The following is a 241,669-nucleotide window of genomic DNA, read 5'->3' on the forward strand; positions in this document are numbered from 1 at the left end:
TCACCAGCCACAAATACCACAGAGCAGAGGTCATGACCAAACGCAGCCTCCAGATTGGAAAGGGACCCTCGACTACAGAGGCACCAGGCCAGCCCCTCAATTACAGTCACCCTGAGACTCCCCCAGGCTGGGGGGAGTCTCCTGTGAGCTCAGGTCTGCCCTGGTCCCTTTGTCCAGGGAATCCTTGGGATGGCTACCCCCATACCCAACGCTTGCAGCAGCTGAGGGAGGGGCCCTGCCTGGCCCTCCCAATCACATTGCCACCAAGGTCAGGGGCAGGACGGGCAGCGGCACCTGCCACATGCAGACATGGCCATGCTAGGGCTGGAAAGCAGAGCTGATGCACGCGAGGAGAAGAGCCCCCCTGTGGAGGAGCAGCATGTGTGGGGATGCTGGCCCCAGGTGGGCTGCAGACCCAGAAACAAACCACAGACACCCCCATGGCCTCCCAGACTCCCCCAGAGCCCAACGCCCTTCGTCTGGCTCAAGAAGGACCAGCCCTGTGGAAAGGGCTTCCCAGACTGGATTCAAACCTGTCCTCACCTCCTGGGACCCAAAAACTGTCAGCCCAGCCCTCTCTCCTGATGCAGAAGGACTCAGAGCAGGCAGGACTCAATCCCCAGCAGGGGGAACAGGAGTCCTGGGCCCCACACAGCTTTCTGTAGAAACCTCACCAGCCTTCATGACAAAAAGTACTTCCAGTTGGATTTGATGAAAAAGCGAAAGCAAAGTAATGTTGGCTGGTTGCAGGTGGAACAGAATGAGCCAGGAGATTTGGCAAAATCAAATCACTCTGGGCCTCCAGAATGTCCTGCTGGGCTCAGGGATGGACAGGTTCAGCTCCTTTGTTCCCTTTGTCTTAATCATCCTGGGTGGCCCAGGTTCGGTGGGCAGAGTGGGGTCTTGGGACAGCACCAGGGTTGGCAGTATCTCTGTGCGAGGGCTCCCTGTCCCTTGCTCCTCTGCCTGGCTGTGCAGCCCCGGGAGCCCAGGTGTCAGTCAGGAGGCACTGCTCCCTCTAAGACCTCTCCACGTGGACAGGAGTCTCTTCCCTCCCTTGCACACCCCTCGCCCTGCTCAGGGGCCTTTGGGGAGACCCTGGTCTTCCTGTGCCTCTAACAGTCTCCTGCCCCTGACCACACATGGCCGTCTGCTGGCAAATGACCTCTTTCAGGGTGGCAGGAAGTGGGGCCCCCAGAGCTGCCACCACCCTATGTCTCCAAGCCAAGCTCGCATGTCCCCCAGCCCCACCAACCACACACGGGCCCCCACGCCTGCCCCAGGCCATCTCCCCTCTGCCGCAGTCAGCACGCTGAATATTTAATGTCTGATGAGCGCTTCCACCTGCTGACACAGGCAAAGTGACAGAACAATGCCGGCAGGGACACGGATGTCCCACTGCCAGGCAGCCTTGCCCTGGCCTCGCCTGGGCCACAGCCTGTCGATTGGTCCCCTGACCCTGGGCGGCTGGCCGGGGGCATGGCTGTCCCTCAGGGTGGCGAGAGAGTTCCTGGCCTGAAATACATACTTCTTTACATTCCATAGCTTAGCAGGTCCACATGGGCATATAAAGAAGTATGTTTCCCAAGCAGGTCATTCAGTAGCTCAGGGGTGTGGCCTGGGAAGTAGCAGCGCCAGCCGACCCCTCTTGGGAGAGAGAAGGCACCTCAAGGCCACACACTCACGCCCCACACCACACCCGGAGCCCCCTGGCCGGGTCAGGATGCCCTCTCTTCCTCCACCAACTCGAATCTGGTTGTCCCTCCCAGCCTGCATTCCCGTCTGTCTCTCTCACACACGTGTCCACACGCACAAACACACACAGCCAAGAGGGGCAGAGCAGCCAGTGCGCACCAGAAAGTCTCAAGAATCCAATCCCCTTCCCGAACAGCTGCATACTTGGGCATCCGTGAAACAAGACGAGACTTCCTGCCCTCACCCCGGCGACGGGAATGTCATCCCTGCCCAGATCTCAGAAGTCGCACCAAGTCCCTGGTAGCACCTTCACTCTCCTTCAGACCCCCTTGTCCCCGCCAAGGGCAGAGGGGACTCGAGAAGAGACAGAGCCTGGGAGCAGCTCCAGCCTCTCACAGGCCAGTGAGGGACTGCCATGGCGTCAAGGGCCAGTGACCTTCTTCTCCCAGGAGCTGGACAACTCTGCTCTCTGGGGACAGATGGGGAAGTGGTCCAAGGGACCCCAGAAGTGAGCCAGGGAGCCTTACCTGGGCAGCTGACAGCTTCCTGAGCAGCGTCCTGGTGAACTGTGCCTTCCCAGATGAAGGTCCCCAGGAGGAGGGCTTGGTGTCTTTCTTTGAAGATGTCAGTGAGAAAGGCAGTCATCTGTAGACTCCACATCCCCGGAAGTGGGCTTCTGAGAGGCGGCCACTCTTGGCCTCAGAGCAGATGCCCAGCCAGTGAGGGCGCGGCTCCGCTTCGGCCTCCGCCTCCTTTGGCTCCCTCCTTCCCTCTCTCTTCCGCACCCTCCGTCCCCACTGCAGCTCCTCTGGGGCCAGCCGCCTATGCAGCAGGGCTCCCGAAATGGTGGCCAGCAGGCAGCCCACACTGGCACCTGGGGGTCAGCATGCAGCCGAGGCAGCCCTGAGGGGCCCTTCCTTCACCTGGCCTTTGTGGCCACCCAGCTCTACCAGCCCCCCAATACTAGTTTAGCCACAGCCGCAGGGAGGGGCCACCTTCCTGCTTCTGAAGTTCTCTAGGGCACACCAGCTTCTAATGTGCCTGTTAAAGAGGGTTTAAGTAAACTTAGCAAGTACAAGCTAAGCACTTTGGAATCCATAATCATATCAATATTTTCCTGATTGAATTTTGAAATCTCTCTGGGAGTGAAATAGAGACTCCCTCTTTCCCTGTTAACTTCCACACCTAGTGGGGAGCTGGGAATCTGAAAAATATGTAGAAAGAGGCCAATGGGGCCTTAAGGTTGGGGAGTCCACCCTCAATCTGGGAGGAGGAGGAACCCCAAGGGACTTGGAGGCCTCACCGCAGCCCAAAGTGAGGCCAGCAGGTGAGCGACTGGACGTCGGAGGAGGGTGTCACCCCAGGTGCCTGTGCAGGTAGAGAGCGGGGACCTGGCTGCAGGGCAGTGGGGCCAGCGCCAACACCGAGGATTTGCTGAGTGGGGGTCCAGTGGGCCCCGGCCTGCTGTGGGGCTGTGGGGCCCCAGGACCCGAGAGAACGACCCCTGCCCTTGTCAGGTTGATCTGGCCGCCCTGACCCTGCGAAACAACAGCCCAGAGGGTGTCCGGACTCTCCCATCACTGGGCAGGGCCTCGTCCACAGAGCCTGCGGTGTGCAGAGGGGTCTAAGCGCATCTCTGGGTTCCCGGGCTGTGGCACCTGCAGGAGGAAGGGCTGGGCACTCGTCCCACACAGGGAGGGGTTAGGGTGCTGAGAGATACCCCGTGCAGGAAGGAGTTTCCTGGCAGAAGAGACCGAATCTGGCGCCCCCTCCACGTGGCTGCTGTTATTTCTCATTTCCATGTAGCCAAGGGTATAAAAGGGCAACAGAAACAGCAGCCCCAGCTCCTGTCTTCTCGGGGTGCCCCGGCAGCCCTGAGCTGTGTCTGTGCCCCTCCAAGAGCCTCCCTGGGAATGGGGCTCTGAAGTCAGGAGCACGCAGCCCCCCAACTCCCTGCCTGCCCTCCAGGTCCAAGACCCAGGCCGCCCATCCCCCAGACACTCATAGGATGGCACCTGCGGGTTACGCCGGAACCGGGGGACCCAAAGAGCAGGAGAGTCAGCCCAGGCCCAGCGGCGTCCGCAGGAGCTGCTGCCCACTTACAAATGAATCGCAGTCACTTCCCCAAAGTTTTCCACCTGGACGGAAAAGCAGCCCCAGCCTCCTGGAGCAGACTTCGGGCGGGGCGGGCTGTGCCGGGAAAGCGCCCGCCCCGCCCCCACCGAGGCGCAGCCCTGCGGAAGTCGGGCTTCCTTCGGGGACCGGGACGCTCCGGAGCCCAGGCTCGCCGCGCTCCGCAGTCCCCATCTCCACCCACGGGTGCGCCGCCCGAGAGCCCTGGAGGGCGCCTTCCCGGCCCCGCGGCGCTGCGAGCGCCCCGAAATCCCCAGCCCTAGTCGGGAGCGGCCTGCCCTTCCTGCCGGGGATCCCCCGCCCCCCCCCCCCCCCCCCCGCCCCCCCCCCGCCCTCCGTGGCCCACGATGCAAGTTCCAAGGTAAGTTCAGCCACGGCCCGGCTGCGGGGGCTTTGCAGCAGTCGGGCGGCTAAGTGAGCTCCCCGTTCCCCCTGCGACCCCCGGCCCCAGATCCGCGACCCCGTCGTCCACCCCGAGCGCCCAGGGTTCCTCGCAGAGCCCGCCCGTCAAAGTTCCTGCAGCCAGCGGACTCGCCCTCCGGCCCCGGCACTGGCTCTGCAATTTCCGAATGTGGCCGATGCCACGCGCCGAGAAAACTCGGGGCGCCCTGGCCGGCGGGCACACTCCACCGCGGCAGCGGGCAAGTTTATGGGGCGTCCCGGGGGCGGTGGCTGAGCCGGGCGGGGACTCACCCGGACAGACCCGGCGCCCTCCGGGCGGGGGCGGGGACGCGGCTCCCCCGGAGATGCTGCAGCACGGCCAGCGGCGCCAGCCGCCTCCTCCCGAGCCGATGGCGAACGCAGGGTGGGGGCGGGCCGAGCGCCCGGGCTGGGGGAGGCAGGGAGAGAAAGGAGACACCGAGCGAGCGCCCGGGCTCCGCACCCTGTCCTCCCCTAGCCCTCCTGCAGCAGCGCAGACTTAGCCAAGCAGGGAGATCTTGAGAGAAGCGGGGGGGAGTGGAGAGAGAGAGAGAGAGAGAGAGAGAGAGAGAGAGAGAGAGAGAGAGAGAGAGAGAGAGAGAGAGAGAGAGAGAGAGAGCGAGAGAGGGAGAGAGAGAGAGCGAGAGAGGGAGAGAGAGAGACAGAGAGAGAGAGGGAGAGAGAGAGAGAGAGAGAGAGAGAGAGAGAGAGAGAGAGAGAGAGAGAGAGAGAGAGAGAGAGAGAGCGCCGATGCAGAGTTAGGAGGCAGAGGCAGCCCTGCCCGCTGCACACCTTGCACTCGGGCATCTGCAGGAAGCCCCTGCACCCCCAGCCGGGTGCCCGGTTGGTCGGCACGAGGTAGAGTAGAGGTCAGAGCGGAACAAAAGGGAAGGCCCGCGGGTGTGCAGGCTCGCACACGCACGCGCCCCACGCGCGGAGACTGAGACTCACGCCGGCGGGGGAGGGGAGGGCACGGCAGGGCCTGACCCTGGCTGCGGGTGCGGGGCCTCGGATCAGAAGCAGCCTCACCTTGGCAGTTCTTATATACCCAGCCAAGCATCCCAAACACGCGGCCGGCCAAGTGGCCCCTCGGGCTGTGCTCCCTGACCATATTTAGTCAACCAGGGGAAAAAATAGCCTGTCAGCTGGGCCGAGGCCGGCCTGGCAGCCAGGAGCAGGGCGAGCCCCAGCGCCATTGACGCGGTCCCTGTCCCCAGCCCAGGGGGCAGCCCGGTCTCCTCAGGCCCCTCCCTGATGAGCCTCCCACCGGTTGTCCCTGCCCTGCAAACTCCCCCCCCCCCGCTATTTTTAGCCCAGCCCAGTACAGAGGAGCCTCCTCAGCAGCCGGCAGCAGTCTCTAAGGCTGTGCCAGCCACTCCTCGGGGTGCCCTGGGGAGACCCAGCCACTCCGGGGTGCACAGCCAGGGCGGGGAGCTGCCTCCCTTTGTGCCCTCGGCCTCCTGCATGCTGAGCTCAGCCTAGGCCCCCAGGGTTGCCCACAGCTTTGCCTTTTTGTGGCAATGGGCTGACCCCCAGCAATGAGCAGGCCAGTCACTTTGGCCAGGCAGACTCACTGGCCACCCCTACCCTGGGCCTTACACCAAGTGCTTGAGGTTGCAGACCCCATGGTGTGTCACACTTGGGAGCACCCCATCCTGGGGATGATTGGATCATGTAAGAGCCTGTGCCAGGACAAGGCCCAGCCCGGCCTGGACTCAGAGTCCAGTGGCCTGGGGCGACCCATTCTCCCCTCAGGCTGTGCGACACTGAGCACGTCTTCCCATCCCTCTGCAGACTCCTCCAAGACTAACACGCAATGAGTAGGCTGCAGTGACATGGGGACCTGCTTGTGCAGGCCCAAGCAGGCACGGGTGGGAGACAGCAAGCTTGTGCAGTTGTCGAACTCCATCCAGAGCATGGGCATCTAGAGGCCCTCTTGCTCCAGAAACTGCCTGCAAACCTCTTGCTCCTGCAGTCCAGGGGGTTTCCTCTGTCCTGGCCAGGCAGGCGGTTCAGTCCCTCAAAGTGTGCTCACTGCACAGAATCCGGGGGGAAACCTGTGGGGACCCTGCGCCCACTCCAGGCCACCCCCCAGCGCAGAGTGGGCTGTGCCTCCAGGCTCACCCCGGGCTCCTGGTTCCCTCCCTGCAAGGGGACACTGAGGGCAAGTCTGCAGAGGCATGGAAAGCAAATCCAGGAAGCCCCTTGTTGGTCCCACTCAGGCTGCCCCTGGCCATAGGTGGCTGCTGAGCTGTCGGAAGGAGCCAACCCAGCTGCAGACCTGGGTCTTCACCTGACTTGGCCCTGATTCACCTGTTTTGTTGGCCACACTGAAACAACCGCCTGCCGTGCTGGGCAGGGGTTGAGGAACAATGTGCAATTGAGCAAACGAAGCTGGATGCCGGATGAGAGGCCATCTGTGGCGATCGCGGTGTGGGGGTGGTACCGGGGGACCCCTTGCAGGAAGGCCTGGGGGTGCGGAATGTACAGGGCCCAAGTGACCTTGAGGGTGAAGCCAGAAGAGGTTCGAGGAAGAGCGCCCAGGGCCAAACACACAGGGAGCATGGAGACCAGGAGGGGTCGAGCCTGGAGTGTAAGGCAGACAGCAAGGAGGCCACCTCCAGGACTCAGCCAAAGGGGAGCAGGCTTGGAAATCAGGAAGCAAAATGAGAGGAGAGAGCCCTTGTCCCAGAGGCCAGGAGGATGGCCTTGCCCTGACGCTGCAGGAGGCTCTGTGAGTTGGGATTCCCCACCCTGGGAATAGGCTTTCTGGGTGGCCAGATAGGGCCAGCTCCGGGGAAGAGGGCCTCTGGAATTTGGGGAAGTGGAGGCACGGCCCGAGGCCACAGGGCAGCTCGCCCTCCCCCTGTGGGGACCTCACAGTGGCAGGCAAGAAGGGGGCAGGGCGCCCACAGCTGCTGAGCAGCTTCCTGGAAGCCAAGGGTGGCAGTGGAGCCAGAGCTCCACTGAGCAGCAGCTTCTACCCAAGAGCATCCAGATCACTCCGGGGAGGAGGGACCCCCATCCTAGGCTGCAGCCTCACTTTGGACCATGGCAAAGTGACTTTGAGTGGCCCCTGAGCCGAGAGTGAGGAGGTGTCTGCAGCAAAACCTACTGGAAGTGTCTGTTGCAAATGCCACATGTGGCACTAGCAGCCACATGCAGGCTGTGTTCCTGCAGCACCCTGAAGGGTCAGACCAGCACTGGGAGGCACAGTCAAGGGTCTGGGGTCCTGTGGAAGGGCCCAGGTGGAGGCCAGGGGCTCTGTCATCCAGCACCTGCTCACTGCACAGGTATGAGGGTGGCCACCTTACCAGGCCAGCTCTGGCCTCCCCACATCCCTGGAGGAGAAAGGACCCCCTTAACCCCTGCCCCAGCTGGGATCAGGGCAACCTTCCACTCTCGCCTGTCAAGTGAGGCCAGGGCACTCCTCGCTGGTGACAAGGACCAGCCCAACCAGGCTCAGCCCTGATTACCCTATCATCACAAGTCCCCTCCTGATTAGGTTCCCACATGTGGCATTGTGGGTAGCTGGAGGAAGGCCACCGATAGCATCACCTTCTTGCCCCCTTTGGGTTTTCCTATACCTGTTTCAGGTGCTCCAACAATTGAATGAATGAATGATGAATGAGTGAACAACTCAAAGAACTAGGTGATAGACCCACTGACCATGAGACAACTAGGGCCAAGGGCTGAGTGTGGTGGTGGCGGGAGGCTCTGGCTGGAGCCCTGTTCATATGTGGTCAGCTTTCGGGTTTGGAGTGAGTTTAGGGTCTGATGTGGGCAGACGTGGCAGGCAGGTGCCCTTGGAGGGTCAGTACAACCAGAGGGTAGAAACACCCGCGCTAGAATGTCCACCCCTCCCCAGGGCCACTGACAGCCACAGGGGGGTGACGGTCCCCTGTCAGCAGTGGTGCGGCAGGAGGCATCTACAGGTTCTAGCAGCAGCCACCCCACACCTGGGAAATCCCTGGTCATCCCGTAAGCCAGAGCCCCCAGCAGCCTCTCTGCTCCATCCAGCACGCTGTCAGTGTTGCCCCAGGCCAGTGTCACCCATGTATTTTATACCTCGATGGGCCAGCCGTTGAACTCGGCCAAGGTGGCTTTGCTCCCTCCACTGGGGAGCAGAATGTGAGCCCGGCCCTCTCATCAGAGAGCTGTCACCTGATATTTCTCTCCCAGGAAACCTCCAACATCCACCTTGGAGCAGAGCACTAAGACTAAGCAGGTGCCCTCCTCGGAACTGACCCTGTAATCATGCAGGACAGGGTGGCCACGAACACTTAGGGGTCTCAAACAGGGTGGGCACTTCTCATTTCTCTCCCAGGAACCCTCCGCTGCTGCCTGGTCCCACACGGAGCCCTCCCTTCACCCCCACCCCTGGCCACCTCTGCCAGTGAGGCCCCTGTAGGAAGTCTGGCAGCCCCTGCTGCACCCCCCCCACCCTCTTAGGCACACGCTCACAGTGGGCAAACAGTGGACCCAGCCTAAGCACCCACACAGTGAGGGTGGAGGTGCAGTGCACAGTGCATTTGTGCAGTGGAATGGCTTTTGGCCATGAAAAGAAATGAAGCTGCAGCACACACTGCAACGTGGATGCATCACACGATGCTAAGTGAAAAGCCAGACACGGCACACATTGCCTAAGTCCATTAACATAAACCCTGCAGAACAGGCAGAGCTGCAGAGGAGGGGAGAGGACAGGGAGTGAGTACTCCGTGGCCTTCGGGTCTCCTGTGGGGTGACAGAAACGCTCTGGAACTAGATAGATGGATGATGAACTAGATAGAGGTGATGGTTGTGCAGCGTTGCAGTGGACTAAATGGCACTGAATTGTGCACTTTAAAATGGTTCGTGTTTATCTTATGTGAATTCTTCCACTGAAAAAAAAGATAAGCCAGTCACAGAGCCCAGCCCACCCCTCCCCAGTAATCCCCACACCGGGGCTCGGCCACCCAGTCCCCGGCCACCCAGTCCCAGATACAGGGCCCTGGGCTCCAGGGGCCCTGCTGCTGCTGTCTTGGGGACTTTCCCGGGGCCACCGCACAGACTGCTAGGGGAGGGCTGTGGGGGATCAGGGTGGCCTCCCATCCGCGTGCGGTATAGAAGCAGCATCTGTGTGGCAGACAGCGCTGCCTCCCCTCCCTGCAAGGACACCCACACCCTGGTCCCCTACCTGTGGCTACGTCACCTCACGTGGCCAAAGGGGCTCTGCAGACAGAACTGAGTGACAGACGTTGGGACGGGCGATAGCCCTGGGCAGTGTCACCATGGGGTCCCCGTGGATGAGTCAGAGTCAGAGAGGCGGGGGCGCAGCACCTCGGGCTTGGAAGATGGAGGAAGGGGCACCGTGGGGAGCGGCTCTAAAGCCGGGAAGGGGACAGGGACTCTCGCCTTGGCTCCAGAAGGGATTGGCCCCGCCGACACCTTGGCGGAGACTTCTGACCTCCAGATCTGTAAGAAAATAAATGTGTGTGTTTAAGCCACCAACGATGTGGCCATTTGTTACAGCAGCCACAGGACACTCACAGCCTGCCCGTGTCCCTCCAGGAGACTGCCGCCCTGGATCCTGCTGCCCTGCACAGCCCGGCAGCCCTGCCCAGCATGCTTCAGCTGTGCCCCCGGACAGCTGGGCAGGGGAGGGGACAGACCACCCTGAGGGGAGGCCCCAAAGGGCTCACCCCAGCTGTCAGGGGAGTGGGGATGGCTGCAGGGTGCCTGGCCAGCTTCCAGTGGCTGTGCCAGTGACCTGGCCCCTCTGCTGCAGTCAGGGATTACCTTGGTCACCGTCTTCATTGATGATGCTAGATATCCAGCATCCATCGCTTAAGGAGAGGCTTGCTCTGACTCACAGTTAGAAGTTTTAGGCCACGTTTGGTAGGCGCAAACGCAGAAAACAGCAGAGGGGCGGGAAGGGCTGGGTAGAGGCAGCTGCTCACATCATGGTGGCCTGGAAGCAGAGAGAGGAAGGAGGCGGGGAGGGAGACATACCCTTCCAGCTCACACCTCTACGACTGCCTCTTCTGGCCAGGCACAGTCGCTCGCTCAGCTTCCCAGCGGGTGACTCCAGTAATGAGTACAGCGCCCCAGCCCCGTCATCTTCCTGAGCCCATGTGAGCACAGGAGGCTTTGGGGCATCCTCAGTCCAAACCCTAACAGGGCCCAGTGAGGCAGACAGCAGCACTGGGCAGGGGGTCCAGGCCCCATCCAGGAGCCTGTGACCCCTCCTGCAAGGCCTGCCCCGGACTCCAGGGCTCTGTGTTCAGCACACGGACGGCGTGCCAGCCTGCAGAATTGCTCAGAGCCTCCATCGGGCCTGTGAGCACTGCAGGTCCCCAGCGGGAGGCAAAGCCTGCAGTGCCACCCGGCCTCAGCTGACCACTGCCCCACCCTGCTCCCCTGGCACACATGGGCATGTGGCATCCAGGGACGGTGTGGCCTGGGGAGCTGAGCTGAAGGTGAAACGGCACAGGCACAGGACAGCAACCCCCACACACACAGCGCCTGGGTGGCTGCCCACTGCCAGCTCTGGGTGTACACCCTCAAACACATGCACACACACAGAGCAGGTAAACACGCACGTTCCTGTCACAGCAGTGGGAAACCTCCCTGGCAGTGAGTAAAGAAAGGCGGATTTCATTGCCATGGTGTCAGCAGACAGCAGTGTGTTTCCAGCCCATCCAGAATGGTGACCCACGGGGCCTCCAGCCAGGGCTACCCAGTGGCTCTGGGTCAGCGCCTGCCCCACACAGAGCGTTCAGGGACAAGAGGGCTTTGGGGTCCAGGGTGGCCTCAGTACTTGGAAGCCCCTCCCTCACCAGCTCAGGTGTGGGGGCTGAGAACAGCTTCTCTGCACCCGGCGTCCAGCAGCTCTCCTCCGCACAAGAGGCAGGAGAGGAGCGGGGCCAGGCTGGCCTCCCTGTTCCTCACCAGCAGGAGCCACCAGCAACTGCAGCCTCTGCTGCCTCGGCATCCGGCATCCGGGGAAGAGCAAGCCAGGGTTTGGGGGTGATGCTGGCTCCTCAGAAAAGGAGGAGCACAAAAGCCCGAAGGGGTGCTGGGTCCTTGCCCAGAGGGATTTCCACCTCCAGGGAGAAGAGAGTGCCCAGTGCTAAAGGGCTGGAGACCCCAGCCTTCCCCACTGTACGGGTGGGAAGGGAAGGAGTTCAGGGGCCAACTCTGGCTTCGTTTTAAGAACTCTGCCTCAAATGTAAAATCTATCTCCGGGAAGGTTCCTGGCTCCTGCAGAGATGCAGCCATCAGACCCCAGTTCCTGCCTGGTCTGTGAACCCTGTGTCCCATGGAGCTCCCTGTGCCCTCTGCAAGTTCCTCACCCCACCCCAAGTTCATCGCCCCATTTTCCCACTCACTGTAGCCACCTGGCAGCTTCGGGAGGCCTAGGGCTTCTCTCCCAGCAGCTTGGGAACACAGGATGGGGCAGCCTGGGCCTGGAGCGGGACAGGAGACAGGTCAGGCTCAGGAGAACTCGGGATACCAAATCCTCTAGCCCCATGGTGGCCCCTCATGGTGATGCAGGCTACCTGCCTGGGTCAGATCACATCTGCACCCCAACCCACAGCAGTGCCTGCAGCCTCAGGGGAATTTTGTCTCTAGGGACTGGGCTGGCACCTTTAGAGGGCCCCCAGCCTCCCCCACGGCAGTGCCCCCCACCCGCCCCGTGCATCAGCTGCAGGTCCCGTTGGCCCACGCTTCCCTCTCAGGGCCCCTTCTCCTGCAGACCTCTCACACCCCAAGACACCTTACCTGATGCTGCCTCCAGGACTTTCTGCCAACCATGCAGGCTCCCGGAACCCCTCTCCCCTGTCTCTTCTTAAAGATGCGGGCTTCCAGGAAGCCCTCCAGGACTGCTGCTCAGCTCTGCATCTCACCAGCCAGATCCCAGTCTTGATCCAGTGTGGGGCCACAGGGAAGGAAGGAGCACCGCAGGGTGTGGCAGAGCAGAGGAGGGATCAGAGGCCTGTGCTCCTCATGTGTCTGGCTCCTCCAGGAGCCCTGGACCCTGGACGGTTCCCCACACACAGGTGGCCAGTGTCTGCTGCCAGGTCCCTATCAGCACTGCAGACCCTGGGCAGCCAGACCACGCCTGGTGCCGAGGGCCGAGTGCCGACAGTGTCCTCTGGAAGCTGCCCGACAGCCAGGGGTCGCCACCCAGACCTCTTACTAAGGCAACAGTCCTTTTCCTCCCCCTGATACGTGCCGCCCTTTTCCTCTGGGCTGGGCCCTGGGAATGACCTCCGAGGCAGTGGATGGCTCTGTGGCACCCATGGGAGCCTTCCAGCACACTCGGGAGATGGGGCCCCTGTGTAGACCGGGAGCCCTGGAGGGCCAGGAGCAACTAAGCCACCAGCAGCCTGTTTCACACCAGGTGGGCAGCCGGCAGGGCGGGCCTTCTGCATCCAGCCATCCCCACCCTGTCTGAGGCCTGGGCAGGCTGCTCACCCACTGGCCTCTGCATTTTCTCAAACCTACTTGTACTGAGGCAGGTGGTGTGCTCGGCCCAGGGCAGGCTGTGCAGGGGACGGGAGTCCTTGACAGTCAAGCACACTTCTCAGCGCTCCTCCTGACCACTGCCCCAAGCCACTCCCGAAGTGCCCGTCAGCATGGGGAGGGGCCAGGCAGCGGTCCCAAGGGAGGCTGAGATGCAGTTGTGGGGATGCAGGGGAGAATTGGGGTGAGATCGCATGGGCTGGCCTGGCCTAGTGGGAGCCCAGCACTCTGGTCCCGCTGCGATGCCTTCCTGCCTCTTCCTCCTCCCGCACAGCTTCCTCCTGACCCAGGAAGGAGACTGGTGTCGGAGACATGAAACGGAGCAGATGGAGCCAGAGGCCCTTTCACTTCAAAGCCCTTCGGCCCATAAATGCTGCTCCTTGATATGGGGCAGAGGCCAGGGGCAGGGAGTGGGGAGGACAGCGTTTCCATTCAGGTGAGGAGTGTGACTTCATCAGTGCGTGACTCAGAGAAGCTCTGCAGAATGTATGCGTGGGGCAGAGGATTCCTGTTTCAAGTGCCTGAAGGGTCGCCCTGCTGAGCCACGCCTGTCTGCCTCTGGGCAATCCCGGCTCACAGCTGGAGGCCTTGTTAGTGTCCTCTCCTCTCTCCCCTCTCCCCTCTTCCTGGGATTCTGTGAAGAGGGAGGGCAGGCTGCAGAGAGCTCCTCCAAGGCTACCTGCAGGGTCCTGGGCTGTGCTGCTCCAGTGCCCTCGATGGACACTCGCCTGGACACTGCCTCCCACTCTCAGGCCAGAAGCCCGTCTCTCTCCTCCAGTGTGGACCGCATACACGCTAAAACCAGCTTCTCGCTTTGCACTTGGCCTTGACCTCTCCCATCCTCCCGAAGGGCCTGACCCTAAGAACCCCACTGGGCCCAGGACACCATTGTGTCCACAACCTGTTTGTGTTGGGGACTCCTCCTGGGGTCTCCCCCCAGGGGTCCAGGGCCTGTGCCCTCCTGGGAGGAAGAGAGGGAGGGAAGGAGGCTCAACCTCCTGACAGCGTCCTCTGGGAGCCAGGAGTGTTGATCCAACAGACACAGCCACAATTAGCCCGCTCCTTCGTCCCTGCCCTGTAAATATTCATTCTGGAATTGTTATAAAGGTGCTTTTTAAAAAACGCCAAACTCATTTGGAGAAGGGACTGAGCTGCTGCCAAGCATGGCTGCCAGCCTGAGCCCCACTGTGAATGGGGAAAGCCATCACCAAGCTGCCTTTCTCGGGGGCCCACATGGGCGTTCTCCGGGGTCTTGTTTAATTCGCGATGGGTTTTGGCTCCTGCACACAGCATTTATAAATGTCACGGCATGCTTGGGATATGAGTGGGAGCCGCGCCCTCCCCAGGGTGCAGACCTTGCTGGCTGTGATGCTGAGCCCTGCAGTCCTGGGCAGGCCGTGACCCCTGCCCGCAGGGACACTTTGCGCGGCCGTCTCCACATTGCGCTGTCCCTGCAGCCCCCGTGCACACCCACAGGGAACTGGGCTGAGCTGTCCTGAGTTGTCCGGACGCCAGGTCTTGATCTCCATCTCCAGCAGCCTCAGAAAACAAAGATGAGATCCCGGGGATCTGTGGATCTGGGGCTGAGATGGAGGCAACCATCTCCACTGCCTGTGGTTGGAGGGTGAGTTCAAAGCCTGCTGTGATGGGTGCTCACTGCCACAGGAGGTTGTGCAACCCCAGCCATCGGTGGGGGAGAGTCAGATGCAGGGGAGGCCGTGGAGTCAGGGGCCCTCTGCTGAGTGGCTCCTGGGTGGGCATTCGCTTAACTGTCACCACCCTGTGCCTAGTGGAACAACCACTCTGCAGACATGGCCCCATGGCAGGGGTCATGATGCGGGTCTCTGCAGGGTATCAGAGGGTGACCCTGACTTGCCGTGGGGCTGGGTCTGAGGCCCCAACTCGGGCTCTGACTCCCTCTTAGTGGCTGCTCTGTCCTCATCCTGGCTACACTGGACCCATCCACCAAAGGCCAATCAGGGGAGACACTGTCCATGTCTGTCTCTACCCTATATTCTGGGGTATGGCGTGGTGGGGTTCTGCTCATTATGGAGCATCATTGGCAATGACATCATGAGAAGCCACCATGAAGTCCTGGTTTCACCATGGAGCTTGCTGACAACCACCCCAGTGTCACAGGAGATAGGATGTCTATTGCACTGAGTCCCTGCCCAGGACTTCCAAGTACTGTAACTGGTCCCAGGTGCCCAGGAATCTGCATGCACACAAGTGGAGTGAGTGGGGATGGCCTGACGCTGTTTCTTTGGAAGAGATTCTGAGATAATGGCCACAAAGTTCGTTGACAGATTTAAGCATGTGCCATCCTGAGGTAGAGGACTTTCTAGCATGCGTGAGGCCCTGGGTTCAACTCCTAGCACAAAAATAAAACAAAACAAACAAACAAACAAAAAACAAAAACAAAAAACGAGGAGGAGCTGCCATTCTGACCTGGCTCACCACAATTCTAGAAAACCTCCCCTCCGTCTTTTCCTCTTCCTTCTCCTAGGCCATTTACTCCACTTCGCCCAGCAGGAAGGCATCCCCACAAGCAGCCTCCTGATGTAACATCCCGACCGGCCAGAGCCCAGAAGTTCTGGCTGTCATAGGTGTGGTGCTGCTTCCACTGAGCTCCAGCTCTGCGGCCATGCATGAGGCAAGGCAGCCGTGGCTCCTGCTTATGAGCTGATCCCCCATGGGCTGCAGTGGACCCTGGCATCCCACATACTGGACTCAGAGAGCCCTCTCCTCTTCCACAGTTCCACTTGTGCCTTGGAAGAGGACCTGTGACATCTTGGGATGTCACCCCAAACAGCAGATTTGTTCAGGCAGCTGCGTGGCGACACAGTTCTGCTGAGGGGAATGGGACCCAAACTGGCTTCCCTTTGTGCATGTGGCTGTGGCTTGTCCCCCACCCTTTCTCCACCTCCTGAGAGCCCCGTTTGCCTCTGCCCTGCTAGGAGTCAGTCATGTGAAGAAAGAAGTTCTAAGCTTGAGAATGGGCCACACTCGGGTCCCCAGGGCAATGTCCCTCCTCCCAGGCCAACTACCATTGAGAATCACCCTGCCCAGGAGGGAGCTATCCCACTTAACAAATGGAGAAATCCTGATGGATGGCTCTGCCTGCCAGGAAACTCCAGGAGGAAGTCAAACGTGGGTGATTCTCAAAACCTTGGAGGTATTCCTTGAATTTATTACGTGCCCTGATGAATTATTGAATCAGAGTCCTAAAGTATCTTTTCACAGAGACAGCAGGCCAGTGACGGTGACTATACCTTTATCCAGGGACTCACCTACAGAGGTTGGAGGATCCCTCCCAGAAACTCTCTTGCCAGGAGCTTGGCTGGAACTGCAGTCCCAGGGATGCTTTGCCAGGACCACGGCCGATAGGCTCTATGGGAAACCCACAGCCATGAGGGCAGCGAAGTCTTCGAGGTACTCCAGAGGTGGCCCTCAGGGACCTTCCTTCCACCGTGGTCCAGAGGTCAGGGCACTCCACCGGCCACCTCACCCAGGGGACAAGGGAATCAGTTTCTCAGCTTCCTTTGGTAACCCCAAATCCCTGAGGCCTCTGAATCCCTGGAATGATGATCCCTTCAGTCACTGCCTGATCAGAGCGTTTTGTCCTGGGTTCATCAGAAAGATGTTGGGGGGGCACCACCTAGGGGGAGACCCTGGCCATGCTGTGAACTCCCCACGGGGGCCTGCAGGGTGTCCAGGGCTGAGAGCAGCCCTCAGTCCACAGAAAATGGGCTCTCCATTCTACAACTGCAAGGAGCTGAATTCTGCAACAACCCCATGAATCTGCAAGAGGACCTGGCCTCAGGGAGACCCGAGCCCAGGTCAGCACCTTGATCTTAGCTTAGTGGGCCCTGAGCTGAGTACCCAGTGCTCCAGGCCGGCCTTCCGACCATGAGGATTAAAATGATGAACCAGTGTTGTTTTGTGGTAGTTTGTAGGGGTGCAGCTGGTTTCCCCATCCTTCATCTACCCTATCTCTGTCCCTCGAGGGTTGGGGAGGTGCCTGGGGTGGTCCCAGGGAGTGAGGCAGGGGCTGCACTATGCGCTTCGGGCCTTTGTGTGGTCAGGGCAATCTTCTGGGCAGGTTCCACCCAGGGGCCTCCGCACTGCCTGCCTCCTCTGAAGACCTCAGGTTCTACAGCCCTTGGTTCCTCAACGCTGTGAATCTTGGGAGTCAGGCAGCCCAAGCTGCTTGCTGGGCCTGCTCTGCACCCTCCCAGACAGCAGAGCTGGGAGTCGCAGTCTGGGCTCAGCCCCTCACCACTCCCCACCCCGAGATCCCCAGACCCTCTGTCCTCCTCCTGCACCCCTCTCTCCTCCTCTCTCCCAGGATGACACCCCAGCCCTTCTGCCCTAACTGCGTCTAGATTTGAGGAGGAAGGTTGTCAGTGGACCTCCGCAGGTGCAGGTAACGGCTAGCGTGAGCAGCATTCCTGGGATGTCCTGGGGTGGACAAGGCACTGATCAGGCCAAGGGGGCACTGCAGAGGGAGGCCCCGGAGCACAGGGGGCATTGTGCGGGGTCTGCATCGTGCGGCACCAGGACTCACTGCAGTCCCCGCCGTGGGGCAGCTGCCTGCAAGGTGCCTCCTGAGATCCTGGAGTGACCTTCCCCAGGGCTGCAAGGCTGCCTTGCTCAGGAGTTTTGCATTCACAGTTATGAGCTGTTTTATTGCCCAGTCAGTAAGAACCTTCTGATTATGTCATTGCAGAGCCTGTCGGATGCCAAAAACTAGACATTTCCTTCCGTCCACTGCTGACCCTCCGTCTCCTTCCCCACCCCATGCTCTCATTAATTAGTAAGACCTGGGGGTGCTCCTGGTCTGCCCCAGGGTCCAAAGCTGCAGGCTGGAGGGCTCGTTTCTCAAGGCCAGGGAATGAGAGGCTGTGGACCCCGCGATGAGGCTGGGACCAGAGCCTGAAGGCTGCAGCGCAGACTCTGCCCCATCAGGAGGTGGAAGCTCGGCAGATAGCCCAGGGCTGGGGTCTACCTTCTGGACCCAGGCTCCTCCCCAGACACCAGGGGCCCCAGAAGCAGTACTGCCCCTTTGTGCCCCTACAGAAATCCTGGCTGAGGGGAGAGGCACTCACCCACATTTATATGAGAGAATTTGCTGAAGCCACGTAGAGTGTCACACGCTCTGACAGATGCTGGGACAAAGCTTGAGCAGAATGCAAGGACGCAGTCAGGCAGCCAGTGGGAGACGCTGACTCCTCTGAGAATCAGGGGTCACAGTGCCCTGCCTTTGGGGACAGGGCTTGCACAGGGCTTGGTGTGGAAGGGAATCCAGTGGCGGCTCAGAAACAGCCCTGTCCTCCATCTGGAGCCCAGCTCAGAATGAGCAATTAAGCCAAATGGAGTTGGAGCCATCCAAAGCGGGGTGGTGGATTAAGGAGGCTTCCTGGAGGAGGGCTCCCACCCCTCTTGAGGGTTCCTTCCTGTGGCGAGAGGGCAGGCCCCCCTCTTGGTCTGCTCTCTAGTCCGGTGCCTGGGGTGGGGGTCCCGGACTTGCCCGCCTGGGACACTTGTCAATCCGGGCCTCGAAGTGGAAAGTGGAGATGGCCTCGGCACCTGGCCAGGCCGCTTTGGGAGTTGACATCAGCACAGGCTCACACTGCTGGGCACCTGTTGAGCAGACCCAAGAATAGCCTTTCAAGGAGCTGAGCTGCCAGCCTGGCCAGGCGGGGGCGGGAGACTCGGGACTGAGGCTGTGCTGGTGCCCAGCCTTCTGTCCACTCACCCCACCTGCAGCTCCTCACCTGGGAAAGAAGGGGGCTCCATCCCACTCTGTGCCCACTGTGAGGCTCCAGCCGACGAGGGGCAGTGTATGAGAGCGGACACTCGGGACCAGACAGCTGGCTCTCAGAGCCGCAGAGGTGTCCTCCCCCCTCACCGGGCTCACTCCATGCCCTGACTGAGGGCTCCGCTCCAGGGGGGGACCCAGGCAGCCCCAGGATGAGCCCACTGGCATGGAGCAGGCGCCCGGGCAACCGTGATGGGGGCTGGCAGAGTGACTGGGCCTCCCGACATGCCTCCAGCCCTGGCCCGGACCCCTCAGGGCCTCTCCCTGAGCTGGAGACAAAGGTGAGGGACAGCTGGGAGGGTGGGGTCCATTCAAGCCACAGGAGTCACCAAAGCGCCAGGCGCTCCCCCAGGAGCCAGCTGCCCCCAGCCAGCACCTCACTTCTGGCAATCTCTGGCTATGAACTCATGGTTTTGGAACTTAAGGCTTGACTCTTCCTGCCTCACCCCCACCGAGGTGGGCAGGGTGGCTCACTGGCCCCTCCACACTGAGTACAGGCCCCAGCTGGGGACAGTGCACCCGCAATGCAGCCCCCAACCCCTGATCGGGCTTTTAATTAGCACACCAGGAAATACGTCAGAGGTAAACCCTAAGAAAACTGCTGAGCCAGGTGTGGTGGCGCACAGCTGTAATCCACCATCGGACAGGCTGAGGCAGGAGGGTGAAAGCCAAGCTCCGCTGCAGAGTGAGACCCTGTCTCGAGGTGACCAATCTGAGCGACTGAGTTCAGGGACACTGCAGGCTTGGCAAGGCACCTCAAGCTCTTGCTGCCAGGTGACACTGATTGAAGGCTGAACTCACCGCCCCCAGAGGCTCATATACTGGTGGCCCTGGAACAGGCAGAGGTTGCCCAGGGTGGTGACCGCCCTCCTTATTGGGACAGTGGGAAATGAGGCTGAGGGGAAAGCATCCCACCTGCAGCAGCTCAGGCCCAGCTCCCCACCCAGAGATCCCAGGAGGTGGGGCAGGCAAGGGCCAGCCGGCAGGGGAGGTCAGCGCAGTCAGCCCCTCAGCTTGGCCTCAGGGGCCCATCGTCTTAGGGGAGGGGAGGGGCTTCCTGGGGAGGGGACCTCTTTTCTTCTGTGAGCAGCCCTGAGGCAGGAGGGTGCCCTCGCAGAGCTGCCTGCGGCCTGTGAGCTGGAGGCCTGGCCCGCACGGAGGGGCTGGGCTTCCCCAGCGCCCACTCCCACGGGGCTGTTGGAGGGTGGAGCCAGAGAGCAGGTGCAGGATGTACATTCAGATTGCAAAGAGCCATCCTGAGTCCCCGGAGGCGGCTGTTCTGACTGGGAGCTCTCCGGAAAATGCCAAGCACCCCTGCTCCTCTGGGAGGGTGCTGTGCCCACCCTTCTCCCTCAGACTGGAGGTGTTCGGCAAGGTTCACAAGAGCTGTCCTTAGGGGGGAAGTGGGCAAGCCTCGAGGTCACAGGGAAGCAAGGTTAGCCTGGTGCAGGGAGCACTGCCCAGCTCCCCTTGGCTCCTTTCTTCATCTCCTGGAGGAGTCAGGCCAGGGTGTCAGGAGGGGAGCCAGCCCTGGGTGGGAGCTGCTGGGGGCTCGCAGCAGCTCTGCAGGCCTCTGCCTGGATGGCTGGCCCACAGGCCCTCCCTGCAGGTGGGGGGACAGAGCTGCCCTTGGGTCAGCGCTGGGCTTGCCCTCCCCTCTCCAAGCCCCAGTGCAGCCCCTTGAAACAACTTTGGGTCCCAGCAGTACCAAGGCTTCAGCCTCCCCAGCCCTGCAGGCATCAGGGGCAGCGGGCAGCACCACTCCATGGCTCTGACGAGAATAAACCCCCACAGGAGCTCCACCCCTACCCTGAAGGGGGCCCCCACAGGGCTCCAAGGGCTCAGTGCTGCTCCCTGCCCTTCTCGGACACAGCCCCACTGTCCCCTCCCAGACGCCCCTGAAGCAGCTCTCCAGCCTCAGCCTCCTTCCTGAGCACCAGCAAGCCTGTATTGACTGTTTGGACTGCGCATTGATTGGCTGAAAAGTGGAACCTGAAATAGCCCCCATTGCTGGTAAACAGGCTTTTTAATCGTTTAGGCAGCGAATCTCTGGTATCGGTTGTCTCTCAGGAAGTGTGTGTGGGGGTGATGTGTCCACACCCGCAAGGGCAGTCCCAGGACAGGCAAGCTACTGTGGGCAGCGGGGACAGGAGTGTGGCATCACCCAGCAGCACAGCCTGTCCCCACAGGACTCTGGGAGTCTGGCCCCCTTGGCCAGGGTGCCCGAGGTTTGCTTCTGGCCCTGCTACTTTCTCCCTGTGACTCCTTGGGCAGGTTGCTCAGCCCTGCTGTGCCTCAGTATCCTCATCTGAAAAGCCAAGTAACGGCCACGGATGACCATGCGCCTGGTCAAAGAACTCTTCCTGGAGTGCGGCTTGGGGCTGTATCTACAGGGGCGCCACCCCCGAAAGCAGGGTCCAACCTTCACCAGGGTCTGTGAATAGGCAGGTGATTTGTTTCTCAAGGTGTTTTCCCTGGGCTGGTCCAGCCCTGAGCGCTGTCCACCTAGAGCATTGGGTCACCCTTCCAGTCCCTCTCTGTGCTGCACAAGAGCAGCCTGAAGACTCCTCAGCGATGGAGGCAGCAGCTGCTGCAGGACACATTCATTCCACACATCCCACGAGCCTGCCGCTGAGGGGGACCGGCCCAGGGGGGCCCTCCTCCCGCCGAGGTCTCGGGCGGCCACAGTGACTGCAAGAGAGGAGTGGCCATGGCTGGGCAGCACATGACCCTGAGGGCCAGCAAGAGAACCTTGCTTGTGTTCTAAGGGTGCAGGGCCCCAGAACTTAGAAGGAGACCAGGGACCAGAGCCCGAGGGAGGCCTCCACAGCCGGAGCATGGGCTTTGTGGCGGAGCGAGGCTGGCCCACCGGGAGAGCCTTCCCTGCCCTCCTGACCCTGTCCTCAGCCCGTGTCACCACAGCCCTGAGTAGGGCAAGGAGCTCAGTGCCCAGGGCTGTCACAGAGGTGCCGGGACTGGAAATGAGCGCATGGAAGAGCCCAGACCCCTGGGCTCCCCAGGGTACCAAGAACGTGGGAGAGGCTGGGACATCCGAAACTCATTAGGTCCTGGCTGACATTCCTCCAAGAAATAATTAATCTTGATATCACAAAGGGCATTTCCCAGCGGCCAAGGTCAGCACAGGCCTGGCTGCAGCCTTCTGTCAGCAGCGGTCCCCCATTCAGCTGGCTGCTTTGACGAATGGGGTTTTAGAGGCTTGGCTGCATAATTGAAGGAATGGAGAGGGAGCTAAAGCTGCTTTTCTTGCAGAAATGCCTGCTGGAGAGGCGTCAGCGGCAAGCTGGCCCTGCAGGGGCTGGGCCGGCTGCAAGGCTGGGGGACAGGCTTGCAGCTGCCCGGCTACGAATTCCAGAGACCCCGAGGGAACAGAGGCCACGGGCCACTCAAGGTCACCTTGAGGGCTCCTCGAAGGCTCCCTTCTCGGAGCACAGACTCCCTCAGTCCCGGGTGAGCACACCTGGAAGTTGGTGCTGAGTGCGGCAGCCGTGAGGCAGCGTGCCTTGTGCTCTGCGGCTGATGGGACAGCACCAGGGCCACCTCGAAAGCTCTTGGCTGTGACGAGACCACGTGTGCAGGGGCTCTGATGCTACCTGTTGCCACTGGTATTGGGCACAGGAGTGACCTGGTGCCACCGTGATGAAGGACCCTGGAGTGGTGGCTTAAACCAAGGTGCTCCTTGTGTCTTGCCTCTAGAGGCCGGAAGTCTGGGGCGAGGCTCCCTCCCTCCCTCTGTGTGACTGTATCTTTCTCGTGAAGACACCACGCGTGTCCTCATCTTAGCCAACTACAGGATCTGCAAAGATCCTGTTTCCAAAGACAGTCGCAGTCTGAGGTCCTGTGGGTCAGGGCTTCACCGTGCAAATTTGGGGAGGCACCATCTAGCCCCAGGCACTAGGAGAGAGTGTGCTGCTCTGTCACAGAAAGTTCATTGTCAGGAACCCTGAACCCAGATGTCGGCCACAGCTGGACTCAATGTCAGCCTCAGAAGCAAGCAAGAGTCGGAAGCAAGCACCAGATGAGTGTTGCTTTCAGAGAGTGGAGTATTATACAGCAACAAAAAGAAATTAGTGCTAAGTCAGAAGTGCACCCCTGTAATCCCAGGACTCCAGAGGCTGGGGTAGGAGGATCATGAGTTCAAGGCCTGTCTAAACTACACAGCAAAACCCTGTTTCAAAATACAAAAGAAAACAAAAAGACCTGGAGGAGCCTTAAATGCATATCACTGAGTGAAAGAAGCCAGTCTGAAAGACTGCCTATTTGGCATTCTGAAAAAGGCAAAACTGAAGAGACAATTAAAAAAGTTCAGCGGTGGCCAGATGTCAGGAGGGAGCGATGACAAGCAGAGCACAGAGGACTCATGGGGCCACAACAGTGCTTCGCATGACATTCATTCATTATACGTCTGCCCAAAGCCACAGAGTGCACACCAGGAGGGACCCATGTGAACCATGTGCTCGGGTGTCGGCAGCATGTCAGCGTCGGTTCACGGCTGTCATACGTGGGCCACTGACATGGGATATTGATCGCAGGGGAGGCTGTGCATGTGGTGGGGCAGGAGGTGCATGGGAAATCCGACACATTCTGCACAATTTTCTGTAAAATTGAAGCTGCTGTTTTTAAAATCTATTCTTTTTTAAAAGTTCACCAGGAGCATAAAGGACTCCTCTGTATTGTCATTGCAGCTTTCTTGTTTAAATCAAAAATTCATCCACATAAACCCACTCTTGTACCATCTTCCTTTTTTTGGTACTTGGGATGGAACTCAGGACCTTGCACTTGCGAGGCAGGCGGCAGCACCACTGAGCTAAATCCCGGCCCTGTGCCGTCGTCCTACACCATGGCCTAAACCTGCTCCCCAGCCACCTGGCTGTGAGCAATGGGCCCGGGGGCTCACTGTGGGGACAGCTGGTGTCCCTGGACGCTCGCAGCCTCCCCAGCTCAGCCACGCCTTAGTGGGAGCGAAAGGTGTCCGAGAGTCCGATTTTCCCTCTTCAGCCTCATTTGGCTGAACTAGGGCTTTGATGGCTGCCCCACACACACACACTGGGAGGCAGCCCCTGAGAAGCAGCATCCATGGTGACAAGGTTGTCTCGAGGAGAACTCAGGCTGATGCCACTGCTCCAAGCCCAGGAGAAGAGCAGATGGGACCCACTTGGGTGGACATTTGGAGAATTAAGCCTTTGGCCCCTGCCCTGCCTGCCGCAACTTTCTCCATGGTGTGACAGGTAGAGCAGGCAGAGTGGCAGACACGTGGCATCAGGTGGGGTACCTGGACCTCAGCCGCCTGAAGCCACCCAGGCCCCCACCCAGCTTCCGGCAGAGGTGGCTCCCGAGGCTGCTCCAGGTGTGACCGCGTCCCCTGCCTCAGCTAGGAATTCTGGAGGGAGGGCTGGGGTAGCTGTCACTGGGTCCTTACTCTAGGGACACAGGGGCTCTCAGCTTCGGCAGGTGGTTCTTCAGCTGCTCTCGGCTTCACAGGTCCCTCCCCACAGACACACCACCCAGAAGCTGCCCCTGCCCTGTCCCTGTTTCTGCAGTGTCTCAGGTGAGAAGCTGCCATGGTGACATTAAGCAAAGAGCATCTTATTGACAATGAAGATCTCCCTCTCATGTCCCAGTGCAATTTTGGTTGGAAGTTGCCAGATGGGAACTTCATTTTTACCCAACATTTCCTGCCCAGTTCAGTGTGTAATTGGCTAACACTTCCCCTTGGCGATTTAGCAAGGAGCACTGCATCTTATAAAAAGAGTAAATCTAAATAAAGCCCAGGGAGCAAGAAGACTGGAAACCACTCAATCCTCTGCTTCTCAAAGAAAAACCATCTTCCCTCTGTGCCGAGAAGTCACATTAAGCCTGGCATCCAGCTCCCTCCTCCTGGGGAGAGAAGCCCCAGTAACTTCTCCCCACTGCCTGGCAAGGCTGTGGGCAGCTGGGCTTGCTTGGCTCTGGGCAGGACCCCCACATGCAGGGAAGACACTAATGCTCATCTTCAAAGCACCTGTGTCTGAACAGAACAAGGAGGTGAGCAGGACTCCCATCAGTGTGGGACACATCCCCAGGGCAGAGGCGTGGCAGTCTGAGCCTGGGAGACAGGTCAGAGCAGGCGGAGAAGACAGCCAGGCCCAGTGGACAGGGCACACCCAGACCCTCCTGCTGTGTAGGACGGGCAGATATTAATTTGTAAAAACACTTGAAATAATTTCTAAAATACCTTTTCAAGTGACTAGCATGCTCAATCTAAATGCTTACAAAATAATCTGCTGCAAGACCAGGAGCCTCTTTGTTTGGCTTATTTTTTATTAAGAATATTGGCCCCATTATAGAAAACCGATGAAAATCCACAGAAGCTAAAAATAAACTTCAGTGACTTTGTTTCTTAAAAGAGTACAAAAGTTTTCCTCCAGTTATCTCTCTAAGAGTGACTGCATCACCCTGGGTGACTCGACAGACCCTCTGCAGCCTTGATGAGCAACTTGACAAGCAGGCGGAGGGCAGGGGGCTCGGACCCCAGGCGTCCAACCTGTCCCAGGGCCCGTGTTCTGTGCTCCCTCTGTCACACCGGACAGCATCATCTGGCCCCAAGCCCCAGAGCTCGGAGCTCAGCAGAGGCCACATGACGGCTCTGCCCTGGGATCTGGAAAGAGGAGAAGACACGGTGCCCGGTCACATGGAGCAGCTGCTCCCTTGCTGCCCACGGCCACCAGCCGGGACTCAGGGCCCTCCCTGTACAGCCCTCTCCCAATAAGGACAGCATAGCTGTGCCACCCAGCACACCTTCGGGCATTGCTCTCCTCCTCCCCTGCACCTGCAGGTCAGGCACTGTGGGCTGGCTCCTGCTGGAGCTCACCTGCTACAGCCCGCAGGTGCAGCTCACACAGGGAGGCCACTGGGGCCCTCGTTTAGAAGGGGAGCAAAGACTGTTTGCGAGGTAGACTCATGGGTGTCACTGGGGCCATGCCTGTCCAGGGACCCCGACACTAACCAGCCTGGGGAGGGTGCGCTGGGAGTGGGGCTGAAGGGAGGGACACCAGGCTGGGCCCCAGAAGCTGCTCCTGAGTCAGCCTCTGCCCCTCAGGGGACCCCTTGAGCCTTTGGATGATACCGGTGCCTCCCTCAGAAGACAGGGGCAGCAGGCAGGAGCATCTCCACACCTATGGCAGAGGGCTCAGCTCCCATTCGCACAACCAGGCTGCTTCTATGTCTGGTGACATCAGCCCCCCACAGCAGAGGCCACAGCCCTTCAGCCGGGCGAGATTCTGGGCACAGAGGTGACGCTGCTGAAAAGCCCAGCCCACCCGTCCTGGTCACTGGGTCACAGGACAGGAAGCCCCGCATGTGGCCAGTGGCCTCTCTGCTCAGGCTGCAGCCTCATGAGGGCCCAGGGGCCCAGCAATTTTCATGGGACACAGTGGCCAGGCAAGGAGCCCGGAGAGCAAACCACAGCCCAGGGTACTGAGGGGCCAAGGCTGGGCTGGGGGTCTGCGTGCACGGAACCAAACCCAGACACTGTGAGCATCACAGCCGGCATCACAAGAGTCATCTCCACCTCCAAAACTGGCGCTTTTGAAAGCAAGGCACCAAGCAGGTGACGAAGGGGAAGTCTGGAGGGTCGCTGGTTCACAAGGTCCCCTCAACAAGATCTGCACCTCAGGTTGGGCTGTGAGGTCACTTTAACTGCGCTGGGCAACGGTGTCCTCCCTGGGGAACTTCAGTGTCCCCAGGATGGGGACCCTCAGGCCATCCTGCCTGGTGTCTGTCGCTCAGCTGAGCTCCTCTCCCTCCGCGCCCCACGCTGCCCACAGCTTCCTTCCCCCTCCCACCAACTCCCCTCTGGCTCCACAGGAAGCCCTTCCTGACTGCTCCTGGGGAGCGCTTGGCAGCTCCCTCAGTGTCTCCCCACAAACAGGAGACCACAGGCAGGGCTGGGGTCCTGCAGATACTCTGCACACCGGGCTTTCGGGGCCGGCACATCGGGCCAGCCCTCGGAAGCTCTGGCAGAAGCACCCAGTGCCGACAAGGCAGGGTCGAGCAGAGCCTAGAAGGGGCTGTGCCCAAGAGCAGGTAGACTGCCTGCTGCTACCACCCCTGGGCTGGGCTCTTCCCTGTGCAACCCCTTAGAAGCCTGGCCTGATGGCCCACACCTATAATCAGCTACTTGGGAGGCTGAGGCAGGAGGATTGCAATTTCAAGTCCAGCCTAGGCAACCTAAAGTGACCCTGTTTCAAAACAAAATAAAAAGAGGCCAGGGAATGCAGTGGGCCTCCTATATTCAGTACACTCTAGAGTGCTGGCCTCACACTCATAAGGGCCTAGGTTCATTTCCCAGTACCCTCCTCCACAAAAGACTATGTCAACACTTTTGTATTAAGCTTTTAAATTTTAAAAAAAAATTTTTTTTCTATTCATTTTTTGGTACCGGGGATTGAAGTCGGGACCATGCATTTTCAAGGCAGATGGTAGAACCACTGAGCTAAATCCCGGGCCCAACTATTAAGCTTTTTTGTTTGTTTGTTTGTTTGTTTTGTTTTTGTTTTTTGTTTGTTTGTTTTTTGGTACTGGGGATTAAACTCAGGACCCTGCTATTGCAAGGCAGGGGATGGCACCACTGAGCTAAATCCCTGGCCCTATTAAGCTTTTTTTAAACAAAAATCCCAACTAGGGTACCTTGAGTTTGGGATAACTTTAGATACTACACCAAAATTATGATCCATGAAAGGATTGCTCACTAGGACTTCACTAAAATCTGCATATTCCACCCTGCAAAAAAATACTATTAAAAGAATAAAAGGACAAGCCACAGACTGGAAGAAAATATTTACAAAACAGACATCTGATAAAGGACTATCATCTAATACATACAAAGAACAGCTAAAACTTAACAAGAAATCAAATAACCCAATTTAAAAATGGGGAAAAGACCTGAACAGACATCTCCCCGAAAAAGACTGCACAGAGGGCAAACAAGCATGTTAAGGTGTGCTCCACGCGGCAAGGCATCGGGGAAATGCGCCCTGGAACAGTGAGATCCCCTAGCACTGACCAGAACACTCGAGCTTCCTCAGAGTGCCGACAGACCCGGGGCTGCTGGGGACCTGGGCGACAGAGGTCTCCCCATTGCTGACGGGAAGCAAAATGGTCCAGGCACTATGGCCACAGCGTGGCAGCTTCTTCTGAAACTAAACGTGCTCCTCCTGTAAGCACTGAGTAACACTCCAAAGGAGTTGAAAGCCCACACCAAAGCCACACAAAACCCGTGAAGGGATGTCTGCGGCAGCTTTGTTCCCGATGACGACACCTGGAAGTAGCCACATTCTCTTCCAGCAGGTGAATGGATAAACTGGTACATTCAATCAGTGAGATATTATTCAGCAATACAGAGAAATGAGCTATAGGTCAATTGTTGAGTAAGAGAAGCCAGCTCGAAAAGTCTGCGTATGGTATGATTCCAACTCTATGGCCGTCTAGAACAAGCAAAGGTAGGGAGACAGTAAAAAGCTCAGTGGTACTGAGTTCGGGAGAGGGAGAGGTAAGGGAGTTGAGGAACATGAGGTGACTCAGCATGGCACTGTACTGTGGATATGTCACTATACGGTCAGCAAATGACAGCAACACCAACAGTGAACCTAATGAAAGCCCGGCAATGGGCCAGGGATGTAGCTCAGTGGTTCCGCCACCTGCTGTGCAAGCGCAAGGACCCGAGTTCAATCCCCAGTACCAAAAAAAACAAACCCGGCATTGGGTCACTGATTGTAACAAATGTGCTACACAACACTAGATGTTAATTATGGGGGGTTATATGGCAACTTCCTGCACACTCAGTATTTCTGTAAACTTAAACTGCTCAAAACTACAGTTTATTAATTTTAAAAAGCAGAAAACTAGGGCCAAAGATGTAGCTCAGTGGTTCTGCTTCCTGCCTCACAAGTGGAAGGTGCCGAGTTTGATCCCCGGTATCAAAAAAAAAAAAAAAAAAAAGCAGAAAACTGAACTACTCTAACAGCAGCTTTTGTATTATTATTGTTTTGGTACTGGGGATCAAACTCATGACCTTGGGCTTTTGAGGCAGGCGTGGTGCCACTGAGCTAAATCCCTGGCCCTGTATTATTTTTTGTACTGAAGATACTATATATATATTTGAGATTATCATGTGTACACCAACTTGGTAAGTCAGAAAATCATAGCTTTAATAAAGGAACTTAAATGTGCCATAGAAAAAGGAGGATAACGCCCTGGAGACCCAACACCCACCAGGAGCCAAGAAAACCCAGCTCCTGCCCAGAGCCAGGTGCCCATCACTGGAGCTTGCTCTGCCCAGGGTGGGGGCTGTTTACTGCACCCCCAGGCGTGGCTGAGCACGGGATGAGGGGTGCTGGGTGCACTTGGCTGACGGACTCAGGACCAGCACCCTGTGAGTGATGGCGCAGTGAGTCCTAGGAGAGGTCAGAGAGGGGGACAGGGGAATCAGCAGAGACCTCACCAGGGGCTCCCTCAGCCTCCAAAGACTCCACAGAGGGGGACTGGGCGCCTGGGGCCGGGCTGGGCTCAGGGTCTGCAGGCTGAAAAGCCCAAGCTCCTTGGCATTTGTGCTCCCAGCCCACCTTGCCCTGGGAGGGGCCCCAGGGGCTCCCAGAGCTCCACAGTGGCATCCCAGAGAAGATCCCAGATGCCACCATCTCCAGACAAATCCCTAGCCTCTTGGGGGGACCCCTTGGCAGAGTGGAGCTGAGGACCCCTCCCCTCCTTCCCTCTTCCTCCAAGCCTCAGGGATGATGGGGAGCTGCCTGGAACTTCTGAGTACTCAGCCACAGCCAGGTGACGCGGGAAACCCTCCATCATGCCCATCAAGGTCTGCAGAAATGGGCTTGGGGACCAGGCACTGCACACCTAGACAGGGAACCTGGGCCTTCCAGCCCTACCTCTCCTAGGTGTGGCTGGGCTTCCTGCCCCCTGGGGACTCATCACCACCTCCATCCAACACCAAGAACTAAGAGTAATTTCCCAGCAGACCCTGCCTCTCTGGGTCTGGTGTCGGGGCAGACATGCTCCGAGAGCCACATCCAAGCCTATGACTGAGTCCTGGCAGCCAGGGGGGAGGCAGAGAGCCAGCCCTCCCAGCTCAGGGTGAGAGGCACAGCTGTCACGTGGCACGACCCGCACCATGAGGTACCAAATGGACCGGACCAGGAGCTAGTTGGCCTAGAGCGAGTGCCCCACACCTACTCCTGAGAACTGCTCCTGCCCTCAAGTCCAGGCGAGCTGCCTCCTCCTTCAGGAAGACTTTGCCCCAGGCTCTGCTGCCTCCTGTTTGACATCTGGGCTGGTCTTCGTACTGCATCTGTGTTGCAGCCATGTGTCCCAAGTCTGCCTCCCAGTCTGGGCCTGGTTTTCCTTTCCACTCCCTCCTCAGCTCCTGGGGATGCCTGGACTTGGTGAGCACTCACTGAACATTTGTGCAACAAATGAGTGAGTGAAAGAATGAGTGAATGAGGAGGAAGGGGTCAGCCTGGCCCTCCGAAGGCCCCTGAGATCAGAGCCGTCCTAGCCAAAGGTGTCCACTGCCCAGGCTGCCCTTACCCGCCAGGGCAGCTGCCGTGGGAGGACAGGATCCTGCTGGTAGATTCAGTGCCTTGGGACCTGGCTGCTCTACCCCAAGAGCAGGATTAGGAAGCCTCTTCCACAGCCACCAGCCCCCACCAGGGGTGCTCCTGCAGGGATGGGGCCAGGACAGCTATCTTAGGACCCTTGATCCCAAAAGCATTTGAGCTGCCACAGCAGGTGGGGCCTGGATGTGCCCTCCCAGGCCTTTCCAGCTCCCTTGTGACTCAGACACTGGGACGCTGTAGGCTCAGCCACGGGGTGGGGCCAGGGCAGCCCCCGCTCAGGAGTCCCTCACACCACAGGGTGGGCCTGAGCTGCAGTAGATGGCATGCCCTGCCTGCCTCCAGGGGGGCCCCAGTGTCCTGGGCTGAGGGGGGTCAGTCCTCAGGAGAGGCCCTGGCCCAGTGTGTTCTTCCACCTATTCCCTGAGCCCGGATGGCCCTGTGCCTCCCTCTGGGCTGGAACTGGAGAATCTGTGGGCATGATCCAAATCTCAGATCCTCAAAGGACTCAGAATCTTCAGACAGAACCACATGGTCCCTGAGAGGACTGGAAGACCACATGGCCCAGCTGTTGGCCCCCTGAGGTCCCCTGAGCCCTGGAGGACCTTCCTGGAGATTTGTGTGTGCTTTCATCTGTTCTACAACTATTTCTGGAGAGCCTGATCTTTGCCAGGACCTCTGGGGGCAAAGACAGTCCCTGGTGCCCCTCACACGCTCGGGTCAGGCCATGGAGAGCACTGGGAGCCCTGTAGGCTCTGCACACACAGAGAGGCAGCTGGGGGCCGCTCAGGGCAGTAAACCCTGAGAGGGAGCCTCTAGCGGCCCAGCACAGTGGCAGGCCTGGGGCCTCCAGTGCACTTCCTGCGGGTGCAAGGGCATGGGGTGCAAGTGCAGTGTGGGTGGCCCAGCTACCAGGGACCCACGCGAGGAGGCCGCCTCTTCTCCCTGAGCAGGCGCAGGCTCTGGGTGCAGCTCACAGGCCCGCCTGTTCCTGGATCGCAACGTCCCCTCCGACAGCTGGGCTGACAGCTGGCCTGGCCGGGTTCAGTGTGGCCTGTGGGGCGGCCCACAGGGTGCACAAGTCCTGCAGTCCCGAGGAGGCCTTGCTTGCCAGGGTCCAGGGACCCTGGGTCAAAACCAGCTGCTCCTTCTGGGTCAGGGCATGGGGGGAAGTGGCTCCAGCTGCAGGACCCAGGGCACAGCTGCGAGGCAGGGTCAAATGGTGCTGGGGTGAAGCACAGGGGGCCTGCACTGCACAGTAAGCAGGTCTGGGGGCAGTGGGGAGGAGCAAAGGGGGAGAGGGGAAGGAAGGAGAGGAGGGGACGACCTGGAGTGGAGCTGGCTAGAAGGAGGGGACAGAGCCGGACGAGTGGTTGGACCTGAGCTCGGGGCTGTGTCACCCCAGGAGGGGCGACAGGACTTGGTGTTTATTGGGCCCCTGGGATCTCGGAGGGGCGGGGCGATAGGCTGGAAGAGGCCAGCGTGGGAAGGAGACCACAGTCCTGCCCCTGAGCTCCGCCCCCACGGCAAGGCATGCCGAGGACCTCGGTGGTCCCAGCACAGGTGTGGCTGAGAAGGGTGGGCCTGGCCCCCTCACTGCAGTCAAACCCTCCTGGAACCCCTCCTCCTGGGCTCCTGAGCTGCTGCCTGGCCTGGCCCAGCCCAGCTGTCCTGGTCAGCAGCCCCATTTGCAGATCAGAAAACTGGGCCTGCCACTGAACCAGAGCTCCCTTCGGAGGAGGGCCGGAACCCCGGGGCTGGCTCCCCGAGCCCGCCACCAGGCCCAGCTCTGCTGCCCCTCACTCATTCCTTCAGCACCCAATTCACGCATCGTCACTGCAGGCCTGGCCCTGTGAGCGGCTGCCCAGTCTTCAAGCAGCTTCCAGTCTGACAGGCCACAGCAGAAGCTGGTCCCGGGCAGCCAGTCCAGCCAGTGTCTCCAACCCGGGGCTCCTTGGCAGTGCCTGGGCGGGATTCACTGCGCTCCCCACAGGCGGCTTCCCAACACCACCTCCCTGCAGTCACTGCACACTCGGACTCACTCGGCACCAGCCTCCACATTCCAGCACCCACAGTGTCCCCGGCCAGGTATGCAGTGGGGGCCCAGAAGTACCTTGTTTGGGGGATGATGGCCCCCAGGTCTGGCCAGGACTTGGGGACTGGAGGGGGACTGTGAGGCCACTCAGCCTGCACAGCAGCTTAATGAGCCACCCTGGGCCTCCACGTGGGGGACAAACAGCACTGAGACAGAAGGGCTCCTCAGACACCTCAAGCTCACTGAGTGGTGGACAGGGGGACCCAACTTCAGGACAGACAGATTATCAGTGACTTCATCTGGAATGCTTTCCCTTTCAGTGATAAACGCTTCCAGGCTCAGTTTTAACTTCAGGAACTGGAGACGTTCTTGATTTATGGCCATAATTGTACCATTGCTCAGTTAATGCTCTCTGAAAATCATGCCACATGTAACCTTAGCGCAGCCCCTTTGAAGGAAATGACTAGGGCTGCAGGTGGGAACTCCTGGCTTTCCCTGCCTGGACTGTTAACCGGCAGCAGTGAATCGGGCCGTTTTTACTCTCATCTGACTCTGCTTTATGGGGGCAGCACCCCGGGTCTGAAACCCCAGCTCTGAGAGACCCATGTGGGAGTGGAGCTGCCAGCCAGCTGGGCTCGGAGCAGCACAGCCCCAGGCAACCTACGCCTCTGCCCAGCTGCTCCTTGCTCCTCTGTTCTGTTATTCTGCTGCCCTACAGCTCTGGAGAAAGGATGGGGGGAGTGCTTATTTTGCTCTTCTCCACCTGGCCATAGCAGGATTCTCTCTCTCCCTCCCTCCCTCCATCCATCCCTCCCTCTCTCTCCTCTGATGGGCATTCTGAAAGAACCCAGAACTGCCAGGCTTCAGCGCCTCTTGACTGTGCTGTGTGGGCCTGGGTTCCGGAAGCCACCCCTCCGGCCCACCCACCCACTCACTCAAGGAGTTGTGCACAGGAGGAGTCCTAAACACATGTCTCCCTGGGGGACACCATCCCAGGACAGTGGCCAGGGACACAGCTAGAGCAGCAGGTGGCTTACCACTCTCTGAAGGCAACCGGAGACTCTGCAGAGGTGGACATCTTCAAAGCTACAGTGGGACCGGGTATGAAGCAGGGTCAGCTCAGCTCCCACCTGCAGAAGCACCTTTCCTGTGGGCTCTCTGTACAGCAGAAGCTTGAAGCCCACCCAGGGCAGAGCCAGGCCCACCTGAGTGCGAATCCTCACCTCATGGGGTCTGAGGGCTGCCCAGCCGTGGAGGGAGGGAGCTTCCCGGTGCCCACGTCTCTCCAGCGTTCACCTGCCTGCACCATGCCTTGGGCCACCAAGAGGGCTGTGATGGTTTTAGACTAACTGCCTCTCAGCTGCCCTGGCTCCCCTTAAATGCTGCAGGTCCCACTCAGGGTCCTGCCTCCCACCCCCTGAAGTTTAGCCACATCCTGTTCAGGCGGTCCTGGTCTCAGAAAATGCAGTTTCTACCCTTCTGTGAGCTTGGTGACAATTTAAAAACAAACAGCTTTTGGGCTTTTGCTTCAACCGGGCCTTGGTGTGTAGCTTCCCTGGGAGCACATGCACACATTCCAAGCCCATGCACAGCCAAACAGGGCCCCAGCTGTGCCAGAATCCGGAGGGTCATCAGTGACAGGGCTGACTGGGAGCAAGAGGCCACCGGGCGAGCAGGCTGAGGCGGGTCTGAGGAGCCACGTGCTCACACCTTTCTGTGCGCCCCGGCAGGTCCTGGGCATGGGCCCTTCCTGTGCTCGTTGGGGGTGAGATCCTTAGTGCCCTCTCCACGCATGGACACATGGACAGAGAGGTGCAGCTCACCGCAGAGGCGATGACCTCAAGGGCCAGCACCCCCGGGGGGAGGGTGAGCCTGGATCCCATCCCCCTGTGGGAGCTATAGGGGTCCCGGTGTGTGGGGGAGAACCTGGCTCCTGTGCATCCTGTATTTGGCCCAGGGCTGTGCGTGGGGTTGGGGGGACCCCTCTTTGTCAGGGGCCCCAGACAGTCATCCAGCCAGACAATGGTGTGACCCTGCCCCCTGCAGTGGAGAGGCCAGGAGAGGGGCAGGCTGGGAATAGCAGGAGGAATAGAAGGGAGCCAGGGAAATGGACAGAGCCACCCACCTCAGCCCTAGAGCTGTCACTGCCAGTGCCTAATTAGCCACTACCACTACTGCTATCATTGCTGTGACTAAGTTATCTTCATTTTCTTTAAAAATGATACATAAGTAGATCTAACACTGCCAAATGCTATAGAAATAAGCTTGCTCTCACCCCACGAAGCCCTCAGCCTCCCCGGTGGTCCTCAAGTTACCAGTCCCCCTTGTAGGCCAGTGGGTGTCCCACACTCCCCAAAATGACATGAACTTCACCTCACCGGTCACACTACAGGGTCCCCAGGAAACTGAGGCATGCAGAACTTGCCCCCACAGGGTAAGAAAGCTCAGAATCCAGTCTGAGCCCCAAGACCCAGTGGATCCCAGGCCTTGCCTGACCCCATGGTGGCAGGTGGCTGGTGCCAACTTCAGCCCTGCCTCTTCTCTGAGGCTGGACCTGGGCACCACCAGCACCCCTGTGCCCTGGCTCCAACTTCACAACTTCAGAATGGAGACCAGACATGGTGACTTTTTCACATCCCAGCTCAGCCAGCTCAGCCAGGGCAGCCCCACAGAGAATTCTCAAACCTAGGGAGGTAGCTTCCCCGAAGACTTATGCCCCCTGCAGACCCATCCCTTCTTCTGTGCCTTCTGCCCCATAAACCCTTGCCTAGCACTGCATGAGGAAGCCCCGGCCCCTGGAAGGCTCAGGGTCTATTAAGAGCGGTGTCACAAAATTACTGTGTCCTTCCCAGTAGGAGATCAGAATTTATCTGCCTTCCCAGGGAAATTAATTGAGCCTCCAAGTTCCTGCTGGCTGGAGAATAAAGACACCTAATGAAACTGCCACCAATGTCAGTCAAACGTCACAGTGGCATGGGGAAGGCTTTGGGTGCTTTATCTGCCCTGACTCCACTGCCCCTGAGGGAGCCTCCAGCAGGACCATGTGAGACTCTCCCAAACTGTGGGGAGCCAGAGGTCTGTGTCAGGTCTCAAGAGGTGCGAGCAGCTCCAGGACACAGAGCCCTGCCCTTCCCCCTGCCCCGCTGCTGCTGAGATGGCCCTGCACAATGTCAAACAGCGCACGACATCCCCCGCACGCTCCTGCCAGAGCACTTAGTTAGCCAGGCTATCTGGCCCTGGGCCGGCCGGACATTCCCACCACTCCTCCTCCTTCCTTGGTCGCTCCGCACTCCTAAGCGTGGTGTGGGACTCCGTCTGGCCATCAAAAAGCCCAGAGTCTATGAGGTGTGCAGAAGACTCCTCTGCAGCAGGCATCGGGAGCAGACACGCGGCAGGTCGCATCCCTGCCATGTCATGATGACCACTAAGGTCCAGATCCATGTGTAATGTCAGCAAAAACTAGACCTGCTTTGGCTGAGGCCACTCAGATATGGTGTGGGTGTGTTCATCACTGAAGTGAACCCCAGCCCTTGCTGACTGGTGCACCCTGCACCTCTCCCTTTGGGAGCTCTCAGTCACCTGCTGGGGGCCCCTCAGCTCCATACACTGCTCCAGGCACTGGGGCCTCAACCGATGGACAGGGCTGCTGCCCCAGCGGCTCCCGTCCTGGGGAGAAGAAACAGATGAGCCAGGGGATGCAAAGTCATCAGGTGGGACATGTGATAGACCAGTGATGGGAGAGGGTGCTAGGCGAGGGTCGGGAGGACACGGCACTGGGGGTGGGGTGGTGTCCCCAGGCCCGGCCACTCCACCCCTTCAGCTCCAGGATCGTTCTGAGGATCCCCCATCTCCACAACCATCCCCCCAGGGCACTGGGCAGGTGACTTGAGGGGTATCCCAGCTCCCAGCAGAGCCCAGCTCCACAGTGCCAGGCCATTGCCTCCTGGAGGAGCCTCAGACTCCACTGGGAGAAAGCCAGGGAGTTAACCCTCTTGCTCTGGTCACCACCAGCCTGAGCCCTGTGTTCTGGGCCCAGAGCTGAGCTCTCTCCCCTGCCGTCCCCATCACAGTTCTATGAAGGGATGGCAGGCCTGGGATATGCTCTGTAACCAGAGAAGAGCAGCAGCAGGACACAGTTGTCCGGGAGCCGGATTTATCCTGCCCCAGTCAGCTGATGGGTTTCAGTTACAGCCTCAGCAGCCGGTGGTGGAACAGACGGGCGGGCGGGCGGGCATGCATGCACTCTGCCAGCCACATTGTTCTTCTGCAGCGATTGATCGCAGAGTGATTTTCCTGCAGAAATGCACTTACCACACTCAGGTTAAAAATAGCCACAGAGCCAGGGCTCCGAGGGCAGTGAGCAGCTCTCAGCACACCCTGAGACCTGCCAGAGAGGCTGCCGGCTGGAGAGAGAAGCCTGGAGCACCCTCCACCCACACCCGGGCCTGAGGCCTCGGGGACCAGGGCTGTGCAGCGCCCACCACCTGTGCACCAAGGGGTTTGCACTGCCACCGCTTCAGGAGACCCAGTGCCAGGGCCTGGGTGTGGGCCGAGGGCTGCCGCCCAAGCACAGCACAGGCCACCCACTGCTGTGACAGCCACACACCAGGGCCAGCCTCCCCCTCCTCCGGGTCACAGCATGAGAGAGGCCAGTATGTCCTGGACCCAGGCACTCTGGCTCCCCGGCCACCCCAAGTGTCCTCTGGCTGTTTTCCTGGGGCACCCAGAGCTGGTCAGCCTGCCCATGGGCAGGGGAATAATGGCTTTTTTGGGAAGTCTGTGCTGGCCCTAGTAGAGGAGAGAGGAACTGAGTGCCTGCTCACAGCTATTTAAAGGCTGGGAATGAACAGGTGCAAGGCACGGGGCAGGGCCCCAGTGGGACTCAGGGGAGGGGCTGGCATGGGAAGCTCCAGCCTGGCATGGAAGGCAGCCCAGGGCCTCCTGGACAGCTCCATATGGGGGCCAGGATGGCCCTGCCACCCGCTGTGGCAGAGGGGGTGGAACCACAGGGTCCCCCTGTGAATGGAGCCCTACTGCATCCAGAGGACTGCAGCTGAGTCGGGCTGCAGCTCAGGCTGGCCCAGGTGGCCTAGAGCCCCGGAGGACATTCACAGGCCCTGAAGAGGCTGGACCCGCTTTCTCCCTGCTGTGGGGAGGCCCCTGGGGGACCAAGCCTTGCTGTGCTGAGCAAAGGGATTACAGCCTTCTGTAAAGTCCTGCCAGTCATCGTGGGGCCACCAGAGGTGGGCTCAGTCCCTCCTGGGGTGGAGTCGTGATGCCACCATGCTCACCCGGTCACTCTGGGTGCATCACTGTGTTTGCCTGAGCCTTGGAGTCCTCATCCTTAAGGTGGGGTGCTGGCAGCCTGCCTGCCTGGTGGCAGTGGTGGTGGTGGCAGCAGTGGCCCCTGGAAAAGCAATGCAGCTGGTTTAAGTCTCATGAAGGTGGGAGCAGCTGCTCCATCCTCCAGGGCAGGGGGCCACTGGGCACAGAGGCTCATGGAGGGGGTGGCTCTGCCATACTGGGCCTCACCCCCGCCTTCCAGCCCCTGAGCAGTGTAGAAGGAGCTGCAGGCCCTGCCCTGCCCAGGACACACTCCCCACTGAGGGCATCCCAGCACGACTGCAGAGGGATGCTCCCCGAGAAACTTCTGGAAGGGACTGGCTTCTTAAGAACAAAATGAAGCCTTCAGTCACACGGGGCATGGCCACATAAACACAGGCCAAAGAGCAGGACCAAACTTAGTGGAATAGAGGGTTGCCCACAGCTCAGCCCGTCAGCTTCAGGGCTCCGAGCAGACAGGTGGAGTGACTTTCCACAAGACGTGTACGGGTGCTACCCAGGGCTGTGAAGGCACATGTCAGATGCTGGACACAGGCAAAGCCCTCTAGTGCTGAAAGGAATCCACTTTGAGAATATAGAGCACTTCCCCCAGCTCTGCTCCGCATGGAACTAGCTGACTCTCCCCTAAATAGCTGCTTTAGGGTCTGGACCGCCAGCCCCTCTGACCAGGCCCCATACAGCCCAAGGATACTGGGTCTCCAGGACTTGGCTGGCTCGAGGCTCTCATCTCCATGAGGATTTGCCCCACAGAGCTGGGGCAGAAAGGACCTGCCAGTGACAACTAGATCACAGACACATCCCATACACACACCTGTGCCAGCTCTGCAGGTCTGGGCCGTACATTTGGGAACTGTTGTTAAACGCCTAGCAGGTGCTGCACAGGGCCAGTGGGTGTTACACCAAGCATTCTCTCAGCCTGGGTCCTGGTCTCCTGACCCTCGGCTGCCCACAGCCCATCTTCCCCCTCTGCTGGGCACCTCTCCACTGGGGCAACCAGTACAGGGGAGGCCTCCCTGAGGGGCCACTGAGCACATGGCCAGTGACTGATCCTGCGGCAGAGGGTGGTGGCCAGGAAGCAGCCCTTCCTTGGTGGGCTCCTCTAGGGGCCCCTGGGGCATCTGGCTTCCAGATGCCTCGTGGAACCATGCACTGCCATTCTAGCATGCCAGGGCATGGGAACCCATTCCAGAGGGAAGTCATTCCAGGGTGGGAACCCTTTCCAGGTGTGGGAACCCACTGCAGGTGTAGGAATATAGGTCTTCTTTGTGGCCAGCACCTACCCTCTAGCTGGAGCAGCTAGAGAGCCAGAGGTCTTAGAGACAGCTGGCCCAGTCTCTCACAGTGGTGGACACTGCTGCCTGTGGGTGCCATAGGCCCTGCAGTGCTGGCCGACTCCCAAGAGCTTGGCCACTCCATCCTGCTGTGTCCTCAAGCTAATGCCAGCCAGGGGTGGCTGTACCCAAGGGCAAGCTGGACCAAGGTGGGTGATGTTCAGGCACCCCCAGCCCATCACCTCTGAACCCCTGATTGGGATGGCTCATTCCCACAGGGCAAGGGCCCCAGCTCTCCACGTGACCCCTGAGAAAGGTAAGGAGTAGGCACAGGATCCAAGGGATAGAAGAAGGGAGAAAGCGAGAAAGAGAGAGAGAGGAAGGAAGGAAGGAAGGAAGGAAGGAAGGAAGGAAGGGGAAGGGAAGGGAAGGGAAGGGAAGGAAAGGAAAGGAAAGGAAGAAAGAGCAAGCAGGACGATAAGGAAGGAAGGCCTCAGGCCTTGTGGGGTGGAGGTGGCCAGGAAGGGCTGGCCCCATGGCTCAGGAGTGTGGGTGTCTGCTCTTCTGTTGCAGCCTGAACTCCCATGCCGGTGTGAATCAGGGCTCAGCTGCGGCAGTGCCATTCTGCAGACTTGGTGCCAATGGCCACCTGTGTCCAGGGTGACCCACAGCCAGGTTGGCCTTGTGCACTGCGCCAGCCCTGCAGCCCTGGTTCTGCAGCCATAGGATCTGCAAGAAGCCTGGGCCACAGCTAGATCAGGAGGAATTCAGAGAATGGGGGGAATGGAGTGGGGGCACTTGGGCAGGATGGGAGACCCTGATTTCACAGAGGGCACAGCCTGGCCCAAAAAGGGAGAGGATGTGCCCAGGTCACTGGGCAGATCAGGAGCAGGGGAGATGCTTGGGGCCCCCATTCCCTCAGCTGGACCAGCGCCTGGTTACACACAGGCTCCCTGGACCTCGGGCCAGGACAGAGCCCTCAGCAGGCTGCCAAGGCACAGGCAGCAGCATACACAGCCCAGGTAGGTGCTGGGGCTGGGCACACTCAGGGAGCTGTCCTGCACGCACTGATGTGCACCTGAGGATGTCCAGGCAGCCTGCTGTGCCCTGGGAGCTGCAGCCCACTGCCACCTCATCCCTCAGGACAGGCTGGGGGCTGGGGGCCATCGGGAACACCAGCGATGCACCATTTCTTTGAGGAGATGGAGGGTCTCGCTTTGGCAAGAGACCTCCCGGTGTGAGAAGACTGAAGTATCACCAAGACACAGAGGGGCAGCTAGGAGGAGCTGAACGCCACTAGGGCTGGAACTGGGCACTGGAGGTGGGAGGGCAACACAGGCCAAGGCTGAGCCCACCAGAACAGGTCACACCCCCAGAGCCACCAGGGCCAGGGTACCAGGGCCCTGAGCCAATGCACGCCCTGGAACACAAGGGCTGCCCAAGCCGTCTACCTCCCAGCAAGTGCTCAAAGCAACGCCAGCCACAGCAGAGCTCCCAGTGGAATCACAGCAGGCTGGAATGGAGGATGCAGAGTCAAGGCCTGAATTAGGCAGGAAGGGGAAGACCGAGCCCACCAAGTGCCCACTGCCAGATGGCTGAGGCTGGGGCCAGTGGTGGCGGCTTCGCCCCAGACCAGTGCCAGAGTGGTAGCGACTCTCCTGTCCCCCACCTGTCTCAGGAATCCTGTGTCCACATTGCTGGCCTGGCAAGCCCCACCATCTGGCCAAACCTCATGTGACCAGCTCTGTGGCCTTCTTCCCCAACACCCATTACCCCAGAGAGAAAACCCCAGTGAGGCCCAAACAGAGACACCCTGCAGAGCACCTCACCAGTCCTCCCAGGTGCCACCGTGGGCACCAGAGGCGAGGAAAGCCAGGGAAACTGTCCTCCCCAGAGCACATTAAACGCCAGGCCATTCCCGCGTGGGGCCCTGGGACAGCAAAGGGCCATCACGTAAACTTTAGCCTGAGGAGTGTAGCCACAGTGGTGCTACCATAGCGAACGTGCTGCCCTGGCACAGGAAGGTGACGGGAGCAGCGACGCGCACCGTCCCTCTGCGCTCACTGTATGCAGCGAGCACAGCATTTCCCCATATGAGTTAGCTGAAAAGTTGGAAAAATCAGATATTGAGCCCGAAGTCCTGCAGCTCCAGCTTTCTTTTTTCTAACTGTTTTTTTGTCATACACATTGCTCACATTTATCACAGGGAATTTGTACCTGTACGTGATATATACCCTATACACAGTATATACATAATTCTATTTTTCCCATTCCCCTCCCCTGCCTTCCACCCTTCTTCCCCTCCCCATTTACGAAATGCAACTTTTCTTGAAAAGTCAGAAGACAACCGCACTGGCCAGGAGGGCCGGGGGCCAGGCCTCACCGTCGCAGGGGCTGCCCTGCCCACTGTGGTCCCCATTCCCCCTGCCTGATGCTTCAGCCCACTCTCCTGCGACCTAGTGTTGGTGGCCTCTACACTAAGCCACCTCCTACCAGACAGATGGGGAAACTGAGGCTCCCGGAGGGAAATGGACTCCCCCAAATGGCCGAGCAGGAGGAGAGGGAGGGAGGGCAGAAGGAGGACAGCTGAGGGGCCCCGGGTCCCCCTCTCTCCAGGGCACACTGCACCCCCACCCAGGGAGGGGAATGTGGGCGGCTCCGGCCTCACAGCCCTGCTCGTCCCAGAAGCCCTGTCCACAGCAAAGGCAGCTCCCCTGCCAACTTTCAGAATTCACCACTCCAAAATTTTCATTTAAACTGCATTTCTTTTTTAAGAAGAAACAGAAAGCACTGATGCCAGGGCAGGAGAAAGACATCCTGTGTGACTTCCCCGAATTCCTCCTTCTGGCCGCGTGGCAGTAGATTGCAGCACGTCTAAACGCCACTCTGGCCTGCCCTGCCACAGCTCGCCCCAGACTCCCAGGCGTCCTCCTCCCACCAGGGCCAGGGTCTCGGCCCAGCACAGGGCAGGGGCCTCTGGGCCACAGAGCACCTGAGAGCCGTCCCACCTGGGGCAGGAGAGGACACGGGCCAGGCAGACCCAACACCACACCACATGGAAGTAGCCAGTCCACCCTGGGGCCTGGATGCCCTCTCAGTATCATCTGGGGGCTTCTAGGCCCTTGGACTCAGCCTTTGCCCAGGTTGTGTTCTTGAAGACAATGTCCCCAAGGAGCCCAGACAGGCCAAGTCCACAGGAGATAGGGCACACTGGGGGAGCTGCCAGGGTCAGCTGGGCACCAGGAGGCCTCCGCTCAGTGGCCTGGGCAGGGTAGAGGGAAGGCAGAACCCACCCCCTGCACTTGCCACCAGCGGGGTCCCTTTGTCCCCCGTCTGCCTTGGAGGAGTCTGGCATGTGGGGTGCTGGGGTCAGTTTCCCCGCCTTCCAAGCCTGGCCCTGCTTGCCCCAAATCCTCTGTCGTCGCCCGCTGTGGGAGAAGCTGGGCTGTGGAGTGACCCTTGCCCGCAGCTCCCTCGCCCTGCCAAGTCTGCTGACAACTGGAGTCGAGTCTGTGTGGAGCAGCCAACTCGCCTGGGAATCGCTGTGTGACTCCCAGCTCCTGTGTGACCTGGTGGGGCCCGCTGGAGCCGCAGCCGGCACCTGTCTGAGAGCTCAGCCGTGGGCGGGGTGCGCAGCACTCCAGCCCCGAGGGGGACGCCGGATGCCAGGGCCAAGGCCCACTGGTGGTGATGGTGGGAATAGTGATGAGGTTGCTGGGAAAGAACCCTTGAGAGCCAAGGCCAGATCCTTTCCTCTGGCCTGATTCCCTCTCTGCTGAATGAGGGCCTGGCCTGGATCACTTCAGGGTCCGCTCAGCCCCAGGACTTGCAGATCACCTGGAGGAGGTGTGCTTTGGCCCAGAGAACCCCGGAACCCTCTGTGTAGGTGGTATGCTGGTGCTCAGGCTGAAGATAGGGACAGCCCGCAAGGTCCCTTAAGGACAGGAGTGAGACTGGCAGCGGCAAAGAGCAGCACAGGGGCCTTTCCCCTTCACAACGTGGCAGTGAGTCCTATGGGAAGAGGAGGCCACTCTGGTACCCAAGATGCAAACCTGACTGCAAGGCAGGAGCCTCTGCCCAGTTGCTCCGGAAGCCCAGCCCCTTCCCACCTGTGCTCACACTAGCACTGCTGACTCCTGGCACCTGGGAGTCTGCTCCAGGCGCTGTGACCAGTGCACTCCAGGTCAGCAGGTGGCCACGGCACCTCACTCTGCTTGCCCTTCCCACAGGGTCTCCCATGTCCCCAAAAGGCTGCTTGGCCCATCAAGCTGTCAGCTTATCAATCCGTCTCCCAGACAGGCCATCCATTGACAAGCCTAGGCCAGGAGTGAGTGGACAAGACACAGCCCACCGGGCCCTGCCCTGCTCCTGCTCAGTCCTGGCTCCTACTTGACACCTGACACCTCTGATATCAGAGGGCCAGTGGCTGGGGGACCGCAGGAGTCTGCTGATAAGGTCATACTGCCTACCTGGCGCCCTGAAGTCACAGTTCCCATCTAGAGCCTGGGAGGTCTCTGATAAAGAGACAGGCCAAAGAATGAGAAGAGAAAACCCAGGCCTTGTGGAAGTTGAGCTGTCCAGAAGGAAGGAACCACAAGTGCACAGTCCCTGAGGGAGGAACATGCTCAATGTAAAGTCCTACAGAACTCCCTGTCGCCCGGTCCCCAAGTGGTACAGAAGGTGTGGCTCCACTCGTCTTGGTGACAAGGATGTGGGTACTGGAGAAGGCAGCTGGGCACCCTATTCGCCCAGTGGGCAGCCTACAGGACTGACTAGCATCAGGCAGTGAGTCCGAGAACCACCCTCCACACCGCAAAGAGCCTGGTGGGTAGGAATGCTTCTTGTTTAAAATGTTCCCATCATTCGTTGCTCTAAGAGACTGGTCAGCGACAGCTGTCCTTGCCCATCCCACCTGATAGGCTCTGTCCCGGATCAGGCCAGGCCTCAGTGTGCTCCCAGGTGGTGTCACCTCCTCCTGCCCACGCCTGGTCCCAAGGAGCATGGCCCTGGCTGTGTGGCCCACAGGTGACAAGGGCCCTGAGATCCTGGCAGGAGAGAGGTGGGCAGTGCCTGGCAGGGCTGCTCATGGGGCAGAGAAGCAGGGAGAGAGCGCCAGGCACCAGCGGAGGGGCCACAAAGTGACAGGGGCAGCAGGGCTGTACGTGGGAGCTTACAGAGCTTTCCCATCTGCTCGGGGGCGGGAGCCCAGTGCCCACCGCACTGTGCAGGGGCAGCAGCAGGCCTGCTTCCCTACAGTGTGGGCACCCCTGCTACAGAGCACCAGTGCTGGCCCCCGCCCTCCACTGGGTGCCAGGCCACTCCCTCCAGAGACAGCCAGCCCTCCGCACCTTCCCGTAGTCCCATGTCCCACACCAAGACCCACACCTGGCCGGGAGTCACCTGGCACACCCCGGGGGCTCTGCGGCACAGCATCTGTGAAGGAAGTCACTCACAGGCAGGACTAGGGGCAGCACCGCAATGCTCCGCCCATCCAGACCCAGGCTCAACTGGCAGGTCTGTCACCAGCTGTTGGGACTGCACCCGAGTCCAAGGCCCCTGCCACACACCCCGACCTCAGCTCTGCGGAGCGCCGAGTCCCTGCCCACAAAGCCCCCTGGACGCCAGGCACTCGAGGTCACCCAGTGTCGGAGATGTTCCTGGCCCCAGAGCCACCACCGGGAGGAGCCTGACAGCTTCTCGGGCTCTTGTAGGAGTTACAGCTCCACCCCCAGGACCGACACTCACTCGCTCACACCCACCCGCAGGGCTGCACACCTGCACACCCGACTGCAGGAACACACACACCCAGTCACACTAACCGCACGTCCTGGGCGCCCCCTGGTGGTGAGGCACCGCGCATGCACCAGGGACCTCTCAACGAGGGTGACTGCTGTGACTCAGCTTCCCCTGGGTGCTCTCAGCCTCATCCTGGCCAGCTTTGGGGCCCTGGATGTCTTCCTGAGCTCCCCACCCCAACTCTGACTTCAGCCAGTAATACACAGTTCTTGCCTGAGGAAAACAAAGTTTTCTTCCTGCAAGAAGCTCTTAAATCACATTAATAAATGAAAAAAATGGAAACCCTCACATGTATCTGCCCAAGAATTGCCTTGTAAAGGGAATACCGAGGGCTGGGCGGACTGTGCGTCCTGCAGAACCTGTGCCACTGCCCCGAGGCCATCACAGCCCATGAGCAGGGACTTGGGCGATGCTCTCTCCCCAGGCCTCACCTGAACACGGCAGCCAGGCAGCACCTGGGGACAGGGAAACCCCACCCTCAGCTCAAAAGAAGTGCCACCTGTGACGCACCAGTGGCGGTGGCCTGGCTGATCCCATGTCCCCAAGTCACCCCAGGGGCTGAAGTGGCTCATGCAGCAGATCCTGCGGCTGTCACCCCCTGCAGCAGCTCTTGGAATCTTCTGCAAACAAGGGCGGAGGAGTGGAGGCGGGGTCCCTGCAGCCCTCACCTTCCGGGAGACACATGGCCCTCAGTTCCCCTGGCCCCTGCCCAAGGCCTCGACCCTCCTCGTCACCCTCCTGCAGCCTGGGCCCACACGAAGCGATGATTCCCAGCCAGCCGCAGTCTCACTGCCGTAAACAAAGATAGTGTCTAAAGCTACTTTGGGCTTCCAGATAAACGACCCCAAAATAAACAACTCTGAGCACGTCCCTGTCTCCTCCCCCGGGTCCCTCCATACACTGCTCCTCCTCTGCTGCCTCTCCGTGACCTTCCAGCCCCAGGCTCGGGGCCAGGCCCGGTGTGCACCTCTTCACTCTCACAATGAGATAAATTCACTCATGGCACACACACACAAAAATCTCCTGCTGAAAGAAAGAAATGCTTCTTCCTTCAGTGTCCCCTGTGTGCACTTGGACAGGAACAGCGGGAGAGACGCACAGCTGCCCTGGAGACCTGGGCCAAATGGCCAGGGGGACAGCACAAGGGACAGTCAAACTGACAGGCACCATGTGGGGCAGGGGAGGTTCCGGGGTCCCCCAGACTCAGCCCCCTGCCCTCCCCGGATGCTGGGCAGCAGCCTCCTCCCTCCACTCCTCTGCTGAGCCCTTGAAGGCCGTGCTGAGCAGCTGCACACCAGCTCCCTACCTCGGGCCTCATCCTCCTGCCCCCTGCTCCACTGCTGGTCAGAGCAGGGCTCTGTCCCGGGGCCCAAGAGCTCATCTGGTCCAGAGGTCAGCTGCAAACCTGTGTTGCTCCCTCACAGACATCTTGCTCAGGAGGCTGTGGCTCCCGAGGGATGCAGCTGGACTTGACCTGGCAGGGCTGGCCCATGCCCAGCTCAGAGCTGGGGCTTGGGATGCTCACAGAGGGCAGGAAGGAAGGAGGGAGGGAAGGAGGGAGGGAGGGAGGGAAGGAGGGAGGGAGGGAGGGAGGGCCACACTGTCCTCTGCATCCCGGAGGCACTGACGTGACTGTGTGTGGTGAACACCAGGGAGCAGCCACACATGTGCCCATGCGGACTCCCTGGAGCTGCTCACATGAGACCCAGCCCCAGAGAGGCAGGGAGCGCCCCACCGGCCTCTGAGTGTGGTTCTGGCCCCTCCCGGGGAGTCTGCATTAGCCAAAATAATAGCTAAGAAGGCGTTGTGCATGTAGTTACACACAGCATGTAGTCTCACTGGCCGGGTCCACACGCACACATACTCGGCAGGGAAGGCTCTCGGCACCTGGAGCCCAGTTCCCCAGTGCTGCGGCCCTGAGCCCCTCCGCTCTCACCCCTGCACCCTCAGCAGGAGCCCACGAGGCCGGCAGGTGACAGAGGCAGGCCTGCTTGCCTGGGCCTGCACCTGACATTTCCCCCAGGGATCCTGACTCTTCGGGACCTGGCAGAATGACACCACAGTGGCTGTCCTTGTCCCCGTGGGCACTTCCGATTCCCACACAGACTACAGGTGGCGCCTCCTGAGAACCCTTGTGGTGACAAACGCGCTGATTCTGCCTAGCTGTTCCTCCCTGCAGTCGGCTTGGGTGGCTCTGGGCAGGCTCTACTTTCTAGCAGACCAGACCCAGGATCAAACGCTGAAGGGCTTTCCTTCCCAGACCCCCCAGGGAGCTGCAGACGGCTTGGGGCGATGTCCCTGCTCATCCCCAGGTGCCACCTCGGGGTGGCAGAGATCTGGCAGCTGTGGGAGACGGTGCCAAGCTCATGACTCCCCATAAACCCCAAGGGCCCCAAAACAGGACTCCAAGAAAGGCCAAGCCACACTGAGGCCCCAGCTCTCCCACACCTGACCGGGCCCCACAGGCGGCAGCAGGTGGGTACAGCTCCAGCCCTGGGGCCTGAGCAGGGGCGGCTGCCCAAGGAGCTGGCTCAGGCCTCAAGCCTCACCACCAAGGTGTTGCATCTAGCTTTTCCTTCCTCTTCCACGTGAAATAAGCAGACATTTGTGTCTAAGTACGCTGCAGTTTGCCTGGACGTAACTTAGCATCAAGAAATGAGCATGCAGGGCCCTCCATCCCTCCAGCCTTCCATGCTGGTGTGTGCCCGGGGTGAGGAGGTTTGGCCTCATGCTTGCCATGGGGCTGAGGTGCCCTCCTGCAAAGGGCTCAGAGCTCTGGCGGGATGCTGAGGATCCAGGTCCCAGGGACGTTTCCCGTCGGTCACCAGGGGGCGCACACTGCCTGCCACACTGCCAGCCAGGGTGGCCATCCCCAGAACCAGGGCTCTCACTGTAGCTCCTGTGCTGTCCCTCCGGGCAGGGGAGGCAGTGAGGGGACTGCTGGCCCTGAACCCAAGGGGCTATGGGCCCACCCTAAACAGCCCTCCGCCTCCCCACCTCCTGCCCAGTGTGCCCTGGCCCCTCACCTCAGCACTGCCATGGTCCCTCACGAGCCCAGAGGGCAGAAGAAACTGGCCCACCCCAAGAAAGGCCTGCTCCAGAAGGTGGGAGCTGACTGTGAGCCCAGGAGAGCCTCTGGGGAGTGCCTGCCCTGCTGTGCCCAGAGCTGTCCCGCGTGCAGCCCCACCCAGCCGCTCCGTGCAGGGATCGCCATTGTTGACGCGGGGCAGGGGAAGCCCCCCGCTCTTGCTATGGAGGGAGGGCGCAGGCCAGGATCCGGAGCCTCCAGCCCATAGCCCACTCTCTTCTTCCTCTGCGAAGTGGCCTGGCCCTGCCAGGGGCGCAGGTGGGAGCGGGGTATTCACTGGGGCCCTCCTGGTCTCCACCGGGAGAGCCACCTGCCAACTCCCAGCCCTGGGCCCAGCAGGCGCCCCTGAAGGACAGTGGGGAGGGGCCTGTGTCTGCACCCCCTCCAGGGGCTCCCGTCCCCCAACATCCCAGTGCCATCGTAGGGTCAGCAGCAGGGGAGACACCAGGGCCTGTCCAAGCCCCATCTGCTCAGGACGATGAGGGCCCTTACAAGGTGGAGAAGCCAGAGCCAGTTCAAGGGCACCTGGCCCAGGGCCGGCGCGGAGGGCTTCCTGCAGGAGGCAGCACCTGTGCAGATGGCCCCACCTGCCCAAAGAGCGACAGCTTCCTGGGCCTGGACACCCCCACCCCAACAGGTGCATGCCGACCTCAGCCACCTCCTGGCCCCCCGGAGCACCTGCCTTCTGGGACCCCACACCCCCGGAGAGCCCCTGCCACCTCCTAGAGCTTGAGGACCAGGAGCGGCCCGAACCTCCACCCTGCTGGACTCTTGGGGTGGACCGGCTTTCCGGGAGACACTGTGTTGTTCAGCGTTCGGCGCTGGACACTGGAATGATGTGTTCCGGGAAGTTCCTGGCTATATTTAGCCTGGTGGTTCTCATACCCGCCTTGCCCAGAGGAGGGGCCCAGCTCTGGCCCTGCACTCCCTCTGCAGCCCAGGCCTCACCATACAGACCTGCCTGGCCTCAGTTTCCCTCCCATGCCAACGGTGCAGCTGGGTCTGGAGGGCAGGCGCTGTCCCAAGGTGACGGCAGAGCCACACCCTGGAGGAGAACGCCCTCAGCCAGCTCCCCACAGCCGATGCTTTGTGTCCAGCGTCTCCCAAAAAGACCTGGGGGCCCAGTCACAGGCTGAGAGGCTCTGGGAAGGCAGCTGGATCTGAGGGCTCTAACTTCATCATAGATTAATCATAACTGATGGGCTCATAATTTTAGCAATTATCAGGAAGTGAGGGACATTCAGGAAGTGGGGAATGGCTGAAGGGAGCGAGCCCTTGACCCTGGGACAGAATCTCATCCTAGGCCCTTCCTCTCGCTCTCCCACTCTCCCGTTCTCAGCTCACCTCAGGCCCAAAGCAGGGGACCCAGCCGCAGGAACAGGAGCCAGAACAACCCTTGCCTCACCATGATGTTTCTCTGAGGTACGGTGTCACCCGCACTAACAGAAACTGACACCTGAGGTCCCTGCCACGGATCCCCTCGGCAAAGTCAGGGGCCCCAGAGGGAGGGCAAGTGGGGCAGCCCCAGGAAGCGGGGCTGGGAGCCTGGTCAGGCCTAGGAAGGCCAGGTGTGGCCTGGCACTGCAGGCTTCAGGGCATCAGGCGGGGCCAGGCCCCTCGCTGAGCTGCCACCCTCCAATGCCTCCAACAGGGCTCAGGCGCATGCTCGCCGCCTCTCCTGCTCTGTGGACCCTTCAGGTCCCACCAGGCCCCTGCCACAGGGTGGGGAGCCCCACGTGGTAGGGAGGTGGCCACTCCAACTGTCCTGGACCCACGGCCTCCATAGGCAGACAGGAGGGCGGGGCCTCGGTCTGCCCGGCCTGCTGCAGCTCAGGGCCAACCTGGCCTCCACAGGGATCTGGAGGCTGGTGAGGCAGCACAGGTGAAGCCGGACTCCACAGTGTGCAGGCACTCCTGTCTCCTTCCTGGGACCTGCACCTGTAGGATTCAGCCCTGCCCTCCCATTCCTCCAGCCCCCGCCACAGGACCCTGCCACCTCTTTGCCCCCTTCCTTTAAATATGCAGACTTCCCACCCCAGGCCCTTTGTACATGCTGCCTGTCCATCATGGGCCTCTTCTCCTTCTTGTTCATCTCAGTGCCAATGCCACCTCCTGGGACCCCCACCCCCAGCCCACTGCCCCACACCCTCCTGGCTTCCTCTGAGCCCCTGAGGACAGGAGCTTGTCCCTACACCCCAGCCCCTGGCACACAGCAGACCCACGCCTCCGAGGGCCTCCCTCCACCACCTGAGTCCAGGGTGTCTTCCCAGCCCCACCCTGCTACCACCAGGGTCTAGGGCACTTCAAGGATGGCCATCCTAAGAATCGGGGCGAGGACCCAGGCCCTTGCCCAGCACAATGGGAAGGCTCAAAAGACGATGAGTCTCACACAGCTGCAGAAATAATGAGTAGATCCCAGGGCTCCAGAAACCCCTCTGACGTTAGGTCAAGAACTGAGCACTTGGGAGGGGAAGCCATGGTCAGTGAGTGAGGGCTGAGCCCTGCAAGATGCTCCTTCACTGACGAGCCTCCAGTTTCCTATTTATGGTATGCTTTCTCCTGGAAAACTCCTACTCACCCTCCAAAGCCCAGCCCTGATGCCCACTGCCCAGGAAAGTCCTGGTTGTTGCACTCTCATTGGCCAAAGAAACAAGGAGCTCAGAACTCCAGCCCTCCATGTAAGATCAGGATGGGAGGGCAGACCACAGGATCAGGAAGACCCCAGGCAGATGCCCAGGGCGGCAGGCCACCCAACACTGTGATGGCTGTGCCTCTTCCAAATGTGGCCCCTCAGGAGAGGATGGGGGCAGCGGGGCCAGGCGAGTGGGGGTGGAGTGAGAGGGAGCTCTGACAGACCTGCAGCTGTAGGAAGGGCCGCAGGGGTAAGGGGTGGGCCGGGCCCTGGCAGGGTCTGTTTGGGGGTGGGGCGGGGACCCATCAGCGGCTGGAGGGGCTTCGAGGAGCAGGCCTAAGGTGTGAGGCCCTGGACCAGGGCCAGGACAAGGGAGTGCAGGGCGTACCACACCTGAGTCGCTGGCCACAGTCTGCACCGTTAGTGCTGCAGGGTCCATGGGGGCCAGAAACCTCGAGAGCCCCCAGGAGATCAGCGCCCCAGGTGGGGCAGACCCTGGGGAAGATGGGGGCGCCTCAGAGGGTTTGGCGGGGCAGGGCAGCTCCCCCAAGGCCGATCCTTCCTTGGGAGGACAGACAGGCACGTACATTCAGCAGGGAAGGTGCAGACTAGACCCACCGTGGGGGGAGCCGCGGTCCACAGAGAGAAGTGAGCAGGACACTGGCTCGAGTCCACAGGGATCTATCCCCACAGAGCATGGAGCAAGGGGCCCTGGGGTGACGAGGGCAGCACTGGACAGGGGCACCGGGGCCCTGAGCCCAGCATCCACACTCCCCACGCAGGGGCAATGCAGCAGCGCTGGGTGTGACCTTGCTCCTGCAGGACTCAGTTTCCCCTGCAGCAGCAGTGAGTGGTGTGGGGTGTGCTTGTGACTCCTGAGCAGTCCCAGGCTGCCCTCTCCAGGAAGAGCTCTGTGAGGCTCAGCAGCTGGGAGGGGTGCAGTAAGGACAAAGAGTAGCACGCAACTAGGGTGCCGAGCCTTCACCCCAACTTTATGGCTGGGTGGGTGATGAGTCACACCTGTCACACGCTGTGCCATGTGCCGTCTCCCGGGGCGGCCCTTGTCCTCCTGCCCCAGCCCTCGAGGGGCCCAGCTGCCATGGCAAGCTCTCCGCTGCCACCCCCACCTGCATTTGGGGTGCTACCAAAGGTCAGTGTGGTCTGCCCCGGGAGCCACCCTCGCCCTGGCCCAGCCGTGGCCCAGGCTCAAAGTCCGGCGCAGCCCATCGATGGCCCAGGCTTCTGCCCAGCGGCACCAGGCAGGCAGGAAGGGCCAGAAGCCCTCAGGCCGCACCAGGCAGGACCCAGTTTCGACCCAGAGGACCACACCACTCAGCAGAGGGGTGTCAAGTGCTCGTGGAGTCTGGGTCGGGAAAGTCAACACAGCACTGGGTGTGGTTTTGCCCATGCAACTGGCTGAGAAGTTTAAAGTGGAGCTTTGGGTGGTGAGGCAGGAGCACAAGGCAAGGTGCCCTGCAGCACTGCTGGGATGGAGGCTGGCAGTGTGGCCACACCCAAGGCCAGGCTGGGCACTGGGAGGCTCGCAGCGCACACCAGTACCCGCTCACGGAGGCTCCCTGGGCCCAGCAGTCAAAACCAAGCCCATCCCAGGCTGGGGATTTAGCTCAGTGGTTCTACCACCTGCCTCGCAAGTACAAGGACCTGAGTTCCATCCCCGGTACCAAAAAAAAAAAAAACCAAGCCCATCCGGACGTCTGGCTCAGGGGCTGGCAGAGGCCACCATGCCAGCCCCACTGAGAAGTGCCAGGCAGCTGTGCTGCGGGGAGACAGAGCAGAACTGGGGTCCTGGGCTGCTGGGGAGGGCGAGGGAGGTGGGGTGGAGGTGTTGACTCCTTTAGGGTCTCAGAGCTGTGTACGTGGCTGCTGTGAGCATGCATTAGTCCTAACCCAACGGGAAAGTCCGGAAGGAGAGCGAGTGGAGCGCGGAGCTCTGAGAGCAGAAAAGGGCCCAGTGCTCCTCGCCTGGGCCCGAGTCCTTGTCCAGACAAAACAGCCTCTTCGCACACTCTGCCCGGTGCCTTGCCTGTCTCCCACATCTGCACTGCAGCCCCAGCTGCTTGCTCAGAGCAGCATTCGCAGTCACCCCCTTCTTCCCACCAAGCTGATCCTTCTGCTCTGAGAGCCCTTCCTCTGTCTCAATCAGCGTGCTCCTGCTCCTGCCTGCAAGCCCACGGGTACAGAGGCTCCTGGCTGGGGGCTGGTGGACCTGAAAGGCCTCCCGGCCCTCCCTATTGCGCCTGACTGGCCTCCAGCGGTAAGACAGGCGGTGGCGGGCCTCCTGGCAGGAGAGCACACAAGGGACTGTCGCACTGGGCTCCAAGTGAGAACCCGCACCGGGCTAGCTCAGGAGCACCCCACTTCTTAGATGAGGACATCAGCCCTGCGGGGCACCCTTACTGCCACAGACAAGCAAGGGAAGGAAGAGGGGAACCCACTGGGCAGACGCCTGAGTCCCAGCTGTCCCTCAGCCCCGCACAGCCCTGCCTGCGGACACCCAGGGTCAGTGTCCACCAGGCCACAACTGGGAAGTGGTAGCAAGAGGCTGACTCCTCCTACCAGGGGCAGAGGGAGGGGTCCAGGCAGCAGCGGGTCCGCTTCCGGTGGGAACATGGCCGGGCTAGACATTCCGCTCACATGCAGCCAGACCGGAGATGACCCCAGCATGTACCGGCAGGGCCTCATCTGGGCTGGGGCAGACACAGGGCTGGAAGTCAGGCCCTAAAGGCAGCTATGCCTCACTTATGCAACCTGGGACTCAGTTTACCCACCCATGACACCAGGGGGCTGTCTCAATCTGTCTTTCAGTGGATCCAGGTAGGCTGGCAAAACAGCTACAGATGCAGACGTGGGACTTGGAGTCACTGGAAATGGGCATCCCAGTGTAGGGGGGACTCACAAGCAGCACAGCGCCCCAGTGGCCTGACAGGGTGAGAAAGGGGCATTTAGCCAACCTTATCCCTTTCACCCACCCCCAGCTCCCCCAGGGGTGGGCGGGGGTCCAGCAGGGCCCTGGTAACTGCAGCCACAGCCAGAGGATGATGTGGCTGATAAGCCCCAGAAGGCCTCCCACCAGAACAGGCATACATATCAGGCCTCAAGAAAAAGCCAACAGAGGAAAATGCCACAGTGGGGCTGGGCAAACACTCCACCCACCCCTGGCCGGCACAGCTTTTTGCAGCCCCCTGGCCCCTTGAGACCCAGCCCTCGAGGCGTGGGAAATGCTCAGCCCCTGCATTGGCCGAGCAGGTGCTGCCCACTGTCAGCTGAGAGATGGCTGGGGGGAGAGCAAGTGAGAGGACAGAGGGAACACACCCTTGGGGAGGCCAGCCGTGGCCAGCCGTGAGAAGCCATGGCCTGCTCGGTGGACCAAGTCAGGAGGCCCCCCACCCCACCAGCAACAGGTCCACCCTGTCTCAAAGGGTACCAGGGCGGGGGGCGGGGCCCAAACTGGAGCAGGAGCCCGTGGCCTGCTCTTCTCCCCACAAGCTGAAGGAGGGCTTCTTACTGGGCCCCAGGGAGAAGAAGATCGGCCGCTCCCCCAGGGAGCGCATGCTGGGGAGGGGACAGACCCAGAAGCCGTGAGTCACTGTCACAGCGCTTAGTCCAGCTTCGTCTGCACAGTGTTTCTGGAGCAGGAGGCCCGTGAGATGCTCCTCAGCAGCGACCCTGAACTCCACACCTTTGGAAAGTGCTGTGTAGATGAGTTCTATTCCCAGCCCCAGCCCAACACACAGTACCAAGCACACAAAAGACCCAGGTGGCAGGTCCGCCCCATACCGTCCTCCGAGCCCATGTGACTTGGCCATAGCCTGGGTCTTTAAACCACATGGCCCTGTCCAAGTGACCCCTCCCATTCTGCTTTAGAAACCTGCTCCACATACTTGATCCATCCAAACCTTTTAGGGGTCAAAGAGGGGGACTCCAGGCTGGGTGTGGTGGCCCATATCTGTAATCCCAGGACTCAGGAGGCTGAGGCAGGAAGATTGCTGTGAGTCCAAGGCCAGCTTGAAATACGTAGTGAGACCCTGTCTCAAAAAAACCTAAATGAATAAATAAAAGGAGACAGAGGTCTGTCTCCACAAAAATGGAGATCAAATGGCCCCTTCCAGGCCAGGGATTTAGCTCAGTGGTTCCGGTGCCTGCCTTGCAAGCGCAAGGTCCTGAGTTTGATCCCCAGTACCAAAAGGAAAAACAAAACAGACAAACAAACAAAAAAACAGCCCCTTCCATCCAGATGTCTAAGCTGCCTCTGAGCCTTCTCGTTTTAGCACTGCCTCCCTGCATCACAGCTGTCCAGAACCCCACATCACCAAGTAGGAATCACACTTAGCAGGCATTGACAGAGTCCAGAGACCCAGAGTCACACAGCACTCTGAAGGTGGGTGTCCCATGCCCCTGCAGCAGCCTGGCATGGGAAGCATTCTCAGGCACACAGCTCTCTCCTCTGAGGGGCATCAGTGCTCACCGAGCATCTGAGCCCAACCACTGGCAAGCCTGCTGGGAGCATCAGCCCCTGGGGTGGAGAAACTGAGGCACAGAGAGGGATGGGGTTCTGCTCAAGGCCACAGCAAGTCAGCGATGAGCTCCAGCCTCCGGAGTCCAGGGCAAGTGGCCCTCCCATGCAGAGCAACCTCCCCAAAGAGGACTGATGTTCCAGTGAAATAACATTGTGGGGACAAAATACCCAACACCCAAAGTTAAAAGAGTAAAGATTTATTGTAGCTCACAATTTGTGGAGGTTTCAGTCCATAGTGGGCTGGCTGCAAGGCAGGGAGGCCTGGCAGAGGGGCATTGCAGAGGAGAAACAGTCCGTGGCGGGGTAACAGGAAACAGAGAGCCCTCAAGGGAGGAGGGATGTGTATCTCCAGGCTACACCCACAGTAGCCCAGCTCTTCCCACCAGGCTTCACCTCCCAACATCACAGCCAGCTATAAACCCATCAGTGAAGTGATCCAGTATCAGAGACCCACGATCCAGTCACCTCCAAAAGCCCCACCTATGAGCATATGATGCTTTGTGGGGTAGATATGAGCCATAACTCAGAGATCAGCCGCAAAGAGGCCCAGCAGAGAACAGGTAGAAGTCAGGAGTCGTAGGGGCCTCTGCCTCTCCGGAGGAAGAGTTCTCACCTGGCCACTGGGGCCTCAGGAGCCTGTGAATTTTTTCAAGAGGACAGAAAGCTGGATTTTCACCAAGTCTCGCCAGTTTTTACAACACAATAGGCAACTGCATGGCTGCCTGTTCCATTCCAGCTCCTGGGCTCCATGACAAGTGAGAGCATCCCCAGGTGGGACAAATGCTCTGCCAGGAGGTGTCAGGGATGAGTGGGCTTTGCTGACCCCAGGGACCCTATGCAGTCCATCAGAACTGCCTGGCCTGTGTGGACAGCCCCTTATTACTGAGCTCCTGTGTTTATCTGTGTGGGCTCCACACACCGCAGCCCACGCTGCAAGGCTCACAAGGACGGTGCCTTGTCTGCTCCTGCCTGCGTGTCCTTGGCCTGGCCTGCAGCGTCGGTCATAGTCTTGGGATTCACTCCTTGTAGGCCCTGCCCAGCTCCAGCGCTCTCTGACTGGAGATGGCAGTGCCCAGGCGTGACCCTCGGGGTGTGCCAGGCACCCTTCTGACCACTGGCTCCAGGGTGGCTGAAGGGACCAATAGCTAGAAAAGAGCCCAGGCCAGCAGAGACTTCTTCCTGCAGCCCCAAGAGAAGAGAGGAGGGAGCTGTCCGGCTGGGAGGAGCAGAGACTCGGCCGGCTGGCCGCACCTCTGGCGCCTCCCTGTCAGTGAGCTAGGCGGGTTCTTCAGCCCACAAGATGCCAAGAGCCCTTATCTCCCCTCTGACGGAGGCTGAGCCAGGCCAGGGGTCTCGGAGGCTCGGAGGCCAGCCCGAGTCTGCAGGAGATGGGAGGTGCTGCTTTCCTTCACTTGATCTATCTGTAGAAATGTTCCAGCTGCGGTGGTGGCGGCTGCTCGGGAAATTCCTCGCACATGAGGAATGGGCTTGGCGGTCTCCAATCTCAGACAGCGTTTGGAGGCAGGCGCAGCCTGGGACGGGCTACAGTCACGGCTGGAGCAAGGCGTCTGTCATGGGGGGGTCCCCACAAAACAGCCAGCCCTGGAGGGGATACGGGCCACCGGGGGAGACAGCCCAGCCAGGCGAGGTGCCCGCCCAGGAGCTCCAGACGGTGCTGGACCCATGGACTGGGCCTGCTCAGGTGCATGACAGGCCTCCTTCTGGCCAGGACAGTGGTGTCAGCAAGACCATCTTCCTGCATGGCCGTCCAGCCCTGGGGCCTTGGCACAGCAGTGGCAGCACATCCCAGCTGCTCCTTGGACACTGGTCCAGGTGAGCGTTTTCCCATTCCCTCCCAACAGGCCCACTTCAGTCAGGAACCGAGCTCCAGGCCTGCACTGACAGAGGAACACAGGCCCCAGGGCCAAGCAGGGCCGACTCCAGCCCAAGGCATGTCCCCCATGGCTGGCCCCAGGTCCTGAGCAGTCCCACAGGCTGCCCGCTGGCCCCTATCAGGACAAGGCAAGCCCAGGCCCTGGCCCCAAGATGTCCCCACCCTTTTGCAGGAACATGGGCCAAAGTGCAGACCCCACAGTGGCTCACTTCAGTCACAGAAGCTGGGGGCAGAGCTGGGCCTTGACCCTAGGAAGCCCAGGACCCACACGTTCACAGCCACTCCAAGGTCACAGCCAAAGTCATGCTCAAAATGCTCTCCGTGGCCCCTAGACAAGGCTGCAGGCAGCCAGGTCTCCTGGGCCTGCCCTGGGCCCTCACTGCTCTCCCGAGCCTGGAACACAAGACTACCAACCCCTGCCCTGCCTGCCAAGACCCCAGGCCAGCGGGATGGGTTCAGGTGCCAGTGAGCCCCAGCCCTGCTCCCTGGGGATGCCTGGCCTGCACTCCACTCAGCAGGGTCCCTAGAACACTACAGCTCTTTGGAACCCCCACAAGCCTGGCTGGACACTGAGTCAGAGAGTAAGCAGGTCTAGGAGGGCCCTGGTAGTCCAGCTGGAGGTCAGCATCCCAGCTGGCCCTCCCGGCTGACCACCTAGAAGTGTCTGGGGTCTCTGGGCCACTCGCCTACCACTGTGGGCCTGGCCATGCCTGAAGAATGACCCCCCAAACAGGAGCCTGGGAACAGCTGCTGATCAGCTGCTTCCAGCCAGCGCAGGTGGCTGCATCCTGGCTGCTCCTCAGAGCCCCAGGCTCCACCCTGGGGGCAGCAGGGACAGTCGCCTTCCTGGCTGCTGTGTGGCTTGCACATCTGTGGATGTGCACACAAGTGTGTCCATGTGTACTTGTGTACCTATGTTTTGGGGTGCATGCAGATGTGAGTCTGTGTGTGTGCATGCATGTGTGTGCTCACGTGTGCGTATACATGAAAGTGTACGCACAAGCTCAGCCCTTTGCAGCCTAGCTCCCGGGCTGCAGGACTGGAGAGAATGACCCAGATCTTCGGAGCTGCCCTGTGCCTCCAAAATGCTGGGGGTTGGGCGAAGCCCATGCAGGCCTGGCCTGCCTCGAATTGACGGTTCAGGGAGGTAAGTTTCCCTCACTGACAGGTGGCAGAGTGGGTCTGTTGCAAATCCTGGATGGTTGGACAAAGCCTGACTCAAAGGCTCATTTGTGTTCTCCCTCAAGCACATTTCACATAATATTTAGAGCATCCTTAGCCAGATTCTGCAGAGATGCCAGCTTCCTTTGCATGTAACTATCCATGTGCCATTTATTCACTGTGGAAAACATGGAAAATGCAAAGTTAGACAAGAAGCAAAAGGACGCACTGTCCCCTTGCTCACCCTTTTCTATAGACGACTTAACGCTTCTAGAAACCTTTCAGTGTCCCTGATTCAGACCCTGTGCCACTAGCAGGAGCAGGACGGATGGCTTCTGACACTCCCTGGAGTCCATCATTGTACAGAGCAATGAGAACATGATAAAAGCCTGCTCTCAGCAGAAACCCCAAGTCCCCGGCCAATCCTGCCCTGCAGGCCCTGGAGGAAGCTGCCCACGCACTAGGGAAGGCCTGAGGACCTTGTCCCTCCTGGAGCACCCAGGAGGCCTGCACGCCCAGCAGGATCACTTGATGGGGTGCCGGAGCCTTTCACCGAGAGGCTTCTATAGGAAGAGGGTGGAGAAAGCAGAACAGGAGTTCCAGAGGCTCCCTGGGGCTCTTCTACAGGTGAGATTAGGAGCCCAGAGAAGAAATGAAGGAGAAAGCAGGTTGGAAGGAGGAGATGGAAGACAGAGAAGGAAGAAGGAAAAAAAAGAAACTTTTAAAGACAGCTAAAGTGGAGAAAAAAACTGGGCGTGGAGCTGCATATCTGTGTTCCCAGCACCCGGGAGGCTGAGCAGGAGGATCGCCTGAGTTAGAGGCCACCGTGGGCTGCACAGTAAGACCCTGTCTCAAATAAATAAACTGAATGAACGAATGAGGCGAGAAAGAGGGCACCGCACCTGACAGGCATCAGGCAAAGGCTCCCCCACCACTGGGTGCCCCAGGTCTGTGCTTGAGGCACCCACAGGCTCCTGTCCGTCCAGAGCAAAAGCTGTCCTGAGACCCCGAGGCTGGGTGGCCGGGTGGTGGTCTCGATCCCCTCCTCCTCATCCTTCTTGATCCTGGGCACATTGGCCCTGCTCTCCGGCCAACCTGCCCGGCCCGGCCTGGCCCAATCCAGCCCAGCTGCCAACCCCCACCCTGGCACCTGGGACTGGAGCTGAGCATCTGGGGCCACGGGGCCCTCTGCATCCCCAGGGGAGTCTGTCATCTGGAAGCTCCAGTGGGTGTCATGGGGTGTGACACAGCACGGCCTTGACTTCTGGGAGACCTAGGCAGGCCCGTGGCCCTCCGGCTGGGCACACGCACACCCCTACAGCTGCTCCTTCCAGCTGGAGAAGCGATATTCTGGAAAATGCATTCGATGGACAGCTGTATGCCCAGTGGTGGGCTCCTCCCCATTGGCCCACCACACCCCTGGGAAGATCCAAATTCTGCCCTTGCCCCATCCCGGAGCACAAAACAGTAAGTGCTCTGTGCCGTGCACCTGAACTCTGGCTGGTCAGAAGGGGGTGCTCGGTGGTGAGTTCACTGCCTCATCAGCCCTTCCCTGTGCCCGCCACGAAGACCCCCACGCTCCACAGGTGGCTTTTCAAGCACACAGTTGTCCAGGACCTGTTTCCCACTGGCCTCTCCTGTCCTGGGCCCTGAGCCCCATCGAATGGGAACTGGGTGCTTGCGGAAGGTGCTGTACCCAGAACCCCTGGCAAGGGCTCCCCAGGCCTGGGCCAGACTCAGCCCCATCTTAGGAAACTCAGACCCTTCACAGGAAGACACAGTATGCACAGTCTGCAAACACCTCGAGCCCTCTGGGCTCTCCTTCATTTGGGAACACACTGAGCCCCAATCTAACACCCCCTCCCCCGCCCCGGCCCTTGGTAAGGCCAGTTGGTCCCCCACCCTGAGCCTGAAGGGGCTTTGCACAGAACATGAGGTTCAGCTACCGGGAGGCCCCCACTGGGGATCTGTGTGTGCAGAGCTCAGGGTACAGGCACCCCCACTGCCTGGAGAAACCCCATCTACAGCCCCTGTGCAGCCACAGGGGTGACTGACTGCCAGCCTCCTGGCCACCTTGTAATGTCGCTTCTGAAGCCATCTCCACCTTGTTCCCAGAAGGACTCACCAGGAGTCCACTCGACAAGGTCACACCCAGCCCCATTCAGCCATGGGCTGCATGGGGACAGGACACCTTGTCCTCTGCCTGTGTCCCAGCTCCGCTGCCCTTCAGTGAGCACAGTGAACAGCTCTTAGGGGAAGGGGACTAAACACAGACTGCACTTGTGCTGGGACAGAGTTTAACGTTTTTTACAGATTTCTCGAGACCCCAACCTGCCTGGGCTCTTTGTCCTCCTGTGACACATAGCTCCAGCCAGGAGTCTCCAAGCTTCCCACTTTGCTCTTCTACTACCCGTCCTGCAGCCACATGGAGGGAGTTGTGGGTCCAGACCAAACCCTGTGTGAAGCCCTTCCCCAGGGTGCAGGGGCTTCATGCAAATTGCTTCCTGCAAAACACAGGAGGGAAAAAAAACCAAAAACAAATGAAAAACCCCACAGGAGTGAGGAAGTAAGCAGAGACCCTGAGGCCTGAGCTACGTGGAGCAGAAGAGTGCTCTGGCCACCTGCAGAGGGAAGGGCCTCACGTGGGGACCCATGGGCACCGCTTCTAGCCAAGTGCCTGAATTCCAGGGTAACACATGCTTTGCATTTTTAATCTTCTCCAGCAAAGTCAGAACCTACAGCCACAGAAGTCCCAGGAAGCCCCCATTTTATTCAACCGCAGCCCAGTGGCTCATCAGATGGGGCACGGTTGCCCTCAGGCTGGTTTATTGCCCCTGCCCCAACCGTCACCAGGCATAGGCATGAGGTCACTAAGTGAAATAACCGCCAGCTGACAGATCTGAGCGTAGTGGCCCTGTCTAGCCTCACTTGCACTCAGGGCTTATGTCTCCTCCCCAGCGATGGGCCAGGCCCTGGCCACCCTGCCTCCTGCCCCATGCTGTCCACCTACCACTCCCTCCCTGGCGGGCACTCCTTATAGCCAGTCTCTCCTGTGGTCCCTTACAGGACTGTGCTAAGTGTAGGGAAAGGGAAAGGGGACGTTACCAGAACCCCTGCATTGTGTCCTGGTCTCCTGTGAGCCACCACAGCACAAGGCAAAGAAAAGAATTAAGACAGGAAATGAGACTTAGAGAAGAAGCTGGGTTCTGGCCCCGATCAATGCTGCTCTGGGCAGCAAAACTGAAGGAATCTTGAGTTCGCCACTATTTATTGGTTTCACAGGGAGTAATAGATGACTCAGAGGGCAAGGGCAGCAATAATCCTAAATTGACGAGGATCTTATAATTGGAGGAAGTATCAGATCACTCGGAGGGTGGTCGTTAGTCCTATGACCATGACGATCTTATTTTAATAAGGATCTGATGTTGATTAGGATGTAAGATGAAAAGGCGTTCTTACAACAGTAGGTAGGATGAGTTAAATTGATAAGGAATTTGTCCCTCCCCAGGTGAAACCTTTCTACTCGGTTCTCAAAGACCCGGGATGTCTTCAGCTGATGTAATCCTGCCCTTGAGCATCACAGCATCACAGGACCATTGAGGCCTCAGCTGTGACCAGAGGGAAAATGGAGTTATGTTCCGACATGTCATAGCCAGCCTGTAGGCAGGAAGACTAGACCTAATCATAATTTAATTGTGAAATGATTTTTCCCCACAATTATGTAGAATTGCTCACAACAGCTAAGGCTGTAGTCACACTGCTCACTGCCTCCCTGGGGTGGGGGAGATAAACCCACCCAGAGAGCGATTACATCCTCCCCAAACCAAAAATCGTCCCCGCCACAAGCTGGCCTTGAGGTCGTCGGGTGGCCTGGCGGTGATCGCCTGCCATGCTGAAGGCTGAGCAGCGTCACAGAGGGGCTTTGAAAGCAGATTCAGTTACATACATGACACGGTGGCCCACAAACTCTGTTTTCATTTCCCGCTCCCCTTTTCTCAGCAGCCAACTCAGGCCTCGCCGGGTCATCCACAGTGCAGCCTGTTTACAAGGCTGTGCTTCCCTGTTCTCGGGAGCACGCTGGCCCTCACTTCACACCAGCAATGGGGCTGGCACAGGGCCAGCCTTGGATCTCCTGCCCACCCCCAGCCTCTCTGAGCCTTCAAGTCTCGGGGCTTCAGGCTCCCGGGACAGAAAGGAGCCGGGTCTTGAACCCCAGGGGTGGCAGCATCTGCGGCATGGCCGTGCAGCAGGGCTAATGGGGCTGGGGAGCACAGCAGGGGCTGAGGGGGGACCATAGCTGTGGGACTTGTCACTCGTGGACTCAGTTTGCTCATCTATGAAGTGGGTGTCAGAGTTGCCCACCGCACACAAAAGGCAGTGAGCTTTCAAGTTAAAAGGCAGCACATTCCTGAGCCTCTTTAGGTAAGTGGGCACTGAGCAAATGCCCAGGTGAGGGCTGTCATGGCACAGGATGGGCTCAGAGGGGCCCAGGCAGAGAAGGAATGAGTCGGACCTGCCATCGCCTTGCCTGCTGCCCTGCCCAGCTCTCCAGCCAGACAGCACCAGCCAGAGGGGCAGTGTCCCCCATGAACCCTTGTGCACATGCACGCCCCAATCGGGACACCCCCACGAGCACCCACCTCCCGGGCCTGGCACCCTGTTCTGTGGACCCCGGGGTGTCGAGGTCCTGAGGGGTGCTCTGAGGCTCAGTGGTGAGGTCAGCAGGCGACACTACCTGAAGGAGGATTCCCGGGAGGAGGTGCAGGCCAGGGCAGAGGTGGGTGGCTGTGAATCGGCTTTTTACTACCCTGGGGGCCAGTGGCACTGGGCCTGCCTGCAAAGAGCTCTGGAGGACAAGCCCTCCACACCAGATAAGGGCCCTGGGCCCTCTCCTACCCAGGTCTCACCCAAAGGCAGCAGAGCGAGCCCAGGCCATGCCCAGCCTCTCCCCAGCTCTGGGACCGCCCCCTTGCAGGGGTGGAGGGGGCCGGGGAGTGAGCCCAGCCCCACTTCTGCAGGTGACCTGGCCGCCCAGCTCTCAGGGGCTGCCACCTGCACACACGTTCCTCTGCCAAGCTGGTCAGAGGGCAGCCCGGTGGCCCAGATGTGCCTCGGTCAGTGCTGGCCCCCAGCAGGCCCAGGACATCTGTGTGCACTGGCAGCATGTGTTTGGTGGGGACCCCATCTGGGGAACCATCCCCACCGCAGGGAAGGAAGGCCTCACAGAAGTCACGGGAGGAGCACGAAGCCCCCAGTGGTCGGTGGTTGGTGGTCGGGAGGGCCTGTGTCCCAGGCACACTAGAAGGGGCCAGGTCCCTCTTGGGGGTCATCTGGAGACCCTGCCGCCCCCCTTCTCCCTAACAATGCTACTGTTTTCTTTTAGCCGAAAAATGTGGCTGAGCGAAAGTTTTCCAAGCTCTGGAGTCAGAAGGGGATGGTTGCTGGGAAAGTGACAGCCTGAAATGAAACCCAGAGCCTGCCAGGTCCCCCACCCCGACCACGCAGGCCCTGGCAATCATAGCGCCCAAGCCCCCTCCGTCCAGGGGTCACAGCACTCGACTGTCTGGTCACAGAGTAGATTAACTCCCAACCTTCTTAGCTCTCTGGGGGCTCAGACATGGATGCTCCCTTCTAGCCTGCCTGGGTCCCTGGTCCTGCTGGGCTAGGGAGCCAGCGGGGGGCACCACGGCCGAGTTCCTCCTGTGGCCCTCAGCACTCAGCCCAGCACCCTCCACCTGGCTGCAGCCAAGATACTGGGACCCCAAGACTCTACTCTGCCTCCTGTGCCCACTGAATGCCTGAGTGTCCCCACCCCGGGCCAGCAGCCTTGGGGACCTGGTCCCATTAATTCCTCCCCAAAGCCAGGCGCTGTCATCCCCGCCCAAGGGGAGGAAACTAATTGGCCCAAGGCCACACAGCATGGAGGTGGCGTTTTGGGTCTGACCGGCTCCAGGTCTCTGCTCCATCCTTGGGCTCAGCGTCTGCTGGAAGGCAGGACAGGAGCACACAGCCTCTGTCCATGCACTGTGAGAGCTGCGTACCCTGAGCAACATGGAGGAGTCTGGCAAATGGAGAAGGACCGGAGGGACCATGAAGTTAGGGGAGCACTGGTGAGCTCCTCTGGAGAGGGCGGGCTTCGTGGGCACCAGGAGGTGCTGGGTCTGGAGGGCCAGGGGCCTGGGGTGCAGAATTAAACAAAGGCCCATGAACAAGCCCCTGCTGTTAACAGAAGGTAAGGGGTGGCTGAACTTTGTAGTTTGTCGTAACCCCCCCCTTTTTTCAGTTCAAGCAGAGTGTACCTGGAAGGGGTCAGATACTGTCGAAGACAACCAGCATCATCCCTGTGCCCCCCCCCTTTACCCTACTGTCAGAGGCAATCTGGCAGGAAGATCACAAGTTCAAGCCCACTCTGGGCAACTTAGCAACTTACTGAGAACTTGCCTCAAAATTGAAAAGGGGGTTGCCAGGGATTTAGCTCAGTGGCTCCACTGCCTGCCTCACAGCTCCAGGTCCCAAGTTCGATCCCCAGTACAAAAAAAAAATTTAAAGGGGAGGGGTGTGTGGCTTAGTGTGAAGGTTCTGGGGTTCAATCTCCAGTTTTTTTTAAAAAGGTGAACCCCCTTCCCAGAGGGCAGGGATTCCCTCCTTCTGCACACTGTGTGCTCTTCATTTGTCTTAATTAGCTTGTTTAGTTAAAGCTCTGTGGTTCCGGGCAAGCTAGCCAACTTTGCTGTGCTCTGTCTGTCTGTCTGTCTGTAAACAGGAATAATGACATCAACTAAGACTGAGGCGAGACTTAAATGGAAATCTCGCCCGGACAAAGTGCAGCACCTGGGTACTGTGGTGTTTCCTATTCAAGTACTTCACAGATTTCATCCCGAGTAAAAAGTTCAAGCCCCACCCCCAACAGGCGGCTGCAGCCCTGTGCTGCGACTCTTTTCTTCTAGATATCTTTGGGGGCCCTCAGCCCCTAGCATGTCCGGGATCTCCCCTTCCTTCTTCACTGCCCATTCCCAGTGCTCACGGGACATTTTCCGGATTCCTATAAACTCTGCAACCCAGGCCTTGGAGGCCGGCGCTGCGCTTTGTGCTAGAAGAGGGCACAAGCCTGCACCCCCTCACCCTCCCCAAAGCCCCTGTGAGGGGCAGGCGCCACTGTCCCCTCACTTCAAGGACGCGGTCTGAGTCCCTCTGGGGCGGACTAGGGCGAATCTTTACGGAGGGAGCCGCACTCTCCAGCCACTGGGCGCTGCGGGTGAGCTCCCTGCTGAGAGAAAAAACGGCCGAGCACCCTGGAGGGAGCAAGGATGGCCCGAGGAGATGCCCGAGTGTCGAGCATTCGCAGAGAGAGAAACGACCGGAGTCCACCGAGCAGCTTCCACCCGGGGCCCTGAGGGAGAGAAAGGAAGAGGGGGCCGCTAAAGCCAACTGTGGCGGCCAGGCCCCTAACCCAAGGGCGCACACTCGTCCCCCGCAGCCTACCGCACCGCACCTCTGCGCGCAGCCGGGAGCCCGCGGTCCAGCCGTCTGTGCGCTCCCCAGGCCTAGGCTGGGAGTGGGAGTCTGTGCCGGCCCCCTGCCCCCTTCCACCTTCCGCAGCTCCGCCTCTCCGGCGCCTCCACCCACACCCGGAATCCCTGCGTGCTGCGGGAACTTGAGCGCACGGAGGAGGACTAGGCAGGCGCGGACGCAGCCTCCATCTCCACCGCCTGACAGCGCCGGGGCTGGCGACCACGCAGGCGGCGCCGGGCTGAGTCCCCAGGGGCCCAGGGCTATGGCGCCAACCCGCATTCCGCGGCAAGGTCCCCAAGGCTAGTCCTGGGGCCTCTCCGCTCTTGCCTGACTTTGCTCCAGCGCACCCGGCCCACAGGAGCCGGACTGGGAGAACCGGAGACGTTCACAGCCCCAAGCCCCGCTGCGTGCTGCCCCGCTCCGTGCAGAGCCCGGTGGTGAAGCTGGGGCGACCAAAGTCACCAGCGAAGCTGAGCCAGGGGCTGGCTCTCCACCATTCGGCTGTGGGCGACGGGAAAAGCACGCAGCCCCACCACTCGGGTCACCCCTCCCTGGCATTTTTGCCCGAAAGTTCTGGAGAGTATTGTGAAGTCCCACGCTGGGGTGGAGGCTTGTAGCTAGGCCGGAGACAGTGGCCTGAGCGTGTCCGCATCAACAAAAAGCTGGACCTGGCCAACCCCCGAGCGCGCCTCCAAATCCCTGCTAGTTCCAAAACTGAGGAACCGGCCCTCGCTGGCTTCGCGCACGTACTGGCCGGGACACCGAGCGCGGGCCCAAGCCGCGGTCAAGGAATCCGGATCTGGGCCGGGAGTTCAGAAGCGCGACTAGCAGGCCCGCGCGTCCACAGGTGTGGTCCTTCCGGGGTCCGAGACCCAACCTCGAGACGCAACCCGCCGCTGAGCCAGCCTTGCGCGGGCGCCCCGGGACCTGTGAGTTCCGCAAACGAAATCAAGTCTCCGGGCCCTCCGAACACGCGCACTCGCGCCGCCGGCAACTGCCCGGGCCTAGCTGTGGGAGCCCGTGCCGGCGTCCCGTCCCTGCCGCCGAATCCCGCGAGCCCGGCCTGCACCCGTGGTCACGTGGCCCCGCGACCAAAGCCCGGGCGCTGACCCCGCGGGGAGGGAGGGGCGGGCGCCGGGAGCGGGGGGCGGCGCGGGGGCGGGGCGGGCGGAGGGAGGCGGCCCAGCGCGCGGGAGTCCCTGCGGAGCCGCTCGGGCCCGGCAGCCCAGTCTCCGGCCCGCCGGTCGCCGACCCTGCGCAGCCGGTACCGTGCCGTCCCGCCCCCGGTGAGTGCTCCACGCCGGCCTGCGGTGCGCGCCGCCCGAGCCACGGGTCCCTCGGCGGGGCCTTGCGCCCGCGGGCGCCCGGCCCTGTCCTTTCCAGCCCCGGGAGGCCTGGGTGGGGAGGGGAGCCCCGCAGGCCGCCCGGGGCAGCTCCTCCCCGCGGGTCCCGGAACCTGCGCTCGCCCAGAGCCGGCCAGGCCGCGGCACCTGCGGGGCACAAGGCGGGCGCCGGCTCGGGTGCCAGTGGCAGGGACTGCGACGCCCGCCCTTGTTTCCTCCAGGTTGGGGCCGCGCCCGTGGACATGTACCAGAGCCTGGCGCTGGCCCCGAGCCCCGGCCAGGCCGCCTACGCCGACTCCGGCGCCTTTCTGCACGCCGCGGGCGCTGGCTCCCCGATGTTCGTGCCGCCGGCGCGCGTCCCCTCCATGCTGCCCTACCTGCCGGCGTGCGAGCCCGGCCCACAGCCCCCCGCGCTCGCCGCGCACGCGGGCTGGGCGCCGGCGGCCGCCGCAGACCCCTCGACCTTCGCTTCCGGAAGCCCGCACCCACCGACCGCGCCGCCCGGGGCCGCCGCCTTCCCCTTTGCGCACAGCCCGCCCGCCCCGGGCAGCGACGGCGGCGCCTACCAGGGCGCGCTGCTGCCCCGCGAGCAGTACCCGGCCCCCCTCGGCCGGCCCGTGGGAGCCTCGTACCCGGCCGCCTACTCGCCCTACGTGAGCCCAGACGTGGCCCCGTCGTGGGCCGCCGGGCCCTTCGATGGCAGCACGCTACACGGCCTGCCGGGCCGCCCGGCTGGGCTCGCAGGCCGCAGGGCCGCCTTCGGTGAGTGCTGGGGCTGGGACGGGGGTGCTAACGGGGCGCTGCGGCCGCGCGGGCGAACCCGCGCCCTGCGAAGTGCCCGGCCTCGGGGCCAGTAACCTGGGAATACCGTGGCTCCCCGCCCGGTGAGAAGCCTGGACCCAGAGTTCTCTCACCGTAAGGGAAAGTGCACACACCTCTGCCTTTCATCTGAACCCCAAACAGCGTTTCGGGTCGCCTTAAACCTCTTTTGTTTTGGTTTATGAAAAGTTTTGCAAATGATATCTACTAAGTTAAGAATACCAGACTAAGTCGCTACACGCATCTGGTCTAGAATGTTTGCATTCTACGTTGGGACTGGATTTCCATCGCTCAGGGAGCATAAACGTAGGCGATCAGATTCCGGGTTTATAAAGCGGACCAATTCCACCCGGGTTCTGAGTACCTTCGGGGCACAGTCTCTTTCTGGCGCGCAGAGCGAGAGGAAGGCCAGGCCACACCTCTGTGCTCACCGCAGGGGTCCCCAGGACCATCTTTCTGGGGACCTTTGGGCCTCCGCGCTTCTCGGGAGCGGATTTTGACCCCAGAGAGGAAAACGGGCGAAGGAGCAGCGGCCAGCCGCCGCCGGGGACCCCTGACCGGGCGCCCCACTCAGCCCTGCGCCTGGCGCCCACCCCCGGCTGGGTGATGATTGATCCTCGCCCCGCCCCCACCCGGCACCCCGCCGCCCGAGCGTCGCCGGCGCCTGGCCCGGCCGGGAGGGGACCAGCGAGCCCTGGGAGCCCTCTGGAAGGAGGACAGCGGTTGCAACCACAACAAAGCTGACAGTAGGCCGTCCAAGCCCTCGTGAGGTTTTGAGGCTGGCTGGGGTTCACCACCCCTGTAGGTTCGCTTACTTTGCAGAGGGGTCAGCCGGGTTGGCCGCACGCTCACTGGACAGAGCCCTGCATCTGCCCCCTCTCTGGTTCCCAAGCCGGTCAGAAATCCAGCAGGGGACTCTGGTCCAGAGGGGGCCACCCTAAGGCTTGGCTTGTTATTCATACTCTTACCTATAAGAAAGAGGCTAACGAGTTTTACTGTGTGCAAATTAAAAGTAAAAATGCAATGAGACCAAGGACATAAAAGTGTGAATAGAAGAAGTTTACTGCACAATTAAAGGAAGAGAGAAGTCCCTCCGGAGCACTGGGCTCCTGAGGAGGGCCAAGCCGAGGGCTCACCACTCACTAGCTGCCTGTCCCGCAGTGCCCGACTTCTTGGAAGAGTTCCCTGGCGAGGGCCGAGAGTGCGTCAACTGTGGCGCCCTGTCCACCCCGCTGTGGCGCCGCGACGGCACTGGCCACTACCTGTGCAACGCCTGCGGCCTCTATCACAAGATGAACGGTGTCAACCGGCCACTCGTGCGGCCCCAAAAGCGCCTGGTGAGTGTCACCAACATGGTTGGCTCCCCTGCACCCCTGGGCCTGCGGTAGCCTCCAGGGGTCAGTCAGGTGGGGGACTAAGCGTGCTGGAGTATGTGGGCAGCTCTGCTCCCTCCCCTGGCTTTGCAGACGCAGGCAGGGTCAGATGGGGGCTCCTGGGGAGGTGCCTGCTCAGCAGCCCCATCTCTGCTCCCCGGGGTTAGTGCTCAGCTGCCTGGCTGCTCAGACCTTGGGGCCTCTGCCAGGGCCTGGTTTGGGGCAGTCTCTCCATGGGCAGGCCAGGGAGTGCTGTGGGCCCAGTGGCCCCAGGAGCTCAGCCCTGAGCCAGGGCCTCAAGTGACCTCTCTCGGGATGGGGCCGAGGGAGTGGCTCCTAGGTGCTCTCTTGGGGACAGTGAGATCCTAAGTGGGAGGCTGTTTGGATCTGAGACCTCTGGGAAGCACTTCCTACGCATACTTCCTGGACCCCAGGAGAGGCATCTTCTGCCTCTTCTCAGCCTTGTTGAGCAAAGCTTTTCACTTTCGATTCTTCCCAGTGTGTGTCAGGAGCAGGAGGTCTCTGGTTGTCGCCAGAAATTGCACAGGAGTGTGAGTGAAGCAGCTTCATTCTTAACCTGGCAAGCTTCAAGTTCAAGTTTTTAAGCACGTTGGGATGTTGATGTGTGCTGGTTCGCTGATGTCCGTGAGGTCTCGGGGTTGGCAGGGTGTTCCTGGAGCACCAGGTCCTCAGGTGTGACAGTGTGTACCCGTGCAGGACTGGGCCCCAGGGCGGGGAGCAGTCGTGTCCCCTAGGTCGGCACCCTGTGAACAAGGAGGTCGTGCTCTGGTCTCTGTGACGCCTGCATGGAGGCCTGGCTATGGTTCTGCGGTAGCTCAGCCCTGTGGGGACCCTGAGAGCAACCCGCCAGGGCTAGCAGGCAGTGGGGAGCGCTTGGGCTTCTGGGCAGCCAGGCCTCCACTCTCCCTTGAGCTGGCCTAGGGCCTGGGAATCTACAAGGCTCCCTCCACACTGTGCCTTTTGCTAGGAAGGTCACACATCACTCTTGACCCCGTCCTGCAGCAGATGGCCCCCTCCCCGCACCTGCTGCCTGTCTGGTCTCTGGCCTCTGAGACAGGAAAACTGAGGTTGACAGGGTAGGATCTCCCCAGGTCTTGTGGGACTACACCCCAGGCGGCCCAGGCAGCAGGCTCTGTCCCCTCCCCTCCTGCCAGACCCTGGACCAGATACCAGAACACACTGGTGAGCAGGGAAGGGGCCAGGGAAAGCTGGCCTGTCTCCTCTGGGGACAGAGGTGTGGGACCTCCCTGCTCTCCTCCACCAGAAAATTCCTGACTGGGGATCCAGTCTGCACTGAGACATAGTAATTCGTTTGCCTTTACATCAGCCCAGAGGATGGCCCTGGGCTCAGAGAGGCTGAGCACTTTTTCCTAGGGTGCACAGCTGTAAGCAGCTGACACTGGATGGCCCTGGCCAGCCGTGCCCTGAGTCTTCCAGCCCAGGACTGGACCCCAGCCATGGGCTGCAGCATTGCATGGACAGCTCCCCAGAACTCTGAGCCTTGGCCTGCTTATCTGAGAGTGGGAGATGGATTTGGAATTGTCCATGCCTGGTCAGACAGGATAAATGGCACCATGGAGGCAGAGAGTTCAGAGAGCCCCGAGCAGGCTCCAGGGACAGTGAGGCCTGTTTCCTGGTCTGGGAGACATGGGTAATGGCTGTGGGGCTGTCTCCTGGGTAAAGGGCCTGTTTACCTGCCACTGTCCCCAAGGCCACAGGCCCCGCGGGTGGGGATGACGAAGTCACTCCTGTGTCCGGGCCCATCCAGACCTGATCGTGGTACAGCCAGGAGGTGTTTGCCAAGTCAGCCCTTCGCAGGGCCCACTGCTGTCTTCCCGGAGGACCCTAGGGTTTTCCCTACCCTGCTCCAGGCTGCTTACCTCATGGCTCAGGGACTCAGCACTACCACTTGCCCACAGGCTGGTCCTGACAGCCAGGCTGGGCAGAGGCCCCGAAACCCAGAGAGCCCTGAGGCCAGAGCTAGGCCTAGATGCCTCCTGGCCATAGAGGCTGGGTTGGTCACCCCCACAGGCCTACCCTGCAGCTCCCTAGCTGTGCCCCGCTGCTCCCTTGAGTGCAGCCAGAACTGATGCCCCGAGGGGCTCCCTAGCAAGAACTTGTCCTGTCCCCCATGCAAAGGATTTAGAAGTGTCACCAAGAACACAGGGAGATGACACTGCCCCGACAGGACCCGTGGCTCTCTGGGCCTTGCATGCCCTGTGTGTCACACTTGGACGTGAGGCTCCTGTCGGGGTGCCAGGGAGGGGAGCAGTGTCAGGGGCCCCAGCTCCCACCTCCTCAGCATCCCTGTGCTGCACGCCCCTCCCACCACCTGATGCCCACATTCGGGGCATGACCAGAAGCTGCCTGGGCCCTGTGAAGCCTCGACTGGGCAGCTGAGGCAGCAGCCCCACTGTTAAGGCTGGCTCCAAGCAGGGCCAGTCATGTGGGGCCGCGCTCCCTTCCGCATGAGTGAACCTGTCCCCGGTGGGTCTCCACCTTCGACTGCTCACCAAACGCCGTTCTTCCTGCACAGACCTGCAGGACTCTTGTCATGGAGTCAGCTTGCCCTTAGCTGTCCAGGAATTACACGTCTTAGCCAGTTATGTCCACTGTGTTGTCTCCAAAAGGGGACTCATTTGCCACTGGCAGCACTGTGGGCCCTGGGCTCTGACGCCAGCCGTGCACCCTCCCGGTTGTGACTAGGCAGCGCCCTTGTCCACACCGACTTATTTGGAAGTCTCAGTGCAGAGCCTGGAGATCCACGTGGCTCTGCTCGGCCGAGCAGGCTTTGAAGATTAACTTCTTTTGAGAACAAGATGCAGCCAGAAGAGGCCTGGCCACTGGGCAGCCTGAGAGTGACCAGACCTCGCTACTGGTCCAGAAGTGAGGAAGGACAGGGAGGCTCGGGCCTGTGTGGGTGGCAGCAGCAAGACCCTGGTGTGGGAAGTCAAGGGCAGGGAGGGAGGTGGTTCTGCTCACTTCAGGCCCCGTCTCTGGTGCCTCGGCTCGCTGGGCCTGTCTCCCATCTGTACAGAGGCGATCTCTGAGGCCACAAGAAAAGGCAGATGAGGAAGTAATTTGAGGTTGTTTTTTTTCTTGGTCATTGTCCCTCCCTTCCCCTCCCCGTTTTTGTAATTTTGTAAAAGTAAAACACAGTAACTGTTAAAGTACCCAAATGTGGCTTCCAGGCTGTTCTGTCACTGCCAGGGTTCGGGTGGCAGGCTAGTGTGCATCCTGCATGCCTGTGTCTGCACACAGGCCACTTGCTCTGCACCTCTCTGTCACCGGTCCCCATGGCAGGCAGCTGTCGGGGGCTGTGTGTGCAAGTGTGTGCGAGTGTGTATGTACCTGTGGGTGCTGAGCGCGGTCATGGGTTAAAGTGCCTGAGGGTCCTGTTGGTTTGCAGAAGGGCTTCAGAGCGGGGCAAGGACTGGAGTGCAGGACAGCCAGTTAAGTGTGGCTGCAGGTAAATGAGTATTTCTGTACTTAATGTCTCGAGTGTCGCAGGCAACATGCACAAAATATTCACTGTCCCTGACTAGCCAGGCTTCCCCCAAAGGAGGCACTAAGGCCAAGGCTGTACCCACTGTGCGAAGCAGAGGATGGCTGGAGCTCTGGGAGATTCTAGGCCTCTCCCTGGACAGTAGGCGCCAGGGCTCAGAGGGCGTGTCCACAGCACCTGCCCCTGAGAGGCAGTGGGAGGGACAGAGGGCCTGGACAGACAAGCCCCAGACCAGTGCTCCTGCCTCAGAGGGTGCCCACCATCCACCCCAGGACCAGAGGTGCCACTGCCCTTCAAGGAGCTGCCAACTCCCTCTGCTCTGGGGTGAACAAGTCCCACCCCACCTGGCCTGGGAGACCCTGGTGCACAGAGCGCCTGTCCCCTGGGTCCCGCCAGTAGGACAGGAGCTCTCTAGCCCGGTCCCTTCCTCTCCTTCCTGTTCCTTCATTGCGGACCCTGGGTAGGTTCCCCAGAAGAAGCAGGTGTAGTTTTCCAGGCCACCAGCAGCTGCCTACAGCATGGGGTGGGACAAGGATGTGTCCCTGAGGATTGGGGGCGTGGCTGGTGCTTAGGACTTCAGATGTTCCCCCCTCTCACTCTCAGGCTGTCCTCAGGGGCAGGCCCTTGCCCTTGGCCACAGCTGGGGTTAGGGGAGCGGGCAGGAGATGGTCCACAAGGCTGGCACACTCGGTCATTGCCCAGGAAGCACTGCAGAGTGCTGACAGTGCGGAAACTGAGGCTGCCGTGTACACTCACCCTGATGCCACAGGGTGCATCCTTTTTTCCACTAGGTTTGATGGTCTTAGTTATTTTCTGGCTCTGTCCTGGGCTAGAGAACACAGGGAGGACATGGCATAGAGTGTGAGACCTGGATCTCATGACTCTGTGTTCCAAGGTGCTGCTGACCAGTCGGGACGCTGGCTGCTGAGGGAAGACAGGCGGGGACCCTGCAGACACCCCAGACGCTGTTCCAGTTTAGGGAAGAGGTGTTACTCAGGACAGGGACAGGGCCCCGCGGGGACAGCTGCACCCTCTAGGGACAAGGGCTGGGGAAGGGCTGGGAAGGTTGGTGCCACAGCAAGGGGGCAGGCTTCTGGCCAAGGTGCCCAGAGGACCCTGGCCAGCACCCCAGACATTGAGAGTAGGTCGGCAGGGCCAGCTGGGGTCCAGGGCTGAGGAGAGGCTGTGGTAAGCCCGCAGGAGTGATGCCTCAGCAGCCAGCACTGCATGGTACAGGACAACACAGCTCCTGGAGTTGCCCGGGCCTTGTGAGGTCCAGATTCCTGAGCCCTGATGGACCCCTGACTCAGCCCCAGAGGCCCCAGCTGCAGGGAGGTGTGGGATCCCGGGGTCCATCTGCTGGGAGCCAGGGGGACGCGGTGGACATGTCGGACGTGCAGAAGGCCTCAGTGGCCCAGTCTTGCTCTGACTCCGAGCCTAGGGCTTGGGGCGGAGGGGTGTGGCAAGCAAGCCCTGGTACCAGCCAAGAGAGAGCCACACTGAGCCTGGAGCTGCAGGCTCAGTAGAGAGCTGTCCAGAGGGAGCAACAGGCCCATAGCCCCACCCTTTGGCCTCAGACATTCGGGTTTCAGCACAGCATGGTGATTCAGAGCCATCACAAGAAAATGGCAACTGCGTTTTTGTTCCTGGCTTTCCTAGCCTGTGCTGGGCTTCCTAGTGCCATTTACCAGGAGGTGAGCTGCATTCCCAGGTTTCCAGGGCTGGTGAGCTGCAGTTCTGAGGAACCAGGGACACCGTGTCCTGCCAGGCCAGACCAGGGTGGACTCCCAACCTCCGCACCAAATGCCTCCCCTGGCCCCAAGGGATCCCCACCCTGGCGGCTGCTCAGCCCCGGCGCTGAGTCTTGCTGCCCCACGAGTGCGTCTCACAGCTTCCTGTCCCACAGTCCTCGTCCCGCCGCGCTGGGCTCTGCTGCACCAACTGCCACACCACCCACACCACGCTCTGGCGGCGGAACACGGAGGGTGAGCCCGTGTGCAACGCCTGCGGCCTCTACATGAAGCTGCATGGGGTGAGTGTGGCCTCTGCCAGCCTCAGGGCCAGCTCCCGCCCTGGCCAGTGCTGGGGCATGGCCGGATGGCTGGTTGCCTCGTCCCGCCCACTGTGCAGACTGGCTCTCCCACACCATTCCTCCCAGGCTGAGCTCGGGCATCCCAGGCCCCCCGACCCCAGCGGTGCTGCGGGAGGTCGGGTCAGGCACCCACTGCTGTGCCCACAGCTCCTCACCTTGGCTGGGAAGAAAGAGCCCAGTCAGCACCTGGGTCAGCCCCGGAGCCCGGGAGGGTCCGGCTCCGTAGGGCCTCCGTGCGTGCAAGAGGCCCAGAGGTGAGCAGGGCTGGGACCGGCCGTCCACCCCACTGTCCCCGCCAGGTGCCGAGGCCACTAGCGATGAAGAAGGAAAGCATCCAGACTAGGAAACGGAAGCCAAAGGGCATCACCAAGGCCAAAGGCTCCTCAGGTTTGTGGGAGTTGGGAGGGTGCCCTGCTTCCCGACCCTGAGCTGGCCAGCCCCTGCTTGGAGGCCTTTGGCTCCCTCCGGTCCATGCTAGGTCCACGCTAGGGTTGCGTGTGTTTGGCCTGCACTCTGTGCCCCTGGAGACAGACACACCCAACTCCGCCCTGGGGAGACTGGTTGGGAAGGCAGGATGCAGAGCGAGGCGTGGGGAGACCCTCGGCCCTCGGCCCTCGCCCAGCACCTGTGCTGTGTGGCTGAGAGAAGAAGTCTCAGACCTCTGGGCCAGGTCGGAAGGGGAGCATGGCCAGATCTGGCACCCTCTGTAAGTGCCCCACCTGCCCTCCCAGGGTCCAAAACAAACGCCAGGGCCTCCCCACCCACTGTCCCCAGCGCCGAGAGCTCAGCCGCCACTCTGAAAGCGGAGCCCAGCCTGGCATCCCCAGCATGTGCCGGGCCCAGCATCGCCTCTCAGGTAAGCGCAGTTGGGGCAGACAGCCAGGCTGGGTCCATGTCCCTCCCAGGGAGCCCCACCTCTCCTCCTCCGAGGACTCTAGACCCAACAGAGCCCTGTGAGCCGTCCCCAAGGTCTGTCCCGAGCTCGGGGCCATGCATAGACCCGGCCCCCACAGCCATGGTGCCTGAAGGAGAGGTCCTCAGGAGGCGCCCCCACCCCTTTCCAGGGCTGGGGTCCTTGGGGCAGTCACCCTGTCACGAGAGCTCCCACCCCTCTCCCAGAGAGGGGTGCTGCTCCCACATCTTTGTGCACCCACTCCCTACAGACCTCTGACCCGGCCGATGACCCCCTGACCCCCAGCCACTTGGAGTTCAAGTTCGAGCCTGAGGACTTCGCCTTCCCATCCACAGCCCTGGGCCCCCAGGTGGGCCTCGGCGGGGCCCTGCGCCAGGAGGCCTGGTGTGCACTGGCCTTGGCCTAGGTGCCCGGCAGCCTGGCATTGGGAACCACCCGGAACAGCACCCACAGAGCCACCCCCAGACCTGCCCGCCCTCAGCCACCTCCTGGAGTCGGGGCGCAGGTGCCATTGGCAGTGGCAGGGAGGCTTCTGTGCCCGGGGCCCAAGGAGAAAGGACTCAGCCCCACCCTGGCAGCAAGGGACTGACTCCCAGGCCACAGCCAAGGTCAATTTGAATCCCTCATCAGCACTCACTGCAGCACTTACAGGTTGTAGCCACTGGGGAAAGCCCCCAGCCTGCTTCTATAAAACCCGGATTCCAAGTGAAGGCCTGAGGGCAGCTGCATGGGGGAGCCTGGGAATGGGGCCTCCTGGGGCCTCAAGGTCTTCATCTCCCACATTTGAGGGAGGAAGCTGTGGCACACAGTCCTCTGCCTCCTATGGGAGCAGGACCGCCAGGGATAGATGTGTAAGTTGCGCACTGTACCAGGGCACCACCCCAAGGGGAAGCTGGCCACACTGCAGTCATCACCATCTTATGTATTTATTTGGATGGTTTTTGCAGAGGGGCAGTAAAGGGCCTTGTTCTGACCGAGTCTATGTACTGTGGCCACTTCTATGTTGTGATTGGTGGGGAGGGAGGCTATCTCACTGAGTAGTCCAGGCTGGCTATGTACTCACAGTGATCCTCCTGCCTCAGCCTCCTGAGTGCTGGGATTACAGGCGTGCACCACCACACCCAGTATGTGGCCATTTCTTACTTGCAGCATAAAATATCTAGGCCTCCATTTGGACAGAGGCACTGTGGGGGTGGGGGTGGTTGGCCTCCAAGCCAATCAATCCAATGCAAGCCGAAGTCTCGGGTTCCATCCAGCAGTTAGTGACACCCCCTCTCACCAGGGCATGCTGGGAGCTGAAGCCAGTGCTGAGGACCCGATGTTGGGGAGCAACAGGGAATGGGGGGCCCTCCAGGAGCCACATCCCCACATTCATCCGATTGCTGCTGTTCTCCAGTACAACCTGATTTTTCCAGGAAAGCCAGGAACCTGGAGGTTTTTAAATGTGAACTCTTCTAATCCAAAACTTTGTTTACGAACTCCCATTTTGATTTTAAAGTCTGAAATATTGCCATCAGCTGTAACCCAGTGGACACTCATTTAAAACTTAAACCCAGCATCTGGAAGCCTGGCCTCCAGGATCTCCCGTCTGGTGCCTGTGCAGTCCCAGCCTGGCCCTGGACACTGGCAGGCGACGGCACGGCTCTGAAATGCCACCTGGTGGCCTGGCCTGGCTTCCATGGCCCCTGCAGGCCTCAGGCCTCAGAGGTGCAGCAGCTCCAAGGTCCTCAGTGGAGGGAGACAGATGCTGGGCAGAGCACGGGAGCAGGTGCTGGCCTCAGTGTGCTGCATGGTGGGCCCTGGAAGAGCAGGCAGAGAACCAGGTGACAGCGCTCCGTCTGCTCGGAGCCTCCTTGCCATCCCCACCTCTGGAAAGCTGCTCCAGCTGCTCCTGCCTCCTCCATCCCACAAGAACCACAGTGGGGACCTTGGCCCCATGCCCACCAGACCTGGCTCCTGCTGTAGGGTTTCCAGTGTATCCCCACGGGAGGGTGCAGCCCCTCCAAGTGCCAGACCTGGGTCCCAGAAGTCCCAGGCATGGGCCCTGTGCAGCTGCTGGCCAGTGTGGGGGACCCCGCAGTAATGTCATGGGGTGCTGTGACTTCCTGCCTGCCTGGCCCGGGGCGAGCTGAGGGATCCCCACGGGGGCCCAGAGGCTCTGATGGCACCTCAGGTGCTGGGCCCTGCTCTAGTGGGCACCCCCACACCTTGTGGACCTGCCCGGGGGCCCATTCACAGGTGAGGAAACTGAGGCACAGGGGTAAGTAGTCTCCCAGCCAGGGAGGGCCAGAGTCTCTGTCCTGGCTCCTGCACAGCCTCACACATCCCCACCCATCTTAGCCCACCAAGAACAGCCAGGGATGGGGCCGGAGCTTCCCACCAAGCCGGACTGAGGATCACGCCCTGCTACAGCCTCCCCACAGCAGACCTCGGAGTCCACGCAAGGCCACATGGCTCATGAGGGCTGGGCACCGGGGCCACAGTGCAGGCCCCCACTGCAGCGCTGACCCTGGAGCCCCATGGCATCAGCCAAGTCACTCCATCTAAGTCTGGTTTCCCCTCCTGTGAGGGGACGGCTGGGCCTGTAACACACTCTCAGGGTAGATGGCCCCTGGGAGGCCCTAGATACCGCAGAGCAGGAACTAACCCACCCAAGGAGGCTTCCGGGACCAGACCTCTGCAATGTGTGCAGAACAAGCAAGGTCCCCCTTGGATGGGAAGAGCCAGGCGGGATGGTGGAAGGGCTTGGGGACCATGAGAGGGATCACCAAGGGCAATGGAGAAGCAGCCCCTTCAGTTCCATATCACCATGAAAGATGTGCCCAGGACGAGGGAGACAGACCACCCCAGCACTGGGCATGGTCATTGCTGCTAAATTTAAGCTTTCTCCTCTCCAGGCAGAAGCTGCCCGACCAAGGGCTTCAGTATAGCAGCTGGGCACCCCTCCCTGCCACTCCTCTCGCTGCCCCCCATGCTGTGAGCCGCCAGATGAGGCAGGAGACAGGCCAGTGAGGGGAGCCCAGGACCCCTTATCAGAAGGGCAGGACCAGAAGGTCACTTTGCTGCCCGTTATGCAGCTGATTCTGTCACCCTCGAGCTAAAGCAGATGTGCCGGAGATACTGTACCTGGAAATATGCCCTTCTTGACTGTGGAGGGTGTCCTGCCCCCACCCCATGCTCAGTCCTAGGCACCCTGGGGAAGGCAGAAGGCCCCAGTGAAACCCAAAATTCAAGGGCATGGTGTATAGAAAAGGGGCACCCGGGGTTCCACCTGATGAGGTTTCTTGACACCCTACACTTCATGAGTGGATCTCGTCCCTTGCCCTGGCCCCACGCCCACCCGTGCACTGCTTCCCTCCACCCTCATTTCTGGGTCCAGCTGCAGTGGTCACCATGTGTTGGGCGTGCTCGCTGCACGTGAGGGGTGCTAGGGATGGGGCCCAGGGCTTGCTCATACTGAGCGGGCACTGCACCCTGGAGCTACACCCCCGGCCCCCTGCGTGCTGCTGGCAGAATGGCTTCCAAGGCCGCCCTTCAAGGGGCAGCCGAATCTCAGGGACACCATTGTGTCATCCCGCACTATGACTGGAGCTTCCGGGGTTCAATCAAGACGAGGGCTCCTTTTCTCCATTCTTACAAAAAGACAGCTCATTGCGAAGCGGGGTTGAATTCTCTAGGGCTCCCGTCTGAAAAGGGTGACCTGTCTGAGCAGGGAGAAGCGCGACCTAGGGCAGTGACAAAAGGTACCAGCATCTTGTGTGACCAAGTAAGGCCGTTTCTCAGGAAAGCCCACTTCCTGTCGCTATTATCAGATCTGTCACCAGCGTCAGTGCTGTCACCAAAACTGAAACTGCATGTCCGGAGAGGGGACATCTTAGGAAGGGCGCTGACATCCCATGGGCCCCCACCGCTGGCCTTTGCCACAACCAGGAGCAGTTCTGGGAGCCCTGGTGGCCGATCTCCAGGGTGTGTGGACCGGGCAGGGAAGGCTTCGGCCGAGCAGACACTCACGCCCTTGAGAGGGGCACCGGCTGCCTGGCCCCGGGCCCCTGTATTTCCAGGGGCACCAGACCCGTGGCTGGGGGTGTCATGCCTTAGAGTCTAGTGTGGCTCCCTGGGGTGGGCAGCAGCTGGCATCGCAGCTTCTACAGGCCGGGGCTCAGCCTCTTCCGCTGGGGCTCAGCTGTCTGGCCCCAGGACAGAGCAGCCTTCCTGTTCTGTCCTGCCTCGGCTCATGGTGTGTCGTGCCATGGCTCGTCATCGCTTGTCACCACGTCATCCTCCCGGCAGCCAGGCCAGGTCCTCAGCAAATGCATCTCCTGGCTCATCGCTCGAGGGGGCAGAGGATCCGGGACCATGCTCTTGGGGGGCTGACGCCCTGCACATCTTGCTCTGGGCTGGACGTGGGGGGCTCTGCACGCAGCCCTACTACAGACGAGGGAGGCCAGAGACGCGGGCTTCGGGCAGGCAGACCCTGGGGTGCCTGGGTCTCCCCGACACACACGTGCATTTCAGTGGGGCTGAACCTGGGCCCACAGGGGAGGGCTGTGCTGTGGGCAGCGGGCAGCACCCTCCTCGCAGTGCCCTGCGCAGCCCCGAGACGTTGACACGGAGGCCCCAGCGGCCTTCTTTGCGGCCTGAAAACTCACCCCCGCCCCATTGGCGGATGGCGTCCGGCTGGGCTGGGGCCGGGAGGAGGAAAGTGGCAGGGACGGAGCGCCCAGCTGCACCTCCCACCAGGCTGCCACCCCGGACTCCGGGACCAGGCATGAGGCCATCGCCATCGGCCTTTGTCCTCCAGCTGGCGGCCCTGGCCCCATGGGCTGTCGCATTGCTGCGCCTCAGACCGAGCCCCGCTGCCACCGCCTGCTCTCACCGCTGCAGAGCCCCTGCTCGAGCTCCTCCTGCCCACACCCCACACCCTGTTTCTGCTGCAGCCCCCTCAGCCCAGAACACAACTTCCATTCCGTGGATCTGGGCCTGCTTCTCCTTTGCCTCTAGCTCTGGCTCCCTGGCAGCCCAGCCTGGGACGCTGGCCTGGCCACAGCACCCACACCTCCTGGCACCTGCACCGCTCAGAGATAGTCACCTCCCAGCTCTGGGCCTATGCACATGCCACCCCTGCTGACCGCTTCCTTCATGGGTCTAACTGGTGACTCAGGAGTCAAGACCCTCTGTTCCCCCATGCCCCCTCCATGAAGTCTTGCTGGGAGCACCAGGAGGTCACAGTCCACAGACTCCTGCTACCCTACCTGGAGCTCAAGAGTGCGGCCACCCCAGGCACCTCTTGCAGATAAGCCAGCAGGATTACACGGCTGTGCACACCTGTGAGCCTGGGCATGTGTGCACTAGGGTGTGCAGAGCTTTGATGGGGGCCCATGAGCTCTACTTTCGCTGTGGGCAGGGCCCCACTACCACCCCAACATTGCTCTGGGGTCTCCAGCAGCCAGAGCCATCACCTGCATGCCCACAGTGCCCTGGGACATGGAAGGAAGGGAGATGCTCAGCAGGAAGGCTGGGGTGAATCCTGAGGGAAGCGCACAGCTGAGACCTTGAGGCGCAGACACGGGTTTGGTTTGGTTTGGGGTTTTTTGCTTTGCTTTTCGGTGTTTTGTCTTGTTTTGTTTTATGGTGCTGGGTCTCAACCTCCCCCGCCTTTTTTTAAATTTTGAGACAGGGTCTCACTGAGTTGCCCAAACTGGGCTCAAGTTTTCCATCCTCCTGCTTCAGCCTCCCAGACTGCTAGGATTATAGATGTGCATCCCCATGCTCGGCAAAGATCAGAGTTCTCAGAAGTGTTTAATAATGCAAGATGTTACTGAGTTCCACTGGGAAGAAGATAGGCAGGATTTTAACCCCTACACACAGTGTGGCCAGTCTCCCGTGTGTATAAATATTTAGTGTGTGATTACTTTAATATGTAGGGAAATGGATGCTATCAGTGGTTATCTCCTGAAATTTTATTTTTCTGAACCTTCTCCAGCGAGCCAGCTTTGATAACCGAAAAGGAAACAAAGGCAGCCTCCCTGGGCCTGAGAGGCCAACTCCGCCTACAGCGTCCCTGCCTCCTTGCCTGGGAGGTCTCCTGGAGGGGCCTGGGAGGATGACCCATGGCCAGGTGCACAGTCTCGCCCCACGGAGGCTCCGCAGGGTGGGTGATGGCCACTGTCCCTTCTGCTTGCTCTTGGAAGGTCTGGGGACAAACAGGGCTGGTCCGTGCCAGCTCCCACCTCTAGAGTGTCTCTTCCCCTTGGAGAAGTGACATTTCCCCCTCAGGGGCCATGGCTTTGGTGAGAGACCCTATAAGACAGACCCTCTTGCCCCAGTACACACAGGCCATGCTGGGTCCCACCTCCTGGCCTTTGCCCTCACCTCTCTTTGAGCCCAAAACTCTACCTTGTCCTCTTTGCCTGCAGCCCACACCTCATCTTTCAGGCCTCAGCTAGAACACTAGCTCTTCATAGGACACTCTATCCATCCTGCTCCAGGTGCTGTCCTGTGCTGCTCTCAGGCAGTGTCCCTCTGCTGTCCCAGTGTCCAGCCATCCTGCAATTACAGAGTCCACTGTATCTTGCTTTCCTTCCACCTTGCCCATGGGAAGCAACTTCCCAGCATCACTATGCGCCAGCAGTGGTTCCAGACCTGGTGTAGGTGAGTGTCAGTGCTTGGGAAAGGAACCAGTGAATTAGCAAATGAACAAAAGAACCTGTACAGTGTGCCTGCCCTCCTCAGACCTGGGCTGGAGCTCACTGCCCAATCCAAGGACCACCTACCTCTGGAGTTTGTCAATACCACCTGGGGATGGGGGGCTTCTACCGCTAATGAGTCACTTGAGGAGCTCTCAGCCCTGCTGAGGACACCAAAGACAGGACAAAGGGAAAGGGAAACAGAAGGGCCTATATGAGGGTGGTCCCCAGGTGTTGGATGTCCTGGGACCTGGATGGGATGGGTCTCAGGACCTGTGTGAAGTGAGTCTCTGAACCAGAGAGAGAGAGAGAGAGAAGGAGGGAGAGAGAGAAAGTATATCCCTTCCAAGTCACTCTCCTTCTGACCAGACCCCACTACCAAATGTAAGACTTTTGGGAGACATTCTAGGTCTAAACCATAACAATCTGCCTCACCCCAAAAGGCTCATGTCCCTATTATTATGCGAAATTCATTTAGTCCATGTCTAAGAATCATCAAAGTCTTAACAGTTCCAGCATTGCTGAAAAATACAACTACAAAGTTTTCTCTGAGACTCAAGGCAGACTACTAGCGGGAGCCTTTGTAAAAATCAAAAAGAAAGTCAACACTTCCAATATACAATGTCATGGGGTAAGCATTTCCATTCTAAAACATAGAAATAGAAGAAGAGACAGAAATCAGACCAAAGCAAGACCAAAACATAGCAGAGCAAACATTAATCCTGTAGCTCCATGTTCAGCAACCGGGGTGAGGTGGGGTAAGATGTTAACTCCAAAGGCCTTGGGTGGCCCCACCCCTATGACCATATGGCCTCTCACTTAGGCTGGCTCTGCTCATTCCCTGCAGCTTTTCTCAGCAGATGTTCTACAAGTATCTCCAACTTCCTAGGGTCTCTGTAGCACCTTCGGGTTCACACTCACAGCTTCACACACTGCCCTGTCTTGGGCTCCTGGCAGGGATGATGATCTAGTGCCTGGCCTCCTGAGCCTTCTAAAATCTGGTGGAAACCTCCATGTCCTCATAACTCTTGCATTTTGTATGCTTGTAAAACCACAACCAGCCAGACCTAGTGGTGCATGCCTGTAATCCCAGCACTCGGGAGGCTGAGGCAGGAGGATTGCCAAGAGTTCAAGGCCAGCCTGGGCTACATAGTGAGTTCAGGGCGAGCCTGAACTACAGAGGGAGACCCTACCTCATAAAACAAAACAAAACCAAACAAACAAAAAAACACAGCCACATAGATGACACCAAGGAAGGCTGCCAGCTTGAGCAGTAGCTGGGACCCCTTAGACTATGGCTGCAGCAGCTTCTCAGTGCCTGGGTGATTACGCTTGGAGATACACTTACTAGGTCGCTCTGAACAAGTAGGCATCCCAAAGACTCTCTTTTCAAATGAAAGATTTACAGTTTTGCATCCTTGAGCCTAAAATGGGTAGGGTAGTGCCGATTTCTGTGATGCATTTAATGCATCTTTCTTCTTGTCCCTGTACAAAGTATTTAGCTTCTTTTTAATGCTAACCTTTTCAGTAACTATCCTCTCTTTGTCCCAACTTCACAGGCACTTCCTTTATAATAAAACTGAAAACTTTTCAAATCATTTAACTCTGCCATTTGCTCCTTATTCTCACTGTAGATCTGGCTAAAAGCATCCAGCAGTACCATGCCATAGCCTGAACATTGGGCTGCCTTGAGATTTCCTCCAACAGATTAATCCACCCCTTTAATCACAGTCTCCTGCAAAGTTTCAAGACACCAGGAAATATAGAGACAAATGTTCCACAAGAACATAACACACATAGCCTCTAGTCCAACAACCAAAGGGGTCCTTGTCTCCAACTGAAACCTCATGATCCTGGCCTTCTTATCCCACGACCTATATGAGGTAAGTCACAGGACCTATATGAGTTGAATAGCAGGAAGACTTGTGTGAGGTAGATCCCAGGTCCTATGTAAGGTGGGTCTGAGATCCTGTGTGTGTTGAGTCCCAGAACAACTTCTGTGAGGTGAGTCCCAGGTCCTGTGTGAGATGGGTCCCAGGACTTATGTGAAGCAGGTTGCAGGTCTTGCTTGAGGTAAGTCCCAGGAACTATGTGAAGTGGGTCCTAGGACTTATGTGAGAAAGTACAAGAGAACTTGTGTGGGATGGGTCCCAGGATCTGTGTGAGATATGTCCTACCTCCTGTGTGAAATGGGTCCCAGGTGCTGTGTGAGGAAGGAATCTCTAGTACTGAGTTGAGTGAAGTTTCCAGGCCCAGTGTGAGGGAGTCCCAGAAGTGTGTTCTAGGAGGATTTGTGACTGACCCATTCATGAAGGAGTTGACACCTCTGGGAGAAGGGGGGTGGAGGAGCCAGCCCAATACCTCTAGGTGGTCTCCTTGTGCCTGCTGGAGCTCAGGGCTGCCCTGATGCAGCCAAGAAGACCAGTCTCCTTCCACATTGGTGTGGCCCTCCCACACTGCAGTGTGGCTCCAGGATCCCAAGGTGCCCTCCTGGTGTCTGCCCCTCAGTACAGGCCTTGCTCCAAGTAAGAGATGCCAGGAAAAGAACATGGAACGGTGCCTCCTCCCAGGCCTCCTGCCACCCTGCTCAAGGCTGAAGTCTGCCTCTCATCCTTGCTCCCCAGAGACAAGATGCTGGAACCCACCAGCCGCTCCATGAGCAAGAGAGACAGAGACCAAGATGGGACAGAGACAGAGACAGAGACAGAGATGCAGACTGACAGAGAAACAAAGAGTGGCAACCAAGAGGGAGACAGAGGCAGGCGGGGAGAGGGAGAGCCGCGGGGCCGGCCCCTTGGTGGGACACTTACAGCCCCTCTTTCTCGGTGGCCCTTCTTGGGTTCCTCCTCACCCACAACCCCTGTCGTATGTGGCACCTAAGCAAGCTCCGAGGGTGACACTGACAGGCCTGTGTCCCTTGTCGTACTGTGGGGCTGGGCGGGTAGGAGGGCCATACTCCCCTAGGGATTCCTAAGGGGGACACTGAGGTGGGTCTCAGGCAGCAGCAAATGCCCCAGGGTCACTGCAAACAGATGAGGACTTTTTCTAATTTTCCTCTTTTGTGATGCCGAGGATCAGTCACGGGGCCTCACCCGGGCCAGGCAAGTCCTCTACCTCTAGGTGACATCCCAGCCCTTTCTAAAGATTGTTGACCCAAACACAGAAAACCCGTCATACCAGGTCCATCAGGGCTCTGAACTCTGGCTGGGACCCAATCAGCTCTGCAGCAGGGTCTCCGTCAGCAGTCCCGAGGGTGGGGGGGCAGATGGAGCTGGGGAGAAGCTCACAGGGGCTGGGGCTGCCACCCAGGAGCCTGCTACCTCCTCAGGCGCCAAGCAGAGGTCACCCATGGGCCCTGGGACGAGACACGAATGAGACACAGCTTGAGGGCCCCGAACTTAGATGATTTGAAAGCAGCATTGACCTGGGAGGATGGGAGTGGTCATCGGCCCGAAGGTGGGGCCCCCTGGCCCGTCTTGCTGCCCTTGAGGGTGGACTCAGTGAGGGGAAGACACTGGGGCCCAGACACCAGGTGCCATGCGATTTCCTCTGCCAGTCTGGCAAGGTCCCTCCCTGACAGTGACAGGATCTCCAGAAATGCAGGGCTCTGCAGGCCCCTCGCCCAGCCTGGCTTCAGAAGGACTGGGGTGGGGACAACTGTCCCCACCACGAGCCTTGAGTCCAATGCCTTTTCAGAGTCCCTGAGCCTGGAGCCCAGATCCCCACTTCCTGAAATAGCTGCCAGGCAGTTAAGGAGAGAACTGGTGAGTTTCTCTGAAGATTTCAAACTAAACACAGAAAATCGTTAATATCGTGGTCTGCTTCAACCAACAGCACTTGCTAAGCACAGCTGTTGCTGACCTGTGGCCACCCCCTCATGTGGCCCTCACAGGGCCTCCCCTGAAGCCCCACGAGGGTATTCTGGGAAGAGATTCAGGCCGCACAGACTGCCACCAGCCTTCCTGGCTGGGACCTGAGGTCCTGCACTTCCTGCCTGCTCTTCCCTCCCTCACTCAAGTTCTGAGCAGCTCACCACAGTGATCTGAGACGGAGAGCCTGGAAGAATCCAGCCACTTAAGAGACAAATCACCCTTGTTTATTTTATGAATGAGAGGGGAAGTTAAGCACTCAAATAAAGCCCTCCATCTGCACGCGGCAAGGAGACATCCAGGCGGCCTCCCCTGCAGGAGACCTGGAGAACACACAGCCAGGCCCGAGGGGCCATGGGTGCAGAAGACAGACCCCCAAGCCCACAGCTCAGGGCCAGGACAGAGACCTCCAGCCTGGAGGAGGCAACTGAAGGCCCATGACGGACAAGGCAGGCAGGGCTCCCCAGGACTTCAGCAGCATGCTGCAAGCTGGGGAATAGCTTGGGCCAGGCCCACCTGCTTTCATCTCCTTTTGTCCTCTTCCATGTCCTGGGACATCTGTAGAGAAGCATGCGGGGCTCCGACCCCAGAGGAGGAAGGGGCCAAGCCCACAACCTTCCTCTTTTCTGCTTTCCCTCCGGAGCAGAGGCCCTGGGGCCAGAGCTGCTTAGTCCTGCAAGAGGAGAAGGAGGATCCCCACAGGGCGGGGCTGGGGGCCCCTGGGGACAGATCCTCAGGATGTGCCTGGCCATCCCAGTTGGCCCCTTGCTTCCCTGTTCCATGGCTCCCTCCGCAGCCCCACTGCAGCTGGCTCCCCAGTGGGAAGAGGGCTCCCTAACATCTCCTTGGCTCCCTCCTCAGCAAGGGGCCCACAGCAGAGGCTCAGGGAAGACCAGCACCAGTGGGTCGGTGCAGGCACCCAAGGGCTGTGAGTGTCCTGCTCAGGGCCTCCTTAGCCGGGACATCAACAGCACCCGTCAGAGACAATGGGCTCTAAAAATACCCCAAAGGCAGGCAGGGTTTGCCAGTAACATCTGTAAGTTCTGTCCTGCGGAAGTTATAAATACTAAATAATGTTAATTCAAAGTTGTTTGTCATCTGGGGACAGCTGTGTCCTTTGTGGGGACAAGGGATGTTTTTCCAGATTTGTAATTTATTGCTCTTTATAGTTAAATGCAGCTACAAAAAGAAAAATCTAAACAGGGTTTCCCTTGAGCCACCAAGAGCTGCCCTGGGATCAAGGGCAGGCCCAGCCGCCCAGGCCACTGCTGTCAGGACACCAGGAGACCCCTGGACGGCAGTGGTGGCCTTCTAGGGCTTTCGTGGTGCCCACGGCTCGCTCTGCACCTCTAAGACCTTGGCGTCTGATGTCCGCAAGCAGCCCAGGTCGTGGACCGGTTCCTGGCTTTGGCCCCAGCCCCTGCAGGCAACAAGGTCCGGACCTGCACCCCAACATCTGCCCCCACAGCCTTCCACAGAAACACCTGTGGCTCCAAGGGTCTCGGGAATTTCGCACTCCTGTGCCCCGGGGCTCAGCCGCCTCCTCCGTGCGGACCTGGAACCTCCCCCTCTGCTTCCTCAGCCTCAGAGCACTGCACCTCCGCGCCCCTGTGCCTGGCCTGTGCTCGCAAATGGGCCCGCCGTCCACGCCTGCCTGGGTCTGCACGGCACCTGCAGCCCTCACCTGGAGCTTGTCCCTCTCAAACACAGGCTGAGCGGCACTGCCTATGGTGACCGTGGTCCCCACAGTCCCAGGGAGGTGGACCCAAGGCTGTGGTGCACTGCACCCAGAGCCCGCATAGCCAGGCACACGGCAGGGGTCCAAGGAGTGTGGTCGGGGGAGGAGCACCAGCCGGCTCCGGGGTGGGCAGTTGCCTGGGACCCAGGACACAGGGCCCCCTGGTCACCCCCACACCGGGCTGCTAGAGGGTGTGAGAGCATCCAGCAGGTGACCCAGTGGTGCTCCCACTTACCACCAGAAAGGTGAAAGGTCACAGCTCCTTCCAGAACAATCAAAGCCATAAAGGGGCTGCCCCCGCCCCGGGAGCCTCCAGCCGCACCCACTCTTCCCGCCGCCCTGGCCAGGGGCCTCCTTCCCTGATCCTGACTTGACACGGCCCTGCTGGGAGGATGGCCTTGGGCTGAGCGTGCAGCCCTGACCCCCGCTCCCATCCTTCATCTTCTCAGTCACCAGGACTCTCGGAGCCTAGGGGCGCGGTCAGGGGTGCAAGCGGATGCCCCAGCAGAGCAGCTGACTCAGGTAGAAAGGTGGAAATGCTGACGAGCCCCCAGCACCTGCCCTCGCTCGGCCAGTAATCACTGAGGGACTGCAGGCAGCTCCCTGTACCTCTCTGAGCCTGTTCCCTTCTTTGAAAAGAGGGGCCCTAGCAATGGCTTGGGGCCTCTAAGACAAAGTGGGGTGTGAGTCTCAAGACTTGGGGAGCTGCCGGGCGTGGTGGCGCACGCCAGCAATTTCAGCACTAGGACAGCTGAGGCAGGAGGATCGCTGCGAGTTTGAGACCAGCCTGGGCTACATAGTGAGTTCAAGGCCAGCCTGAATTAGAGTGAGGCCCTCTCAAAAAAAAGAAAGAAAAAAGGCTTGGGCAGCACCTAACAAGTCTGACATGCTGGGAGCTAGGACCAGCCTGGCCTTCCCACAGGGGCAGCCAGAGGGCACCTTCACCACCCAGATGAGGCCACACCTCTGCCCTCTTGGCTCAAGCAGGCCGCTCTCCCTGTCTGTCTCACCTCATCCCTGCCTCTTGCTCTGTGTCTGTCTTTGGATCTGCCTCTGACTTCCCAGCAGGTCCACACCAGTGCCTTGGCCCAGGAAGATCTGCCTTCTGCAAATGCTGCCTGGTGCTTTCTCTGCAGTAGGAGGGTGTGAGGCCTTCGGGCCAGGGAGAGCAAGCTCTGCAGCCCCTGCAGGCCCCATCACCCAGGGGACACACCCCAATTCCGCCAGTGGACCCAGTGGGGACAAGAGGCCGGTACAGTGCCAGCCAGACGGGGCCACACAGAGCTCAGAGCCCAGAATTCCGGCTGTTCCCACCCAGCTCTAGGGCAGGAAGAGCCACACCTACCTGCCCACAGCCACGATCCCTGTGGACAGCATGAGGGGTTGGGGACCAGGAAGTCAGGTCCACTGTGGAATCACCTCAGAGTCTTGGGGGCCAAACATTGGCCCAAACTGAGGAGTTTTCCCACCTGAGGAGCTGGAATGGCTGCCAGAGAAGGAGGACAGAGCTGCTTCAGTCCAGGTCTCATCAGAGGTCATCTCCACTGTCCAGGGCCCATGTCTGCCCTTGGATTCCGAAGTTACTGACCTGGGCAGTGGGGCTCAGGGCTGAGCTTGGAGTCCTGGGTTAGTCTGTCGCCTTGATGTCCCCCTTTCCCAGAGCCAGGGGACTCTAGCTAGTCTGCCTCCAGGATGGAGAGCTGACAGGGAGCCTGGCTGGGGCAGGGTGGCTGCTCACAGTGGGCACTGGGCATTGTGTTTCTGCCCCAGGACAGTCCTCTGGGACCAGGCCAGCCTGTGGCCAGCACAAAGCCAGGCACTCAGCCCTGCTAGGGAAACCGGAAACGGAAGGGGCAGGTAGCACTGTGCATGCAGAGGCTGCCAGCCTCCCGGGCACACTCCCTGGGCCCGTTCAGCCACCAGAGCCAGGGCTAAGGCTTGGGGCCTTCCAGGGAGGCCACACAGGTACTGTCCTCCAACAACAGGGAGAGACCCACAGCCCAGGGCAACGGCTCCCCAGGGTCGGTCCCCAGCATCCAGCTAACAGTGCATCCCCCAGAGCTCCGTCCATACAGCCACACAGGATCCTCAGCCTTGCTGCTGGCCAAGGAGGGGTGGCCAGGTCTCAGGCCCTGGGCAGAGCAGTCAGGAGTTAATGACCTCAGGGATATCTGCCACATCTGGGGTATGCACGGATCCTGGTGCAAAGGGTCCAGAGAAAAGAAAAACAGCCATAAACCAAAGGGCAGCATCTGGGTGAAGGAAGTTCAGGCTGCAGTGGCGCCCAGTGGAGGAGCTGATGGTGAGGGAACCACCTTGGCCTCTGGGTACTAGCAGGAGGGCACTGGATGGGGACACTTGGCCTCTGCCCTGGCCAAGGCTTCTGTGGGCCTCACTGTCTTGGTGTATCTTTTCTTCAACTTCCTCAGCAAAGCTTCCCAAGTGGGCACCACACACCAGGACAGGTAGTGCATGCCAGGGTCCATCGTGAGCCAGACAGGCCCTAGAGCTCTACCTTTCCAGCACAGGACAGAGCCTTGATCACAATAAGGCTCTGGGGACCTGCCTGGCCTCAGGGGTGCAACATTTTTGATTTTCTGGGGATTCTACAATATTAAGAAAGGAAAGCTTTTAAAATGGGTTAACATCAATCATGGTGCATTTGAAATGTCGCAGAGTCATCCTGCAGCCAGTATTTGTTTGGTGCTGCCATGACCAGAGCTGCTTGGGTAACACAGGGGGCACAGCCCTGCTTCCAGAGCACCTGCTCCATGGGTACGGTCGTCTACAGAGGGCACGTGCAGAAGTCACCCTCCCGGCTGGTGCCAGGGGCTGGGGCCAGTAATGGGGGGCAGGCGGGAACCAGCTACAGCTCTCCAAGGTGGCTTTCATCCCGCCTTCAGCCGGAGCATCCCTCTTGCTGTCCTCTGCATCAGAAAGCCCGCCCAGACTCCAGGGCACTGAGCAGACCCCTGGTAGGAAGAGGGGCCTCGCGAGACAGGATGCTTTAGAGCCCCTGTGGAGCTCCAGGGAGCCCTGCTTACCCTGGGGTCCAAGTGGCCAAAGACTCCGGCATGACCATCCTATGCCAAGCCAGACTCTCAGAGCACTCCGACTCTGCCCAAGGGAGCAAACCTTTAACTTTCTACTTCCTCAAGGGCTCCTTGCTCATGCAGTCCAGGCCCAATGGACAGGGTCAAGGAAAGGAAGCAGAGTGTGTGTGCTGGGCAGAGGTACAGAGGGCAGAAGGTGGTGGGCATTTCCAGGACACCCAGACCCTGCACCCTGCCACCCCAGCATGGCCTCATAAGCTCACGGCAGCTCCTTCTCCAGGGGTCACCAATGGTCAGTGGGAGCCAGGACCTTCCCGTGGGGGCTGCCATAGCCAGTGTCTGCAGACAGAGGCACAGGACCCCTTCCTTGGGTAGGGCTGGCTCCATGAGGCCAGCACCCTCATCCTGAGACCACTTCCCAGCGCACCCCATGCAAGAGAATCTCCATCTCCCGCTCTGCTTCTAAGGCACCCACCTAACGGGTCCCCTGGTGGCTGGAAAGATGCCCATGGTAATTGGGGGGGCACCAGCCTCCCCAGCACAGACTCCTTCTGGCCTGGGGGCTCCAATAGCTTCCCAGCCTCATTCTCTGGCAGCTTCCACAGATAGACAGAGCAAGCAGGGCCCAGGGTCAGCCATCTCCACACATCAGGAGTTATGGCCAAACTGTGTCCCCCAAAATACACACTGAAGCCCAAGCTTCAAGGCCCCAGAATGTGACCATATATGGGTCACTGTCAGGCGGTTAGTTGAATAGGGTGGGTCCCGATCCAGTGAGTGTCCTTCGAGAGGGGATTAGGCGCAGACACAGGCAGAGCGCCAGTGGAGGTGGAGGCAGAGGTTAGGGTGATGCGTGCACTGAACCTCGCCAGCAGCCACCAGGCACCCGAGAGCCCAGGGCTGACCCGCAGAGCAGCAGCCAGCTCCCATGCGCTGGTCTCGGACTCGGCCTCAGAGCAGGGACAGGATGAGCACGCGGCTGCGTTGGGGTGACGGCAGCCTTGAGACACTTGTACATCACAGCTCCCCCCACCCTCGGGTGCTGTCCACCCAGGTCGAAGACGGCCTGCTCACTCCACGGTCACAGACTGGATGCTTCTACCAGGGTGTGTGACCTCCTCCATCGCCACTCTCCTGAGCGCACGACGGAGGGCACATTCATTCTCCTCACACAGGAACGAAACCGCTGCCCGGTGCTAGACATCAGCACCCAACATCAGCACGGCCCCCAGTGGCTCCGGTCAGAGCAGTTACTGCCATCTGAGGTGTCCTTGTCATCTGTCTGGTTGTCAGAGGTCCAGCACCGTCCAGGAGAAACGAATACAAGCCCTGTGTGTGATTTCAAATATGCTAGTGGCCACAAGCAGGAAACAATGAGGAAAAATTATCACAATTGTTTCATACTATGTTTAACCCAGGGAACCCAAAATGCTACCTCTGCACATTGTCACTGTGCAGAGAACGATGAGGTGCCCTGCCACCTTTTGTTTGCACTGACCCACAGCTGGGCCAGGCCCTGGGCCACTGTGCTGTGGGAGACCCAGCTCCCAGCTTGGGACCCAGTCCCACTCCCACTCCATTTTCCTGCCCAAACTGAGAAGGTGAGCGCCGCCATGGATGATCGCCTCCAAGCTGCAGGCCGGGCAGGCCCTGGGGGCGGGGAGAGGGGTGCAAGGGAAGGAGCCGCCCTGTCCCTACCCCCGCCTGGCAGGCAGAAAGGGTGGCTTCGGAAAGGGACGGGGGAGTGAACACCCAGGGAGGGCACAAGGCCCATTCCGCACACGGGGCCTGGCCGGCACACACTGTGCTCACTGCCCAAGGGCCAGGTCAGCTCTGAGCACGATGAGGCCTCTGGCGGGCAGAGTCCCCTCGGTGATGGATGGGGTAGGTTTTCCGTGCCGCCTTGCAGCCGGCACCCCAGAGCTCCTCGCCCACCCAGGCAGGGCGAGGGTCTTGCCAGGCTGTGCTGCCAGGCCCAGGTGTCTGCTGATGCCCCTGGCAGGGAAGGGGCTGGTGGGAAGCCAGGCCTGGGAAGCGACTCACATTTTCCTACGCAAAGGCTGGGCCAGCAGCTGATAAGGGGAGCTCCAAGCCCCTCCTGGGCCTGCTCCAGGGCTGGCTGGGCTCCTCACGCTGTTCTTGCCGCCTACCCCTGCCCCTCTCTGGGCTGAGCACACGGCAGTGCTGGTGCTGGCTGGGGATCGAGTGCTCCAGGGACGAGGACCCGAATGAACAAAGGAGGAAGGGAGAAACAAGTGAAGGGAGCTATTCTGGGAAGGACCTGCTCGGTCCCCACACTGAGCCAGCAAGTGCTGCACTGCAGAGCCCACACAGCCCAGGCCCGCCCCCCAAGGCTCCTCCAAACTCCAGGGGTGAGGCCTGGACAGATTCACGAACACTCACAGGCAGCACCAGCCCCAGAGAAAGGTGTGCGAAGTATGGCTGGGAGGAAGAACCCAGGCCAGAGCTCACAGTTCAAATCCTAGCTCTGCCCAGCCTGGCTGTGTGGTCTTAGGCAAATCATTGCACCTTTCTGTGCCTCTGCGTACAGTGGGCCTGGGGTGGGTGGAGGCATACCAGAGCAAGGAGTGTGGGAGAAGAGGAGAAGGTATCGCGAAATGGAAGCCCTCCTGCTTCTGCAGAGAGAGGCAGCCCCCAGCAGAACACAGGAGGCTGCGCTCCGGGGCAATCTGCACTCACCACCCCTGCCGACCCAGGCTACTGTCTGGACCCACTCAGCGTCTTGGCCACATTCAGAGCCTGAGGCACAGAGAGCCCTGGAAGGACAATGCTCCCCGGCCGAGGAGCTATTCCAGTCAGCTCACTTTCAGGAGCACGTGCCCTGCACCCAGGCGGGTCAGGGACGATGCTCCCTGGCCACCCAGGTGTGGGAGAAAGATGTGTACCGCCTGGCCCAGAACTGCCCCCGCTCCGGGTAAGAGCCCGAAGGCCTCCAGCATGGACAGCATGGGTCTGGGGCCCCGCAGACATGGGTGCCCTGGGATAGGGTGCCTGCCGGAGATGCCCGACCCTCCCCGCTGCCCAGTGCCTCCCTCCTGGAAATAGGCTGGTGGCCCTCCGTCCACCCTCATCCTCGTCCCCCTGTCTGGGCTCAGTTAACAAGCCAAGTCAGGTCGACAGAGCCCTGCAAAAGGCTGCAAGGGATGTGTAGGAGTTCAGCAGAGGCAGAGAGCTGGACTGTTGTGGTGGACGCCCGGAGAGACCCAGCCCCGCTTCCCCTAGGTGAGACCCCTGGCCGGGGGCGACCCCTCTTCACAGCCTTCACTCCTCCTCCTCTGTTTAGCCTCCCTTCCTGGGCACCTGCCAGCTGCCTTTTAATCCCACAAGGATGGCAAGGCTGCTTAGAGCAGCTGTTACCTCCGCACCTGTGTTCACCCCCGGCCCCAGCTCTGCCCTGAGCCAGCCGCGCCCACTCGTTGCTCTGCCCTGTCCCAGAGGAGCCCCACCATATATCCATATCCGCAAGGACGGAGATTCGCTCCAGCCCGAGCTCTGGGACTGTCTTGGAGGCCTGAGAAGAGAAAGAAAGTAACTAGTAATTGTAAAATGGTAACAAAGAGAGAGACAGAGAGAGAAGTGTAATCCAGGTAGAGGGACTATTTCTCTCCCTGTCTGCGGTCAGTGTTTATGTCCTAGGACTTAGGGTTTTTTTAATTTTTTTTTTTGGTACCGAGAACAGAACTCGGGTCCTTGCACTCGCGCAGCAGGCAGTGAAACCACTGAGCTAAATCCCCGGCCCTGGACTTAGGATCTTAAACAGCAGACACGCAGTCATCTGCAGTGATGTGCCCGTGTCCTCCCCACCATGTGCAGGAGTCTTCCAGGAGGACTGCACAGGCCAGCGCTCACTAAGCCCCTCTTACAGCACCGAGTGGAGTTTGCTGAGAGCTAGGGTGGGTCCCTGACCTGTTTCTCCACCTGTACATGGCAGACTGGACCCAGGGTCCCTGGCCTCCTCCCTCTGCCATGGTGAGCCCCCTCTGGCATGGAACACCCTTTTCCCAGGGCAGAGCTGGGAAGGCTGGCATCAATGAAAGCCTGGTGACCACGGCCCTAGCAGTGGCCCTGTGGGTCTGGACCCATGACGAGCTCTAGTCCCCCGGTCACGTGTCCTGGAGCATGTAACTTACCTCTCTGTGCCTCAGCGAGCTCACCTGGGAAGTGGGTTTGACACGAGTGCTGGCCTTGTGGGCAGCCGCTGGGACCCAGAGAGACAATGGTGACAGCCTTTGCAGATGGCAGGGCTGAAGAGCCACTGTCCACAGACAGGGAGAGAAGACCCAGGCAGGCCCATCCAGGCCACTCTCAGACTGTCTCCCTGCACGCAGCCCCAAGGAGGCCCGGTACCTGGCTGGGTCCGATGTGCCTGCCCCGCCCCTGCCTTGCTGGGACCCTGCAGGAGGAGCCGACCTGCCCGCTCCCACCTACACCAAGCCTCCTAATCCGAGCCTCAGGGCAGGAAGGGAGGGCAGGGCTGCTTCCCGAGACCCACTGAGACCAGAGGGGAAGGAGGGACAATGGGCCGGGGGGAGTCCGGCAGACAGCAGAGTGGGGAGGGTCCCCGAAGGCAGAAGAGGAAGGACAGTCAGAGAAGTGGAGTGTCTGGGCTGGGCTCCATGGACAGGGCTGTCCACAGGTGGGGACACAGGTGACTGGAGGACAGAGGGTGGAGGAACAGCACCGGTGGCTAGGCTAGGCATTGGTTGCAGGGGTCCCCTGGGCCTGGACACCCCCTGGACTGCTGATCCCTCTGCTGTCCCGCTCACCACCACCCACAGCCTGTCCAGATCACTTCCCTGCAGGCCACACCCGAATGCGCTCAGAGGTCACTGTCACAGGAGAGCCCTGCTGCCACCTGCCAGTCCATGCACACCTGGGCTGGCCCGCCTCAGCCAGCTGGCTCGGGACTGCGGCGTGCTGCCCCAGGCATGGTTAGCAGGGCTCTCGGGCTGGGCACAGGGACACCCCTGGCCCCTGCCCACTGCCAACCACTGAAGGGCAGGCTCTCCAGACCCCCAGGTCTCTGAGAGACCCAGTCTGGGCTCCTCCCCACTCCCCACAGCCCTCTTCCCAGAGCTGCTTTTATAAAATTATTAGCAAAATGCTGGAAAGCACAGCAAATAAATAAACGCAGCCTCAAAACTGCCTGTCCGCCAGAGCTAACCCTACGTCTCCTCCTGGCCCTCAGAGAACCCAGAGAGCTCACGCTCTGGGCCATCTCTGCTGTCCCCACCAAAGGCGATGGGCCCGCCACACACAGGGCTCCCAGAGCCACTGGACTCTGAAGTTAAGGTTTGCTGTCCAGACCCAGGGGCTGTCCAGTGAACCTGGCGGCCCCCACAGGACCAGGCCCTGTGTGGTCACTTTTGTGAGAAGAGAATGTCCATCCTCTGGGCAGGAGCCCAGCCTGAGGTTACAGGGACACTCCTCACTCAGTAGCCAGCTGCTGTCCTTTTCCTTTTCCTTTTTCTTTCTTTTCCAATACTGGGGATTGAATCCAGGGCCTTTTCATTGAGCTATGTTCTCAGCCCTTTTTTTATTTTTTATTTTGAGACAGTCTTGCTAAGTGGCTCAGTTGCCCGGGCCAGGGCTCAAACTTGCAATATTCCTGCCTCAGCCTCCTAGAGTCTGGGATTACAGGCGTGCACACCATGCCCAGCTGGAGCTGTTGTCTTAAAGTAGAGATCAAATCCTCAACCAGGCATTATGCACACCCCTGCATCCCCCACTTCCCAGAGCGGAGCTGACTCTGTCCAGAAGAGATCTGCTGTCCACGGAGGTGGGGAAAGAGCGTGGTCAGTGGCACTGACGTCTGCTGACCAGGAGAAGCAGGAGCTAAGGGTGGTTTGGACCCAGACACTCTCTGCATCTGCCACTGGGCTTCTGCTCAGGGACGCCGACTCGGGCCCTGCTCCTGTGCTCATGACACGTGGAGTGCAGTGCTCAGGAGAGGGCCAGGGGAAGCCAGGTGGGGCCGAAGAGGGCTGAACCAGGATGGGATCCCAGAGAAGCCCAGCCCCGGCCTGGTCCTGAGGGCTCAGGGCACGAGCTGCACCAGAGGCTTTCAGGCTGGGCAAGACTGGGCACCGTCACCCCAGCACTGGGCATTGGCTTTGGGCACTGAGAAGCAGATGCACCAAGTCCCTCCCAGGTGAGGCAGCTCTGAACTCCAAGAGCAACTTCCAAGAGAAGGCGTAGGTGTGGGCTGTGGGGACACAGGTGTGGACGTGGAGGCAGAGTTGTGGGCCAGCGGACACAGTGCTGACCTCTTGACACCCAGGTGTGGGCACACGGGCACAGATGTGTACTTCGGGGACACAAGCGTGGACTACTGGAGATACAGGTGTGTGGTTCTCGGGACATAGTGCAGGCTGCTGGGGACACATGTGTGGCCTGTGGGAGCGTACACAGCTATGGGGAAACGCAGGCACCGCATGGCCACCGGGCTCACTGTGCTGGGCCCAGTGCTGATCCAACTGCACGGCCCGCTCCCTCGGCCTGGCTGAGTACTGCTTGGTGGTCGTACAGACCTGGCCCGGGAGCTGCCTGAGCAGGATCTCGGAGGTCACCCGACAGCTCCCACGACAGGAGCAGGAATCCAGGGGCGGGGTGGTGGGCTCAGGTGGCCAGGGACAAGGGCTGAGCCTCCACAGAGACATGGGAAGTTCCAGGCCACAAGAGCCCCTGAGAGCACGCTGGAGGTATTGTGCGTCTCCACACTTGCTCGCTTGCCCAGAATATTGATTAGGCACCAACTGTTTACTGCTGTGGCTCCCTAGGGCTGGGTGCAAAGTTCCACAAACTGGGCAGCCGACAGCAGAAACTGACTCTCCCGGCATCGGGCAGGGCCGGGCAGGGCCGTGCAGGGCCCCCGACACTCGAAGGGAGGGTGGCTCTGCCTCCCAGCTCCTGCCCTCCGGTCGCTGACCATGTTCTGTGCCCCTTGGCAGAGCACAGGTGCATGGACCATCACTGGACCCCTGCCCCCGCCATCTTGTGTCCTATGGCTGCCCTCAGTTGGATGTCCTGTAAGGACATGGTCACGTTGCATCAGGATGATGTTTTAACTTGAAACCATCTGCAAAGACCTTCTTTCCAAATCAGGCCACATTCTCAGAGGCCAGGAGAGGACTTCCAGGTGTCTTTTGGGGGACACAAATCAACCCACAACGTGTGCCAGTCCCATCCTGGGGTCCAAAGAGGCAGCTGTGAAGAAGGCCAGGCCCCTGCCACCCTGGAGCAGCCATCTGAGTGAGAATGAGACAGAAGAATTTAAAGAAGCACAATAGAGACACTCAGAGCTTCGTGTGCAAAGGCCCGGAGGCGGGGAGACCCACAACAGGGCTTGGGTGAGTGAAGGGAGAGTGAGAGGGCCAGCAAAGGATGAAGGTGAGCAGAGAGAGGCCTTGCTGATCTCCAGTCCTTTTCTCCCAGTCAAGTGGGAGCCACGGCAGACTCGGAGGGGGTTACGGATGCAATTTTCCATTTCAGCAGGGCCCCTCTTGATCAGACTGCAGGAGATGAGAAATCATAGGGACACAAGCCCTGGGGCTGACTTGGCTCCAGGGGGTTCCATGCAGGGATCACAGAGAAGCCCAGCACAGAGCACACGTGTGGGCCTGTGGGGAGCAGAGCAGGAGGCTGCCAGACGCCTGGGAGCCCAGACACAGTCACCACTTGCAGAGGGGTCCTCGGAGCTGGAGCTGCCAGGGAGCCTAGGCCCCCAGCTGTGTTTGTCCCTCCCCTCCTTCCCTCCACCGCTGCTGGCTGGGCAACAGGGGAGATCATGGTGGCCCCACAGCTGAGGTCCTGATGTCACCTGAGAGCAGGAGCCTCTGCCCTACTGGCCCTGCAGCTGTGGCCTGGGGCTGTGTTTGCTCCTCCCTGCTCCTCCGGGCTCCACACACTCATGGTACCGTCGCCATCCTGCCAGGGGCCCTGGGGTTCCCGGGCCTCCACCCAGATGGAGGACTGGGGTCTCCAAGGCCCAATCCAGGCAACACTGGCACCTGTGAGAGGCCCCGCCCCAACTCAGAAGGGCCCCATGGGCTCCAAGCAGCACCCCTGGCTCACCACCGCCACCAGGTCCCAGCAGCCGTTGGGGCCTCTACATCCCCCGAGATAGGGTGACAACTGTCCCTACAGCAATAAGCCCAGAGTGGGGCACAGGGAGCTGAGTGGGTTCTGACAGCAGACACACTGCCAAGTGAACACAGGCACCCAATAAATGCGCGTGCTGCCGCTGTCTGCCACCATCTCAGCACTCAGAGAGGTGGCGGGGCTGAGGAAGGGCTGCCTCGAGGCCCACAGGACCAGGCCTGGTGCGTTTCCTGGGGGCCTGGATACCACCCACCTCCACATGGACAGCCACAGTGGTGCCTCCAGCAGGGGCATGGAGACCTTTCCACAAGACCTGCTGCCCGGCTCTGCTGCTGCTCCGGCCCTCCAGGGCCCTCTCCACCGGCCTCGTGGCCCTCCCTGCCCCTGCATGATGCCATGACCCAGGTGTCCCAACATACAGGGCTAGCCCAGGCCCACCCTCACGTGGGGCCCCAGCACACCTTCCCAAGGACCGAGGATGTCATGCCACACGCAGGGCAGTGGCTCGGCTGCCAGTTCTGGCGCCAGCTGTGGCCTCTGAGGCTGGGCCATTGGCGAGGTGCCCACCGCTCACTGGCACTCAGAGTCCAAGCAGGCCCCTGGCCCAGACGGCCCTAGTTTGGACAGCACCAACCCGTGCCGAGAGGCCTGAGGAGCGGTCGCCACCATCTGAGCAGCTCCACACCCCACGCCCCCCCCAGCCAGCCTGGCCCAGGACCCCACAGCGCCCCAGAGCTCAGCCCCAAAGGCCCCACCCACCAGTGCAGGAAGGTTCCAGTCCTGTCCTCTTTTTCCCTCCAAAGATGAGATCTTTGCTCAAGGCTTTGATCTTCCCTAAAGTGCTACAGCTTCTGCTCCATGTCGGCCATGACATTGACAATTGTTTATTAGTTCTAAAATAGCTGAAATTCATGTCAAACATTCCGCATGTTAGAAAAATGTTTATGAAGTGTTATCATCGTTTATGTAACTGTGCGTGTTGGGAAAGAAACATAGAACACAGCAGAACACACAGGCCAAGCTCAGCCCGGCTACCTCTGCCCAGGCCAGGGTCCCTGAGCCGGCCACTAGGGAGCTGGAGCCAAGGCAAGGACCCCTAGGCCACGCAGACCCTGCAGTGCCAGGCCCAGAGGAGGCACCCACTCAACCCACCTGGAAGCACGAGGTCCCCTTCCTGTTGGGCATCAAATGGTGACCTGGCTGTTGGCTGTCCCGGTTTAAAGAGGACACCTGGCTCCTCTGCCTGCTCTAGAGGGGGACCCAAGGAGAACAGGTGTCTCCACTCGGCACTCACCGGGCCAGGCCCACCAGCCAGGCCCAGGTAGGGCCCAGGCAAGACCTCAGGGCCAACAGGAACAGGGCTTCTGCTTTCGGGGGCCTTGAGAGTCAGCAGATAGAAAGCACTGACACTCACTGTCGCTGCAGACAGATTATTCTGCACTGACGTTAAGGGCCACATGGGCCACTCACCACGGGGCAGGTCTGGCTGCTGCTCAGCAGCTCTGCAACCTAGGGCAGCTCGTTTAGCTCGATTTCCTGACCTGTGCGCCAGGAACAGCACCCATAAGAATGGCTGAAGTTCACAGAACACCAAGTGCTGGGCCGGCAGTGGAGCCCCTGAGCGCTCCTGTGTTGAGGGCAGAAGGCACCGCTGTGGAATCCCCTGGGCGACTGTAGAGTTAAGCAGACACTTAGCACAGGCACTGGGCTCCCAGACTTGGGGTCACCCTAGAGAAGTAACCCGGTGTCCACACGAAACCCACACGCAGTCATCCACACAGAGCGTGGGCACAGCCACAGGCCCATCAACGGGCAAGCGGACACACAGAGGCCACCACATAGGGATGCTGCTCAGCCAGGGACAGGTGCGTCTCAGACAGATCCTCTGCCCAGAAGCAGGCTCCAAAGCCTACAGGCTGGGTGGCTCCAGGTACACAGACTCCAGACTGACCTCGCAGTCAGTCGGGAAGAGGCGCCCTAGAGCGAGAGGGGACAATGGCTAGACAGAGGCACCAGGGCTCACCCAACTGAACACATGTCCAAACTCATCCAGCAGAACACTCAAGACCAAGCACGCTATCACCTGGTTGGCTAACAAAACCCTGTCCTGGGGCAAATACTCAGTAAAGCCTATTATTAATCACCAACAGCACCTATGACAGGGAGAAGATGCCTCAAAGCCTGAGCGAAACACCCCAAAGAGCCAGGCATGGTGGGGCACACCTGAAAGCTCAAGCTCAGCTTGGGCAACTCAGTGACAAACCCAGACTCTGTCTCGAACTTTCTTAAAAAGGGGCTGGGGTTGCAGCTCAGTGCAAAGCCCCTTAATTCCATCCCCAAGGACGCCTGTGCATGTACAGATATGCCTTGGGATGGAAAACCAAAGTGCTGGTGGGCGCCTGGACATTCATAGCAGCCCGGCACCCACGGGGGATGAGGGTTACTGAAGTGCACCCTAACAGGCCAGTGCCCGAAGACGCACGGTGACAGAGGCCGGACTCCAAAGTACAGTGCTCAGGAAAGAAAGCAGGTACAGAGATGGCCTCTCGAAAGAGCTCATCTACGTGGGAAGTCCAGAGACAGGAAGTGGGTCAGGGTCACCAGGGGCTGGGCTTAAGAGGCAGCTGGGGATGGCGGGTGGGCACCGGAATTCCTTGGGCTATGAAGGTGATCTGGCTGAAGAGGAAGGTGCTGGTTGCACGGCATGGTGAGTGTCCCCAATGCCACTGAATCAGTCACTTGAGAGTCATTAATTTTATGCCGAGGGAATTTCATTTCAATGTTAAGTAAGTAAAAAATACAAGCAACTTTTTGGCAGATCCTAACCCTGGATGTGTCCCTGTCCCTGGGCTCCTCCCACAGCACAGAGCGTGGCCAGAGAGAGCTACGGAGAGAGCACTCCACCAACCGCAGCCCCACGTGGAACAGAGAAGGAAAGAAAGGCAGCTCTGCCAATGAACCCGACCCACGGCTCTGGGGTTCCCAGGTGGGAAGACGCCATCCCGCCCCAGGGGACTGAGCCCTGCAGTCTCAGGGCCTGGGGACACCTGGCCCGAACACGACACCCCCAACTGCCAAGGTGCCTTTCTCGGCTCAGTTTGGCAGGTCATTCGAGTTGAGCCAGAAGATAAAAGTTTAAATCCGGCTTCAGAGTAAGCAACCATTCATCCACCACGGAGCCTGTGTCACCAGCAGCATTTCCTTCTGGAAAGAGCTTGCAGGAAGCTGTGTCCTTGAGCATTCCTGTCCCTGTCCCAGACTGGGTGAGTTGAACTTCTTGGGGCTCTAGTCGTGCTCTGGGCCACCCCCAAGTCCCTCTCCCACCGGTGCTCAGTGGGGACCACCCAGCGGCCCCCCGAGCCCTTCGCGGGAGGAAGTTTCCGGCTGAGCATAGGTTTGCAGAGAGGCTCCGTGCTCAGAGGTGAGGCACAGCCAGGGCCCAGGCCCGCGACACTCTCAGACACAGACTTCGGTCTCTCTGCCCACATCCTCCTCCTTTAACTTCTTTGCAGGCCATAAAACTCTGACTTTTAATATTTTCAGCTCTTGTTTCTCATAAAACAACAATATTAGTATTTCTCTAAAGTCACACAGACCATTAATGTATCTTTACGATGTGCGCAGGATCCGTGGTGCATGGGCTGTGGCTCCGGCACCAGACTCCTGGCCACGCGGCACTGGTTACGACATCTGGGTCCGGCAGCGACTCCGCGTGCATGTGCTGGGGCCATGCGGTTTTATTATCTGCGACGTGCCAGCAGACAGCCCGGCTGAGTCCGGGATCACTCCTGTCACTGACACCTCTGTGTCCCCTTCGGCCTGCCCTCACCAGAGCATGGATCATGTTATCTGACCCGCAATGATTTACAGTCCCTGTTACACATCAAGTTCCCGCAGCTCCAGGAAGCTGGGGCTGCTCTTCACAGAGCGGGGAGCCCTGCCATTGCTGCTGCTTCAAGCCAGCGACAAATAAGCTGAAAAACAAGTCTTGAACTTCCTGGAGTCAGGCAAGGAGGCCCAGCACTGCCACCATAGTCCTCCCCTCAGGCCCTTCTCCCTCTGCCTGGAAACAGGCTGACATGGCCTGAAAGGGCAGGAATCACAGCAGCCTCTAGGGCCCTTAAGGAACCTCAGAGGGCTCTGCTACCCTGGACCCCACAGGGAAAGTTCTTCAGCTAATCCTGTGAGGGAAACAGGCAAAGGGGTTTCCCTGCCCACGGGGGTCTCCATGGGGAGAGAAGGGGAGGTAGGGTGGGGCTCTCTCAAGGGCTGGGAAGAGGGGACCAGAAACTTAGTATCAAGAGAAATGATGTAGATTTCTACTTCTATTGAAATTTTATCAAGATAATTATGGATGCACATGGAGGGGTAATAATACAGACATTCCAGGCATATGCAAGGGGTAGCAGGCTAAAGACTGTCAATTAAACCACTGGAAGAATTTTTTTGTTTTGTTTTTTGTTTTTGGTACCAGGGATAGAGCTCAGGACCTTGTACTTTCGAGGCAGGCGAGGTGCCACTGAGCTAAATCCCTGGCCCGTGGAAGAGTTTTTAAAATCCCAACACCCTACACCCAAAGGTACAGAGGAATCCATCATGCCATTCCTGGGTCTACAACAAAGATGACTGAAAACAAACGTTCAACCAAAGCTGCTCACAGGAGCCACAGGAGAAAGCAACCCTGATGCCCACCAAATGATGAGGGGGCACAAAACAGCATGAGCTACCCACTCAATGGGGAATTACTCGACCCTAAAAAGCAGCAGGCCCCAAAATGTGCATGGTTCGAGGAATGTCAGAAACTTCCTGCTTGGTGAGAGGCCGGACACGGAAGAAGCCGAGCTGTGTAAAACGTCCAGAACAGGCAAATCCGCAGGGAAGGGGCTGGATGCGGATAAGTGCAGGGCCCCTTCCGGGAAGGAAGTGTCCCAGGGCCAGACAGTGACGACTGCGCAGACCTGTGACCATGTGAGATGCCAGAGTCATGCTCCAGATGGTCACAGTCCAGAGGTGGCTCGGGGAGACCAGGCGGCAAACACCCATCCCAAGCAGAGGGTACCTGGGAGGGACGAGAATGCCCATGAAAGGAGACTTTGGCCTTCTCCGGGACACTCTGGGTCTGTTCAAGGCATCCTTGCAGTTCTTGTGTTGTCGGAAAGTAATTTTAAAAGCAGGGTGCCCAGTTCTGAGGTCACAAGGAGGAAAGATGGGCCACCCCTGCCCTGCAGCGGCCCCTCAGCCAGTGACGGGGCCCACACTTCATGCAAGGGAGGCAGGCCCCTCCTGCAGGCATATTAATAGGTGACCCATTTATCTGGGAGCCCGGCTACAGGGCCGGCCCAGCCTGCACCCTGGCCACCCACTCCACGCCTTATCTATCAGTCCAGTAACACAAACATCTTGCTGGCCGGGTGGCTTTTAAAGGTGCATTTACAAGCAGCCGCCTTTGAAGCTTTATCTCACCTCCCTCCCACTCAGGGATAAAACCCAGGTACTGGCCTCTCCCGGGGCCAGGCGTTCTGCCCCCAATTGGCCCAGGAAGCAGGGCCGGGGACCACAGGAGACTTCATCTTTCTGCGGGGTGCTGGCATAGAATGTGGGGCCCCGCTCCCCAGCTGCAGGAGGGGCCCATGGAGCAGCCCTCAGACTCTGCCCTGGCCACAATCTGCAGGGTGGTGTGGAGTGGGTTTCTCTTGCTGTCTCTCGGAGCCTGGTGCTCATTGCTGCCCAGCACCAGCCCAGTACGGAGGCGACAGCACCTCTGGGTGGCATGAACTGGGGAGTGGATGCTGAGACAGGACCTCACTGAGTCTCACCAGAGCCAGGACCCAGGGCCAGAACGAAGTCTCTAAGGTAGTCGAGAATTGCCCCTCATCCAGGCACAGTGGCACACACTTGGCCTCCAGAGACTGGGGAAGCTGAGGCAGGAGGATCACACCTCTGAAGCCGCAAATGGACCGTGCTTGCCTCCTGAGGCACCGGGTTAGCTGCCAGAGCCAGAAAAAAAAGAAAGATGTGGTTCCTAGATGACTGCACTGTCAAACAGAAGGACGGGCAAGTGGACAGTGAAGGACGGCACCCCGAGTCTCTCCTGCTTCCTCTCTCCTGCCCTTGCTCCTCTGCCCACAACTCTGAGCATGGCACTGGAAGGGGGAGCCCATCTCAGGCACAGCTGGCCCTGTGGTGGCCCTCCCCAGGAGGCTCCCTGACTGTGCCTCTGTCGTGGCACCTGGGGAGGGGCACCCTGGCCATCTCAGAGGTGCTGGCTCTGCTGGGACAGTGGGAAGCCTGCCGATCCACTGGACCTTAACATTGGCCCAGCTGACTCCACCTTCCTGAGCAGAGCCAGCCAGCAGGCGCTCAGCGACCTCGAGTCAGATGGCCAGGGAAACAGGCTCCTCCAGAGTCTGCAGCAGGTGGGAGTCGACAGCTCCCTGGGGCTCCCCCCATCCTGCCCAGCCTCAGCAGCACCCACATGCACAGCTTTCCCCACTGTATCTCAGGCGTGCCACTGGCCCTGCACACCTGAGACTCACAGACCAGCCCTGCGTTCTTCATCCCCGGGGCTGGCACCAGCTCACGTGGCCAGGATGGTCAGCCCCTGGTTTACGGGCTTCGGCAGAGCCGGGGTCTCGTGGTTGCCCCCCTGACAGTGCTCAGGGCAGAGGACACCCGCATCTGCAGCTGAGAATCTGCTACGAACCACCACCCAAAGGACTCGGGTGGCGAGGGCCTGGGGCCGCTGTGTCCCGCCGGAGAAGGCTGATCCACAAGCCCAGCCCGGCCTTCTGCCTGCCAGCAAAGCTGAGCCTACGTCTGTGCCCATTCCTGCTGCCCCACCTGTGCCCTGCAAACTACCGCCCTGTCCCACAGAGGCACAGTCCCCTGAGCTTGTCCTCCCCACCCCACTGCTCTGAGCAGTGCAGGCCAGCGCCCTCTCCTGCGGACCTCAAGGGTCCCCTGCATGTAACATCTCTAGGCATCTAGTGCCTAGCAGGAAGTGGGGCCAGGGGGTAGGGGAGGTCTGCACACTACGCAGCATGGAGGACCAGCCACATGGCCATTCCCCCACCAGCTCCCACCTGGGAGCCCGCCCGGCAGTGCCAGGGCAGGAATGGGGGTGTAAAGATGGGCTGGGCTGGGTGCACACTCCCTCCCTGGGTGGAGGGAGAGCACTGGCCCGGCCCAGCAGCTTCCACAGTGAGCCCAGGGGAGGGTGGGTGTCACTGAGAGCTGGGGACTCTGCCGGGCGGGACTGGGCAGGACGAAGGGCCACAGCAGGCCTATGGGCCTCCCCTCAGCCCTGGAGGCCAGGCCTGACCCCAGCCAATGCAGCACATCGGTGCTCTGCCTCAGGTGATCCCATGCCCACCAGCACAACTAGCTGGTGTGTGTGTGTGTGCGCGTGCGTGTGCGCACAGGAGTGAGAGTGCACACATGCATGTAGCATACTCCATACACAGTGTGACTGGCCCTTGAGCTCCTCAGGGCCCAAGCCTGCTCTGTGTAGCACTGTACCCAGCACCTGGGCCATCCGACACACAGTGGCGAGAATGGATGAGTGACTGTTGTATGTCCAGTCTGCCGATGTCTCAGCATGGACAGGGAGAGCCTGGACAACTCCTGGGAGAGGCCATGCCCTGCCCTGCCCCCCAGACCCCAGCTGGCAGGAAGGCCTGGAGCACTGAGAGGCGGGCTTCTCAGCTCAGCCATCTGGCTGGACAGTGGTGCTTTAACAGGACCGGAAGCCCCTCCTGCCTGGGCCTCGTGTGTCTGGGGACACGAGTTGGAGGCTCCTACACGTCTTGCCCTCTCCAAAGTCCCTGACCTGTGATCTACCGTAAAGTCCGGACCACCTCCCAAGAACGGCAAGGCCAGCGGCTCCAGGTCCCGAGGTGTGGCGTCCCCAAGCTAGGAGGCCTTCGCCACATGCTCGGAGCCAGGCTGCTCCAGCAGGTGCCCTCCACCCACCCCCAGGTGGTGGAACAGCCACATGGGGGGAAGGGGGAAGGTGGGAGCGAGTCCGGGACAGGCCAGGCTCTCTGCAGGCTGCACACCGAGAGCCAGCAGGGCTGGGGCACGAGAGGGACTCACGCTGGGACAGAGCAAGGCCACACACAGGGACTGCACCAGCCGCACCCCTGCTGGGTGAGGGCTGCGCATGGAGGGGCCTCCACCCTGGGCTGCACCAGGAGTAGAGACTTCAGCACAGCTGGGTCCCGAGACTGAGTGACCCTCCGCCCCACCCACAGTTGCTGACAGCTGTGGGGCCCAAGCCTGGGCCCAGCCCTGGATGTGCAGAGACGTAGAAAGAGGCTGCTTGTGTCTGGGCAGCCACCCCAGCCCACCCGTGCCAGGGCAGCCGCATGGCAAAGCATGGGTGCCACTCCTAGGCAGACCACGGCTCAGCTCCCAGAGCCACTCACAGGGTGGTGCCCTTGGGCTGGGCACTGACCTCCCCGAGCCCTGGTACAGCAAGCTGTTCAGCAAGGGCAGCTGTTGGCAGCACATCACCATGGCAACCTTTCCGGCCAGGGCCAGGAGAGGAGGTCCAGGGCCCAAGACAGCGGGCAGCTGAGGCTCTGCACTGCCCGGGAGCCACACGAGAAATCGGGCCGCAGTGCCCAGCGCGTGCCCTACTCCCGGGCCAGGGTGAGGCTGGGCATGTGACAGCTAGGACATCTCTGGACGCAACACGTCTGGCCCAGGCAGGGGCGGAAGCTGTGGGCAGTGCTGCACCCCCTCCTCACAGCCAGGAAGGGCTGTCCAGCTCTGTGTGTGTGTGCAGTGGTGCGGACCGAATTCAAGGCCTTTGCATTGAGCTACATCCCCAGACCCTTTTTATTTTTTATTTGGAGAGAGGTTCTCACTAGGTTGCTTAATAGCCCAAGGTGGGCTTGAGTGCATAATCCCCCTGCCTCAGCCTCCCCAGTGCTGGGATTATAGGTGAGTGCCACAGCATCTCAGCTTTTTAGTCAACTTTATTCTTACAAAACTAAACATATTCTTGCCTTATAATCCCATGGTCACATTCCTAGGTGTGGACCCCAAAGGATTAATAACTTATCAAGGGGCCAGGGATGTAGCTCAGTGGTACCTCACCTGCCTGGCAAGTCCAAGGTCTTGAGTTCAATCCCAGGTACTGCAAAAAGTAATAGGAAAGAAAGGAAGAAAGAAAGAAAGAAAGAAAGAAAGAAAGAAAGAAAGAAAGAAAGAAAGAAAGAAAAAGAAAGAAAGAACACATCAGTATCCGTTCAATCGTTAGCATGTCCCTGTGGCCAGAATGACCACAGCCAGAGAGGCTGTGTTCACTGGGGACGCGGGGAGGGGGTGAGCACAGCAAGTCTGCACTTACTCTCAATTTTACTGTGACCCTAACACTACTCTAAAAAATTAGTTTACTAATTTTTTAAAATCAGCCTTATTAGCCAGGGATGGTAGCTGTGCCTGTAGTCCCAGCTACTCAGAAGGCTGACACAGGCATTGTTCAGAACTTGAGACCAGCTAAAGTGCCATGGAAAGACTGAGTCTCAAACAAAGAAAAAATCAACCTCATTGAAGTGTAATTTGCATAAAGCAAAGGTCAAAGTCTTTCACACAAGATGACAGCGAGCCCTGGGAGCCTCCCACCTGATAGGACTTCCGGCCCTCAGAGAGCTACCTCTGCCCGTCTGACCCCACCAGACTCCGTGTAACCTCAGGCTCCAGGCCTTCTGGGCTGGGTTCCCTTCCTGGGCTGCATGTCCTCTGCCACTCATGCCCTGCCGCGTGTGGCTGCCCTCGCCCGGTACTCAGTTGGAAGCCACACGTGTTGGAGGTCCTGCCTGGAGCCCCTTACCCAGCCATCCACCTGTGCAACCAGGGGCCACTATGAACCCCACAGCCCTGGGGCGGGCACAGCACAGGGCTGCTGGGGTGCATAAGAAAACTCCTGCCAGCCAGGGATTTAGCTCAGTGGTTCTGGCGCCTGCCTCACAAGCGCAAGGTCCCGAGTTCGATCCCAGGTACAAAAAAAAAAAAGCATGCAGAAAACTGCTGCCTGCCGGGCAAGTGCAAGGGCCTGAGTTTGATCCCTGGTACCAAAAAGAAAACTCCATTTTTTTCAATACTGATCTCCGGGCAGAGCCCCAGCCCTGTCCAAGCCAACCTCCGCCAGAAGCAGCCCACCAATGAGAGCCTAGGGAAGCCTCGGGGCTCCTGTCAAGCGCCTGGAGGACCACCTTTCAGATGAAGCTGACTCAGAGCTTGTGTAACTGGCCCAAGGTGGCCCAGCTCTCAAAGCACGGAGGCCCAGGTTCAGACCTCTAGATTTAAGGCTGAGCCAGGCCAGTGTGAGAGCCAGCACTGCCGTGGGGTGTGTACTCTGCCTTTCCATGAGGACCCGCCAGGCAGCCACATGCTCCCCCGCCAGGCACATGGTATACTCAGCCAGACTCAAGACCAGCCCCAGCATGTCACACGTGCAAACACACAGGTGGACACACACAAGCTGAGGGCAACAGCTGAGCACTTTGAAACGCCCACGCCACGGCTGAGTCTGCTCAGGCTGCTGCAGCAAAATGTCTCATCCTGTGGACTAAAGACAGCAAAATCTTCCCTCTGGGCTCTTGGAGGCTGGAAGTAAAGGGGACACAGGCAGCTTCGGTGCCTGGGGAGGGCAGTGTCCTGATTCACAAACAATCCCACCGCCTCCGCAGGTCCCTTGGCCTCCTGCAGTAGAAAGGTCAGGAGCTCCCTGTACCTTTTGCGAGGACACTGACCCCATCCAGGAAGGCTCCACCTCCTGGTCTCCCAGCTCAGTCGACTCCCAAGCCCCTCAGTACCAGAACCATGAAGTTAGGATTTCAACATATGAATCTGGGGGAACACAGATCTTCGGACCACAGAAAGCAAGCGTGCTCACACACACACACACACGCATGCATGCACACCTGTGCAGGTGCACATGAACACATAGTCTCCACGTACCAGGCCGTGCCCGCACTCAGCATGCCCAACCCCTCCATGGTTCACACGCCAACGCACACCAAAATATCTGGGCAGGGGGGAGCAAGAAGCATCCACAGGGCCCCACAGCCTGACCAGAGCCTGCGGGGGCCCATGCCAATGGCAACTCCTTCCCAGAGGCCAGCTGAGGGGGCCCAGTGGGACCAGAGATGGTCCAGCCCTTACCTGCAGCCCAGGGCCAGCTGCTACAGCCAGCAGGGAGCAGGAAGTCCACTCGGTCTGTCCTCTAACCCAAGGACACTCCCCCATCCCATCCACTTGGGGGCTCTGAGGGTCCTCACCAGCTCCCTCCTGCAGCCCCATGGACTTAGTAGTCCCCGGCTTCTGCGAAGAGCTGGACAAGCTAAGAGTGGGTGACCAGGAGGATGTGGGAAGCCACCCTCTCTGCAGAGTGAAGCCACCACATTGTCATCCAGGGAACAAATGCAGAACCCAGCACCTGGCTCCTCCAGCACCCTGGGCCAGGCCAGCCCTCCCTGTCACACCGGGGCCCCAAGTGGCTAGGGCACCCACAGACCCTGGGCAGAGGCCAGGCCTCAGCCCCAGCCCCAGCAGGATCACCTCCAATAGCAGTCTCTGGATTCCCATCCCCTGGACTTTGGCAGAACCGATCCTGGGCTTATCCCCAAATCACAGACGAGGAAACCGAGTCCAGTCAGGGGACCTTTGCCAGCCCAAGGTGAGCTAGAGGTGAGCTGGGGTCTCTGGGCTGGGGAGCCCTGCCCACCTCTGTCCCCCAAAGTATGTGCAGGCGCTCTCCTGCCCGCCTCCGCGTGCCCTGCACGCTCGCAGTCCTCCTGGGCCCCTGGATGCTCCCTGTCACCAGCTTGGCTGCCAGGGCAGCGGCACCAGCCACGGGGAAATTATGGGGAAACAATTCCATCTCTATTCTCCAGGCCCAGCCTGTTCTGCCACTTTCTGCGAGATGGCAGAACCTGTCCAACGGCTTTGGACAGTCCCTGCCTCCTTTCTGCTCCTGGCTGGGAGAAGGGGAAACCTGTCCTGCAGGTTGGGCCAAAATACCGCCTTGTTGCCTGTGGAAGTCCACACGCTGCTCACTCCTATCTCCGGGGTGGGGGCGCTCAGCGCGGCACACGGCCGGCCGGAGGTCGAGGCAGGGCGAGGCCATGTGAGTACCCAGTGGCACCAGGCAGGGCAGCTGGAGAAGCCAGGGGCCGGGTCACCAGGATGGGACATGCCACGGGGGCTGGAGGCCCAGCTCAGGCTCCCTCGGGAGCAGGAAGCAGAGGTGGGTGGCCCACTGGGTAGCGTGAGCGACTCACAACCTCCCAGCCTGGGCCCAAGTGAGGAGGGGCCCAGTGGGCTTCCTGGACAGGGCCGGGTGCAAACAGGCAAAGCCTGGTGACACACGGGCCCAGGAGCCTGCGGTCTGGAGGGGCTTGAGGGCTCCTCCATCCCGGACCTCCCACTGCCCCGAGCCCATGGGGCAGGACCACGGCAGCCATGGGGCAAGCGGAACGTGTGGGGAGCCACCCATGGCTCGGCTCAGTGTGGGGCAGCCCAGCTCAGGGTGGCAGCGCTCGGCCCCTGCCCCCAGGCCTGGAGGCAGCAAGGGCCAGCCCAGCCCTGAGGAATCGGGTTGCAGAGCCCTCTGTTACCTGAGCCGCAGAGCAGCCTTGCTCCTCTATGCAGGTGCGCACATGCACGTGGGGTGCACACACAGGAGACACACTCTGTGCCCCGAGCATACATGTGCAGCTGGACCTGGGTCCGTGCCATCGCTGTGCACATGGCAGAGGGGGTAGCTGAGGCTGCACATGGGTGCTCCTTGGCATGTGTGCAAATGTGGGTTTCTCCGCGTGAGGGTATTGCTGCTGCCCATAGGTGTATGAGGGCAGCACACACGTGTGCACCAGTCCATCGTGGGCCTCAGTGTCCGAGAACGTCGGTAATGCTCAGCAGAGCGCTCTGGATGTGGCCCTCCGCCCTGGACAGGCCCAGGAGGTTACTAGAAGCCCTGGTTTGTGCCCAGACCAGGTCCCTTGTGAGCTGGTAACTGTAGCCTCTAGCATCCTGCATTAGGACTCACCACTGTTTTCTAAATGGGGAAACTGAGGCATGGCCAGGCAAGAGAGTTGATAAAAGTCACCAAGGGAGAGGCTTTGCCTGTCACTGCAGAAGCCCCCACACCGAGTGGGCGGAGATGCTGGAGCCAGCCAGACCTTGGTTCGAATCCTGCCTCCACCTGTTCACCTCCTCTGCTTCCAGCCTCAGTATCTCAATCTATAGAATGGGACGCCTCTTCCATGGCCAAATGGGCTCTGATCGCATCATGTGAGCACACATGCCATGAACATTTCAGGGACTCTGATGGCATGCCTGGCCCTGGGGTCCCCAGGCAGGAGGCAGAGGGGGGATGAGGAATCACTTGGCGATGAGCAGTCAGGGTACATAAAGCAGCCCAGGGAATGGCTCTGAACTCAGCCTCCTCCATGAGACTTCGGAGGGTTTCAGTGCCCCACAAGCCAGAATAGCCCGCGGCACAAAGTGAGGTGCAGGGTGGCCCACGGGCCATGCACCTGCTGCAGCCACTGCTGCAATCAACACTGTTCTTGAAGGCAGGTGGACAGTCAGATAGACAGACCAACAGTCCCGTCCAGACAGCAGGAGAGAGTCCTCTCCCCAGGCACCCCTCTCCCAGGAGCAGGAAGGGGGCAGAGAGAGGGACGGCTGCATGGGCAGATACCCTTGGGCCATGGAGCCAGGCAGCTCCTTGATTCTGCACCTGAAGGACAGGGAGCCAACCCAACCCCCAATGACACAGGCTCAGTCAGCCTGAGGACCCAGGGCCCCAACTACCCTGAGGCCAGGACTCGGGTCTGGCCACTGGCACTGGGAGGCAGGGTACCAGTGGGCACCTCTGTGGCCTCCCACCGGGCCAGGTGCCCTTTTGTGGCTGCAGCCGGGGGATGCCCTCCTCTGTGTGGGGACCAGAAGGTGCTCCCCTGGGCTCAGATACCACGACCCGTGGACTTGAAATCCACAGTAGCTGACTGCGTGCTTTCACCATGGAAACCCAGGCCTCTCCCCTGGACTGGGGAGGGGTTTGTCCTGCAAAAGGTCTTTTTGGCCACTGGACTTGAGCTTGTCACTAGAAGAGGGGCTCCTGCTGGTGGCACCACTAGCCACCTGGGGCTGTGAGGAGGGAGGCAGAGGGCCACCATGCCCTGATCCTGCATAACCTGAAACGCGCAGTACTCACTGGGACCCCTGCAGCAACCTGATATGTGGCAAAGGTGTACATAAAACAGGCTCAGAGAGGTAAAGCAACTTGCCCAAGGCTCCCCAGAGGACAAAGACGGAACAGGAGCCATGTCCAAAGCCCTTTCCTTTAGCCCACTGCCCAGACTGATGCCCCAGCCAGCTGCTGGGTGGGGGGTGGGGCACTGAGACCCAGCCCGCTAAGACTGACATAGTGGTGGAAAACCCCTGCCTCCTCTCTGGCTACTCTGCAGGGGCCTGGGGGGCAGGTGGGGCCCTGGGAGGCAGGTGGGGGCCTGAGGGGCAGGTGGGGCCCTGGGAGGCAGGTGGGGGCCTGAGGGGCAGGTGAGGGCCCTGGGAGGCAGGTGGGGGCCTGAGGGGCAGGTGGGAGCCTGAGGGGTAGATGGGCCCTAGGAGGCAGGCAGGGCCTTCAGCAATTGCTCTCCTGGGGGGGACGCAGGAGGAAGGTGATCTGGCTAGCTCTCAGGCTCCTTGGATCAGGGATGTGCCCTGTTCGGGTCTGGTGGAAGGAGCACACTGCCATTTGAAGGAGCAGAACCTGCAGGCCCAGGAGCCCCACACGGCAGCCCTGAGCCAGCCAAGGCTCAGGCCCACCCCCCTAGCTTGGTCTGTGGTCAAAACCCCCCTCAGGGGCCCTCTGTTCTCATCCACAAAGGGGGACCGAGAGCAAGACCTACCAGGTTGGACCTGGTAGTAGCTCAGAAGGTGGCAGTTGTGAGTCCCTTTGCACCTGCCCCCAGGGTCCAGCCCCAACTGACAGGTGGACACAGGTGAACAACCTGCTCTGTCCTTCCACCTGCTCCTTCCTTGGGGCTCAGCCACAGCCTGGGCACCAGGAGGGGATGGTGTACCCCTGGGCCAGCCTGCGGCCCCTCAGCCAAAGCTCAAGTCTCTGCTCACCCCCACCTGAGCAGTCCCCGAGCTCCCCCACATCTCCGCCTCACACAGGCCCCCGGCAGCAGGCCAGCCCGTCACCCCTGCAAGCTTGTCCCCCGTCCCAGCCCTCCCAGCTCCCAGCCAGGCCTTGGCACCTGGAAATACCCCCTGCCGCCTTCAGAGTCCCCTGCATCCCAAGTACACCCAGGAGCCCCTTCAGCCCAAGGCCCCACACCAGGTTGACAGGCCCTCCTGACCCCTGGCATGGGGCAGCTGGGTGTGCCTGTGTGCTTTTATGTCAGGCTCATTCTACTCCTACCACCCACTTGTGCCCCAAAGCACCTGGGCTTGCAGACTGTTCCACTGGGGCACCTCCCCACTGCCACCAGCCCACCCAGCTCTGAGTCCAGCCACCAACCACACTGCTCTGCCCATGGGCCCTCAACACACTGTCCCTTGCCAGCATCCTGGAGAATATTTCCTGCCATCCTTGAGGCCCTGAAGAGAGGAACAGCCAGGCAGGGCCTGCAGTGTCTGGTGCAGAGAGGGACCCTTGAGTGGGAGGGCACAGGGCTCACAGGGAGAGCTCAGGTCCTGCGTGCCACCTCAGATCCACAGTGAGGTCACTGGGAACAGCGCCCAGCTCACGTGGACCCAGAGCCCACAGGCACCTCGGGTTCCTTTGGATGGTTCTTTTACGGGCGTTGGCCCAGCCCATACAGCAGGCACCAGGGGCCAGGGAAGAACAGCCCACTGGGCAAGTTTGGGTGGAATTTCAGGTGCAGCAGCTCAGCCCAGCCTGAGCCACGGAGGCCCCAGCTGGCCACCACACCTCCCAGGCCCTTAGCCAGCTAAGGCCAGCATAGCCGCGGAGCCACCGGGGAAGTGTCCCAGCCCCCACTGGGCAAATGCACAGGACAGGCAGCTCCAAAGCCAAGGTGAGCCCAGCTACCACTCCCCTGTGCAAGGGAGGTGCGAATGTGACCTCTCTGAACCTCAGTCTCCCCATCTGGGCAGGGATAGATGGCTATGGTGAAAGTGATGGGTTTCCAGCTCGAGAGAGCATGAAGCTTGGGAACTGGGGCCAGAATTACCGATCACTGTGGTCACGTGACCACACCCTAGCCTGAGCCTCTGGAATTCAGAATCTTGTCCTTAACCTGCAAGAACACCCCCAACAGGTGAACCCACACTCCCAGCCTCCGGTCGGCCTCCGAAGAGTGGCAGACCTCCCATCCTTCATTCCAGAGCCCTCACCCACGGGACACCATGCCACCAACTGTCGCCCCTGCCCCCTCACAGGCTCTGGGGCAATCTCAGAGCCCAGGTGGGCCAGCAACACAGGTTTTGGGGACCCAGCTCCTGTGCTCTGCTCTCCATCATGCCCCAGCTTGCACTGCCCAGCAGGCTCCCATGGGCTCCCTGAGCGACACGGTGTCCCTAAGCCCAGCCTTGTGCCTGGATGTCACAGTTCTGTCTGGTGCTCTGACACTTGGCTGTAGATACGAGGACCCAGCCAAGAGCCAGGCCTGAGCCAGGACCCCAGAGTTTCTCCTTCAGGCAGCTCCAGCCCCATGCTCACCTCTTGAGGCCCCAGGCCAGCCACCAGTGAAGGGCACCCACTGCCCGACCCCCAAGAGCCTGGAGTGGTCGTGTCTCTCTGTGCTCAAGGGCCTTTGGATCTCACATGCCAGGGGGCATCGTGCAGTGGGACACGGGCACTTGGGAGCTTGGCCTGGGCCCTTCCTGCAGCACTGGGTGTCTGCCCTGCTCTGAACACTGCAGGTGTCTTTGGGGCAGTCTTGGAAATGCCTGCGACATGGTGTCCTCTCCTCTGTGGCCCGTGCTGAGGCCTTGGGCACAGCTCATATCGCAGGCTCACCCACAGACATCAGCAGAGGGTGGAGGCTCGGGGTGTCGCTGCACCACAGCCAACAAGAGAGCGCGCGTCCTGCTGTGGAGGCCAGCCGTGCAAGGAGAACGTCAGAGGGGAGACAGGCACTGGAGGGTGAACGTGCTGAGACCCTGGGTCACAAGTGCTCCCATGTCTGTCTGTGTCTGCGTGTGTGCAGCTGTGTGTACATGCGCACAGGTGTGGGTGTGTCTGTGTGCACACGCTGTCTTGGGCATGGTGAGCATGGGCACAGATGAAGGGACGAGCCCCACCCTATCAGGCTGTGGTTTGGAGGGGAAGCTTCGAGGTGGGAGGGTAGACAGCCGTGGCTGGGGTGGGAAAGCAGCTGATCTTGCTCCGGGAGACCCCACCTGAGCCCCGAGCCAGGCAGGCACTGTCCTCTCTGCTCAGGCAGAGCTTACATGGGGACAGTACTGGCACTGGAGGGAGAGACACCCCTCAGGGGACAGGGCAGCTGGGGAGGGCTGGCACTCACCCCAAATGCCCCTTGCTCTCTGCCGCCCTGCCCTCAGGGTGGCCCAGCTGCACACTTGCACTCCTGGGCACCTGCCTTGGGGTCTGGGGTCTCAGCAGAACCTCCCTAGGGGGAGCCTCCCCCCACCCCACCACGTGGGTTCTGCCCTGATGCAGACCTGAGAGCTTGGCCCTGCTGCCTGCGGCTGGACTCCGATGCCCACAGGCCCTTTCTATGCCAACTTCTCTCCCCTCTTCCTTCCCTGCAGGCTGGAGCCAGGTGGGCAGTAGAGGCACGGCCATCCCCACACGCTGGGCAGCGTAGCCAGGTGCAGGGCACCATGGAGACCTTCATGGAGTCGCTAAACAAGCTGAAGGACACCCACGAGAAGGAGGTCCTGGGTGAGTGCTGGGGGTTGAGGACCAATGGTTCTGATGGCCTAGGGCAGGCCAGGGAGCTCCTGTGTGTCACCTCCAATTCTCAACAAAGACAGGGACCCCATTTTTGTAGGAAGGGGACCTGAGCTGCAAGGTGGCTAGATGGCCAGGCTGTACCCAGACTCAGCGGACAGTGCTCCCCTCCCCTCACACAGGGTGTGTGAAGACTGCAGCCCCAGAGTGGGTGCATTTGAGGGTAACCACCAACACCCCGTGGTCACCCCCAGCCCACCCTCCAATTGCATCCATGCTGTGTTGTCCCAGAAGGCCACCCAAATGGAGCTGTGTGGGGTGGCACATACCTGTAATCCCAACTCAGGAAGCTGAGGCAGGAGAATCGCAAATTCAAAGTCAGCCTGGACAACACAGCAAGAACCTGTCTCAAAAAAACACCAGGGCCGGGGATTTAGCTCAGTGGTTCCACCGCCTGCCTCACAAGCGCAAGGACCCAAGTTCTTCCCCCAGTACCAAAAAAAAAAAAAACAGCCCCCACCAAGACCCTTGAAAAGCTCTGCTTCAGTGGCCCCTCACCCAGAACTGGGCCTCAGTGCCTCTCAGAGGCAAGGGTGTCCACTTCAAAGGACAGAGTGTGTGCTTCCCAAGGCCTGTCGGGAGCATTCCAGAAGGCCGAGCTGAAACTCTTCTGGTCCCTCCAGGTCATGCCCCAGGCCCTGCACTCCTGCCTAGTTCCCCACCAGTCAGGGATGCACCTCCTCCCCATCCCCCTGCAGTGCCAGCCCCCGCCCAAGGCCTTCCACAGAGTGCCCAAGGGGCTGGTTATTTCCTGAGCACCCGAGAGGCAGGGCTGCTTGGGCAAGACCCCCATCCATAATGGATGACAAAGCTATAACAAGCCAGGCATGATGGCGCCCGCCTGCAATCCCAGCTCTCCGGGATGCCAAGACAGGAAGATTACATGTTTGAGCCCGGCCTGGGTAACTCAGCAAGACCCTGTCTCAGAACTTTTTTAAATGGGAGGAGGGAGGGCTGGGAACTTAGCTTAGTGCAAAGGCTCGTGGTTCAATCCCCAGGACTGCAAAAAACAAAGATATGTCGAAAGGGGGTCTTATAAGATCTCCCCCAAAAGCTGCTGATTTCTCTTTAGCATCTCCCAAAACACAGCTCCTCTTGGCTCCTGCGCCCTGGCAGCCCCTTTCAGCACTCGGGGAGCTAAGCCCAAGCACCCCAGCAGGCATAGACAGGAAGCCCTCCCAGAGGGGCAGGCAGGTGGTCGGGGGTCCAAAAAGGACCCAACATGACAGTCATCGACAGAAGACGATAGCTCATGGTTCCGCCCAAACCCTGCTGCAGGGCGCTGCCTGGAGGGCCAGCAGGGCTGGGCCTGACCTCCCTCCCTCTGTCCCCCACCAGGCCTGCAGAACAAGCTTCTGGAACTGAACTCTGAGAGGTGCCGGTGAGTCAGCCGCTCAGAACTCCCCCCGATGCCCCAGGGCGCAGTTGCTGCTGTCCCAGGGAAAGAAGGGAAACTGAGACTCAGTGTGGGGTGGGGTGAGTCACTGGCCAAGGTCACACAGCTCACAGGTGGTGGAGACAGGCCTGGACCCCGGGGGTGCTGGCCTCCAGGGGCCGGGCAAGCCCCTGCGCTCACTGTGAGGCTGTGACAGACCCTGGCTTGCCGCTTCCCGGAGACAGGCAGCCTGTGCGGCAGGCTCCCAAGGCCCACGGCTGACCATGCTGCAGCCCACCCTCACGGGGAGGAGCTCCGTCCTCAGTGGCAGTCCCACCTCGGCTGTTTCCCGAACAGGGATGCCCAGCGGGTGGAGGAGCTCTTCGCCAAGAACCACCAGCTGAGGGAGCAGCAGAAGGCGCTGAAGGAGAACCTGCGGGTGCTGGAGAACAGGTGAGCGGGCCCCAGTGAGAACCGTGCCAGGCAGGCCTTTCCACTCCAGGACTCCTCAAGGCCTTTGGTGAACTGCCTCCCAAGACTCCTTCCCCAGCTCCATTAGCGGGGACACCAGGCCACAGGATGGGGATGGCCCGGGCCCACAAAACACAGTCTGGCGTCCTGGCAGCAGCAGTGAGGGGCTGCAGCCTCCCCTCAGGGTGGCCTCTCGCTCCTTTGCCCACAGACTTCGGGCCGGCCTGTGCGACCGCTGCATGGTCACCCAGGAAGTGGCCAGGAAGAGGCAGCTGGAGTTCGAGAGCTCCCACCTGCAGAGCCTGCAGCGCATCTGTGTCCTCAGTAAGTCCGCCACAGCCCCATGTGCCCCACATGGCCAGTGACTCCCAGGCTGTCCAGCTTTACTTGCAGCCGTGGGCAGCCCTGCACTGCGGGTGCTCCACGCCGCCGTTCTCAGACTAATGGTACGCAGCCCTGCTGCCTGTGTCTCCCCAACAGGCTGGGAATGGAACTGTATCCCTGCCCTCCCAGGGCCTTGTCCTCCTTCTCCCAGTGATGAGGGGTTCCAAAGAGCTCCGAGGCTCACTGGGACCCCTAGCAAAAAGCCTGGGGTTGGGGGTCCCTTCTTATTCAATAACATCCGACTGTCTGCTCTTGCAGTGAGCATTCATGGGGCATCTACTATATTACAAGCCCTGGGCTAAGTACAGGGAGCCATGGATGGAAGTGAGATAGGGGTCCCAGATGTGAGAGCCCCACCCTGCCCTCGGTCCCTCCTCCCTGGCTGTTCCACTCATGACTGCCTTTTGCAGCCAACGAGATGACCAAATTAAAGGAGGAGAACAAGATGTTGAAGGAGGAGGTGAAGCGGCTATGTGGCCTGGAGTGAGTGGGCAAAGGCACCGGCCCCTACCCCAATTCCCCACCCCACCCACACCAGATCCCATGCAAGTCCAGGGGAAGTGCTGGTGGGGGAAGCACAGGTGGGCTGCGCCTTCCTGGTCACGGGGCTGCCACCCCTCAGCCCCCTTGCTTTGCCTCCAGAGACAAGCCGGCACCCCCAGCCAGGGAAGGTACCTTGGAGCGCCCCTCACCCCTGCTGCTCCCCTCCCCCGGCGGCCGGAAGGCTGTCACCGAGAAGCCACACGGAGGCCATGAAGAGGCTGAGGAGGAGCAGCAGGCCACAGCTTCTCCAGGAGAAGGTGCGTGGGGCAGAGGACGGGCCAGGGCTGAGCCACCCGTCTTGAGGGTCTCCCGAGCTCCTTGCCACTGCTTCTCCTCCTACAGACAAGTCCGCGGGCTACAGGACATCTCCAGTGGTCAACCCGCCCGAGTCCCGGGCCCCAGACATGGTGAGCCTTCAGCTGACACGGGAGGCTTGGGCACAGTGGACAAGGCCAAGGGCCGCAACCGCCCAGCCACACTGACCCGCCTGCCCTGCACAGAGTCCCCAGCGCATCTCCAACCAGCTGCACGCCACTGTCGCTGTGGTGCGGCCTGGGTCTCGGGCCTGCCTGGCGGACCGCGGCTCCTCCGACCGGACATCTCCACCCACCAGGAGCACCCCGTCCAGTCCAGTGTACGAGCACAGCCTCCCTCTGGACAGGTGAGCCCTCCGCCCCACGCTGTGGTGGGAGACCACCAGCCCGGAGTCCCCTTTTCATCTCTCCTGAACTCCGCCTTTTCTCTGGCTTGGTTTTCCTGGGCATCTTGCCTGCCACAGAGCTCCCACATGGACATCTCCTGAGTGACCAGGCTCAGGGGCATGGCGGGAAGAGATGGTCAGGCTTGGAAAGGCCGCTCCGAAGGCCCATGCCAAGCTCTCACCTCATGGTCTGAGAGAGGGAATGGGCAGGTGGGCCCCACCCTCCAGGCGACTCCTATGAGCTGAATATCCCACCGGGAAAAAGTGCAGGAGTCAATGTCCAGGCCCAGACACCCATGGCCAAGAGTACCACCCTGCAGCCGAGGGGCTGAGAGCCCACCTCTCCCATGCTGACCTGGGGTGACCTTGGTGACTTTGAGTGGCCTGCCTCACTCTCTGGGCCTCAGTTTACTCACCTGTGAAATGAGGACCCTACTGCTTCCCTTTTGTAAGGGTTCCTCATTGAGTTTCTTCTCCCTTCAGCTTCCTGCGGGCTTCCGGGCCTGCAGTCCGGGCCTATGAGTCCCTGAAGCGGCCCCTTCAGACCGACCACTTCTGTCTCCTGGACCGCCATCTGTCCCTGCACCTCCAGAGCCCACACAACAGCCCCCCAGCCCTAGCCCCAGCCCCCCACAGCCCCCAGCCCTGGGTCCTGAAGGCAGGGGAGGCCTGGGAGGAGCCCGTGGGCCTGCTGGGCCTGCCTGGCGCCCTGGTGGGCATGCAGGACCCCCGGCTAGAGGGGGTGCTACACCTGCTCCTGGCTCAGCGGCAGCTGTGTGCGCGGGCACGGGCGGGCAGTGACACACTGAGGGGTCCGCCCCCCATGGGGGGGACTCCGCCCTCCCCGCCAGTCGGCTGGGACTCTGACAGTCCTGAGCATGAGGTGCTCGGGGCAGCCCTGACCACAGCAGCCCTGCCTGGTGGGCGGCACCCACAGACCGCTGGCAGCTCCCCTCAGAAGGAGGCAGGGGCCACTCAAGACTATGCCCCAGACAAGCCCCTGGACCTCTCAGACCCGGGCCGCAGCAAGGACGCCCCCAAGTCTGCCAGCCAAGCTGAGTCCCTCAGCTCCAAACTCGCCTGCCCTCTCAGCCCTGAGCCGCTGACTCTGTCCCGCGCCCTGACTCACAGCCCCCCAACACTCAGCAATGGCACCCAAGGACCCACAGAGCCAGAGCCGGAGGGGTCTCCCACTCCCACGGTAAGGGGCCCAGGGCTGCCCACAGCCCAGGGCCTGACCTCGGCCTCCATGACCGCCACTGCAGTCCAGCCTCCCCTCAGCCTTGGACTGCCCTCCTGTGCCAACCCAAAGTCAGTACCAGGAGTGCCCTGGCCACTCATTTGCACAGGGCTGACCTCCGGCCACAGCCCAGGTGTGGACTTGCGGGCTGCATCCACCCAGGGCTGACCACCCCGGCCTCCTTCTGCCTCCCCCAGGGCCCCTCACCGCCTCTCCCAGGGCCCCCCCTCAGCCTGCTCACTGCCATTGGGACCAGATGTGAAGCCAGAGGGAGGTCAAGGCCAGCACCCCACCCACAGGGCCCCAAGGCTGCTGGGCCCCCAGGTACAGTGAGTCTGCAGGGCCACCAGGGACCAGCGGGAAATGGTGCCGCAGGGGAAGGGAGGGCAGCGCCCCGGCTTGGTGGCCCTGGGCCTGGGGTGTGTTTCCTCTACTGCAGACTGAAAGGAGCTGAGGGCCAGGCAGACGTTCCCAGCACATTCAGTGTTGGGAAGGGCATCGGTCCGAGAGCTGGTAGTGGCCAGCCTGGGGGAGGGCATCCCAGTAGGCAGGGCCCTCACGCAGGGCCAGCGGAGGCCCGGCCTGGTCCAGATCCCAGCTGTGCCTGGGGCAAGTTACCTGGCTCTGCAGAACTGTTCCTATCCTAGTTAGACGGGCTCAGGTGGCTCCAGAGCCACCACCCTGGCTGACCCTCCCCTGTGTCTTTCAGAGCCCAGCAAGGCTGGAGCGCACAGCCTAGGGTCGGGGGAACTGGAGGAGTCTGACACATCCAACAGTGAGGTGGGCCCACAGCCACATGCTGGGGGAGGTGGCGCTGCCCAGGCTGCCAGGGCTGCCCCTTGTCCTGAATGTACCCCTTCTGCCCAGGTGGACCGAAGCTCCGAAACAGGGGCCAAACTGAGCATGCCAGGGGAGGAACACAGGCGCTTCTGCCCCCAGAAGCCCCAGCAGGGTTTGCAGCAGAAGAGGAAGCAGACCTTGGACCTGGCAAGCAGAGGTACCTCTGAAAGGCCAGGTGGGGAGGCAGGGGTGTGGCCTTTCCCAGCCACTGAGAGAGTAGCATCCCAGGCCAGAAGCCCTGGACCTCTCCAGCACCAGGCCCTAAGAGCAGGGACTGGGGGTGGCCTCGCTGAGTTCTGACTGCACTGTGTATCTATCCTGAGCCTGTTTCCCTGCCTGTTCTTAGGGGACTAATACTAGGTCCCAAGCAGAGAGCAGGGGACAGTTATCACCATCCTCAGAAATGAGGAGCACCCTGGTCCACAAGCAGCCTCCTCCCCACCCCGGGCTTGGCACCCGACTCTCATGCCCACCTTCAGCCAGGAGAAGCAACAGAGAGATGCCTGTTGGGCCCGAGGTGTCTCTCCCCACTGGGGCTGCTCTCTTGTTTGCCCAAGGCAGTGCCCTGGGGTTCAGCTCCTCCCGATAAGGCGGGCAGGAGCCTCAGCCCTGGTACCGGGATATCAGGACAACTTTCCACTTCCTGCTCTGGGCACAATGGCTGAGCCTTTGAACACCTAAGCTCATAATCATGTGGCCCTGGTGTTTGCCCAGGCAGGGCCTACAGTTCAGCAGGCTGGGCTGTGGCCACCACAATGCGCCATTGTTGCCGTGGCCTGTGTTTGCTTGAGTGGAGAAGACCAGCACACTTGTCTTGTTCCCAAGTGTTTCCTGCAGGGAGCGTGCAGGTGGGGAGCCATCCACAGGGTGTGGGGGGTCACCTCCCTCCAGCCCGACTCCCAGCTAGGCCAGGGTAGGGGAAGCTGGTAGGGGCTCCGAGCAGGCCCCAGGCACCCCTGGGGCAGCACTCCATGCTCTCAAAACACCTGCCTGGCAGTCAGTAGGACAGGCCCTGCCCTGTACACTGGGCACCCACCCTGCTGGACAGGGTGCTGCCCAGCCCAGTGCTAGGGCCAAATGCCTGTATCTTGTTCCTCGGAGAATAAGAAGGGCATGTATCGCTTGCTGCCTTGTGACCGCCTGACCCTGCCCAGCAAGTAGGATTGCCACTGTTTCACAGGCTGGGAAACTGAGGCTCAGAGCTGAGGTCCAAGGTCACAGGTCTGGTGCATGGTGTCCAGGGTCAAAGCTGACTGCACCCTGCGCCTTGGCAGGGCCCAGACGCCCCTCCCCTCTGGTCTCAGCCACACAGTCGACCTCACAGGGGCTTGGCCTCGGGTCACTCATGAGCTCAGGGTCACCAGGCCTGTTCCGGGCCCTCCACAAGGCAGTGATCGGGCTCAGGGACCTCACTTCCAGGGCCACACGTGTGGGGACACGAGCCACCCTCCACCAGATTCTCAGATTCTCGTGGTTCCCCCTTCCCAGGCCGCCCCTGCTCCCAGCATCCTTGCTGTTAGAACCAGGTGGCCATAGCTGCCCTCAACACCCTCAGTGAGAGCCAGTGTCACCTTGAGAGTGACACACCAGGCCACCAGCAGCACTGCCACACCTCTGCCCAACTTCTTTTCACTTCCCACAGGCTCCAAGAAGCTGTGCCGAGGGAGAAGGAAAGCAAGGGAGCTTATGATAGCTGCCGAGGGGCCCAACAGCCCAAGGGACACCAAGGACTGCAGCCCCTCGCCTGGCAACAGCAGCCCTGAGGAGACCTAGCCAGGCCAGTCCAGGCAGCTCTCCACCCGCCAGCAGATGCCACACCACCGGGGGTGGCCCGCATCCAGAGTGGTCCTGGAAGCTCCACCCTCTCAGAAAAGCCCTGCCAGCCCCATCCCTAGACCAGCATCCGCGCCTTGGGGGAGCGGTCGGGGAGTGGGCAGCAGGAACTGCTCCTGTCCAAGCCATGTGCTGCCCTTCCCCCGCAGGACCCACACCTCCTGGACGTACTGGACCGGCCTTCGGGAGCACAGAGGGCTGACCCTCCCCGCCACCCCCGGGCTCCAGTTAGTGGCAGCAGTCTGGGGCGCCCCCTCGTGGAGTCCAGGCAAACAGGCATCTAGCAATGCTGGTGGAGAGAGGCCACGTGTCCTCCCGGACGGGGGTCCGTGAAGAGCATGGAGAATGAACACAAGGTGCTGACGTGTGCTGTTGACAGGGCTGAGATCAGCCGCCTCCACTACCCCAGCAAGTGACGCCTGGAGGGCAGAAATCCTGGTGGCACAGCACGTGCACCTGCCCTGGCAGAGCCCTCCTCACCAACATGATCCTGAGCCCGGGCCTGTGCCAGCCGGTGGTGCAGCCCCAAGGCAGCACCCCTGGGACCCACCAGTGGCACCCAAGGGTGCCCTGTTGTTTTAGGAGGACACTTCTCAGGGCCTCTGCAGTCTGCCAGAAGAGCTTAAGAATCAGAGGCCCAGGCCCCACTGAACCAGGACCTGTAGGTGTTTGAAGCAGCACCCACAAGTGACCCCCTGCACATGAAGTCTGAAAGCTACCCCTTCTCAGGCAGAGATGGCACTAAGACCTCAGCTGGTCATCAGAGAGCTGGTGAGCAAGCAGAAGGGTCAGCATCCAACAGGGGAGGGCACGATGAGAAGAGAAACTGTCCCCGTGGGAACCAAGGAAGGTGGTGTTGGAAATTCAAACTTGGGTTTTAAGAGATAATAGCATGGAGCTGGGGATTTAGCTCAGTGGTGCTGCCTGCCTCGCAAGCACAAGGTCCCAAGTTCGATCCCCGGTACCGAAAAAAAGAGAGAGAGAGATAATAGCATGTCAAGTAGGCAAAAGGCAAATGAAATGTAGGAAGTTTGCTGAAATTGGAACACTAGGAAAGTGAACAGTCAGGAAAAGGCAGGGAGGCACAGTGTGGAGGTGTGCCTCTGTGATCCGGGTGCTCTGGGAGGCTGCTGCAGCGAGCAGTCTGGATGACTTGGTGACCTAGCCAGACCCTGTCTCAAAGGACAAAAGGGCCAGGGACATAGGTGAGCAGGGTTCAACCCCCAGTACCACAGACAAAAGGGGGGCGATGGAGGATGTCAGGAGGACAGGGGTGCCAGCAGAGGGCACAACTAGGAAACTCCCTGCTTTGCCCTCAGAGCATCCAGACAGGGCCCTGGTAAAAGGCCAGGGGAAAGAGGGCCAGGGATTTATCTCCGTGGCTCCTCGCCTGCCTGGCAAGCCTAAAGTCTTGAGTTCAATCCCCAGCACCCCAAATAAACAAAACAAAAAGGCCAGGGGAAGGGTCAAAGAAAACAGGACCACACCTGGGGGACAAGGGGGACAGGGCTGGTCAAGCTCAGGCAGGAGGGCCCGCAGGGTCAGCAGGAGTCTGCAATTCATGCCAGTGGGGTAGCAGGACATGGGGCATGGTGAGGTCCCCCTTGCTGACCACAACCTGCCTACCTGCTGGCCTGAGAAGCCAGAGGGCCCCATCCGAAACGGGATGTGTGTGTGTGTGTCCCAGCTGTAAGGTTGTTTTGACTGTTCCAGAATGAAATAAAACATGAGCTGTGTGCTCCACTCACTCTGATCTCTGTCCAGCTTGGGCCTTTGCTCACCCACTGTCCCCTGGGGTGGGGTGGGGAGCAGGCAAGGGGTAAAGCGACCCAGAAAGAAACCCACCTTCCTGCCTCGGTGTCCCTCCAGTGCCTCACAGCACAGCAGTGCCAGCAGGTATCAAAGGCGGCCCAGTATGTCCCCTCTGCCAGCAGGCTGTGGTGGGTGTGGTCTCGGCACCCCACCCCGCTGCTCCCCTCCTGGACACCAGCTTATTGTCCACTCCCCATCAGGGCCTCCTGTGACAGCAGCAAGGGTTGAGGACCCATGCGCCGCCCGGGCTCTGCACTCACAGGACAGGTTCAAAGCAGCTTGGGGAGGCTGTCACTCCTGTGAGGTCCCCACCAACCCCAGCAGCATCTGCTAGTGGAACCTAAGTCTCCAGCCCACAGATGTGGCCTCTCCTGAGAGGGCTGACACTGGATTCCAAAATGTGCAGCTCCTCCAGCCCAAAAATACATGCCCCGGGGGTGCCCACCACACACTCTGCCACAAGGGAAGCTGCCTACCCTCCCTCCTGAGCCTGCCAAGGCCCGGAGGACAATTTGGAAGGGCAGGGTCTGACAGAGCCAGGAGCGAAGGGACGCAAGCCCCATCCTGGCCTCTGAATGAGGGCACCAGCCCTGCACCCAGCTCAGGGTGACTGCATACGCCCATGTGCTGGGCTCCCCGGCCACCCTCTGTCCCCTCCTCAGCCAGTTTCATCCTGATGGCACTGAGGTCCCCCTTTAAATATAACCCCAAGGCCAGGCATGGTGACACACGCCTGTAGCCCCAGCACTAGGAAGGCTGAGGCAGAAGGATCACCATGAGTTCAAGGCCAGCCTGGGCTACAGAGCGAGTTCAGGGCCAGCCTGAACTACAAAGGGAGACCCTGCCTCAAAAAACAAAAAAAGGGCTGGGGATTTAGCTCACTGGTTCTGCCGCCTACCTCGCAAGCTCAAGGTCCCGAGTTCGATCCCCAGTACCAAAAATAAATAAATTAATTAAATTAAAAGTTTTAAAAATGAAGATAACCCTGGGACTTGAGCGCGAAGTGCAGGATCTGCAGAGCGAAGTGCACGGCTCAAGACACTGCTGCGGGGCCTGGTCGTCACTGCGGGCAGCAGGCTTCTGCCCACTGACACCCGGGCTCTTCTTTAGGCAGGGAGGAGGACCGGTGGCTCCGCGGGGCTCCGCGGGGCCCGGCCCTGTGCACACGGAAGCGCCGGGGCGGAAGGCAGAGAGGAAGCTCAGCCCGTCGGGCACACAGACTGGATGGGGAAGTGGAGCGGCGCCTGGCCCACGCCCCGGGTTCGCCGCGGCCAGCAGGAAACGGGGAGCTGGCGCCTCTCAGTCTCAGACACCGAGGCAGAGACTCGAACCTGTGGTACCGCCCGGCCCGGGCAATTGCAGCTCTGCTCCTCCCCCGGACACGCTTAGAAAGTCTCTAGGACCCAGGGGAGCGCCGTGGTAAGTCGCTCGCGGTGGCGCCGCGCCAACCAATTAGCGGGCGCGAAGGAGATATATTTGCATGAGGGCGCGCCGCAGCCAATGGGCGGGCGCGAAGGCGACATATTTGCATGTGGGCGCGGCGCGACCAATGGGCGGCAGCTCGGCGACGCGGCCGCGGCGGCGCACTCGAGCATGGCCGCGGCTGCGGCGGGAGGAGCTCCGGGCCCGACCCCCGGCCCCGCCAGGCCCGCGCCCAGTGCCCGCAACCCGCCGGCCGCGTCGCGGAGGCGCGGGGACTCGCGGCGCCGCCAAGCCGCTCTCTTCTTCCTCAATAACATCTCCCTGGACGGACGGCCCCTCAGCCTGGGCCCCGGCGGTGAGAAGCCCCCGCCGCCGCCTGACGAGGCCCGTGAGCCGCCCGCGCCGCCGCCCGTGCCCCCCGCCGGCCTCCCCGGGCTGAGCGCCAGGCCCGCGCCCCAGGGCCTGCTCAGCCCCACAGCGGCCCCCTCCGGCCTCGGCCTGGATGGGCAGCGCCAGAGGTGAGTGGGCCGGGGGCGGGCTCGGGATCCAGGCAGCCGGGGCCACCAGCCCAGCCGGATGCAGGTGTGGGTGACCCGGCCCCAACAGCCAGAACGCAGGTGTGGGTGACCGGGCCCCAACAGCCAGGATGCAGGTGTGGGTGACCTGGGGTACATTCGCCTAGGACACAGCAGCCACAACAAAGGGGTAAGCAAGCCCAGGATGGAGGCGTCAGGGTTACCTTGGGCGTACCAGCCCACAACTCAGGTCAGGGTGACCTGGGGCACTCAGCCTCCAGGACTCAGGGATTGGGATGGTCCAGGACTGTCGGTGCATACGGGGGTCAAAGTTGGGTGTTCTGCGGCCCTCCAGCCTAAGTCACAGGGGTTGGGATGTCTGGGGCCAATAGTCCAAAAACAGGGGACAGAATTGGGATAACCTGGGCTTTTTTCAGTGCCTAGGCATGGAGGTCATTGTCCCCTTAATGCTGTCAGCTCCTGAATGTGGGGTCAGGGTCTTCTCTTGGGAATTCCCTGAACTTGATCCAGGGTGCTGTTGGCTCTGGACATGCTCCCTCCCCCACCGGCTTTGTCAGTGCCCTGGATGCAAGGACTCCAACCTCTCTTATGTGCCCCGTGCACATCTACCTTCCGGTGACCCAGCCTGTGGACCGGGGTCCTCCTCACAGTGCTCATCTATTCTCAGAGCCTTCAGCACCCAGCCAGACCTCACTGCCCACCATCCCACAGCTGCTGGGCTCTGCCCCTGCCACCTCTGAGTCCAGCGTCTGCACGATTACCCTGGCCTGGTTTCATTTCTTGGCACCCCCAGCCCTCTCAGCGGTCTTCCTCCCATGTGCTGTGTGTCCTTGCAGCAAATGCTGTGCCGCAGGTGACCCTGGGTCCACTCCTGTGCCCTGCTGCCCTTTCCTGAGGAGTGACTGCAGGAGCCAGGCCTGACTGTGGGGTCCCCTCAGCCAGGCTGCTCCTTGGCTCTGTGCTGCGTGCAGGGGTCTGGCATGGAGGACTCTTCATTCCTGGAGGTCCTCGAGCCGCCTCTGCTGCTCACGGTGAAGCGGTTCCTCTGAGGTCTGACTGGGGCACCTCCACCGTGTTTCTCACTGTCCGTGGTGCGCCTGCACTCGCCAAGGTTACCACCCCAGCCGGGAAGTGGGCGTGTTTCCAGCTGTGGCCAGGCTGAGAGGGTGCCTGTCTGCCTGAGCCTTTCCATCAGATTCTCACCCACAGACTGGCCTGGCTGCTGCTCCAGGAACAGTCAGAGTAGCCTCCGGGGGCCAAGGGATCAGTTTGCCCTGAATGTAGCAGCTAGGCACCCAGCATTTGGTGTGCCCAGCCCCTTCTTGAAGAGCAAGGACAGGGCTGCCAAGTTCATGGCTCTATTCTGATATCAAGGAGTCACTGCCTCTCCGGCAATGGGCAGCAGGCTCCAAGGATGAGGACCATCCACTCTCTCTGCTCCCAGGCCTATCACTAAGCAAGGGAGGGGCTGCCCTGCAAAGGGAGCTTCTGGCTACAGGCTTTAGGATTCCAGGATTCATTGCTTTTAGGAAGTGAGGAGAATATGAAGTGCTGGAGGTAGCCCCTGAAGTGTTGGTCATGAACATGGTGTTCCAGCCCAGCTGTGGAGCACACCTGGGTTCAAATCCTAGCCCTGCCACCCAGTGGCTCTGTGACCTTGAGCACCCTCTCAAGCTCCAGTCTCCTCCCGGGACAGGTTCACACGAAGCCCTGCCGCCCTGAGGTCGGGGGAACGCCAAGGGCTCAGCAGGGTGCATGACAGCATGAGAGAGATGAGAGCCAGGTCACCAGGGAGCGGTCACATCACAGTCTGGGGTGGATTTGTATGGACATGTAGGGCTCATAGTGTTTTCTGCAAAGCTAATGAGAGAAACATTGAAAGCTTTGTTTTCTTCATAGAACTTGTTTATTTTCATGGTGCACTGATTAAAGTCCAAAAGCAAGCTGGAGCTCTGGGCTCCCCAGGCTGAGCTTGGAGCAGGTGTTCTGAAGCCTGGCTGGCAGATGCCACGCTGCTCACTGCATCCTTTGTGCCGCATCTTCTGCCGGGTAGGCCTGCCATAGTCTCATGGGGCCGCTGTGACAAAGGACCACAAACCAGGCAGTGTACAGCAGCAGCAGTTTGCTCTCCCCCAGTCTGGTGGACAAAGCTCCAGTGTCAGGCATGGGGAGAGCCACATTGTGGGGTCCTTCCTGCCTTTTCCAGCTCTGGGTAGCTCAGGCATCCCTTGGTTTGTGGCTGTGTTGCTCCGGTCTCTGCCTCTGTCTCCACATGCTGTTCCTCCCTGGGTGTCTGTCTTCATGGCCTTCTCTTCTTAGAAGGACCCAGTCATTGTCTTCATCTTTATTGATCACATTTGCTGAGACCCTGTTTCCAGCTAAGGGCCTGTCCACAGGCACCAGGGGTTGGGACTTCCGGATCTTGGGGCTGAGCACAGTTCAAACCACAACAGCCCTAGCCAGTGTCCCCGGGACTGGGAAGGAGATAGATGGCTTTCTGCACATTGCAAGGAGCTGGGTGGCTATGAGGCAAGGCCATGGCTGTGCTGTGGGGGAGCAGGCCTTCCCCACCCGGAGGAGCCTGCTCTCAGCCAGGTCCCACTTAGCAGCCAGTGCCTGCCAGCTTAAACCCATTTCAGTCCAGCATCTGGCAATTTGTTTTCAGCCCTGATGGAGAGTGGCCTTCTCTCCAGCTGGGAAACAGCAGGGAGTGGTTCGCTGAGGCTGGGGCCCAGAGGTACATGTCCCCATGGCAACCCAGCGGCCTGGCCAGGACCAGGACCTGGCCACCGGGCCCTTCCCTGCCCTGGGACCCCAGTTGGGTCCTCACACTGTGTGAAGCGGCCCTGCTGGGAGTGAGGGAATCGAGGGCTCTGGCTTTGCCTGGAACTCCGGGAGCCCATGCCCAAGAGGAGGAGTGTGCCACTGTGCCAGGCACGATGCTCACACCAGGAGATGGAACAGCGGGCTGGCCGGACAAGCCCACTGCCCACCTTCCTGGCAGGGGAGGCACACGTGTGCAGGTATCAGCGCGGAGCATGCAGGCTCACAGCCGGACAAGTATGGCCACGTGGTGGAGGGGCTACCCGCTCTTACCAGTGTTTCAGCACCTTCTGAGTCCAGCCCCAGCCTGTGCGGCCCCTTCGCTGTCTGGGTTCCTAATGGTGACGTGGTCTTCAGCCTCAGAGAGGAGCCTGCCCCAACCTGCCCCGTGTAGAGACCAGAAGGTGAAGAAGCGGAGATAATTAGCAAGCCAGGTGCGGCGTGTAAGGCACAGTGGGTCTGCCCGGTCTGGGAGCGCCTTTGGGTTGGTCCCCTTTATTAAGGGCGGTTCTGAGAGTACTCTGGGTCACGGAGCTCCTGACCTCTTCCCAAAACTCAGACGCAAGCAGAACCGGGCCTGTCACTGCGGCGCAGGGAGCTGGAGCGGACACGGCCAGAGTTCTGAGGCATCCTAGGGCTCGGCAGAACTTGGACTCGCCGGAACACCCGGCGGACGGCGCTCCGATTGTTGGCTGAGGTCGCACAAAGGCCGAACTTTTTCTTTGGGTTTGTTTGCCTTTAGCGCTTTTCAGTCCAGGTGTCGGATGCGCATGTTCAGGCGGAAGAGCGTGAAGAGCGTGAGCAGAGCGTGAGCGCAGCCCCACGCATTCCCACGGCCTCGTAGGAGGACGCGCGGAAGGCCCAGTCGGGTCAGCTCCTCCGGGGGGCCAGCGCAGGCCACGCCCTGAGGACTGAGCTCGCGAATGAAAGCGGAGGGGGAGAGAGAGAAAAATCACAAAGGAAAAGAACTGTGGAACCAGCTGGGAACAGATTTTCAAAGCTGCCCAGAAGGACAAGTGTTCTCTAGAGAAACAGAAAATCGCAGGAGAAGCCAGACCGCAGAGGTCGGCCTCTGCCTGCACCTCCTCCTCAGGCCGCCACGGGGCCCTGGCTGCCGGCGCCGCCTCTGTGGGCCCACAAATGAGGCCCCAGGTGTGCGTGCGGGGAGTAATGACCCGAGGGAGTGAGCCGTGAGAGCCACCGGGGCGGAGCCAGGGAGCCAAGCCACTGCTCCCCGGGACGGTGCCCACGTGTCCCGCCCCCAGCAGCTGCTTTGTTCCCGACCTCCAGGCCTGCATCGAGCACTGACCATGGTGGGCATCGGCTTGGAGCAGGCCCTGTCTGCCCTCGCTGGCACAAGTCAGGGCTCACCTGGTGCCAGGTGCCCCAGGCTCTCTGGGTGTCTACCTGAGACACACCACCTGTGGCCAGGCCCGGTGTCTGGCCACCCTCTGCGGCCTGGGCTGGCGGGTACCCTGCCCCACCACTAGCTGGGGTGGTGAGTGAGGCCCAGCCTAGAGCCAGTGAGAGGCACCCTGCGTTTTCCTGGATTTACATCTGTTTTCCATCCCAGTTTGTTTCCAGCAAGCTCCTGATCTTTATCATTTAAAAGACTTAAATTACTGGGTAAAAAAGGGAACATGCCAGGGCGTGGTGGTGCACACCTGTTATCCCAGCACTCAGAGGCTGAGACAGGAGGATTGCCATGAGGTCAAGGCCAGCCTGGGCTACATAGTGAGATCCTGTCTCAGAAAAACAAACAAACAAAAAAGGAAATCTTAGGGTTTGGATCAAGGTGACTTGGAACTGACCAGATCTCAAACTGACCTAGCTGTGTGACCATGCACAAGTACAGAGCCTCTCTGTGCCCTACTGGGCGGGTGTGAGTGATGCTGCGGCCTGGGGAGTGTTGATGGGGGGGGGCGCTCATCCCCAGACCTGCAGGGCTCCCCAGGTAAATGCTGGCCTTAGTGGGCAGGGCAGGGGGAGGGCTGGGTGTGAGGAAGCTGGCTGGCAGCCCTGCCCTCAGTGAGGAGCTTTCCTCTCCCTGCCCAGGACCTGGAACCTGGCTCACGTTGGTGACAGGGCTCCCGCTGACAGACTGAGCTTGTCCCAGGCCACTCGGCTCAGAAGCCGCAGAGCCAGAGCGACCTGGCTCTCGGGCGCACCCGGCAGCTGTCAGTGGACACGTCTCCCAGACCAACTCTGCTCTGTGTGTCCGCTTTTTGTTTCTTCTCCCCCTCCTCGTGCCCCTCTTTCTCCTCTTCTTCCTCCTCCTTTTTCTTCTTTTTCTTTTTCTTTTTTTTTTTTCCAGTAATAGGGATTGAACCCAGACCAGGGCCTTAGCACTGAGCTACATCCATAGCCCTTTTTCATTTCTGAGACAAGGTCTCGCTGAGTTGCCCAGGCTTGGCTTGAACTTCCATCCTCCTGCCCCAGCCTCCCAGAGTGCTAGCATCGTTAATACCCTGGGCTGTATTGCTTGATAGGTGCTCAGAGCCATTCTGAAGCCTGAGCAGATAACAGACTCACTTTGGATCACATCACTGCCTGTGTGCTGCCTGACTTTGCCATGTCACATTTGCCCCTGGTTTCTCCAGCCTGGGCAGCCGTCACAAAGTACCTGGGCCGGGTGGCTTGAACAACAGGCATTTATTTCTCACATTCTTGAGACTGGAAGCCAGGGTCAGGGCGAGGGCAGGCTCCGTTCTTTGGGCCCTCCCTTGGTGTGTAGCACCTCTCAGCCCTGTCTTCACAGCATCCTCTCTGTGCGTCTTTGTCCTAATCTCTTCTTATAGGGACACCAGTCACCCTGGGTTAGGGCGGACGCCAGTGACCTGTAAATACATGCAGTGGCACACATCTCTAATCCCAACACTCAGGAAGGCGAGGCATGAGGATCGGAAGTTCAAGGCCAGCCTGGGCTACAAAATGAGACTATTTCAAAAAAAAAAAAAAGACTATTTCTGAATACAATCACATTCCAAAGTTGGACACGGGACACGGTTCAGCCTGTGACCCCAGCGGGGTACAGAGCGCCGAGGACCCAGCTGCTCCTGGGACTTGCTCAGGCGCACAGGCCCCTCACTAAGGGCCGGGCGGGCTGTCTTGTGTGGCCATGCCTTTCCGCAGCACGGTGTCTTGCCATTTCAAACCAGGTGTCCCTTTTGTGGCTGGGGGTTTGTATTCTTGTCCCTGAGGGGCGCAGTGGAACCCACACACTGCACTGCCCAGGTTGGCGTGAACCCTCTGCCACCTTGGAGCTGTTCAGGCTGCTGGGGAGCAGCCGGGGTCAGGCTGCAGCGCACGCCTTGGAGCAGAAGTGTGAGGCCTTCGGGCTTGCGAGAGCAGCTCCTCACATGTGCAGCCCCATGCCAGAGGATGTGACAAGAGCCTCCCCAGCAAACAGCGCTGGGGCGCCCAGCACCAGAACTAGCTGGACCTCCCCTGCTCCTAGGATCCCTCTGCCCTCGGGTGGCCCCAAGGCCTGAAGCACAGGGGTCTGTGCAAGCTGTGGCTCCAGTTCCACGCTGGCCTCCCTGGGCTGCCGGTTCCTGCATCGGTGGGAGCTTTCCCTTCCGAGTCCCCAGAAGGATCTGGCTCCCAGGCCCTCCTCACCTCTCTGGAGCTCTGATGCACCTGGGGCTGGCATCCTGTGCCCCTGTGGTGCACAGTAAGACACGCCATTCCAGGTATTGTTCTTTTTTTTTTTTTTTTTTTTTTGGTACCAGGGGTCGAACTCAGGTCCTTGCGCTGTGAGGCAGGTGCTGGAACCACTGAGCTAAATCCCCAGACCTCCAGGTATTGTTCTTAATGGAATTGAGTCACGTCAGATACCATCGCCACCAACACCATCACCATCCACAATACCAACACCACCTGCAGACCCTCCCTGTCTCCATGATGCCGACTGGGTGGTTATCCTGTTACTCCAGTGTTGCACCTGTTGGTCTTTGACCTTACAAGCTGTGTTTCTGGAATCCTTTGGGGGTCTAAGCACAAGTATCCATAGCCCCTGGTACAAGACAGAGAGAAAAGCTGACCGCTTCAGAGTCAGGAGAGAAAACCCCAGTTTGGTCCTGCAGGGCAGCCGGATGCTGTGCCCTTGGGAAGTTACTTCTGTAGTCACCCATCCATTCCACAGATGTGTGCCTCGGCTCTTTGCTGTGGAAAATGTCTGGGAGATTCCCAAGGTCCAGGTAGGAAGGGAGTGGCTGGGTCTCTTGTAGGTTTTTGCGGGGGGAGGTCTTAGCCCTTTGCCTGGGCTGAGCCTGGTATCCCTGTGGTCTGAGGTCCCTTCCTTGGACCAGCAGTGCCCCGCCTAGGAATCTCCCCACAGAGCCATCCGGCAAGAGTCCACGTGTTGTTCTAACACACCAGGCCAGGCTCCCCCAGGGACTGTGATCAGATGACCACCGGGGCTCCCACAAAGTGGATCGGGCCCTGCTTCCTTCAGGGCCTGGGTGCATTTGACACAAAAGATGTGGGATGCTGAGTGAGGGAATGGCTGGCACACAGCCTGGGTGTGGCCTGTGTGTTACCATTCATGGCAGGGTGGTAGCAGTGCTGGTGTCCGCAAAAAGATTGGGTGATTAGACAGTGTTTGAATGCTTACTCCTCTCTGTTATCTAGCTTTTTATTTAAAGATGTGCACTGCCTGTCTAATAATGGAAGAATAAACTAAAGAGCAAAGCCCCTGCAAGGCAGGGTGCTGGGCCCAAGGGCTGTGGCAGGGTGCCTTGGAGCCCTGTGCCCAGCTCTTCGCATCTCGGACCACTGAGAGGGCAGGCTTGGGCCGAGGTGTTAGCCTCAGAGCCAGCAGTGCCTCCGGTCTTCCATGGGCAACCCTGACCTTGGTGCCTCTGGCCTCTGGCGCTGCCTTTACAGCTTTGCTGTTGGCTTGCAGGATGTGTGTGCACCCTGTGAGGACCAGGAGGTCAGCAAGCAGTAAACGGCCACAGTGGTGACCCTGCGACTCATAACCCAAGTTCATCATCTGATGCAAAGGTGTCGCTGTGTGGGGTTCCGAGTCCTCGGGCTTGAGAGGACCATCACCAGCACACAGCACCAGAGGCTGCCCTCCTGAGCCTCCCTTGGGTGACACTTAAACTGCCTCCTGCTCCCCGTCTCCTAGGTGCAGGTACTGAGGACCCAGCACTGAGTGCACAGCACCCTGTCCTATGGAGGCCAAAGCCATGGGGAGCCAGACAGGAGGGACACCTCCTCCCGCTGGTGACAGCACTGCCAGCAGGTCACACACACGGTCACAGGATAGCAGGACTTCGCAGCCCTCCCTGAGGGCCAGTGTGTGAACAGAAACCCAAAGTCTGGAAGGAGTTGGCCTCAGCAGAGCTGGAAAAGAATGGTCCAGGCCAGGAACAGCCCCTGGGAGGGTGCAGAGTGGGGAGCAGTGGCCTGCTGCAAAGAGGGCCTGGTGTGTTCGTTGCCCTGAGCTGGCTGTAGGCCCCCAAGGGCCTGCCCTACTGCAGAGGGCATAGGCATGTCCATCACAGGTAGGCCCCTGTGGTACAGCCCTGGAGAGCCCGCTGTGCCCAAGTGCCCTCAGGCATCAGGCAAGGTCTGCATGATTTGTTCTAAGGAGTCTGCTAGTCCCCAGGAAGGGGCACAGAGGGTGCTGCCTCCTCACCACAAAGCCCTGAGCCCCAGAGCTGAGCGGCCAGGCTGACAGCAGCTCCAGGAGCGAGCTGCAAGGTGGTCCCAGAGTGGGCCGCGGTGTCTGCTGAAGCCTCTGTGTTCCTTGCAGGCGGCGAGTTGCGTCCCAACGCTGCTCCCTCGAGTTCCTGGAAGACACAGTGGGCTGCGCCTCGGTACAGAGGTACGCAGCCCGCTGCCCCGACTCTAGGGCAGCCACTGACCCCACGAGGCCCCAGAAGGTCAAGAGTGACCTGCTTTTTTCCCTTGCAGAACCAAACATGTGTCTGGGTCGCCTAGACACAAAGGCCTGAAGAAGACCCACTTCATCAAGAACATGAGGCAGTATGACACGAGGAACAGCAGGTAATAGCACCCAGGCACCAGGGCCCTGCTGTGGGTCCTTCAGGGCCCCATGAGTCCAGACTGTGGTCCCGGAGCCCAGCGGTGTGGGGTCTGGGTGTTTGGGGTGGACACGCCCTCCTCTTACTGTCTGAACACCCGCAGTTTCTGGCATGGCCTGCAAGCTACTTGCTGTGCAGTTCAGGGAGGAGCCGCCAGGTGGACACGGCCTGTGGGGCAAGAACGAAAGGAAAACTGGAAACAGATGGGCTTGGCCCTGAGATGCGTCGGGGAGGAGCCTGGTCGTGTTTGGGAAAGTGGGAGGCTGAGCTAAAAGCCAGTGTCCAGCTGCCCAGACGGTGCTGCGCTGGGCCCCGGGAGGCTGCACGTGGCTGCCCTGCCTCTGTACGGCCAGTTGCTGTGACACGGGCCCAGAGAGTTGCTCTTCCCCTGGCGGCCACCCTGCCCAGCACCCCCAGCGCTGCATATAGGCTTGGAAGGACACTTCCTCTCCAGTGCTGTCCTCAGTGTCCCCAGGGACCTTGCAGCAAGGGCCAGAGGCAGCCAAGCACTGGGGCTGTGGGCCTGGGCGGGTGGGGCCGGGGGCTGTGGTTGTTTCTTGCTCCTGTGGACCACACGCTGCCCAAGCACCAATAAGGAGTCTCCTGCCTTGGGTACTTCCTGGCTCTCAAGGGCCCACTCTTCCCAGGACGACTAGGGCCCTCAGTCCCTCGGCCTCCACCTTTATGAACAAGGCCTGGCCTCTCCCAGTGAGCCCTCCAGCCAGTGTGCCCGGGGAAGACCTTGCCTGCGCCACTTGGGCTCACGCCCGGTGCAGCGCTAGGGCTGCCATCACCAGACCTGCCCACAGCAGCCACTCTGGGCTCCTGGGGCCCAAGAGCCTCCTCCAACTAACTGGGACCTTCCCGTCGCCTGTCCACCCTGCCTCTTACAGGATCGTGCTCATCTGTGCCAAGCGGTCCCTGTGCGCGGCCTTCTCGGTCCTGCCCTATGGAGAAGGCCTGCGGATCAGGTGAGTGTTCGCATGCGGGCCAAGTCCAGAGTCCTGGCCCAGCTGAGCCCAGTGTGAAGGTGTTGCCCACCCACCAAGGTCCAGATGGGGCCTGCAGGCACTCATGTCAGCTGCCATCAAGCTCAGGAAACCCCGCTGTTTCCCGTCCTTGTTCTCTGGGGGCCATGGTTTGTGTCCAACCTGTCCATATATAGGTTGCCTGGGGTGCTCCTGTCCCTCAGAGACACAGTCGTGCCTCCTGTGACCAGGCCAGGCAGTCGTGTCCTGAGCACAATTTGGGAAAGAAGGAAATGGCTGTGGGGCGGGACAGCACTGTGTGTGGCCCTGGCATATGTAAAACAGCAACAGAGACCTCCTGCCTGGGGAGGCGGCCAGTTCTCAGGGCCCAAGCTGAGCTGCTGAGCGGTGTGACTACAAGTGAAGGGTTTTAAGCACCCAGGAAGCAAGCTTGGGCAAGTGAAGGTAAGTGCCAAGTGACATCATGGTGCTGCCAGCCCCCAAGGGTGTGGACAGGTCATGTCTGTGACAGGCAACAATGAGAAGGTGGCCTTACAACGGAAAGACACCCTGGCGCACACCTCTGAGCCATGCCCACTGAGGGGCCATGCAGACTCCTGGAGAGCTTTGGTGCAGATGGACGGGTGGGCTGAGCTGCTGAGCTGGGGCTCAGCATGGGCAGAAGGGCCACTGCCCCTTCTCCTGTGCATTGCAGTGACCTAAGGGTGGACAGCCAGAAGCAGAGGCATCCGTCCGGTGGCGTGTCTGTTTCTTCCGAGATGGTCTTTGAATTGGAAGGCGTTGAACTGGGAGCGGATGGAAAGGCAAGAGCCCCACGGCCATCTGGTGGCCAGCACTGTCAGGGCCAGAGGGCAGGGCCCTGGGAAGGCACCTTTCACATTAATCTGAAACACGAGGTCAGCAGCTGCCCTTGCTCCAGCCCTGAGAAGTCACCCGAGTGTGAGTGACATGGCACAGGTGTGTGTGGCACCACCCAAGCTGCAGCCTGAGCTCTCCACACTGTCTGGCCCACCTCTGGGCTGGGGGCCGAGGCCAAGGGTCCTCTGGGCAGGGAAAGTGTGGCAAGCTGTGCTGCAGAACAGGCGCGAAGCATGCCAGCCCCAAGGGAGCGCGTGACATGCTGCTCACAGCTCCTCCCAGCTCTGGCTTGTGCAGTCTCGGAAGGACAGGAGTCCACGTGCACCTGGCTTTCCTGCAGTGCAGTGCAGGGAAGCAGAACTGAGCCCCACCATGATTACCTTTCCAGGTTGTCTCTTATGCAAAGTTCCTGTACCCTACCAATGCCCTGGTTGCACACAAGAGTGACAGCCATGGCCTGCTGCCCCAGCCTCGGCCCAGCATCCCCCGGGCTCTGCCAGGGTCAAGACACAAACCTGCCACAACCAAGGTACCACCAGCTGGCACGGAACTAGGTAGGCACCCACCTTCCCCATGGCACGGACCTGGGTGGCATACAGGCCTTCACCATGGCCAGGCCAGAGCCAGGAATGGGCCACCGGCATCAGTAAGCCACATTCACCCCCAAAGCCCTTGCTGGAGAGCCTGCCCTGGGAGCAGGGCCAGTGGCAGCCTCTCTAGAGAAACAGCTCCAGTCGGCACAGCCAGGCAGCGGAGAGGAAACCATCCCAGGCTGCTCCAGAGGGGCCGTCTCTACTGCACCCACAGACTTTGGGCAGGGAAGAACCATAGCCAGCACCTCCCCAACTTCAGCAGTTTTGCTGGTTCTGATGGAAGTTCTGGGTGTCAGGAGCTGCCTCTCCTTACAGGGAGCGATGGGGGAGATACCCTGGAGTACAACCCCAACCTCCTGGATGACCCACAGTGGCCCTGTGGGAAGCACAAGCGTGTCCTCATCTTTGCCTCATACATGGTAAGGCCGGCCCTGCTCCACAGTGAGCAGGCACACACCTGCCCTGCATGGCACCTCCTGGGGCAGGCTGAGGGCAAGCTTCCCCAGCATGCAGAACCCTGGACAGCCAGCCCAGGGGGTACCTTGCCCCAGAGGCAGTAGGGTAGGAGGCTAGGCCTGCAGACACAGGCAGTGCATAAGCCCAGCCAAGAGCCATAGGCGCCTAGGTCACCCTGGGTGCCTGCCTGGGCCTCCTGCCAAGGACAGACGGGCTCTATGCCATCTTGCCCTCAGCCCCGGTGCCTCTCTGAAGCCCCACATGCTCACATGTGCAAACCTAGGTCAAGCAGAACCCACCCTACTATTTCTGTTGCAGACCACAGTGATAGAGTACGTGAAGCCCTCGGACCTCAAGAAGGACATGAACGAGACCTTCAGAGAAAAGTTTCCACACATCAAACTGACACTGAGCAAAATCAGGAGGTAAGGAAGGCCAGGTGGGTGCCCTAGCCTAGCCTGCTCCCTCAGCTGTGTGCCCTGGCGATGGGCTGTCCTCGTGAAGGCTGTGGCACCTTTTCTGATAGCTCAGAGCACACATTACAAGCCGTGGGTGGGTGACCACTTGAGCCGTGGCCATGGCCTCTGCCCCATGGACCCAGCCTCCATCCCACATCCTGCCTGCAGTTTGAAGCGGGAAATGCGGAACCTGTCTGAGGAGTGCAGCCTGGAGCCAGTGACTGTGTCCATGGCCTACGTATACTTTGAGAAGCTTGTACTGCAGGGCAAGCTCAACAAACAGAACCGCAAGTTGTGCGCTGGCGCCTGCGTGCTACTGGCTGCCAAGATCAGCAGTGACCTCCGCAAGAACGAAGTGAAGCAACTCATTGACGTGAGTGTGAGCTCCCCACTGCAGCTGCCCTGAGCAGCCCAGGCCTCCTGGGCCTGCACCCCGAGAAACAAGTCACCTGCCTGACTGGGGGGGCAGCCCACACCCAAAGCCACTGCCTCAGGTAGGGAACCCAGACAAGGGTTGGGCCTGTTTAACCTTTCTCTCCTCCAATGCAGAAGCTGGAAGAAAGATTCCGATTCAACAGGCGAGATCTCATTGGGTTCGAGTTCACAGTGCTCGTGGCTTTGGAACTGGCCTTGTACCTTCCGGAGAGCCAAGTGTTACCTCACTACAGACGCCTCACCCAGCAGTTCTAGCCAGGCCACAGCCTCGAAGGAAGGCTAATCAGCAGGTAGACGTGTTCCTTGGCCTGGGCACTGAGGCTTCCAGCATCTGTGTGTCCACCCCACCTTGCCCACCGGCCTCCTCTAGGTCTGAGCTTCTTAGCCCATCCACTTCATTTCTTTACTCTGCGTTTCCTTGGAAAGGGACACTGCTTTCGTCCAAAGTGTACCACAGCTCCAAGGGTATCTCTGAGAATTTTCCTGGAGCTTTACATGAACACAGTGCAGGGTTTGATTGGTTTCTCATGTGCCTGAGACCAGCCTGGCACCAGGACCTTTGGTTTTCACTGTGTGGTGGTGAATCCTGAGTTCTGGCTGTCTTCCTCTCTTCGCCTTACCTTTGCAAACCATCAGCTGCAGCCCTAGCATCAGAGATCTGGGTGTCCAGACCTCGAAAGTATGCCAAGATTGCCAGGTGGTTTAACTTCTCAAGTATCCATCTTGGATATTCGTTTTTCTGGATGTGGCAGTATGGCCCCTCAGCCCCAGCAGTGTCTCCCAGCATCAGCACCTGCTGGCTCCATCTCCACCTGAGCAAGCTCCTCCAGAGCCTCCCCATCAGCACTGGCTTTTGGTGTCAGTTTAAGCCGCCAAGAGCAAAGTCTAGGTCTGTTCTGATGTTTTTCTAACTCTTGGACCTGTTTTTAAGCATTGTGTCACTGTGAAATCCCACAATGCCATGTTGCATGCCCCACAGGGCTTAGCAGACACCAGCCCAGTCTTGGCCAGGCCCCACCCTCTGCTTCTCATCAGGAAAACCCACTCACCCAGAACACAGGAACTTCAGGACAACTGCTGACTCTTGGCTCTTGACTTTCCTAAGCAATACTGTGGCTGAGAAATGTTTACTGTGACTTGGGATTTGGCTCTGTGAGGTTTTCCAATGTGCCCAAGGCAGGAACCAGGCACAGATGTAGACCAGAAGCCAAGCTGGGATAATAGGGTTGGTTTGCCCCTGGCTGATGAGAGCACCAACTCTGCATTCAACACATCAGGGACAGTAGGTCTTACACAAACTGTTCAGGGAGGCCCACTGAAGGTCTGACCTGAAACCACACAAAGGCACCGACCAGTGTGCAGTCCACAGCATTCTCAGTCAGTGCCTTTTCCTCATCAGGAAGTAGATACCATCTTGGCCAGTTCAGCCAGCATGGCGCACCATGCCAAGCAGCCACCATTGTCCCCTCTGCAACTGTGGCCACAGGGCATCTGGGCCACCTTCTGCTTTTCAAGTTTGTCCAGTGTTCTTGCAGTGGCCCACGTGGCTGTTTGATGCCCCATCAAAAACAGGAACCAAGGAATACTGCTTTTCCTCAGTGGCCAGCTAATCTCAAAAATGGCCATGCTGTTGGCATCCGGCAGACCTGCCTGTCACTGGCAGAGGCTGTGCTAAAGGGAGATGCTAACCTGTTTGTGGGACTCAGCTACTTGCCTACCTTCTCCCTGCACTCACCCTGATCACCCAGGCCGAGAAGCAGTAAAAGCCGGAGCACACAAAGGGAAGGCTGCAGGACAGGGAGGAACCAGTCCTTATTCTGATCTACCATGCAGTCTCCCATTCAACATGCCAAGGAGTCCCTCCAAACTCTTCTGTGCACCCGAGACCACACCCCACAGTATTGGGCCTAAATCCAGGCCAACCACTCTCTTCACTGTCCTGCCACCAAAGGGTGTCTCCGGGCACTCCACTTGTGAACCCTAAAAGAAGCTACCTTCCTACATACTGCTCTGGTTTACAACCTACTCTCTGGGGCACATCCCCTTAGGACTTCCATAGATGTTAGTGTGAAGAAAATGGTTGATGAACACAGTGGTAACTTAAGTTTGTTATTTATGCGGGGAGATTTAGTCCTTTACCATACTGGTCTGTTTGAAGCCCTTCTGTATGTCCTTTTCAGTAACTGTGTGGTGTCTTGAGAGCTGCTACAACAAAGCCAACACTTACACCAAATGACAGCCTGAACCTGTCATCCTCTATACCGAGTCCAGAAGTCTGAGCTGTGTCCCAGGTGTTCAGCTGGGCTGTGACCAAACAAAACCAGACCTGGTACCACTTCCTCAGCACCCAGCAGTTGTGAACATAAGTGTGCATAAGTGAATATCTGACCTCAGAATGTTCAAGTTACTTATCATGGATTGTTTTCAAGTGGATAACATTTATTTGTTGGAAGTAAAATTGTTTTGCAACATACTCCATGGTTTGTCTCCTTTGAACTAAGGTACATTGCCCCATTCTAGTCGCCCATACATAGTCAAGTGCTACCCCTATTCCCAAGCCCCCAGGAGCATGCCTACAGGGACAGAATAAGCCAACACAGGTGCTTTCTGACTATTTATTTATGACAGATGTTCCACATCCACAACATTCTCCACTCAGAAGTTCCTACAATAAGGAAAGAAAGGCAGTGTTACAATCTTGTCTCTGGGGTGATCCTCAACCACTGCCCAAGAACAGAAAACTGCCTCTTACTTTGAGACGATGCCATCAGCCTTGGCCAAACGTAGAATAGAGTCATCTGATTCACCCTGGAAAAAGAGCTCTCTAAGAATATTTCCACTATGGCTACTTGGGCTGGCAGGAAGTCCTGCATGCACCATCAGACTGGCGTTTCTACCCAGGAGAAAGGGTATATAAACAGCAGACAAGCACTGCCAGTGAGCAGACACTAGCAAGCTCCTAGACAAAGGCAGAGCCGACCTTCTGGGCCCCCAATCACCCTTTTCTACCCTAGGAAAAAGCAAGCAACCAGTAAACCTACTCTTGCCTATGATCTATTCTGGCCTAAAAGAATGAAAGACAGCATTACATGCCCAAATGCCCAGGTCCAAACCCCCAGCAACCGGAGGCTGGGGGAACGTCCACGTGGTAACCAAAGCATAGGAAAACACTCACCATCCTGCGAATGGCCCCGCAGATGGCATAGGTTTTAAACTGGCCGTTAAACCTGCCCGTGACCTTGTCAACCTACGAAGAAAAACGGAAAGGCCACTTACCTTTAGCCTAATCGGGAGTTTGAGAAACAAAGTACAAACCCAGTCCAAGAGCCTTCCCGTGGGGGCAGGCTTCCCACTGCCCAGGATCCCGTCTCACCTCGGCCACATTCATCTGGATGGATGCGTGGTCCTTCGCACCAATAATGCGGTTGCTGGCGGAGCTGCAGGCAAGAGGGCTCCGTGAGCGAGGAAGGGAGGAGCTGCGGCTGGCTGGCCCGGGAAAGGGCCGTGAGCCCAAGGACGGAGGGACCACGGGGAAACCGACAGGAAAGGGCCACGGATGCAGCGCGCTGGGCGAGAACACTCACCACTTCCGCGGCACATACAGGTCCACGAACTCGCCCGCGTCGTTCTGCATATTGAGGCCCGGCCTAGGGAGCAACGCACGGCGCCACGAGTTCTGGACTGCCCCGCACCCCACACGCGTGGCCCCAGCCCGATCCCCGCCTGGCGCTCCCCGAACGTTAGAAACCCCGCCCTGGCACCTCTAGAACCCTGCCCGGATCGGCCCCCGCCTAAAACCTACCCCTAGTACCCGACCTGCTGCCTCCGCTACTAGCGCGAGCAGAGAAAGGAAGTGGCGCGTCCCCCGACGGCAGTATCGCAGAGAGGAGGCGGGGCTTCAACGAGCACTTCCGGGTCACGCACCGCTTGGCGTCTGCGCATTACATCCCTGCTGGGCGTCGGTCAGGCACACCCACTTCCGGCGCGGAGAAGCTACGCCCCGCCCAGTCCTGTAGCGCGCGGCGCAGTTCCCGGGAGAGGGCGGGCGCTCGCGGCCGTCCCCGCCCCGGGACCCCGCGCCTGGTCCGAGCTCCTGCCCGCGGCTGTGTCAGCTCCCGGGCGCGGGGCAGAGACACCTTGCTGTGGTCCGGGCAGAGATGCTGGTCGCCCCCGAGGGCAGCAGCGGCGAAGGGAGGCACCCAGCCCGCCAGAGCGGCCGCGCGGGGCATCGGAAACCGGCGCGACCCGGCGGCCCCTCTCGCGTGCGCGGGAGTGTTGGAGGCGCCCTGCGACCCCGCCGCCAGCCACCTGCCGCTGGGAAACCCTCCAGAGAGCGCTGGAGGTGACTCGATGAGCCGGGTCCTAATGACAACCGGATGGAGACAGCCCGTGGGTCCTGGGGACGCCTCGGTCGCAGCCTGAACTCGTTACCGCAGGAGCTCGCCAGCGAGGGAGCAGGGGGCCTCGGTCCCCACAGCCTGGCCCTGCACAGTCTGCACTCCATCCCCCAGCAGTACTGAGAAGTACTTATGCCGGTCCTTTCCAGGTGAAAATAGAAGGTAACATCCCAGAGTCACCCCCACCCCAAATTCATGGGAGTGTCAGAGCACTTCCCCCAGGAAAGCTCAAGAGAGCTTCGTCCTGCCTCCCTGGTGGGGCCTGCCCGAGGCCGAGCCACAGCTGTGGTACCCGGTCCCTTCTCTGACCCAAGCCTACCTCATGCTGTCAAGAACCCTCCCAGAACCAAGTTTTCCTTTTCACATACCAATCTGCTTGTCATTAAACACTGACAGTGAACTGTGTGCCTGAGGTCTCCCCAGGGAACTGGAGCTGCTCACCGTGTAGCACTGCTCGCAGTAGGCACACAGGGCACGGTGTTGAATGAATGCACCAGAAGCCCTCAGCACAGCACCCTGTCTGAGTGAGAAGGTTTAATATCTGGGGCTGTGGGAGCTGAGGCTGCAAATTCCCTGCTCCTGCAGAGCAAGTGTTATGTGGGCAGCATGTCTGCTGGGCTTCCCCTAGACTCCAGCCAGGCATCAGAGGTGAGGTCGTTGAGGTCACTGACCTTTGGGAAGGTCGCTGAGGCATGCGTTCTTTCCAGAAACCCCAGGGTGTGTACAGGGGGGACATCTGCAACTGGCCTGGCCGTGTCTGTGTGGGGTGACCCCGCAAAGATTGGGGGTCAGAAGATTCTCTTCGACTGGACAGGCAAAGATGGAGCAGCTGGAGCCCAGAGTTCCTCGAGGTCTTCCCTGAATACTCAAGTCTTGTCAGTACCATTCCTCAGGTTGGGGAAAGACCGTTATAAAAGCTCCAGGGACAGGACTGAGTGCGCCCACTGGACTGGAACAGTACCCATTCCCAGCAGCCAGGTTGGCAAAGGTCAGTTCACAAGGCACTGCTTAAAGTACTCAGATCTTGCCTCAGTAATGGGTAATAATTATGCCCAGCCTAAATGCTGCCCTGGTCCTACCTAGTAATCACAGAAGTAATATCTGAAAGGATCACACTGATTGTGAGTAACTGGACACATTCTAGAAGAATAGCTTAAGACGCTTGTAGGAATACAGTCAACATTGAGCACCCAACAAGGTAAAGTTCACATAGCTGGCATCCAGTAAAATACTACCAGGAACACAGTGAAGCAGGAAAATAAGGCTGTTAATAAGAGGAAAAAGCAACCCATGGAAATGAATCCAGAAGCAACACAGATGTTAGAAGTAGCACACAAGGCCATTATAAGGGTTTTTATGTAACATATCCCATCTGTTCAAAAAGTTCAGTAGAAAAGTGGAAAACACAAAAGAATCCTAATTAAATTACTAGATAATAAGTTTCCTCAGCTGCCACTGAGGTGAGCAGTCCTTCAAAAGGAGCAAAGGCTGGGCCAGGTGTGGTGGCACATGTCTGTGATCCCAGTACATGGTAGGCTGAGGCAGGAGAATCTCAAGTTCAAGATCAGTCTGGGCCGGAGATTTAGCTCAGTGGTTTCATCGCCTGCTGCGCAAGCACAAGGACCTGAGTTTGATCCCCGGTACCAAAAAAATAACAAAGAGGTAGATTTTCTCCTTAAAAGAGCTTAAGGGCTGGGGATTTAGCTCAGTGGTTCCAGCGCCTGTCTCACAAGCGCAAGGTCCCAAGTTCGATCCCCGGTACGAAAAATGAAAAAAAAAGATCAGTCTGGGCTACATAATGAGTTCAAGCCAGCCCGGAGTACATAGTGAAACCCTGTCTCAAAAAATAAAATGAAGGAGAGGTGGGCTCATATGTAGAGAAATGATAGCTGAAAATTTTCTGGATTTGATGAAAACTAAATTCATGATTACCACCACAGAGAAATGATATATTTTTGAGAGGATGGATCTGTTTACCCTGATTTTTAAAATTACACAATGTGACCGGGGATTTAGCTCAGTGGTTCCACTGCCTGCCTCAAGCACAAGGTCCCAAGTTCAATCCCTGGTACAAAAAAAAAAATTACACAATGTATATGTGTATCAAAACATCCTATGGTATCCCATAAATACAATGTTTATATCAGTTGGTTTTTCTTTTTGGTACCAGGGATCAAACTTGGACCTTGCACTTTCAAGGCAGATGCCGGAACCACTGACCTAAATCTCCAGCCCATATATATCAGTTTTTTAAAAACTCACGGGAGCCAGTAGGCTGCAAATTCAAGCCTGGGGAGGATGGCGAGACCCTGTCTCAAAAAAATTAAAATGGCTGCAGGTTTATCTCAGTGTGAAGGCCCCTTTAATGATACTACTTTCTCCCTGGAAGCAAAACAAATGAGAAGACTGGTAAAGCATCCTGAAAGCGCTTAAAGGAGAGAATCTGTCAGCCTGTAATTCTATAGGCAGTGAAAATATCTTTCAGAAATGGCAAGAGTAACCAGGCTTGGTAGCGCACACCTGTGACCCCAGCACCCTGGAGGCTGAGGAAGAGCGCAGGTTCCTGAGTCCCAGCCTGGGCAACACCGAAACACACTGTCTCACAGAAAAGAAGAGAGGAAAGGAAAGAATGGGAGATTTGATGTTTCCTTAAAAAGTTAAAACCAGGTGCAATGACACAGACCTGTAATGCCAGCTCCAAGGGAAGCTGAGGCAGGAGAATAGCAAGTTCAAGTTCCATCTGGGTTACTTTAGTGAGACTCTGTTCTGAAATAAAAATTAAAAAAAAAAAAGACTCCGGGGGCCGGGGATTTAGCTCAGTGGTTTCACCGCCTGCTGCGCAAGCACAAAGACCCGAGTTCGATCCCCAGTACCAAAAGAAAGTCTGGATGTAACTCTGGTAGAACACCCCTCACCAAGAAAAGAAATGCTAAACAGAGTTACCATGTGTCCCATCAGTTTCACTTCTAGGTATAGAGCCAAAAGAAGTGAAAGCAGACTCAAATACTTGTATATTAATGTTTGTACCAACATTATTCACAGTAGCCAAAGAGTAGAAGCAACTCCAGTGCCCACCAACAGATAAACGGATAAATGAAGTATTCATACAGGGGAACATTATTCAGCCACAAAAGGAAATCAGATTTGATACCTGCTACCTACAATATGGAGGGACTCTGAGGACCTTATGTTGAAAATAAGCCAGACAGCAATATAATGTTTTACGACTCCACTTACGTGAAATATCCAGACCAGGAGGTTCATAGAGATAGGAAGTATGCAGTTACTAGAGGTAGGGATGAGGAATCCAGAGCTATTTGTTTAATGGTTGCAGAGTTTCTGTTTAGGGTGATGAAAATTTGGGAAATATATTGTGATGATGCATACACAGCATTGTTAAGGTAATTACTGCTGCTGACGTGCATACTTGTGAAAGGTTAAAATGGTGAGTTGTGTGTGCATTTATCAATAAAAATAGTATAAAAAGGGAGCCAGGGCTTTAGCTCAGTGGTGCTGCCACCTGCCTCGCAAGTACAAGGACCCGAGTTCGATCCCCAGTACCAAAAAACAAACAAATGAATAAATAAATAAATTGTGGAGGAGTAAAATTTAAAATATATATATAAAAAGTGAGCTGTTCACCATAAGGAATTTCCCCAAAAAATGAAATAAGTACTTTTTAAGATACACAAAAGCTGAAAGAATCAATCAGTAGTAGACCCTAACTACAAGAAATATTAAGGAAGTACTTCAGACCAAAGAAAAATGATACCAGATGAAATTATGTTCAAAGCTCTGCTCATGGAAACTAGGAAGGTAACTAAGATTTGGCAGCTTTTCTATTTGTTGGTTGGTTGATTGGTTGGTACTGGGACTCAAAGCCAGGGCTTCGTGCATGCTGGGCGCACACTCTACCATTGAGCTAAAGTATAACTAAATAGCATGCAGTCCGGGGAAGAAGTGGAAGTGTGTAATATTGTGTAGAGAAAGTGGTATCATATCACTTGATGGTAGAAACCAGTGATGTTATGAAACATCCTGTTTTGCACAAGACATATTCCCACACAGATACCGACCCAAAATATCAGGTTGAAAACTATGCCCCAAAAGTAACTAACAGAATAAAACCAAAAGTTATACCTAATAGACCACAAAAGGGATGAAAAAGAAATCATAAGAAAATTCTCAGTTGTACACTAACCTAAAATCAAAATGGATCAAAGATCTAAATATTAAAATGGAAACACTAAATCTGCTGGAAGAGAGAATAGGTAGAACGCTTGAAAATATAGGAGTAGGCAAAGACTTCACAAACAAAACCCAGACCACATGGGAAATACTGCAAAGAATCAACAACTGGGACCCCCATCTCATTAAAAAGCTTTTGCACAGCAAGAGAAACCACCAACAGTGAAGAGACAACCCACAGCATGGGAAAAATTTTTTACCAGCTATTCTTCAGATAAATGACTACTATCTAGAATATTTAAAGAACTAAAAAAAAAAAAATCAGACACCCCCCCCCAAATTTAAAGACCCAATTCAAAATCAGGCATCTGAGATGAACAGACATTTCTCAGATAAAGAAATAGCATAAACATATGAAAAATCTCCAACGTCACTGGTCATCTGAGAGATGCAGATGAAAACAACACAGATTCTACCTCACCCAGAAAGAATAGCTGCTACCAAGAATGCAACCAGTTTGATCATAGTTTCGTGCCATGTCATACCCACCTTGTGATTCCCATTGGATCGATATCGCCTGAGCGACTCAACTCATAATCTTACCAGTTGACTACAGTTTTGTCCCACATTGACCGGCCTCACCTTGCGGCTTTGCTTCATAAAAATACCCTGGGAAACAGGGTTCTGGGTAACCCACTTTCTTGTCCCCCTTCTGTCTCCCTTAGACAGAAGCTATCATTCCTTCAATAAATTTTTCTACTCAAAAAAAAAAATGCAACCAATAACAAATGCTGGCGGGGGTGTGAGGGAAAAGGAACCCTTCTCCATTGTTGGTGGGAGTGCAGACTGGTGCGACCACTGTGGAAATCAGTGTGGAGATTCCTCAATGAACTAGGGCTAGAGGTCCCATTTGACCCAGCTGTTCCCCTACTGGGTATCTTCCCCAAAGAGTTAAAAGAATCATACCACAGTGATATATGCTCACCCATGTTTATAGCAGCACAGTTTGTAATAGCTAAAGCTTGGAAACAGCCCAAGTGCCCATCAACTGGAGACTAGATAAAGAAGATGTGGTTTTTCTATAAAATGGAGTACTACTCAGCCATAAAGAATGATAAATGAGACATTTATAGCTAAATGGATGCACATTGAAGCCAGACTTTAAGTGAAATAAACAGGACATACATGTAAATATCAAATAGTTTCTCTGGTGTGAGAAGTTGAAAGTGTAAATGAGGATCAAAATGTATGCTAGATAATGTGAAATAGGAAGAAAAGGTCCAAAGGGGAAGGGGAAGTGGGTGGGGTAGGGGAAAGGAGAGAAGGGAAAGGAAAAAAGAAAAAGTCTTTGTAAATAGGAAGGGGTGGAGGGGTTGAAGGGAGGGCAGGAGAAGGGGAAACAAACAAAAACCAAGATACATCATGTAAAAGTACAAATTCCCAATGATGAATGTCATCATATTGTATGCCTAAAATATACCAATAAACTTAATGAATAAAAAATATATAAACAGGGCCAGGGATTTAGCTCAGTGGTTTCATTGCCTGGTGCCCAAGTGCAAGGACCCGAGTTCGATCCCTGGTACCAAAAAAAAAAAAAAAATGTGTGTGTGTGTGTGTGTGTGTGTGTATACGCGCACACACACACACAATGAATGTTTAATTTTTTAAAAATTGACTACAGTAAAAGACACATTACCATTAATCCCCTCCTTTTTTTATTTTTATTTTTTGGTACGGCGGATCGAACTTGGGTCCTTGCGCCTGCGGGACAGGTGGTGGAACCCCTGAGCTAAACCCCCGGCCCTCCCTCCTTATTTTAAACATACTTATCCAGCCAGGTGTGGTGGCACATGCCTGGAATTCCAGCACTCTGGAGGCTGAGGCAGGAGGATTCCTGTAAATTCGAGGCAAGTCTGGGCTAGTGAGTCCAAGACCAGATTGACTTACATAGTGAGGCCCTGTGTCAAAAAATAAATAAATAAGCAAGCAAACACACTTATCCCGTCATTCTTGCCATTTTCTGAAGCAGTTCTGGAAATCCCCTTTTGTGTCTTTATGAGGTGTGATCAAAAAGACAGTGACTGCTGCTGCTCAGTGCCAGCCGACCAAAAGGCAGCTCATAAAATACCAGTGCATCCTCGTCCACCTTATTCACTGGATCTGGCGCTGTGCACCTTCCGCCTCTTCCCCAAGTCCAATGACCAGGAAAGGAAAACATTCTGAGTCCATTCAGGACATCAAAGCAGCCACAAGAGCGCAATGAAGACAAAAAAGAGGACTCCAGACCTGCTTCAGAGAGAAACGTGTTCTAAGGGAGGGGGTGTTTTTTAAATTCATATTCGTGTCAGTTTGTGATCGCAGTGCACAGTGATTACATTCATGGGGAGGTGGTGCATGGATGCGACGCATCTTAACCCTCTTCTGCCCCCTCGCCGCCCTCCCTCTCCCTCCATCTCGGTCAAAGGGAGCGTCTTGAGGCGGAATAATGGCAACATGTCTTCTACTGTAATAAGTTTTTAAAACTTTGAACACCGATTACAGTTTCTGACACCTCATTCAAAATACATGACAAGGGGGCTGGGGATTTAGCTCAGTGGTTCTGCTGCTTGCCTTGTAAGCACATGGACCAGAGTTCAATCCCTGGTACCAATGAAAAAAAAATAGTCTACTACAAAGTACATGACAAGGACCTGAGTTCAATCCCCAGCACCAAAAAAAAAAAAAAAATCACAATTGCAGCATCTATAATTATGGACGAAGATCCTGTGTCCCCACTCAGTAATGGTTAGGTGACAGAAAGTCGGTACACATGGAGAAGACAACCGACGCTGCTGACCAGTGCGATCTGATGTTTGCAGAGCACCCTCCTCTCTGCAGGGCCACAGAGCATGCACCGGGGGATTTCAGCCAAAGAATTCAAGTCATACAAAGCGTAGTTCCTGATTGAAATGAACTAGATTAGCATTCAGTAGCAGGAAGGTTTCTGAGAGACACCCAAATGTAATAACACGCTTCTGCATAACCAGTGGGTCAAAGCAGAGATCAAAAGAAATTAGGAAGCATCTTAAACCAATAGAAGCTGAGCGTGCTGCGTATGAGAATCTTTGGGCTGATCTGAGGTCCTGCTTAGGTGGAAGTTGAGGGGTTAAAGGACCCAGGCCCTTGGCCATACTGTCCACATTAAGAAACTAGAAAAGGGCCAGGGATTTAGCTCAGTGGTTCTGGCATCTGCCTCGAAAGCGTAAGGTCCCGAGTTTGATCCCCAGTACAAAAAAAAAAAAAAAAGAAACTAGAAAAGAGAATAAAGCCTGAGGTAAGCACAATAAGGGGAATAATAAGCAGAACAGAAATGGACAAAATAGAAAAAAAAGTTGGATGTAACCCTAACACCCTGGGAGGCTGAGGTAGGAGGCTCTCAAATTCAAACCCAGCTTGGGCAATTTAGCTAGATCCTGTCCCAAATTCAACAACAGCAGCACAGCAGCCGCACAGCAGCAGCAGCAGTAGTAAAGTCAGCCAGTGTAGCTCAGTGGTAGAGCTGCTGCCTAGAATGTGCAACCCTCTGGGTTCAATTCCCAGTACTGCGAAAAGAATAGTAAGTTAAAAAAGAAAAACCACATAATCATCCCATTAGCTACAAGAGAATTCACTTGGCAAATCCAACATTTAAAAAAGCAGAGTGAGAAAAAAAAAAACAGTGAGAGAAGAGAAAGGCAGGCAGGCAACAGTAAAGTAGGGGCAAAATGCTTCCTGACCCAAGGGCCTGAGGGAGAACCTGCAGAAGCTGTGATGTGCGGCTCGTGGGAAAGCCCCTTCCTCAAGTCAGGAAGATGAGGGTGTGGGTCCTGATACTTCTATCCAGCATTCTGCTGCAGCCAGCCAGCATAATAAGGTGAAGAAAGAGAAGAAACATCTACATTAGAAAGGAAGAATTGAATTTTTAAATTTTTAATTGTTATTAATAAGGTTACATTTATTGTGGGGAGTTGGTACATGCATGAACTTTTTTTTGAGATATTGGGGCTTGAACCCAAATTATTATTCTTTTCTTCTCCTTTTTTGTTTTTGGTTTTTTGAGACAGTCTCACTACGTAGCCCAGGCTGACCTCGAACTCACTACATAGCCCAGGCTGGCCTCAAACTTGCAATGATCCTCCTGCCTCAGCCTCTCGAGTGCTGGAATTAAGCAGTGCACCACTACACCCGGCCTGAATCCCAAGTTCTTGCACATGCTAGGGAAGCACTCTAGCACTGAGATACCACCTTAGCCCTTTTTGTTTCTTGTTTTGAAGTTGACACAAGTTAACACTAAGTTACCCAGGCTGGCCTTGAATTTGCAATCCTCTTGCCTCAGCCTCCTAAGTAGCTGGGATTACAGGTGTGCACTAGCACACCTGGCTAAGAATCAAACTTTATTATAAGATGACTTGATTATATAGAAAATCCAACAATCTATGAAAGAACTACTAAACCTAATATATGGATTTAAAGAGGTTTCAGGATACAGTAGCAACATACAAAACTCAACTATTTCAACATAGTAGCAATGAATGACTGAACATTGAAACAATATATCAGCATTACAAGAAAAAGATTTAGGGGTAGGGCCAGGGATTTATCTTAGTGGTTTTGACGCCTGCCTCGAAAGCACAAGGACCCGAGTTTGATCCCAGGTACCAAAAGAAAAAAAAAAAAAAAAAAAGATTTAAGGGTAAATATGAAAAAAGGTATGAAATATCTGTACATTGAACACTAGGCATTGCTGAGAGAAAATAAAGGACACTGGCAAATGAAGAGATATATCCTGTTCCCAAGTTGCAGAAAGTGGTTAGATGTCATTTCTCAGCAGATTGATCTGCAGATTCAGCACAGTCCTGATCAGAATCCCAGCAGGCTTTGTAGAAAACGCCCTGCTGACCCTAAATAAAAGTTTGTGCAGAGCTGCAAACGATGCCAGGTAAGCTCTCTGGAAAAGAACAGAGTTGGAGGACCTGAAGACTTCATAAAACTGCAGCGTAAAGATGGACACATGGACCAAGGGAATGAATGGAGCTCGGGTTCTTACGCACAAGTCCTGGTTTTGATAAAGGAGCAGAGGTAAAACCCTATTGGGAAGTGTTGTCCTCTCCACAGTGCGACAATGGCTGCCCACGTGCATGAGGCCGACTCCAGTTCATACCTTGTGCCCGACACAACAGTGAACTTAAGATGGATCAGCAGTGTAAGTGCAAGACTCTGCCGCTTCCAAAGGAAACAGAAATGTTCATGCTTTTGAGCAAGGCCAAGTGTCTTGAATCCAACACTTAACAGCTTCTGTTAATCCTTCAATTTAAAGGATAAATTGAATTGTATCAAAAAAGTTCACTTCTGCCCTCACAAAGATGCTGGTGGGAAGGTGAAAATACAAACCTCAGGGAGGCAGAGACTATTTGCACACCTCGTAATGTAATTATTAGGTACTACAAACATGTACTAATAAAAATAGAAAACTGGAAAAATAAGGGACTTGGAGCAAAAATGTGTATAGAAATTCCAAACTCAATAATTAAAAAAAAATAGCCAAGTGTAGTGGCACACACCTGCAATCCCAGCACTCGGGAGGCTGAGGCAGGAGGATTGCTGTGAGTTTAAGACCAGCCTGGACTACATACCCAGAACCTGACTCAAACAAAACAAAACACCCAGAACAACCCACCTGGGTAATGAGCAGAAGATCTGAAGAGATACTTCGCAAAAGAGATACACAGGTGACAAATAAGTACATGAAAAACCCCCCAAATATTATTAGGCATGAGGAAAACACAAACAAGAGCCACAAACTAGACTGGGCTGGGTGGGCTCAGCACAGAGCTTGTGCTCAGCGTGCTTGGTGATGTAGGTTCCATCCCCAGCACCACGAAACAAAGCAAAGCCAAAACAGCCCACAGTGATGCACCACTCAAATTAACTAGTATAGCTAAGATCAAAATGTAAAAGAGGCTACTCCGCCAGCACAGTAATGCATGCTGGCAATCCCAGCTACTCAGGAGGCTGAGACAGGAGGGTTGAAAGTTTCAGCCGACCTTGGGCAACTTAAGAGACACTGTTTCAAAATTTTAAAAACCAGTAATAAACCCCACCCCTTTTATTATTTTTATTTTAAGGCAGGGTCTTGCAAAGTTGCCTAGACTGACCTTGAACTTTTGATCAACCACCCAAGTACCTGGGATTACAGGTGTGTGCTACCACACCCAACTGTGTTCAGAAATATTTTAATGAAAAATTTAATAAAGTAGTCCATTCATTATTTAGGGGGTTTTTTTGGTTTTTTTTTTACAGGGTCTCACTATGTAGTTCAGCCTGGCCTTGAATTCACTGTGTGGCTCAGGCTGGCCTCAAACTTGTGGCAATTCTCCTGCCTCAGCCTCCTGAGTGCTGGAATTGCGGGCATGTACCACCATGCCCAGCTTCCATTTAGTTTTCTTAGGAAAGACACAAATAGCATCTCTCACATAATTTCACAAATAAATTGTTCTTTCTCAGAAAAAAACTAGTAAAAAACGCTGAGGAGGTAGTCAGTGGTAGAGCACTTGTGCAGTCCAAGGCCCGGGTTCAAACCCCAGTGCTGCGAAAAAAGGGAGAAAAAGGCACTGCTACCTGTGAGTCTGGCTTCACAGGGCGGACTTGTAGCTGCTCGAGGCAGAAGCACCACATCTCCACTTAGCAGGGGCGTAGGAAATTATGTAGCTTTCCTGACTTCCCATGTTGGTAAGGAGAAGGAGAAGCTGAAGACACCCCGATTCCTCGCGGTGGGAGTTACATGGTACCCCACACTGGAAAACAGGCTGCTTCTAAACCAGCTGAACACGTGCTTCTGGGATCTAGCCACTCCACTCTAAGGTTTATGCCCAGAAGAAATGCAAGCATCTGTCCACACCAAGACTTGTTCTAGAATGCGCACAGTAGCTTTATTTGTAGTAGCTAAAAATGGAACAGCCCAGATGTGCGTCACCCGGTGGGTGGAGAAACAAATTACCATGCCGCCTATAGCAGAACTACTTAGTGGTAGAAACAAGCTACTGGCACACGCAACAACACAGCAAGCCTCACAGAGATCACATGGAAAGAAAGCAGCCAGAAGCCCCTCTCCCCCAAAGGGCTGCATATGGTGTAATCTCATTTGTACAAGACTCAAAAACGCAAACTAATTGGCATTGATGGGATGGTAGCAGCCATTCTTGGGTAGGGTAGGGTGGGCAGGTGGTGTTGTTTGGAGACACACACAGGAAACGTAGGGAGTGAAGCCAGCATCTCGACCCTCTGGTGGTGGCTGTCACACAGTTGCAAATGTGTCAAAGCTACACCAAATTGTAGCTGGGTGTGGCAGCACATGCTCGAAATCCCAGCTACATGGGAAGCCAAGGCAGGAGGATCGAAAGTTTGAAGCCAACATGAAAGATTTAGTAAGATCTTATCTCAAAAATTAAAAAAAAAAGATTAAAGGAGCCTGGGGATTGTGACTCAGTGGTGGAGAGCCAGGACCCCCCCAAAATTGTATATTTTAAATATGTATGTTTTATTGTATGTCAACTTTATCTCCATATTTTAGAAAGACCATCGGTGGTGTTTGTCAGACTCATACATACAAGGTACTCACATGGTTTCCAAGGCCAAGTTCTTTATTTATTTTTATTTTATTTTATTTTTTGGTACCAAGGATCAAACTTGGGTCCTTGTGCGTGCGCAGCAGACAGTGAAACCACTGAACTACATCCCCGGCCAAGGCCAAGTTCTTTAAAGGGGTTGTAACCCCCACTCCGGAGTCCTTGAAGTCTGATGAGCCCTTCTCTGTGAAAGCCCGCTGCACAAAATCCAGGCCCCAAAACAAAGAGCTGAGGCTGGCACAGTGGTGCTCACCTGTAACCTCAGCTCTCAGGTGGCCAAGACAAGAAGACCAAGGGAAGCTCAAGGTCAGCCTGGACTACACAGTAAGACCTTGTCTAAAACAGTAGAAATGAACAGGCTGGGCGTGATGGCACGCGCTGGTGACCCAGCACTCGGGAGGCTGAAGCAGGAGAATGGCCCTGAGTTCAAGGCCAGCCTGAACTAGACAATGAGACCCTGTCTCAACACAGGCGCGCGCGCACAGAACAAAAAGGAACAGCACAAGTACTGCCCCACACCCAAGAGCCACAAGGAGGGCTCCAAGGATCCACCTGCACTACCCCCAGTGGCCACTATGGAGCACCCAAGAGCCACCTTGAAGCTCCCAACCCACTTCATCCCTCACCCTAACTGGAAGTTGGGGAAGGGGCCACAGGCCAGTGGAAAGAGGAAGTGGGATGCAGGAGGACCCAGAACTTACATCACCGTCAGGCTGAGCCTCTACAGCATCCCAGAACAGCCCCGACAGACCCACAGCAGCTGCGTCTGCAGGGCAGCCTCTGCCAGGGCCGAGTGCACCTGTGTCCCCCAGAATGGGTTCGTGCCCCCACATGGCTTATTTACCTTAACTGCCAACACCACAGTGAGGTCACAAACTGGCTTTGCACCCTCTTCTGCCTCTTCAGCTGTGACCCAGAACAAATTACTTAGCTCCCTCTTCCTTCTAGCTGTAAAGTGGGGTGATTGTAAGAGGGCCACCCAGCAGGCTGGGATTGTCTGCATCCAGCAGGGTCACACACACCCAGAAAAGGTATAGCTGGCAGAAGGGGGCCAGCAACCCAGCCTCGCCATCATCACCATCACCAGGTCACCGTCAGCAGAACTGCCACTGCCATCTCATCGTTAGCATTATCATTGCAATGCCCAGGACCACACGGCTAGCTCTGGAAGCCATCCCATATCCCCCCACTTAGGCCTCCACTTGGGATACCTGGGGCGTCTTCCTGCCGCAGCCCCTGCCCCGCTCCCTAGCCCTATCCTGTGGGTCCTGCTCACAATCAGGTACGCTAAGTCTTCGGCCAAGCGGGGTGCAGTCAGGGGAGCCTCTCTCCTCCTCCCAGGCAGCTGTGTCTGGGCCATCGGGGCCAGGCCAGCCCATACGTAAGGCGCTGTTGTGGAAGGGAACCAGCCTGGCACAAGGAAACCCTCCATGGGGCCTGGGGCAGGAGGCCCCTGCACAGGGTGCAAAAGGGCTGTGCGAGGCACTGCCTCCTGGGCTGGGTGCTGCTGTAGCTCCCATCTGGCGTCTTCCAGGGCCGTGGCTGTGAAGTCAGAACACCCACACTGGGGGTTCACTGGGGGCTGGCTCCAGAGCTCTAAGCCAAGTGGCAAGGAAGGAGGCCCTCTGTCCCCGCAGACAGGTAAGTGTTCGGGGCTGGCTGGATGTCCGCGTGTTCTGGGAGGGCTGGTGGCTCAAGCTCCAATGCAGAAAGCAGCAAGACCCCTCCCAAGGACCAGGCCTGAGTGAGCCTGGCCCCAAGCTGACCTCTGACCCCAGGCCCCCATTCCCAGCATGGAACTGATTGGAGGGCCGGGGACAGGCCCATGTCTGACACAGCTGGCCACCCAGACCTCCCACACACACAGCCTTGGCTCCCCCTGGGGCAGGCAGCTCTTCTCCGGGAGAGCTCTGCAGAGGTGAAGATTTAACAGGAGGGGCTGCCAGGGCCGCATCGGGGTGCTGAGTGGGGCAGAGGCCACACCAGGGTCCCCCGGGGTGCAGACGCTCACCCAGGGAAAGGCCCTCTGCCTCTGCCCCCAGGGCAGGTGTGTCTGGCTGTCCAGGAGGTAACCCCAGCCTGGCTCTTAGGTCCCCGCCACGGGAGAAATGTGCAGAATCCCTGAGGAAGCGAGGAAGCACAGACACTGGGCAGATGAGGGCCTAGGCTCTGAGGGAGCAATGTGCTGGCTGCTGGTGGCAGCCGCTCAGTTCTCCTGCCTGTGACCTAGGGGGCCCATAGGGTCCTGACCACCTGCCTCGCACCGTGGAGATCCCATGGCACCCCATTTTACAGAGCAGGAAGGTCCACACCATGCTGAGTGCTAAAGGGGGCTCAGGGGCTTGGGCCCTCACTTCCCACACCCTGGAGAGGCCCAGCTGGGGGCCAGGGAGGAAGGCAGCTGAGCACCCACCTCCTCGGAGCTCAGCCTGCTGTGAGCGCCAGGCCAGCCAGGTGTGGCAGCTGCCAAACATGACCGAGGCAGGGCCTGCTGGCCTTGCCAGCCAAAGCGGAGAGTGAGGGAATCCAAATTCCTGCCAGGTGAGTCACTGGCTCATCCCACGCTGCCAGGTGCCCAACTTCTGCAGGCTCCCGTCCATCCCCTGGGCTCTGCTCACCCCCCGGGTCCCTGGGCCCATGGCTCATAGGACCAGAGGACACAGCCCCAGGGTCACACCCTCCCCCGTGGCCCTGGAATGCGAATTCCTCCCTGCACCCCCTGGGCCCAGCTGGCGGACCAGCCTGCCCCCACTAGTGGCTGTGTCACGCCCTGGGCGAGGGCCTGGGAAGGATGGGGCTGCACTCCTGGTGCCCACTGCCGCGCACCGGGCTGTGCTGCTGGGGAGGACGGCCCATCGGAAACCACCTCACACAGGCTTTAACCCCACTGCCCCTTGGTCCGCTGTTTCCTCAGTGCTTGGCCCTCCTTTCACTGGGCCTCATGGCCTGGCAGCAGCGGCCACCAGGGTTGCCACTGGACAGGGGAAGTGCCAAGACTCCCCAGACCTGGTCAGGAAGAGGCTGAGCCTGGGCCAGGCCCACTCCTGCCCACCATCTGGCTGGCCCTTGCCCCGGCCACTGACCCTAGGTCCAAGGGAGTCCTGCCCCAGAGCCGAGGGACCCTCTCAACATGCATCTGTTCCACAGGTACTCACCGGCACTCCTGTGTCAGGGCCCTGCAGTGGGCTGTGGTGACTGCAGTGTTGGGACAGGCTGCATTTTAGGGCCCAAGACAGGGTCTCATGGTGAGGAGGGTCCCCAGGACATGACGGTGCCAGGAGCCATCTGTGATTGTCACAACCAGGGGCAGATGCTATTGGTCTCTAGTGGGCAGAGGCCAGGGCTGCTGCTCACACCCCTGGGGTGCTGCACTACAGGCACCTGTAGGGTCCAGAATGTTCACAGTGCCTGCTGGTGGTGCTTTTGCCATTTTTGTGTTTGCTTTTGTTTTGCAGTGCTGTTGCTGGGGATGGAACCTAGGGCCACCTCGAACATGCTAGGCAAGTGCTCTCCCTCTGAGCTGCGCCCCTAGCCCTGGGGAGGGTCTTTTTTTTTTTGGTACAGGGGATCGAACTTGGGACCTTGCACTTGCAAGGCAGGCAGTGGAACCACCGAGCTAAATGCCCAGCACCCCTGGCAAAGGTCTTGATGGGGCTTCGTGGGCAGGTAGTCAGGGAAGGCTCCTCCGAGGAGGGGACATTGTCTTCAAGCGAGCAGACCTGCAGTGCCCCAGTCTCTCCCCATTATCACCCCAGTACCCTGCAAGGAGACCAGCACTGCATGCTGGGGGAGCAGGCAGAGGTGGGCAGACCGGGCAGAAGCCTGGTGCCAGGCGGGCCTGGGGAATTCCAGGAGGGCGGCCTCGCCCCTCCCCCAGGTCAGGCACATTCCTCCACTTGGGTGGGCAGGGGTGGAAGCCCACACATTCCTGGTGGAGAAGGAGGCCCACAGTCTGCATCAGCCTCCTGGGGGACCCAGATATCCTCCGGCAGGGCTCTGCCTGAGCTTGATTTAGTGCTGGAGCAGGGCCTCGATGAGTACACACAGGCCAGCAGTGGTGGGTCACTATGGTCACACGCTGAGGACACTGCTGGGGATCAGGAAAGAGCACCTAGCAGACAAGGGCAGGGAGATGCCATCTTGGCTAGTGTGAAGGCTACCTGGTGCCTCGGACTCAGGCCACCTCACAGAGCACCTGGTAGCCTCTCCGGGCTGTCTCAGTCTGGGAAACTGGGGTAAAAAGAGCAGCTCCCTCCTGGTGACTGAGCAGCACACAGCCCATGCCCAGTGCCTGTCCAGGGACACAGCAGGGGTACCCCAGTGGCCCCTGGGCTCCACACAGAAGGAGGGTACATATGGGCCCTGGGCTGACCCAGAGGGCCCAAGTCAGGTGGCGAAGACAGAGGCAGGAAACACAATCTGCCACCGTGTCCAGGGTGTCTGGCCAGGCAACACACAGCAGACCCAGATGGACACAGGAGCAGGCAGAGGCGATGACGGGGTATCCCAATGGCCATCAGGCTCAGTGCAGTGGTTCTTCCTCCCGCCATCTTCCCAACCATTGCCTGGGTTCTGAGAGTGAGCCTCGTAATCAGCAGGCCCCAACCCTGACCTGGCTGCTGGAGGAACCTGACCCCTTGCCAGAGGCCCCCCTTAGATCCCATCACCCTCTGCAGCTGGCGAGAGCATTCCAAGTCTCCGTGTGTTTACATTTCCTGGAAATATTTCCCCAAAAGAGCCATAAGACAAATATTTTGTTAATGTTGAAACTTGGGGCAAGCAGAAGCCTGGAGCTGAGCACTTCCCCTGCTCCTCCACACGGGCAGGGGGCCCATGTGGGATCGGAACCCCTTCACCTGGCCACCCCCCCCATTCCCAGTGGACCAAGGCTGAGCTTGAGTTCCCAGCCTGGCCTAGAGCTGGGACCTCAGGCCCTGTGGGGGCCCACCTGGGGCAGGCTCCTCCCTGGGTGGGTGCGCGGGCACAGTCCTAAAGCCATCCTCCCTACCTTCAGCATTCTGGAATCCTCCTTTGTGAGACTGGGGTGACAGTAGAAGGAAGTGGCTGGGGTGTCACTTAGTGGTCTAAATGTTGGGGACCCTAGGTGACCCCCGTCAGGCTTCCTGTAGGATGTGACAGGGTAGGGAGCCTTCACAGCAAGGCCCCAGAGCTACACAGTGACCGGGACGGCAGGGCTGGCTGAAGACAGGGCAGGAGGCAGCAGTCTCGCTCCAGGCTGAGCTGGCTTTCTGTTTGGGTCAGGCATCCTGGGCTCATCGTGACTCTGAACATGAGCGTGCCTCTCCGTGCATGGGGACAGGGCCCAGCTGGTGTCTGCAGGCTGTGTGGGTGGCCCACAGGCGCCAGGAGGTAGCCTGCTTCCCCTGACTATACGATGACCTCTTGGGCACCGGCCTACCTCAGCCAGTCTCCGGGATCCCCAGGGGGCTCCAAGATCCAGCCTGGCCATTGGCCTTGGCCCGGCTGACTTTCTTCTGACACCAAGGGGGGCAGTGGCTGCGCACATCCTGAGCTGCCAGCCCCATCCCTCCCCACAGAGCTGATCCTCGAGCTCCTGCTCGTGGCAGAAGGAAACTCGGGCCTCCCCTGGCTGATCAGCGCTCCTGTCTATGGAGAGTGCATCCCCCACCTGGTCATCAGCTGGTGGACTCGTGGGCTCTTCCGCCCTTCGGGTTCGGTGGCCAGTGCCGCTGTGCAGTTCACAGGCTTCCGTTTCCAGGTGGTGACCTGGCGGGTGACTGCTGGGCCCTGTGGGCCCTGTGTGACTCTGCTCAATCATCGGAGGAGGTGCCGGGCGGCGGCTACAACAGCTGTGCCACTCTGCACCTCCTCCAGACCAGGTACAGCCCCGCACATCCTCTGGTGACCGTCACTCTCTCGCTTTGTGATTCTGCTCAGGAGCCACCTGTAAGGACCCCCCTGGGGACCTCAGGTGGCCAGAAAAGACACAGAGTCCTTGCCCACTGGGCCTGTCCGGTCTCCAGGCCAGTGTGCAGAGAGGGGCCCGGGCACTCAGCTGCCTGCTGCTGTTGTCCAGCAGCTGCTCAGTGCCAGCCTCCAGGCGCACTGATCCTGCCCTGCCTCCTGGACACCTGTCCCTCCAAATGGCAGCATGGGTCAGGGGATCCCACCTGTGACCTCCAAGGACAGGCTACACTGTCCTTCCCGGGCTGGGGGAGGTGACAGCACCTCACTGGTCAGCTGTGCCGTGTAATGTACTTTTAATGTAGAAAGTGCTCATTTTAGGAGTCATTATCCCATTATCATTGTCGGCTCAAGAATTTGAGGGTGTTTTGTCTCACTGTGTAGTCCAGGCCAGCCTTGAACTCACTGTATCACAGGCTGGTCTCACAGTGACCCTCCTGCCTCCACCTCCCTGGCCACTGGTGATGGTATTACGGGAGACTGCCACCACACATGGGGAATTTAGCCCTCACCCCTCCAGGAGGAGGCCGTAGGACCCTGGTGTCCCTGCTGTGGCACTAGCTCCCAGAGCGGGCCACAGTCCGCATCATAAAATGAAGCTGCTGAGTGAAAGAACACACAGAGGGCGCCACCTGCAGGGGCACTCTGAAGGAGAGATGGGGGCTGCAGCTGAGCTGTTGGGAAGGCCTGAGGTGCTGGGCACAGTGAGGCAGGGAGCTGGAGCTACCGGGTTTGGGGTTTGAGGTGGGCTCGGAGGACAGGGCAGGTCGGGGAGCCCGTGGGAAAGCCTTGAGCGGGGCAGAGGGACAGCTGCAGGGCTTCCAGCCAGGCAAGAGCACAGCTTGCCTCGGAAAAGCCCGCTGATGTGACAGCTGCTGGACCCTCAGGATGGCCCACCCTCCCGGTTGCTGTCCCTCAAGGCCAGAATGGGGGCACAGAGCTGCATCCTGATGCAGGGAGGGTTTGCCAGGGGAGGGGAGGCCAGGCTGGCAGGCTCCCGGCAGCTTGGTGGATGTGTGGTCTGCACCAAAGCAGGACAGGGCAGGGGCCTCAGCCCCCAGGGCCGCTGGGAGCCTCAGGCCTGTCCTTCTTGTCTCCAACAGACCCTGACCCTGACACACAGCTCCTGACAAGCCTCCGGCATTTGCCTGGGCCTCAGATCCCTCTTCTGTAAAGTAGGAACAGCACAGTGGTTCCCTGCCACCACCTGTGCCCACAAGCAAGGTGCAGACAGCTGGCGGGGGTCAGCAGCCTCCCTCCCCCACTCATGCTTTCCTGTATGCATCCTGGGGTCAGGTCCCAGGGAGCAGCTCCAGAACTCGCTGCTCAGGGAGGCCTTACCACCAGCACCCCCAGCAAGATGACAACATTCGGGCCAAGGGGGTGAGAGAGCAGGCACTTCCTCAGCCCATCCTGTCCCAGGGCCGTATGGCAGCTGTCACCTCGGGGGTCCAGAGCATCTGTGCTTTCAATGGCTGGCCAGCTGCCCAGTCCAGCCCTGCAAGGGGCTCCACCCTGCTGGGTCCCTCGCTTGGGGACCAGGATCCCATCCACGAGCTTGGCAGCTCTGGGGCACCTGGCAGGGGAAGCAGAGAAAGAGCTATTGACACAGAGACAGAGAGAAGCAGAGACAGAGGGACAGAGAGCAGCCCAAGAATGAGAAACCCTGAGGGCAGAAGTCAGGAGGGACAGAGGGCCCCTGGTCACCACACACAGCAGGGGCTGCTGGGCCCAGGAAGAGGACGAGTCCCCTGTGGGGCCTGTGTGTGCTCAGGAAGCTGTGTGGCTCTGCAGGAACAGGCATGGAGTGGGGAGGCTGCCCACTCTGCCATGATGAGGGACTCCAGGAGCAGGTGTCTCCCTTCCTGCCAGGGCCCCCAACCAGCTGTCCCACAGGAGGTGAGGGGCTTCCTTTAAGGGACTGTCATCTGTGGGACACTGGAGGCCATCGGCTCCCAGAGCCCTGGCCCTGCCCAGGCTGCAGTCCCAGGGTCCTGCTGGGGCTCAGCCTCTGCCTGCTGGGCCTTCCTGGGGGATAGCATTCCTCCAGGCTCAGAGGCCTCCTGGCCATATAAGGCTGCCTGTGGGCACCTCTTGGAGAAGCTCAGCACCCTCGCCCCCACTCCCCCCCCTTGGGAACCAGGCTTGGCCAGGCTGGGGAGCGGGGAGGGGCCTGTGGGAGCCTCAGCCCTGGGGGAGTGGGCAGGCGGGCAGGCAGGCCCGAGATTTAGCACAGGCTCTCTGGGTGACCGCACCCTCCATTGTGCTGGGAAGTCTCCCAGTCCCCCCTCTGGTCCAAGCCTCTGGGGCTCCCCAGGGCTGCCCAATCTGCGCCTTGCATCAGGGAGGTGGGGAGATCGGAGTAGGGGGACTGGGGCAGGGGGACCAAAGGTTAAATAGGATAAAAAATGATGCTGCAGAAATGCAGCACCCAGCACCAGACGTGGGTGCTGTCGAGATGTGCTGCTGGATGATTAAATCAGGTCACTGTGTTTTCCGAGGGGCGAGGAGAATCGGACCCTTAACTTCACACCCCAGCAAGGTGGGCCCCCCACGTGGGTTGGGGTCCTAGAAGCAGCCTCGTCCCTGCAGGCACCAGGGCCTCTCTTTGTTGGTGTCCAGGGCTCCTGGCCTCTCATGTTGCCCTTCCCCGGAAGCTGGTGGGCCTGGGAAGGTCAGCGGTTTCTTGCTAGGGTCCATCCCTCAGGCCACGCACTGGGTCCTCCTGGGAGCGAGGGTGGGAGGGGAGACATCTCGCCTGGATGTGGCCCCTCTCTGTGAGCCCCCAGCAGGGGCTGCTCCTTGGGGTGAACCCTCCATCCAGCTCACAGGCCCCCAGGCTGGGAAGTTTTAGGATGGACGAGCAGGAGTTCGGGGACAACACTGGAAGGTTCCCTAGGAGCCCAGGAGCTTCCTGTGGACTCTCCCAGCCTGTCTGTCCTGCTAAGCCCAAGGCCGGAGCTACCTCAGCATGCTCTGCTCCCTGCTGCTGGCCATGAGACAGGCAAGAGGGAGACAGCTCAGACTCGGTTGATAGATTGAACAGAATCAAACAACTAGGCCAGGCAGAACTCCTGAGGGGATTCACTGCGGAGGGCAGGAGGGGCCCAGCGAAGCAGAGGAATGGCCCCTTGTGTTCTGGGAGGAGTGGCGAGGTCAAATCCCAAATGGGAGAGGGCAGAAGGGGCTGGAGGACCCAAGGGCACAGGCTGGGGTGGCTGGAAGGCGGGGGCTGCAGGGAGTGTCTGGATTTGATCCTAAGAGGAGGGGAGCCCCTTGGCCTGGGGAGGGTCCAGTGAGGCTCCTTGAGCCACCCCAGGGCCCAGCACCCCGTGGGGCAGACAGCCTGGCGACAGGGACTGTCCTGGTCCTTCAGCTCATGACCAACTTCACATTCAGCTGCGGGTGGCAGGGTCCCACACTCAGATAAACACGCAGCCTGGGAGCCAATGCGTGGCCGGCTTGTTCTGACCAGCACTGGCTGAGCACTGCCTGGCGCATCACGAGGCCCCCAAAGCTGAGCACCCAGGGGCACAAACGTGCTTGTCGTGGCCTGGACCATCTGTCGCAGGCACCGAGATTAAGCAACGCCTTGGCTCAGCTGGGAAGAAAGCAAGCCAGGTGCGGAGGGAAGGGGCTTGAGAATCCCAGTGGAGAGCACAGGACCCAGCCAGTTCACCCAGCTGTCCCAGCATGGGGGCCACCTCTCCCCCACCTCTCCCCCATCCACCCTTGACTTGCATGGCAGCAGCTGCCTCTGGCCAGGCCTGTGTGGGTGCCGTGGGGAGTAGGAGGCACAGACCTGGATAGGTGATAGCCTCGGAGCGCCAGATTCTGCCTTTATAAGAAGACAGTGACTACGCTGGAACAGGAGTCTCAGCACAGCGCCGAGAGCCGAGGCTCCGAAAGCAGCAAAATGTGGTGCATAGTGGTGCACACCTGTGCTGGGAACCTGAGGCGGGAGGACTGAGGTTAGGGCTTGGTCTGGGTAACTTCACCACTCAGACCCTGTCAGTGCAAAGGCCCTGGCTTGGTTCAGTCTCAGGTCCCAAGGGCCGGGGATTTAGCCCAGTGGCACTGTGCCCACTTCATAAGCACAAGGTCCTGAGTTGGATCCCCGATACCCAAAAACAACAAAACAAATCAATCTCCAGTCCCGGAAAGAAGAAAGAGAAGGAGAAGAAGAGAGAAACAAAGAAAGATGAGCCAGGTGTTGTGACACACTTCTGTAACCCCAGTACTTGAGAGGCTGAGGCAGGAGGGTTGCTGTGAGTTCAAAGCCAGCCTGGGCTACACAGGGAAATCTTGTCTCAAAAAAAAAAAAAAATCAAAAGCCACAAAAAAAGAAAGAATGAAAAGAAAGAAAAGTAGAAAGGAAGCCAGGAGTCTGCTGAGGGCTCCCCGTGGCAGTGCCTGCAGCATACACCCTGTGAGGGAAGCACCACAGAGGCAGGGCAGAGGCAGGGGAGCCTCCAGACCCGCCTCAGGCAGGACCCCCAAAGCTGGCCTCAGCCCTCTCTTCCTGCAGACAGGAGACTGGAGACCCTCAGGAGGTTCCAGAGCAGCAGCTGCCTCAGGGTCTCGAGGCCCGCCTCACCCTCTGAGCTCCAGCCCCCTGGCTCCGAGCTCCAGGCTGTCTCTCAGAGTAGACCACCTAAGATAAGGGCCATGGTGCATTTTTTGGCCAAGCAGTGGACAGCAAGGCCAGGGGCTCTTCCTGCCCCGCTGGGTTTAGGACCCCAGGTAGAGCTCTCCTGGCTGTGGGTCCTTCTGGTGCCATGCAGTCCTGTCCTCTCAGAGGACGGAGCTAGGCCAGGACACCGGCGGCTGCCAGAATCAGCTTGTGCTGGCTCCTGGCTTCCACGCCATGGACCTAGAGAGAGGTTCTCACTGCTGCCCCCTGGAAGGACATGGGAATGTGGCCTCCCGTGTCCCAGGCCGGCCTCCACACCGGCTTTCTCCCAAACCCTCTTCCCACAGAGGCAAACATTCCCAGTCCTGAAGTCAGAGCCTTGGGGTAGGCCTCAGTGCTAGTAGGTGCTGGGGCGCTGGCCACAGCAGCAAGTATCAAGGGCTCTGCTCCGGCAGCCTTGCATAGGCAGAGCACCCACTTGGAGCCTTGAGCACGAGAAGCTTCGGCACAGGACCTGCCCAGGGGCCTGTTGTCACTTGTGACTGCGGGGAGAGGAGCACTCTGTGTCCCCAGCACAGCTCCATAGAGCCTCTGGAGGCTGCGTTCTCAGGGCTGAGTCAGACGCCCATGCCCTGCACCGACCCCACAGCTGCAGGCATGTGGAGTCATGACACAGGCTGGCTCAGCGAAGGGACCCTATCCTAGGGCTGCAGCACGATCGGCCAGACCCTTCCCTAAGGCCAGGAGTGCCCTTTCCCCACCAGGACTGCCACTCACCGCTGCCCCACAGGCCCCTGTCACGCTGGGGCAGGGAGGCTCCAGAACTTGGGGTGACCTGCAGCAAGGTGGCAGAGCCCCGTAGGGTGGAGGACAGGCTGCTTCTACTCGCCCTCTCCTGGTCCCCACCCCAGCCAGGACATCCCTTCCCTGTGGGTTCGGGACAGAACACTTGGGCCCTGAGTTGTCCAGGAAGGGGGCCACCTCAGGGACTTGTGCCCCAACGTGTCAGGGAGACACACTCTTCACTACTCAGTGCTTCCGATGGACTGTCCTTCTGACTGAAGTCCCCATCTGGAAAGAGGAAAGGGCTGGATCGCCCTCGAGTCAGAGGGAGAAGACGGGAACAGCCACTCGCTGACCCTGGTGAGGACTCAGAGGCCGACCTGGTCAGCAGGGGCTGTGGGTGGCCAGAGATGCCAGCCCACCGCCCCCACCTTTCTCCTGCCCCCTCCCCAGCGCAGGCCCAGAGTGGCTGCCTCACCAGCCCTGGTGCCACTGTCCTCTGCCCACTTCACCCACCCCTGCGGCGGCCAGTTGCTTGGGCAGCTGTCTGCGGGTGAGCAGCCGGCGATTAACCCTCTGGGCGCCGGCCACAGCTGACTCAGCGCATTCTCAGGCAGCCGCCCCTCCTCCTGCCTGGCCAGGGCCCTGGGATGGCAGAGGGCTGGCCTGGCCTGGCCGCAAGGGGGCTCAGCAGGCTGTTGACCCAACCTCAGGAGCCTTGCCAGGCTGGGGAGAGGGGGCATCTCAGCCTTTGTCCCCCAGGCTGTCAGGACCCCAGCTATGGAGGGCGGCGGGGCCAGAGCATATTCCCTTGTGCACGGTGGGGGAGGGCCTCTGGGCAGTAGGGAGGGCAGGGGACCGGCTACTGCCCTAGCTGTCCCTGGCTCCGATCCTAAATCAGCTCGGGGACTGCGAGATCCCGGCGTCTCCCACCCACCTTCAGGCCGCCCCTCCCTCAGGTGGGAGACTCAACCCTGAAGTCAGGAATTTCGGGGGAGGAACCTGGAAGCGGGAAGGAGGGCGGCTCATCCTTACAGCTGGTTTCCCCGCTCGGGAAGAAAGCCGCCCAGCGCCTTAGGGTTTGAGGTTTGCGGGCTACCAGGAAGACGTCCCGGTAGTCTTTACCAGCTGTCTCCTGACTGCTGCGGGCTCAGGACCCCAGGACCCGCCGCCGGACTGTCCAGGAAGCCCCTCGAGATGGGAGCCCCACGGCTCACGTGGGGCCGGGGCCCAGCTGGCCGGGCTCAGAGGCTCCGGGAGCTGCCAGCCCGGCAGCTGCGGCCCCACCCCCGCGCCCCGGGGCTTCCCTCCAGGCCGGTTTGGCCGGGAGCACTGAGGGAGGAGACCCAGTGGCCCGAGTCGCCCGGAGCGGCAGTGGGGGGCAGTCCCGAGCCGGGCGCTAGCCCCTGCGCTATGCCCAGGGTGCGGGCGCCTCTGCGTGCCGGGCGTGGCCCTAGCAGGGGTCCAGGCCTCAGGTGCTCGGGGACACAGGGGCACTAAGTCTGTGTAAGGAGAGCCCGGCCCTCCTTCCCAGGAGCCGGTCAGTCCGGCAGCCCTGCAGCCATGAGCACCCCAGGGGACAGTAGGGGGCATCAGGCCCTCCTCTGTGTCCCCATTTGAGGGTAGAGTATTTATTTTAAAGCTCACCTGGGGCAGGCAGGAGCCAGGGGGATGAATCCGACCTGGCCCCCTAGGAAGTATGGGGTCCCTACATGGGCTTTCTCTGTCCCTCTGCCATGGGGTTCCCTCCAGGGCTCCCCTCAACCGGCTCACGGAGCTGGCAGAATGCACTTTTCCCCACCCCACGATGCGGCGACTTGGAGGAGGGACAGGCCGCGGGCCACGGAAGGTGTATGAAGTTGGGGAAACAAAGCGGGGACCCGCGGGGCCGGGAGGAGTGCGAGGGTCTCACGAGGGGCCCCGAGCCACGACCCGGGGGAGCGGGAGGCGCAGCGGCATCGAGTTCCCACGCCTGGCCCAGGGCCAGCAGGTGCCCCTTCCGGGAGGCCGCGGCCGGGGTCTGAAGAGTTAAGGCCCCCGGCGCCCCTCCCCCGCCCCTCCCGGGGAGCGGGCGCCTGGCGGGCCTGGGCGGGGCCTGACGTCCGCGGGCGGGGCGAGCCGTGCTCTGAACCCCGCTCCCGCGGCGCTCGCAGTCCCTGGAACGCGGAGACGCGGCCGGGACAGGAAGATGGCGAAGCGCGACGACCCGCTCCGCGCCCAGAGCGCACGGGGCCCCCGCGGCCCGGCGCCGCTGCTGCTGGCCGGTCTGGCGCTGCTGGGCGCGGCGCGGGCGCGGGCCCCGGAGGACGGCGGCTTCAGCTTGCACCCCCCGTACTTCAACCTGGCCGAGGGCGCTCGCATCGCCGCGTCCGCGACCTGCGGCGAGGAGGCCCCGGCGCACGGGCCCCCACGCCCCACCGAGGACCTGTACTGCAAGCTGGTGGGCGGCCCCGTGGCCGGCGGAGACCCCAACCAGACCATACAGGTGAGCGCGGCCCGGCGCCAGGGACCGGTCGGGCTCGCGCCCCGAACTCATCCCGCCTCCTCGAGGAGCCCGCGGCCCGGCAGAGCCCCGGTACCAACTCTCGCGTCCGAACTCCGGGTTCCGCCTCTCGGGGCTCCAGGAGGGACCCAACCCGGCCCTCAGTCCCGGCGGGAACACCGCGTCCTCCTGAAGCGTCCCCTCCGCGGACCCGCGGTCGGCAGGCGCCGGCCCAGTTCGGTGGCGATGACCGGGCGGGAAAGGGGCTGCTGCCCGGTCCTGGCAGCCCCAGGTCCGGGATCCCGGCGAGGGCGGGGCTTGGCGTGGGCGCTGGCGGCCTGGGAGGAGGGGGCGGGCGGCTCCGCCTTCCCCCGGGACGGGCTGGAACCTGCTGGTCTCCGGGTGGGAACGGGATGGAGGCGGGAGGGGCCAGGCGGCGCTCCAGGGGTTGGCGCTCTCCCTGCCGGCAGCCTAGGGTTGAAGCGCCCGACTGGGGTCTGGGAGCTCGGCGGGACCCTCGGAGTGGAGGAAAGCAAGCAGCCCGGGTTTTAACTGGGGCTGGGCACATCGCGGGATCGGGCCGCTCTCTGACTAGCAGGGCTTCAGGCTCCGCGGAGAGATGTGGACGAGTCGGGCCCTGTACCTTCTGGAGGCGTGTCCTCCAAGATGGGAGCCTGCAGGTGGGTTTAGTAAGGTGGCCCCTGCAGTTGGACCCCTGGCCTGGAAAGCAAGCCTGTCGAGAGCCTCAGGATTGAGTTGGGGCTGGGGTCAGCCTTGGGGCCCCAAGTCTGCTCCAGGGGCTCCTCAGCAGCCAACCCTGAGCCTCACTCCTAACTCCTGCCCACCAGATTCTGGAGGCCCCAGGGGCTGGTGTAACCCGAGCCGCCTCCTGGGACCTGCCTCCACTTTCTGGGACCCAGAGCCTAGGAAGGGGAGTAGCTGAGAATGGCTTGGCTGATTCAGGAGGAGCGTCCCGGAGCCAGGAAGTTGGAGATGAATGAGGGAGCCTGAGCTGGGTCCCTTTTTGCATTCCCACCACTCCACCCACCCCACCCTTGGGCCTCCAGTGAGGAGAGGAGGAAGGAGCCGTGCTTCGAATCGGTGCATTCTCCCCAAGCCTAGCACAGTCCCCGGTGATAGGGGGTGGCAAGCCCACACTTCCCATAGGGAAACTGAGGCTGGGAAAAGTTCAGACACTCGCTTGGAGTCCCACAGCCAGAACAGAGCCCAGCTGGACTAAGTGGTCGGAAGCTGATGTCTCCGGGCTGGGACCTCCCTCCCGCCTGGCTGGTTGGGAGTTCGCCACTTTAGCGAGGGAGACCCCAGTCCGCTTCCAGACCCCGGACCAGCCTTCCCCAATGCCGCTGGTGCTGCCTGCCTTCAGAAGACAGGTCCTCTGGGAGCGCTTCCTGCTTAGGTCTCTTCCCTTGTGGCTGCAGCATGGGAGCCTCATGGCCTGGGCTCAGAGCCCTTCTCCTCTGCCTCTCCCAAGCTGGGTGGCTCCCCTTTCCGAGCCTCAATTCCTTATTTGTGGAAACAAACAAATAATTAAATAAATAAATAATGGAGGGCACCTGCTCGGGTTCCTGCTCGGTGTGTGTGTTCCTGAGGGGGAACTAGAACCTTTTCTCTAACTCTCCAGACCGTCTCTGTTGCCGGGTGAGGGCTGAGCATGTGCTTTTTGGGTTTCTGGAGACTAGAGCTCACCCTTGACCCTCAACCCTAGACCCTGTACCCAGCCTCCCTGGGACTTGCCTAGCAGGCAGCCTGACCCCCCAGTGGAGCTGGCACATGAGGGTGGGGTTGCCGGTGAGCCCTGGGCCCCTGCTCTGCTCACGCCCTGCCAGGGAGCCCTGGATTCTGGTCTGGTGGTCAGCACGTAAGCCTGGTGGTGTACCCACAGAGGGCCTCGGCTGCTCTAGCCCCTCTGCCTGGGGGCTGTGGGCGGTGCACTGGGGCACCAGAGGCAGCAGACCCCCTGGATCCACGGGCCTGGCATTTGGATAGCCCCATCCAGGCCTTGCCTTGCCTGGTGGGCTTCCTGCCTGCTGCTCTCTCCGTCTCCATTTAATGTCACCTCCTCAGCAGGGCCTCTGCTCCAGGCCACCCAGGATGCTGACTGCACCCGCCAGGTGACACCCCGATTTATTTATTCCACCACGAAAATGATCTGGCTGTTCACGAGGGTGCATTTACTCCACCCTGCAGGGGCCCTCGGGCTCTGTCCTGGCAGGGGCAGGACCACATCTGCCTTGCTCTTAGCTGTGTCCCCAACCCATCCCCCACACAAAAGTTAGGGCAGCTGCCTGGGCCATACTGCCCTGGGGGGCCAGGGGAGGCCTGGGGTGGGGGCTCCTCCAGGGTGAGGTCCCCCACCAGTCTGGACGGGTGGGGCAGCCTTGGTTCCCAGACCGGGCCTCAGTCAGTGCCAAGTCTCCAGGGCTGCCTTTGCATGCGGAGGGACAGAAGGTCTGGTTTCCTGGGCGGGGGTGGGGAGGGGCGGACAGTTGGTGGGCTGGCAGCCAGGGTCCTCCCCTCCCCCAGCAGGGACCGCAGGCCAGGACCCGCTGGAGCTTCCTCTGTCCCCATGCGGTGTCCGGTCTGCGGTAGAAACAGCTGCCAGGCCCTGTGTGACCTGTTAACCCTGCCGGTGGCTTGAGGCAGGTGCAGCGTTATCCCCACTCTGCAGATGGGGACACTGAGTCTCCGAGGTTGCTGAGACTTGGACGCCCCAGGGCTGGGAAGCTGGGCGGGGAAGAGGCAGTCAGGCAGCCCAGGCCTCACCTGCCACACCCACACGCTGTGCCCTGGGGCCTATCCCGAAGGCTGCCCTACAGCCTAACCATTTCTCTGGAGAGAGGCCTTGATCCCTAGGGCCCTGGGCCGAGCCTGGGGCGGGATGTGTGTGTGTGGGGGCGGGTAGATTGGAGGGGGAGGGAGGACCTCTGAGTCACTGAGCTCTCCTGGCCCTCAGGATCCCTCCTCTCCAGACTATCTTTCTATCTGTGACTCCACCTTCTTCATCCTTTCTGCCTCCCGTCTTGCTCTGTGTGAGCCCTTCCAGAGCCCCTGTGGCTCTATCTGCCTTGCCACAGGGCCTTTGCACTGGCAGCATCTCTTCCTGGAGCATAATTCCCCTTGCCCTGAAGGTCACACCACTTCCTCAGAGAGGCAGGCCTTGATTTTTCCCACCTAAATCAGAATCTCTTCTTTCCCCCAAATCATTCTGCCAGGCATGTGGCCTGTCTCCTGTGAGCCACGTCCCCTGAATCAAGGCAGTAGGAGAGAAACACATGTAGGCCATGAGGTCAGAGGTGGAGGCCAGCATGAAGGGACCCCGGGCCGTAGGTGGTGGTGGGGAGACTCCGGGGGGCGGGCAGGTCCCCAGCCCTTCCTGGCCATCTGACCGTCCCCTTCTCCTTGTAGGGCCAGTACTGCGACATCTGCACAGCCTCCAGCAGCAACAAGGCACACCCCGTGAGCAACGCCATCGATGGCACGGAGCGCTGGTGGCAGAGCCCACCACTGTCCCGGGGCCTGGAATACAATGAGGTCAACGTCACCCTGGACCTGGGCCAGGTAGGGGTCCCTTTCGCTCTGGTGGAGAGGCAGGGCAGGGGAGGGTGCTGGCTGCTCAGCAGGAAGGGAGTCCTTCCAGCCAGAGCCCCAGGCCTGTTCTTCTGCCCAGTGTTTACTCTGAGGAATTCCTGGCCGGTGTGGGAGGGGCTGCAGGAATGCAGAGCAGGCCGGTGGAAGTGGGCATTCCTGGGATACCTGTGTTTGGGGTTGGTCTCTTGCTTAGGGGCTAGGTGCAGCTCAGGCCCGCCAGCTCTGGGCCATCCATCCCTGTGCAAACAGTGGGGCCAGGCATTTTCCGGTGACAGGCAAGCTGACTCCTCTCCTGGGCTAGGTCAGACTCACACTGCTGGGTCCCACTCCTTGAAGCTTTGCCCAGATGCTCAGCTTCGTGCTCCCGGCCTGTTAAATGGGCCAGCAGTAGCGTTGCCCTCTGGGAGCAGGACTGGGGAGGCAGGTACATGAGACTGCGCCTGGAATCACACAGCCCGCAGCCCTGCCTTGCCAGCCCCTACCTACCAGCCTGGAGGCCTGTGTCCAGGCCTGCTCTGCCGAGCAGTGGGTCTGTCCCTTTCTGAACCTCTGTCCCCTCTGTCCCAAGGTGGTGGGGGAGAGGTGGTGGAGGTCTCACAGCCTGGCAAGAAGGACAGGCCCCACCTGGCAGCCTGCAGGCCTGGGCCAAGGGATAGGCGGTCAGGGGAGTCGGCTGAGGCTGAGCAAGTGCCCTGGCATTTCCTGAAGGCCCTGGTCCTGGTGCCCATGCAGCTGCAGCGGGGAAGGGAGGAGGGGGCTGCACACTAGGGCTCTCTGCCCCCTGCCTGGCCTGCTCCAGGTCTGGGTGGGCCTGGCTCAAGTTCATCTCACTGGTTTACACCATCAGGACTCCTGTCCCTTAGAGCACCGAGGCAACCTAGGGGACCCTCATCTCTGGCACAGCAGTGGGGTCACTCGTGGGAGGATATATGCGTGGGCGGGCAAGGACCTGGTTTCTGCGGCAGCAGAGCGGGCAGCACCATGCAGGTAGTGCTGTGGGTGAGGTTGACGGAGAACGTTCTGCTGCCTCCTGGTCCAGGCCCTCTCTGTGCCTCGGCCTCTTTTGTAGGGATTTATCTCAGAGCTGAGACAGACTACCCAACACCTGCAGGTTGCGTGGGGACATGGCCTCAGGACGGACAGACCCACTGCACAGCAGAGCAGGCCAGGACACAGGGTCACGTCTTTAGAAGTTCTGGCCCTTGCATGTCGGCAGCGTGGTGGAAGGACTAGGGCAGAGGCAGGCCGCTCTCTGGCGTCATGGCGGCCAGGAAGCAGGGTGAAGGGAGGGACCAGGGCGGGAGCTGCATCCTTCCAGGCCATGCCCCACTGCCTAGCCCCTCCCTTCATAACTCACCTCCTGACAGCAAGACAAACATGACACCTACAATCAGGTGGTCTCCGAAAGCGAAAGCGCCACCTGAGTGCATGAGGCTCTTGGGGGCATCTAGATAGAAACCCTGTCTCCAGTCTATAAATTGGGCCTGCCTTTAGCTGATGCTGAGTCAGGAGAGGGGATTTCACCAAGTAGACATCCGGTTTGGCCCTGCCCGGTCCACCAGCTGTACCATGACACGCTGGGGAGGAGGCCCCTCGCCCTCCCTGCCTCTTTCCTTCCTCCCTCTCCCTCCCTCCATCCACTCTTGACTGTCTGCGTGGGGCCATCCACGGAGGCCCCTGCCTCAGCTGGCCGAGGGGCTGCCCCTGGTGAACACTGGGGCTCGGTGGGGCAGGCGAACCCGATTCCGGCAACATCTTCCTGGGGTTCTGTGCCGAGGTGCTGGGCCTGGGCCTGGGCTGGGCTCATCGGGAAGCGGGCCTGGGCTGGGCCAGCTGCCTTTGTTCTGGGATTGGAGCGGATGCCCTAGGAAGGGGGTGGGGGCAGCTGGCACCAGCCCGGAGGGCTTCCTGTGAGGGGCCGCCTGGGAATGGTGGTCTGAGCCGCCTGGGCTCTGTGTCTCACGCATGGGTGGGGGGTGCCCAGCCTGTGGCTTCTCTGCGGGCGTAGCTTGGGGCAGCCAGGGCCCGTGGACAGGACACTGGGGAGGGCCTGGGCCTGGGCCTTCAGGATTCCTTCTGCAGGGGAGGGGCGCCAGGAAGAGGCTCCCTGCTGGTGGCTGGTGACTCAGGGAGCAGTTTCCTGCGTCCCCCCTGACCTGTTTAGAGGTCAGAGGGGGGTTCTTTTTTTTATGGTATTGGGGATCGAACTCAGGACCTTCTGCTTTCGAGGCAGGTGCCAGAACTACTGAGCTAAACCCCAGCCCAAAGAGGGGGGTTCTTGTGTATCTCCATGTGTCCTCTGGAAGCTTAGGGCCTGCGTGGTCAGATTGCTGGCCCTGGCTTCCCCTTCCAGAACTGCATGAAGGCCCTGCCCTCAGGAACAAGAGTGCTCCAGATGCCAGGTGCAGGCCACATTTGGGGTCCTGGCGGAGTGCCCTGCCCTGAGCGCTACCCCGCCCCAGCATGCTGGCCCAGTAGACCTAGGTCTTCAGGTGTGGTGGGCTGAGCTGCGCTGGCTCTAGCCCTTGCGCCCCTGCCTCTCTCAGCACCCTGGGCAGCCTCCTCTCCTTTTCCTCAGGTTGGGCTGAGTAGGAAGTGTCAGGAGTGCCCACCCCCTTCCTGGCAGGGAGGCCCCTGGCTTTGTTCTCTCTTGCATGCCGGTGGCTCAGGTGAAACAGTGGCTTTGTCCCAGCCCCATAGTCCCAGAGCTGCAGGACTGGAGGAGCTGGGGCTGGTACAAAGCACTGGGTGTGCAGAGCGGATAGGGGCTGGCCTTGGGCTGTGGGCTGGGTGGTTGAGGGCTGGCAGTGCCTGGCTGAGGGGCTGTGTCCCCAGGACAGAGGAGCCACGGGCAGGAGGAGGTGGATCTCTCCACCAGGTGGGGTGCCAAGGAGGCGCAGCTGTGGTGAAGCTACTGACCCCTGGATGGTGAGAGTCCTCCCTGGGCACTCGGGATAACTGAGGCAGAGGTTTATAAGGGATAGTGCCAGGGTGGGGGAGCAGACCCCAGTGCTGGAGTCTGAAGGAAATACTGGGGCTGGCTTTCCCGAAGCCACGCCTCCTGGGCTCAGTTTTCTCCAGGAAATGAGAATGCAGCCTGGGGGATTGGTGGGCACACTAGCTGCCGGCCCCGCAGGCCTGCGCTGTCCTCCCTGGGAGGCCCCCTGGTCCAGGCTGCTGGTGGTGTGGCAGTTATGTGGCTGAGGCCAATGGCACGGCTTCCTGGGCCCGGCTGGGCACTCAGCCGTGTGGCCAGAGCCCTGAGGTGGTCAGCAGGGTTGTCCAGGGAAGTGACAGGAAGTGTAGCCGTGGCTGGGCTTGGTTACAGCCGTGGTCAGGACAGGTGCAGAGCTGGGCCGGTCCCATCCCTGCCCTCTGGGCTCCCTGTGGGGGATGGAGTAGAGCTTCCTGATGGCATCCCTGGGTAGCTCCTCCCTCCACAGGGGAGATGGCAGTCCCCTCCCTCTGCCTGTCCCGCACTCTACCGGTCCAGTGCCAGAGGAAGAGTCAGACTGGGGGCTGCCAGTGCCTGGGGCCCTTCTTGTCTGGCCTGTGTCTCTCGCTGCTGCCACCCTGTCCATGGCTGCCAAAGGCAGCTGTCCTTGCCATGCTGGTCAGATCGCTCACTCTGCACATGCAGATGCCCCGTCACCCTGCCTGGACCCCAGGCTCTGGCAGCCCCAAAGGCTTGCTTGTGTTATTAAACAACCTCCCTTGCACCGGCCTCTCACTATACTGCTCATACAGACTAAACTGTTTGGGTTTCGGCTCTGGGGTTCCCTTGAAATAAACTCCACTTCCTGTGGCTTCCCCTAAGCTGACCATCTGGCCTGGTCCGGCTGCATGGTGGAGAGGGGCTGGGAGCCTGGGCGTGGCTGGCGTGTTTGGGGTCACTGAGTCCATCTACTCTGGGCGCAGCCTTGTTGCCGTGCAGGGGTTTCTTGGATATTTGCCTGCCTGGGACCCCAGCATGCTCCCTCCAGCAGTTGAGCTCCTGTCCCTGCCCAGTCTCCCCACCCTCCTCTGGACACCTGTGGGTCGGGCACCCCAGCAGAGTTGGAGCTCCTGGGCTGGCCTCCATGTCCACTCAGTGGATTCTCCGTTTTTGTTTTTATTCCTCGGTGATGGGCTTGCTGGGTGGCTCCTCAGCTTTTCCACTCCCCCATTGCTTGGGATGGGGTCCACACGTGGCCCACGTTCCACCTCTCGGGTTGGCTGTGGAGATGGCCATGCTTATTTATTTACCCAATTGGGGCTCTGAGTGGACACCCCACCCTGGCCTGGCCTCCCTGCTCCCTGTGGTGTTACCAGGTTTTCACGTGGGGTCTCTGCTGAGGGAGGACAGGGATGGGGAGTCACGCAGACTGGAGGCTGGATCAGGTGGACCCCCACTCCAGGGCTGGCCTGGACATCTGGAGAGGGTGGAGGTGGGCTCAAGAGGTCCAGGTGCCCTAGAGCTGCATGTGAGGGGAGCAGGCAGGGCGCTAACCTAGACCCCTGCCGCTAGGAGGGACTTCCTGCCTGCACCCAGCCCTGCGCGGGACCCTGGCCTGTGTACCTGAACTGGCACAGGGCCATCTTCCTGCGGACCAGGCTGAGTCACAGACCACCTGCTGAGTCACATAGCGGGGGAGCGGGGCGGGACCCCTTGGCCCTGGATGTGCGCTGTGGCTGGCGCCTGTGCCCTGCCTCAGCCTCCAAGCCTGCAGATGGGCCAGGGCAGAGCTGGGCAGTGGGCACAGGGTGGAGGCCTGCTCCCCTCCCCAGCGGTCCCAGCCTCAGCCTCCCCTTGGTGATGACATGACTGAGTCCTGGGGGCTGCTGGCCATCAGGGTCACCCTGGGTCCCCCATATGCCCAGGGTCTGCAGGCCCTGGCTCCCCTCCTCATGTGTGTGACCTAGGCCTGGCCCGGCACCTGCTCCCTGCTTGGCCTTCACAGCGCCCAAGTGTGGTGTAGCGGCCCTGCCGGGTGGTGCTGACTTCTGCTTGCCCTCCCCAGGGACAGGTGTTACCTCCTCCCGAGCCCTGTGAGCCTTTGCACCCGTGAAAGCTCCTTCCTCTGACCCTTGCTCTCTGTACCTCTCCCCTCTGCCGTGCCTCGGGAAGGGAAGTGGCTTCCCCAGGACCTCTCACTCCTGAAGTCTAGGGCCCACCCTGGACTCCTCCCCTGCCTGGCTCCTATGCACCTGGGACACTCACTGCCTTGTGGGGCAGGGCCAGGGGGCAGAACCCCTCCTGCAGGAGCCCTGGGCCTGAGATTGGGCCGAGCTGGGACAGGGGCACAGCGGCTGCTGGCCTGGAGACATGCCTGCCCCAAAATAGCCAGTTTTTAAAAATAACCAGCGGCTTTTGTTTGGCTTTTGCTTTAAAAGACATTTTCCCCCCTTCTACACAGAACTATGTAGCAGCGGAAAGGTCAGCCGGAGTTGGCAGCTGCATGGAGCAGGGCGAGGAGGGGGAAGGGCTCTGCCCAGAAGGCCAGGGGTCTGCGCCGCACCCGGGTTGTGCCAGGGGTGCACTGTGGCACTGGGAGCAGGGACCAGGCTGGGGCGGAGGGCAGTGCTGACGCGCAGCCTTCCCCGCCCTTCGGCGTCTATGCAGCTGTCAGGCCTTCGAGTCCAGCTGTCCAGGGCCTTGTCTGATGGACAGAGGCTCGAGCGGACAGTGAGCTGAAGGTCCCGGTCTCTGAGTGTGTCCCCCACGGGGGCAGTTTCCATCCCTCCTTGTCCTGCCCATCAACATTGACATCGCAGAGTCGATATTTGTGAAAGTGCCCTCAGCTGGGAAAAAGGCTTCCCAGCCAGTCAGGGAAGGACAGCGTGACCAGCAAGGCTGCAGCCTGGGCCACTGCTCAGGGAAAGGCGAGGGTGGGCTGCAGGGCTCGGCTGGGGCCTTTTAATCTCCTCAGAGCCCTTTCCAGGGGCTGGGCTGCTAGAGCAGCCCGAGGGTCCCCACATCCCGCTGCCCTGCTGTCCCAGTCCTCCTGAACCCCAGCAGTGAGCAGGGCTCGGGCGGCAGGACCAGCTGTGGGCCTGAGTGTGGGATCCTCTGGAGGCCGGAGCCCCTCCCCTGAGGGCGGGGCTGCTTCTGCTCCCCCCATGGCACTGGGAAGATGACCTCAGAGCCTGGCAGCCACTGAATAGGCCTGTACCCCCACCCAGGGGAGGCTGAGCTTGGCGTGGACCCTCAGGCCCTGCCACGCCTGGCCTTCCCAGTGCGGCAGCACCAGAACCTGTCTTGGGGTCCTGGGGCCTCGCCCCACCTGCTTCTAGGCATCTGTGCCTCCCAGGGCCAGAGCTGCGTGGGGTCCACGGTCCCACCTGGGGCACCAGGTAACCTCAGGCTCACTTGGGCTGAGATGGGGGTCCCCATAGGCCTCGTGCAGCCCTGGGGAACCCTTGCCCTGCTCCGTGGGGCCCTGGGCTGTGGGGCAGGCCTGGCCAACAGCATCGCCAGCTGGCACCCGCTGGGGCAGAAAATCCTCCGGAGCAGTGGTTGCCAGGAGTCGTCTGCCCCTGCACTGGTCAGACCAGGCCCTGCCCATGCGGCGGCGTCTCCTTGGTGCTGTGACGTGCACAGAGCAAAGCTCATCCCAGACAGTGGCCCTGACCCCCTGGGTCATTCCCTTTGCTCCAGCCAGGGCTGTGCACCTGGCCTCAGAACTTCCAGGCTGGTGGGAAGGCATGGCAACCACAGTTCCCTCTGCTCAACATGGGGGTAGGGGCTGCCTCGTCCGTGCCCTTGGCATAGGGGGATGAAGACCCTGGCCCCAGCTCAGGCCTGTGGTGGGTGGGGAGGAGCCGCCCTTGCCACCCAGGTGCCGGTGCTGGCCCAGCCTCCACAGGGAAGCAGCCTCTTCATGGGGCAAGTGACCTCGCCACGCCTGCAGCCTCCCTGGGGAAGGGGGTTCTGAGCACGGGTGACCTGAGGGTCCCCCAGCCTGCAGGCAGGGATGCCCAAGGTGGTCACACTGAATGGGTAGAGTGGGATTGTGGTGGTGAGGTCGAGGAAGGGCATCTCAGGCAGAGGAGGGGGAAGTGGGGCCAGGGGGACAGGGCCTGCAGAGGGCTCTTCTGTCCTGCCAAGGGGTCTTTTGTCTGTCCTGGAGGACGTCCAGGGCCAAGTGTGGCTGGATGGGCTCTGGTCAGGGAGCACTTCCCCAAGGAGGCGTCCAAAGTGCCTGCCCTGTGTGGGCTGGGCCAGAAGGGGCTGAGGAGCCTCACCAGAGCCTCACCGAGCCCTCAGGGCAGGTGTGTGGCTGTCCTCTGGCCAGGAAGACAGGAAAGAAGGCTGTGGCTCCTCCCTCAGGTCACCAGCGCAGGAGAAAGCAGGGTGAGGCTGTCTGGGCAGAGGCTTTGGGGTTCTGGCACCTCAGGAGGAGCAGCTTGTCCGGCCCTGGACTGGGGCCTGGCCTTGGCTGTCCAGGCCATGGCTAAGCTACAGCCCCAACTGCTGGCTGGTGGGTCCCCCTGCTGCATGCTGCTGTGCTCAGTTCTGGGAGGGCCAACTTCCCAGTAGGTCTCCCCTGAGGGATCCCCTAAGGCAGGGCTGGGCCACAGCTTCCTCTGTGCTGCTGTGCTCGGGGCCTCAGTGGCAGGTCAGCAGTGAAGATTCTGGAGCAGGTGACCAGGGTGAGAGCATTCACCTGTCCCATGTGCTAGGAGCTGGGGCCCTGAGGCTCTGATTGTCCGTCCGGGTGGACGTCAGGGCCTGGCAGACCTTGGATGGTACTTCTGTGTCTACCCTGGGCACTGCCTGGGACCTGCAGACAGGATGCTCCCCCAGGCCCCATCAGCAGCCACAGAGCGGGAGGGACCCAACTGGCCCCTGAGCACTTTGGGGAGGAGGCTGGGGATCTGGGCCTGGGCCAGGCCACCTCTAAGATCAGGGTACCGTTGTCCTCCACTGTCCCCAGTGCGACCCTGTGCTGTGGGCCGAGCTGGCCTTCCCCGGGCTCCTCAGCTGCTCACCTGCAGACCCACAGATGTCCTGTGCATGCTGTGGCCTCACACTGGGCGGGGTAGGCTGGCTGGCCCCGGCCACATGGAAGCGTCCCAGCGCCCTGCTTCCTTGCTGCCCCACCCGCAGGTCTTCCACGTGGCCTACGTGCTCATCAAGTTTGCCAACTCCCCTCGGCCAGACCTCTGGGTGCTAGAGCGCTCCACAGATTTCGGCCACACCTACCAGCCGTGGCAGTTCTTCGCCTGTGAGTGTGCAGCTGTGGGTCTTCTTGGGGTCCAGGTGCTGAGCCCCACCCTCATGCCTGGCTTGTCTGTGAGGCAGGACTGTCGATGCCAGCCTCCGGGAGGCCGGTGGGAGTGTGTTGGCTCATGCCCCCGATCCTGGGCACGACTGGCGCAAGCACTGGTGCTGCCCGGAAGCTCTGGACCATGTCTTCGCTCCTCTGGACTGGCAGCATGATTGGGCAGCTCCCCTAGGACAAAGTGGCCCTGGCAGCTCTGGGCTACTTCCTGCCAGCTTAGCTGCCTGTCAGGGGAGCACCGGAGTCACTGCTCAGCCCTGGCCATGTTGGCAGGGTAGGGTTCTCCCCTCGAACAGGCCTGTCCTCATGATCCTGAGCCCTAGTGAGCAGCTGGCACTATCCCCAGGGAGGGGATGAGGGTGGTGGTCTCAGAGGAACACTTGCTCTTTGGTGTGTTCCAGGGAGGTCATGGCACCATGGGTGGGCTAGTGCAGCTTGTGCCAGTCCAGCCTCCCTGGGCATGGCCAGGGGCCAGGGCACCACCATCTGCCAGAATTCTGCTCTTTGGCAAACCAGTCCTGCGGGGCAATGCTGTGTTGGGGGTTACCCCATCCGGGGCATGGGGCTCCCATCTCAGTGGGGCCCAGGGTCCGTGGGGAGTCGGGTGGCCCCTTCCTCATCCCCCAGCATGTTTCCACAGCCTCCAAGAGGGATTGCCTGGAGCGATTCGGGGCTGGGACGCTGGAGCGGATCACGCAGGATGATGATGTCATTTGCACCACCGAGTACTCCCGCATCGTGCCCCTGGAGAACGGCGAGGTGAGCCCGGGTGGGGTGGCGCAGCGCGCAGAGGGTTTTGCTGAGGCGCTGGGTCCGCTGTTGGCAGTGGCTGGGTGCTGGTAGCCACGCTGGCTGCTGGCCACCCAGCCTCACCTGCCATGCCACCCGTAGATCGTGGTGTCCTTGGTGAACGGGCGCCCTGGAGCCATGAACTTCTCCTATTCACCACTGCTCCGAGACTTCACCAAAGCCACCAACATCCGGCTGCGTTTTCTGCGCACCAACACGCTGCTGGGCCACCTCATGGGCAAGGCACTGAGAGACCCCACCGTCACCCGCCGGGTGAGCCTCCCAGGCAGCCCCAGGTCCAGGCTGGGAGGGGTCAGTGGAGCGGGGGGGGGGGGTCCCTGGCCAGCCCCAGGGCAGAGGAGGCGTCAGGGCCCGCAGTCAGGTGACACGGCCCGGGTTGCAGTACTACTACAGCATCAAAGACGTCAGCATTGGTGGACGCTGTGTGTGCCATGGCCACGCGGATGTCTGCGATGCCAAAGACCCCTCGGACCCTTTCAGGTGAGATGTGCGCTCCCTGCCAGTCCTAGCTGTCCCCCAGCCTGATGGGAGTAAGAGACTCCTTCTGTTGGGCCCTGGCTCCATGTGGGACCTGTACCAAACGCCCCTCTGTGGCCTGTCTGCACAGTGACGTGGAGCAGCCAGGCTGTGTAAGCCTCCCTAGGCTGCCTTGTCTTGGGTGGGGAGGTGGGCTTCCCTTCCCGGGCCCAGACCCATGGAGGGGAGTCAGCAGAGGAGGCCGTCAAACCTGGCCTGTGCTGGGCATGGTGGCACACACCTGTAATCCCAGCACTCTGGAGGCGGGAGGATGCCGTGAGTTTGAGGCCAGCGTGGGTTCAAGGCCAGCCTGAGCATAGCGAGACCTGTCTCAAACAAACACAAACCCTGGGCTGCATACCTGTGTCCCCCAGATGGACAGGTGCCCTCTGCTTGCTCCGACAGCCCTTGTGCGCTCTGGGAGTGCTCTCTCCCAGCTCCTCGACCTTTCACCCTGACAGACACAACCAAGCAGGCATCAAGTCCGGCTCGGGGGACAGCCGGCAACCCCCATCTAATGCAGCCCATGCTCATTCAGCCAAGGGCTCAGCCTTCTAGGCTCCCATCGCGGCTCTGGCCCTGGCCCTCTCCACAGTAGCATGGCTTGTTCCTGGGGCCCACCCAGGGCCAGCCGATGGTGTCAGGTGGTTTGTACCTGAGGCCAGATCCCTGGGTGGCCTCACCGAAATGGCCAGCTGGAGCCTGGTGTTGGGCTGGCGGACTGGACTCCCAGCGGTCTTCAATCTGTCTGGGAGCAGCCCCGGGGCACATCAGGTCCTTCCTTCTTCCCTTCTGCCAGCAGCTACATGTGAGGCCCTGTCCCTGGCATCGGGACACCTGTTCTGGGGCGATGGCCAGTGTACCTGTGAGGCGTGGGAGGAGGATGTGCCGGGGACAGGGGTGGGTGAGGCTGCACAGCAGGGCACAGGCTCAGAGTCACCTTGCAGTCCCTTGGGCTTGCACTCGGATGCACTTGGATGTAGGGCCTGCTATGGGCCCCTGCTGAGCTCTTACAACACTGCCCACACTCCAGAGAAGGAGGCAGGTGAGGCCGGGCCAGGACGGAAGCTCGGCCCCACTGGGTGGAGCCTCTGGCAGAAGTGGGTGGTGGCCTTTAAGGAGGGTGGCACCGGCACCCCATCCAGGGACCCAGTGGGCTGCTTCTCTGGAGCCCTGGGCCTGGGGACGCAACCTGGGAGCAGGTCCAGCCAGTGCAGCTCCAGGCACCACTCCGTTGCCCTGGGAAATTAAGTGCCCAGTGGGAACAAAGCTCCAGATGCTGGGAGCGAGCCAGCCAGACAGCCAGGTTGGCCTTGGTGGAGCCAAGGATCTGGAGGCCTGGGGGCCGGGCCTGCTCTCACCTGCCAGGGAGAGGCTTTGGCATCACCTTGACTCACCATGTTCGCCCAGGCAAGCGCTGAGCCCAGCCCCCCAAAGGGCGGGAGAGCAGTACAGCTGGGCATCTCTCCCAGAACCGCAGACCCCGACAGAACTTGTCACCATGGCCCCCACCATGTACTCGTGTCCCCAAACCAGTCTGCCACGCTGCCCTTGTGCCAGCCAGCGTCGCCTCTGCCACTCTGCCAGGAGGAACAGCTCCGTGCTCCCAGCTGGCTATCCTCTCTCTTTTTATTTTGAGACAGTCTTGCTGTGTGGTTCAGGCCGGCCTCGAACTCACAGAGGTCTTTCTGCCTCAGCCTCCCAAATGCTGAGATTTACAGGTGTGCGCCACCATGCCAAGCCAGCCCCTTTGCCTGCCCTCCCGCCATGTGTGTCACCCGCTGTCACTCCACCCATGGTCCTGCCTCCAACCTCGTCTGCACCCTTGCTCCCGCCTGGGTTACTGCCGCTGTGCTGTTTGCCTTCTCTCTGCTTCTCCCTCGGAGGTGGCATGTTTGGTTTCTGTTGCCGGCAGCCTTCTCTCCGGTTTCTTCTTGTCAGGTGGGAGCCCCTGCCTTTTCACAGGCCTGCCTGACGTAGCAGCTGCTCTGCTGCCTCCTTGAGCGGCACCTGGGCTCAAGTCCAGGGCCCCTGGCCGTGCGTTATTCCTGCCCAGGAGCGGCACGTTATTCCTCTGGAGTGCCAGCCAGCGACCCTCTCATGCCTGTTCTTCGTTCAAGGCCCCTCGCCTCTCACTGCCCCCAGCCCCGGGTTGAGTCCCGCCCTTGGCAGTTCTCGCCGTGACCGCCTCTCAGGCATAGTCTGAAATGGTTGTGTGACCTCACTCCGCGCCCCTGTGGAGTCGGGTGTAACTGACTGCAGTTCGTGGTGGGCGATGGGTCTCCGACGCTTTGGAGGGATCCTTTCATTGTCTCTTGGCATCTCCCCATGCTTGGCAGGGTCCACTGTTGCTCCGGTTGTTTATCTCCCTGTCTTCCTCTTCTGGATGGTTTTCTGAGCTGTTCTTTGTGCTCTGTTCTGCAGATCCACTCGGAAGTGCTGAGGATTAGATGTATTTCATGTTACTCGAGACTCTGCTCTTTGACCCTGCGTGTCTATGTCTTCGTTAATCGAGACCACGGCCTGCCTCCTCCCTTCTGCCTCCCCTCCTGCGACTCCCACTAGCCATAGGGACGTCTTACGGGTCCCTTGTCGCAGACCTCTCACATTTTCATCTCCTTCTGGACAGCTGCCCCAGAGCTCTGCCCACTTCACTGCTGTCGGCTGTGTCTGACCTCCACTCAGCTCAGCTGTCCACGGTGTCTCTTGTTTCATAATTACACTTTATTTCTAGAAGTTCCAACTGGTTCTTTTTCATATCTGCCCACTCTTTTCTCCCTGCTCCTTTCCTTCCTCCTCCCTCTTGTCTTTCCTTCTTTCTTTTTGTGGTGCTGGGGATGGGCCCCAGGGCCTCAAGCATGCTAGACCAGTGCTCCGCCACTGAGCTGCACCCTCAGCCCCCACCCATGTCTTTTCATAGCATTATGTCACCCCTTGTGCTTTGGGCTGCTTTGTTTGTAATCAGTTTGAACACGCCCTTACAGCTCCTTACAGGCTGCTCCATTAAACAGGGTTCTTGGGGTCTGGTGCTGTTCCCCGTGTGTCTGCTGCCTTCCGAATTATCTCCTCAAGGCTGTCCTTAGCAGGGCTTTATCTGCATGCTCTCCGTCTGCTCAGACTGGGGAGAAGACTTCCAGCATAGCTTTTGAGAGCTTTTACTGAATACCCCAGGGTACTGCCATCCCAGCATCCCTTACTAACTCCTCATGTTAGTTTTGGGGTCCTAGATCATGTAGATAATTGAGAAATGAACACCAGCTATGGGCCCTTGGCTTCCCACTCTCTGGGTTGGGGACAGGGCAGATGGGCTGGTTGTTGATCACCTCTGCTGTTGGGTAGTGTATTTCCTAGTTCCTCCTCTTCTGAGGATATGGCCTTTCCAGATGTTCCTGGACTCTGAGGGGAAACAGTGTTGACTCCTGAGGCCCAGAGGATGCTGGGGGTGCCAGGGCTGGAGTCGGGTTGTTTGAGACTCAGGCTGGCTCCTGGGGTCCTGCTCAGGAAATCTGCAGCCCAGCAGCCGGGAGCTGAGTGGAGTGGCCCAAGGTGTGGGGTACGCGCTCTGGCTTGGGTGTCCTTCTGAGAAGTGCATGGCTCAGTCCTCAGTCCTCAGCTCTGAACAGCTGTCCCCTTGCCTACGAGAACAGCAGGCAGGAGGCCAGCCCTTTGGCCTGGTGCCCACCCCATGCTGGAAGAGGAAGCAGTTCTTGGCCACTTGCCCTAGGGGTGCCCTGGACACGTGGGGGGTCTGCATTGCCTGCTGGATGAGGTCCCGGCCTCAGAGGGATCAGAGTGTCCCTTTCTCTAGGACCTGGCTGAGGGAGGCCTGGGCTTGGGCCCTGCTCCTGGTGGGAAGGACCAAGGCTCCAGGCCCCCTGCCCTGGCCACCGAGCCCAGCAACCCTCCCAGTCCTGCCCTCCACCAAGGCCCTACTCAGCCCTACCCCATTCCCCCTTTCACAGCTCTGCAGAGCTATGGGTAGGCAACGCTGGGGTCCAGGCAAGGGCTGCTGGGGAAACTGAGGACAGGGAACCGTGCACACATCCAGGCCAACAGTAGCCAGGGGCCCCACAGGGCCAGCCATGTGCCTTGGGGGAGGTCCCAGCCCTCTGCCCACGCCTCGCCCACAGGCTTCAGTGTGCCTGCCAGCACAACACATGCGGGGGCTCCTGTGACCACTGCTGCCCCGGCTTCAACCAACAGCCGTGGAAGCCGGCCACCACTGACAGTGCCAACGAGTGCCAGTGTGAGTCTCCCCATGCCTACACACGTGCCATGCTGTTGGCACCGTGGCTTATGGGATATGTCCTGGTGGGCGTGCTGACTGCTGTGTCCTCTCCTCTCCAGCCTGTAACTGCCACAGCCATGCCCATGACTGTTACTACGACCCTGAGGTGGACAGGCGCAACGCCAGCCGGAACCAGGACAGTGTGTACCAGGGTGGGGGCGTCTGCATCAACTGCCAGGTGGGCCGGGCGACAGGGAGGTGCGGGCTGGCTCCGAGGTGGGTGGGGCCGTGCCTGGACTCACAGCACCTGCGTTCACAGCATCACACCACTGGCATCAACTGTGAGCGCTGTCTACCTGGCTTCTACCGCTCCCCAGACCACCCTCTTGACTCCCCCGACGCCTGTCACCGTGAGTGGGCTTGGCCTGGGTGTGGTTGGGCCTTGGGGCCTGCATTGGGAAGGGGGCGTCCTGAGCTTCAGGGCCTGCCTAGGCAGGGGTTCCCAGGCCTCAGGGTGGGCAGCAGGCTCTTGAACCCCCAGGAGGCCTGGCCATTGTTCTCGGCCCCACTGCCCAATCACGGGAGGCGGGGGCTGCTCTACCTTGGAGCCAGCTCCCTGGGGCCTGCAGTGCTGGGCTTGGGGTCTCACGGATTCCCGGTCCAATCCCACCCAGGCTGCAACTGTGAGTCCAACTTCACCGATGGGACGTGTGAGGACCTGACTGGCCGCTGCTACTGCCGGCCAAACTTCACCGGGGAGCACTGCGACATGTGTGCTGAGGGCTTCACAGGCTTCCCGAATTGCTCCTGTGAGGCCCGGCTAGGAGTGTAGCGGAGCTCAGGACCCCTGTCTGCTGGGCCTGGGAGCCCTGCAGGGTGGGGGACTCGGGGAAGCTGGGCCTGGGGCCAGCACGTGGCTGAGTAGCTGTGGCTGACCTGTGCTCTCTCCTCAGCTGTGCTGTCCTCCCACAACGACACCGGGGAGCAGGTGCTGCCACCGGGGCACATTGTGAGTAAGTGTCCCTGAGGTCCCGGCACTCCTCCTTAATTGGGTCAGGGCTGGCCTCAGGACAGTCACCAGAAGGCCCCACAGAAAGGACGGATTTCACTTCAGTCGCTTTTGGGGGGCTCCATTTATTTTTCATGGAACTGATGCATAGTTGCATGGGAAAACCTTCCAAAAATAGGTGAGCATGAAGTCAGAGCAAAGCACAGCCTGCAGCGCACCACTCGCAGATGACCCCTCTCTCTGAACACCCTGTGGCCACTCGCACTTTGCTCTTGCGACAGTGGTGCAGTGTGCACTGCTGAGCGAGTCCATTTCCACAGGCTCAATGCTTCTCAGTCTCAGTTACACAGCCAGACACAGCACTTATTCAGCCAGCCCCTGATTGCTGGAAAGCTTGGCTGGCCTGCCTGCCTTCCTTCCTTCCTTCCTTCCTTCCTTCCTGTGTCTCACGATATAGCCCAGGCTGGCCTGCCTCAGCCTCCCAAGGGCTGGGACTTCAGGCGTGCAGCACTTCACCTGACTGTCCTCCTTTTTTTTTTTTGGTACCGGGGATTGAACTCTGGTCCTTAGCTTTCGAGGCAGGCGGTGGAACCACTGAGCTAAAGCCCCAGCCCTGTCCTCCTTTAACGATGCTGCGATGAACGTCCAAGTAGTGGAAACTGTGTGAAGTCTTGAAGGCGGCTCTGGGTCTCCAGATGTGCGTGTCGTGCAGGCCTTGGCCACAGGTTGCCAAGCTGCTCTCTGAGAACCAGCCTGCCAGTGTGTGGCGACATTGACTGTGGGTGCAGCTGCCTGCCAAGTCCTTGCTGTCCTCCCCAGCTGTCTTGTTCCTGTCGGCTTGGCTGGCAAAGCCTCCTCTGCCCCATTTAGACAGGTCCCCTTCTCAGTGTCTGAGGTAGGGCCTTACGTTGGCTTGTGTGGTGTCCCAGGCCTGGTCCATTTGTCAGGTTCGGGGATTGTCATCTTTCAGGTGGATTCTGGTGTGAATTGGCTCATGGGCCTCGCCTGTAGCATCTGGCTTTTTACTCATTTATTGGAACGGGCTCTTTCCCTAGTCACTGTATGAGCCATTTCAACAAGTTGTGTGGTTTTTTGCCCCCCTAGCCTGACATTTGTTTCATATTTTTCGTGCCAGATCCCCAAGGTTTTCAGTGACTGCCAATGCTGCTGTTGGCTTCTCTGACTTGGGTGCATTTGGACCCAAGCATTATACAGTGTGTCTGCTGGTTCTGGGTTGGTTTTCTTCCTTATGTTGAAGTGCTTAGATTTTCATCAATATTGTAAACCAAGAGTCAGCAAACTTTGCAAAGGGGCCAGGAGGTGAGTGCCTTAGACAGGGAAGTCCGCACCATCTCCAATGCTGCTTATCTCCGCCACCACCAACCACCTCGGAAGGAGGGGCCGGGCTGCCTTCCAGTGAAACTTTATTTACAAAAGCAGGCAGAGGAGCCTTTGCGCTGAAGTTTACCAGTCCCTGATGTAAACTATCGAAGTTCCTCCCCCTCGGGCCCCTGGTAAGCACTCAGTAATTACCTCTGGTGGGAAGGTATTGCACTTGTAATATCTTCACGGTATAATGAATTTTGTTAAGGTCTCTCCTCATATGAACCCCATTTTCTTTCTTGTGTCTCCATTCACAAGTGCATCTGGCTTGGGAATGTTACGTTTTGCTTGTGGGCTACCTTGTACTTGGGAAATAGTCCACGTTTTTCTGCACTGTGGATCAGTTTAAAAAGTCCCAAGAATTATCTGTTTGCTAAAAGTCAGAGCCAAGTGCAGCGTGTGTGCCTGTGGTTCCGGCTGCTCAGGAGGTGAGGAAGGCAGCAGGATGGTGTAAGCATGAGCGTTTGGGGCCAGCCTAGACAGAGTAGCAAGACTCCAGCTCTTAAACACCAACCAAAAAAAAATTAAAATTTGGTATAACTTCTAAAACCATCTTGTCCTGACACCTGTTTCCTCTGCATCTCCTTTTTTTTTTTGAACTTGGGACCTTGCGCTTCTGAGGCAGGCGGTGGAACCACTGAGCTGAATCCCTGGCCCTGTCCTGAAACCTGTTATTCAGCACGGATCTTACATTAAAGTTTTATTGCTTTTATGGTTATTGTATCTAAAAATTGGGTTTTTTTGGTGCCAGGGATCGAACTTGGGTCCTTGCGCTTGCAAGGCAGGCAGCACAACCACTGAGCTAAATCCGTGGCCCTAAATGATTATCCATTTACATGTTATTTCCTTCTGGAGTAATTGGTTTTTTTTTTTGGAACTGGGGATTGAACTTGGGACCCAACTTGGGACCTTCCACTTTCGAGGCAGGCAGGAGAACCACTGAGCTAAATCCTTGGCCCTAAAAGTTTTCTACCTCATTTTATCTCACTTCTTTTGCTCATTTATATTTTGTTAGCAAGCTGCCTGTTTCATTTGGGTGTTTAAAAGTATTGGTAGGCGGGCCGGGGATTTAGCTCAGTGGTTTCGCCACCTGCTGTGCAAGCGCAAGGACTCGAGTTCAATCCCTGGTACCAAAAATAAATAAATAAATAAATAAAAGTATTGGTAAAAAGTTATACACAGCATTCTACTATAATTTTAAAATTTCCTTTCATTCTCATTATTGTCAATTTTTTCCTCTTTTTTAATAGCAGAACATCTATTGGTGCATCTTAGACATGCATGATGATAACACTCAGCACTGGGAAGCTGCAGCTGTACACGATGCCTCCCACCTCTTCCCCTCCCCTCAGTCTCCTCTCCCCTCCCTATGTTTGAAAGCCTTGTTTCCATTTTTCCTTCTATTCTCACTTTTTTTCCTTGTCCCTTCCCCCTGTTGTTCTCCTTCCCATTTGAACATTTTCTTCCCATTTTCCTCTTTTCTCTGTTGATCTGATCGAACCAAGATTTGTACATTTATTGGCATTTTCAAAGTATAGCTTAAGCAGGAGCTCGGGGAGTGGGAGGCCCCAGTTTTCACCTCAAATGTGACAGCAGGGGTGTTGCAGAATTCCAAGAGACAGGAGAGACCAACTGGGAGTCAGGAGGATTGGTTTAAGGTGTATACCAGCCCAGCAGACTGTGTCCAAATGGCTGAGTGCTGAACAAAGAGAAGTTTTAGCTTTTGTACATTTTGTCGGAAGCAAGTGAGTTTACTGGAACAGGACAAGGGCAGACAGTTTTGTAACTTTGCCTTGAAAGAAGACAGTGTCTTATGAGTCATATGAGAACAGAGTGTCATAAACTTTGTTTACAGGACATAGTTGTCAATTTTGTCTGTACCAGAACAAGGAGTTACAGCTACGGGGAAGGGGGGCTGATCGGGGGTGGGGGGAACTGCCTTAGTCTGGGAAGGACTTGTTTTTCTTTAAGTCCTGCTTCATTCCCGTCTTTAATGCTCTCTATAACAAGTTTTAATAAAGAGCATCATCTTTATTATCATTATTATTATCGATTTCCTTGTCACAGGGGTGCTCAGTACAACCTACTGAGCAGAAGTACTTGGTTAGGGTCATCAGTCGAGGAGTGGTGTGCCTGCCTACCAGAGTCTCTATGGCCGACTGAATGTTTGACAAGTAGGGTAAGAGGCAAGGGAGAACTATAACAAAGAGGATAAGGAACTTATGTAGTCCTCGTGATTTTCTGTTGATCTTTAAGTTCGGCTGTGTGTGGACTGATCAGCTTCAGGAATGACCAGAGCAGGGCCGTTGTCTGGTGACTGGACCAGCTGCTTTGGGTGGTCTGGATCCTGCTGTCTGGTCTACTTGTCTTGAGTAGTTGTCTTTAGCTGGCTGTGTAGATCTAAGACACAGTTCTTGTAATTTTAACAACAACAAAAATAATCAAGATTACAATATGAGGCCCATCTCATAAGGGCCCTAGGGTTGTTGGATTTTATTTTATTTTTATTTATTTATTTTTGACCCAAACAAAGTTCTCAGGTTTGCATGGGTGTACTGGGTCTGTTAAACTTATGTGTGTTTTTTTTTAACCCTCCTGTGGATATCTTGCAGGGTTATTTTTAAAGCCTGTATTTTTTTTTTTGTACTGGGGATCGAACTCAGGTCCTTATGCTTGCACAGCAGGCAGCCAAACCACTGAGCTAAATCCCTGGCTCTAAAGCCTGTATTTTTTTAGGAACAATATTTTTAGTTTATAAAGATTATCCTTAATTTGACCTGTGATTGGGGGTGGCTGGCTGAGCAAAATTTTATAATGTGAATTCACTGTTTGGTGGGGTGAACTGGGCATGGGGGAGGATGTGGGCAGGATGTGATCTCATCTTGAGTGGGCTTTTTGGACATATATATATATATATATATATATATATATATGTAATTATTTGAGTGTCCTGTTCATGTGTTTTATTTTTTCTGAGCTCTGTGGCTGGAAGCCACATGAAGCTTGTATTTTATCTTTGACATCTGTGTGAGTGAGTCTTAGACCATCTCGGCTACGAATGCTGGTCCATGGTGGACCCCACGGTCAAAAGCAGTCTGCGTCTTGGGATGATGTCTTCTAAAAGTACCTTGGTCACCTCTCGTGTCCTTTTTTGTTCGGGTGGGGAAGGCTTTCATCTGTTTTGAGAAGATGCAGGTGAGCCCCAACATGTACTGATGGCAGCTCGAGGCAATTTAGTGACGTCCATAAGTGGGTTTTCATGTGGGGCAGCTCCTGTTTCCTGGGTACTGGGGGCCGGGTAGGCTTTGTCTTGGTTTCTGTGCCAGGTCAGGCATTGTTCACGAACTCCGGTGAGGGCTGCAGTCAGTACATAGGAGTGGCCCTCAGCTTTGTCTCAGTGCTGGTTTTCCTGTGTGTGACCCTTGATGGACTTGTCTTATGAACTTGGGGGCCAACATCTCAGGGATAACCAACTTTTTATTTGAGACCTTTTACCGACCTCCTTTTACATATTTTTTAAGCTTCCTGGGCAAACCAGGCTCTTTCCCTTGATGAATAATTCAGGGCTTCCTGAAGGAGGATTTCTGGACTGAATGGCATGGCCAGGGCACTCCCTTTTCCTTGGGACCGGGAATTGAACTCAGGACCTTGCACTTGCCAGCCAGGCACAGTGCCACTGAGCTAAATCCCCGGCCCATCAGGGCCCCCCTTTTTGGGACTGTAGGGCAGCTCACCTCATCTTCTGGTCTGCTTTTTTATTTTAGTTTATTTTTTTGGTACCAGGGAACGAACTCAAGACCTTGCGCTTGTGAGGCAGCCGTGGTGCCACTGAGCTAAATTCCCAGCCCTCTGTTCTGCTTTTTAATTTTTTTCTGGTTTTTAATGTTCTAGTCTTTTGGTGTTCCCTGTAGAGGATGACAGCTGCCTTTTGGGGGGCCCATATAGCATCTAGGAGTTGTAAAATCTTTTTATTTTATTTTTTTTCTCCAGCTATCAGGAGGGCCCTTTTTACATACAGCTCCATGGACATGTAATGTTGTAAAGGCATATCTGGAATCCACATAGATGTTAGCTTTTTGTCCTTTGTTCTTTGTCTTCTGGGCTGAGGTTTTGGTGGGTGGAGGTCCGGCCTCTACCACAGAGTCTAATGTCATCATCGCATATCTTGTCTGTTGGGCTCCTTCTAGCAACATGTGGATCTCCGAGGGGGAAATCTGTGAGATCTCCCTGGCCCGAGAATACTTTGTCCATGATTTTTACACAGTCATGAAGGGGGGCTCTGGGCTTGCCTAGAAGCAAAGTAGCAGGATTAAGAATGTTTATAGGGCCGGGGATTTAGCTCAGTGGTTCCACTGCCTGCCTCGCAAGTGCACGGTCCCGAGTTCGATCCCCAGTACCAATAGAAAAAAAAGAATGTTTATAGTCTCTAAGGTTATGCAGTGATTTTTACATAGCAACCCTTAATACTGAGTCATTCTTGGGTTGTATAACCAGTGGGGTCTTCTCTGGTCCATCAAAGCTATGACTGAATGTGGTAGGCACTTGGATGGTCAGTTGCTGTCCCAGAGTCAGCTTGTCAGCTCCCTGTGTCAGCAGGGCAGTGGCAGCAAGTGCTTTAAAGCCTGGAGGCCACCCCAGGGCCACAGAGTCGATTTATTTTGACAAGTATGCCCTCAGGCGGTGCCAGGACCCTACGACCTACATTAGAGCCCCTGGGGCATCCCCTTTCATTCCTGGACATACTAGAAGAAAGCCTTGGCTATGTCTGGCAGCCCCAGGGCTGGAGATTGGGTTAAGGCTTCTTTGGTTTGTTTGAATGTTCTCTCCTGTTCGGCTTCCCAGAGGAGGGGCTCCTTTTACCCCCCTTTGGTAGCTTCATATAAGGCCTTATCCATGAGTGAGATGTTAGGGATTCAGATGTCATCCCCTGTAATTTTCTTTTTCTTTTTTTTTTTTTTTGGTACTGGGGATCGAACTCGGGACCTTGCATTTGCAAGGCAGGCGATGGAACCACAGAGCTAAATCCCCAGCCCCCCCCCCCCAGTAATTTTCTTATCTGCTGTCTAGTAGTTGGGGTTGGGAGGGCACAGACAGCTTGTTTTTGTTCAGTGCCCATTGATGTTCTCCTTTTGCTGCTATAATACCCAGATATCTGACCTTTTGTTGGCAAATTTGAGCCTTGTTTTTAGACACTTTATATTTGGCCTTTTAGAGCAGGTAAAAGATCTCTGGTCCCTTCCTCGTGAGAGGGAGCTATAAAAAAAGATCATCTACATATTATAAAAAAACACAGTCACCAAGTGTGGTGTGAGAAGACCTTGAGATTCGTGGCCAGTGTTTCCCTAAAGATCGTAACCCCTGGGGAAGCCTAGTCAAAGTGAGCAGTGACCAGGTCCTGCCACTGAAATGTAAAATGGGTTGACTGATTGGTGCCAAGCAGAGACAGAAAAAGGTGTCACTTGAAGTCCAGGCAGGTGAACCAGGCAGCACTGTCTGGGATGAGTCCCATTAGCGTATACGGGTTTGACATTGTTCAGAGTGTCGTTTCCGAAGCCTGGTTTACAGCAGGCAAGTCTCATACTGCCCTATATTTTATTAGTCCCTGGTTTACGTACTGCCAAAAGTAAGGTACTCCGGGAAGACTGCCATTTGACCTGGATTTTATTTTTTATAAGCCTCTTTAGGTGTCCCTGGATGCCTTGCGTAGCTTCCTGGGGGAGAGCATATTGGTGAACTCATTCAGGAGTTGCCCCTGGTCTTCGTTCTGTTACCACCAGAGCTTGATTTACAGCTAGTCTGGGTGGGTCGTCTTCAGCCCATACTTTAGGAACTGTCTCTGTCAACCCATACAGTCTCCATTCCTCAGCCTGTGGGACAGTGAGGGTTAACATCATAGCTTCTGGGTGGGTCAGATTTCAAATCATTTTTCCTTGTGGCCCAAAGGCAATTTGGGCTTATAACTTATGAAGGAAATCTCCCCAGCAAGGGAACTGGGCAGTTAGGAAGGTATGGGAACTCATATCAGATCTCACTTCCCCTATAACACACCTCTTGGGCCTGAAAAATGGCCTCTTGTGTCACCACGGATGTCCAGCTCCACTGACTACTCTAAGGTCCATGGTGACCAGTTGGGTCAGAGCCTTGCTCCCCGTGTAGTGGCCTTTTGTGGAGGGTTCCCCTATCTTCTATTCTCCCTCGTCTTTTTAATTTCTATTTATTGGTACCAGGGATCAAACTCCAGACACTGCACTTGCAAGGCAGGAGCAGTGCCGCTGAGCTAAATCCCCAGCCCCTGGACATTTATCCTTTAAATGTCCAAACTTTTAAAATCATGCACATTGATTCCAAGCTAGCTTTTGACAGTTCTCAGGGTTGTTTGGGGGGAATTTTTGGGTCCAGCTTGATCTTTGCCTTTTTAAAAAAAATGTCTTTATCTTTTTATGTCTTTTGCTCTTTTTCCTGAGGGTGCCGCTGCCAGCAGGTTTGTCTGTTTTTTGGTACCGGGGATTGAACTTGGGTCTTTGCCCCTGCAGGGCAGGTGGCAGAACCACTGAGCTAAATCCCCGGCCCTTCTCTGTTTTTTTTGAGACAGGGTCTTGCTAAGTAGTTCAGGCTGCTCTCAAACTCACAGGGATCCTCCTGCCTCAGCCTTCCAAGTGCTGGGATTACAGGCATGTACCACCACATGAGTAATATTTATGTCAGCAAAACCCTGTGGTTTTTGTAATTTCTACCCAATGTTGCCCTGTACCTATCCCATGAAAGCTGCATTTACCACACACTAATTTTTAGTTATCTCCAGGGTAAAGGGAGTGGGCGGGCGTTCTGGTCATTCTCCACCCCAGTTATCACCCTGGGGTTAGCGCCTTCTGCACATATCTAGTTTTGCCTGGCTGGCCACCCTATGTCAAAGGAGGGCCAGTTTCTTTTATAAAGAGATCTTAGCCTCTGGGGAGTCAGCTTTATTCCGTGGACCCCATATAGGCTTTTATAAAGTTCTTTAATATACATCTCAATGGGGGGCAGGGGTTGATGGGTTTTTTCTCTCATCTATTCTGTTGCAACACAAATTATTTTCTCAAGTACTTTTGTTTTAGGGATAATTTGAGTTCTGTCAGATTAACAAGCAACCATATTTTTGAGTCTTGAGCAACAGGGGCTTTTGGAAGGAAAAGCACTGGCTTTTATCAAACCAACAAGCAGACACACGTATTTTCTTTGATAAATCACTTCTGTATGCTTCTTTCTCGACATTTGTAAGCTTTTTAGTCTTTTCATCTCTTTTTATTTTCCTAATAAGACAAAACTTTTTTATTTTTTTGGTACCGGGGATCGAACTCTTGACCTTGTGCTTGCAAAGCAGGCAGCGGCACCACCGAGCTGAATCCCCGGCCCCAAAACTCTTTTTTAATAGCAGAACATCTATTGGTGCATCTTAGACATGCATGATAACACTCAGCACTGGGAAGCTGCAGCTGTACACGATGCCTCCCACCTCTTCCCCTCCCCTCAGTCTCCTCTCCCCTCCCTATGTTTGAAAGCCTTGTTTCCATTTTTCCTTCTATTCTCACTTTTTTTCCTTGTCCCTTCCCCCTGTTGTTCTCCTTCCCATTTGAACATTTTCTTCCCATTTTCCTCTTTTCTCTGTTGATCTGATCGAACCAAGATTTGCACATTTATTGGCATTTTCAAAGTATAGCTTAAGCAGGAGCTCGGGGAGTGGGAGGCCCCAGTTTTCACCTCAAATGTGACAGCAGGGGTGTTGCAGAATTCCAAGAGACAGGAGAGACCAACTGGGAGTCAGGAGGATTGGTTTAATTTAATTAATTGATTGATTGACTGATTTTTTGGTACCAGGGAATCAAACTCAGGACCCTGTGCTTTCAAGGCAGGTGCAGCACCACTGAGCTAAATCCCTGGCCCAAGGAGGATTTATTTAAGGTGTATCCGCCAGCCCAGCAGACTCTGTGTCCAAAATGGCTGAGCGTTGAACAAAGAGAAGTTTTAGCTTTTACACATGTTAGAGGGGGGTGCTCTTTCTAGTGACGTAGCAAGTGAGTTTACCGGAACAGGACAATGACAGACAGTTTTGTAACTTTGCCTTGAAAGAAGACAGTGTCTTATGTGTCATGTGGGAACAGGGTGTCATAAACTTTGTTACAGGACATAGTTGTCAGTTCTGTCTGTACCAGAACAAGGAGTTACAGCTAGGAGAGGGATGGGGGGAGGGAACCACCCAAGACTGGGAAGGACTTGTTTTTCTTTAAATCCTGCTTCAGGGGCAGGTGGCTTCCTCCCTCCCGATGGGGAACTGATTCACACTCCTCAACCTCAGTTCAGGGGGTTGAGGCTCAGGATCAGGGACCTGCAGGCTCCTGGGCACCCTGGTCCCAGGTACATGTGAACGGAGCCAGGTCTACGAACCTGACTGGTCCTGACTCCCACCTAACCACCCTGGCCTGGTGTGAGCACTGCCTAAGAAAGTTGCTGCCCCCACCGGCCTGGTCAGCAAGTTGGAGGAGGAGCTGCCAGGAGTGTGTGAAGGTGACATGCTGTAGGAGACCAGGTGTAGAGAATGAGGCCTAATTGGAGGAGTGCTGGGAGATAGCGTGCTGACACTCCTCAGGGCAAAGTAAAAATACCTGAGGTTAAGTTTACCCGGAGAAGTACAGTGGCGGTCAGTCGGGAGACAGGGGATTCCTGTGGAACCCTAGTTGCCCATGCCCGTGTCTGAGTGAATAAAGCGAAGCTGTGCCAGTCACTCCAGGCTCTACGTCGAAAGGAGACAGGAGCCCCTGGCTCTCCAGATTTGAACCTGATTCTGTGACTATTTTACCTTCGTCACCCCTGGACAGGTTTGAGCTCGTGGGCTGGTTCCTGCAACATGGGGTGTCTTGGTTATGCTTGTTTGTGGTTTAGCTTTGTATTTAACCAAACGTGAAAAAGGAAATAAACTTGAAAATTATTTGTCATCATGAAAATGAAATAAAAATTAAAATATTTTTTGCCAGATGAGGCAAAAATGACAAAAATATAGCTTAAAATTATATTGATCGGAGGGCCGGGGATTTAGCTCAGTGGTTCTGGCACCTGCCGTGCAAACACCAAGTCCCGAGTTTGATCTCTGGTACCACAAAAAAAAGAGAACAACAAAGTTACATTGATCAGAGCTGTTTAGTTTTGGGGGAGGGGTTTCTGCATCCTTTTTTCTTTTCTTTTTTTTTTTGGTACGGGGGATCCAACTTGGGTCCTTGCACTTGCGAGGCAAGAGGCCGTAACCACTGAACTAAATCCCCAGCCCAGGGATTTCTGCATCCTAATAAATTTGGCAGTAAGATCAAATTCCTCATATCTTCTTTTTTGGTTTGTTACTGGTTTGATTGTTTCTTGAATTATGGGTATTTGTTTTCAACCTCTTTTAATTAACAGAAAGATTTAAAGCAGTGGTTCCAGGCTATGTGTAATTTTAATCTCTAGGAAACATTTGATGATATCTGGAGACATGTTTGTTTGTCAGAATTGCCAGGTGTTACTGTCTTCTAGTGGGTGGAGATTGCAGAACATCCTGTCCTGGGACGGGACACCACCCCACAGCCCAAAGGTGTAGGGCTGATGCTGAGCAGCCCTGACTTGGAGCTGTAGATTTTCCTAAGTGTAGCTTTGAGTGGGTGTATTCTTCAGGGTTTCATATGCCATGTTCTTGTTAGTATTCTTTCTAAGTAGCCTGTAATTTTCTTTTTTCGTCTTTGGGAGGGGGTACTGGGGATGGAACTCAGCCCTCCTACATGCTAGGCAAGTATTCCACCACTGAGTTACCCCCCGGCCCTTTTTGTGTTTTACTTCCAGACAGTCTCACTAAATTGCCCAGGCTGGCTTCGATCTTGCTATCCTTCTACCTCAACTGCAGGTGTGTGCCACCATGAAAGGCTCTGTAATGTTTGCTTTTCTTTCTAACTTGGGTTGTTCAAAAGAGCATTTATCACTGTTCCAGGTGGTCAGAATATTATGGTATGCTGGCAGTTTCTGCTGTTTTGTCTTTGGCACTTGAAATTTTCTTTTTTTCCTCGGCTAGAGTAGGACTGTTTTTTAGATTGTTCTGTGGACATTTGACAGGACTATGTGCTCTGTTGGATACTGATTTCTTTTATTTATATTAATTGATACATTTTAGTTATACAGTACATTTACATTTATCATTGGGTGTTTGTACCTGAACATGATATATCTTAGTTCTTATTTTTTTCCCCATTCCCTGTGTGCCCTTCCCTATTTACATAGATTTTGTTTCCTTTTTTTTTTTTCTTTTCTCATAATTTTCCCTTTCCCTTCTTTCCTTTCCCCTTCCTCTCCCACCACCCCTACACCTTTGGACCTTTTAATATTTCAAATTATCAATTATTCATTTTAATCATTTTAATCCTTATTTACACTTTCAGTTTCTCACACTAGAGAAACTATTCGGTATTTACACGTGTCCTATTTATTTCACTTAAGAGTATCGCCTCAATATGCACCCATTTAGCTATAAATGTCTCTAGTTTCTCGTTCTTTATGACTGAGTAGTACTCCACTTTATTAAAAAAACCCACATCTTCTTTATCCAGTTTCCAGTCGATGGGCACTTGGGCTGTTTCCAAACCTTAGCTATTACAAACTGTGCCGCTATGAACATAGGTGCACATATATCACTGTGGTATAATTCTTTTAATTCTTTAGGGAAGATACCCAGCAGGGGAATAGCTGGGTCAAATGGGACCTCTAGTCCTAGTTCTTTGAGGTATCTCTATACTGATTTCCACAGTGGTTGCACCAGTCTGCACTCCCACCAACAATGGAGAAGGGTTCCTTTCTCCCCACACCCCCACCAGCATTTGTTATTGGTTGATTTCTTGATAGCCATTCTTTCTGGGGTGAGGTGGAATCTCAGGGTTGTTTTCATCTGCATCTCTCAAATGACCAGTGATGTTGAACATTTTTTCATACATTTATTTCCTGTTTTTACTTCTTTGAGAAATGTCTGTTCATTTCAAATGCCCATTTTTGAATTGGGTCTTTGAATTTGGGGGATCTGATTTTTTTCAATTCTTTATATATTCTAAATAGACCTTGGTCTGAAGTACAGCTGCTAAAAATTTCTTCCCACATTGTAGGTTGTCTCTTAGCTCTGTTGGTGGTTTCTCTTGCAATGCAGAAGCTTTTTAATAAGATGAAGTCCCAGTTGTTGATTCTTTGTGCTAGTTCCCGTGCTACTGAAGTTTTGTTCATAAAGTCTTTTTCTATGCCAATGTCATTGAGAGTTCTACCTAACTTATCTTCCAGTAAGTTTACTGTTTCTGTCTTGATATTTAGCTCTTTAATCCACTTTGATCTTAGTTTAGTACACAGTGATAGGTATAATTTTAATCTCTGGCAGGTTGAAATCCAGTTTTTCCAACACCATTTATTGAACAGGCTATCTTTTCTCCAATGAGGGCGATTGGCTCCTTTGTCAAAGATGAGGTGGCTGAGTATGTCTGGAGTTGTTTCTGCATCTTCTAATCTAGTCCACTGATTCTCAGGTCTGTTTCTTTGCCAGTACCATGCTGTTTTTACCACAGTAGCTTTGTAATATAGTTTCAAGTTGGAGATTCTGATACCCCCAGCCATGTCTCTGTTGCCCAGAATTGCTTTTGCTATTCTAGGTTTCTTCTGCTTCCAAATGAATTTTTGGATTGTTTTCTCTAGTTCTGTGCAGTATATTGTTGGAATTTCAGTGGGCATTGCATTAAATCTATATAGTAGTTTTGGAAGTATGGCCATTTTCACTATATTGGTTCTTCCTATCCAGGAGCAGGGGTTTGTCTTTCCATTTTCTTATATCCTCTTCAGTCTCCTTCTTCAGAGTGCTGTAGTTTTCAGTGTAGAGGTCTTTTGCTTCCTTTGTTAGTTTGATTCCTAGATATTTCATTTTTTAAGATGCTATTGTAAAAGGAATTATTTCCCAAATTTCTCTCTCAATGGGTCTGCTATTTGTGTATAAGAAGGCTATTGTCTTTTGAGTGTTGACCTTGTATCCAGCTACTCCATTGAATCTGTCAATTAGGTCTAGAAAGGGCCGGGGATTTAGCTCAGTGGTTCCAGCGCCTGCCTCACAAGTGCAAGGTCCCGAATTCGATCCCTGGTACCAAAAAAAAAAAAATTAGGTCTAGAAGGCTTTTGATTGAGTTTTTTGGGTCTTCTATGTAAAGTATCATATCATCAACAAATAATGACAGTTTCATTTCTTCCTTTCCTATCTTTATTCCTTCTATTTCTTTCTCTTGTCTAATTGCTATGGCTAATGTTTCCAGAACAATATTGAGCAGGAGTGGTGATAGTGGGCATCCTTGTCTTGTTCCTGATTTTAGCATGAAAGTTTTCAGTTTTTGACCATTTAGTACAATGTTGGCTGTTAGTTTTTCATAGATAGCCTTAATCAGGTTGAGATAAAGGCCTTCTATTCCAATTTTCTGTAGCCTTTTTATCATGAATGGGTGTTGGATTTTGTCAAATGCCTTTTCTGCATGTATTGAGATGATCATATGGTTTTTGCCCTTGACTCTGTTAATAGTGTATTACATTTATTTATTTTTTTGGTACTGGGGATCGAACTTGGGTCCTTGTGCTTTTGCAGCAGGCAGCGAAACCACTGAACTAAATCCCTGGCCCATTACATTTATTGATTTACGAATGTTGAACAATCCTTGCATCCCTGGGATAAATCCGACTTGGTCAGGGCCTATGATCTTCTTGATGACCCTCTGTATTCTGTTTGCCAGTATCTTGTTGAGGATTTTTGCATCGATGTTCATTAGGGAGATTGGTCTGTAGTTCTCTTTTTGGGTTGGGTCTTTCCCTGGTTTTGGAATCAAAGTAACACTTGCTTCCAGGAAAAAATTTGGAAGCCTTGCTTCCCTTTCAATTTCCTTGATGAGTTTAAAGAGTAATGGCAATAGTTCTTCTTTAAACGTCTTGTAGAATTCAGCAGTGAAGCCATCAGGACCTGGGCTTTTCTTTGTTGGTAAATTTTTTATTACATTTTCAATTTCACTCATTGTTATTGGGGTGTTTAGAATTTCTATATCTTCTTCATTTAGCTTTGGCAATTCGTATATGTCTAGGAATCTGTCCATTCTGTGTTTTCCATTTTATTAGAGTACAGGTTCTCAAAGTAGGTATTGATGATCCTCTGAATTTCTGCTGGATCTGTTCTGGCTTCACCTTTTTCATTCTTAATTGCATGGATTTGAGCCTTTTCTTTCCTTTTTTTGATAAGGTTGGCTAAAGGTTTATCGATTTTATTTATTCTTTAAAAAAACCAGCTCTTCAATTCATTGATTATTTTGTATCGTTCTCTTAGTCTCCACTGCATTGATTTCTGCTTGGATCTTTATAATTTCCTTTCTTGTACGAGCTTTGGGTTTGTTATGCTCTTTTTCTAGGAGCTTGAGGTTCTGCATTAGGTTATTTATTTGAGTTCTCTCTGCTGTCCTAATATGGGCATTCACTGCTATGAATTTCCCGCATAGAACTGCTTTCATTGTGGTCCCACAGATTCCTGTATGTTGTACTGGCATTATCATTTACTTGTAGAAACTGTCTAATTTCTTCTTTAATTTCCTCTGTGACCCATTGGTTGTTCAGGAGAGTGTTATTCAATTACCATGTGTTTGTGGGTATTCTGCGGTTTCTTATGTTATTGATCTCCAATTTTATTGCACTATGGTCTGATAATATACAGGGGATAACTTCAGTTCTTTTACGTTTACTTAGATTTGCCCTATGAGCAAGCATGTGATCTATTTTGGAGAATGACCTGTGTGCAGCTGAAAAGAATGTGTATTCTGATTTTGTGGGGTGGAACACTCTGTAAAACATCTCAAGTCCGTTTGTTCAATAGCTTGGTTCAGTTCTAGAATTTCATTGTTAATTTTTTTCCTAGATGATCTGTCTATTTGTGATAGAGGGGTGTTGAGGTCCCCCACTACAATTGTGTTAGTGCTTATTTGGTTTTTCATGTCCATTAATATTTGTTTTGTATAGTTGGGGGCATTTGTATTTGGTGCATAAATATTTAGGATTGTCATCTCTTCCTCTTGGATTGTTCCCTTCACAAGGATGTAGTGACCTTCTTTGTCTCTCTTAATTAGTTTTGGTTTGAAATCTACTTTGTCTGCAAATAAGATTGCTACCCCTGCTTTTTTCTGGGATCCTGTGGTGTAGAGGACTGTTTTCCATCCTTTTACTTTCAGTCTATGAATTTCCTTTTGAGTTAGGTGTGTTTCTTGTATACAGCATATTGCTGGAGTTTGCTTCTTAATCCATCTATCAGTCTATTTCTTTTGATTGGTGGATTGAGGCCATTAACATTGAGAGTTATAGTTGAGAGATATTGACTCATTCTTGCCGTGATGTGTTTTTTTTTTTTTTGGTACCGGGGATCGAACTTGGGTCCTTGTGCTTGCGCAGCAGGCGGCGAAACCACTGAGCTAAATCCCCGGCCCACCATGATGTTTTATTGTTTTTGGCTCTTTTCTTATTTTCCCCCCTTTCCCTTTAGTGCCTTACCTTGCGTGTTGTCTTCTCTCTGTTGGCCCTCATGGAGTTGTGACCTTCATTGTCTTTTTCTAGGATATTGCATAAAATTGTTTAGAGTGCTGGTTTGGTGTTCATGAAATTTCTCAGGTGTTCTTTGTTGTGAAAGTATCTAATTTCCCCATTGATTTTGAAAGATAATTTTGCTGGATACAACAGTCTAGGTTGGAAGTTATTTTCTTTCAGAGCTTGAAATACTTCACTCCAGGCTCTCGATTTGAGGGTTTGTGTTGAGAAATCTGCTGTGATTCTGATGGGCTTTCCTTTGTAGGTGATTTGGTTTTTTTCTCTGATTGCCTGTAGAATTTTTTTCTTCTGTTGGGTTTCTGGAATCTTGACTATTATATGCCTAGGTGTAGATATTTCTTGATCATGGCTGGGTGGAGTTCTATATGCCTCACTTATCTGTGTGTCCAATTCTCCACCTCTGTCTGGGAAGTTTTCTACTATTACTTCTGTGAACAGTTTTTTTATGTAGATCCTGTTTTTTTTGTAGATTCCTGTCAGTCTTATGTTATTCTTCTTTGCATCATCTAGCAGCTGTTGGATTCATTTCTCATGGTCCCTTACTATCTTTAAGAAATCTGTTTTCATGGTCCTTAACTGCAATCCTGTCTTCTATATCTGATATTCTGTCTTCAGATTCTCTTAGTCTGCTCTGCATGCTTTCAGTGGAGTTTTTAATCTCCTGAATATCTGTTTGAATCTGTTTCATGGATTCCATTTCTTTCTTATGTTGGGCGATCATGGTTTCCGTTTCTTTCTTATGCTGGGCATTCATGGCTTCCAGCATGTTTCTGATCTCATCTATTTTCTTGTCTGTTTCTGCTCTAGAGCCTCTAATCATGTCTTTCACTCTACTCACCATCTCCATATTTATCTGGGAGATTATTTTTGCTTTGAATTTTTCTAGAGCCTCATGTGTCTGCTCTGTTACTTCCTGTGCTATCAGTTCAGGTTGTCCAGGTGGTTGATTATCCAACTTTTCCACCTTATTTCCCCCAGAATTTCCTTTTTGTGGAGTGGAAGCCTGTGTTTAATGTCTTCTTAAGCCTTGCTTAAATGTATTCTCATTTTTGCTTTTGGTACTGTCCTTGGTTTAATTCTTGGGTTGATATTTCAAAATTGCTTAATGCAGGTATCCTTGTTGCTTGTGTTTAAAACCCTTGTGGAATGATTGTTTTTCAGAGGTCCCTTCCAGATATGGCTTGTGTTTAGGTTTTGAGGCTCTAATGACTCTGAGGCTATTTTATTTTCATTATACCAGGAAGGAAAACTGATTAGATCAATCACAACATGTTAGGTCAAATGTTACAATCAGCAATACCATAGCATCAAGCGCAGCTTAGAAAACGACAATTTGTGGTAGTTATTAATCTATCACATTTAACTATGTGAAGTATGATCCTCTGTGCCTCTGTGCCTCTGTAGTGAGGGACCAGGTAGCAGACGAGCCATAAGGTGGGGGGGATAGAATTGGGTCGTGCAACGGCTAAGTGGAGCACCGGATGAAGGTGTAGCTCCAGGCCCCTCCCGGGACCCCACCGTGCTGCAGACAGGAACCGGATCACAGCCAAAGAGCCCCAGGGTGCCTGGCCTACCGGAGGAGAGAAGTCCCAGATAAAGGCGGGGCTCCAAGCCGCTCCCGGGACCTCACCGTGCCTCGGACCTGGATACTGATTTCTGTGTATCAAAGCATGCTTAATTATGCTATTGAAGTCTACTTTGTGCGCGCTTGGTATTAGCGTCTTTGAGCTGGCACATTCTGACCGTGAATTGACTTTCTGCGGCTGGTTTTGTAAGATTAATAATTAGTAGGCTCTTTGCAGTTGTAATAGGTTTAACTGTATGGGTTTCGTTTATCCCACTCCTAGGTGCTCCTGTTCTTAATCTCTTGGCGAGTGTGGGGTGGATGTGGGTGTGGGTGTGGGCAGAGTGTAGCACCCTCTTTGTTCCCAGTGCCATCCCTCTGTCCTGCCAGAGCTGATGCTCAGTTCACATTCACCTTCTCTATGCTGGCATCTGGGCCCTCCTCGCTGTGCTTGTGTCCCTGCTTCAGGAGGCTCCCACTGGGTTTTCCTCTTGGGAAAAGAGATGCAGCCTGGCCTACCAGGTGCCCTGGCCGCTCTCAGCTTGGGCTGTACCTGCCCTTGTATCGATTTGACTTTTCTACTTAAATTTTCCATTCCTGACTTTTGCCCTTCGAGCAGTAGAGCGTGCTTTGGTGCTGATCTGCATGTCGCTGCTGCTGTTAGGCTGCCCACTCCCCTCATGGGTGTGCAAGTTCTGTCACTGTACTTGGTCTTGAGTTCTCTGTCTTGAGTGATCCGACCCGCTTTCCTCCATAGACAGGACAGCCGACATGCTCTTTTTCCTTCTTCCCAATGCTCAGCATTGTTTATAAAGAAACTGGATGTCTCCGCTCAGCTTGTTATGATTTTGTTTTTATGGTTTTCCTGTGTTCATGGCTGTAGTTAACTTGGATTTGCACTGTGAACACCGAATTCTGTGTTTGATGCTGATTCCATTTCACAGCGCTGTTTCCTGGGGCAGCGCTTCCCCTTTTAGGGGTTTTATCCTTTTAGTCAGAAAGTGTGAGGAAACACGTTTGTGGAGAAGCTAGTTTTCCAGGCAGGGAGGGCTGCTGTCTGCAGGTCTCTGAGCCTCCCCTCCGCATCCTGCCCAGATTGTGACTGCAGCGCCAGCGGGACTGAGGACAACGCCTGCCGGAAGGACCCAAGGGTTGGTCACTGCGTGTGCAAACCCAACTTCCGGGGTGCCCACTGTGAGCTCTGTGCTCCGGGGTTCTACGGACCGAGCTGCCAGCGTGAGTGCAGCCCTGCCCCCAGCCCCACCCTCTGCGGGTGACCCGCCTTGGCCTGAGTGTGGGCTCCTTTCCCTGCAGCATGCCAGTGCTCCAGTCCCGGGGTGGCCAATGGCCTCTGTGACCCCAACTCTGGCCAGTGCAGGTGTCGCATAGGCTTTGAGGGGGCTGCCTGCGATCACTGTGCCCCCGGCTACTTCCATTTCCCTCTGTGCCAGCGTGAGTGGGGTCTCCCCGAGTGGGCGTGGGTGGGGTGCATGCCGGAGGCATAGTCTGCCTGGGTCGGGGTCCCTGTGACACACCTGCTCCGCAGTGTGTGGATGCAGCCCTGCAGGGACCTTGCCCGAGGGCTGTGATGAAGCTGGCCGCTGCCTGTGCCGGCCCGGGTTTGATGGCCCCCACTGTGACCGCTGCCGCCCAGGCCACCACAGTTACCCCAGCTGCCATGGTGAGATGGCTGAGGTGGGAAGGGACTAGGCCGCCTGCACAGGGCTAGACCTGACCCCACTGTGCCCTTACAGCCTGCGCCTGTGACCCCCGGGGGTCCCTGGACCAGCTCTGCGGGGCAGGTGGTTTGTGCCGCTGCCGCCCCGGCTACATGGGTGCCACCTGCCAGGAATGCAGCGCTGGGTTCCATGGCTTCCCCGCCTGCATCCGTGAGTATCTGGGAGGAGGGAGGAGAGGGGTGAGAGTCCCCACCACAGACTTACGCCCTGCCCTCGTCCCACAGCCTGCCACTGCTCCACTGACGGCTCCCTGCACTCAGCCTGTGACCCCCGGACAGGCCAGTGCAGCTGCCGGCCCCGTGTGGCGGGGCTGCGGTGTGACGTGTGTGTGCCTGGTGCCTACAACTTCCCCTACTGCGAAGGTGAGGGCTGAGGCAGGCGGGCAGAGCTATGTTCTCGGTGTGTGAAAAACTCTGCACGTCACGTGCCTCTTGGGTTGCGTGCACTTGTGTGCACACAGGCTTATTGGGGACCTGTGTGCGCGTGCCCTGCATTTGCATGGTGCTCTGCCCGTGGGTGTGCTCGCTCGCGTGTGATGCACTTCCTGAGCTGTGTGTGCACATGTTCACATGGTCCTTCAGTGTGCACGTGTGTGTTTGTGACTTGTGGGTCACTGTGTGTGTGGGCATGTGTCCATGTGCTGTGGTGGGGGAGGACCTGTGTCTTTCTCTCCAGTCAGGGCTGGAGGCGGTGTGTGTCCTGGGTTCCGTGGAGATGTAGCCTTTGGTTGGGCCCAGGAAGTCCTTGGCCTTCGAGGGTCAGTCACCAAGGAGTGACCGGCTGCTTTGTCTCTCCTTAGCTGGCTCCTGTCACCCTGCTGGCCTGGCCCTGGCCAATCCCAACCCTCATGAGGTGAGGCCAGGTCTGCCCATGATGTGGGATGGGTGGGCCACCTAGGCTTGAGTAAAAGTCCCAAACCTGGTGAGGCCCTGGCTTCCTGCCCGCTGCTTGGTTGCCATGGCAACCGCAGGCCTTTCTGTTCTTCCTGCTGGTCCTTTGCCCTGGTTCCCAGGTGACTGCCAGACGGGGCGGGGTCAGCCCTTTCTTGGGGCTCCAGGGGGAGGGCCCGTGGGGGAAGGGACCCACTGTAATCAGTCTCATCCTCTCCTGGCACAGGGTCCGTGTGTGTGCCGGGCTCATGTGGAGGGGCCGAGCTGTGACCGCTGCAAACCTGGCTTCTGGGGGCTGAGCCCCAGCAACCCCGAGGGCTGCACTCGTGAGTGCCTGGAGGGAGCGTTGGGGTATAGGCACGGAGGGGGAGCCCAGGTCCGGCCCTCCAGTCCCCAGCAGCTCTCAGGCCTGCTCTGCTCTCCCCAGGCTGCAGCTGTGACCCCAGGGGCACACTGGGTGGAGTCTCCGAGTGCCAGCCGGTGAGTCTTAGGGGGGTTTGGCTCCCAGGGTGAGGTGGGTTGACACCACCGCCCGGTCCCACTTTGTCGTGGCCCCAGGGCAGTGGCCAGTGCTTCTGCAAGCCCCATGTGTGTGGCCAGACCTGTGCGGCATGTGAGGACGGCTTCTTCGGGCTGGATCAGGCTGACTACTTTGGCTGCCACAGTAAGTGGCCATTTGTGGCCCCTCAGACCACATCCCTGCTGTCTCTTAGGTCACGTCAGGGATGCCGAGGCCCGGGAGGCCAGATGAGTGAGGGACACCTGCCGGGCCTGAGTACAGTGAGGCCCAGTCTGGATTGGCGTCCCTGGCCAGGCCCTGGCAGACATTGCCAGGGGCCCCCGAGGTGGACAGGGAGGGCTGCTCAGGCCTCGTTGCTCCCCAGGAGAGTGGCTGGGAGAGTAAGGGCTGCCTGTGGGCAGAGCAGGCCTGAGCTGTGGGGCCCAGAGCAGGCCATGCTGTGTCTGAGCTCTGACTCCTCCTGCTGCTGCAGGCTGCCGATGTGACGTCGGTGGAGCCCTGAGCCGGGGCTGCGACCCGAAGACAGGCACTTGCCGGTGCCGCCCCAACACCCAGGGTCCTACCTGCAGCGAGTGGGTGCCCCATGGGACAGGCCAGGGTGTGGGAGGCAGCTCGTCCCAGGCTCCCCCATGTCCCTTACCGCGGGGCCACCCGGCTGTGCCCACCCCCCTGACACCCGTGCCATGGCCAGGCCCGTGAAGGACCACTACCTGCCTGACCTGCACCATCTGCGGCTGGAGCTGGAGGAAGCGACCACCCCCGAGGGCCATGCTGTGCGCTTTGGCTTCAACCCGCTGGAGTTCGAGAACTTCAGCTGGAGGGGCTATGCGCACATGGTGCCCATCCAGGTGGGCCGCCCCGCCCCGCCCCACCCCGCCCCCACTCAGCAGAGCCAGCTGTGGGTGTCAGAGTGGCAGCCAGGCCCTGGGGTGGCGGTGGCTGAGGAAGGTGACCCCACTGTTCGGGTCCACCGCAGCCCAGGATCGTGGCCAGGTTGGACGTAGCCTCCTCTGACCTCTTCCGACTGGTCTTCCGCTACGTCAACCGTGGGCCCACAAGTGTGAGTGGCCGGGTCTCTGTGCAGGAGAACGGCAAGTTCAGCACCTGCGTCAACTGTGAGTGGAAGGCTGGCCCTGCCCCGCCCCGCCCCGCCCCGCCCCGCCCCACCCCACCCCACCCCGCACTACCCCGCACTGTGCCCACCCTGCCCTTCCCAGCCCACCTGTCCCTCCAGCTCCACTTGGGGGTGGTGGGCTCAGGCTGTCTTCCCGCACCATGGGCCAGCTGCAGCCCCGGGTGGCGCAGGCGGCCAGCCTGGAGTTTCCCTTGCCAGGCACAGAGCAGAGCCAGCCCGTAGCCTTCCCACCCAGCACCGAGCCTGCCTTCATCACCGTGCCCCAGAGGGGCCTTGGGGAGCCCTTTGTGCTGAACCCTGGCACCTGGGCCCTGCTCGTGGAGGCCGAAGGGGTGCTCCTGGTGAGGTGGGGGCCGAGGTGGGGTTGGGCACAGGCCCCGGGCCCAGGAGCCTCAGTACCCACTCCCTGCCTCCACCAGGACTATGTGGTCCTGCTGCCCAGCGCCTACTATGAGGCAGCCCTCCTGCAGCTTCGAGTGACCGAGGCCTGCACCTACCGCCCCTCCGCCCGTCGCTCCGGGGAGAAGTGAGGGGCCACCCCGTGGGACTGGGGCAGGGCTGCCTGGACGTCCTTTCCGCACCCGCACCGGCCCCGTGCCCAGGCAGCCTGGGGGGTGGCTCCTGGGTGGACCAGTGCTGACCTCAGGCTCTGTCCCTTCAGCTGCCTTCTCTATGCACACCTCCCCCTGGACGGCTTCCCCTCGGCTGCTGGGCCTGAGGCCCTGTGTGGCAGTGACAACAGCCTGCCCCGGCCCTGCCCCCTGGAGCAGCTCAGCCCTTCACACCCACCGCTGGCCGCCTGCCTGGGCAGTGACGTGCGTGTCTGAGGCCCACGGGGGCGGGGGGCGGTGTGACCTCGGACTGGGTGAGGGTCCTAGTCCCACAGCAGGGCAGGTGCAGGGCAGAGAGGGTGGCCTGGTGCTGTCGCCAGTCTGACCTCATCTTAGACAGGGGGCTCACCCGGCTCCCCTCCTCTGCAGCCCCTGGGCAGGCAGGCGGGGAGGATGGCCTGTGGGCCTCTGGTCACCCTGCCCTCCCGCAGGTGGACATCCAGCTGCAAGTAACTGTGCCACGGCCGGGCCGCTACGCCCTGGTGCTGGAGTATGCCAACGAGCATATGCGCCAGGAGGTGGACGTGGCCGTGCACACTCCCCAGCAGGGCCCCCAGCTGGGGGCCGTCAGCCTCCACCCCTGCAGTTACAGGTGGGCTAGGGGAGGGGCGGGGCGGGGTGGGGTGGGGCCCAGGGCTGCTCACCCCCTGACTGACCCAACCCACAGCACCTTGTGTCGGGGCCTCGTCCTGGACGCTCGGCACCACGTGGCCACCTTCTACCTGGACTCAGAGGCCAGCATCCGACTCACAGCAGAGCAGGCGCGCTTCTTCCTGGTAAGGACCCCACCCCCACAGCCCTGGGCTCAGTCTCCTCTGGCAGGTGTGGAGCAGGAGAGCATCCGCTCCCACGAAGGGAGGCAGCTGGGGCGGGTGAAAAGCCTCAGGCTGAGGGAGACCCACATAAGGGCAGGGCGGTGGCAGTGGATGTGGGCTAAGTGGGGTGCTGGGCCGCAGGAAGTGTCCCTTGGTTCTATGTCCGGGACTGGGATCCACGTTGCCCGGGCTCCGGGTCTGGGTCTGAGGTCTGAGGTCTGAGGTCTGAGGTCTGGGTCTGGGTCTGGGTCTGGGTCTGGGTCTGGGTCTGGGTCTGGGTCTGGGTCTGAGCGCCGGGGCTGGAGCCTGGGGCCTGGGCTCTGTGGCCTGGCGGCCCTGCACTTCGCCACAACCTTTCCTGCTGGGGCATAGCAACACCTCGCCTCTCTCCCTGCAGCACAGCGTCATTCTGGTGCCCCAGGAAGAGTTCAGCACAGAGATGGTGAAGCCCCGGGTCCGCTGCACGAGCAGCCACGGCACCTTCGGGCCCGGCAGGTAGCAGAGCGAGCAGGGGCCAGGAGGCTTGTGGGCCCTGCTGGCCGGGAGGCCTGGCCTCACTGACTGTGTTCCCCAGTGCCGCCTGCCTGCCCTCCCGCTTTCCGAAGCCGCCGAGACCCATCATCCTCAGGGACTGCCAGGTGCTGCCACTGCCTCCCAGCCTCCCTCTGACCCACTCTCAGGAGCTCACACCAGGTGCGGCCCCCACTGGGCCCCAGCCTCGGCCCCCCACTGCTGTGGATCCCGACACGGAGCCCACCTTGCTGCGCCACCCCCAGGTGAGGGCCCCGGCTGGGCCATGGTCTCCAGAAGGATGGGGAGTGGGCAGTGAGGCCTCTGGGGCCCTGCCCTGGCCACCCCGTGGCTGTCAGAGTGACAGGAGGGGCTGGCTTGGGACCCGCACTCTCCCAGCTCTGCCCACTCACTGGCACCTCTCCCTGCAGGGCACTGTGGTCTTCACCACCCAGGTGCCCGCCCTGGGCCGCTATGCCTTCCTGCTGCACGGCTACCAGCCAGCCCACCCCAGCTTCCCTGTGGAGGTCCTCATCAGCGGGGGCCGCATCTGGCAGGGTGAGTGGTGGGGAGGTGCCGTCTCCCTCGACGTGGGCGCACACGTTCTCCCTAGTCACAGGCTGACCCACCCTGTCCTGCTGCCAGTTCAGAGCCTCAGGGCCACTGTGGGCGTTCACCTGTACCTGGCTCACCATGGTCCCTGGCAGTCCCAGCCCTGAGTCTGCCCCTCACACCTGGCCCCCACATTAGTATTCTCAGCTCAGGTCTCTCATGCACCGTGCTGTGAGCGTCTGGTGCAGGTGCTCAGGGAAACCAGGCACCTGCACCCAGGGGTGCTCATGTGTGGCCTTAGGGCTGCAGGATCAGGTGCCCACAGTGTGTGCCACAGTGCACACTGCCCTGCCCCGCCCCACCTGTGTCCTCTCCCCTGGTGTCTCCAGTAGTGCTGTGGGCCCAGAGCAGGACTGGGGGGAACTGGGGTGCTCAGACCGGGCCCTGATCCTGCCTCTTTGCTGCTCCAGGCCACGCCAGTGCCAGCTTCTGCCCACACGCCTATGGCTGCCGCACCCTGGTGCTGTGTGAGGGCCAGGCTGTGCTGGATGTGACTGACAGTGAGCTCACGGTGACCGTGCGTGTGCCTGAGGGCCGGTCATTCTGGCTGGTGAGTCCCAGGCTGGTGCCTCCACTCGGGGTACTGGGTCTCTCAGTCAGGGTGTGTCCCCAGCCTGTTGCCTGCTGCCACAGCCCCGTGCCAGGTGCCAAGCGGGATAGCCTCTGCCTGGGGAGCCCCAGGGCCACCATGTTGTCCCATCACCCCTAGGCCCTGCTGGTCAGTGGCCTTCCTGCAGGAGAGGGGACACCAGGAGGCTGCTTCCTCTCTTACTTCCCCAGGCTGTGTGGCCCAGCTGCCTTGCCAGGACCTGTGTGTGGGGTTGCTATGCCAGCAGAGCCTGACTTGCCTGCCAGACTGTGGCCGGTCTTGGGGGCTTCCCTCGTTCCCTGCCTCTGCCTCAGGCTCTGGCCGTGCCGCCCCACACCAGGCCCTTTGCTGGGCCCAGGGAAGCTGACCAGGTCTTGTCCTCTAGGATTACGTGCTCGTTGTCCCTGAGGATGCCTATAGCCCTAGCTACCTCCGGGAGGAGCCCCTGGACAAGTCCTACGACTTCATCAGCCACTGTGCTGCCCACGGCTACTACATCAGGTGGGCTGGGCTTGGCAGGGTCGGGGTGCAGGGGTGGTCTGGTCAGGAGCTCGCCTTACCAGCTGGCCTTCCTTGCAGCCCCCACAGCTCATCCCCATTCTGCCAAGACGCTGCCAACTCGCTGTCCCTCTTCTACAATAATGGGGCCTTACCTTGTGGCTGCCACGAGGTGGGCGCCACAGGCCCCACATGCGAGCCCGTCGGGGGCCAGTGTCCCTGCCGGGCCCATGTCATCGGCCGTGACTGCTCCCGCTGTGCCACTGGCTACTGGGGCTTTCCCAACTGCAGGGGTGAGTACCATCATGCTGGGAGCACTGGTGCCCGCGGGTGCCCGATCCCAGGGGGGCTTCCCAGGAATGCGGCCATGGGTCAGGGAAGCATCCTGCCACCTGACAGGCCAGCCCTGTGGACCTCAGGCTGCTGGTAGGTCAGCTGCTGGATGCCCACCTTGTGGGTTTGTCTAGAAGGTTCCAGGGACCCACAGATGACCTCCAGCCCCTGGCAACTGGACAGTGTTCTGGGCAGCTTCTCCACATTGGAGGTGCTGCCTGAGGCTCAGGCCCGGGAGATGGGTGGGGGACCTGGCCAGGGACCCCCTTACCCGCTACTTCTGGAGGCCTGCAGTGGAGGGGGAGTGGGCGGAGGGGTGAGCCAGCAATGTCCACCCCACAGCCTGCGACTGTGGTGCCCGCTTGTGTGAGGAGCTCACGGGCCAGTGTATTTGCCCGCCACGCACTGTACTCCCTGAGTGCCTGGTCTGCCAGCCCCGGACCTTCGGCTGCCACCCCCTGGTCGGCTGCGAGGAGTGTAACTGCTCGGGGCCCGGCGTCCAGGAGCTCACCGACCCTACCTGTGATGTGGACAGTGGCCAGTGCAAGTGAGTGCCTGGGACGGGCCCTGCAGGCTCTGGGCAGGAACCAGGAGAGCCCAGAACCCACCCTGGCCCTCGGTTCCTGGAGGACACTGTCCAGGGGGGGCCCACACATTCTTGCTGTGCCAGTGGCCCAGGCGGGAAGGGGGCTCAGCCAGCCTGTGTCTCCCTGGCAGGTGCAGACCCAATGTGGCTGGACGCCGCTGTGACAGCTGTGCCGCAGGCTTCCACAGTTATCCCAGCTGCCGCCCCTGTGACTGCCACGAGGCCGGCACTGTACCTGGTGTGTGTGACCCCCTCACAGGCCAGTGCCACTGCAAGGTGAGAGGGGGCCTGCACCCAGGTCCCCTGTCCTGCGTGGTCTCAGCTGAGACGCCTTCCGCAGCCCTTTTGGGTGGCTGGGGCTTCCTGGAAGCCTTGGGGAGTAAGTGGGTGGGGTGGGCCGTGGGGTTGGCCTCCTGGGATACAACTAACTGCCCCTCATTGCCCTTGTCCCTAGGAGAACGTGCAGGGCCCGAGGTGTGACCAGTGCCGCCTTGGGACCTTTTCGCTTGACGCTGCGAACCCCAAGGGCTGCACCCGCTGCTTCTGCTTTGGGGCTACGGAGCGCTGCAAGAGCTCTGCCCACGTCCGCCGTGAGGTAGTCTGCCAGGGCGCTGTGGTGGCAGACGGATGGACAGATGGAGGGAGGGAGCTAGAACACAGGATGGAGCCATGCCGCATGGGCACCTACCCTGTGTGACCTGCCTGTGCACCCACAGCTTGTGGACATGGAGGGCTGGACTCTGCTGAGCACTGACCGGCAGGTGGTGCCCCACGAGAGACTGGCGGAATCAGAGCTGCTGCGTGCGGACCTGCAGCACATGGCCAGCTCCCTCCCTGATGCCCTCCCCGAGCTGTACTGGCAAGCCCCACCCTCCTACTTGGGAGACCGGGTAAGCAGGGGCTGGCACCCGAGGGTGGCTGGTGGACTGGGCAGGGATGGCGAGGTTACGCCCAGGGACGAGGAACTCCGAGGGTGCCCAGGCCCAGCCAGGGTGCAGATGCTGTGATGAATGAGGGCGGAGACCACTGCCACCAGGCTTCCTCCGTGCCTAGCCCGTCAGCTCTGCTGCTCTGCTGCTAGGTGTCGTCCTATGGTGGGATGCTCCGCTATGAGCTGCACTCGGAGACCCAGCGCGGAGACGTCTTCATCCTCACCGAGAGCAGGCCGGATGTGGTGCTGCAGGTAACACAGTGGCATGGACGTGGCAGGTCGGACAGGTGTGGCGCCAGCTGGGACAGCAGGCCAGCCCCTTGCCGACCCTCACCCAAAATGCGTCTCCCAGGGCAACCAGATGAGCATCACATTCCTGGAGCCAGCATATCCTGCACCCGGCCACGTCCATCTCGGGCAGCTGCTGCTGGTGGAGGTGAGGAGTGGGCAGTGCAGTGGACCCTGGCAGACCTGCATGATGGAAAAGCTCGGGGCAGGAGGGGGCCGCTGTCGGCCTCCTCTCTGGTCACCCAGTGTGTGACACTGTCTTGCCCTGTGCTGGTTCCCTCATCCTTGACGGTGGGGTGCTCCCTACTACTCTGTGGCCATGTGGCTTCCTCCACTGTGAGCTCTGCCCTCGGAATCCTTGTCTCTTTGCTTTTGACTTCCTGGCCCTCTCGTCTTTTTAGCGGAGTTCATTCTTTTTGTGGTGTTGGGGATTAAATCTAGGGCCTTTGCACTAAGCTGCATCCCAGCCCTTTTTAAATTACTTTGAGACAAGGTCTTGCTAAGTTGCTAAGTTGCCCAGGCTGGGCTCAGATTTCTGAACCCCCTGCTTTCAGCCTCCCAGAGTGCTGAGATTACAGGCGTACCCCCCTCCTACCAGCTAAGTGTCCGTTCTTTTTTTTTTTTTTTTTTTGGTACTGGGGATTGAACTCGGATCCTTGTGCTTGGGAGGCAGGCGGCAGAACCACTGAGCTAAATCCCCAGCCTAAGTGTCCGTTCTTGATGCTCACACACTCTTGGGGTGGAAGCTGACTTCTTTTATTGTTTGATTTATTTATTTATTTTTACTTTTAGTTTGTAGCTTTCTTTCTCTAAGGTGTCACTTAGTGAACAGTTTTTATATTGAATGTACTCAAGCTTATCAATTTTTTATGCAGTTTTTTTTTGGTTTTTTTGGTACCGAGGATCGAACTTGGGTCCTTGGGCTTACGAGGCAGGCAGCGAAACCACTGAGCTAAATCTCCGGCCTTTTACACAGTTTTTGTTCTTACATCTTAAAGTATTTGTCTTTCTGTGGCCAGAAAGTACTTATGTATATTTTCTTCTAAAAGCTCAAACCATTTTCTTTGCGCATTTAAATTCCCTTTTTTTGTTCTGTTACTGAATCCAGACCCTTTACATTGAGTACATTTCCAGCCCTTTTGATTTTTTAAGACAAGGTCTTGCTTAGCTGTTAATTTTTCCAAGCTGGGCCTGTACTCACAACCCTCCTGCCTCAGCCTCCCAGGGTGCTGGGACTACAGGCCTCTGTCACCAGGCCCGGCTACATTTAAGTTCTTAATACACCTGGAGCTGACTTTGGTGTGTGGCATGAGGTTGGGGTCCGGCTGCTGGTCCTTCATGGGGGTGACCTGAATGTGCCTCTGCCCCCACTCAAAGGTCTGCCTGCTCACCCCTCTGCCCCCGTGGCTGTGGCCCCACTGAGGTCCTGTCTTGGCCTTGCAGGGGAACTTCCGGCACACAGAGACCCACAATGCTGTGTCCCGTGAGGAGCTCATGATGGTCCTGGCAGGCCTGGAGCAGCTGCAGATCCGCTCCCTCTTCTCGAAGGTCTCCTTGGCTGTCTCCTTGCGTAGGGTCATGCTGGAGGTGGCCAGTGAGGTGGGCAGAGGCCCTCCAGCCAGCAGTGTGGAGCTGTGCATGTGTCCTGCCAACTACCGTGGGGACTCGTGCCAGGTGAGATGGGGTGGGCCCAGGCTGGGGGCCGCATCCGTCCTCCCCTGTGCGTGCCCCCCTGCTGCAAGATTCTTGGTGCTGTCCCCACCTCTGTGCCCTGTTCGCCTCTTCTGGCCCACTGCCCTGCTGGCCTGCTCGCTGGCTCATGGTCAGCTGCTCCGTTGTTACCTGGCTCCCTGCTGTCCATGCACTGCCCACTCTGGCCCCTTGCCTACCCAGCCATCTGTCCTGACGTCCAGCTAACTGCCACCTCTTCATCCCACACCTGTCCACCCATTGCTGCTCGCCAGCCCTGGGTGGCTCCTGGTGCCGGCGGAGGACTGGCTGGGCTCCCTGGAGAGAGGTCTCCCTAGCAAGGAGGCTGTGGCCCACATGTGGGGCTGCTCACCAGCCCCAAGGCCCAGCCATTACTGAGTCAGGGTGTCTGCATGGCCCTGGCGCCCTGTCCTCAGACCTGAGAGTGGCAGCCAGACACCTGTCCCGCATCCAGCTGGCCGGGGCCCGGAGTTCTGCTTGTGGCCCAGCCTCTGCCCAGTGTCTGTGCGGCATCTGCTCTGGGCACAGGGCTCCCAGCAGGACCCCCAGCAGGACCCTGGGGGCTGACCGGCCCTGGGCTGGCCCTGCCTGCTGTGCCAGTCATCCGTGCCCCTCCACTCTGCAGGAATGTGCCCCTGGCTATTACCGGGACACCAAGGGACTCTTTCTGGGCCGATGTGTCCCCTGTCAGTGTCATGGCCATTCAGACCGCTGCCTCCCTGGTTCTGGCGTCTGCGTGGTAAGTAGGACCGGTGGGGAGGGGGCACCAAAGGCACAGGTGGTCTGGCCAGGGGGACCCCTGGGCCTTTGGGGCTGTGGTTCCAGATATGCTGAGGCCCAGGGCTGGGCATGGAGTCCCTGGCAGGGTTGGGTGGGACAGGGCCTCCACCATGGGCGCTGACCCCCACTGCCCCAGGGCTGCCAGCACAACACAGAGGGGGATCACTGTGAGCGCTGCCGGGCTGGCTTCGTGAGCAGCAGGCCTGAGGACCCCTCTGGCCCCTGTGTCAGCTGCCCCTGCCCTCTGGCGGTTCCTTCCAACAAGTAAGCTGCACCAGGCCGTCCAGGGCTGAGACTCGGACAGCCCGGCCCCCTTCCCTGCTTCCTTGGCGGGACCCCACTATTTTCCCCACCACTTGGAACCCCAGGGCGTGGGCAGGGGTCACCGGGCGGGGATGGAGGCACTGGCGCCCAAGCTCGGGTGCTGGGAGGGCCGGCAGAGCTCAGCGACTGCTGTCTCACAGTTTCGCGGAGGGCTGTGTCCTGCGCGGCGGCCGCCCCCAGTGCCTCTGCAGACCCGGCTACACGGGGGCCTCCTGTGAGCGGTGAGCCAGGCTGGGGGCGGGGAGTGGACGGGGCTCCTGCGTGGGGCGGGGGCCCTGACCAGCCCTTGCTCGCTCGCTGCCCCCAGGTGTGCGCCCGGCTTCTTTGGGAACCCTCTGGTGCTGGGCAGCTCGTGCCAGCCCTGTGACTGCAGCGGCAATGGCGACCCCAACATGATCTTCAGCGACTGTGACCCCCTGACAGGCGCCTGTCGCGGCTGCCTGCGCCACACCACCGGGCCTCACTGTGAAAGCTGCGCCCCTGGTTTCTACGGCAATGCCCTGCTGCCTGGCAACTGCACCCGTAGGCACCCTGGGGAGGGGTCCCCCAATTCACCATCAGCCTAGGTCCCATCAGGGCAGTAGGCAGGGCTGGCCAGGGAGCTGGCGGCTGTGGGGCCAGAGCAGCCTGGACCAGGCACAGCCAGGAGGGGTGGGACGGGATTGGTCAGGCGGTCGTGGGTGGCGGGGCACTTGTCTCACCTCCTCTTCTGCAGCGTGTGACTGCTCCCCGTGCGGGGCAGAGGCCTGTGACCCCCGGAGTGGCCGCTGCCTGTGCAAGGCTGGTGTGACCGGGCCCCGCTGTGACCGCTGCCAGGTAGGGCTGGAGGAAGCAGGCGTGGGATTGGTGCAAGGCCTCAGGGCTGGAGGAGGTGGGGTCTCCTCACGAGCCCGGCAGGGCCGTCAGCATGGCTTGCCCCCGCAGGAGGGACACTTCGGTTTCGAGCGCTGTCAGGGCTGCCGCCCTTGTGCCTGTGGGCCAGCCGCCGAGGGCTCCAAGTGCCACTCCCAGAGTGGGCAGTGCCACTGCCGACCAGGAGCTGGAGGGCTCCAGTGCCGTGAATGTGCCCCTGGCCACTGGGGGCTCCTGGAGCAGGGCTGCAGGCGTGAGTCTGGCGGGCCATAGGAGGGCAGTGGGCACTACGCAGGGGCGGTGTTGACCCTGCCCACTCCCCGCAGGCTGCCAGTGCCCAGGGGGCCACTGCGACCCGCACACTGGCCGCTGCACCTGCCCGCCAGGGCTCAGCGGGGAGCGCTGTGACACCTGCAGCCAGCAGCACCAGGTGCCTGTGCCAGGCGGGCCCAGGGGCCAGGGTGTCCACTGCGAAGGTACAGCCCACCCTGAGGCCTCTCCTGCCCCCCCGCACCTTCCCAGCCCCGCACTGACCTAGTGGCTCCCCAAAGTGGCCTGGTTTTCTCTTTCCCCTGCTGACCTCACACTCCTCTCCCCAAGTCCGTGCTGTGGCTCCCACCCTGATCCCCTATCTGCTGCCACAGGCCCCTGGCCCCCACCCCACAGTGTGCCTAGCGCGTCCTGAGGCCAGCTTCCTGTGCCTGCCCAGTTCCCTCCCGACCCTTCACGCCTTCAGCCTGCCTCAGTCTCCTGTGCCAACCCCATGAGCACTCGGTCTTGTGACCGTGCTCTGACCCCGCTTCTCTGGCAGACCTCATGACCCAGGCAACCTCTTGGCCCTATGCTGACTGCTGACCCTCAGTCCTGCAACTGTAGCCCCTTCCCAGACCCGTGACATTGCCGTAACCCAAGATCTTGGCCCACCATACTGACTCCATGACCCCTTGCTGCCCTCAGTGTGTGACCACTGTGTGGTCTTGCTCCTGGATGACTTGGAGCGGGCCAGTGCCCTCTTCCCTGCGATCCGCGAGCAGCTGAGCAGTATCAGTGCCGGCTCTGCAGCCTGGGCCCAGCTACACAGGCTGAATGCCTCCATCGCCGACCTGCAGGTAGTGTGCACCCCTGCCTTCGCTCAGCCCCTGCAGTGCAGCCCCCTCCTCCAGTGCGGCCCTCTCCTGCCTGGCCATGCAGATGCCCACCTCCATTCCCCACAGGCCCAGCTCCGGAGCCCTCTGGGCCCCAGATATGAGGCAGAGCAGCAGCTGCAGACCCTGGAGCAGCAGAGTGTGAACTTGGAGCAGGATGTACAGCGGCTGAGCGGCCAGGCAGGACCCTGAAGCCCCACCCCAAGTGCCCCTGAGGCGCCCCTCCCCCGGGACCCTCAAGCCTCCCCTGATCCCCAGGCCCTGGCCCCAGCCCCAGCTGTCCCCCACCTGCAGAGCTGTAGGTTGAAGGACTGCATCCACAGGCCACGGAGACCCAAGATCAGGCCAGCCAGCTGCTGAACGGTACCGAGGCCACGCTGGGCCGTGCACAGACGCTGCTGGTGACTGTCCAGGCTGTGGACCGTGCCCTGAGCGGTAGGGCTGACCCAGCCTGGCTGCTGCTCAGGCTCAGAGCAGGGAGGGCTGCCTGGGTGTGGGGGACACTCCCAGGGGTCTGCATCTTAAGCTTGGCCTCGAGAGCCTGCAGACCTGCGTGTTTAGATGGGAAGATGGTGGCTCAGGAGTCAACCGGGGGGCAGTTAGAGCTGGACAAGGGGCTAATCCTTAGCCCTGGGAAAGCACTGGTTAGGTAGTTGCACTGACACACTCTCAGGCCCACACTTGAGACCTGTGGCCTAGAGGAAATGAGAGTTCCCTGAGCTTATGGAGTAGCAGACCATGAGCCTACAGAGCAGGGCCCTGGGCCAGCCGGGGTGGAGGGGAGCTGAAGTCTCAGCTGAGTGCCGGCCAGTGAGCAGGACTGGGACAGCAAGGAAGGACAGGGAAGGCCACCAAGGGTCGGGAGCAGTGAGCAGCATGCTGGGGATGGGTTCAAGAGGGCAGCTGTGGCCCTTAGCCCGGAGACTATGGGTGCCACCAGGTGCCCTTGGGCTGCATGCTAGTGCCCTGCTAAAAACGTCCCAGGGCCCAGGCCCTGACAATTCCTTTTCCACAGAGCTGGGATCCCAGCTGGGCCACATCTCACCAGCCAACACATCGACTCCATCAGGCGAGCAGCTGCGCCGGGCGCTGGCGGAGGTGGACAGCTTCCTGCAGGAGATGCGGGCCCGTGACCTTGGGGCGCCCCGGGTGGTGGCAGAAACTGAGCTGGCCAAGGCCCTGAAGCGTGAGTGGTGGCTGCCCTATTGGGAGCCAGGCCTGTGTTGTGGTCACTGGAGCAGTAGCCAGCCTGCTTCTAGGGCAGGTGGGGCTGGCAGGGGCCAAGTGGGGACCGGGGTGAGGAAGGGTTCTGGTTGCCAGAGTAACTGCCCTTGCACCCTGCCGTTGGCCAGTGCTGGCCCGTGTGCAGGAGCAGCTGACCCACCGCTGGGAGGAGAATCAGGTGCTGGCTCAACGCACCCGCGAGAGGCTGGCTCAGCACGAGGCGGGCCTCATGGACCTGCGGGAGGCCCTGAACCAGGCGGTGGCCACCACCCGGGAGGCCGAGCAGCTCAACAACCGCAACCAGGAGCAGTTGGAGGAAGCTCTGGTGAGGGACTCTGTTTCTGCTCTGCCCGCCTCCTTACCCCATGACCCCTCTGCCAGTCCCGACCTCTGTGCTCATCCTCCCAACTCGCCTTCAGCAACGGAGGCAGGAGCTGTCCCGGGACAATGCCACCCTGAAGGCCGCTCTGGAGGCTGCCAGCCGCACCCTGGCCCGCGTCTCTGAGCTGCTGCGTGGCATGGACCAGGCCAAGGAGGTGAGCATAGTCTGCATCCCATCGGGCCCCTTCCTGACTAGCTCCCTCCCACATCTCCGGCTGTGGCTGGTTCTTCCGGCTGTGTGCGTGCAGAGTGCGGCCCCTGGGTCCCAGGTGTGGTAAACGGGGAGTGGGAGGGGGTCTCTTACTAGGCCTACCCACCTCCAGGACCTGGAGCACCTGGCAGCCAGCCTGGATGGGGCCCAGACCCCACTGCTGGAAAAGATCAGGGCCTTCTCCCCGGCTGGCAGCAAGCTGGACTTGGTGGAGACTGCTGAAGCCCATGCGGAGCAGCTGAACCAGCTGGCACTCAACCTGTCCAGGTGTGTGGGCCAAGGGGTACAGCCCAGGTCCCTGCTGGGTGCAGTCAGCCCAGGATGGGGCAGCTGGTCTGGGAGGGCTGCTTGGAAGGAGAAGCTATCAAAGGGGCCAGACTTTCCTCAGCCTCACAGGAAGTCGGGGCCCAGGCTGGCAGGCAGGGAGGCATGGGAAGGGCACACAAGGTGGCAGGCCAGGCCAGGGGTGTCTGGCTCCCTGCACCTGCATGTCTCTCACCCTCCCTCTGCTTTGCACAGCATCATCCTTGGGGTCAACCAGGACCGTTTCATCCAGAGGGCCGTGGAGGCTTCCAACGCCTATAGCAGCATCCTGAAGGCCATACAGGCTGCTGAGGACGCCGCTAAGCAGGCCTGGCAGCAGGCGAGCCATGCGTGGGAGGTGAGTCTGTGACCTCCCCAGGGTGTGGCGGGTGCCCGGTGCCTCCCCAGTGGTGTGAACTGCATCTTGTCCCCCTGTCTGCAGACCGTGGTGCAGCAGGCCCTGGTGCCTCGAGCCCAGCAGCTGCTGGCCAACAGCAGTGCTCTGGAGGAGGCTGTGCTCGGGCAGCAGCGGAGGTTGGACCTCGGTGAGTTCCGGGGCTCCTCGGGGACTCTGGGCCACGTCTGTGTGGGTTTTGTGGGTTGTTCCCGTGTGATTCGGGGCAGGAATGGAGCTGGCTGCCCTGTGTGTGAATTCTGTCAAGGGCTCTGCTCCCGGGCCCCGCAAAGGCTGGCCCCCTGGTTGGTGTTGCACCACGGGCTCCAGCCAGAGTGCCATCTCTGTCCATCCGTGTTCGCATGGCCTTAGCCTCCCGGGCTCAGAAGGCCTGGATGGGGCTCCTTCCCGCTGAGCCTGCCTCCCCCGCAGCTCGGGTCACCCTGCAGGGTGCCAGAACCCAGCTCCGGGACATCCAAGCCAAGAAGAACCAGCTGGTGGCCCAACTCCAAGAGGTGCAGGCCATGCTGGCCATGGACACAGGTATGTGAGGTTTGTCCTGCCTTCCCCGTGCTCCTTCGTCCCCACGGAGAGTGGACCCTTGGCCTGAGGTGGCACTCTAGCTGGCCAGCAGTATGGCTCTGTGACAGTGGACACGCTCACACCTGTGTCGTCGCAGTGCAGCGGTGGGCCACATGCAGCTTGAGGGTGGGGTTGGAGCATGTCCTGGGGGCCTCGGTTCTCAGGAAGGGACAGCTGCTCAGACACAGAGGCTGAGGTGGGGCCGGATGAGGACTTAGGGCAAGGGAAGTGGTCTGTCCAGCTCTGGAGGGTCCCTGTGGCTGCTGAGCGGCCTGGGCACTGGCAGCAGCCCAGGGGCTAGGAAGGTGGTCTGGGCAGGCATCCTCCCTCAGTGAGGGATGTCCAGTGGGTGCTGAGGGTCACTGAGCTGCCGGGTGAGAGCGGTACACGGGTTCCCACTCTGGTCCTTCGGCGGGTTCGGGAATGCAAAGACAGTGGTCTTCATCTGTCCCTTGCCAAGTGTACCCTGTGCCCGCTGCAGACGAGACGAGCAAGAAGATCGCCCATGCCAAGGCTGTGGCTGCTGAAGCCCAGGACACGGCTGCCCGAGTGCAGTCCCAGCTTCGGGACATGCAGAGGAGCCTGGAGCAGTGGCAGGGCCAGTTCGGAGCCCTGCGGGGTCAGGACCTGGGCCAGGCAGTGCTGGATGCGGGCCGCTCAGGTGAGCTGACGGTCCAGGGGCTTCTGGGGCAGGAGGTGGGCGGTGAGCGGTCAGCACAGCCCTGTGCCTGCAGTGTCCTCCCTGGAGAAGACGCTGCCACAGCTGCTGGCCAAGCTGAGCCTGCTGGAGAACCGCAGCGCGCACAACGCCAGCCTGGCCCTGTCCGCCAGCATCGGTCGCGTGCGGGAGCTCATCGCTCAGGCCCGGGGCGCTGCCAGCAAGGTGGGTGGGGCCGGGGGGACAACGGTGTCTGGGAGGCCAGGTGGTGAGCACTGATGGGCCTGCACCCCCAGGTCAGGGTGTCCATGAAGTTCAGTGGGCGTTCAGGGGTGCAGCTGCGCACCCCACGAGACCTCGCCGACCTGGCCGCCTACACCGCCCTCAAGTTCCACCTGCAGAGCTCTGAGCCGGCGCCAGAGCCTGGGCAGCAGGGCGGGGACCACTTTGTGCTGTACATGGGCAGCCGCCAGGTAAGGCAGGATGGGAGGATGTGGTGAACCGGCCATCAGGGTGGAAGTGGTGGTGTTTGGTCCCTGTCTAAAGTGTTCTGTTGCTGCTGCAGGCCACTGGGGACTACATGGGTGTGTCTCTGAGAAACCGGACGGTGCACTGGGTGTACCGGCTGGGGGCGGCCGGCCCTGTGACCCTCAGCATCGATGAGGACATCGGGGAGCAATTTGCCACCATCAACATCGACAGGTGGGAGCCGTCAGAGAGGCAGCACCCTCGCTGTGGGGTCCTGTCTACAGCTCACTCCGTACCTTTGCCTCTGCCCCCAGGACCCTCCAGTTTGGCCACATGTCCGTCACGGTGGAGGATCCAGCAGTCCAGGAGACTAAGGGGGATGCGGTGGCCCCTGGGGTGGAGGGACTGCTCAGCCTGCGGCCTGACGACTTTGTCTTCTACGTGGGCGGGTACCCCAGTGGCTTCACGGTGAGCCTGGCCCTGCCCGGGACAGTCTGGGAACGGCTGCAGCCCTGCCTCTTGCGTCCTGTCCTGCTCTGTCCTGCTGGTATGCCCTGGCTGGGTCGGAGGAGCCCTTACTGTTCACTGTGCCCACAGCCCCCTGCGCCCCTCCGCTTCCCTGGCTACCGGGGCTGCATTGAATTGGACACGCTGAATGAGGAGGTGGTCAGTCTGTACAACTTCGAGAGGACCTTCCGGCTGGACACAGCTGTGGACAGGCCTTGTGCCCGGTACGTACATACATACAGCCCAGCCCCGCCTGCCCCCCACCTTCCCCACTGACCCGGAAACTGTCACCTGCAGCTCCAAGTCCACAGGGGACCCGTGGCTCACGGATGGCTCTTTCCTGGATGGCACTGGCTTTGCCCGCATCAGCTTTGAGAGGCAGCTGACCACCACCAAGCGCTTCGACCAGGAGCTGCGGCTCGTGTCCTACAACGGCATCATCTTCTTCCTGAAGCACCAGGCACGGCCCTGGCGCCCGCGCACCCACCCACCGCCCCAGCCTCACCCCGTGCTGACCCTGGCCCGTCCTTGTCCCCTAGGGCCAGTTCCTGTGCCTGGCAATGCTCAAAGGCAACCTCGTGCTCCTGTACGACCTTGGCACGGGTCTGAAGGAGGCTCCTCCCCTGCAGCCGCCTCCTCCCCTGACCACGGCCAGCAAGGCGGTGAGTCTGCACCTAAGGGTCAGGGAGGCCCTGCGGCTGCAGCGTGGCCTGAAGCCTCCGCCGTGCCCCGCAGATCCAGGTGTTCCTGCTGGCCGGCAGCCGAGAGCGCATACTGGTGCGCGTGGACAGGACCACAGTGTTCAGCGTGGAGCAGAGCAACACGCTGGACATGGCCAGCGCCTACTACCTGGGAGGGGTGCCGCCTGAGCAACTGCCGTCAAGGTGAGGGAGCAGTGCTTGGCAGCGGCACCCAGGGTGGCCGGGCAGGGCTGGGGGTGGGGGGACTGACCACGCCCCTGGCCCTTGCAGCCTGCGCAGACTCTTCCCCTCCGGGGGCTCCATCCGTGGCTGCATCAAGGGGATCAAAGCTCTGGGCAAATACGTGGACCTCAAGAGGCTGAACACCACAGGCGTCAGCGCTGGCTGCACGGCAGACCTGCTGGTGAGCCACCCACCGTGCAGCCTGGGCAGGGCACCGTCCTCTCCTGGAGAGGTTGGCACTCAAGGCCCCCCCCTGCAGGTGGGGCGCACCGTGACTTTCCATGGCCATGGCTTCCTGCCTCTGGCGCTCCCCGATGTGGCACCCCTCACCGGCGACATCTACTCTGGCATTGGCTTCCGCAGCACCCAGGACAGTGGTCTGCTCTACCACCGAGCGTCCCTGGTGAGGCCACCACGCCCACCACCCGCAGCCCTCCCCGGGCCCTGGTCCCACCTGATGCGGGCTGCTGCTTGCTCACTGTAGTAACAGTCTGGGGGCCTAAGTGGCGGGAGGGAGAGAGGGAGTCTGGGCTCTCAGCCTGCCCAGCTGACCTGGCCACTGTCCCCAGGATGGGCTGTGCCAGGTGTCCCTGCAGCAAGGCCACGTGACATTGCGGCTTATGAGGACAGAGCTGAAGACACGAGCGGTCTTCAACGATGGTGCCCCCCACTACGCTGCCTTCTATAGCAATGCCACAGGGTGAGCCCTGCCTACCCCGCCTCGCTACTGGGGCCCAGCTGGCCCTATAGGCCGAGGCAGGCAGGGCTGGGGAATGACTGCCCTTGTGCCTCCAGGGTCTGGCTGTATGTGGACGACCAGCTACAGCAGACAAGGCCTCACCGGGGGCCACCTCCCAGGCAGCAACCCCCGACTGAGGAGCCCCCACAGCTCCTCCTGGGGGGCCTGTCTGAGTCCGCCTCCTCCTTCCGCAACTTCAGCGGCTGCATCAGCAATGTCTTTGTCCAGCGGTGAGTAACGGGCGTGCGCGGTGAGGTCCCCGTTGACCCGAGGCCACTGCCGACTGACCTCCTAGCCTCCTCCAGGCTCCAGGGGCCGCAGCGAGTGTTTGACCTGCAGCAGAACCTGGGCAGCGTCAACGTGAGCACCGGCTGTGCCCTGGGCCTGCACAGCCAGTCCCCGGGGCCGGAAGCTCAAGGGCTGCGGGCTGTGGCTCGGAAGGTGAGGCCCGGGTGCTGCGGGGCCGAGCTGGGGTGGGTGGAAGGGCAGCCCTCGCAGGTGCCCTCGTCGGTCCCATCCCATTCTGTCCCGTCCTGTCCCTCCAGAGCTCCCGCCGCAGCCGCCAGCCTAGCCAGGACCCTGCGTGCACGCCACCTCTGCAGCTCAACGTGACCCGAGATGCCTTCCAGCTTGGGGGTCCCCGTCCCAGTCACCTGGAGTTTGCAGACCTCCTGGACCCCCGCAGGGACCGGTAAGGCGCAGCCAGGCCCGGCTGGTTTGCAGGGGCCACTGAGGCTGACCCTGTGCTTGGCTTCCAGGTTTCAGCTCTCCATGCTTGCCCGCCCTCACGCCCTCCACGGCCTCCTGCTCTTCGCTGCGCCGCTGGCAGCCAGCAGCCCCTCCCTGGCTGTCTTCCTGAGCCACGGGCGGTTTGTCGCACAGACCGGAGGGCCTGAACCCCACCTTCGTGTCCAGAGCCGCCAGCGTGCGCGGGCTGGCAAGTGGCACACAGTGAGGAGCCAGGGCCAGGATGCGGGTGGGGCGGGCGGGGCCCTGGGTGCACCCTGCTGAGCTGCTCCTCGGCCCTCGTCCCCAGGTCTCTGTGCGCTGGGAGAAGGGTCAGCTCCAGCTCCTCACAGATGGGGTCCAGGCCTGGAGCCGCGAGTGGCCCCGCCATCGGGCCGGGAGGGCAGAGGGCCTGCGGCCCCACACCCTCTTTGTGGGGGGCCTCCCGGCCGCCAGCCACAGCTCCCACCTGCCGGTGAGGACCCTCCTGCCCCGCCCAGCCCCACCGGCCTGGTGCTGTCCCCCCCACCAGTGACCCCAGCCATTTGTCCCACAGGTGACTGTCGGATTCAGTGGCTGTGTGAAGAGACTGCAGTTGGACGGGCGGCCCTTGGGGGCCCCCACTCGGATGGTGGGGGTCACGCCCTGTACCCCAGGCCCCCTGGAACATGGCCTGTTTTTCCCCGACAGTGGAGGAGTTGTCACCCTAGGTCTGGGGGCAGGGGAGGGGCTCTGGGAGGTTGTGCCCGGCTGGGCCCTCCACTCTGACCAGGGCTCCTCCACACAGAACCCCTGGGGGCCACCCTGCCCCACGTGAGCCTGGAGCTGGAGGTGCGGCCCCTGGCAGCCACTGGGCTGATCTTCCACCTGGGCCAGGCCCAGGGCCCCCCCTACCTGAAGCTACAGATGTTCAAGAAGCAGGTGAACAGGGTGTGGTACCAGAGCAGGGGTCCCCAACTCTGGTGACTGGGGTGACAGGCCTGACCCTCCCCCACCTCAGGTCTTGCTGCGAGCAGATGACGGGGCAGGTGAATTTTCCACGTGGGTGACACGCCCTGCAGCACTGTGTGATGGGCAGTGGCACCGACTAGCTGGTGAGTGGGTCCCTTCCTGTGCCCAAGGGCGGGCAGCTGGGGTGGGGGACTCGGCAGGGGCAGCCTCAGCCCCCGCACCATAGCTCGCCTGCGGGACTGGCTGGGCTGGGAGCACCCATGAAAGTCTCCTGCAGCCAACAAGGGCAGGGACGTGCTCCGGCTGGAGGTCGACACACAGAGCAACCACACCATGGGCCCCACGGCATCAGCTGTAGCTGACAGCCCAGCACCTCTGCATCTGGGGGGCCTGCCTGGTGAGTGGCCTCGGTCCAGGTGGGGGACGCACTTGGCACTGGGTAGACCTGCTCCCAGCCCACCGCCTCAGTAAAGGCAGCTGAGACAGGAAGGATCCACCCTCATCGGTCCTGTCCTCTCTGCATCCCCAGAGACCATGGCTACAGAGTCTGAGCTCCCTGCCTTCCGGGGCTGCATGAGGAAGCTGGTGGTGAACCGGACCCCCGTCACTGTGACTCACTCTGCAGGCGTCCAGGGGGCAGTCGGGGCCAGTGGCTGCCCGGTCACATAGTGTGGCCAGCGGGCCCTCCAGCAACTTTTCTGACAGGCAGGTGCAGTGGCAGGACCGGCTGACCACACCCAAGCGCCTTAGGCCTCATGCACTTCCACATTCAGTAGTTTCATAGGCACATTGTGGGTATTTATCTATAGATTCTCCGGGTGACAGGTCTTATTTCTGGAAATGGATTAAATTATCTTTTTAAATGAAAGGGTAGAATACTGTAAAATGGGTTTTATACTTTTACCTCCCTCCCACAAATTTTTAAGCAGTTTGAGATGTGTAACATCACTGGTTCCTTCAAGACAAAAATTAAAAAGTATTCTGTTTGCGTGTGTCAGCCTAAGAGATTCACAGGTGGGGCTAAGCGTCCACCCGACCTGGCCGAGTCAGAAGGCAGTGGGAACTGGGTGCGACCATCGGCCTCCCATGCAGGGGACAAAGAAAGACCAGAGGTGGCAGGTAAAAGAAAGGACTTTTATTTATTAGTCGGAACAGGATCAGGATAGGCAGCAAATCACAACCGCTACAGAGTCACGTGACTAAGAATTCAGTTCCTTAAACGGCATCAAATAACTTAATCGAGACTCATATCTTCTTCTTCGTCTTTCTTGTCTTTTGCATCGCCCTCTTTCTGCTCAGATTTGGCATTGTTCTGCATAGCTTTGGCAAATGCTTCCACATCTGAAACACATTTAAAACACCACTGAACCCTTGCCCAGGGGCTGCTGCTCAAAGGGGACAGGAGGTCAGAGCCAGAGGGGACAGGGCTGGCACTTACCGCCCTTGTTGGCGGCCTCCACCGCCTCTGCAGGCAGCCCGAACTGGCACATGAGGGGGCCCAGCTGCCCCGAAGCCAAGGCTGCACTGAACATGCCCAGGGCCTGCAAGAAGAGCCACATGCCGAAGCTAAATGCTGGGGGCACCAGCAGCCCCGGCACAGCCCAGAGACCCTGCCAGGATGTGGGCAATGCCTGAGCGCTGGCTTGCCATGTGCCAATGTCACAGGTGCACGCAGCACACTGAGGCGGGCAGGGGTCCTCCCCTACCTGCTGGAACTGAGGGGAAGTCAGCGTGTTCTGGATCTCGTCTGCGGTCTGGGGCAGTGACTCCCCCGATGGCAGGTAGGGCAACAGGCGCTCCTGGACGTCTGCGTTGGCAAGGATGGGAGCCATGATCTCTGGCGTCAGCACACTGGCCAGGTCCACTAGGGCACAAGCACACAGCCATCAGCAGCTGGGCGCTAGCCCAGGCAGGAACACAGTGTGAGGTGCAGAGTGGGGCCTCCACAGGGCAGCAAGCGGGGACTTGCTCGGCCCAGTGCCTCAGAGCCAGGAAGCAGACACAAAGGGGCGCCCCGCCCACCCTCTGCGTGCCCTTTACCTTGCTGGCCGCCTCCTGGCCCGGCTGGCACATTCATAGTGGCCAGGATGCTCTGGAGGTCGCTCAGCTGGATGGGCTGGGTTGGGCTGGCTGCCGTGCTGGTTCCGTTACCTGAACTGGGCGCAGGACTCGGGCTGGTCGCTGAGGCAGCTGCTGGGGCAGAAGGGGCTGGGGTGGCGCGGGCAGAAGAGGTGGTAGAGGATGGGGTGACCGCTGCCGACTGGCTCCGGGAGCTGGGAAGAGCGAGGGCACTGCTAGAGCAGCGAGGCTCCCACCAGGTGCCTGTTCCACGAGGGCGACTGACGGTGAGGGCACGGGCTCCAAGGAGCAGGCGCAGCCACGAGGACCCTCGCCCGAGCCTACTCCGTCCACCCCATCTGCTTTGCGGGGCTGTGGAAGCGGGGACAGTGGCTGACAGGAGATGCCTGTGTGGCAGGCCGGGTGCTGTGGGCTCACCTGGACGAAGAGCTGCTCGCCGGAGGCCCGCCGCTCCCCAGTAAACTGGCCAGGCCTGGTCCAGTCAGGGCCCCAAGCCCACCTAAGCAGCAAGGACACGTGTGCTGAGGGCATTGCATGACCCTGCCCACATGCGCAGGGAAGGAAGTAAACATGGGAGGCAGTCTCAGGAAGCAGTGGTGATGTTCCAATCCCAGTCAAGGTTTATTCTGCTGAGCCAGACCACTTCTGTCCTATCCCACTGCACTACCACATTCAGGCCAAATCCTGGCCAATGTACCAGCTGCTTCCTAAGGGTCCAGCATATGTACCTGCACCACACCACGAGCTGTTGGTGGCAGGCCAACCTGGGAACCCCGGGCAGAAGCCCAGAGCTCATACCCTCCAGTCCTGCCCTCAGCAAGCTGCGCCCCTGAATATGAGCTGGGGTCCCCCCAGGGGCCTGGAGAGCCCCTGCCCCCAGCCATGGATGCACAGGGAATACACGCAGAGGCTGCTCAGCCAGCACCAACAAACACTTCAAGGAAACACTGGGTTCAAATGCAAGCACAGGGGCTGGGGATGTAGCTCAGTGGTTCTGCCACCTGCCTCGCAAGCGCAAGGACCCAAATTCGATCCCCAGTACCAAAAAAACCAAAACAAGAAACAAATGCAGGCACAGGGAAGAAGCCTGCTTCTGAAAACCAGGATGCGGCCTTACCCAGCCCTCCAAGGCCAGCCGGTCCGATGAGCTGCATGAGCTGGCTGTGACTCATGTTCCCCAGCAGGCTCTGCAGGCTGCCCTCACCTGGAAAACACAGGGCTCAGTCAGGGCCTCCTGTGGCCTGGGCCGCCTGTGCAGGTACCATGGTTCACAGGGAAGACACCAGGCCCCATAACTAAACAGGGAGCAGCACCAGACAAGAGGCAGCGGGGCCGAGCGTGTCTCACCCAATGAAGGCTAGAACTGCAAACAGGGGCTCTAATTTATCATCTGCTAGGTGCTTAGAAAACACTGGCCTACACTACCAAGCCCAAGGCAACTGTTACCGCCCAGTGCGGAGAGCTCGTGGCCTCCACTTCCACTCGCCCCCAGTGCCCCAGGCATCGGCGGGTTGTTCAGATACTCGTTGACCTTCCGGCAGTGCTCCTCGTCCTGATCAGTCTTGGGCTCCTGCAGGGAGACAAGAGAAGAGCCCCAGCTGAGCAGCCCACATGAGGCACTGGCTTCTGAGGGCTTGCTGCTGCCCGGTCACAGGGCTCTCAGCACGGCCCAGAGCAGACAGGACCAGCCCAGATGGTTGACAGGGCTGCAGCAGCACCTGAGCACTCTGCCATCCCCACCGGCTGCGATCACAGGTGCTGGATGGCATCTACTGCACCATGGGAAGGGCAGGGCTCAGAGCCACCAGGCCAAGCCCTCTCCCCTTAGCAGTCTCCTATCCTCTACCAGTGATCACAACCCACGTCACACCTCTGCCCAAGGGGGGAATGGGGCCCCCAGACAGCTCAGCCCACAGGTCCCCCAGAACCCACAACATCCGTGAGCACCTGCTATGAACCCTGACGGATTCAGGGTACACAATCCCTGCTGCCTTCCTGGCAAAGGGGCAAGAAAAGCATTAAATAAGGAAAACCAGGAAAAATAAAGAGGTAGAAGGAGATGAAAGTTCAACAGCATAGTAGAACTAGAGCAGGTGGCAAACCACGCCCACTCCCGTTTGTAAATAAGTTTACTGGGACTCAGCCAGGCCCATCACACTGTAAGGTCCTCAGCTGCTTTCCCCTTAGTGTTGGGGGCAGGCAGCAGGCCAACATCTGCAGAGGAACTGAAGCAACATCTCTCCAGACTGCAAACGCGTGTGTACATGCTTCTGAGTGCACATACCACTTGTGGCTTTAACCTACAAGTAGCAAGCTCATGCCCAGGGAAGACCCATGTCCTGGGGCATTCACTGCCACACTGCCTGTGCAGGTGCAAGAAAGAAACATGCCTGATGGCCACGAACAAGTGGCAGAGTGAGTAGTGGCTCCCAGAAGCATCTATGGTAAGAGGGGCCTGCAGTGACTCACAGGCCTCCAGCACACACTGTGAAGGAGTCTGGGGAGGATGCTCCATGTAAGAACACAGCAAGAAGACCCTGCCCCCAAGGTTACCCCCGCCTCTGCTCTGGGGCCTCAGGAACCCACCGGGAGGGGGGAGAGGTGGACGTGGGAACTAGAAGCAGTGAAACCACTGTCGACACCTCAGTAAGGCAGGCGCGCACCTGGAAAGGCACCTGGACCCCAGGCATGTGCCTCAGACAGGCAAGGGAGTCCCCTCCCACTCCCTACATCCCGGGCACACCAGGTCAGCACAGCTATGTGCCAAAACCAATTCTACCCCGGGTACACTGGATTGCATGAAGGCAAAAAACCTAAAACGCAAAGCAAACCCTCCCATGTACCTGCATCCAAAAGAAGAGCCGCTTGGACCCTGCCTTGAACTTGAGCACGTAGACCCTCCCACTGGGGCACTGAGGCACACGCTTGAACTCACAGTCATCGGGGAATATAATCAGGTCCTGACAACCCCAAGAACAGAAGTCAGCCTCGTGCGCACACGCGCTGCCAGGCCCCTGGCTCTCAGAAAATCTCTGGAGCCCGAGTCTCAGGCTACACAGACATGGCAGTCACCAGTCGGTCCCCACAGGTGCCAGGTCATGGTCAGACTCTCTGAGGAGAAGGGCAGACCCTACGGGACGCTCAGGAGAGGGGCCGGGGTGCCATCAGCTCTTACAAGACTTTAACAGAGACATTTTGAAAGCAGCTCTCCAGGATGAGGTAAAAGTCAACTGATTTCCTCTCAAGTGGAACAGAGAGCAAAGAACTCGAAAGAAAAGTGATAATAAAGCTTTCTCTTGCTGAGGGCTGTGATGAAGGTCAGGACTTCGACACAACTTCTGCAATGGCAGTCGGGTAAGATTTCTCAGACCAGGGACACGGACTGACAAACGCCTTCAGCTAGTTTTGCCATCCAGTGAGCATAATGTCACTAGGTGCTAAATCTTTTGGACTACGGTCATGGCACAACACATGCCTACAGGGGTGGGAGCGTCTCTGTCATCCATGAGACCAGCTGCACACCAACCAGCTGATCACAGTACCCCGCTGCAGTCCCCGCGAACCCCAAGTCCCTGCAACATGGGAAGCCTCAGGTGCACGTCAGAGAGCAGCAAGACGCCCTCCCAGCCTATCGGACTGCCTCACCGGGCCACCTTTTGGGTTAACAGGCACTCACGTCCTCCACGGTCCCAGAGGTCCTATCTTTCCAGCAGAAGTGAATGAGCGAGTCGTCCGTTTGCTGGATGTACACGAGCCCTTTCCGTTTATCCGGGGTGACTGTAGTTCCTTTTAATGACATTTTGCCCGCCCGGAACTCTACCAGATACTTGTTGGAGGAGCCCCGAGAGCCAGGCACCAGGCTTGGGAAGAGAGCGCCTGAAGTCGTCATCCTGAAAGAGCAGAGGTGCTCTGAGACCGGGCGCTGCCGTGGGCACTATCGCCGAAAGCCTGATTCCCCCTGGGACGGGGCGCCAGTGCCAGGGCTGCCCGCGGGCCAGACTGCCCAGTCCGCAGGGCGCGCGGCCGGCGGCTAAGGCCGGGCTCCCCTGCCCCTGCCCCTGCCCTTCCCTGCATACTCCTTAACCGCGCCAGCACCTCTGGCTCCCGAGCCTCGCCGACGTCACTGTGCGCACTCGCGACGCCTCTCGCGTTCAAGCCCGGCTGGGCCGGAGGGAGCCCGGCGCAAGAAGCGGCTGACAGCGTCTCCGCGGGGCGCCGCCTCGGGGCGCCCTCGCTCGGCTTCCGCGGCCGCCCACCCGCCCGCCCGCCCGCCGAGCCCTTGCCGGCGTCCTCGGGCCGTGCCGGGCGAGGAAGCACTGGAGAGCCCCGAGGACACTGCCCGCCGCCCGGTGGCCCTGAGCCCGGCCACGAACCTGTCTGCCCCCACACTCGGCTGAGAGACGCTGTCCAGGCTCGCTCTTCCTTCTCGGCGCCTGCCGGGCCCCGCCGGAAACCCGCGCTCGGCCCGCCTCGTCCGCCGTTCTCGCTACCGATTGGGCCTCGTCAGCCCCGCGGCCAGCCCCGTCCCGCCCTCGATTGGCCTGCGTGGCCGCCCATCGCGCCTACTCGACTACGGCCCACCCCCGCGCCGGCGGCTCCCTTCCGGCGGAAGCGCGGATCCGCAGCGCGCGGGCCAGAGCGGCCCCTATTGTTTGCTGTGTCATCGGGGAGCGGCGACGGCCCCTGGCGGCGGCGGCGGCGGTGGCGGCAGCACTCAGCCCTCGGCCGAGAAGACCACCGAGCGTTGCGGGCGGGCGGGGGGGGTAGGCCCGGCGTGCCCGGGCTTCGGCTGTGGTGGGCCCCAGGGCCGTGTCCCCGCCGGGCACCCGCCCGAGCCCGTAGGAAGCCAGCCTTTCTGACGTTCGCTATCCCCGCGCCAGGTGCCAGGGCGAGGTAGAGCCTGCAGTCAGAGGTTGCAAGGTAGGATTGAGTCTTACGAGCTAGGAGCTAGGAAAGCAGCGGCGGCTCCGAGTCAGCGAGAGTTCATTTGACCCCAGGGAAAGCCACGGCAGTGGGAGACGGCGCGGGAGCGCCAGCCCGATCGCGTATGCTTGCGGGCGCGGGGTCCCCGGAGGTCGCTCCCTGCCTCCGGCCGCTCCGCGCCTTGCCGCACCGCGCAGGACGCTGCTGGCCTTCCCCCCCCCCCCCCGCGCGCTCCCAGGGTGTCCAGAGTTGGGGCCCCCGCGCTGGCCCAGCTGCCTTCCACTGAGCCGCACTGGATCCTGCAGAAGTGCAACACTGCTCCGGGTCCTTCTCGTTCTTTGGCCCATCTTTTACATTTCTTTTTTTCAGATGTGACAGTTTTAGGGAATTAAAAAACAATACACACGTAGTGGGCCCATGCCCTCCCCAGCCCCCATTTATCTCCACCTCTCTCCCCCTCCCCAGAGCCAAGCTATTGTGAATCTGTGTGGCTTCCCCGTGCTTGCTTCGTAATTCACTAGGTATACACGAAATTTGTGTGTTCCTTAGTTTTCACAAAAGTACAGAAGTATTTTTTCACTCAGCATTGCTTTCAAGAAGTGTTCATGCTGACACAGTAGCGCTAACACTCATTTTAGCTCCTTGTAATACTATAATGTGGAACGTTTTGCACTTTGTTTACCTGTTGATTTCTCGGTGGACACTGTCCTATTTAGTTTTCATCTTTTCACTATTATAATGCTTCAATTTTAAAAATTTAGTTTGATTTAAAAATTCACCCTGGGAAAATGTAGCTGTTTTTCATTACAATGTTTGTTTTCTGCAATGCTGGGAATTGAACCTAGGGCCTCACCCATGTTAGGCAAGTCCTCTACCACTGAGCTACACCCCAGCCCTAATTTTTTTTTTTTTTTTTTTTTGGTACCAGGGATCGAACTCGGGTCCTTGAACCCTATTTTTAATCAATATTTTTTAAATGTGTTTCTCTTAATTCCTAACAGGTAAATATCGATACATTATGCCTACATTCTGAAAAGCTCCTTGGGGTTCCAGGGTCCGTGTTCTACCACTGAGCTACACTCCCAGCTTCAATAGTTTTTAAGAATCCAAAAGCTTCCAAAGGACAGGTGGGGTGAGTGTGGCCAACACACAGCCTCGCTGTAATTATTGACCGTTGCTACTGATGTAGCCCCGTAGGCTGTGCTGCAGACATGTCCCATGAAAGGAGGAGGGGAAATAAAACCCAGCCTGTTTTGTTTGTTTTTTTGTTTTTTGGTACCGGGGATGGAACTTGGGACCTTGCGCTTTCAAGGCAGGCAGCGGAACCACTGAGCTACATCCCCGGCCCCCAGCCTGGTTTTTAGGCAAGCTGCACTTGTTTTGTTTTTAGGCAGGTGTCACTTGTTCAAAGTAATGAAATGTTAAAAAAGCTGCCGGTAGAGGCCATGGGAGACCCACTCTTCAGAACCCATACATGCTTCCTCCAAGGCCTTGCACTCAGCACTTCCTCCACGTAAACCAGGGGAGCCTTGTAGCCTGAGGTGGCTCAGAAAGAGCAGAATTTCTTCTGCATTCCAAGGGATGCTTCCTGTGCTTTGCTGCGGTAGGCAGGCATTGTGCGGCCGGGCTGGGTGTCCATTCCCATCTGCAGGGCTGGTGGAGGGCTCCAGTGTAGCCTGCACAGAACACCTGTCACACAGCCACGGGAGCTCAGCACTCAGTCCCCGGCTGTGGCACAGCCAGGAATTGTGCACCGTGACGCACATAGGAGGGATCTGAGAGGAGCCTGGCAGCAGCTACTCAAACACTGACCTGGCCTGTGCTAAGCTGGAGGGTGGCATCTGCAAAATGTCTTCAGCTTCTCAGCCATGGGCGTGGGATGAACCAGTTAGATTCTCCAAGGGCAGTTGTTTCTACTAATCCTGTTTAACAAAGAATCAAAATCAAAAAGGGCTGAGAAAAAAAGGGCTGGGCTGTAGCTCAGTGACCACTTGTCTTGCAAGCATGAGGTCCTGGTTTAACCCCTAGCACTGCAGAAACACCAACTACAAAACTGACTGCAGAGAGAACAAATCTGGCCGCTCTCCAGGTCCCAGATGGAAGGAGGCCATGGAGGCTCGAGGGCCCCAGGCACAGAAGCAAAGTGGCCCTTGGTGTGGCCAGGGCGTTCCCCAGGAGGGTTCCCCAGATGGCAGAGGTGCACCGGAAAAGCTGCTCACACCATTATTCCTGAGGGAAATGCAAATTAAAACTCACTCTTTAGAATGGTTAAAGCAAAGTGGCCCTTGGTGTGGCCAGGGCGTTCCCCAGGAGGGTTCCCCAGATGGCAGAGATGCACCGGAGAAGCTGCTCACACCGTTATTCCTAAGGGAAATGCAAATTAAAACTCACTCTTTAGAATGGTTAAAGAAAAACAAATGGCAATACCAGGTGCTAAGGGAAGGAAACAAAATGGTGCATCTGGGAAAAGCTCAGTAGGTGTGCATTTTTTCCTAACTTTTCTATTAATAGACAATTTTTGAAGCAATTTTTGGTCCACAGTAAAACTGAACAAAAAGTACAGGCAGTTGCTGCCCCAACCCTCCCCCATGCCCACCCTTCCAGCATTTGTCACAGCCGATGAACTTTCCGGACCCAAGTCCAGAGTTTAGTAATAGCAGCACTCGTATTTTGTGCTGCTGTAACAGAACAGCACAGACAGTGGGATTTACACAGAACAGGAGCTCTTCTCAGTTCTGGAGGCTGAAGTCCAAGGTCATGATGCTGGTGCCTGTCAGCTGTGTCTTCACCTTGCAAGGCAAGGGCGCTGCAGGATGCCTCTCTCCATCAGGGCCTTGGCCCCTGCAGAGGCAGGAGCTCACCTCCCAGAGGCCTGTCCTCGGTACCGTCACCCTGGCAGTTAAGGTCCAGCACCTGCATTTTAGAGAGGGACATTTCAGACCGCAGCACTGTTGTACCATGGGCTTTGGCAAATAACGTACCCACAATTCCAGCAGCAGAGTCCACTGCGCTCAGAAGCTTCTGTGCTCTCCCTATTCTGACTCCCCACCCTTAATCCCTCTGTCTTCTAGAATGTCATATAATTGGAATCATAGGACACAGCCTTTTCAGATTGGCTTCTCACTTAATTCACATCTGAGATCCATGCTGTCTTACGGCTTGAAAGCTCATTTCTTTTTAGCACCAAGTACTCGTCTGTTGTCTGGATGCATCAGTTGTCTGTCCACCTACTGAAGATGTCTTCCCTTGTGTTCAGGTTTTTGTGATTATTCATAAAGCTGCCGTAAACATGTGTGCAGGCTTTTGTGTGGACAGGAGTTTCAGCTCATTTAGGTAAATACTAAAGCTCAACTACTAGATCATATGATAGGGTATGTTTAGTTTTGTCAGAAACTCTTCCAAAGAAGGCAGTGCTGAGAGCTTCGGTGGCTTCACAGCCCCGCCAGCACTTGGCGGTAATGTGTTCTAGACTTTGGTCATGGACAGGTACAAGGTGGTACCTTTTTTTTTTTTGTACCAGGGATTGAACTCAGGACCCTGCATTTGCAAGGCAGGAGTGGCACCACTGAGCTAAATCCCCAGCCCTCAGTGGACTTTGTTTTAATTTGCAGTTTCCTAATGACCTGTGAGGTGAGCACTTCCTAGGCCTGTTTGCCAACCGTGCATCTCCTTTGGTGAGGTGGCAATGTTGAGCTTGATTTTTATAAACAGAACTACCATGTGACCCAGCTAGTATCCACTGTTTACCCAAGAGAAATGAAAATAGATGTCTACACAAAAACCTGTACACAAATGCCTGTAGTGATTTTCATAAATGCACCAAATTTGAAACAACTCAAACATTCACCAACTGGTGAAGAAACAGTGAAACACATTATTTAACGCTCAGCAATGAGAAGGAGCGAACTGCTGACTCTTCCTCCTAGGAGTGAACGCATTATTCTGCATGAAAACAGCCCAACCATAGGGAAGGGTGGAGCCACAGGGACAAAAGGCAGACCAGGGTGACCAGGAGCTGGGGGAAGCCTGGCTACAAAGGAGTGCCCATGGGGTCCACATGTGGGCTGTGGCAGGGGTTACTGGACAGCATGAACCAGCCGGAATTCACCCCGCTGCTGCTGGAAAGGGTTTGAGGAAGAGTGTGGAACCCTCTCCCCACCAAGCAGCTTCAAGCCTTGGTACCTGAACTTCCTCCTCAGGGGCCAAACTGAGGGCAGCTGGAACATGAAGCACCTAACAAGCCAGTGCCAGCAGGTGAGCATTCCTCGGACCCCTCTGCGGAGCACCTGAGGGCACAGAAGCTCAGGACTGCCTGTCCCTCTGCCAGAGCCCGGCAACCACCATACAACTGCCCTGCCCGCTCACGTCCTGGCAGCACATAGCTGCTGGGTGCTTAGGGCAGAAGCTGGCAGTGGGACCGTGCCAGCCAAACTGACTGCATCTTTCAGGTATTTTGCTTCCTCTAGCAGCGCTTAGTCCCCAGAAAAGGGATGTTAATCAGCTGCTGCTGCTCAGAACACCTAGACCCTCCATCCCTCAGACGTGCCATCCAGAGGTGTTACAAGTGCCCTGTAATCCCCTCTCCATGACCAGCACTCGGAGAAACAATCCACTTGCTAGGCCAATCCTCCTGGTACAAAGACTTGTTTGTAGCCAACTGTAACCCTTTACAGAAAGGCCAGAGCCTTTGAGACAGTAAAAAATTGTTCAGTGTAACACAAGTGTCAATTACAACCCATTTCTCATTCAGAAATAGAAGGCAACATTTATATTCACAGATCTGTGTATACTCTTCCCAAAACCCCTAAGGATAGATTCTGCTCATATATACAGTATATGGGTATC

At 58.6% G+C, this 241,669-nt stretch overlaps 6 protein-coding genes, 1 long non-coding RNA gene and 1 other non-coding gene across 18 annotated transcripts; 4 read left to right on the forward strand and 4 right to left on the reverse strand.

The window, feature by feature from the left end:
- Positions 1-9,409: 9,409 nt before the first annotated feature.
- Positions 9,410-18,255, reverse strand: LOC147822153 (uncharacterized). Its single transcript, XR_015446119.1, has 3 exons — positions 17,865-18,255; positions 12,013-16,146; positions 9,410-11,696 (listed from the first exon to the last, which is right to left on the reverse strand). It is a non-coding gene; the product is annotated as an uncharacterized LOC147822153 (long non-coding RNA).
- A 48,369-nt stretch (positions 18,256-66,624) lies between these two features.
- On the forward strand, positions 66,625-80,004 carry Gata5 (GATA binding protein 5). Its single transcript, XM_004841015.3, has 7 exons — positions 66,625-66,753; positions 67,032-67,572; positions 68,791-68,966; positions 74,435-74,560; positions 74,920-75,007; positions 75,352-75,476; positions 75,784-80,004. The coding sequence occupies exons 2-7, from the start codon at positions 67,053-67,055 to the stop codon at positions 75,937-75,939; spliced, it is 1,191 nt and encodes a 396-aa protein (XP_004841072.1). The 5' UTR covers positions 66,625-66,753; positions 67,032-67,052; the 3' UTR covers positions 75,940-80,004.
- A 30,972-nt stretch (positions 80,005-110,976) lies between these two features.
- Rbbp8nl (RBBP8 N-terminal like) lies at positions 110,977-126,614 on the forward strand. Of its 3 annotated transcripts, XM_021255214.2 has the most exons (14): positions 110,977-111,136; positions 116,764-116,896; positions 118,304-118,346; positions 118,698-118,793; positions 119,023-119,135; positions 119,606-119,678; positions 119,838-119,995; positions 120,081-120,145; positions 120,239-120,399; positions 120,922-121,639; positions 121,876-122,002; positions 122,388-122,458; positions 122,546-122,675; positions 124,161-126,614. In XM_021255214.2, the coding sequence occupies exons 2-14, from the start codon at positions 116,836-116,838 to the stop codon at positions 124,289-124,291; spliced, it is 1,947 nt and encodes a 648-aa protein (XP_021110873.1). In that variant the 5' UTR covers positions 110,977-111,136; positions 116,764-116,835; the 3' UTR covers positions 124,292-126,614. The 3 variants fall into 3 exon arrangements, with proteins under 3 accessions (XP_021110873.1, XP_021110874.1, XP_021110875.1); XM_021255215.2 differs by lacking the exon at positions 122,388-122,458; XM_021255216.2 differs by lacking the exon at positions 110,977-111,136 and having other exon boundaries at positions 116,813-116,896; positions 118,586-118,793; positions 124,161-126,613.
- A 1,117-nt stretch (positions 126,615-127,731) lies between these two features.
- Cables2 (Cdk5 and Abl enzyme substrate 2) lies at positions 127,732-143,262 on the forward strand. 3 transcript variants are annotated; one of them, XM_004841011.2, is made up of 11 exons: positions 127,732-128,103; positions 136,709-136,780; positions 136,870-136,962; positions 137,894-137,971; positions 138,684-138,792; positions 139,236-139,401; positions 139,756-139,859; positions 140,215-140,321; positions 140,523-140,727; positions 140,904-141,079; positions 142,970-143,262. In XM_004841011.2, the coding sequence occupies exons 1-10, from the start codon at positions 127,757-127,759 to the stop codon at positions 141,042-141,044; spliced, it is 1,422 nt and encodes a 473-aa protein (XP_004841068.1). In that variant the 5' UTR covers positions 127,732-127,756; the 3' UTR covers positions 141,045-141,079; positions 142,970-143,262. The 3 variants fall into 3 exon arrangements, with proteins under 3 accessions (XP_004841068.1, XP_004841070.1, XP_087053821.1); XM_004841013.4 differs by having other exon boundaries at positions 140,904-143,262; XM_087197695.1 differs by lacking the exon at positions 136,709-136,780 and having other exon boundaries at positions 140,904-143,262.
- Positions 141,953-142,071, reverse strand: LOC147822154 (small nucleolar RNA SNORA48). Its single transcript, XR_015446138.1, has one exon. It is a non-coding gene; the product is annotated as a small nucleolar RNA SNORA48 (small nucleolar RNA).
- A 128-nt stretch (positions 143,263-143,390) lies between the features above and the next one.
- Positions 143,391-144,738, reverse strand: Rps21 (ribosomal protein S21). 3 transcript variants are annotated; one of them, XM_004841008.4, is made up of 6 exons: positions 144,592-144,738; positions 144,374-144,436; positions 144,163-144,226; positions 143,965-144,036; positions 143,542-143,597; positions 143,391-143,454 (listed from the first exon to the last, which is right to left on the reverse strand). In XM_004841008.4, the coding sequence occupies exons 2-6, from the start codon at positions 144,421-144,423 to the stop codon at positions 143,445-143,447; spliced, it is 252 nt and encodes an 83-aa protein (XP_004841065.1). In that variant the 5' UTR covers positions 144,424-144,436; positions 144,592-144,738; the 3' UTR covers positions 143,391-143,444. The 3 variants fall into 3 exon arrangements, with proteins under 3 accessions (XP_004841065.1, XP_004841066.1, XP_087053823.1); XM_004841009.4 differs by having other exon boundaries at positions 144,606-144,733; XM_087197697.1 differs by lacking the exon at positions 143,391-143,454 and having other exon boundaries at positions 143,538-143,597.
- A 25,785-nt stretch (positions 144,739-170,523) lies between these two features.
- Lama5 (laminin subunit alpha 5) lies at positions 170,524-230,808 on the forward strand. 2 transcript variants are annotated; one of them, XM_013070782.3, is made up of 80 exons: positions 170,524-170,867; positions 174,291-174,443; positions 182,563-182,680; positions 183,378-183,496; positions 183,629-183,799; positions 183,930-184,027; positions 188,194-188,309; positions 188,411-188,529; positions 188,611-188,701; positions 188,966-189,100; positions 189,245-189,304; positions 207,983-208,123; positions 208,202-208,339; positions 208,434-208,568; positions 208,642-208,776; positions 208,851-208,988; positions 209,426-209,478; positions 209,743-209,842; positions 209,944-209,996; positions 210,075-210,180; positions 210,509-210,608; positions 210,728-210,884; positions 211,013-211,151; positions 211,370-211,512; positions 211,591-211,697; positions 211,833-211,986; positions 212,214-212,374; positions 212,450-212,558; positions 212,995-213,092; positions 213,172-213,373; positions 213,539-213,665; positions 214,130-214,269; positions 214,694-214,809; positions 214,888-215,099; positions 215,482-215,686; positions 215,857-216,001; positions 216,180-216,320; positions 216,442-216,615; positions 216,807-216,908; positions 217,009-217,092; positions 218,388-218,618; positions 219,280-219,393; positions 219,571-219,698; positions 219,899-219,979; positions 220,066-220,280; positions 220,474-220,574; positions 220,683-220,863; positions 220,937-221,086; positions 221,568-221,719; positions 221,825-221,935; positions 222,079-222,190; positions 222,771-222,941; positions 223,108-223,304; positions 223,399-223,515; positions 223,684-223,838; positions 224,091-224,232; positions 224,317-224,419; positions 224,701-224,811; positions 225,332-225,511; positions 225,585-225,733; positions 225,805-225,981; positions 226,074-226,210; positions 226,291-226,444; positions 226,574-226,707; positions 226,781-226,943; positions 227,023-227,145; positions 227,219-227,367; positions 227,455-227,587; positions 227,666-227,809; positions 227,976-228,106; positions 228,202-228,375; positions 228,451-228,586; positions 228,691-228,836; positions 228,904-229,096; positions 229,182-229,346; positions 229,428-229,581; positions 229,659-229,792; positions 229,872-229,965; positions 230,100-230,219; positions 230,352-230,808. In XM_013070782.3, the coding sequence occupies exons 1-80, from the start codon at positions 170,571-170,573 to the stop codon at positions 230,489-230,491; spliced, it is 11,094 nt and encodes a 3,697-aa protein (XP_012926236.1). In that variant the 5' UTR covers positions 170,524-170,570; the 3' UTR covers positions 230,492-230,808. The 2 variants fall into 2 exon arrangements, with proteins under 2 accessions (XP_012926236.1, XP_087053815.1); XM_087197689.1 differs by lacking the exon at positions 188,966-189,100.
- A 129-nt stretch (positions 230,809-230,937) lies between these two features.
- Positions 230,938-236,860, reverse strand: Adrm1 (ADRM1 26S proteasome ubiquitin receptor). Of its 4 annotated transcripts, none has more exons than XM_087197696.1 (10): positions 236,839-236,860; positions 235,578-235,791; positions 234,745-234,861; positions 233,348-233,471; positions 233,019-233,105; positions 232,319-232,400; positions 231,863-232,095; positions 231,529-231,686; positions 231,261-231,363; positions 230,938-231,163 (listed from the first exon to the last, which is right to left on the reverse strand). In XM_087197696.1, exons 2-10 carry the CDS (start codon positions 235,788-235,790, stop codon positions 231,057-231,059), a joined length of 1,224 nt encoding a protein of 407 aa, XP_087053822.1. In that variant the 5' UTR covers position 235,791; positions 236,839-236,860; the 3' UTR covers positions 230,938-231,056. The 4 variants fall into 4 exon arrangements, with proteins under 4 accessions (XP_087053822.1, XP_004841062.1, XP_004841063.1 ...); XM_004841005.4 differs by lacking the exon at positions 236,839-236,860 and adding an exon at positions 236,275-236,406; XM_004841006.4 differs by lacking the exon at positions 236,839-236,860 and adding an exon at positions 235,997-236,138.
- Between the last annotated feature and the right edge of the window lie 4,809 nt (positions 236,861-241,669).

Source organism: Heterocephalus glaber, unplaced genomic scaffold, assembly GCF_053883595.1.
Source record: "Heterocephalus glaber isolate CG9 unplaced genomic scaffold, H.glaber_assembly_v1.0 deba00001673, whole genome shotgun sequence".
Classification (NCBI taxonomy): Eukaryota; Metazoa; Chordata; class Mammalia; order Rodentia; family Bathyergidae; genus Heterocephalus; species Heterocephalus glaber.

Excerpts from the sequence above, each read along its gene's own strand:
- Gata5 (XM_004841015.3), top strand. The coding sequence starts at position 67,053 with ATGTACCAGAGCCTGGCGCTGGCCCCGAGCCCCGGCCAGGCCGCCTAC. Across the intron at positions 68,967-74,434 it reads TGCGGCCCCAAAAGCGCCTG|TCCTCGTCCCGCCGCGCTGG; the intron begins GTGAGTGTCACC and ends CCTGTCCCACAG. Across the intron at positions 75,008-75,351 it reads CAAGGCCAAAGGCTCCTCAG|GGTCCAAAACAAACGCCAGG; the intron begins GTTTGTGGGAGT and ends CTGCCCTCCCAG.
- Rbbp8nl (XM_021255214.2), top strand. The coding sequence starts at position 116,836 with ATGGAGACCTTCATGGAGTCGCTAAACAAGCTGAAGGACACCCACGAG. Across the intron at positions 119,996-120,080 it reads CACAGCTTCTCCAGGAGAAG|ACAAGTCCGCGGGCTACAGG; the intron begins GTGCGTGGGGCA and ends CTCCTCCTACAG. Across the intron at positions 122,459-122,545 it reads CTGACACATCCAACAGTGAG|GTGGACCGAAGCTCCGAAAC; the intron begins GTGGGCCCACAG and ends CCTTCTGCCCAG.
- Cables2 (XM_004841013.4), top strand. The coding sequence starts at position 127,757 with ATGGCCGCGGCTGCGGCGGGAGGAGCTCCGGGCCCGACCCCCGGCCCC. Across the intron at positions 136,781-136,869 it reads GGCTGCGCCTCGGTACAGAG|AACCAAACATGTGTCTGGGT; the intron begins GTACGCAGCCCG and ends TTTCCCTTGCAG. Across the intron at positions 137,972-138,683 it reads GGAGAAGGCCTGCGGATCAG|TGACCTAAGGGTGGACAGCC; the intron begins GTGAGTGTTCGC and ends TGTGCATTGCAG.
- Rps21 (XM_004841008.4), bottom strand. The coding sequence starts at position 144,423 with ATGCAGAACGACGCGGGCGAGTTCGTGGACCTGTATGTGCCGCGGAAG. Across the intron at positions 144,227-144,373 it reads CTGTATGTGCCGCGGAAGTG|CTCCGCCAGCAACCGCATTA; the intron begins GTGAGTGTTCTC and ends TCTTGCCTGCAG. Across the intron at positions 144,037-144,162 it reads TCCAGATGAATGTGGCCGAG|GTTGACAAGGTCACGGGCAG; the intron begins GTGAGACGGGAT and ends TTTTCTTCGTAG.
- Lama5 (XM_013070782.3), top strand. The coding sequence starts at position 170,571 with ATGGCGAAGCGCGACGACCCGCTCCGCGCCCAGAGCGCACGGGGCCCC. Across the intron at positions 182,681-183,377 it reads GCCGTGGCAGTTCTTCGCCT|CCTCCAAGAGGGATTGCCTG; the intron begins GTGAGTGTGCAG and ends ATGTTTCCACAG. Across the intron at positions 224,420-224,700 it reads GCAGCGGAGGTTGGACCTCG|CTCGGGTCACCCTGCAGGGT; the intron begins GTGAGTTCCGGG and ends CCTCCCCCGCAG.
- Adrm1 (XM_087197696.1), bottom strand. The coding sequence starts at position 235,790 with ATGACGACTTCAGGCGCTCTCTTCCCAAGCCTGGTGCCTGGCTCTCGG. Across the intron at positions 232,401-233,018 it reads GGCTGGCCTTGGAGGGCTGG|GTGGGCTTGGGGCCCTGACT; the intron begins GTAAGGCCGCAT and ends CTTGCTGCTTAG. Across the intron at positions 231,164-231,260 it reads GGAGGCCGCCAACAAGGGCG|ATGTGGAAGCATTTGCCAAA; the intron begins GTAAGTGCCAGC and ends AATGTGTTTCAG.